The 288,358-nt window shown below is 41.4% G+C and overlaps 1 protein-coding gene across 1 annotated transcript; it reads right to left on the bottom strand.

The window, feature by feature from the left end:
• Window positions 1–47,518: 47,518 nt before the first annotated feature.
• IBTK (inhibitor of Bruton tyrosine kinase) lies at window positions 47,519–287,305 on the bottom strand. Its single transcript, XM_033937433.1, is given in 30 exon segments — window positions 47,519–48,315; window positions 59,401–59,533; window positions 59,633–59,695; window positions 77,323–77,472; window positions 88,008–88,166; window positions 98,685–98,780; window positions 103,151–103,316; window positions 104,518–104,661; window positions 112,779–112,846; window positions 112,848–112,886; window positions 120,018–120,145; window positions 124,834–124,894; window positions 155,782–155,899; window positions 164,412–164,513; window positions 177,475–177,571; window positions 193,902–193,939; window positions 194,031–194,113; window positions 197,424–197,510; window positions 202,636–203,238; window positions 222,087–222,261; window positions 222,567–222,744; window positions 230,453–230,576; window positions 233,530–233,710; window positions 238,179–238,296; window positions 256,456–256,626; window positions 262,664–262,774; window positions 267,936–268,060; window positions 277,746–277,842; window positions 280,150–280,842; window positions 287,154–287,305. Coding segments are annotated over 29 exon segments (4,065 nt in total). The 5' UTR covers window positions 280,474–280,842; window positions 287,154–287,305; the 3' UTR covers window positions 47,519–48,189.
• Between the last annotated feature and the right edge of the window lie 1,053 nt (window positions 287,306–288,358).

Raw genomic sequence — 288,358 nt, 5'->3', positions numbered from 1 at the left:
TGGATGCAGATTGATGGTCTCGGTTGCCCAGCCTCAGACGCACGGAATCTACAGCTAAGGTGATTTCTGTTTTAATCTCGAGAGCACCAACCATGTGACATCACAAGGAAAGAATGAGAAGAGGAAAGCAGAGGGACTTAGAAGCAATGACTCCCAGATGTTTTGCATGCGGAGCTCAATCAAAAAATAGCTTTGAAACTGTCCCCCCCCCCTTTTTTTTTTTTTTTTTTTTTTACAAAGCTGCACTAGTGGCAGTGGCTGCCGCAGTAATCGCTCTGACATCGGAGTGTTTGCTGCACTGCTCTGTAAAAGAAGCCCTGTATTATTAAAATAAAATCCATTATTATATTGGTTAACAGTTTTCTTCATTTTTTTAAAAACATATAGAGAGACATTTTTGATAGGACGTCTAAGCCCAACTTTGGGCTTTTCCTGCAAGGCATCCAAAATCGGAGGCGGAGAAATGGCCCATTTTTAAAACTGGCAACACCGTAAAAATATCCCAAAAATTTTAAAAAAATCATCTTGGCCACAAGGATATCCAACTTTAGTACGTCCAACTTTGTTCACCATTTTCAACCACATAAAAATTCAAGTTCAAAACATCCTAATCCAGACCATTAGAAACATAGAAACATGATGGCAGATTAAGGCCAAATGGCCCATCCAGTCTGCCCATCCACAGTAACCATTATCTCTCTTCCTCTCTCTATGAGATCCCATGTGCCTATCCTAGGCTTTCTTTAAATCAGACACTATATATGTCTCCACCACCTCTACCACACAGACATGCCAATAGAGCAGAGGGCACTGCTGTGAACTTCACATAAAGGGTACCAGAAGTACGTCTCACCTTAACCTCCTTATAATGTATGGTGAGCCCTCCAAAATTCCCCCCAAACCTACTATACACGTCTATCACCCCAATAGCCCTTCTATATGTTTTAAAAAAAATGAAGAAAACTGTTAACCAGTAGGATTTTTGTGGGCTCACTTTCCACCATAAATGTAGTGGTTAGAGTGGCTTATGGGCCTACTGTAGATCCTCCTCTCTATGGCTCACTAGCCCACTCACAAGGCTACTTAAGACACCTTTCTGATGATCGGCTTTGATTTCCCATACTACTGTAGGTGCTGCTGTTCTAGAGACATGTATGTACTGTTTCGTTCAGATATTTAGGGGTGGGTGGGGATCAGTGACCTCTGGGGGAGTGTGTGTGTGCGTGGGGGGGTCATTACTTAATCCCTTCAGTGGTCATCTAATTAGTTTGGGTTCCATTTTGGCACTTAGATGCTTTAAAAGCAGGTCTAGGTCAGAATGTCAAAATTCCTTCCAGGACATCTTGGAAAAAGTTTGATTATTATCACAAGAGATCCATGTCTATGCCCACCCAAAGCCCACCCAGAGCACACCTCCAACATGTCTCTCTTTAGTTCTGAACAAAAACTTAACCCACAAAACAAGGAAAAAGAGATTAGAATACAAAAATGTTCCTCCTATCACCAACAATACACTGGGAGATCACCATCAAGAATGAATGCCAAACATTAACAATAATAGTGAAAGACTTAAGACACCTTTCTGATGATCGGCTTTGATTTCCCATACTACTGTAGGTGCTGCTGTTCTAGAGACATGTATGTACTGTTTCGTTCAGATATTTAGGGGTGGGTGGGGATCAGTGACCTCTGGGGGAGTGTGTGTGTGCGTGGGGGGGTCATTACTTAATCCCTTCAGTGGTCATCTAATTAGTTTGGGTTCCATTTTGGCACTTAGATGCTTTAAAAGCAGGTCTAGGTCAGAATGTCAAAATTCCTTCCAGGACATCTTGGAAAAAGTTTGATTATTATCACAAGAGATCCATGTCTATGCCCACCCAAAGCCCACCCAGAGCACACCTCCAACATGTCTCTCTTTAGTTCTGAACAAAAACTTAACCCACAAAACAAGGAAAAAGAGATTAGAATACAAAAATGTTCCTCCTATCACCAACAATACACTGGGAGATCACCATCAAGAATGAATGCCAAACATTAACAATAATAGTGAAATGTTTGAATGAATAAATTAATTAAATAACTATGGTGATGGGTCCTCAGTTTACACAACTCACAGTCAAGACCAGCCTGTAATATGGAGTTGAGGGAGTATAACCCAACAGGGTTTTCACAGGTATAACATCCCTGGACTCATTGTGAATTTTGTGAAAATGTGCGAAAACACAAAACATTCATCAATTATGAACTGTCCAGTGCATCAAAATCCTAATGGTAAGATCAATTTTCAAAATTGTCCTCTTGCAATTACTGAATCAATGTGAGAAAAATTCATGCAAACATTTCACGATTATTGTTAATGTTTAGCATTCATTCTTGACGGTGATCTCCCAGTGTATTGTTGGTGATAGGAGGAACATTTTTGTATTCTATTCTCTTTAGTTCTGGACACACAGTGGCTAGGACACCTCGCAAGACATCCAGAAAGACAGTTTCAAAAATTGGCTATTCTGTCAGTTCTCTTTTCACTGTTCTTCCTCTTTTTTTTCCTACATTACCACTTCCTTTCCAATCCAACGTTCTCTCCTTCTCTATTTCCTGCCATCCCTGGATTCTTGATCTTCTGTTTTTCTCCTCACTCTCTCCACTTCTTATGAGGATCTTTATCAAAATTAAGGTGAGTCAACCCGTTTTGTGTTTCCTGTGGATTTATAAGAATATAAGACATCCAGAAAGACAGTTTCAAAAATTGGCTATTCTGTCAGTTCTCTTTTCACTGTTCTTCCTCTTTTTTTTCCTACATTACCACTTCCTTTCCAATCCAAGGTTCTCTCCTTCTCTATTTCCTGCCATCCCTGGATTCTTGATCTTCTGTTTTTCTCCTCACTCTCTCCACTTCTTATGAGGATCTTTATCAAAATTAAGGTGAGTCAACCCGTTTTGTGTTTCCTGTGGATTTATAAGAATATAAGAATTGCCGCTGCTGGGTGAGACCAGTGGTCCATCATGCCCAGCAGTCCGCTCATGCGACGGCCCTCTGGTGAAAGACCAGTGCCTTAACTGAGACTAGTCCTACCTGTGAACGTTCTTGTTCAGCAGGAACTTTTCTAGCTTTGTCTTGAATCCCTGGAGGGTGTTTCCCCTATAACAGATTCTGGAAGAGCATTCCAGTTTTCTACCACTCTCTGGGTGAAGAAGAACTTCCTTACGTTTGTACGAAATCTATTCCCTTTTAACTGTAGAGAGTGCCCTCTCATTCTCCCTACCTTGGAGAGGGTGAACAACCTGTCTTTATCTACTAAGTACATTCAGTACCTTGAATGTTTCGATCATGCCCCCTCTCAATCTCCTCTGTTGGAGGGAGAAAAGGCCCAGTTTCTCTAATCTTTCGCTGTACGGCACCTTCTCCAACCCCTTAACCATCTTAGTTGCTCTTCTCTGGACCCTTTTGAGTAGTACCATGTCCTTCTTCATGTACAGCGACCAGTGCTGTACGCAGTACTCCAGGGGAGGGCGCACCATGGCCCGGTACAGTGGCATAATAACCTTTTCCGATCTGTGATAACCTTTTCCGATCTGTCACTCCAGGTATCCGATGTCACTCCAGGTATCTGCTCAACACAGTTACCTTCTGTACTATGCCTTGCATTCCACTAAGCATCACAGCCCTGGGGACCTCCTACCCTCACTATTGTCTATAGACACCCTAACATGTCTATTTCTTCAAAGTAATCACCATCTTCCCATTTCAGTGTAAAGAACAGTTATAGGGAGCTGATCTAAAACATGAAAGCAACTCGCAATCAGTTAGGATTCTAGAGCCGAGTGATTTTTCACCATTTGTATGACTTCACACAGGCAATTTTTTTTGGTCATAATGCATATCCTCAAACTGTCCTAGGAAACCAGAGGCCTTGGTTTAGGCAAAGTGCCCACCTTGAACAAGTTTCACACACAAATGTTATTCATTAGAATGAGAATGGAAGGAAAATGCAAGACAGCAAATTCCCAGGACAAATATACACAGAAAGGAATTCTATTTATATTTTTGTTATGTAATAAATTTCAGTTTTGCTGAAAGTTAACATGAATGAATTTGCTAAGGATAAGGACCTTGTGTTATGGTTATGGTGTATGGTTAGCTTTATTTGATATACCACCTTTCCCCTGAGGATAACAAAGTGGTTTAGAATGATTAAAATTTTATTTAAGAAATAAGATCCTGTACTCAACATGTAATTGTGAAACAGTTGCATCCCATTGGCTTATAATTAATCAGCTGCATTTCGTGTCACCAAGCAGTCATCTGTAAGCTTGTGTGTATGCCTTCGAGTCGACCACTGACCCTCCCTATGGGGCTCCTTTTATGAAGGCACGTTAGGGCCCTAACGCGCAGAATAGCGTGCACCAAAATGCTGTGCGCGCTAGCCACTACTGCCTCCTCTTGAGCAGGTGGTAGTTTTTCACCTTCGTAAAAGGAGCCCATGATGTTTCAAGGTAGAGTACAGGAGTGGTTTCCCAGTGCCTTCTCCCATGCAGTGTATTGCTGCACTATGTCGCTGCTCCATCTGAACATAAGAACATAAGCAATGCCTCCCCTGGGTCAGACCTGAGGTCCATCGTGCCCAGCAGTACGCTCACGCGGCGGCCCAACAGGTTCAGAACCTGTGCAGTAATCTTCTATCTATACCCCTCTATCCCCTTTTCCAGCAGGAATTTGTCCAATCCTTTCTTAAACCCCAGTATCGTACTCTGCCCTATTACATCCTCTGGAAGCGCATTCCAGGTGTCCCCCACACGTTGGGTAAAGAAGAACTTCCTAGCATTCGTTTTGAATCTGTCCCCTTTCAACTTTTCCGAATGCCCTCTTGTTCCATTGAACCGGACAAGAAGCTGTGTGATATGTGCCCAATGATCTTAATTAAATCCTCAGACGTGATTCATTAAACAATAATAACAAACAAAATCAGAATAACTGCACTTATCTGGTACCGTTATCAGGACGCCGATATAACGAAAATCGGGTCAAATGTTGTTCCCTCAATCTCAGTCCCTGTTTGGTCGTCAAGGGTCAATGAAAACGGTCATGTTTAACTTTAAATCAGCTCAGTGCCGCTGTCTGCCAACTCAAGCTGAGTTTGGACGCATATCACACTGTTTCTTCTCTGGTTCAATGGAGGATCAGGGAACCCGTGTGTGCAATGATGGTTCCCATTAAATCGCGGTCATTATGAATTAAATTTTATAATATGACCGTTGTGATGGTTACTGAGCACAACACACTAATATTAGTAATTTATTAGTAAACAATATGAATGTTTTTGGAAAGTACTAGAATTAACATATAACTTAGAGTGAGTATTGTTGATCTAATGTCTCCCATAGTTTGATAACAGTACATATGCCTTATTCATAAAAACAGAGAAAAATTAAGGCAAAGACCATTTGGACTATCTAGACTGCCTAACCATGCCTTACATTATTCCCTCCTCTCCCTTAGAGATCCAACATACTTGTCCCAAACTTTCTTGAATTCACCACCTCTACTGGGAGGCCATTCCATGGAATCATCGCCCTTTCCATGAAATAGTATTTTCTGAGTCTATCCCCCCTTCACCTTCATCTTATGCTCCCTCATTCCAAAATTTCTCAAGTGAAGGAAACTCGCTTCATACGCATTTATGCTACATAGGTATTTAAACATCTCTATCATACTCGTATCTCCCCTCTCCTGCCTTTCCCCCAAAGTATAATAATAATAACAACAGTTTATATACTGCAGGACCGTGAAGTTCTATGCGGTTTACAATGGAATTAACAAAGTTAGAAGCTAGTTATTAACAGCGCTAGAGATCAGTTATTGTGGAGTAGGATTGTACAGGTTAGTCGCCTAAATACTTCAGGAACAGATATGTTTTTAGGTGTACAAAAGAAAATTTACGAATCAAAATAAAGTTCAGAATGGCTCAATCTCCAAAACATACTAACAAAAATGCATATAACAAAAAGAAATGGCCAGCAGAAAATGCTGGCAACATTCAGGATTTTCACTCCCAGTATACATACTGAGATCTTTAAATATAGAGTCATAGAAACATGATGGCAGATAAAGGTCAAATTGACCATCCAATCTGCCTATCCGCAGCATCCACTACCTCCTCCTCTCCTTAAGAGATCTTATATGCCTGCCCCATGCTTTCTTGAATTTAGACACAGTCTTTACCACCTCCACTGGGAGACTCTTCCATGAATCTACCACCCTTTCTGTACAAGAAGATATTTTCTTAGATTACTCCTGATCCTATCACCTCTTAATGTCATCCTATGTCCTCTCACTCTGCAGTTTCCTTTCAGTTGATAGAGACTCATCTCATGCGTATAAATATCACAGAGGTATTTAATTATCATATCTCCCCTCCCCCACCTTTCCTCCAAAGTATATATATTGAGATCTTTCAGTCTGTCCCCGTATGCTTTATGATGAAGACCTATGAAAAAAACAAAACTCCCAAACCCCAAGAAGTAGAACTGGATAAGGGAGAGAGACAAGTCAAAGAATGATTACACTGCTGTAATTAAGACAGCCCAATAATATGGTTTCAAGAGATTGGGAAAGCCCTCAGTCACAAAGCCTCCCTCCGGGAGCTCCCAGAAGTGATGGCTGTCACTGGCTTACATCCAAAAGGGTGTTAACTGTGAAACATCCCCGGGCTCTCTCCGTGCAATTTTTGTGATAAATGTGCACACAAATAGTGCTGAAAGTGCAAAAAATAAATCAAAAACACACTCTACAATTCAATAAAATTGTCTCTACCCCTTATCCAGGGGGCCAAAACACAAGGTTCAAACGTCCAGATTCAACTAAGCAAAAACCAACTGGAAGTACTTAGCTTCTCCATGGATGATACAGCCAGCAAGTAACAAATTCATCCAACGGGACTCCATTGCGGGGATGAACACCCCCTTCTTCAGGAACAGCTGGGCTGCGCTGTAACCCCCAGATCATCAGGCACAGCAATTTGGCAAAGCAGAAAATGATGAAGACCAACAACCATTTTAGTAGCTGTCCTCTGGATTGACTCTATCCTGTTTATATCTTTTTAATGGTGCAGTCTCCAAAATTGTATACAACAATCTAAATGAGGATCACCAGAGTCGTAATACAGGGGTATAAATACCTCCTTTCTCTTACTAGCCATTCTTCTCCATGTGCACCCTAGCATTCATCTAGTTTTCACCTTTTCAACCTGTTTGGCCAACTTAAGATCACCACATTCCATTACACCCAAGTCCTTCACTTCTTTCATGCACAAAAGTTCTTCACCCCCTAACTGTACAGTTTCTTCAGGTTTTTGCAACCCAAATGCATGACCTTGCATTCCTTAAGATTAAATCTTAGATGTCAATTTCTGGATCATTCTACAAGCTTTGCTAGGTCTTTCCTCATGTTATTTACACTAGTGGAGTCTACTCTATGGCAGATTTTGGTATCATCTGCAAAGAGGCAAATCTTACCAGACAGCCCTTCAGCAATATTGGTTACAAAAATGTTTTAAAAAGGACAGGCCCAAGAAATGAACCTTGTGACACACCACTGATAACATCCCTTTCCTCAGAGTGATATCCATTTACCACCTCCCTCTGTCACCTTCCACTCAACTAGTTCCTGACTCGGTCTGTCATTTTGGCACCGAGGGCACTCAGTTTATTTATTAGATCCCTGTGTGGAATAGTATTAAAGGATTTGCTAAAATCAAGGATTTGCTAAAATCTGAATACATCACATCTAGCTCTCCACCTCTCTAATCACCCAGTCAAAGAAATGGATCAGATTTGCTTGACAAGACCTGCCTCTTGAGAATCCATGTTGCCTTGGGTCCTGCAATCCATTAGAGTCCAGAAACTTCACTATTCTTCCTTCTCTGAAATCATGGAGGAGGAAACTGCACACTTTCTCTCCTCCTCCAAACTCACCACCTGTTCCTCTGATCCCATCCCCTCCTGTCTTCTGATCACCATCTCCCCTACTATCATCCCTGCTATATGCCCCATCGTACCTGCTGCCTTCAAACATTATACGCTGCTCCTCAAAAAACCTTCACTGGATCCTACCTGCCCTCCAATTATTGCCCCGTATCCCTCCTCTCCTTCTTATTCAAGCTACTTGAACCGCAGTCTTGTTTTTCTCTCATCTCAAGCTATCCTCGACCCACTTCAATCTGGATTTCACCCTCTTCATTCTACAGAAACTGCCCTTACTAGAGTGTTCAGTGACCTACTCCTGGCCAAGTCCAAGGGCCTCTATTCCATGCTCATCCTCCTCAATCTATCTGCAGCATTTGACACTGTAGATCACCACCAACTCATTAATATTAAGTTTTATTTTATTTTTCTTTCCAGCTTATGATTTATCTTTAATCTTATCTATTGTTTTGCCTTTTGTCTTTGTTTTGTTCTATTTCTATCATTTAAATTTCTCCAGAATTCTACTGTTCAACGGCTCCCCCTTCTGCTTCTATTCCTTTCTCTCCTCTCTTCTACCTTCCAAAGTATTTAGATCAATGCTGTCTTGTTAAAATGTTTATTTTATTTTTATTTTTCCTCTAACTCTACTTTTCACTTCTCTATTACCCTCCAGGTACTTTAGTTAGATTGTGAGCCTTCGGGACAGTAAGGGAATTTTTCAAGTACCTTTCTTATTTCTAATCTTAATGTATATTTTCTGTAAACCACTTAGAACCTAACGGATGTAGCGGTATATAAGAAATAAATTACATTACATTACATTACATTAATATACTGTCCTCACTGGGATTTCAGGGCTCTGTTAAATCATGGTTCTCTTCATACCTTTTCCATCACACTTTTAGCGTAAGCTCTGGAGGATCCTTCTCTGTAGCCATGCTGCTACCGGTCGATGTACCTCAGGGCACAGCCCTGGGACCTTTTCTTTTCTCCATCTACACTTCTTCCCTTGGTACTATAATCTCCTCCCATGGCTTCCAGTATCACTTCTATGCCATTGACTCATAAATCTACTTCTCTGCGCCTGCAATTTCTAGGGGCATCCAGGCCTGAGTCTCATCCTGCCTGTCTGACATTGCTACCTGGATGTCTTGCTGTCATCTAAAATTAAACATGGCCAAATTTGAACTCCTCATCTTTCCTCCTAAACCCTCCTCCCCCCTTCCTCCATTCTCTGTCAATAGATAATGCTCTCTATCTCATCAGCTCACCTTAGGATCATATTTGACTTGTCTCTTTCTTTCTCTCTGCATATCCAATAAACAGCCAAATCCTATCATTTCTTTCTCTACAGCATCACTAAAATCAGGCCTTTACTCTCTGAACACACTACCAAGACTCTCATCCATGCTCTCATCACCTCTCGCCCAGACTACTGCAACTTGATTTTCACGGGTCTTCCGCTATGTCATCTCTCTCCCCTTTAATCTTTTCAGAATTCTGCTGCACGTTTCATATTTCGCCAGTATTGTCATGCTCATGTAACCTCTCTCAAGTTGCTTCACTGGCTCCCCATCCATTTCCGCATACAGTTCAAACTCCTCTTGGTGACTTACAAATGTATTCACTCTGCAGCTGCTCAGTATCTCTCCTTTCTTATCTCTCCCTACAATCTGCCCTGAAAACTGTTTTTCAGGCAAGTCTCTCTTGGCAGTACCCTTCTCTTCTACAGACAACTCTCGACGTTGTCCCTTCTATCTTGCGCCGTATGCCTGGAATAACCTGCCTGACTTGGTGGGTCAGGCTCCGTCTCTGGTGGTATTGAAAACCAGGCTGAAAGCCCACTTTTTTGAAGCTGCATTTAAGTCCTAACCAACTTCTAAAGCATCCATTTCTGCTGGGCATTCCCTCCATAGTCCCCCACCCTATCCGCCTCATCATTCACCTTCTAATTCTCTACTTGAAAAGGACTGAGTTATTGAAATACAGGAGGGGGTGAGGAAAAGAGATGGCAAGCTGTAGGTAGACAGTGAAAAAGGAAATTGATGACAGGGTAGTAAGAATGTAATCTAGACAGATAAGGAAAATGAGGGAAAAAAGGGAAAGGGATTGCAGAGGAGAGGTGTGGGAGAGGGAAGGAGAGGAGAGAGATACCAGACCAATGGGGGTGAAGGGAGAGATGGAAGGGGGAGGTATACAGTTTCTGGAAGGGGCATAGAAGGAGAGAAGATGCCATATAGGGGCAGAGAGAGGGCAGAAGGAAGAGAGTAACAAGAAGATGAGGAGAGCAGAAACCAGAGAAGACAAAGGAAAATTTTCTATTTATTTATTTTTTGCTTTAGGAGACATGTGTCACTGTTTCTGTGGTGTTGCATTGTATGCAGAGTCCAGCTTCTTGGTGGTTCAATTTAAGCTTTGTCTACGTATTTCTATTTTATCCCCCTTTTACAAAACTGTGGAGCGTTTTTTAGTGCCAGCCGTGATGGTAGCAGCTCTGATGTTCATAATTCTATGAGTGTCTGAGCTGTTACCACCGTGGCTAAAAAACGCACTACAGTTTTGTAAAAGGGGGCCTAGGTATACTCTTTTGTGATGTTTGGATTGTTACTAAAAATCATGTTTTTCATAAAGATGGGGAGGGGGTGTCACATATGCTAGGTATGCCACTGAGTAGCACTCCTGAATCTAGAGAAAAACTGAAAAGGTCAGCTAGTGGAGCTGCCAGAGTTCCCTAAGTTCCTTCAATACCCTCAGATGGATGCCATCTGGCCCCGTCACTTTGCCCACCTTTAATTTAAGCTAGCTCCCCATAAACACAGTCCTCTGAAAATCATTCATTGTATACCACGCTTCATTCCTATTTGCATTTGTCTTCTGTGGGCCTGCTCCCGGTGCTTCAGCTGTGAACATAGAACAGAAATATTTGTTAGGTAATTCAGCCTTATTTTTTTTCATCTTTCACATATTCCTCCCCTTCACTTTTGAGTCTCACAATGCCACTTTTGCATTTCCTCCTATCACTATCTAACAAATATCTTGTCCCCCCATTTTACCATGTCGGCTATTTTTTTCTTCCATTTCTATCTTTGTTTTTACTGACTACTTCTCTTAACTTTTCCAGATATTTTTGCCTGTCTTCCTCTTTCTGCGTTCTTATGTATTGTATGAAAGCTAACCTCTTACCTTACCTTTTCAGCTACTATTTTTGAGAACCAAAGCGGCCTTTCCTCTTACTTTTACTTACTTTCCTTACAAAATGGTTTATTGCCCTTGCAATAGTTTCTTTCACTGCTTTCCTACTTCTTCCAGAAGTTGCCATCCAGATAACAACTTCTTGATGTCTAGAACCCTTGTTTTCAAATGAGCCCTCTCTACAGCTGTCTTAATATTAAACCACACCGTATGGTGATCACTGGATGCCAGATGATCACCCTCTATAACTTCAGAAACACTTTCCCCATTTGTAAGCACTAATTCCAGTATGACTCCATCCTGTGTGGGTTCCATTACCAACTACTGGAACAGTTTTCCCTGTAGAAAATTCAGGATATCCCTGTTATCTTATGCTCTAAACTGCAACCTAAAATACTTATCTAGACTAAAACACTTTTTATATAAAATACTAACAGAGACTTTAAAGACTACATTGTTGGAAGTAGAGAACAGTGTTCCAGCCCAGATTGAGTTAGGCGGAGAGTGGAGAAGGCAGAAACTGGTGAGACCAGCAGTGACGTCAGATGTCACTTACAGGTTTCTGGCCCCTTTAAAACTAGTCGGTAGCCACAGAACATCAAAGGAGTGAACAGTATTCCAGCCTAGATTGAGTGAGGTGGAGTGTAGAGAAGGCAAAACCCAGTGAAAATAGCAGTGGCATCTGATGCCATTTCTGGGTTTCTGGCCCCTTTAAAACTTGTCGGCAGCCATGGGCACATGCCTGAAAAGGCATGACCAAAGGGGAACACGCCTTTGGAGCCTCTGTGGAGTCAACTGAGGAGCCTAAAAAGGAGATAGCAGGACTATCTCCTTTCGTTTATTCCCCACTCTGCATTATTTGATAATATAGGAAAGAGGAAAAAGTCAATTAAAGGACCAACGTCTTCCAGGACATCTAAAACTCAAGGTCCTATGGATAGTTTTATTTTTCCACAGGGGAAAATAGCTGGGACAAGTATTAAGCCCACAGGCTCCCTCTCTGAGCCCAGATGATCACTCACCTCCCAAACCTCCTTACTCTTGAACTCTTCTTCCTTGACTTCTAGTTACAAAACAGATGGACATTTAGTTACATAGCAGGTGAAGTATGAGTCAATGGTGATATAGATAATTTGAAAGAATCTGAGGTATCCCCATTGAGAGAGTTGGCCCTGGATGTCTCAAATCCAGATTCTGCTGAGGCAACTCCTGTTGTGTCTACATTAGTTCCAAAATTATCTTTGAAACCAGTTTCATTTGTAGGATGTGTGGAATGCCAGCCTAGTACATCTGTTCTCCCTAAGGATGTTTCAAATACAGAACTGTGGAAAGTTATATCAAGAATAGAAGGAACTTTAACTATGTTTATCATAGCTGTGTTCTTTCTCTGGAAAGGCCACCTTCAAGGTTACTAGATTAGAAACTGATGTGAATTCAATATATGGGAAATTGCAGGATCAAGCTGAGAAAATTCAGTCTTTGAAAGAAACCAATGTCTCCTTAGTGAAAGGGAATTATTTATTAGAAAATAAATTAGAAAAAGTGGAAAAACAGATGCAAGCCACTAATTTATGGTTTTTGAGTTTTCCTTATAATTTTATGATTTCCACTGTGTAAATGAATTAAGGACTTAAGGCGAGAACTAAGAAAATCTGAATGAAAACTCACGGGTGTAGATGATTGCGATAATTATCGCTTTTGTCTGCTTGAATATAGATTGTATTGTGAGCTAGAGAGGGATAGGTATTATAGTGAGAAGGTAAAGAAAGCAGTTAATAGACTAAAAGAGTTATTTCATACGGTGAAGTATTTGATAGAAAGTTATGTAATTAAGAAAGATGTTCCAGGGCCAAATGCTGATGAATAATTAAACTTTTTAATACTTTTTAATTTGCTTCATTTGAGGAATCCTGAAACTACTATTCCACATTTACTGTATTTGATTGACAGATTTGGGAAATTTTCTGGATATAAAATAAATTGGAGTAAATCGGAGGTTCTTCCGCTAAATGTACACTGTCCAAAAGGATTATTTAATACATTCCCTTTTCTTTGGAAGGAAGAGGGTATAAAATATTTAGGTATTTGGATTCAATAAACACTGGAAGAAACAATGAAAGTAAATGAAAAAGCTTTATTGCTGAAGGTCACAGAAATCTGTGAGCAATGATTTTGCCTGTGGTTTGCTACCAAATGGGTATTTTGTCAGTTTATTTTTACCTTGAAATTTATTAACAAATTAACAGATATTCCAATTGCGAAATCCACTATGGCTAAACTCCAAGATTCAAATTGGCAAGTCTGGGATCTTCTGGAAATAATGGATGCAGGCAGGCATATATACATTAGATGATGTTATATCAAATGGGAAAATGCTTGATTTTTCACGACTGCAACAATCATTCGGTATTTCAAAGTCTCATAATTATAAGTGGTTGCAGTTGAAGCAAGCCATTCAGAAGGGGGTTCCCTGATTGGCGAAATCTAAAAAATCATTATAGCTTGCAGGTCCTATGCTTCCAGACAGATTTGCTAGGACATCAGGCTGCCCGGTGGTATAAATTAATATCTGAATTCTTGAATAAAAACCCTAAAACTAGTCTTAAAGACATTTGGAGCATTGAGATAAAGCAGCATATTTCTGCGTCTCAATGGCCACAAATTTGGACTTGGAGGATGAGATGTACAGCATTAGCATCTATGAGACAAACCTGGTTTTTCTTGTTACATAGATCTTTTTGGACGCCTATTAAGTTACAAAAGTTAGACAGTTCTAAATCTAATAGATGCTGGCACTGTCATCTAGACATTGGGACACTGGATCATCTGCTGTTCTATTGTCCTTTGATACTCAACTTTTGGAAGTCAATATGGGGACAAATTAATATCATACTGGAGTCATCAATTCCATTGACATATGAGGTAGTCATATGTGGAACATTATTGCCCCCCATGGACCGCTATAAATGCCGGCTTTTCCTAATTATGACCAGGATAGCCATGCAAATGGTAACTTATAATTGGAAAAATTAGGATTGCCTCAATTTTCCTTTTTGGTGGGTGAATTTATGCGCAAGCTATAGGTATGAGAAAATGAATGCTGACAAGTTGGGGCATAGCAATTTATTTAAACTGGTTTGGGGCCCGTTGACGTCTTTTATTATTGCATTATAGTTGTCTTTAATTTTTGTTTATTTCCACACACATCCAGGGAAGAGGGGGGGAGGTTATTTCTGTGCTTTGTCTTAATCCTTGATGGAATGGAATGGAAGGAAAGGGGGGATTTATTCTTTATGCAGTGTTATTGATTATGATTATAAGTGTTTAACTTGCTGATTAATGTAAATATGCGGTTATTGCACTTTTGTTGGTCTTAAAAATCAATAAAGATTTATAAACTAAACTTTTTAATACAGGTCAAAAAGTTGCAGTTGCCTGTTATATCTGTTTGGTGGAGGGAATTTGAGGAGGTATCCGAACTTGAAGTTTCTTCAGTTTTGCAGTCATTACGCCCCACAAAATCAATTGATGATCCTTGTTCCCTTTCTATAGTGCCGGAATTGGGTAATGGGATTTTGCCATCTTGGGCCATGATTGTGAATAAATCTTTAACTAGTGTGATGCCCAGGTTATTGAAAACTGCTACAGTTAAGCTAAACTTGAAAAGAGCTAACATAGGGCTCCATTTACTAAGCTGCATTAGGGCATTAACCTGCAGAATAGCGCGCCCTACACTGCCACGCACGCTTGACGCTAACACCAGCATTGAGCTGGCGTAAGTTCTAGCCACGTAGCGAGCGGTAATATCCTGCGTGCGCTAAAAACCTTAGTAAAAGGAGCCCTTAGATGAGAATGCCTTGGGTAATTTTAGACCCATAGCAGTCGTGCTTTTTATAGGGAAAATTATAGAAAAGATAGTTTTGAAACAGTTAGAACAGGGGTAGGGAACTCCGGTCCTCGAGAGCCGTATTCCAGTCAGGTTTTCAGGATTTCCCCAATGAATATGCATGAGATCTATTTGCATGCACTGCTTTCAATGCATATTCTTTGGGGAAATCCTGAAAACCTGACTGGAATACGGCTCTCGAGGACCGGAGTTCCCCACCCCTGAGTTAGAGGAATATGTTGAGAAAGATTACTTGATTGTCATCAATTTGGCTTTTGTATGGGGCATAGTGTTGAATCACTGTTGGTAACCACAGCTGATGAGCTCCCTGATATTCAGCCATTTAAGAAGGGATTGACAACATCTCTGTTTATAGAGGCTTTCAGCTGATTGGATTATAGTACTGGTTGAGATTAATTTTAGATGTGTTATAATGCGTTTGTTTTAATTTTTATATGTCAAATTATAATTATGTCTGTATTTTGTAAACAGCTTAGGATTAAGCAGTTTAGAAATTTTTTTTATAAAATAAATAAATAGTATTTGGTGGAAATTCTCCCTATGAAACACTCATTTCTACCAAAGATTTCTAAATCTTATTATATTTTTGCATCTATTACGAATATTTCTGGAGGAGGCGTTGAGGAAGTGGTAGAGATGGATTTAACTACTATGCTGGAAACTAGTACGCAGTGTCCTTTGAGTATGGTGAGGATAGAAATAAGGTTTTAGTTAATTTCTTTCATAAAAGACAGGCTTTGTTTCATGGATCTCCACTTTATAATCTTTTTGATGTTTCTCGAAGAACTCTTTCAGATGTTCAGAAAAGAATTTCTTAAATTAAGGCCAAAGGGCTTTGTTTCTTAGCAAAACCTTTCCTAAAATTTCCCAGACAATATCAGGGGAAATGATATATTTTTCTGGACCTGACACAACTGGAGAGTGACCAAGATGGTAAAGGGGATGGAACTCCTCTATTATGAGGAAAGACTAAAACGGTGAGGGCTCTTCAGCTTGGAAAAGAGAAGGCTGAGGGGAGATATGATTGAAGTCTACAAAATCCTGAGTGGAGTAGAACGGGTACAAATGGATTGATTTTTCGCTCCATCAAAAATTACAAAGACTAGGGGGAGCACTTGATGAAGTTACAGGGAAATACTTTTAAAACCAATAGAAGGAAATATTTTTTCACTCAGAGAACAGTTAAGCTGTGGAACGCGTTGCCATGCCAGAGGATGTGGTAAGAGCGGATAGCGTAGCTGGTTTTAAGAAAGGTTTGGACAAGTTCCTAGAGGAAAAGTCCATAGTCTGTTATTAAGAAAGACATGGGGGAAGCCACTGCTTGCCCTGGATCAGTAGTATGGAATGTTGCTACATAAAGATACAGTTACTAAACTAAACTAAACTAAACCTTGGGTGTGTATACCGCGCCATCTCCGCGAGCGTAGAGCTCGGCACGGTTTACAGAGTTAAGATAGAAAGGAACTACAATGAAGGGTTATAGGAGAGGAAGTAAGAAGATAGAGAGGGACAAGGGTACCAGAGAGCGGGAGGTGATTAGATTTTTGAAAAAAGCCAAGTTTTCAAGTGTTTGCGGAAGGATTGGAGGGAGCTTGAATTTCTGAGCGGGGATGTGAGGTTGTTCCAGAGTTCTGTGATTCTAAAGGGGAGGGATGTTCCAAGTTTTCCTACGCAGGATATTCCTTTTGTAGAGGGGAATGATAGTTTCGATTTTTGGGAGGGTCTGGTGGAGTTGGGGTTTGAGGAGTTCCAAAAGTAAGTTGCAACCGATATAAATTTAACAAATGAGGTAAAAGAGTAATTTGAAATGATTTATAGACTTCTACTGTGAAACCATCACCACCTGTTTCTAATTCTTTTAGAGATATAGGCTCATCTAAATTCCTTTTTATATGATCAGGAACCAGTTAGTCAGTACATGGGATGCAAGTGGTTTACATTAAAGATTCATTTTGTCAGTACATGGGATACAAGTGGGTTACAGTAAAGGCCATCAATACCTCCTTTATCCAACTGACCATACATCTTCGTGTGCACCCTAGAATCCTTCTAGCTTTTCAACCTGTTTGGCCACCTTAAGATCATCACATACAATCACACTCAAATCCCGCTCTTCTGTTGTGCACATAAGTTCTTCAGCCCCTAAACTGCACCGTTCCTTTGGGTTTCTGCAGCCCAAATGCATGAGCTTGCATTTCTTAGCATTAAATTTTAGCTGCCACATTGCAGATCATTCTTCAAGCTTCGCTAGGTCTTTCTTCATGTTATTCACGCCATCAGAGGTGTCCACTGTATTGCAGATTTTGGCATCATCCGCACAGAGGCAAATTATATCTTGGGTAACGGTGGAATAAAAATGGAAATATGTGAAATGAAACAAACATAAATGTGAAATGAAACAAGTATAAATGCTAATATTGAAGCTATATACTACTTATTCTATAAGATGGCACCTGAATGTTATGGTGCAGTTTGAAGATGGGTGTGTAGACATGAGTGAAGTCTGGAAGCCTTTCGGTTCTGTGCAGTTTACAAAAGAGGTAAAACTGACCAAAGTCAGTGAGCTACAACATAACTTAGCAAAAGAGGTTAAGAACATAAGAACATAAGTAGTCGCCTCCGCCAGGGCAGACCAGAGGTCCATCCCGCCCAGCGGTCCGCTCACGCGGCGGCCCATCAGGCATATTGCCTGAGCAGCAGTCCCTGACTAATTTTATACCTACCTCTACACTTATCTCTAAACCTTCCACTGCTCTTATCTGTACCCCTCAATCCCTTTGTCCTCCAGGAACCTATCCAGGTCTTCCTTGAAACCCTGTACTGTGCTATTTCCTATCACGGCTTCCGGAAGGGTATTCCATGTGTCCACCACCCTCTGTGTGAAAAAAAATTTCCTTGCGTTTGTTCTAAACCTGTCCCCCTTCAATTTCATCGAGTGGCCCCTTGTTTTTGTGGTTTCTTTCAAATTGAAAAATCTGTCCTTGTCAACCTTTTCGATGCCCCTCAGGATCTTGAAGGTCTCTATCATGTCTCCTCTGAGTCTCCGCTTCTCCAGGGAGAACAGCCCCAGCTTTTTCAGTCTGTCAGTGTATGTAAGGTTTTCCATACCCTTAATCAGTTTAGTTGCTCTTCTTTGGACTCCCTCAAGCATTGCCATGTCCTTTTTGAGGTACGGTGACCAGTACTGTACACAGTATTCCAGATGGGGGCGCACCATAGCCCGGTACAGTGGCAGGATGACTTCCTTCGTTCTGGTCGAGATACCCTTCTTAATGATACCTAGCATTTGGTTTGCTTTCCTCGAGGCTGTGGCGCACTGTGCTGACGCCTTCAATGTCGTGTCTACCATCACTCCCAGGTCTCTTTCCAGCTTACTGACCCCTAGCATTGTTCCCCCCATTTTGTAAGTGAACATCGGGTTCCTTCTCCCTACATGCATGACCTTGCACTTCCCCACGTTGAAGCTCATTTGCCACTTTTTTGCCCATTCTTCCAGTGGAATAACAAAGGAGGTTGGCAGTATAGATTTACAACGAGGTAGAGCTGACTGATGTAATAGAGCTACCACATAGTAAGGGGGGTGAGCGGTCTGCCCCTGGCGCCATCTTGCTCGGTGCACACCCCTCCTCCTTTCCACCCCTACCCACTACCACGCGCGTGCATTCCCTTCCCCCATACCTTTTAAACTTCAACGCGAGCAGCCATCAACTTGCTGACTGTGTCAGCTTTAGTGCTCTCTCTGATGTCACTTCTGGTACCTGCACCTAGGAAGTGATGCCAGAGAGAGCACCAAAGCCGACGCAGGCAGTAAGCTGGTGGCTGCGTGTGACAAAGTTTAAAAAAGTACGGGGAAGGGGTTTGTGCAGCAGGGGGGGGGGAGCAGGGGAGGGATGCAACCCCCTCGGGCGCCGTTCACCCTCGCTATGTCACTGACCACATAATTTAGCAGAAGCAGTTAATAATAAGATTTATCAAGTGAGCTATATCGTAACTTGGCAAGAGCAGTTAGCAGTAGAGGTTACATCTCAAAGTACCTTAAGAAGGACTGCCGAATTTAGAGAATAGGTGTGTTTTGGGGAGCTTTCTAAAGTGCATGTAGGAGGCTGATACTTTAACCAGTTGGTTCAGTTCTGCCATTAAATCATGGTAGCTGCAAATCTGAGTGTATTTTTAGTAAAAGGACCCCTTGCTCTGCACTTTAACATGCACTATTAAGGATAACTATGGCAAATTGTAACCTGGAAACTCTATATTTGTTTGTACCAGATCCCGAGTTTGTATCAAGTTAGGATACAACCTTGTATTGTAAACTTGTTCTGCACAATGTGCTGCGGCGGCAAAAAGGGTGAACAGAATGCTAGGAATGATAAAGAAAGGGGATCACGAACAGATCGGAGAAGGTTATCATGCCGCTGTACCGAGCCATGGTGCGCCCTCACCTGGAGTACTGCGTCCAGCACTGGTCGCTGTACATGAAGAAGGACATGGTACTACTCAAAAGGGTCCAGAGAAGAGCGACTAAAATGGTTAAGGGGCTGGAGGAGTTGCCGTACAGTGAGAGATTAGAGAAACTGGGCCTCTTCTCCTTTGAAAAGAGGAGATTGAGAGGGAACATGATCGAAACAGTGGCGTACCTAGGGGGGGGGGCGGTGGGGGCGGGCCGCCCCGGGTACCAGCCCTGAGGGGGTGTTCCCGGCCTTGCCGCTCAGTCCCCCCCCACGCCCGAAGGACCGCTCGCCCCACTGACCTTCCAGCACACCTATGAAGCAGCCCGCAGCAGAATCGCGACGTCAGCAATCCCTCAGCTGGTTGGGCGCTGCTTCCTGCGCCGCGGTCCCGTCCCTCCTCTGACGTCAGAGGAGGGGGCGGGACCGCGGCGCAGGAAGCAGCGCCCAAGCAGCTGAGGGATTGCTGACGTCGCGATCCTGCTGCGGGCTGCTTCATAGGTGTGCTGGAAGGTCAGTGGGGCGAGCGGTCCTTCGGGCGTGGGGGGGGCAGTAGCTTAAGGTAGCCCGGCGCAGGAAGCAGCTCCTAAGCAGCGCAAAGATAGCTGACGTCGCGATCCTGCTGCGGCTGCTTCATAGGTAGTGCGGGGAGGCCAGGGGGGCGAATGGTCCTTCGGGGTGGGTCGGGGCATCAGGCCTTCAGGGTGGGGCGGGCGGGCGGGCAGGCAGACTTTCAAGGGGGAGGGGGGTGACAGGCAGGCAGGCAGGCCTTCAAGGGGGGGTGCAGGTCTTCGGGGGGGGTGCAGACCTTCAAGGGGGTGCAGGCCTTCAAGGGGGGGACAGGCAGGCAGGCCTTCAAGGGGGGGACAGGCCTACAGGGGGGGGGGACAGGCCTACAAGGGGGTGCAGGCCTACAAGGGGGGGGGACAGGCCTTCAAGGGGGGACAGGCCTTCAGGGGGGGTGCATGCCTTCAGGGGGGGTGCCGACCTTCAAGGGGGTGCAGGCCTTCAAGGGGGGGACAGGCAGGCAGGCCTTCAAGTGGGGGGACAGGCCTTCGGGGGGGTGCAGGCCTTCGGGGGGGGGTGCAGACCTTCAAGGGGGTGCAGGCCTTCAAGGGGGGGACAGGCAGGCAGGCCTTCAAGGGGGGGACAGGCCTACAAGGGGGTGGGACAGGCCTTCAAGGGGGTGCAGGCCTTTGGGGGGGTGCCAACCTTCAAGGGGGGGTGCAGGCCTTCAAGGGGGGGGACAGGCCTTCAAGGGGGGACAAGCAGGCAGGCCTTCAAGGGGGGGACAGGCCTACAAGGGGGTGGGACAGGCCTTCAAGGGGGTGCAGGCCTTTGGGGGGGTGCCAACCTTCAAGGGGGGGACAGGCCTTCAAGGGGGGACAAGCAGGCAGGCCTTCAAGGGGGGGTCAGGCCTTCAAGGGGGGGACAGGCCTACAAGGGGGTGGGACAGGCAGACCTTTAAGGGGGGACAGGCCTACAAGGGGGTGGGACAGGCAGACCTTTAAGGGGGGATAGGCCTTCAAGGGGGGACAAGCAGGCAGGCCTTCAAGGGGGGGTCAGGCCTTCAAGGGGGGGGACAGGCCTTCGGGGGTGCAGGCCTTCGGGGTGGGTGCAGGCATTCGGGGTGGGTGCAGGCCTTCGGGATGGGTGCAGGCCTTCAGGGGGGGACAGACCTTCGGGTGGGGGGTACAATCCTTCGGGGAGGGTGCAGGCCTTCAGGGGTGGGGTTTAGGCGTTCAGAGGGGGACAGACCTTCGGGTGGGAGGTAAAGTCCTTCGGGGGGTGCAGGTCTTCAGGGGTGGGGTGTAGCCCTTCTGAGGGGGGACAGACCTTCGGGGGAGGGGGGTCCTGGTGTAAAAGTACACAGAGGGAGAGAGGGAAGGGGGGGTTCAAAGATACGTGCATATGCCAGACTTTGGGGGTTAGAAATAATGGGTCTAAAAACAGAGGAGTGGGAGAGAGATGGTGCATAATGGGATTTAGGGAGGGAAGGAACAGAAAGGGAGAGAACTTGGAAACAGGGGATGGTGTGGAGGGGGGATAGAGATACTGGATAGGAGGATAGTTGGGAACAGAAAGGGAGAGATGGTGGATCCTGGGGTGGTGGGGAGTTGAGAAAAGGTGAATCTGTGGATGGAGACAAAAAAAAGGAAAGATGCCAGATCTCCGGGAGAGGGAAGGGAAACGGAAGGGGAGAACAGAGATGGCAGACGGATGGTTAGCACGGAGAAAGGAGACCCTGGCAAGCAAGACAACAAGAGCCTGGGACCAACAAGATTTGAATATTGATCAGAGAACAAAAGGTAGAAAAAATAATTTTATTTTCTGTTTTGTGATTACAATATGTTAGATTTGAAAAGTGTACATGAGACAGCTTGAAATGGGAACTTTTCTATTTTTGTGAATGGCAAGGCTGAGTTCAGTTAAAATATATGCTTTATAAGAAAATATAATAATGTGTTTTATAAAGTTTATAAGCATTGCTGGCATACTCGGTGAGGTGTTCCTAGTGTTGGTGGTGGTGGTAGCATGTCAGTGTGTTGAGAGGAAGAGGTAGTCTGGGAAATTCTGCTGAGCAAACTCTGGGCCCATTTCCACCCCCAGTTAGTCCACTCCACTCAACTGGTTCACACACTGAGTGGGTCTTTGGGTGTTATTTCTGGGTAGTTGTTTTAGAATCTCTTCCAGTGGTTTGTCAGTATCTCCTTCTGGTCCAAGGAAGGAAACTTTGTCAACCTTAGCATTGACCTTCAGAATATGTTTGTAACAGCGCTGCTTGTGTGGCATTAGGCTATGTAGTGATCGAAAGAAAAAAACAGACCTTTGCACATTTTTGCACTATATGGTGGGTGTATGAGGAGATTCATTTCCTGCACAGTTAAGTCCATGTGAAGTTACCTTGTGCTGTATTTGACATCTAGCAAGGTCTCTGTTTGGAAGGAAAGATCTAAGCTTAAAAATGAAGTGGCCAGAAGTTATGTTAAAAGTAGATAGCGTAGCTGGTTTTAAGAAAGGTTTGGACAAATTCCTGGAGGAAAAGTCCATTGTCTGTTATTAAGACATGGGGGAAGCGTCTGCTTGCTCTGGATTGGTGCACTCAGCAGCAACAAATACTAGTTTTGGCTGGCTCTTTCCCCGCATTTCTCCTCTCTTCCCCACGATTTAATATCCAGTTCAGGCAGTAAGTAAATGCATCGGCAGGGGGGGTCTGGTAAGTCTTGGGGGCTGGGGATGGAAGGTGAGAATCAGTTCTGTAGGCTATCAGAAATTTGCTTAATTATCTACTCACACAGAAAAGCAGTAAAGTCAATAGGTTCTCTGAGTGGGAACAACCTGTTTGATCTTGCACTCTTGTGATTGACCAATTGTTTATCACTGTTTAATTTATCACATTGATTAATTTGAGCACACCTGAGGTGTCCTATGATGGTGTGCACTGCAGGCAGAGGAGCCTTATTGTGTAAAGCACTGGAGAATTCTCTCCTCTCGCTTACCTCTCACGCTGAGGACACCCTGCTTCAGTATAATCATTTATATGATTTATCTTATAAACATTATTACGTGGTCTTTTCCTCAAGTGCTGAGACATCAGGTTGTTCCCACTTGGAGAACCTATTGACTTTTACTGCTTTTCTGTGTGGCTTTAACATTTTTGCTATTCAGTATACCTAAACTATTATTCAGTAGAAAAAATATGGTTTGTTCAATCAAATCCTGTGTGGACATTGGACTTCTATGAGTGAATGTTCTGCTTGATTGAACAAACTAAATTTTTTCTACTGAATAATAGTCTAGGTACAATGAAAGTAAATAGCAAAAATGTTTGAGTAGATAATTAAGGAAATCTTTTTCATATTGCTTGCTTATGGACTGGGAAAAAAGACTGTTCAAGCAAATGTCTCCAGAACTGCTTTAATGGAAAAATGTGATTTTTTTTTTTTAAGTACTTTGTGAAATTTATTGTTGTTGTGAAATTTATTGTTATACTTTGTTTAAACTTAAAAAGCGGTGTCATTAACAGTGAATCTAATCGAAAAATCGATTCAACAGGGTGAATCGAATCGAATGAAATATTTTTCTCTGAATCGGGCAGCACTATTGGCTACCATGAGAATGGGCTACTGGGCATGATGGACCATTGGTGTGACCCAGTTAGGCTATTCTTATGTTATGTTCTCATCTGTAGGGGCCTTTGTTTTCACTTCTTATTTTAATGTATTTTTTTCCTGGGAACTTATCAGTGTTTTTTTTATAATGGGAACAAAAATGGAAGAGAATTAATGTGTGTGGAATGGGGGGGTAACTAATTTCTTCAGCTAAATAATTCAATCCACTTCAAACAGACATAGGAGAACTCACGCACCATTCACACACCCTCCAACCAAAAACGTCAAAAGAAAAAAACTGTTCGACAACCTCCTAGCCATTCGAGCTGCAACACTTGACCCCCAACTCTACAACCTATTGACCTCGACCACAAACTACAAAACCTTAAAAAAAGAAATAAAAACCCTTCTATTCAAAAAACACATAAAACCAAACTAACATAATCAGAACTGTCCCAAGCATCACCTGCAACTACTCCATATGTACTTCTGATGTCATGACAATTCCGACATAATTTATGTTATGTTATGTTTGGAATAATGGTTACATAAATGAGGTTCAATAAAAGAAAATTTTCACTGCCTGTTTCTATTCTGACCATTTATTCCATTTCATGGTTATTGCAAAAAAAAAAAAAAAAAAAAATTTTTCCATGAGGGGGGTGGGGGGGGGTGTCAAAAAATGATGGGCCCCGGGTGCCACATACCCTAGGTACGCCACTGGATCGAAACATTCAAGATAATGAAGGGAATAGACTTAGTAGATAAAGACAGGTTGTTCACCCTCTCCAAGGTGGGGAGAACGAGAGGGCACTCTCTAAAGTTAAAAGGGGATCGATTCCTTATGAACGTAAGGAAGTTCTTCTTCACCCAGAGAGTGGTAGAACACTGGAACGCTCTTCCAGAGTCTGTCATAGAGGGAAACACCCTCCAGGGATTCAAGACAAAGTTGGACAAGTTCCTGCTGAACTAGAATGTACGCAGGTAGGGATAGTCTCAGTTAGGGCGCTGGTCTTTGACCAAAAGACTGCCGCGTGAGCGGACTGCTGGGCACAATGGACCACTGGTCTGACCTAATAGCGGCAATTCTTATGTTCTTATGCAACTGTCAAATTGTAACCTGTCAACTGTATAATATGTATGTTTAAACTGTACGCCGTTCTAAGGATAGAAAACAAATTAAATATATATTCCCATCATGCATGGCACACTATTTTATGAGCATGCAGAATCGCCTTAGTAAGCATACTAAGATTTAGTGCGTAGTTTCCTATGATGAGGTTTCTCCAGCACCAAAGAGAGCTTGAAAATTGATTTAATTTGACCTTGTTTATTTATTTTTTTTTTTTTCTGGCAAAGAAATTAAAAAGGCAGAGGTGGAAATGTGATGCAATTGTTTATATATTGGTGGAGAAAAAGGTCATTTCTACTTGAATGTGCTTGATACCGGGACAGTTGTGACATTTATTTAGTACAAGTGGGGGAGAGTACACATCCGGATGAAGCAGGAGCTATTATCAACCCTACTTCCAAGCAAGTCCATTATCCTATACAGGTCTCTAATCAAGGAGCAGGTCACATTCCAGCTGGTCCACTGCCAAGTCAGCATTAGGGGACACTTATTTCTTTGAAAATATGTGTGTTCTACCATCTGCTCTCCTTTCTATTCTTTGAACTGAGCCAGAGAATTTACTTTGCAAAGTTCAAGAGCTTCAAGTAAACTCCTCTGTCTGTATTATCAATTATTTCAAGACCAGATTAAGTAATCTATATATCAAGGGTAGCTTGAATAATTTTGTTGCTGATTCTGGCAAAGAAACAACCAAGTCTCCTAATCCTTAAGTAAATACTCTTGGAAGAAGATTTTCCTTATTTTAGATACATTGATCTTGCCATTATTAATAATTAACCACATAGACTATAACAAAGTACAATTTGCATTAATAGTCCTTTTATAATGGCAGAGTGATTGTGCATGGGTATAGCTTATGAAACTGTAATGCCATGGGGGTCCATTTTGCCATGTCATGGGTACATAGGATGCTAAACTGAACAGCTATTCCTTATTCCTATGATAAGCAGCATAAAATCCGATTTTCTCCCAAAACACTAGGACTAGGGGGCATGCAATGAAGCTACTAAGTAGTAGATTTAAAACAAACTGGAGAAAATATTTATTCACACAATGTGTAATTAAACTCTGGAATTCATTGTGGGAGAATGTGGTGAAATCAGTTAGCTTAACAGGGTTTTAAAAAAAGTTTTGGATAATTTCCTAAAAGAGAAGTCCATAGGTTATTATTGAGATGGCTTGGGGAAATCCACTGCTTATTCCTAGGATAAGCAACATAAAATCTGTTTTAGTACTTGGGATCTAGCCAGGTACTTGGGACCTAGGTTGACCACTGTTGGAAACAGGATACTAGGCTTGATGGACCTTCAGTCTGCCCCAGTATGGCTATTCTTATGTTCTCATGTGAGCCAAGTATAGGAATCAAGCCATTGTGACATCAGTGATGAGTTTGGTTCTTAAGCATTGGTAGAATGAGGCTTTATGAGATCACAATCTCAACTCTGGAATGTTGCTACTCTTTGGGTCTCTGCCAGGTATTTGAGATCTGGATTGGCCACTGTTGGGAAACAGGATACTGGGCTTCGGTCTGTCCCAGTATGTCAATTCTTATGTTCTTACATGAGCCAAGTATAGGACAATCAAGCCATTGTGACATCACTAATGAGTTTGACTCTTAGGCATTGGTTGAATGAGGTTTTATGACATCACAATCTCAGCTCTGGAATGTTGTTACTCTTTGGGTCTCTGCCAGGTACTTGGGACCTGGCTTGGCCACTGTTGGAAACAGGATATTGGGCTTGATGGACTTTTGGTCTGTCCTAGTATGTCAATTCTTATGTTCAAACCTGAAAATATGTTCCGATGAGGAAGAGATAGTAGATGGCATGGATGGGCAGACTAGATAGGCCATTTTGGTCTTTATCTACCTTCATTTTTCTATTTTTAAACACAAATATTAGGCATTCAAAAATGAAGTAGGGTCTGTGCCTATTTTTTAATTGGTACTTTTTGTTTTATTATTGGCATACTATATAATTGTATTGTTAAACTGTCTCAAGCAATTGCATTTTGTCCACTTGCTTTGAGACTATTGGTTTGTTGCTGGCCTAGTTGGTTGGGATATGCGATTGGATTTCCATTTGTTTTATCCTCCATCCTTCTTTTTCCCTTTATTACATGTGATTTGTATCTCCTATTTTAAATGGCATTCTTTTCTTAATTCTATTTAAACTTGTATTTGTGAACTGCTTGACCTGCTTATTAGATAAGATAGTACTGTACTGTATTTATTTAAAAATTTATATACCGCATACAACTATGCGCTTTCCATATCACATACATAAAATCTTATTTCTCTACGATTACCAAATATAACATAGACATGTCTAAACAACATTATGGTCGTACCTGTTGTGAGCAGGGATAGAATGCAAATTTGATCCATTCAAAATATATAATATATCAAATTTTTTTTTTTTTAAAAAGCACATAAATTATACACACACATAATAGAAAAAGTTGTCTTATACTGTAGAAAATGAACCAGTAATGAAGCATTTGGGGGACCACCAGACTCTTTATCAGCTGTCCTACTCAGTGGCGTAGCAAAGGTAGGGGGCACCCTCCTCTCCCTCCCCCCACTGCTCCTTCTGAGCCCCCTACTCCACACTTGCGCTCTCCCTTCTACCCATGTACCTCTTTAAATCTTCACCAGTGTGAGTGGCTTCTCTTGCATTCTGTTTGGGCCAGCATTAGGTTTTCCTCTGATGTCACTTCCTGGCCTCACAATCCAGAAGTGATTCAGAGGGGAAACAGGCTGGCATGAGCAATGGGCAGAAGTTGTTCATACTGGTGAAAATCTACAGAGGTACAGGGTGGGAGGAGGGATGGCACGAGCATGTTGTGGTGGGGCGGGACGGAGAGGTGCCTGTGCCCCTATCAAGATGGCGCCTGGGGCAGTCCATACCTTCCCCCCCCTCTCCTTACTACGCCACTGGTTTTACTTCCCCAATAATTATTTAAAAAGGGGTTGGTTACATTTAAGACAGAATTAGAAAAGCAAGCTATTCTTAAACTAAGTTTTGTTAAACAGCAGGCCTTGTTTTGTGGTCATGCTGTGGTACCACCTGGAGTAATACTTGTCTTCATTCAAGCTTAGAGAAAGGTTGATCAAGAAATTTTGTGAGAGAATCTAAGGGATGGTGCAACTGATAAAGTTCTGAGGTGTGTCTTGCTTCTGGGCTCTGCTTGAACCTGTAAAGTCTGAAGTTTTCAGTTTCTCCTTATAGGTAGACTTCTACCACAGAAAACACAGTGAAGCCCCTTTCATGTACACCTAATGAAAGAATAATCCTTTTCAAAAATGGTATTTCCATGTTGTCAAAGTAATATAAGGGGAGAGTGTGGCACAGTGGTTACATTACTTCAAAAGAGAAACAATTTTTGATCAACGAATACCCTGTAATACCCACCATATATATACTTCCGAAAATTCACAAAACAATGATAGATCCACCAGGAAGGCCTATAATTTCAGCAATTGGTTCGGTTCTGGAACCTCTTTCAGACTTTGTTGATTTTTTTCTCCGACCATATGTACCCTTCATACCTTCATACATCCGAGACTCAGCACATATGATTAACATTTTAGATAAATTTGATGGAGATCTAGAAGACATTATTTTGGTAACCCTTGATATCGAGTCACTCTATACCAACATTCCCCAATTGGAAGCCATAAATATTATTGAAAAAACATTGAAGAATAGAACTACTTCTGAACGTATACCCAATAGATTTATTCTCACAGCTGCAACTATAGCACTGACACAGAATTACTTTAGTTTCCTAGACCGTTTCTTTTTGCAAATTAAAGGGACAGCCATGGGAGCTTCCATGGCTCCTGACATAGCCAACCTATATGTAGCAAATTTTGAAGATAAATTTCTTACCAATCATGAATACCAAAATGAAGTAAGACTCTATAAGAGATATATAGACGATATCTTTATCCTATGGAAAGGAAGCGTCCCTAAACTAAAAATTTTCTTGGAATGGATTAACACGTGTGATCATAATTTGAAGTTCAAAATGGAATTTCATGAAGATCATATCCCCTTTTTGGATATTATGATCTCAAAAACCCGTTATGGATTTCATACAACCATTTATAAGAAACCAACAGATAAGAACAATTATTTACACTACACAAGTTTTCATCAGCATGCACTTAAGAAAAACCTTCCATACAGTCAATTTTTGAGATTAAAAAGATTATGCACAACACAAACTGAATTTGAACAACAAGCTCCTGTTATGGCTCAAAGGTTTTCACAAAGAGGATATCCTCCTACAGAGATCGCTCATTGCTACCAACGATCACTTTGTCAACATCGAGATCATTTACTCCAAACAGGAAACAAGACACGAAAGGTACCAGATTTCACTTGTGTTTTGAAATATTCGCATCTCTCTGGGAAGGTTCAACAAATCATAAAATCTCATTGGCACATTTTGGAGCTACACCCATGTTTTCACGACAAGAAGCCTTTGATTGCAGTGTCACGTAACACCAATTTAAGAGACCGACTTGTACCTTCCGCACTTCCTGTAAAGAACACAATTCAGCACGTTCATACTGGACATCAATCTTGCAAGAAATGCTCAGTCTGCAAACATTCCATGCAAGCTACCACCTTTAAACATCCCCGGACTGGAACAACATACAAGCTAAATTTCAGCAGTAATTGTAACACTGAGTGTGTTATTTATATCATCAAATGTCCCTGCAATTTATTATATGTGGGCAAGACTAAGAGGAAGATTAAAACAAGGATCATAGAACATCGTAGTTGTATTTTAAGAGAAATTTCAACAGCACCTTTGGTGCAACACTGGAAAGACTTTTCGCACACCATTGAAGAGTTACGTTTCTTGGTATTTAAAACCTATAAAAAGAACTGGAGAGGAGGTGACATTGATAATGTCCTGTTACGTACAGAACAAAGGATAATCTTTGAACTCAATACAATTGCACCTGCAGGTCTTAATGCAGAAATAGATTACCGCCCTTTTCTTTAACTTTTTTAACTTTTTCTATATTTTATATTTTTTTATTGATTATGTTTTTCTTATCAATTATTTTACGTTTGAAATGTATTCATAACTAGGTTATATATTTTTTAACTTTCCTCTGTATAACATCATTGTCATATGTATTTAATTGTTTTTAATCATATTCACTTTGTATTATATGTTATACTCTGATTATGCTACATATATTTTTATATATATAATTTTTTCATATATATATATATATATATTTGAATTGTCATTTTATATTTATATTGTCTTATTAAGCTGTTTATATATCCCTGGATTCCTCTCCTTAAAGGTTTTTTCCTTTTCAGTTTCTTCCTCTTTTTCTACTTTTTTCTTAATATTTAAATCAAAATGCTAGTTTACAACATACACATTACATAATTTTTATTTTCTTTTTATTCTCAAATTATCTGGACTTTTGATAATTTGACATATCAGGATTTATCATTTTTTTTCATTGTCTATGTTCTACATACTAGCAAATAGACACGCCCACGACTAACAGGATTGGTTAAATCTGGCATGTTGTTTCTGCTTTGTATTTACAATAAACATATCAAAGTCCACATATAAATAATTTATCAGAGTTATAATGATATTCTGCCCCTTTTTCTATGTTCTCTTAGGTCCAAACATTTTAATTTCTCTCATGATCGATCTGCACACATTTTTTTAACTTTTTCAACACTTTTACAACCTTGCTTTACGGCACTGGTCTGGTTAAATCTCAGTGTGTCTTTACAGCACTTTTTACCTCGGCAGCACTTTCAGCGTGTCACCAGCTTTTCAGATTTCCTCAGCACGTCACTTATTGGTAAGCTTTTAAATGTGATATCTTTTACTTTTATTCTGCCTTTTACATGTTTCATGCTTTATATTATGTGAGACTTGCTTTCACATTATTGGAACTCATTTTCCTTTCCCAGTTAGTCAATATGCTCTCTTGCAAAGTATCTAGTTCTGGCTGTAATCAAGGCAATGCAAAACGCTTTAAGATGCCTTTTTTAACATTTCTAAAATTGGAAACAGTAAGCAGTAATGATATATAATGCTATTATGGTTGTTTTTATGGCTGGCCAGTCTGTTATTTTTATGTTTTAGTTTTTACTTTCCACACCTCTACCCCTGTATTGGAAAATTTGAATCATCCCAATATTTAATTGATTATTATTATTATTATTCTTTACAATTATCTTTTTAACTATCTTGGTTTTAATATTGTACTTGTACTTATTAGGACCCCTGATGAAGATTATACGAAACACGGACCGTGTTGGGTCCCTTGCCTGGTAAAAGGTTTTTAATCTAATGTTTTATTCGTTATAAATAAAGGCTGCCTGCATCGTGTACAAAGTCTGCAGTTTTTTGTTTTGTTTACAGTGGTTAAAACTACAGCCTCAGCTCCTTGTGAGTTAATCCATTGCCCCAGGTACATTAAATAGATTGTGATCCCAGTGGGACAGACAGGGAAAAATGCTTGAGGACCTGAATAAATTCATGTACACTTCCCCCTCCATATTCGCAAATTCCGTATCTAAGGATTCGCTTATTCGCAGTTTTAAACCCAAAAATGCATTTTCATTTTTCAGGCTATTTTAAGCCCTGTAAGCCGCCCCTTAAGCCTTACCTGGTGGTCTAGCGGGTTTTCGGGGCAGGAGCGATCTTCCCACGCTTCTGCCCCGTGCAGTTCACTCACAGGAAATGGCTCGAGAGACTACGGGAGCTCAAGGCAGCCATTTCTTGTGAACGATCTGCACAGGGCAGGAGTATGGGAAGATCGCTCCTGCCCTGAAAACCTGCTAGACCACCAGGTAAGGCGTAAGGGGGCTCTCTCAGGGCTTAAAATAGCCAGGGGAAGCGGGGGTTAGGGGCAAAACCGGCCCAAATATTATTCACGGGTTTTTTAATATTCGCGGGCCGGCTCTGCCCCTAACCCCTGTAAATATGGAGGGGGAAGTGTAAACTATTCTGAGCTCCCCTAGGAGAACAGTATAGAAAACTGAATATATAAGTGAAATGAGCTCAAAGGCAGGCTGAATTAATAGTTCCAAACTACAGCATACTTCATAATGCACAGACTTCTGTATAAACAGCAGATGTGAAAACACAATGGTGCTTCTTTACAAGCAGTCCTTCATTTAGTAGAATTCTTCTGTACATGGATGCTTGGAAGGACAGTTCGTATGTTTCTATTTAATTTATAAATGGAAAGAACATTCATGATTGGAAAGTTATATAGCTGAACAACTAAACATGAAGGGTGATTGATCTCAACAGTGATAGATTTCAGTCTATTTAGTCTGTTAAAAAGATCTACTAATGCCTCAGGATCAAAGCAGTCCAATTTAATCAGTTGTTTTATTAAGAAGATTATTAAGAATAAGGAGCAGATGGGACAGGGGATTACCTAAGAAGTCAATGGAAGCTTGGAGGAGAATCGTATGCTGGAATTCTTGGACCGTTTTTCATCAGTGTCAGTGGGGGAAGTAGGAGATATTTTGGATGAAGTGAGGGCTAAGTCATATCAGTTAACATAAGAATAGCCTTACTGGGTCAATGGTCCATCAAGCCCAGTAGCCCATTCTCACGGTGGCCAATCCAGGTCATTAGTACCTGGCCAAAACCCAAAGAGTAGCAACATTCCATGCTACCAATCCAGGGCAAGCAGAGGCCCTGTTCAAAAAATTAAGAAATGGGTGGCCTTTTTGCATTTCGTAAACACGTCACTGGCCCATGAACAGTCTTCAGAGTTGTTGAAGCACACTGTTTATTCAACCAGTTATTAAAGGTAGTGGATAAGATTGTCATAGTTTGTCGCCATGACAGCCAGTCATTCAGCTTCCCTTTATGAGGACATTTATAGAGATGTTTGATTATGCACAATTACTATAAATTTTGAAGACAATGGTTAGTTGAATGTATAGCGCTGATTACGCTTTTCAACGTTATAGAATAATAAAAATAATAATTTTATTTCTTATATACCGCCAAAGCCATAGTAGTTCAAGGTGGTTTACAATAAGAAGAGCTGGACAATCAGCGACCTAGTACAGTATAGAATCAATGAATGCAAGTACAATAAGAAAAGCTGAACAGTCAGCGACATAGTTACAATGTAGAAGCAATGAATTCAGTATACAGAGATAATGAATAACAAATTCTTAGGTGACAAATCGGTTGAACAGTTTCATTTTTACTAATTTTCTAAAACTAAAATAGGATGAGAATTGCATGATAATGTTACCCAGCCAATCATTCAGTTTGCCTGCCTGGAAAGCTAGAGTTCTGTCTAGGAATCTTTTGTAACGGCAGGCCTTTATTGTTGGGTGTGTAAACATGTGGATTCTACGTGTGGGCCTAATAGTGCAACCCAAATTGAAGTGGGAGACCAGGTACAAAGGGGCCAAACCAAAGATTGATTTGAAACAGAGACAAGAAAATTTAAATATTACTCTAGCCTCGAGGGGCAGCCAGTGAAGTTTTTGGTAATAGGGACTTATGTGTTCCCATCTTTTTAAATCGAAAAATCAGACGTACTGCCGAATTTTGAATAATTCGGAGTCTTTGAAGGGTTTTCTTGAAAGATCCCAAGTAAATAATGTTGCAATAGTCCAGCATGCTTAGAATAGAAGATTGCACCAGTAGACAGAATGATGCTGCATCAAAGTATTTTTTGATGGTTCTTAGTTTCCATAATGTCGAGAAGCATATTCTAGTCAATAAATCCATGTGAGCATCTAAAGTAAGGTATCGGTCGAGAGCCACTCCCAGAATTTTTATGGAATCGACAATAGGGAAGTCCTGACCATTCAAGGAAATTTTTGAATCTTTGATTTTATCATTTGGGCTCGCCAGAAAAAATTTGGTTTTGTCAGAGTTAAGTTTCAATTTGAATTCTGTCATCCATAATTTAGATGCCTTTAGATCCTCAGACACAATCACTCCAAGGTCCCTCTCTCCATCTGTGCCATTATCAGCTTCTCACTTCCCAGCACATAGGATTCCCTCAGATTTCTACCCCCCCCTCAAAAAAAATGCATCACTCTGGTTTCAGGTTTATTAAAAAATTTGATATACCGCCTTATTAAAATTCAAAGCGGTTTTACATTGAATTTTAGTTGCCAGACGCTAAACCATTCTTCTAACTTTTGCAGATCTTTTTTCATGTTTTCCACTCCCTCCGGGATGTCCACTCTGTTACAAATCTTGGTATCATCCGCAAAATGGCTAACCTTACCTTCTACCCTTCAGCAATGTCACTCACAAACATATTGACCTGTCATAAGCACATGTGCCTAAATACTTAACGCCTTAAGAGAAAGGTTCCTACAATACTTTAAAAAAAAATTTGGGCATCAATAGGAAGCTAATGTAATTCCTTAACAATAGAAGTAATATGATCATACTCTAGCTTTCTGATGATTAACTCAGCCGCTGTATTTTGGACTAATTGCAACCTGCTCCTGGGTGCGTAAATTGCAGTTTCCATCTGTTTTTAAGCAGCTTATTTGAATTTATGCCACCCTGTTATCTAAATTGTTTTACGAGTAGGGTTCAAAGCAAAACATCATAGAGACCTGTAGATCTGCTGTTCGTAGTGTTTTCAATAGGGCAAGATGATCATTTGCCTGTATTCTAAAATGGTTTACTGACTTTCTGCAAAAGATAATACCTCATCAAAAAGGATGGGGGAGGTCCTCTCCAACAGTTGGAAGGCCTTCTGAGGTGTCCCACAAGGCTCCCTGCTTTCCCCAATATTATTCAACTTATTTATGAGCTCGCTTGGAAACATCAAATTCAATGATGAGAGCATAATGTCTTATGCAGATGACATCCTTCTCCTTATCCCAATAACCAACAATCAAACCGATATTACCCTAAAAGTCTCAGATAACAGACAGAATTCAAACCTGGGCAACACACAAATTAAAGCTAAACACCTCTAAAACCAAAGTTCTATACTTCCACACTCAACAGACAGCACCTTCGAGCACTACCTTACATCCTTACATCCTCACAGTAGACAAGGCCTCCAAAGTCCTGGGTTGTATTTTGGACTCTACACTCACTATGAAGCCACAAACTCCAGTCTCTGGAAGAAAACCTTCTTCTCCATGAGACAACTAAAACTCCTCAGACCATATTTCCATCAACGTCATTTTGCCCTACTCGTACAGATGTTGATTCTGCCCCAACTGGACTACTGCAATTCAGTTTACACGGGAATTAATAGCACACTGATCTGCAAAATGCAACTCATACAAAACACAGTGATAAGACTCATATTCAAACTGAAAAAATACGGCTCTGTCTTAGATTACCTCAGGCAACATCATTGGTTACCCATCTCATCCCAAATAAAATTCAAAGCATCCTACATTATACACCGACTACTATATGGAAACTCTGCCGCCCCTCTAATTCACCTATTCTCCTCAACATGGTCTACCTCACGCAGAAATCTCAACAGGATACAGCTGAACTTTTCCTCAACAAAAAATATCAAATACAAACATATATTCCATTCTACATTCACCTTCTCAGATGTGAAAACTCGGAACCACCTCACCAAAACCATCAGAACAGAACCTAATCACACTATTTTTCAAAAGAAACTAAAAACCCTACTTTTTGACTCCACAGGTTCCACCAGCAACCAAAACCAACTTGCACTTACTCTGAACCCCATTTCCTGTCACAACAATGTAACCTCTTTTCACAGAATCCTATGATTGCAATCAGAACCTCTCTTCTTCTCCTCAATAAATGTCTGTCATAAGTCTCCCTCTTCTCTTAAAATCTTCTCTTCCTTATTAGCTTACAAAAAGCTCCTTCTTCTTCCTTGTGTTCTTTTACTCCTCCTTAGGACTCTCCTTCTGTACCTCCTCCTCCTTAGACTTACAATTCCTTACTCAAGCTCCCCTTAGGTCCTCTGTCTACTACACTTTCCTGCTTTGTCTAGTTTCTTTAGAGTTCCATATTTTTTAACTTGTATTGCCTAGAATATTCTCTGAAATGTAATGCCCTGAGTAGTTCTATCTCCACGTTCTTCTGTAATCTCTGCGTAGATCAAAGTATCCTCCAATTTTTTGTTGTAAGTCAACTTGAGCCTTTAAAAGTAAAGTGTGACGCACAAATTACAGATTGGATTAGAACAGGGGTGTCCAATGTCGGTCCTCGAGGGCCGCAAACCAGTCGGGTTTTCAGGATTTCCCCAATGAATATGCATGAGATCTATTTGCATGCACTGCTTTCAATGCATATTCATTGGGGAAATCCTGAAAACCCGACTGGATTGCGGCCCTCGAGGACCGACATTGGACACCCCTGGATTAGAATATACCTAGTTAGCGCCAGACAAGCAATTGAAATGGCCAGGAACCTTTCCTGACCATATCTAAAACCTACATGTTCTTCAGTTTTAGATGTCCATATCCCAGCTTATAAAATCAGAACATAGATGTCTGTGCTTGACTGATGTCTGTCAGTTTACGAACACCTAAAATGAGAATGGCGCTTCTACAATAACCATTGAAATCTATGTTTTTAAAGGTCACGCCCTTCATGTCACCCTTTTCCTAAAGTCACTCAGAAACCTACCAGGGTCTGGCTTCATTCCCTTAGGTACAGTACATGCTGTGACCCTATTGGCCATTTCCTCTGCTCTCTAGCCTCATGGGTATTCTCTGCACCATCCAGCTTCAAAGACTCGTGCATGGGCTGCCCGGATTTATCAATTATCTGCATGCAGTAATTTATATATGTTTTCATTTTAGACAAGAGTTTACCTATAGAAGCATAAGATTTCTTGAATTAAGAAAAGAGTGCTCTAAAATCTTCCAGAGACCTGTAGGATGGACTGTGTTCTGCCTGATGCCTGTGTCAGGATATTTTTGTTGAAACTGTTCTAGCCTAGTGATGGTCTATTAGACACTATTCCCTTGCAATTGACTACTCTAGAGACTGTGAAACAAGTCTGGTGTTGTCATTCAGACTATTTATTAATCATCTGCTTATCCATAAAAATCTGTATCTAGACATGAATGAGAAAATAAGAAATTTTCTGCCAGTATAAAAATTCAAAAAGATCAATAAACTTTGGACAACACAACACAGTTATCATAACTGGAGAGGCAGTCGACAAAGCATAAAGGTACAGCAGACCAGGGAAAAGGAAACTTGGCCAGATGTGTATGTAAACTACTGTAATAACATCCACATGTGGAAACATGAACCCCTGGCTTCATAAGAGATAGACATAACGTGCTTAATGTGGAAATAATTGATATACCTATTCTTACATAGCCTTAAAAACCTTATCCACTTAAGCACATGTGCTTTCCATGTGTCACACTTCCTCTCCACTTGCAGAACGTAATGGAATTCCTGTAGCAAGGCTCTCAGCTCTGAAATGCCAGCCTTGCATTAGTCAAACTGCCACTTCCAGTTTTCTCCATGGCTTTCGAAGGGAATCAGGTGGGAAATGCAAACCACTGTCTTGGTTGGCCAAAGACAACCAAGGGCAATAAATGCACAGTGGAATCGACTACTATAATTAGATTTTCTGACACTAAAAAACTGCTGAACATTCTTATAAAGAATCAAACCATAGCTGGGGAATTTTCAGTTCTCTTTCTAGCAAACACTTCCAGATGAAACAATATGAATGAGGGTGTGCATATTTATGTTTTCTTTATAGTTCTGTCCTATCTAATATGGAGTTTTTTTTCTTTTATATATTTTGATTTGTAAACCTCTTGGATTTGTTGTATGAACAAGCGGTATAACAAAGTTTTAATCCTCTATAATAAAACCCTAAGCGTGCATGCGCACTTAGGGTTTTGTGATTGCTGCGCCCTGCTGTGTCCCTCCGTGCCAAATTCCATTTTGGAACATGGAGGCAGGGAACACGCCGGCAACTCCCCCCTCTCGCCCTCACTCACCAACCGCTCCCACCCTTCCCCATGGTGACTGCCAAGGAACTGGGGAAGATGGACGCCTGCGTCTTGAATAGGCTGCTGAGCCCGGAGGGTGGCAACGGCGGGCTGTCCGGGCCTCGCACCAGAAGGTGCCTCTTGCTGGACTGCAGACTCTTCCTGGCTCACAGCGCCAGTTCCATCTGCGGCTTGGTCAACATTCGCTGCAACACCATCGTGCGACGGCGGGCCAAGGGCTCAGTGAGCCTCGAGCAGATCCTGCCCGCGCAAGATGAATGGCGCCGACTGCTCACCGGCCACTATGTGGCAGTGATCGTGTGTGATGAGAGAATTGCCTGGGTGGAGGGTCTGCATGAGGACAGCACCATGCGAAACGGACATCTGCTTGCTGAAAGTTGAGGGGGGGGGGATGGAAAGCCTTCTGGGTTCCTCCGATCTGTTCCTTTAATGCCACCACTGCTGCCAACCCTAAAGCCCCTGCCTGAGATTTGTCCTATGCGAAGAGGTGTTTATCATGAGAACAGAGAGCAACTTTAAAGTTAAAAAAAAAAAGAGAGGGAAAGGGGGCTGCTTTGGGTGGACAGCAATCATGCTTTGCTCTGAGAAGGGGGAAACAGAAGGGGGCCACGGAGCAGGCATGCATGACACAACAGGGGGCAGGGGAGAGGAAAAGGGGGCTGCTTTGGGGAGAGGGGTGTGCTAGGGGGCAGACAGCAATCATGTATCCCATGCTGGTAAGAAGTGGAGGGGGAGAGGGAAAGGAGGCTGCTTAGGGGGGAGGGGTGTGCTGGGGGGCAGACAGCAATCATGCTTTGCTCTGGGATGGGGGGAAACAGAAGGGGGCCATGGAGAGACAGGCACGCATGGCGCTACAGAGAAATACAGGCAGGCAGGGGGCCAGCGAGACAGACAGAAAGAAAGACAGACAGGGGGCCAGTGAGAGACACAGACAGAAAGAATTACAGACAGACAGCATCCAAGGAGACACAAAGAAAATAAAAACAGAGAGACATCTACTCTAGCACCCATTAATGTAACAGTCTTAAACACTAGTAAAACATAAAAAACATAAAACTATCAGTTCTAACTGCTGGGGAGAACTTAGCAACAACTATTACACATTTTCTAGAACAGTGTTTCTCAACTTCTTCAAGTCAAGTACCCCCTAAGTCTAATAAATACCAACTGAGTACCCCCGCTCAAGCTCTACCCCAGACCTGCCCAAGCTCCGCCCTTGACCCCACCCCTATAACAACAGTACTAATTGTAATGCAATTTTTACCATCCATTTTTAAAATACACACAATATAATCTTAATACATAATGGTAACCATAAAATTAAAAAAACACAAAGCACACTGTATATAGAAAAATGTTAATTATCATTTATATTCTAAACTAAGGGCTCCTTTTACTAAGGTGCACTAGCGTTTTTAGCATATGCACAAGATTAGCGTGTGTTATAGCGTGCACTAGCTGAAAAATTACTGCCTGCTTAAAAGGAGGCGGTAGCGGCTAGCAGGCGCAATTTAGCGCATGCTATTCCGCGCGTTAAGGCCCTAATGCACCTTTGTAAAAGGAGCCCTAAAACTTGAGTTTAAAGACCGTGTCATCTCTATAAAAATAAAGCTCGACTCAGTTTACAGTAAATAAAATAGAAAAGAAATAGTGAGGTGAAAACTTTACAATTTGGAGAACAGCCAAGTTTTTAAATATTTACAAAAAGTTTGAAGAGATCCTAGTTCTCTCAATCACAGAGGAATATCATTCCATAATTCAGTTATTTTGAATGAAAAAGACTTCCCCAGTTTGCCAGTAGAGGCTATCCCTTTCAGAGAAGGGAAAGACAAAGTTTTTGCATGGTTCTAACCAGTTATATCCAATAAAGTGAGAGGAAGTTCATAAACAATGGTGTGTGTGTTTACGAAAAAACAAGGAAAAGGACCTCAAACACCCAAACTTCACTTTCAAATAAGCATTTTACTGGCCTATGTTTTTTATCATTGGTCCAAAAACCTCATTGATATTTTTATAAATTTAGGGCCTCTTCTATCAAACTGCGCTAGCAGTTTTTAGTCTCACTGAATGGCCTGCGCTTCTCCCAACACTCATAGGAACTCTATGAGCGTTGGGAGCAGTGTGGGCCATTCAACGCGGCTCACCGCATTACAAACTTCTAGCACAGTTTGATAGAAGAGGCCTTTAATTTATTCAAAAAATTAAGTGAATATTATCAACAAAAATATTAAAAACTATTTCCACATATTCATGTAAAGACCAAAAATGTACTTAACTTATTGAGGTCAAAGGCTGATAATCTGCAAGAATCTCTTAGGAGTCTGCTATAAAGTCCTTTTTGAAGTCCGATGGCGGCTCAACCGTATCACAAATTCATTGCTTCATCAGGGACCAATTGTTGAAAATAAATTGAATATGCAGATATCCAGCTAATATTAGCATTCTTCAATGATTTGACACGTTCTTATGAAAAAAGATCCTACATGCTCCTAAGAGAACGTCGGACTTCAAAAAGGACTTTATAGCAGACTCCTAAGATTTTGCCTCTTTGGCAAGTTTCTTTTCTTATTCTCTTTTAGCCTTCTTTATCAATGCTTTGAATCTAACTTGCTTATGTTGCTTTTTATTTTCTTCATTCAGATCCTTTTTCCATTCTTTGGACAATGTTCTTCTCGCTCTAATAGCCTCTTTCACTTCACCTATTAACCATGCCTGCTGTTATTTCTCTTCTTTCCACTTTTGTATATATGTGGACTACATCTGATCTGGGCTTTCAACAACATCCATGCCTGGTTTAAAGTCCTAATCTTTTTGACTGATCCTTCTAGCTTCTTTTTACCAATTTTCCTCATTTTATCATAGTCGCTCTTTAGAAAATTAAAATGACGCTATAGATTTTCTTTGTGATTTCAGTCCATCCATAGGTCAAATTTTATCATGTAATGATCACTCTTTCCCAGAAAGCCAAACATACATTCCACTAAAGACTAGGGACTCCTTTTATGAAGGTGCACTAGCGTTTTTAGCACAAGCACCAGATTAGCACGTGCTATCCGAAAAACTACCGCTTGCTCAAGAGGAGGCGATAGCGGCTAGCGCGCGTGGCATTTAGCGTACGCTATTCAACGCATTAAGGCCCTCACGCACCTTCGTAAAAGGAGCCCTAGATCTAAAATAGCTCCCCTTCTTGTTGGTTCCTAGACCAATTGCTCCAAGAAGCAGTCACTTATTAAATCTAATAATTTTACCTCCCTAGCACTACCTGATGTAACATTTAACCAGTCAATATTGGGGCAGTTCAAATCACAACTACAAAATCATCTATTCTCTTCTATTGGGTGAGGGTAAACACAGGCAACCATGCTTTATAAGTGGAGAAAAAAGACCTCGCTATACAGCTAGGAGAATTACACATCTTTTGTGGGAGTGGCCACCATAAGTGCCCTGCATACATATGCCACCCCTATCTTTTAGTTTAAATATCTAGAAATATATTGCCTGAATTTCTCAGCAAGGATCCTTTTACCTGTCATAATAAGATGCATCGCATCCTTACAATATAGTCTCTTGTTCAATGTATTTCCTCATCCTCCTATGTACCTAAAGCCTTCTTGATGACACCAGGCTTTGAGCCACCTATTTAATACTCTTCCTCTTCTTTTCCATATGTAGGCAGTACTTCTGAAAAGGCTACAATCTTTACAAAAGGTTTTAACTCCTCCCCCAGCTCTCGAAAAGCTTTCGATGCCACTAGGGTATTACTAGCTAGGTCATTTGTTCCCAAGTGGATAACATCAGCTTATGAATTCTTAGTTTCTTCCCTAATTACAGTATTTGCTTGCTATTCCTGGTAGCCGAGGATCCTGGGAGACATTTCACTATTTTAGGTTCCTTGATTTGTGTTCCAAGGTTAATGCCTCCGATGATGGAATCCCCTAACAGCAATAATTTTCTTGCCTGAGCTTTCTTATTTTTCGTTTGGATGTGTTTTTCTTCTTGCGTTACTTTCTATCTCAATTCTTTTTTCTTGAGCATTGCAATGCGCTAATGGATCAAAAGAATTCTGTAGGTGCAACAAGTCAGGGGGAAGTTTCAATCTACCTGACCCTACTATGATTTGTTTATTCCTGGACTGTTTTATTCTTTGAGGCAGTGGCGGTAAATTGGTATGAATCTGTGGAGTAATGGAAGCTGAAGACAGATGGAGAAAGATCTATATCTCCAGATGGTATGCCTTCAAACTAAAGCACCACAATGATTGCACTCAATAAAAATCATCTTGATTGGGTGGTATGGGAATTGGCTTGATTACTGGATTGTTTATATATCAGTAGCAAACTCTGGGGTGGGTGGGACTAAAGCCCTTAAATTCAACAGAGATTCAAGCAGATAAAAACCAAACTTCTCAAAAAAAGTTAAGGAAAAGAGGGTTTCTAATATTTTTTCTTTAACCAACTGAAGGTAGAAGATTGAAGTGAAAGGGAAAGTATTAGATTCTATGCTTAAGGCAAAATCAGGGATAAACAATTCAGGATTACTTGGCTCTTAGAGATTTACAGTAGTACAAGCACATGTGCCCCCACCAAAGCTTTGTCCCAGGAAATGTCCCCTCTTAGCTGGACTCAGATTCAAGGCAACTACTCCAATGGTCCAATGGCAAGCCAAACCCTTATTCAAATGGTCCAATAGCAAGCCAAATCCTTAAACTCACTACACTACAGAAGTGAACAGGCAAAGATACAGGATTTTCTAGTAAAACCGAAGCACCATTTTCCCCTGCGCAGAACACACCATATGGAGTTCTTCTCCTCTCTACTGAGCAAATAAATCTACCTCGCTTGTAATAATAGCAATGACAACCTAATGTTTATAGTTATTACAGGCTTTGGGGTGGATTTATCATAATATTTAGCATTTAGTTTAATCCTCAAATGTGGTCAAAAATGTTGTTTTTTTCAAGGCAGCTTTTTATTTCCAATACAAGGCTGCATTAAAAAGAAAAATCACATAAACTAATCCCAATTAACTAGATTGCAAACTTTGAACCCTGTGAATTTAAAATTAGATCAGCTCATTTCTAGTTCCAACTGAAATAATATACCATTTATTTTTTTAACACCATTCAGAGACTGCTTACACAATAACATTTGGGAAGAACACATTTTTTGTGTTTATTGGTATTTCTGTCCTTTATTTTCTGCTTGTTAGCGCAACTCAATCTGAAACAACCACACCATATGGAGTTCTTCAAAATGCTTAATTTTTATGACACAGTAATCAAGTGTTGCATTTATCTGAGCACTTTTTATAGTTATCCATTTCAGGTTAGTCCAGATTCCAAAAATATGGGAACTATGCTCAAGCATTAAACTCAAAACACAAATAGAAAAAAAACAAAACAACAGCTATTTTACCAACAAGTAATGTTTAGGCACAAAGGGGGAAATTCTGTAAATGGCATCTAAAAAGATAGGAACCTATCTCTTGGCAATCACATTTAGGCGCCTATTACAGAATCATGTCTAGCTTAAAACTTACACCATCAATCCACAACGGCATTTAGTAAACTTCAAAGTACCTAATTTTTTTGAAGCAATCTTTTTTTTGCTAAATTACTGACTACCTCTATGGTCTTTAGTTCCAGCCAACCACCAGCCAAATTATTTGAAAGCTTGTATTTCTTTTCTGGCTTTATTCATCATCAGACCTTAGTTTTTTAAAGTGCTTGTGCTCTATACTCTATGTTTTGTGCAATTCATTAACTTTTACTTATACAACTTTAAAACTTATGTACTTAGCTTTAGCTATTTCCTCATTCTTTTTTGAACCTCGGGAAGGACCTTAATTTTCAATAAGTTTCGCCCGAAGGCTTTTTCAAGAACGGGTCCCCCCTTTTATTTTGCTCCACATCAAAATAAATTATTTTGCTCTTCTATGTAAAAGTTAATGAATTGCACAAAACATAGAGTATAGAGCACAAGCATTTTAAAAAACTGTTGCCGTTGTGGATTGATGGTGTATATTACATGGACAGCATCATAAACAGCATTGGGCTATTCTAATACATTAGCTTAAAACTTAGGCACCTGTAATGTAGGCCAGGTGCCTGTCATTCTCCACCCCTAAACACGCCTACTTTTACATTCTCCACCCCTAAACACGCCTACTTTTGAGTTAGGCACCGCTAGGTGCTGTGTGATAGGCACCTATCTTTTGTTGAATCGCGCCTAAGAAGATAGGCACCTATCGCCCAAATCTGATCTTGTAAACTGTTAACCACTAATCTCCAACTATGAATGTTCCATTCAATTTGTAGAATCTTTCTAATTCATTGTAAACCGCATAGAACTTCACGGTCCTGCGGTATATAAACTGTTATTATTATTATTTCTTATTTTTTTTCAATCATGAGCTTCTTTTACTAATCCACGGAGGCTCTATCATGGCCCGGAGTGCTAAATTCTCTGATGCTTACAGTATTCCTTTAAGCGTTGAAGCATTTATTGCTCTGGGCCATGATAGAAACCTCTACCACAGCTTAATAAAAGGGGGGTAAGTTAGGTACCTATCTTTAGGCATCTCGTATAGAATTTCCCCCAAAGTACTTTGAACCTTAAATATACCTTTTGCTACCCTAGTAGACTGGCAGAGTTTATGAACTAACTAGAATTACACAAATCTCAGATATTTTACATCTAAGACAGAGTTTTTCCAGTCCTCTCTTAAAAATTTTTAAATAGCTCTTATCTAAGTGAACATTTTTCATAAAGATCAAGTTTGAAAAGACTCCCATGTTTAGAATATTTCATTGAAGAATCAACGTACTTCATGACTTTAAACACTATGGGGTTACTTTTACTAAGCTTCTGTATAATCTTGGTTTAGAATTTAGGTTAACATAGGTCTTTCCTGTTCACTAAGCCCAGATTGAACATAGCATTTTTTAGGGCTTTTTCCTTGGGTTTTATTGCAAGTCATATATTAAAATGCTCCCATTAGCACATGGTACCTGCTATAAATTAAAGTGGGAGCACTTAGACCTGGTTCTATAAATGGCACTAATATGCAATTGTCAATCATCTGCTAGGAGCTGTTTATAGAATCGTGCCTAGTGATTCCTAAGTGGCCATAAGAGCCAGTAGGTGTTGAAACCTAAGGTACACTCAATTTATGCCAGATTTTCTTGGTCTAAATTAGGTACTTAAGTCAAACCACATCCAAAATCTGCCCCGAATCCGGCCCTAACCACACCTACTTTCTGGTAGGCGCCTCAGAGTACACACCTATCTCAAAGTGGTAAGCATACCAGCCACTTAATTTTTTAAATAGTTTTTTAATCACCTTTTAATGGATTTTTCAATTAAAGGTGCTGTTATACCTAATTGAATAATTAAGTTAGACATGAAGATTGGTTAGGTACACTGATCTAGGTGTGCAACTTCAGGAGCCATTTATAAATCTGGGCCTTAGTGCCTCCTATTTAGGTGGACCTAAGTGCTCCCGTATTAACTCTACATTAGCCAGTTAGCATGTGCTAATCATAATGTACTAGCCGGATAATGCAAGAATGCCCACTTTCTGCTTATTACACGCCCCCTATGAATAAGAACAGGTGACATGCGTGTTAATGCATGCAAACAGGCAAAATACTGCAAATCTTTTAACACATTCTGTAGCAGCCTGTTAGCACGCACTAACTATGTGTTAAGGGCCCCTATGAAACCTAAAGTGGACCAGGATTTCTCAGCATACATAGCTACAAAATGTGGGTCATTCATACCAAAATGCAATGTTAAAATCCAACCAGAAAAAACAATCATAAAATGAGAGGAAGTATTTAAACAATGACAAGTTGGCTCAGTAATCTGAATTATACATTCAACATACCAAAAACACACATTTGTATGACTATTTTTCCAGTTTAGTCTCATAATTAAAAATCTAGTGTTCAATATTTTGAAAATTTACTAACAAAGTTTACAAAGAATCAAACATTTTCAAAAACTATTTCACAAAGTACCATCAATTCTGAAAAAATAAAAGACCCTAAAACAACGCTTTCCCTTTCAAGGCAATTATAGTCTGATACAAATGTTGGTAGATGAAATGGAGTCTTGCATTTTTACTCTAGGATAGCCACTTATAAATGGAGTACATTTTTGCTTGATGTATAGAATTAGCAAAACACCCCTTACTCCTCTTAAACAAGCTCTATTACAGTCAAATTTATTACTCTGAATTAGAGAGCTGCACAGGAACGGGTACAACAGAAATCCTGCAGATCCACGGGTTCCCCCCTAAGGTCGTGGGGATCCCATGGGGACCCCCCTGGGGTCACGGGGATCCTGCGGGGATGGAGGCACCTTGAGGTCCTTGAGTTACCTAAGTAGTGCACTTCCTTTTCCTGCCCTCCAGCCACACTCGATCCCTTCTCACTCAATCCCTTCACAACGCAGCATGCAGTGCTCCCAGCACACTCCCCGCAGCCGCCCCAGAAGCCTTCCCTCCAATGTCAGAGCCAACATCAGAGGGAAGGCTTCTGGGTCAGTCACGTGCAGGAAACTGTGGCCGGTGGCCCTGCCAAGATGAAAATGCAGCAGGAAGGAGGTGGCTGACCTGAATGGCTCCGATACGGTGTCACGGGAGGGGGGCATGGAAGTTGGGCCACAGAAAGGATGGATCAAGTACGTGCATATTGGGCCAAGGAAGGGAGAGGGGGCATGAACTTTAGATAAAAGAGGGAGCGTGTTGGGACACAAAAGAGAGTGAGGGAGCGCTTTTGGACACAAAAGGGAGAGAGGATGAATGTGGGACAGAGAAGGAAGAGAGGAAGGGGCATAAACTTGAGACATAGGATGGAGGGAAAGAAATGCTGAGGTGTGGGAGGGAATAGAAAGGAAGAATTGTTGGGCATGGGTGTGTGAGTGAACAGGAAAGAGATGGTGCACACGGGGAATGGAAGAGGAGAATTGTTGGGCATAGGGAGGGAAAGGAGTGAGGTAGATATGCATGGAGAAGAGAAAGATGATAGGGAAAAGTGTTGGATATGGTGGTGGAGAGGGAACAGTGGGACAGATTGAAAGGGATACAAGAGGGAGAAATGTTGGACATGGTGGCGGAGAGAATGGTGGGAGAGATGTGGCATGGTGCTGGTGGGAGGGGACGAGATGCTACATATGTCTAGGGGATGAAAAAGGGAGAAATGTTAGATGTGGCAGTAGAAGGGCTGGGAGAGATGCACCCTGGATCCCTCTCTCTCTTTCCTCCCTCCCTTTGCAGCAAGGGAGGGAATGAGAGAAAGAAAGATGATGGATAGTGAGAGGGAGACATGTTTCACATGGGAATGGAGAAAAGAGGAAGGAATGCTGTGCAGGAGTGGGGAGGAGAAAAAGAAGGAGAATGATCCAGGATGGAAGAGAGTGAGGAGAGGGAGGGAAGGGAGAAATGCTGGACCATGGTAGGAGGAACCAATGTACAGCAACCGCTTGAAGAAGAATTTGTAGAAGACAGGAAAGCAAAAAAAGAGAAACTGGTACAAACTTAATGGAAAAATAAGGGCTCCTTTTATCAAGCCGTGCTAGCGGTTTAACACGCGTAATAGCGTGCGTTAAACTTCCATCCACGCTAGCTGCTACCGCCTCCCTTCAGCAGGCAGTAGTTTTTTGGCCAGTGCGGGGGTTAGCGCATGATGAAACGTCACGCGCATTAACCCCACTAGCGCGGCTTGATAAAAGGAGCCCTGAGTCTTCAGACAACAAAGGTAGAAAAAAAAAAAAATTTATTTTCTGAAATATCTTTGTATTGTGCTCAAAAGAAAAAGAAATGCATTTCTGGTTTTATTTTTCCAGTGCTGAAGTACTTGTTGAACCTTGCTGTGGCTGGTGGGGATCTCCAAGCACTGCCAGCTGAGAACCTCCTCCAAAGGTGACCAGAATTTCCCTCCACCAAGTATAGTAGTTGCTGGCAGCATCCCTGAGCCACTGAGGTGCCAGCATCTGTGACTCAGGAATGCTACTGTTGCCTGCCAAGCTTGGCAAAAGGGACTCCCAGCAACCTTCAGAGGAAGTCCTCAGCTGACAAAGCTTGAGTGTCCTCATAAACTGCAGTATTTATATTTTATATTTACATTAGAGGCTCTGGCAGAGACCCATTTACAAAGTATGCATTCTTCCCAATTAATATTTCCAAGTTAATAAAGTGTCTGCTTATTTGTAAATAGGTCTCTACCAGAGCCTTTAATTCAGTAGCATAATTAAATGAAATAACTATTTCAGAAGTTTATGGGGACGGGCGAGGATGGAAGAAATTACTTGTGGGGATGGGCAGGGACAGATTAAATTCCAGTGGAGACAGGCGGAACAGGTTTGATTCCAGCGGGGATGGGTATGATTTCTGTCCCTGTGCAACTCTGTACTCTGAATAATTTCTCCATGCGAAGATATCAGCGTTTGTTCCACATTGGTGCTGCTATAGGCCCTGGTGCAGCCCTTTCAACAATGATGAACTCATCAGGATTCCCAGAAGCTTCATAGTGGTTTAACAAATCTTGAATTGCATGTTCTTCAATCTGAAAGAGGGATAAAAAAATTATTTAATATAATGAGGTTATTTATGCTGGTTGAAAATCTTCTCTCTCAAAGCAGCTACAACAGGCATTCAAAAGAGAACTTCATAGAGGTGTATTTAGATTAGGGGAGGAAAGTTGGAGGTGAACATGGAGAAATTAGGTTCTTACCTGCTAATTTTCTTTCTTTTAGCTTCTCTAGACCGGTACAGTTCTTTACTAATGGGTTATATCTCACTGTGACTAGCAAGTGGAGACTGAGACCAAAACTGACAGCAGTGAGGAGGAATTAAGAGTTGAAAGCAGTTTTTAAAAAAGTGGGCTTTTAGTTGGGATTTGAACACTGCCAGGAATGGAGCACGATGTATTGATTCAGGCAACCTGTTCCAGGCATATGGTGCTGCAAGAAAGAAGGGACGGACTGAAGCCACCAACGCAGAGTGCAGCGAGCCATACCCTGAAGAGGAATAGGAAATTCCAGACTGTGCCTTTGGGGCGACCACCTCCGAAGCAGAGCATACTGAAGCGGATGCATGTGTGCCCGAGCCCATCTCACCACATCTAGGGAGGCCGCCATCGACCCCAAGATCTGGAGAAAATCCTGCGCCCGAGGACACCGGGATGCCATGAGGAGGCGAATCTGCACCTGCAATTTGTGTACCCAGGCTTCTGGAAGGAAGACCTTCCCCAAGGAGGTGTCGAACAGAACCCCAAGATACTCCAGGCGCTGAGAGGGGGCCAACCGGCTCTTGGACAGGTTGACAACCCATCCCAGGGACTGCAGAAACTCCTATGACCCGGAAAGACTCCTGGAAAGGCTTTGCTCGAATCAACCAGTCGTCCAGGTAGGGGTGACCGCCACGACTACCATAATCTTGGTGAACGTTCTCAGGACTATGGCCAGACCAAAAGGTAGCGCACAAAACTGATAGTGCCGTCCCAAGATCGCAAAATGAAGGAACCGCTAATGGGAGGCCCAGATCAGAACATGCAAGTAGGCCTCTGTCAGATCGTGAGAAGTCAAATACTCTCCTGACTGAACTGCCAGAATGACAGACCGAAGAGTCTCCATGCAAAAAGATGGAACTCTGAGAGCCCTTTCAAATCTAGGATTGTCTAAAAAGTTCCTTCTTTCTTGTGCACCACAAAGTAAATCGACTACCTGCTGGTACAACACTCCTGAGATCCAGAAATCTTTGAAGGATCTGGCGAAAAGCCTGCTTCCTCCATGCCACCTGACAAGAAGCTAGAAAACGATCTGGCAGGGAGCGGGCAAACTCCAGAGCATAACCATCCCGAATCACCTCCAGGACCCACTGATGGGACATGATCTCTGCCCACTTCGGATAAACCTCACGCAGACAAGTGCCCAGAGGGAGCGAAGGCAAGGAGTCATTGGGCAGGACGGGCAGCGGGGGATCCGGTGGAGGAGGGACCAGCTCCCTGGCGGGCCCCCTGAAAGAACTGCATGTGCTGAAACGTCCCTGAGAGGACCTGGAGGCCAGAAAGGAAGTGGTCCCTCAACCAGGGTGGATCTGGCGGAAATCCCACAAGTGCCCTCAAGCAGCGCCACCCCGCGCCAGCGGCCTAGCTCTGTCTTCAGGCAAATGAGGCACTTTAGAATTAGTTAAGGTCTGAACCAACTTGTCCAAATCCTCTCCTAACAAGAAAGACCCCCCTAAAGAGGAATTTCGTCAGCTTAGCCTTGGATGCCGCATCCTCTGACCATGTCCGAAGCTACAAGGTATGGCGCGTAGCCACCCCGAGAGCCATAGACTTGGCCGAAGCCCGCAACAGATAATAATAATAATAATAATAATAACTTTATTTTTATATACCGCCATACCCAGTGAGTTCTAGGCGGTTCACATTAATTAAACATAGTTACATACAGTTAAGTATTAATTGAACAGAGTTGCAGGCAACGAAGTAGATGGAATTGGGGAGCAGGATAGAGTGAATCAAGGGGGGAAGATCATACATGGCATCCGAGAGAAAAGAAGCACCCATCTCAAACTTGGCTACATCCTGCTCTACTAAGTCCCAGTTATCAGACTCACGGTCAAGGACACGCTTGGCCCACCGAAAACAAGCCCGAGCAACCAAACCACCACACATTGCCACCTGGACCGCCAGGGCAGAAACATCAAACCTCTGTTTAAGGAGGGACTCCAACTTACGCTCCTCAGTCCTTAAAAACAGAGCCACCCTCAACAGGCATAGTATGCCGCTTTGCAATGGCCGAGACCACCGCGTCCACCACAGGCAACTTTAAGGTGTCCCGATCTCCCTTCAGGATGGTATATAGATGGGTCATAGAATGCGCAAAGCAAAAAGGAGCCTCCGGCACCAGCCACTGTGTGAGCACAATATCCTAAATATCCTGATGCATAGGAAAAGAGCGGGAAGATGAGCGGATCCCCCGAAGCAAGGGGTCCACCACACATGGGGGCTCCTTCTCTGTTTCCTCAAAATGCAACACTGAGGAGATCTGAAGAATAAGCTTGTGAAGCTCGTCCCGCTGAAAAATGCACACGGACGCATCCTCGTCAGCAGACGGAAGCGCAAAACTGCCACTAACTGAATCTGTTCCCCCAAGAGGATCCTGGTGTTCACCCCAAAGGTCCAAGTCCTCATCTACCAAATCTTGCTCCTCCTGCAAAAAGTCATTGTTCCAAGAGACCCGCGGCTGCTTGGACGAGATAGGAATAGAAAGGGACAAAACAGGTGCTGTGTGGGTCCCAACCGTAGAGGAGCACAATGAACATTTTTTCCCTTGCAAAGTGCTCACTGCGCAATACGCGACCTAGCTAGAATAGAAGTGCCGGTTCGTAGAAAAATACAGCAAATTTAAAGGGAAAGAACCCTTTAGACTGGCACAGCCTCAGGATTTGGGGTGTTTTTTTCCCAGAACAGTCTCCACTGGCTCTTGAAGCCGGGGGCCTGACTGGTATCGGTGGCCAGGCTGCCAACTGAGGCACCTCTACAAAAACATGGGGAGTGGAGAAAGGAGGGGGGAGGGACCCAATTCAAGACCCATCGGGTTTGACACACCCGAGGCTGGACAGATTCCCAAACAGGACCCATCCAAGCTCCGTCCGACACCAGAAAGGGGTACATTGAGTTCTAGACAAAATCCAACCACTCTAACAAGAGGAGCCTTAAATTTTTCTATCTTACCACCTGCTTGGAGACTGAGAAAAACTGGTTTTGGAGGATGAGCCTCAGCTAATATACTACAACTAAAGTTTGGTCTCAGTCTCCACCTGATGGTTACAGTGAGATATAACTCATCAGTAACGAACTGTACCAGTCTAGAGAGCAATAAAGAACTGATTTTTACATGTATACATGCCTTTTTAACCCTCAATTGGCTGCTCGCAGAAAGAGAAACTAGATATTATTTTGATTTATTATTTTGTGTTACAGATGCTTTAGGCTATGAAAAAGAATTACTATTAAAATAAACTTAACAACAAATGGTCTAATCTAATCTTCAGTTTATATACCGGATCATTTCCCGAAGGAACTCGATTTGGTTTACAGTTCATTAAAAAATAGATAATATACTAATAGGACATATAGAGAAAATACTATTAGTTAAGATTAGATAGATATTAAAAGGGTTAAAAAGTTAAATATACTTAGTTATTGTTCGTCAGCTGATAATCTTGTGTAACTATTGCGTAAACAGCCAAGTTTTTAAATTCTTTCGAAATTGATGTAGCTGACTTAACAGTCTTAAAGAATCTGGGAGTCTATTCCAAATTTCCACCAATTTAAATGCCATAGATTTACTGAGCTTCTCGACACATTTAAGTCCTTTAGAGGATGGAAATGCTAATTTATAGATTATTATAATCCTTGAGTGGCAGGATCTAATAGCATTCCAATAAAGATGGATTGAAGGATCAAATATTCCATAGAGGAATTTAAAAACAACACAAGCACACTTGACCTGTATCCTATGACAAACTGGAAGCCAATGAAGCTTTCTCAACAATGGGGATACATGATCATACTTTCTCTTTCCCAAAATAAGTTTAGCTGCTGTATTCTGTATCAACTGGAGTTGATCTAAACTACCATGTTTAATACCCAAATAAACAGAGTTGCAATAATCCAACTGAGCAAGCATAGTGGACTGTACCAATAATGAGTAATGTTCCTGATAGAATAGTGACCTAACTTTTCTCAGCATATGCAAACTGAAAAAACATACAGTCAAACCTCGGTTTGCGAGTGTTTTGCAAGACGAGCAAAACATTCTCACAAAACTTGTCTGGCAAACTGAGTGTTGACTCGATTTATGAGCACCCCCCCCCCCCCGAGAATCGGCATCGCTCCCCCCCCCCGCTCAAACCGCACCCCCCCGCGCGTGAACCGGCACCCCCCGCCCGAACAACTTGAAACTTACCCCCCATCTGGCACTGGCACGCAGCCCACAGGAGGTGCCGGTGCCGCTTGAAGAACTTCCTGCCTCTGCCAGGCCTTGAGCATGCATCTGCGCATGCTCAAGGCCTTCTAATTCCCGCCATACAAAAAGGAAATTATAATATTTTTAAAAAGATCTGGGGGCCATTAACAACTTATTGCAATGAATAGATGCCATTTTCCATCAAAAGTACATTTATAATATTGGGGAGGGGGGTGATATAAAGTTCTATTTAAGGTTTAATCATTAGATAAGAATGTAATATTTATATGAAATTTATGATTATAATATTTGAGGGAAGAGTAGATGTATACTGCTATACTCTTTAATTCATTGTACGTAAAGTTTCCCTTTATTGTATTGAGATGTACACTGCTATACTCCTTAATTCATTGTACGTAAAGTTTCTCTTTATTGTATTTACATTTCCTTCATTGTATTCACAGTTTCTTTTATTGTAAACCGCCTAGAAGTCGCAAGATAGCTGGCGGTATATAAAAATAAAGTTATTATTATTATTATTATTATTAGATGGGAAGGGAATACATTTATGTATTTAAGATAATAATAGAAATAAATTCAAGTGATGTGTATAAATTTATTATGATGTAATATTGTGCACTTGTTATAAGATGAAAAATGAATAAAGATTTTAGAAAAAAAAAAATCTTCCTGCAGCCCTAGTTTAGGCATAAATTTGGTGCATTGTACAATAAAATCAATCACAATGAATCATGCTGTATATTAACGATTAATTTTGATTAATATGTAAGGAATTTTTTTTAAGAAAATACCCACAAAAAATTCCTGCAATCAAGCATAAACCACTTGTTTATCTGTAGTTTCCTCTCTAATCTTTCACCTACTCCATAATCCTTCATTTCCTTTTTCTGTATTCACCCTCTCAGCCCTCACCAGCCTCAACCCCATCCTAATCTCTCCTTTCTCTTGCTTCCAGGCTAGTGTGTCTCTTCTTTCCTTTTCCATCCATTCATTCCTCATATCCAATATCTCTTCTTTTCTTTTCCATCCATTCATTCCTCATATCCAGTATCTCTTTCCTTCCCTCCAGAAAATTGTCCAAACCCATCTTAAAACCAGCTACGCCAATTTGCTTGACTTCTTTGAAGGTGTGAATAAACATGTGGATAAAGGTGATCAAGTGATCTAGATTTCCAGAAAGCTTATGATAAAGTTCCTCATAAGAGGCTCCTGAGAAAATTAGAGTCATGGGATAAGTGGAAAAGTTCAGTTGTGGATTAAGAATTGATTATCAGATAGAAAACAGAGGACAGGGATAGATGGTAATTTTTCTCAATGGAGGAGAGCAAACAGTGGAGTGCCGCAGGGATCTGTACTGGGACCGGTGCTATTTATTTTAGTTATAAATGATCTGGAAATTGGAACCATGAGTGAGGTGATTAAATTTGCAGATGACACTAAACGTTCAAAGTTGTTAAAATGCATGCCAATGGTAAAAGATTGCAGGCAGATCTTAGGAAATTGGACAATATTTGATTGGACAATATTCAGACCAAATAAATTCATTGTAAACCATTCTGAGCTCCCCTGGGAGAATGGTATAGAAAATTAAATAAATGCCAGTAACTACACAGCTAACCAGGCAAAAACAGGCCTGCCTTTTGTGCAGTCCTGTCTATCTGCTTAGCTATGTAGGCACTAACATTGACTATGGCTATGCCCGCAAAACCGCTGGCTCCTCCCTAGCTCCACCCAAAGGTTGCCACAGCACTAACTAGGCACTGCTGCAGCAGTCAGAGACTATATTCACTGGTACTACATGCCAGATTAAGTGCCATTGAATATTGGTGGTTGGCACAGAGTGCAGTTTAACTGGGAGTCACATCTTAGGTGGGCTCTCCATAGATCCATTTTTTTGCATCGCCACAGAATTTTATTTGGCCGCAACATGGTCACAAAAAGATTAATATGGGAGGAAGTGATGTCATTAGCAAAGATGGCTGCCTAATCTCAAGGCTCCATCTTCTGGACATCATTTCCCTAAAAAGTGATTTTTCATTTGATGAATCGCTAGATCTAATGGGGGAAGGGGAGGGGGGCTGGTGCATTAAAGTCTCCTGCATATCATGGCATCGATAAAAAATCGGAGGGTGATCACCAACAAAGTTGTGCGCCCGAAAAGACCCACACATGTTCTCTGTGTGCAGCAAGGCCGCAGGATGAAGGCTGGCTTTACAGTTAAATTCTATAGAGCTTTTCAAGACTCACTTCTCCCATTGCTCTTATTTTTGTTTAATTCTTTGGAGGATGGTAGCCAGCATTCTTACTTTATTCGTCTCGCAGGGATTACTGTATTGTATAAGGAGGGGAAGGATCCCATGGCCTGTTCTTCCTATCAACCAATTTCGCTGTTTGGGGTGGATACTAAGATCTTCGCTCAGGTTCTTGTGCATAAGTTGATGAGTTGGGTACCCTGGCTGGTACATCCTGATTAATCTGGCTTTATAGCAGGATAGCAAGTGGGCAATAATATAAGACAGGTGGTAAATTTGAGAAAGTGGGCGGTACGGTCAAAGCAGCAAGCGGTATTTTTATTGGTTGATGCAGAAAAGGCATTTGACTGGGTCTCTTGGCTGTTCATGTTCCAAGTTCTGACACGTATTGGCTCGGGGCCTCGGATGCTAAACTGGCTCAGAACACTATATAATTCCCCTTTAGGGTGCATGAAAATTAATAGAAGATATTCTGATGTATTTGAGCTGGCCCGGGGACGAGGCAGGGATGTCCTCTGTTCCTGATCCTTTTTAAACATAGTAACATAGTAGATGATGGCAGATAAAGACCCGAATGGGCCATCCAGTCTGCCCAACCTGATTCAATTTAAATCCAAAGCTCTACCCGGTACTGTGCTTGGGTTCCAACTGCTGAAATCTCCGTTAAAACCTATTGCATCCCATCTAAACCCTCCCAGCCATTGAAGCCCTCTCCAGCCCATCCTCCCCCAAACGGCCATATACAGACATAGACCGTGCAAGTCTGTCCAGTACTGGCCTTAGTTCAATATTTAATATTATTTTCTGCTTCTAGATCCTCTGTGCTCATCTCACGCTTCTTTGAACTCAGTCACTGTTTTCCTCTCTACCACCTCTCTTATGAGCACATTCCAGGCATCCACCACCCTCTCCCCTGGCCCAGAGGATACGGGAGAACCCCAAATGTAGTAGGAGTATGGACCCCCGGGGGAGAGGGGAGTATAACATCAGTTTATTTGCAGATGATATTCTATTCATCTTAACTGACCCTGAAAGATCTCTAGCAGTGATTGAGAAGCCATTGTATTATGGTAGGCTTTCGGATAAACATGTCCAAATCAGAGCTGTTAAATATCACTCTTTCCCCTGACCGAGAAAGGGCCTTGCGCTGACTCTTTCCCTTCTGCTCGGTGAAAGGAGCTATGTGCTACTTGGGAATCCATATAGGCCCACCTGCCCTTCACCTTTACAATTCAAATTATGTCCTGATGCTTCAGAGAATTAGAGAGAAATGGAATACTTGGGAAAAATTTTGCTTCTCCTGGCTTAGTAGGATTGAGGTGGTTAAGATGATGATTCTATTCCTTTTTCAAACCCTTCTGATTTGGGTGGATAGAAAGGTGCTTTGGACTATGCAACAGTGACTTCTTGCTTTCGTGTGGGCCCGCAAGCATCCATGGATCAGTGAGAGAGTGTTGTGCCCGCGCAAACAATTTGGTGGCCTGGCGGTGCCAACCCTTTTGAAATATTATCAGGCGGCCCAGCTAAGAGTGCTTCTGGAATTGCAGGTTCAAACCTGCAAACCCTGGGTGGATATAGAACAGGGCGAAGGCGCCTCAGTTCCCTTGCTCCATTTATCATGGCTCCCTGGAGGTAGGAAATACACAGAAGGTCTGGAAGCTGTGGAGACTACCCTGCGGGTCTGGCATTCTGTGCAGCATCTGGCCCTGCGGGAAAGGCGACACTCTTGATATACCCCACTTTAATTTAATCCTGAATTCACTCCTGGAGATAGGGCGGGGATCTTTCAATGGTGGGAGCTTTGAGAGTTGGTATTTGTAGGGCAATTTATAGACATAGAGGGGCCAATATGTGATACTTTGGAGATCTCCAGGAGAGATATGGTTTTGAACCTAAATATTTGTTCCCCTATCTCCATGCAAAGGACTATATTCAGCATGGCAGTATGCTTCCAGGTCATGTCCCATTCCTCTTGGGTTATATGCCAGCCCAAATCTGCTTCCTACAATCACTTGTATTTCAGGGGGACATCGGTCTACTATTAAGGCAAGCAGATTCTGAGAGAGCTCCTGGGTGGGGGTGGGAACTGAATTTGAAAAGCTGTTGGTCCCGGAGGTAAAAAAAGGACATGATTTCTGCTATATATGCTTGCCTTAATAGTAGACCGATGTCCCCCTGAAATACAAGTGATTGTAGGAAGCAGATTTGGGCTGGCATATAACCCAAGAGGAATGGGACATGACCTGGAAGCATACTGCCACGCTTGGCTTAGCTACCACGATGGTGGAAAATGGGTATAAAGCACTATTGCATTGGTACTACACCCCTATTCTCCTAGCGAAACTCTCCAGAAGGAGGATGGGCAGTGTTGGCAGGACTGCAGGCTCCTGGGTACTTTTTTGAACATGTGGTAGGATTGTGGAATGGCTCGGTATTTCGAGCCTTGTCATCTATTCTGCATAGGGCTCTTGAGCCCTCCATTGGGTTAGTATTTCTGCATCATTAAGATAATGCTTGGGAGGAGGGGGAATTCTATTTCACTAAATTGTTCCTGATGGCGGCCCGCCTGAAGCTGGAGGCTACTTGGAAACAGTCTGATGCTCCTGATATGCAATTAGTGCTGACTAAACTTGATGGCTGGTACTCTCTGTATAGGTTGACAGCCTTGAAGTATCACAGGATGGGGAGCTTTATTAGGAAATGGCAATACGATGAAGAGTGAAAGAAAACTATACAGTGAAGGTAATGTTTATTATCTGTAGGATCAAGTTTCAAGTTTATTAGGATTTTATATACCGCCTATCAAGGTTATCTAAGCGGTTTTTTTACAATCAGGTAATCAAGCATTTTCCCTCTCTGTCCCGGTGGGCTCACAATCTATCTAATGTACCTGGGGCTATGGAGGATTAAGTGACTTGCCCAGGATCACAAGGAGCAGCGCGGGGTTTCAACCCACAACTCCAGGGTGCTGAGGCTGTAGATCCAACCACTGCGCCACACACTTCCAGGATCTGGGGGGGAGGGGGAGATGACGACAATGTTGCTGGTTGCTTTATGTACGATAATTGTCATCTTGTGTACGATGTCTTTCAGTTCTATTGGTTTTCTGTTTCTTTTTTTTTTTTAATTCTTTATTCATTTTCTTATGTTACAAGTGTAGCAAATAAACTCATTTAAAACTTAAAGATACACACTTGATTAACTCTCATATAAGCATCAAATTTAACATTTCATTACAAATTAAAATTCTATAATATTTTAAATATTATGAAAGAAATCTAACATTTATATCATTCTTATTGAATCTAATAATCCCTCCCCCTCCCTCCCTATTCAATAAATCATAAAATCATCCTTACTGTTTCTTCAGCTTCTGGATACTGATAAGCACTGGTCTAGTAGTTAGACCACCCAGCTGACAGCACCCTCTGCTGTTTCCTGTGATCTTGGGCAAGTCACTTAACCCTCCATTGCCTCAAGATACAAAATTAGGGAATACTTATGGCCTCTTTTACAAAGCTGCGCTATTGGCTGCTCTGCACTAATGGCCCTGAAGCCCATAGAGATTTAAAAGGATTTGGGGCCGTTGTCGTGCGGCAGCCACTAACGTGGCTTTGTAAAAGAGGTAGTTAGTGTGCCTGATCATAACTCACATTGAACTATTAAACTAAACTAAACCTTAGGTTTGTATACCGCACCATCTCCATAGTCATAGAGCTCAGCACGGTTTACAGGAATTGGGATGAGAAAGGAACTCCAAGGAAAGGATGAAGATCGGAGGAAAGAAGAAAGTTTAGAGGACTAGGATATCAAAGGAGGAGGGAGTGTTACATTTTTTGAGAAAAGCCAGGTTTTCAGATGTTTTCGGAAAAATTGGAGAGAACTCGGGTTCCGAAGAGGGGAGGTAAGGTTACTTAACAGATGTAAGATAAATCCAAACACATAAACATAACTCAAGAGAAGGTGAGAGAAAAAGAAAGGGGACAGGTCTTTAAACCATGTTATGAAAAGATGGGACATGGAAGGGGGAATGGGAGCCTCCATATGAAAAAACTGGAATTGTGGAACTGTGGAAATGGGGTATAAAAAATGGGTGAAAGATATAGAGGAAATAGGAAACTGGGAAAATAATGACAGAGGGGTATGAATTGAAAGGACTAGGGAGTCAGTCCAGAGGGTGGCTGCTATAATGGCATCTCTATGGCCCTCACTAACAAATGTGAATATATTTTTTATTGGCTAACTTTTTTCACTTTTACAAAACATTTTTATTGGACCACAGTCACTTCTGTGAAGCCATGACTACACAATAGCATACAGTTAAATGTTTCACAGAAAATTAAATATGTGAGTCTAAATGTTTTTACAGTTCACTAGTGTGGTCCTACAAATCTCTACCTGGATCAAAGCCAATGGCTTTTCTCTGCTCCTGATAAGTGCGGCTTCTTGTTGTATCTCTTCCTCTACAATAGCTGCAAAAGTGACAGGCACTGCTGGTGGTGTTGAAATCAGTGATGTTGATAGCCAAGGGCTGTAAAATAATACATTTCTGTAAGTCCTCAAACATCCTCCTCAAATAAGAGATAACAGATTTCATGGTGCCCTTCTTAAATATAGAAGTTACTCTTACTTTTGAATGTCTGGCTGTGACAAGACAAAGGTATGGTCACTTTCCAGGCTTTTAGATGGCAATCTGAAAATCCAATATAAAATCAGATTAAAACAGTTTCTAATCAAATGCATAGAAGGAAATTTTCAAAACTGCATATTAATACAAAGTTTGTGAATAGTGAAAACTGATTTTGGATTAGTTCCCAAAGGGAAAGTGCCTGAATGCTTTACTTTAGAAATTGCTGTGAAAAAGGTACACACACACATCTGCACCTGATTTTTTTTCTATAGATACATTTTCCATGAAAACATCAAACAGTTTTAGAAATGCAAAACCAAGTGTCCTATTTCCTGTCTTGGTCTTGCCATGCCCTCGAAACACCTCCATGGAATGGGGGAAGAAACAACATAAGTGCTTTTACCTGCATACAGGATAGGTAATTTTCTTTTTTTTTTTTTTTAGTTCAATATTTTTATTGAGTTTTATGAAAAAATACAAGAAGCAGTCCAAATACAAGTCCAAATACAAGATATCAAAACAAAAAACGCTTAATATATCACATATTCAGCTACAGTCTGCAATAGAAGAATCAAAACATTCTAAAAAATCCAGAGTATTGGAACTGCTTATGAAAGAATAAGAGAGAAAAATAGAGAGAAGAGAGAAGAAGAAGAAATAGATGAAGAAGAAGAGGAAAATAAAGAAGAAGACAGGAGTGTCTATGAAACAGAACGAACATAGGAGTCCAAGAATCTCCAAGGTGATTTACATCGCACCAAGTTTGTGGAAAGTCGAGCTATATTTTCTTTTCATATGCATATGATTCAAATTTATGATACATGCTCAAAGAGTTCCACCAAAAAGTATAATCTAATAACGAAGAGGTCTTCCAATTTTTCAAGATGTGCCATAAGGGCAGTCACAAACATGGTATCAATGAGTTTAGGAGGACAGTTCGATTGAGCAAAGCAGGGGTGTTGAGATCGAAGAATTATAGTGTCCAAAGAAATTTCTTCTGAGCAGTTAGTAATATGTTTTATGGTGTCCCAAATGCGAGTCCAGAAGGAACGAACTGGAGTACAATGGAAAAGCATATGATCAAGAGTTCCGGCATCTTTCATACAGTTCCAACATATAGAGTCTTGTTTTAGGTTAGCTTTCCACATCCGAAAAGGAGTCCATACTGCATTCCACATAATGAAGAACATTGACTGTGAGACTCTGGAGGATAGGAGGGGACGATTTGTCGAGGACCAAAAAAGTTCCCAGTCAACCTCAGAGAGCGGGGTTATCAGCATAGAGTCCCAATGTTTCATGGAGTGAGAGGAAAAGGTGAAAGAGTGGTCTCTTAAAATACTATAAAACAAAGATATCGCTTTACCTTTTGATATAGCCAATGTGGACCAGTGGCATATAGTGTGAATGGATGTCAGAAAGTCAAAGTGTATAGACACAGAGGATATCGCTCCAGTAAGAGAAAGCCATTGTGAATAGGTAGAAGGAGGCAACGAGTAGGCAGAGCAGAGTGTATCAAAAGGAACAAGAGGAAGTGAGAGTAGTTATCTGGTGAGGAAACCACAAACCAGCCCGCTGCCATCGTTTCCATGAAAAAGACTTCCCATTATTCTGGAGTTTGGGATTGTTCCAGATGGACATGAATGGGCTATCTTTAATTAAAATCTCTGCTATCGCATCCAATAGGTGGAGGGCATGCTGCGTTGCACTCAACAAGGAATACTTCTTCAATTGTCTAGGGACTGGAATCGTTGTCAAACAGGAGACGTGTAAAGGTGCACATAGAAAACATTCCATCTCAAACCAGGCTGGTGGATCCTAGGGACATGGATCAGTGATCCAATAAGCTCCATATTTGGCCAATGATGCAGTATAATAAAGATAAAAATCTGGTAAGTTTAAACCACCATTAATCTTAGAGGCTTTCAGCTTGGCGAGAGCAATACGAGGCTTTTTCTTATTCCAAACAAATTCAGATAACTTCATATTCAGCCAATGGAAAAATGTCTTTCTGCATAGAGAGGGAAGCATTGAGAGGGTGTAATTTATCTGAGGGGCAAGAGTCATTTTGATAGAAGCAATTCTGCCCCACCAAGACAGATAGAGTGGGGACCAGCGAGATATTGTGTTCAGGATTAAGTTTTTAATTTTAGATATATTTAGATCTTGAGCATGAACTGGATCTTTATGTATTAAAACACCCAGGTACTTCACAGCCCCACGCGACCATGAAAAAGGGAAATGAGCAAGATCTGAGGGAGAGATATGATCATTAAGTGGAAAAATCTCTGATTTCTCCCAATTGACTGAGTATCCAGAGAGCAGGGAGTACTGAGAAACAATGTTAACGAAGGCAGGGAGGGAATCAACAGGATCCCAGATAAAGAGAAGGACATCATCAGCATATGCTGCTAATTTGATGTGGCGAGTAGAGGTGGAAATACCTTTAATTGTGGGGCATTGTCGAATGGCAGAAAGAAGAGGTTCCAGAGCTAAATTAAATAATAAAGACGAAAGTGGGCAGCCTTGGCGAGTACCTCTGTGAAGTGAGAATTTATTAGAAAGAGAGTTATTAATTAAAATGCGAGCTGTGGGCTGTCGATATAAGGTTTCAACCCACTCCGTGAAGAATGGACCAAAGTTATACCACTTCAAGATTCGGAAAAGAAATGGCCACTCCACACGGTCGAAGGCCTTTTCGGCGTCAATAGCCAGGCCAATTACAGGATCTGGAAGTGTTTTAGTGTGGGCGTTAATATGATGGAAGAGGCGCAAGTTATCACCTATAAACCTTTGCTTAATAAACCCTACTTGATCTTTGTGGATTAGAGAGGGGATCGCTTTATTGAGTCTCAATGAAAGAAGTTTTACCATAATCTTATAATCTAAATTAAGAAGAGAAATGGGGCGAAAGTTTTTAACCAAGGTAGGGTCTCTGTCAGGCTTGGGAATGACTACAATAGTGGCCTCAGTAAAATTGAATTGTTTGTCCGGAGTGGAGTGGAGAAATTCATAGTAAGTATGAAGCTGAGGAGCCAAGAGAGTGCGAAATTGCTTGAAAAACTCATTGGTAAAACCGTCGGGACCCAGGGCCTTACCGTTGGGCAGGGATGAAATTGCAGTTTCTATCTCAGATATAGTAATAGGAGAATCTAGTTCCAACTTTATAGAGTCCGATAAGGTTGGGTGGACCAGGGAGGCATTATTTAGTCTCCAAGAGGAAGACTCTTTGCGAGGGGCAGAAAGAAGTAAGTGCAGAGAGATGGCCGCATGATCTGTAAGAGAGATCTGATGAATAATGGTGTTCGTCAGGTCATGAATAAGAGAGGAGGATAGCAGAAAGAAGTCTATTCTTGTGTAGGTATTATGTGGTGGTGAAAAATGAGAGTACTCCCTACCATTTGGATTGAACAGTCGCCACGGATCCACAAGAGAGAAGGCGTCTTTGAGGGCATGTAAGGCTGTGAAGGACCTGGATTTTGAAGGTTTACAGGATGATGATCTATCAATATAAATATCTTGAACTTGATTGAAATCGCCTCCTAGTATCAGAGAACATGATCCATATTCTACCAATGCCAGCTGAAGGTCTTGAAAAAATTCTGGGTGATCCAGAACTGGAGCGTATATGTTAAGGAACACAAAATCCACTGAGTGCAATGCAGCATGCACCAAACACCATCTGTGTGGATAGGTAATTTTCAAAAGCCCTAAACTCTGCTCTCATGCTAAAGGTTAAGAGGCCAAATAGGCATTATTTTATAAAGACATATACGCACCTATGTGTCTATATAAAATACTAAAGTACGTGCAATGGCACAGCGAGGGAGAAGGCAGACCACCCCAGATGTCATCTTGGCAGGGGTGCCTTCACCTCTCCTCTTCACAACCTAGCCATCTCTTCAAATCTTCACCAGCAATGACCAACATCTCCTACCTGCTGCTCGTGTTGGCCTCAGCTCTTCTTTTGACATCTCTTCCTGGTTGCAGGACCAGGAAGTGATGTCGGAGGAAGAGCTGAGGCTGATGCGAGCAGCAGGTAGGAGATGTTGCTGTCTGTGAAGATTTGAAGAGAAGAATAGACAATGAAGAGAACAGGTGCCAGCGTCCTTGCTCCAAGGTACATGAGGGAGGGATAAAAATCTGGCACCTTAAAATTCTGAAACGTCAAAAAATTAAATTCATGCCTTCTTGCCCTCCAGAGCAACCTTTACTACCAAGCCAACACCCAATCAGAGGGGTCACAGAGGAACACAGTTGTTACCATTAAAAAGTTGAGACCAAGCTTCTGAGAGGTACTGTCCTCTGTCCCAAATCACGACAGCACCACCTTTATCAACGCAGCAATCACAATGGATTGCTCAGAACTCAATTTCTTAAGAGCATCCTGTATATTTATAAGTTTGAATGATTTTTCTTATACACTTGTTGTAATATGTAAAAATGAATAAAGAATTAAAAAAAAAAAAAAAAAAAAAGGAAACATGGAGCTGTGAACAGCTCGCTGCGGCAGCTCCGATACACCCGCTCTCGGTTTGCCTCTTGCCTGCATCTAATCTCCCCGTTCTTCTTCCCTGCGTCGGGCGGGAGTGCTCCGCGCTGATTATTGGAGCGGGCGGGGCGCGAGATGGCCTCTAAGCTCTCCCGAACGGCACGGGAGCGGTCGAAACAGCCGGATCTTAAAATGGCGGACCACATGGCGCCCTCGTCTCCGGAGGCCCCGAGCTCTGGCTGGGTGGCTGAAGTCACGGCGGAAGTACAGGCGGCTATTGAGAGCTCCTTGGGCGATAAGTTGCAGCGTATCTTGGATAAATTTGATACGCTGGACCAGCGTTTCGCAACGCTCACCCCGGAGGTGAAGGAGACGCAGCAGCGCGTCAGTGCCACGGAGGACTCGATTCAGCGAATCTCCCACGAGCAAGCGGGGCATACTTCTACCATCGCGGCGTTGCAGGCGAAGCTTGACGATTTTTTTCAAGTTTCAAGTTTATTTAGATTTTTATATACCGCCTATCAAAGTTATCTAGAAAACCTCTCGCGCCGCAACAACCTGCGCTTTATTGGCCTGCCCGAATCGTTGAAGGAGACAGAGCTCGGGGATTTCTTGGAGCGCTGGCTGCCGGAGTCCCTCTCCATTCCGCGGACTCCGGGTCCTTTGAGAGTCGAGAGAGCTCATCGTTTGGGGCCTCGTCGGGAGTCCACAGATCGCCCAAGAGCGGTTATTTGCCGCCTTCTTAATTACCGCCATAAAGTGGAGATCCTAAGAGCATTGCGGCAAGGGAAGAAGTTGTTGTACGAAAACCGAGCCATCCTCTGCTTCCAGGACTACTCCGCCGAGGTTTCTCAGGCTCGTCGACGGTTCTCGCCCCTTTGTACCCGGCTCATCCAACGCCACATCGCTTTCTCCTTGCAGTACCCGGCCCGTTTGCGAGTGGTGCATCAGGGCAGGGCCCATCATTTTGACACCTTGGAGGCGGCGCAACGTTTCATCACGGAGCAGTTCCCGGAGGGCCCTGTATGAATGGTGGCAGTGAACGATGGGGCGTGATCATCGGAAGATCCTGACTGCCCTCATCCCCTTGGACTAGGTTGCAGGGGCCTCTGTGGTCCTTTAGCCTGTAGCATGCGGCACCTCCCCAGTGGGGGTCCACTTGTCTCTTGTTATTTTTGCATGTTGAGTGTGATCTTTTTGGGACTGTTTGTATGGTAGGGGATGGGGGGGTTGGGGATATGTTGATTGCCTGTGGTTTGATGTATGCAGGTGGGAGCTGGAGGGGGGCTCCTGGGACTTCTTCTTTCTCCTTTAGTATTGCCTTCCTTTGCTGCGCTCTAGGGGCGCTTTTCCTGTTTTTTTTTGTTTCCTCCTTTATCTTTCATTTCAGCACAGATTGGTTTTGGCTTGGGTCTTAGCTTATTGGTGGGGTGTTCTGTAAGGAATCCCGGGGCGGGTGTACGCTGTTTCCTGGAAATGACGCCAGTTTGGAGGTGTCCTGGGTTTGGGGTAGGGGAAGTAGGGTGGGAGGGGGTTTTGTTTGTTGCTGACAGGGGAAATGGGAGGTTTCTTGGGGATGGGGTGGGGGGTAGGGCTGGGTATTCAGGGAGTTTCTTCGTTGGGATGGAAAGGTGGGGATATCAGTGGGTGGGGGGTAGAACATTCGCTTTGTGCAGGAGGCGGGAGTTTTTTTGGGGGCTGTTTGGGAGGCCCCGGTCTGAGCTGGAGGGGTGGTGGCTGGGACGCCCTTCTGGCACCCTACGGGAAGTATCTATTGGTAGTCTTTTTCTTCTGAATACCCTGTTCTGGAATATACTTTAACCTCATGGAATGTAGGGGGTATCCATTCCCCCATAAAACGGCAAAAAATTTTACAACGTTTGAATCGTTCTAAATCTTCTATTGCTTTTTTGCAGGAGACCCGGTTGTCCTCAGTAGAACATGCTAAGCTCTGTACCTGGTGGGTGGGGGCTCACTTGGAGGCGCCCGCGGTCGGGGGGAAGGGTGGGGTTATCATTTTGATTCGGAAGGGTCTTTCTTTTACTTCTCACCGTGTGATCCGTGATCCTAATGGTCGCTATATCATCGCTTCGGTTACGCTTCATAATAAGCCGTTTTTATTGTGTAATGTTTATGCCCCTAACAATCCGCCGGCTCGGTTTTTTAGGGGTCTTCGCAACCAACTTTTGTAATTTGGTGACGTTCCTCTGATTCTTGGGGGGGATTTCAATGAGGTCCCTGACCCGCGTATGGACCGTTCTTCTTCCACAGGCAGGGAAGCTGCTAAGCTTTGTACAGGGGCCCGCATTTTGGAATCTGCGTTGGGGTTGTTGGATGTTTGGAGGGTGCTGCATCCTCTGGAGCGGGACTATTCCCATTTATCTCGGGCCCATGGGACACTATCCCGTATCGATCTGGTGCTTATCTCACGTGTATTGCTGCCCCAGGTGCAGGGGGTTGAATTGGGCCCCATTGAAATATCTGACCACGCTTGGATGGGATTTCACTGGTCGTGGGGTGACTCCCGGAGTGGTCCGGGGGGGTGGCGGTTTCCCTGTTTTCTTTGCTTTCAGGAGTTTCTGCTTCGGAGGTGGGCGGATTTTAAACAGGACAACCAGCAGCATAGAGACGATCCCATTCTTCATTGGGAGACGGCAAAGGCGGTATTGAGGGGTGAGGTTATAGCCTATGTGGCACGGCAGACAAAAATGCGGCATCGGGCTGTTCTGGCGTTGGAACGACGAGCTGCTGGGTTACGCCGTCAGTATGGTCGGCGGCCTGACTCAGCTTTTGGAAGTACAACAGGAATTAAATGAGTTCTTACACCAGAGTGCTATGCGATCGCGGGCATATTACCAGTTTCAACTATTTCGTTTCGCTAATAAGAGTAGTCGGCTGTTGGCGCGCATGGTGCGGGTGCATCGTGGTCAGGCAGCCATTACTGCGCTCCGTGACCCTCGTGGGATACTGCGTCATCGCTCGGTGGAGATTTGCGACCTGTTGCGTTCCTTTTTCGAGGATTTATACACAGCCCCGGAGGCGGAAGATTTGGCTGGGAGGGTATACCTGGATAGTGTGAACTTACCTTGTTTGTCTCTTAACGATTCTGAGGCTTTGGACCGCCCTTTTGCTGCCGAGGAGGTGGAATGGGCTATCCGGGTCAGCCCTTTGGGAAAGGCTCCAGGCCCGGATGGGTTTCGGAGTGAGTTCTATAAGCTCCTGGTGGAGGACATTGCTCCTGTATTGGCGGACGTCTATAATTTGAGTGTAGCCAAGGGCTTTCTCCCCCGTTACTTGAATTTGGCTCAAATTGTTGTCTTGTTGAAGCCTGGTAAGGACCCCCATTATCCTGATTCCTATCGTCCCATCTCTTTGCTGAACTATGAGGCTAAGCTTATGGCAAAAATTCTTGCGACTCGCCTGGCTCGGGTGTTACCGTCGGTGATTTCTGAATCTCAAGTGGGCTTTGTTCGTGATCGTCCGGTGGCCAAGAACATTAGACGTATTTTGCTGGCTTTGGAGCGGGCGACGGTGGAGAATATCCCCTCCTTGCTTGTTAGCTTCGACGCAGAGAAGGCCTTTGACCGGGTGCGGTGGGGTTACCTTTTCGCGGTGTTGCGGAAGTATGGCTTGGGTCCTTTTTTTCTGAATGCGGTCCGAGCACTGTACATGGATCCAGAGGCGCGGGTTCTTGTTAATGGGGAACTTTCCGCTTCTTTTGGTATTCGTCGTGGTACTAGACAGGGGTGCCCCTTGTCTCCGCTGCTGTTTGTGCTTTCCCTTGATCCCCTACTTCGGGAGGTTCAGTCTAATGCGGAGATACGGGGTTTGCTCCTAGGGGCTTCTCATTTTAAATTGGCGGCCTTCGCGGATGATCTTTTGGTATTCTTGACGGACCCCCCCGCGGTCGCTGTCCACCCTGCTGGACAGTATACGTGAGTATGGCGATTTTTCAGGCTTTACCCTAAATCTGGCGAAGTCGGAGGCCCTGACTTCTTCGTCTCTTCTTTGCCAGCATTGGCAGGGTAGTTTTCCGCTGCGCTGGGCAGACTTTTCCTTTCGTTACCTGGGGATTCGGCTTACCATGGATCCCGCTCAACTGTATCGCCTTAATGTTGATAAGCTCCTTTCAGATACTAAGCTGTTACTGGTTAAATGGCAGGATCTCCCGCTTTCATTGTCTGGTAGGATTCACCTGTTCCGCATGATTATCTTTCCCAGGTGGCTTTATGTTCTCCGGACTCTTCCTCTATGTCTTTTGCAGAGGGATGTCCGGGCCTTGTACTCTATGTTATCTCGGTTCTGCTGGGGGGGACGTAAGCCTAAGTTACGCTGGCCTTTGCTCCTTGGTCCGCTTTCGGAGGGGGGTCTTGGGGTGCCGGACGTCCGGCTGTATAATCAAGCTTGTTTGTTACGTCATTTGGGAGATTGGGTGTTGGGCACCTCTTTTTATACGGATCTTTCCTTGGAGCGGGACTATTTCTATCCTATTCATCTGCTTTACCTTCTTCATGCCCCTTTGTCACGGTTGCCAGGGGCTTGTAGGCGTAGTGTTCTCTTTCGTCCCTTGAGGGGGACGTGGCACCAGATTCTTCGGCTCTGGAGTCAGGATCCTTTGGTCAGTGTCTTTTTACCTCTGGTTGGGAACTTGGCTTTTCCTCCGGGGGTGGGCCCGTCTGTTTTTGGTGGCTGGAGGGCCCGGGGGGTAGAGCTTTTACAGCATGTTCTGCAGCTTGATGGGACCCTTCGGGCGAGTGAGGCTTTGCTTGCCCGGGGGGTTCCGGGAGCCGGTTTCTTCTTTGCTTATTGTCAGCTAACTCATTATGTTGGCTCCCTCCCGAGGGGGTCCTTGGGTGCTGTGTTTGGGTCCGACTTCCGTTCCTTTTTAGTGGCAGATCCAGATACCAGGGTCTCGATTTCTTATTTTCATCGACAGCTTTGGATGCTGAGCCCACCCAGGGTTTTCTCCAGGGTTTTGGAGGCTTGGCAGCGGGATCTGGGGCGGGATCTGGGGGAGGGCTTTTTGTTGCGGGTGTTGAAACGTACCACTAGTCTGGTCTCTAGTGCAGATTTGAGGGAATGTCATTTTCGTACAGTTTTGCGGGCCTATGGCTCCCAGAGTCAGGCATATTATATGGGTTGTGTGGACACCCAGCAATGTGGGAGATGCTCTGCTGGGGTCAATTCTTATTATCATGGTATTTGGGGTTGTCCAGCAAGCCAGGTTTTCTGGTCTGCGCTTGCCTCCTTTTTACAGGGCCTTCTTCGGGTGTCTGTGCCTGTTTCTGTGTTTCCTATGCTTTTTGCACATTTCCCATTGCTTTCAGGTTACTCTTCTTCGGAGAAATTGTTCCTCAGTAAGTGTTTTATATTGGGGAAGAAATGTATCCTGTGTTGTTGGCTTGCTCCTGAGCCGCCTACTTTTTGGTTTTGGAGAAACAGGCTGCATGAACTCATGGGTTGGGAGGCCCGGCTGGCGTGTTCTTCTCGCCGCCGCAGTAAAGCCTTTGTGGACACCTGGACTCCTTATTTGGAAAACTTGTCCCCATTGAGTCGTAGCCATGTTCTGAATCGTTTACAATGGTACTCTGCTTTACCTGTTTGATGTTTGTATGCTGCCTCTGCACATTGGTTCTCTTTGTTGGGGGGGGGGGGGTGGTTTGGGATTTGGGGAGGGGTTTCTGGGGTAGGATGGGTGTGTTGTTTGTCACCGTGGAGGACTCGGAGCAAAGTCCTCTGCGGAGTTCGTCATTATTGTAAAACATGGTTTTCAGCTGGAGCTCTTTTTGTAATATTCTTTGTTTAATAAAAACGGATTTCACGTAAAAAAAAAAAAAAAAGAGCATCCTGTTCGCCCGTTGATAAATTCTGACAGTGGCAGAAACCTATTGATGGTTATAACTGAGTAGTTGGTTTCTCCAGCTTCTGCCTCTCCTGGAACCCCCAGCCCCTCCTCCTCGACGACTTCCCCTAACTAGGCGGGCCTCTCCGTCCGTGCTTTCGTCCCGTTGGGATGCATCTTCTCTAGTACTGGAACCCCCAGATGATAGCTGAAACTGCAAGAGCTTCTTTTTATACACTTGGCTATTATTACCCATAAACCAGGCATGGATGTTACTTAAAAATACCATTGTGGAAGCCCAAACTAGATGTATTCCACGTACCAGCAAAGGTGGAAAGAAGAAGAAACGAGAACTGGCACGGTTAAAAGGTGAAGTGAAAGAATCTATTAGAGACAAATAAACATCCTTTAAAGAATGGAAAAAGGATTCAAATGAAGAAAATAAGAAGAGACACAAGCACTGGCAAATTAGATGCAAAGAATTGATAAAGAAAGCTAAGAAAAAATATGAAGAGAAACTTGCAAAAGAGGCAAAAACTCATAATTTTTTTAGGTACATCAGAAGCAGAAAACCTGTGAGGGAATCCATAGGACTGCTGGATGATCAAGGAGCAAAAAGGGCCCTCAGGGAGGATATGGCCATAGAGGAGAGACTGAATGAATTCTTTGCTTCAGTCTTTACAGAAGAAGATGTAAGGGATCTACATGAACCGGAAATGGTTTTCAAGGGTGATAATGAAAGAAATCTCGGTGAATCTAGAACATATGCTAAGTCAAATTGACAAGCTAAAAAGTGATAAATTGCCTGGACCTGATGGTATACATCTCAGGGTATTAAAAGAATTCAAAAATGTAATTGCTGACCTGCTGTTAGTGATCTGCAACCTGCCACTAAAATCGTCTGTAGTACCTGAAGATTGGAGAGTAGCCAATGTTACGCCCATTTTTAAAAAGGGTTTCAGGGGAGATCTGGGAAATTACAGACCGGTAAGCCTGACTTCAGTGCTGGGCAAAATGATGGAAACAATTATAAAAAATAAAATTGTAGAACATGTAGACAAACATGATTTAATGAAACCACATGGGTTCAGCCCAGTGTATCTAGCTCAGTGTAAAGTTCCTCATGAGAGGCTCCTGAAAACACAGGGTAGAGTTAAATGATCATTTTTCTCAATGGAGGAGAGTAAAAAGTAGAGTGCCACAGGGATTTGTACTGGGACCGGTGCTATTTAACTTATTTATAAATGATCTGGAAATTGGAACGAGTGAGGTGATTAAATTTGCAGATGACACTAAACTGTTCAAAGTTGTTAAAACGCATGCGGATTGTTAAAAATTGCAGGAAGATCTTAGGAAATTGGAAGACTGGGAGTCCAAGTGCCAGATGAAATTTAATATGGACAAATGCAAAGTGATGCACATTGGGAAGAATAACTCAGATTACAGTTACTGGATGCTAGGGTCCACCTTGGGAGTTAGCGCCCAAGAAAAGGATCTGGGTGTCATTGTAGACAATACGATGAAACTTTCTACCCAATGTGTGGCAGCGGACAAAAGAGCAAACAGGATGCTATGAATTATTTAAAAAGTGATGGTTAACAAGACTAACAATGTTATAATGCCCCTGTATCACTCTATGGTGCGACCTCACCTAGAGTATTGCGTTCAACTCTGGTCTCCTTATCTCAAGAAAGATATAGCAGCACTAGAAAAGGTTCAAAGAAGAGCGACCAAGATGATAAAGGGGATGGAACTCCTCTTGTATGAGGACAGACTAAAAAGGTTAGGGCTCTTCAGCTTGGAAAAGAGATGGCTGAGGGGATATGATTCTACAAAATCCTGAGTGGAGTAGAATGGGTACAAATGGATTGATTTCTCATTTAGTCAAATATTATAAAGACATGGGGACACTCGATGAAGTTACAGGGGAATACTTTTAAAACCAATAGGAGGAAATTTTTCTTTCGCTCAGAGAATACTTAAGCTCTGGAACGCATTGCCAGAGGTTGTGGTAAGAGTGGATAGCGTAGCTGGTTTTAAGAAAGGTTTGGACAATTTCCTGGAGGAAAAGTCCATAGTCTGTTATTGAGAAAGACATAGGGGAAGCCACTGCTTGCCCTGGATCGGTAGCATGGAATGTTACTCCTTGGGTTTTGGCAGGTATTAGGGGCCAGGATTGGCCACCGTGAGAACAAGCTACTGGGCTTGCTGGACCATTGGTCTGACCCAGTAAGGTTATTCTTATGTTCTTTTTTTCAAATACAGTATATCTGATGAATGTTTGTTATGGGTATCCCAAAAATCAGATCTGTTTACATCCCTTGGTAACAGACCGTTAGAAAAACATTGTAGGAAAATTAGAGAATGCAAAAAACTTACCAATCAAGGTAATGTATCAATTTGGAAAAACAAACCTGTATGTACAAATAGATATGGCAGGACTCTACTGTGGGACTGCAACAGTCTACAGTATAAAACAATTGTTTCCTCCTCAAGATGCAATTACTTTTAATGCCACAGCATACCCTAGTGGTCAATTTAACCAATACAGGGAAAAAATTATTTAAGAAATTAATTTCTAAACTTTTGTTTTGCTCTTTACAGGAGGTTAGCAAAGTTAAAAAAAGAACAGTGAAAGTAGTTTAGACTGAAATTGTTATTGCAAGTTAATGCTCCAATAAAAGCAACTGAAGTCCTACAAGAAAAGTAGTTTAATTTGAGACACTTAACTTTTTAGCCATAAATCAATTTAAGAAATTCAAATATATTTCAGTATCTAGCTTGGCATTATCAGAATCATCAGGCACCAAAATAATTGTTTTCAAAAGGCGCTTTGGTGTCTGCTCACAACATAAGTTTTGAAAAAGTATTGTTGAAACATTTTAACTGAAATACTTATATATTTTTTTAACCTTGAATAAAGCTGTCTATAGTTAACATAAGTATGCCAAGCTAGTGATGCAATTAAGAATTGAATACTTGGCATACAACAGGTAAACACATTCTCTTCCCCCAGTGTCTAGCAATCTTGATTTGAAGGAAGATGGTGGATTAATACATAAGAACAGCCATACATGGCCATCTAATATAACAAATTTACAATAGGCAATATTACTTACTATTATATAAAGACCCTACTGATCAATTAAAACCAGATATAGTACAGGTGGTGACATGTACACAAAAGCAAGCTATATAAAATTAAAAAGAAGGATTTTCTTTAAGTTGATGCCCCAGTCTTCCTGACAATTTATATATCTAGCCAGAAATTCATAAATCATGATCTAACCTGCCCAGTTGACCCATTATTTCCAGTGACTGATCAGTTCTGGGACCATTATCCATTTTTGTGGATTTTTTAAAACCTTTTGTCCCAGAAACAGTTATATGTACAAGATTCCACACATATGATTAACATGTTGAATGAATATGATGGAGACTTAACTGATAAATATTTGGTGACATTAGACATTGATTCACTTTACACTAATATAGCAAATACAGCTCCCTCAGATTTCTACTTCTCAAATTTATCACTTTGCAGATCCTTTCTCTTGTTTTCTACTCCATCCGGGGTGTCCACTCTGTTACAAATCTTGGTATCTGCAAAAAGTCAAACCCTACTTTTCTTTTCTTTAAATTCTTTATTCATTTTTGCATATTACAACAAGTGTATTAAATAAAATCATACGAACTTATAAATACACACTTGATTAACTTTCATGTAACACGTTAAATACAACATTTCATTACATATTTATATTCTATAATATCTTGAATATTATGTAATACACCTATAATCTAAACAATTCTTATTAAATAAAAAAACCCTTCCCATCCCATCCCCTCCCGTTACAGAATTACATCCAAATACAGCAAAACTATTGATATACTCATATACATTATGAGATGAATAAAATAATACCCACCCTTTTCCCCTCCTATCAAATATCTTACTTTGGGAAAATGTTATCATTCATTACAAAAGTCTATTAATGGTCTCCAGATCTTCTGAAATTTACCAAAATATCCTTTCTGTGTTGCTATTGTACGTTCCATTTTATATACAGTAGTACCTTGGTTTACGAGCATAATCCGTTCCAGGATCATGCTCGTAATCCAAAATGCTCGTTTTTCAAAGCAAAGTTTCCCATAGGCTTTAATGCAAACTCAGAAGTTTCGTTCCACAACCGAAGTTTGCAATGGTGGCCCAGGGGTAAGAACTTGCCTGCGGGTGCTGCACAGCAATTCCAAAGTGTTGCCTTCCTTCCTCGGGGTCCCATTGCGGCTGCCCTCCTGCTTCTGCGATGCCTCTGCCATCCGTCAGCGCTCTCCCGGCTCCCATCTAAACTGGCCATCCTGAATGAGCATGCGCGTGACTTCTCTCTCCTCTCCTAAGGCAGCCGCTCCCCCGACAACACGCTCACCACGTACAAGCACGCAGGACATCCTTAGGAAAGGAGAGAGAAGTCGCACGCATGCTCATTCAGGATGGCCAGTTTAGATGGGAACCGGGAGAGCGCTGACGGATGGCAGAGGCATCGCCGAAGCAGGAGGGCAGCCGCATGGGGACCCCCGAGGCAAGGAAGGCACCACTTTCGAATCGCTGTGAAGCACCTGCAGGCAGGTACTCACCCCTGGGCCACCATTGCTGAGTGCTCGTTTATCGGGGCAGTGCTCGGTTTACGAGACAAAAGTTTGCTGAGTGTTTTGCTCATCTTGCAAAACACTCACAAACCAGTACACTCGTAAACCGAGGTACCACTGCATATGGCATACAGAATTCCACCAAAAGTTATAATTTAATCTGTCATAATTTTTCCAATTGTATGTTATTTGCTGAATTGCTACTCCAGTCAAAATAAATAAAAGTTTGTTGTTATTTGATGAAATTTGACTCTTTTTTTTAAAAAATTCTTTATTCATTTTTAAAAACTTATAAGTGTATCAGCATATAAAAACATTTTAAACTCAGATACAACATTTAATATTCTGTAAAAATCCAGTTCAGAATTTATCTCCCCCCTCCCCTCTAATCAATAACAATCTTTAAACACAAAAAAAAAAACATATAATAACCCCCATCCCCACATTCCTTACATTTATACAAAGACCAAAATCTACCGCCCTCCTCCCTCCTTGGACATGCATAGTTAAGGGGAAAAATAATATTCATTCATTACAATAATTTGTTAATGGTTCCCAAATATCCTGAAATTTTCTAAAATTCCCCTGCTCTGTGGCTATTATCCTTTCCATTTTATATATTTGACATAAAGAGTTCCACCAGAAACTATAATTCAGTCTATCCCAATTTTTCCAATTATTTGTAATCTGTTGTATGGCAACCCCTGTCATAATAAGGAGAAGCTACTTTTCTAACCCTTCTGTAATATCGCTTTCAAACATATTGAACAGAATCAGCTTTGGGGCCTTTGGCTACATCAGAGTTGGCCAGGATGGCAGAGAATCTTGCTGGGCAGGACTCTTTCTCTTCCCCAGTGTTTTATTTTGGTGCTCCATAAAGCATATATATTTTTTGTTTTAAATAAATGTTTATTAACTTTCGTTGAAATAGACAAGAAGATACTTACAACCACCTCGAATGAGGCAATAATAGCACTGATTCACAAGAAAAATCATGTACAAAATCAACACACCAAGTTGACCAGTGCAGAGTCTACACATTGTCATCTAATCCCCCCACCCCATTCCTACCCCCCATTATCAAAACATATAAAAGTTGACAGTGTAAGTCAGCGAATTATAACCATAGTGTCAGAAATACAAGGAAAATAAAACAGCGAGGTAATCCTAACATTCTTCAACCAAGTCCTGCAGAATCATATCTAATTGTACCCATAATTCGTGAGAAGGGTCAAAGCATCCATGATGCTTATTGGTCGGTTGCTCCAATACTTTTTACGATATCAGTTTCACACGCAAGTCCAGCAAATTGGGACCACTAGATAACATAATCTTTTAAACCGAATTTGCCACTGGCGTCCTCTTTTGTTATGAAGCCTAGCAAACACACCCGTGTGTCCAACAGAAAAGAAGAACCTAAGCCCCTCTCCATAACTCGAGATACAGAGGACCAGAAATGTTGCATGTGCTCACAGGCCCACCATACATGGAAAAAGATTCCCTTATCTAGTAAGCATCACCAATGAACATCAGTAGCAGATTGTGGAAACAGAGCCTGAAGATGATCAGGAGTGTAGTACCAACGGGTAAGAATTTTGTAAGCATTTTCCTTAATCAATACACATCGAGAGTATTCAGAAACTTCAAGAAACACTCTCTTCCATTTAGACCTAGAAAGTTCAACACCCACATCATTTTCCCAAGAGGTCAAAAATTTATATTTCATTAAAGAACCTATATAACAGAGAATTGGGGCCCTTCAAATTTACCCAGTGCCATACATAAATTTTCCAGTTTTTCAATATTATCAGGGTCGTCCCATAGCCACCCTTGCAGGTATAGGAACACATCCCTTGGTAGTAGCTGATAGAGCTCTCGTAACTCCTCAAATAGAATTATTGCTCGATCCTTCAAAAGTTGTCTAAAGCGAATGAGACCTCTTTGTTCCCACCAAGTAAATAACCCCCCTCCAACCCACCCAAAAAGCAGGCTTAAATCTAATAGAGGAAAGTGAGGAGATTCTCTGAGACCCTCTAAATTTCAATCACATCGTATGCCAGATTCCTAACAAATAAGAAACATAAGGGCTAGATAGCGTATCCCTTCTCAAAAAAGGTCTTCTTCAGAGGTCCCAATTAGTCTCTTCAAGAATTGTGTGGATTAGCAACCTACACCCTACGCGGGTGAATTTTTCTCAAGTGTGTGGGTTGTAGAATGGATGCCGCGCAGGATCAGTAGGTTAGTATCCTGTGGGTGTAGAGTTTTTTAAGGGACAGCCACAGTGCAAAGAAAAGTTTGTTTGGCTTTTGCACCATGGCTATCCCTTAAAAAATTCTCTACACCCACATGATACTAACCTACTGATCCTGCGTGGCATCCATTCTACAAGCCGCACACTTGAGAAAAATTTACCCGCGCAGGGTAAATTTACCCACGCAGGTTGCTAAATCCACACAGTTCTTGAAGAGACTAACTGGGACCCCTGAAGACCTTTCTGGTCGAAACACAGACCATGTTGGGTCCTCTTCATTGACTGAAATTGTGGATGTACTTCACTGTTTTAAGATTGTGAATTATCTTCTTGCTCTAATAAAGCCGACATTAGCAACATCAGATTCCACAGTTCTTTTTGTTTTGGACTTCTACCCGCCTGTGGATTCAAGGGGTCATCCTTTGTTTGCTAATGTAAATGTGTACAACATAACATCTTACCTAACAGACGTTTGAGGGGTACCATTTTCTACACTTTGACAACATGTTTGTTTAATACCATTGCTAGGAGAAGAACTCGAGTTGAAAGACTTCTGTTCCAATAAGAGATCCCGGAATGACTTCGGGAAAGCAGAGTAGGCAGAAGCCGCCCTAAAAACATAATATATTTTCAGGCTTGTATTTTGTATATTATCCAGTACTCTTAACAGTTAATATTTTACAGTAAATAACACACACAAATTCTATTGCAAGCAGCATTTCAAGGTAATCAAGTTGACATGTGACAGGAATGGATTTGCAGCAAAATATAGGCCTATATCTTCTACAGTCTTAAAAAGACATAAGGCTCATGAAAATGCCACCAAGACATCAGCACATTTACTTTACTATGACACTTGTATCCCACATTCGGCCTCAAGTTCAATGTAGTTTACAATTATTGTAAAAAAAATCTGAAGAAAATGGATAATATAACATCAGTGTGGATCTGAAATATCATAACATATAATGTCATAAAATATAGGAGGGAAAATAGCTCCTGTAGATATATGGATTTAGCGCACACATTTTTCTCAATATTTCAAGGTAAATTACATTGAGGTACAGTAGCCAGTTTTCTGGAGGGCTTAAAATCTTCTAAGGGGTCCTTTTATGCGGGGCTAGCAGATGAGAACAGGCTACTGCAAAATGGGTTAAAGCATTTTGCGTTTTTTGCCTGTAGGCGTATGGTAATCTGTGTATTACTTATTTAAAAAAAATATGGTTTGGAGGGGGGGAGTGATGAGCACAGAGTGGGTGGACTAACTGGATAACACAAGGTTAACAGGGGAACACCTAGAGCCTTCTAAACAGGAGGCTCCCGCATTAACTGAATGTACATGTTGCATGCTATAACATTAGTGCACAACCTGCAGTAAAATGTTTTTTTTTTGTAATTCTTTATTCATTTTTTAAAACTTACATCAAGTGTACAACTAATAAAACATTTAAGATTAAATACATCACTTGAATTTTCTTAATATATTCAGATACATAAGTTCATTCCCTTCCCACCCACCCATTCCATTCATATTTAATCAAAAATATATAAATATAAATACTCTTATTTATATGTTAAAACCTTCTGTATAATTTAGACAACCCACCCTCCCCCTCTCCCCCATTTGTAAATATACTTCCAATAGAAAACGGCATCTATTCATTACAGTAGGCTGTCAATGGCCCCCAGATCTTTATAATTTTATTATAATTACCTTTTTGTATAGCAATTATGCTTTCCATTTTATAAATGTGACATAATGAATTCCACCAAAAGGTATAATTTAATCTACTATAATTTTTCCAATTACTTGTTATATGTTGAATGGCGACTCCTGTCATTATCAATAAAAGTTTAATATTACTTGATGAAATCTGGCTCCTTGTTCTCATCGACATACCAAAGAGAATTGTATCATATGTTAATGCTACATGATTTTCTAACAAACAATTAATTTGGGACCAAATTGATTTCCAGAAGGCCATAATAAAGGGACAATAGAATAATAAGTGATCTAGAGTCCCTGCTTCAAGTTTACAATGCCAGCACCTATTAGACTTAGAGCTGTATAACTTTTGTAATCGAACTGGGGGTCCAAAATGCTCTATGTAACGAAAAGTTTGTCTCATAGATGCTGACACTGTTCACTTCATCCTCCAAGACCAAATTCGTGGCTATTGAGACGCAGAAATTTGATGCTTAATCTCAATGCTCCAAATGTCTCTAAGACCAGTCTTTGGTTTTTTATTCATATATTCAGATATCAATTTATACCACTGTGCGGCTTGGTGTCCCAAGAAATCCGCCTGAAAGCACAAGAATTCCAGACTATACTGATTATTAAGATTTTTCCATTCAGGGAACCCCTCCTGAATAGCCTGCTTCAGTTGCAACCATTTAAAACTTTGTGATTTATTAAGACCAAATTTATGTTGTAACTGTGAAAAATCAAGCAGTTTACCATTTGAAATAACATCATTTAAAGTTTGTATACCTGCAATAATCCATTGCTTCCAAACAATTTTAAATCTGCCAATTTGAATCTTGGAGTTTACCCATAGAGATTGATTTGTTGATTTATGTATTGGATTAGGTGTTAAATTACTAACATAACGCAATGTTTTCCATGTATCCATTAATATTCTATTATCTTTATATTTTCTAGGCATCTTAATACTGAGAACATGACATAAATGTAAAGGAAACATGAGTCGCCATTCCAAATACAACCAATCTGGGATATTTTCCATGAGCTCTGGGAGGACCCAATACATACCCTGGCGCAGAATATAGGCTTGATGATACCTATAAAAATTTGGGAAATTTACCTCACCCTCCATGTTTTTAAAAATCCCCCCATAAGTGTCATGTTAAATCTGGGTTTAGTGCACGGGAGAGACCCACATTAAAACACATTGTCCGAATAGTGGACTGCATTAAATGGTATGCCTCAGGGTTCACCACTTTCTCCAAAACTTTTTAATGTATTGACATCGACATTGGGATATTTTTGGGATGATAAATGGATTTCATATTTTTCCTTTGCAAATGACATTACAATTTGTCTTCCTTTTTATAAGAATGAAAATAAGATTAATACTTTAGAATATGAAGTCATTAGTTTGGTTGATGACTGGGCAAATAGATTGAAATTGAAAATACTGTTAAGTCCATCTAGAATTACCGTATTTTTTGCTCCATAAGACGTACTTGACCATAAGACACACCCTAAATTTAGAGAAGGAAAATGAGAAAAATAACATTCTGAATTAAATGCTCCCTGCTAGGCTCTGCACCCAACCCCACACTCCTTACCAAGCTCTGCACTCTGTCCCCCCTTTAGCGGTCGGCCAGGACAGGGGACAGGCAGGTAGATAGGGACAGGGCATGCAGGCAAATAGGCCTCCCCCCTCCCAGGAAGCCCCCCTCCCAGTCAGGCAGGCCCCCCCCTCACAGGCAGCGACCCCCCCAAGCAGGCAGGCCTCCCCCCTCCCAGGCAGCCCCTTCAGGCAGGCCTTCCCCCTCCCAGGCAGCTTCTCCAGGAAGGAAGGCAGGCAGGCCTCCCCCCTCCAAGGCAGATCCCCCTCCCAGACAGACAGCCCCCCTCCTCCCAGGCCTCCCCTTAGGCAGGCCCGGCCTCTCCCTGCTCCCTCTCTATTTTTAATTTGGCAGAGCATGCAGGCCCCTGCCCTGGCCTCTCCCCTATAACAATTTTTAATTCGGCACCACACGGCAGGGCAGGCCCCGGCCTCCCTCACCCGTTACCTTTTTTATCATTCTGGCACCCTCCCCTCGCTGAACGCGGCTGCCTGGACCCCGCGAGCAGTGACTGCTGCCGCGGCTGCCACTGAGTTCTCTTCTTTTCCTTGCGGCAGAGCGGCACACAAAGTTGCCTCCCCAGTCCGCTGCTCTACCACACGGAAAAAGAACAGGATTGGAGGCAGCCATGTCAACGGTCACTGCTCGTGGAGACGAGGTAGGTAGCCGCGTCCAGCAAGAGAGGGCGCCAGAATGAGAAAAAAGGTAACAAGGGTAGGTGGGGATATTCGCTCCATAAGATATACCCTTATTTCCACCCCCAAGTGCGTCTTATGGAGCATAAAATACGGTAATAGTGGTGATATTCCATTAGTATTGTATATCATCTCTTTGAAATTAGAAATCAGAACTGAGAATCTTGGGGATTGTATTTGATAGTCATCTGACTTTGGATGCACAGGTACGTGCTTTAACTAGGAGAGTGTTTGTGACAATGAGAAAATTAAGACGGATTTGTCATTGTTTTCATAGAGAACATTTTTGGATATTAGTTCAATCACTTGCATTGTCTCAACTAGATTATTGCAATTTTCTTTATGTGGGTTGTATAGTAAATATAGGTAAAAAAATTACAGACCATTCAGAATGTTGCAGCTAGGCTTATTTTTCAGCCACAAGATATGAAAGGGTGATGTCTTTATATCTCAAATTACATTACATTCCTTTTGAAGCAAGGGGTATTCTTTAAATTATTTACAATGTTTTGGGGTTTTGTTTTGTTTTTAAATAGAGAGATTCCAAAATATAAGAACAAGAAATGCCATACTGGGACAGAGCAAAGGTCTAGCAAGCCCAGTATCCTGTTTACAACTGTGGCCAACCCAGGTCCCAAGTACCTAGCTAGAACCAAGTAGTAAAACAGATTTTATGCTGCTTATTCTAGGAATAAGCAGTCTCAATAATGGACTATGCCATCTCAATAATGGAATAAGGTCTTCTCTTTTAGGAAATTACCCAAGCCTTTTTTAAACCCTGCTAAGCTAACTGATTTCACCACATTCCCCGACTACGAATTCTAAAGTTTCATTACACATTGTGTGGGTCTTCAGGGCTGGACTGTAGGTATGATTGGTTATGGATGATTGTGTGAATGGGTATGTATCTTTTTTTTCTCTCTCTTCTCTTTTTTCTCATAGCCTAGTTGTTTTTGAGTGTTCCTATATTGGATGTACAGGTATGAGGGGTATAAGAAACCAACTCTCCTACTTGTTTTGCACCTTTTGTACTGACTAGGTTTGCTCTGTTTGTGACCTTGATTTGGGGGAGGGATTTTTGATTTGGGATGGGGTTGTTTAGTTTTGGGGAGTTGTGGAGAGTTTTGTACAGGGATACGTGGAGGGGCATAATCGAAAGGGATGTCTAAGTCCGTTTATGTTCATATTGCAAGTCGTCCAAATTTAAAAAGAGCCTAAGACACATTTTCGAAAGATACGTCCAACTTTTTTTTACTTTCAAAAATCGTCTAATTATACGTCCTGCCGATCTGATCATCCAAGCCACTAAATCGTCTATCTTTATACCACATTTCCGTCCAACTTTCTGTCCAAGTACAAAACATCTAGAACAAGCCCTGTTGGACGTGGGAGGGGTCTGCAAAGTGATGGACTGCACACCCAGACATGCTACTTAAATAGTGGGGTACCTTACAGGGCACTGCTGTGAACTTCACAAAAAGGGTGCCATGTCTTCTCCTCCCTACAGCTCCCTTATAGGTCATGATGAGCCCCCCAAACCACCGCCAGAATCCCCTAGACCCACTTATCTACCACCCTAATAGCCCTTATGGCTGCAGGAGCCATTTATATGCCAGTACAAAAGGGTTTTGGGGGTGTATAGGGCAGTGCACATGTTTCAGTATCAATGCAGTGATTACAGGGGCTTATGGGCATGGGTCCTCCTCTCTATGGGTCCCTAATCCACCCCCAAGACGACTTAAGATGCCTCTGGGCTGGACGACTAGGCTTTCCTATGCCAAGCGGCCAGGTGATGATGGCCTGGAGGCTGAAATTTAAAGTTGTGAATAAAATTTTTATGGGAGTGGGGGGGTTGGTTATCACTGGGGTAGTGTGTGGGGGTCTGTGTTATGTGTTTGCAGTGCTTATCTGGTGAGTTTAGGTGGGTTTTTGTGACTTAGACCATGTTTTACATGGTCTAAGTCACAATATCCAAGTTCCGTCTAGGCTCTGTTGTTAAACTTTCAGTTATACATGCTGTACGACTAAGTCTAAGCCGGCCCATGTCTCGCCCAACTCCCACCCTCAACACACCTCCTGAAATGCCCCGTTTAACTTTGGTCATTCAGCGGCACTATGAAGGCCTAGGTCATTTTTAAATACGTCCAAAACCCGGTTTTATTATTGGTGCTTGGCGTTTTTGAGAAATGTTCGTCCAAGTGTCGACTTAGGCCGGTTTTTGAACGTTTTTCTCTTTCGATTATGAGCCCCATATTGTTTATTTGATTGTGTACTACCTATGGCTTTGTTATTTCATTTCATTTGTTTCAATAAAAAAGATTTTACATAATTACACATTGTGTGAAGAAATATTTTCTCCAGTTTGTTTTAAATCTACTACTTAGTAGCTTCATTGCATGTCCCTTAGTCTAATCTAATCTAATGCTTAGTTTTGTATACTGAGATTTCAATCCAAGAAAGCTCGACTCGGTTTACAATAAATTAAAAATTAGGCTAATAAGGATAAAAGAGAAAAGTATCGAAGAAGATAAACTCCCAAAGTGCTTATTAAACAAAATGGTTTTCAAAGACTTACGAAAAAAGGGAAGGGAACCAGAACTTCTTAGAAAAAGTGGAAGATTGTTTCAAAGTTGGGTAAACCTGAAAGATAGAGATTGGCCAAAAGTCTTGGTTCTTTTCATACTTTTTCTAGAAGGACAAGATAGCTTGAGTTGTTGGTCACTCCTTGCAAAAAAGAATCTATAGAGATTCCAAGATGAAGGAACTAGGGGAGTAAAAATGCCGAAGAGGATTTTAAAAATGACACAGGCACATTTAAACTGGACTCTAAAATACACAGGGAGCCAATGAAGGTTGTAAAGCAACGGTGTCACATGATCAAACTTACACTTCCCGAAAATCAATCTAGCAGACGTATTCTGGACCAGCTGTAGTCTAGAAAGACTGTAATACTGAGATAGAGAACACTACAATAATCAAGGTGAGATAAAATAATCGACTGTACTAAGATGGAGAAGTGGTGTTGATGAAAGAGATGTCTGACTTTCCTCAGCATACGTAAGTTGAAAAAACATTTCTTAATCACGGAGTTGATTTGATCCTTAAAAGAACGCGAGGAGTCAAAAAGGACTCCCAGGATCTTGGCAGAAAACTCGATTTGTAGAGAGGATCCAGAAACCAATGCTACAGAGCTAGGAAGACAATCCAATTTTGGGCCTAGCCACAATAGTTTCGTCTTAGACGCGTTTAGTTTCATACGAACAGATTGGGCCCACATTTGAAGCTTAGAGATACAAAAATTTACTTTAGACACTAGATCAGTAGTATCCGGATAAATCTCTAGTCCTAGTATTTTTGGACAGAGTGAACAAGCGATACTCATCTATCCTTTCCACTCCACTCATTATTTTATAGATCTCTATCATATCACCCCTGAGCCATCTCTTCTCCAAGCTGAAGAGCCCTAGCTACTTTAGCCTTTCCTCCTAGGGAAGTCGTCCCAACCCTTTTATCATTTTTCTCACCCTTCTCTGTACTTTTTCTAATTCTGCTATATCACTTTTGAGATAGGGCAACCAGAACTGCATACAGTATTTTAGGTGCAGTTGTACCAAAGAGCAATACAAGGGCATTATAACATTTTTGTCTTTGTTTTCCATTCCTTTCCTGATAATTCCTAACATTCTATATGCGTTCTTAGCCGCTACTGCACATTGAGCGGAGGGTTTTAACATATCCTAACAATGACACCTAGATCCTTTTCCTGGGCAGTGACTCCTAACATAGAACCCAGCATCATAGTTTTGGGTTCCTCTTTCCCACATGCATCACTTTGCTCACATATTTTGACGCCCAGTCTCACAAGGTCCTCTTGCAATTTTTCACAATCCTCTTGCGATTTAACAACTTTGTGTCATCAGCAAATGCAATTATCTCACTAGTTATTCCCATTCTCTAGATCATTGATAAAAATGTTAAAAAGCAGCAGTCCCAGCACAGACTCCTGGGGAACCCTACTATTTACCTTTCTTCATTCAGAATATTGGCCATTTAAACCTGTTTTTTGTCTTTCAACCAATTCTTCAACCATAATAGGAAATTACCTCCTATCCCATTTCCTCAGAAGTTTTTCATGAGGAAACTAGGAAGGAAAATTCAATTTTATATGAAAGAAATTTAGGAATTTACTTAAAATGGAAAAATTCATGAGTAAAAAAGAATTATATTTTCAGTGAAAATCATGGTCAATAGAGCAGAAAGAAAGAAACTGATGCATTTAGCACAGGAACAGAATAACCACACCTGCTTGGAAGCTAACTCCCATCAGAAAGAGAGAGAGCTACTCTGGCTCAGCACTGTCAAATACTAACAAAAAGGAAATCCAACAGTGTCTGCAATTCAGGAACAGCAAGCAACAAACAAAGGAGAAAACTGCAGACAGTATGTACAAGATGCAGGCTGTGTTTATTAAACCAAATATACAATGCGATAACAATTGTCACCCTTTTTTTTTTTTTTTTACAAACCCTGGGACCCGACACAATCCGTGTTTCGGAGAACACACTTCTTCAGGGGTCCTAATGAATATAAATATAAATAATAAATAACACTGCTAAAATGGACAGGTAGTGTGCATAAAATAACTAAGAAATAGCCAGTGTAGAAAGGATAGAATGGTAAAAGGAAAAATTGATAACCGTGTAAATAAAAATGTATATAATAATGGGAAGATTATAAAAAAGGATTATCAAAGGAATAAAACATAAAACGGAAAGTTATAGTGGACACAAAGGAAACAATAAAAAATAAACAAACAAACATAGAAACATAGAAATAGACAGAAATAGATAGAAATAGATAGAAATAAGGGCCATGACCCATCTAATCTGCCCACCCCAATGACCCTCCCCTACCTTTCTCTGTGAATAGATCCGTGTCTATCCCATTTGGCTTTAAAATCAGGCACGCTGCTGGCCTCAATAACCTGAAGTGGAGGACTATTCCAGCGATCAACCACCCTTTCAGTGAAAAAGAATTTCCTGGTGTCCCCGTGCAGTTTCCCGCCCCTGATTTTCCACGGATGCCCCCTTGTTGCTGCGGGACCCTTGAAAAAGAAGATATCTTCTTCCACCTCGATGCGGCCTGTGAGATACTTGAATGTCTCGATCATGTCACCCCTCTCTCTGCTTTGCACACAGTATTCCAGGTGGGGCCTCACCATGGATCTATACAATGGCATAATGACTTCAGGCTTACGGCTGACAAAACTCCTGCGTATGCAACCTATGATTTGCCTTGCCTTGGATGAAGCTTGCTCCACTTGATTGGCAGTCTTCATGTTCTCACTGACGATCACCCCTAAGTCTCATTCTGCTTCAGTTCTTGTTAGGATCTCGCCATTAAGGGTGTAAGTCTTGCATGGATTTTGGCTGCCCAGGTGCATGACTTTGCATTTTTTGGCATTGAACTGAGTTGCCAGGACCTAGACCAGCGCTCCAGTAGGAGTAGGTCGTGCATCATGTTGTCGGACATTGAATTTATGTCTATTGTGCTTTTGCCCACTACATTGCTTAGTTTGGCGTCATCGGCGAATAATGTTATTTTACCTCGCAGCCCTTCTGACAAGTCTCTTATAAAGATGTTGAATAGGATCGGGCCCAGGACTGAGCCCTGCGGCACTCCACTGATTACCTCCTTCATTTCGGAGGGGGTGCCGTTCACCACTACCCTCTGAAGCCTACCTCCAAGCCAGTTCCCAACCCATTTCGTCAATGTGTCGCCCAATCCTATAGAACTCATCTTGCTCAGCAACCTGCGGTGTGGTACGCTATCGAATGCTTTACTGAAGTCCAGGTACACGATATCCAGGGACTCCCCAACATCCAGCTTCCTCGTCACCCAGTCAAAGAAGCTGAACAGGTTGGATTGGCAGGATCTCCCCTTAGTAAATCCATGTTGACGGGGATCCCGTAGATTCTCCTTGTTCAGGATCGTATCCAATTGGCGTTTGATTAGACTTTCCATTAGTTTGCACACTATTGATGTGAGACTCACCGGTCTGTAGTTTGCTGACTCCATCTTGGAGCCTTTCTTGTGGAATGGAATGACATTAGCCGTCTTCCAGTCCAACGGGACGTTACCCGTACTAAGGGAGAGATTGAATAGCGCGGATAGCAGTTCCACCAAGACATCACACAACTCCCTGAGCACCCTGGGGTGTAGGTTGTCAGGCCCCATTGCCTTGTTAACCTTAAGCTTTGACAGCTCGCAGTAGACAAACAAATAAGGAAGAATGTGAGCTGGTCAGAATCGGAACTGGGAGGACTAAAAACTATGAAACAAAATTACCGACGAATGTGCACCAAGCTTGTACGTGGTGCGCGTGTTGTTGGAACGGCGCCGGCTTGAAAGGGGAGTTCAGAGGTCCTGCGCATGCGTCTGGAGGATGGCTGGCTTGAATCAGAAGTCGGGAGGCGCTGGTGAATGGAAAAGGCATCAGCCGAAGAGGGAGGAGAGCCGCACGGGGACCCCGGGGAAAGGAAGCCACCACGCTACAAGGGCTGCAGCACTCACAGGCAGGTACCCACCCCTGGGCCATCATAGTGAGAGCTCGTGTAGCGAATCAACACTCGTTTTGCGAGACGAAAGTTTGCTGAGTGTTTTGCTCGTCTTGCAAAGCACTCGCAAACCGGGTTACTCGCAAACCGAGGTTCCACTGTATTACAAAAAATATATATATTACAAAAAATATATAAAAAACATTAAAAACACAACATGTTTAAAAACATAAGAGGTTGATTTATGTATTGGAAGGTTACAAATAAGATTGTTATGTGATTAATTAATATATTTCTGATGGATTATGGTACACTTGTTGTAATTTTTGAAAATGAATAAAGATTTATAAAAAAAAAAAAAAAAAAAAAAAAAGAGGTCGATATAACCACCAAAATAAAGACTTATATAGCACTGTCAAATATCATCACCGACTTACTTGGGAAGCTGAGTCACATGCTTCACAACAGAAAAACTTAACTCTACACCTAGCATGCATGCTACCCTAAAAGATTAAAGAGGAAGCAGAGGCACCATTTTGGCACGCCAACAAAGGTTACAATGATTTTCATACTCACCATATCTTTCCTGACTTTGTGGCACTGGTAGGAGGAGTTAACTGAGCGACCATAACGTCAATATTCTCTGGATTGCTTTGTACTTCCTTAATAGTCATAGCAATCATTTTCCTCTGCTTCTGAGAAAGTTTCATTCCATGAGAAGCTGATTTACTTCCCCTTTAAAATCAATAACATTACCGAGACATATGAGAACAGATTTTCATAAGTTAGACATGTCTTCATTCAGCTTAGTTTATTGTTTAATCTGATAAATCGCTCAAGATAGCAACTTTAACGGATATACAATAAATCATAATAATCATAAAACATTTTAAAAAATCCAAAAACAATGGGGGGGAGGGAGGGAATTCATCAAGAAACAATAAAGGATCACCTTTTACCGTACCTCGAATCCCCATGGGATTCAGTACCTTCTGTATTGCAGGTTGCCAAATCTTGCAGTAAAAGACTAATGCTACATGCAAGCAACCTTGCAAACAGTGTTATTCTATGCACCTGGGAGAACTGGGACGTAAAGCTGCTTCTGGGAATTTGCATTTTGCATTTCATTAGTATATAACCCACAGTGACTTAAATATTGCCATGCGAATTATAGACCGGTGAGTCTCACATCAATAGTGTGCAAACTCATGGAAACACTAATTAAAAGCAAATTGGACACTATCTTGAATGAAGGGAATCTTCGGGATCCCAGTCAGCATGGATTCACCAAGGGTAGGTCCTGCCAATCCAATCTCATCAGCTTCTTTGACTGGGTAACAAGAAAGTTGGACTTGGGAGAGTCTTTGGACGTCGTGTACCTGGACTTCAGTAAAGCTTTTGACAGTGTCCCACACCGCAGGCTGCTAAGCAAGATAGAATCGATGGGGTTAGGAGAGACACTAACTGCATGGGTCAATGATTGGCTGAGTGGCAGATTTCAGAGGGTGGTGGTTAATGGTACCCTCTCTAAAACATCGGAGGTGACCAGTGGAGTGCCGCAGGGCTCGGTCCTGGGTCCACTCCTTTTCAACATATTCATAGGGGATCTGACTCAAGGGCTTCAAGGTAAAATAACACTATTCGCCGATGACGCCAAACTATGTAATATAGTAAGTGAATGCAGTTTACAGAATTATATGGCGCAGGACCTGCTTACATTGGAAAGTTGGTCCTCAACCTGGCAGCTAGGCTTCAATGCTAAGAAATGTAAGGTCTAGATACGACTCAGAGAATGACACGTCTGGCTTCATTTATTTTCCAACAGGACATTGACTCTTTTATGAAACTTTACTTTCGTGTCTCTAGAGAATTGTTCTATGGTAAAAAGATATGGGTGTTCCTGGATGTAACTAAGGTTACCCAGGAAAAGAGGAAACTTTTCTTAGCAATGCGACAAGATACCAGGGCTTTGGGTGCGTCCTTTTTGCTCGTATATCCCTGTAAATGCATCGTGAAATATGCTCAAGTTAAGTATGTCTTCTTTCAACCAGAGCAGTTAAGATCTTTTTTGGAACTGAAGAAAATAGCTGCTGGTGTTTAGGTGATTAATGGAATTTAGAATGCAGAGTGTTATGTTAGGCCTTTCATGGTATTTTTGATTCTTTGTTATGACTGATTAGCTTCTCATTTACTTGCTTAACCCCCTCTTTATAGCTTTTTGTGGTCTAAGAAAGAATACCCGTATTTCTTTTTCTTTTATTGTAAAATGTGATATTGAACATTTGAACAATTATCCCTGCTGTATTTTCCTAAGCAAGATGTATTTTCTTGTAAAGATATAAAACTAATAAATATTAAATTAAAAAAAAAAAAAAAAAGAAATGTAAGGTCATGCACCTCGGAAGCGGAAATCCATGCAGGACGTACTTCTTGAATGGAGAAACTTTAACTAGGACTTCAGCAGAACGAGATTTAGGAGTAATCATCAGTGCAGACATGAAAACTGCCAATCAAGTGGAGAAGGCTTCATCTAAGGCAAGGCAGATATTGGGTTGTATCAATAGAAGTTTCGTCAGCCGAAAGCCTGAAGTCATAATGCCGTTGTACAGGGCCATGGTGAGACCTCATCTGGAGTACTGTGTGCAATTCTGGAGGCCACATTACAGTAAAGATGTGCGCAGAATTGAATCAATTCAGCGGACGGCCACCAGGATGATCTCGGGGTTCAAGGGTCTCTCGTACGAAGAGAGACTGAACAAATTGCAGCTCTACACTCTTGAGGAACGTAGGGAGAGGGGAGACATGATCGAAACATTTAAGTACCTCACAGGACGTGTCGAAGTGGAAGATGATATTTTCTTTCTCAAGGGACCCTCGGCCACAAGAGGGCACCCGCTCAAACTCAGGGGCGGAAAATTTCATGGCGACACCAGAAAGTATTTCTTCACAGAGAGAGTGGTTGATCATTGGAACAAGCTTCCAGTGCAGGTGATCGAGGCAGACAGCGTGCCAGACTTTAAGAATAAATGGGATACCCATGTGGGATCCCTATGAGGGTCAAGATAAGGAAATTGGGTCATTAGGGCATAGACAGGGGGTGGGTAAGCAGAGTGGGCAGACTTGATGGGCTGTAGCCCTTTTCTGCCGTCATCTTCTATGTTTCTATAGTATTTTTAATCAAAAGTGGCGTTAGGGCTTTTTAAGTCACGCTAGGGCCAATTAAGATGGCTTAAGGCCCTAATGCCACTTGAATTCTCCACCAAGTATAACACACAAACTTAAAAGCAAAACTGTTCATAAGAAACATCATCATATAGTTGGCAAAAGGACATTCATACCTCAGCCAGTGAATGTTAGGTAACTTGTGAAAAAACATATCTTTTAGTTTCTTTCAAAAACTGACATCATACTTTTTCTCTACTAGCTCTACAGATATGTACAGCACTCAGACAACTACTACTACTACTATTATTATTAATGATTTCTATAGTGCTACCAGACACACAGCGCTGTACAGAGTCACAAAGAAGATAGACCCTCCTCGAAAGAGAGTACAATCTAAACAGCCAAGACACAAACAGGATGTCATGGATACAGTTAAGGAGAACGGTTAATCTGCTAGCTGGGTTGGAGGGCAGTGGGGAGTAGGGTTATGGATTGAAGGCTATATCAAAAAGGTGGATGTTCAGTCTGCTTTTAAAACAAGGGAAGGGGCTTGATGGACAAACTCAGGTAATTTATTCCAGGCATAAGGGGCAGCTGATGAATGGAATGAAGTCTGGAATTGGCAGTGGAGGAGAAGGGTGCAGCTAAAAGCAACTTATTTGAGGAATGGAGTTCTCTGGGAGGTGTATAAGGCGAGAGAAGAGAGGAGGGATATTGAGGGGCAGCAGAATGAGCACACTTATAAGTCAGCAATAAGAGCTTGAACAGTATGCAAAGCGGATAGGGAGCCAATGAAGTGATTTAAGGAGTGAGGTGACGAGTGTAGCGAGGCTAGCAGAAGATGAGTCGTGCAGCAGAGTTTTGCATAGATTGCAGAGGGAAGAGGCGGCAATGCAGGAGACCAGTTAGAAGCAGATTGCAGTAATCTAAGCGTGAGGTTATGAGAGTGTGGACAAGGGTCTGGGTAGTGTGCTCAGAGAAGAAGGAGTGAATTTTGATGTTGTTGTAGAGATAGAAACAACTCCAAGGTTGCGAGCAGAGGAGACTGAACAATGACAGTATTATTTACAGAGATGGAGAACAAAGGAAAGAGAAGCAACTCAGTCTTGGACATGTTTACTTTCAGATGTTTCTATGTTTCTATGACATCCAGGCAGTCAAACAGGCAGAGACTTTTTCTTGGACTTTAGGTGAAATTTCAGATATAGAGAGGTAGATCTGAGAGTCATCAGCAAATAGGTGATACTGGAAGCCATGGGAGGACATCAGGGCACCGAGGGAAGAGATGTAGAGAGAGAAAATAAAACATCCTAAGATAGAACCCTAGGATACACAAACTGCTAGCAGGGAAGCAGCAGAAGAGGACCCACCAACACATATACTAAAGATGTGATGGGAGAGGTAGGCGGAAAACCAGGAGATGACAGATTCGCATAATCCAAGCGAGGACAGCATATCAAGGAATAAAATGTGATTAACAGTATCAAACAGGTCATTGCAGACTTTGATGAGGGCAGTTTCTGTGGAATGTTGGGGGTGAGAGCCTAATTGTAGAAGATCAAGAATTCATTGAGTTGAAAGGAAGTCCAGGCAGCAACAGACAACAACACGCTCAAGAGCTTGGATAGGAATGGAAGAAGGGAGAGAGGGCGATAGTTGGACAGGCAGCTGGGTTCCAGTGAGGGTTTTTTGAGAGGCGGCTTAACCACTGCATGTTTGAAGACAGCAGGGACAGTTGCAGTGGAAATGGATAGGTTGAGAATAATGCAGATGGGAGGGATAATAATATGTGAAAGGGGGTCAAGTAGAGGGGTGGTAATAGGGTCTGTTGTAGACAGAAATTGTACTGAAGACAGAAATTGTACAGTTTCTTCCTCTGTAATTTCAGAGAAAGAAGAAAAGTACTAATTGTAAGGAGAAATTAGGTTCTTACCTGCTAATTTTCTTTCTGTTAGCCTATAGACCGGTATAGTTCCTTTAAGGATGGGTATCATACATCACTGCTACCAGCATGTGGAGACTGAGATCAAACTTCAATATCAGTATATTTTCCCTCTACTAATCCAGTCTGCTGAATAGCCAAGCAGAATCTAGGAAAATTCTTAACTGAAAACAGTAAAAGACACTCCAAACTGGAGTGTAAAAACAACAAACATCTTTAAACAATTGTTGGAACATGTGTAGAACTTTAGCCTAGAAAATAAAACATCCCCACAGCTCACCAGCTAAGTTAGCTGAGCCATCGCCGCTGTTCTTAATTCTTCCTGGCCCTAGAAAAATACTAGAACCTGAAGCAAAATTCAAAATCTGCATGTGAGCAAAAACCCACAATCACCGCACCAAGACAGATAGGGTGGGGAACTATACCGGTCTACAGGCTAACAGAAAGAAAATTAGCAGGTAAGAACCTAATTTCTCCTTCTGTATTGCCTGGTAGACCGGTATAGTTCCTTTACAGATGGGATGTACCAAAGCAGTACCCATCAAGGGTGGGACCCCCGAAGGGCCGACACCAGAACACGTTCACTGAATACCGTATCACGATGCGCTTGAAAATCCACACGGTAGTGTCTGACAAAGGAATGCAGAGAAGACCAAACTGCAAACTTGCAAATATCCACTGGAGGCCCTAGAGAAGACTTAGCTCAAGAAGCTGTCTGACCCCTAGTGGAATAAGCCTTGAGAAAGTTGGGAACAGGCTTCTTCTTCAGAAGATAAGCGGAAGCAATAGTCTCCTTGATCCAGCCTTAGAAGCACCATCCCCCTGATGAGGACCCACTAGAAGGCCAAAAAGATGATCTGAATTCCAGATCTGGGTCCTTTGCACATAAGAGTGAAGGACTCGGCTGACATCCAACTTGTGCAGCTGTCTTTGCTTAGAAGAGCCCTCCCAACTACCCAACTACAGATTGATTGACATGAAAAGGAAAAACAACATTTCGCAGAAAAGAAGGAACAAGCCTCAAGACAACCTGCTCCCTAGAAAACTCCAAGAAGGGAGCCCTACAAGAGAAAGCCTGCAACTCAGAAAAATGTCTACCTGAAGTAATGGCCACCAAGAAGACCGCCTTAAGAGTAAGGTCCTTCAAAGAGCAGTCGGCCAACAGTTCAAAAGTAGGGCACACTAGAACTGATAGAACCAGATTCAGATCCCAAGAAGGAACAGAGGGCTGCACAGGAAGCCTTAACAACATGGCCGCCCACAAGAAGCAAATCACATCAGGAATGGCAGTCAAAGCTGACCTTTCACTAACCTCCGAAAGGCTGAAAAAGCCGCAAGCTGAACCCGGAGAGAAGACCTAGCCAGTCTCCTATCCAGGCCATCCTGCAAGAACTCTAAGATGTTAGGCAGGGAAGCACGAAAAAAGACCACTCCACGCGCATCACACCACTCCTCAAATAGATGCCAAACCCTCACATAAGCCCGAGAGGCTCCTGGACCCCAAGAAAGTTGAGATCACTTTATCTGAATACCTCTTCCTACCTAGGCAACCCCTTTCAAGAGCCAAGCCCTAAGACAAAAGGGACCCGGTTCGAACATTGGAATAGGACCCTGAGTTAGGTCATCCAAGAGAGGAAAAGGATCTGCCACCAGATGCCGCACCAGATCCGCGTACCACGGTCGTAAAGGCCAATCCGGAGCCACCAGAACTAAGTGACCCGGATGTCGAATTATACAGAGAAGAACTTTGCCCACTAAAGGCCATGGGGAGAACACATACAACAGCCCCTCCGTTAGCCATGGTTGAACCACAGAATCCAGGCCCTCGGCCTGACCGTCTCTACGATGACTGAAGAAGCAGGGTGTTTTGGCGTTGACACTTGTGGTCATCAGGTCCATGAGGGGCTGACCCCAAGACTGAACTATCAACTGAAAGGCCTCCGGCGGGCTGAGACACCACTCTCCAGGATCTAGCACGTAACGACTTAGGAAGTCTGCTTGAACATTCTCTACTCCGGCTATGTGGGATGCTGATATTTCTTGAAGGTGTGACTCCGTCCAGACTATGAGCAGAGTCACCTCCTGTGCCACCAAACTGCTCCTGATGCCCCCTAATGATTGACATAGGCCACCGCCGTGGCATTGTCTGACAGAACCCTGACTGACTTGCCCATCAGAAAGGACTGGAAGGCTAGCAACGCCAGTTGGATGGATCTGGTCTCCAAGGTGCCCTGAGCTCCCCAACTGAGAAGACTGGCATCCGTGAGCAGCACCATCCACGGTGGCTGTTCCAGACTCGCCCCTTGTACAAGATGGGAGTCTGGAGCCACCAACGAAGACTGCCCCGAGCTAAGCCCGGAAGTGGAACAGGGTGATCCAGACTGTGCCTGAGGCGACCACCTCTGAAGAAGAGGACGAATGTGGGCCCACGACCACCTCACTACATCGAGGGAGGCCTCCATTGACCCAAAGACTTGGAGAAAATCCTGCGCCTAAGGACACCAGGGATGTCATAAGCAGGCGAATCTGAGATTGCAATTTGCTTACCTGGGCTTCCAGAAGGAAGACTTTCCCCAACAAGGTGTCGAACAGGACCCCTAGATATTCCAGGCGCTGAGATGAAAACTACCAGCTCTCGGCAAGGTTGACTGCCCACCCCAGCGACTGCAGAAACTCCACCACCTGAGTCATGACCTGAGTGCTCTCCTGGAACGACTTAGCTCAAATCAACCAGTCGTTCAGGTAGGGATGAACAAGAATGCCCTCTTTTTGCAATGCCGCCACAATGACCACCATCACCTTGGTGAACGTCTGCGGAGTCGTGGCCAGACCAAAAGGAAAAGCACAGAACTGATAATGTTGCCCCAAGATTGCAAAGCGCAGGAAGCGATGATGGGAGGCCTGAATATTCAGGAATGGGCAAGTAGGCCTCAGTCAGATCTAGAGAGGCCAGAAATTCCCCTGGCTGAACCACCAGAATCAAAGACCACAGAGTTTCCATGTGGAAGGAAGGCACGTAAAGAGCCCTGTTGACCCCCATCAAATCCAGGATGGGCCGAAAGGTCCCTTCTTTCGTTGGCACCACAAAGTAAATCGGATACCAACCTGTACCCCACTCCTGTGGGGGAACTGGAACCACCGCGTGGAGATCTAACAATCTTTGAAGGGTCTGGCGAAAGGCCTGCTGCTTCCACGCCACCTGTGAGGGGGAAGCAAGAAAACGGTCTGGCAAGGACTGGGTGAACTCCAGAGCATAGCCGTCCTGAATCACTTCCAGAACCCACTGATTTGACGTGATGTCTGCCCACTTTAGATAAAAGTCTCTCAGCCGGGCGCCCACCGGAACCAAGACAGGCGCCGGGAAGGAGTCATTGGGCAAGATGGGTAGCAGGGGACCCTGCGGGAGAGCTACCTGCACCCTGGCAGGCCCCACGAAAGGACTGCATGCGTTGGAAGAATCTGCCTCTAGAGAGCCCAGAAGATGGAAAAGAGGCAGCCCCCTCTAACAGAGTGGAAGTAGCGGAAATCACATCCACGAGCAGCGCCACCTTGAGCCAGCAGCCTAGGCCTATCCTCAGGCAAAAGAGGCACTTTGGAATCAGTGAGAGTCTGAACCAACCTGTCCAGATCCTCACCAAACAAGAAAGATCCTATGTAAGTTCCACTCAATTTGTAGCATCTTTCTAATCATTGTAAACCGCATAGAACGTCATGGTCCTGCGGTATATAAACTGTTATTATTATTATTATTTGAAAGGGAAATTCGTTAACTTAGCTTTGGATGCCGAATCCGCCAACCAAGCGCGAAGAACAAAGGTACGGCGTGCTGCCACTCCAAAAGCCAAAGATTTGGCAGAAGCTTGTAAGAGGTCATACATGGCATCCGAGAGATAAGAAGCACCCAATTCAGTTTTGGTAACTTCTTGCTTCAGCAAGTTCCAATTCTCAGATTTACTGTCAAGTACATGCTGGGCCCAACGAAAACACGCCTGAGCCACTAGCATGCCCCACATCGCCGCCTGAACCAACAGAGCTGTCATATAAAAACTCTGTTTAAGGAGGGACTCCAACTTACGCTCCTCGGGTCCTTCAAGGCCACACCACTCTCAACAGGCACGGTATGCCGTTTAGATATGGCCAAAACCACCACGTCCACTACGGGTGACTTCAAAGTGTCCCTATCCCCTTCAGGAATGGGATACAGGCAGGCCATGGAGCGCGTAAAACAAAAAGGGGCTTCCGGCACCTGCCACTGTGCGAGCATAATATCCTGAATATCCTGATGCATAGGAAAAGAGCGGGAAGCAGAGTGGATCCCTTTAAGCAACGGGTCTACCATATGCAGGGGCTCTGACACGGTGTCCTCAAAGTGCAAAACTGAGGAGACCTGCAGAATTAACTCACGAAGCTCTACCAGTTGAAAAATGCATACCACAGACGCATCTTCGCCCGCTGGGAGGTGCTCAAACCCCCCACTGGTGGAATCCGGCCCCCGAAGAGGATCCTGGAAATCTCCCCAAGGGTCTAGGTCCTCATCAATTTCATCTTGCTCCTCTGGATAAAAATCCTCATCCCAAGAGACTCTCGGGCGTTTGGATAAGAGAGGAGTAAAGGGGGGCAAAACCGCCACTGTGTGGGGGCGTTGAACCCCCACCTCTCCCGAGACACCTGGAGTGAACATGGAACCTCCTGCCACCAGCACATAAGCTTTACAAAGTGCCAACATAAATTCAGGTTTGCTACAACCATGAAGTCTGTTTTCAGCATTTTTAATCACAATTTTCAAAGTATTCAAAAAGTGGATTTTTTTTAGTAGAGCATTCCTTTTAACTCATTTGTTAACAGTCTCCTGTTTCCTAACCACTGTATATGACCCTACATCTTCATTCTTTCTGGATTTTGAAAGGTACAAAGAAGGGCAATGAAAAGAATGGAATGACTTCCCTATGAGGAAAGGCTAAAGAGGCTAGGGTTATTCCACTTGGAGAAAAGAATTGCTGAGGGAAGATATGACAGAGATCTATAAAATACTGAGAGTGGTAGATGTGAATCGCTTGATTACACTTTCCAAAAATACAAGGACTGGAGGGGGGGGGGGGGCGCACACAATAAAGCTACTAAAAACAATGTTTTTAACTGAGTTTCAAGGTGCCTACAGGCACCTAAAAAATCAGTGCCGGAATCGCACCTTCGTAGGTGCTTTAGGCCGCCTAACATCACTGTGGACGTAGTTAACGCTGGAAGTAGCACTAGGTGGCCTAAAGCACTTAGGGAGATGCGATTCACATCATAGGTAGGCACCAGAAATGTAGGCCAGGAAAACCCACTTTTAAGGCGGACGCTGGCAATGGCACCAGTTACAGAATCCGGGCCTCAATTAAACTTTGGAATTCATTGTCAGAGAATATGATAAGCAGTTAGTTTAGCAGAGTTTAAAAAAGGTTTGCATAATTTTCTAAAAAAAAGGTCCAAAGCCCATTAAGGTGGACTTGGGAAGATCCAGTGCTTATGTCTACAATAAGCAGTATGAAATCTGATTTACTTTTGAAAGCTTGCCAGGTAATTGTGAGCTGGATTGGCCACTGTTGGAAAAAGGATACTGGGTTTGATGGATCTTCGGTCTGTCCCAATATGGCAACGCTTATGTTCTTATGATTTCTTGCTAGTATTACAGACTTCCAGCTCAAATGAACTGGCCTGAAATAAATCAGACTAAAAACAGAGGCAAGTTCCAACAAAATAAAGAGAAAATTAAAAAAAAAAAAAAAACCTGGATACCAAAACACAATTCAAAGCAGTATGATACTAGTGAAATATATCAGATCTGGTTGAAGTTTTCAAAGATTCAACTTGGGAAAGTTTTGTCCAGTTATGAATGACCAATTCATTCTCCTTGTCCTCCTTAAAAACATTAAACATCTGAAACTTGATGATTCAGAAATCTTGTGATTCAGACAGGCTATATATTTTATACTGACCATTTATACATGTACAGAAAGCTAACTTAGCACAAAAGATATTAAAATGCTCAATTGTAGTCATATCCTATTATTTCATACTTTTCTTATAGAGATTCTGTAATCATGTACCTTTCCGTAAACTATACAAGGGCAGTATATGAAATGTTATAAATAAATAAAACTAACCCTGTATTTGCCCTCAGAGTATCTTCTCCACTTTTTTGCAAATTTTCTTCAATTTCCATGATTGTTCTTAGATCCATTGCAGGGGTGCCAGTTGGGCTGAAAGAAATTTTTAAAAGTTTTTTTTCCCAGGCTTTTTCATCATATTACACACTGTCCAATCTGCATTCAAATATTTCACATCCCACCTAACTTTGGAGCTTTTTTACTAAGCTGCTGTAGGCCTAACACAGCTAAGAATGGAGTACCATGGGACTCTTTCAGGCATCTTGCAGTAACTCTGAAATGTCCACATGCTGATCACACGCAAAACATCATTTCCAATTCTTTTGAGAAGGTGTATCATGAATGATGTGTTAACATTCTTGCTCTAAGCAGTTAGTATATCTACCTTACCATGCGCTAACTAGTTAGTTCAGGAATAGCAAGTGAACCCTTTCCACCGACAGAATGGATGGAGGTTAAAATTGACCGCATGCTAATGGCAACATTAGTGCATGGTAAAATAAGGGGATACTGATATATAATCCTACACTCCTACATACTAATCACTTTATGTAGCGCAGAATGGTGCAGAATGGTGGAAAACTGGAACGCTCTTCTGGAGGCTATTATAGGGGAAAACACCCTCCAGGGATTCAAGACAAAGTTAGACAAGTTCCTGCTGAACCGAACGTACGCAGGTAAGGCTATAGACTCAGTTAGGGCACTGGTCTTTGATCTAAGGCCCACCACGAGAACTGTGGGCACGATGGACCACTGGTCTGACCCAACAGTGGCAATTCTTATGTTTTTATGTTTTAAAATAAACATTGAACGTGTTTCACAAAGAAACAATTATATGATATTTTATGGTGTGCGCAGTGCTCCAACATACATGTCATAAGAGGACTGGACCAACATGAAGAGGAACCATCACAGCACCACCAAGGTTCCTCCAACACAATAGCGTTTGCAGATGCCTGCTACAATGTTTCAACAATCACTAATAAAAATAGTAATAAAGTAAAGGACAATCTTTAATAGTGGCTAAGCTCCTCATTCAAGCTACAATGAACCCACTTCTCAATGACAGCTGAATCATGCCATAACACTAGTCAGGTTCACGCCCCCTCATGATTGTCAGAAAAATCCCCTCGTGTTCAATTGTATCACAAAGCAATACACACACACAAAAAAAAACACTAATCCAAACCAATATAAACCCCATGTGTATCAAAATTCAACAAAAATTAATTAAAAAAAACAAAACTGTTATTCCTCAATGGAGTGAATCGATGCTCCAATGTGTGATTTCTTGATAAAGTCAAAGGTGCTCCTCAACTCTGGCCAAGTTTCTCTTTGGCTTCATCAGGAGGAGGTTAATGCATTTTCTCCTAAAGAAATCCTAATGCTACGCAGAACACATCACAAGTCAAAAAGTTTGCCCTCTTAAATAACTAGAAATCATAAATATAAATATCTTATACTGAAAAACTCAATTAAATGTAAAGTAATACACAGAGACCCACTGGCGAGAACTCTTCTTTCCACCATAGAAAAATGGCTCTATACACTAGATGCCATCACTGAATCAGGCCAGCCAATGGGGACAGAGGCCTTATCAAGGGCAATAAATCAGGAACAATGAAGAGATAAAGAACACTATCGCCAACCCTCTCTTTAACCCATGGGTCATTAAATCTCAAGGTCTAATCCCTGGGGCTCAACTGTTCCCAGCTCAAAAATCGTTCTTTGAGAAGCAGTAGTTGAGAAATATCCCCAAATTGCTGATGTAGAACCACATATCTCCATATGATTAGTAAGGGGTGCTTTCAGTTTCTGTGTTTGAATGGTACTCAAATGTTCAGCTATGTGGGTTTTAATTGGAAAGCTAGTTTGCCCTATATAAGCCACATGAGCTGTTTATTTAGTACAATAAACTACCCTTTGGGAGGGGCCTGGGGCGCCTCAGTCAATCAGGGACTTCCTTAGGGAGGAACTATCCAAACTAGACTATCCAAACTAAACCTCCAATCTTACATCTACGCAGATAACATCACAATCATCGTCCCTCATCTTGGCACTGTCATCCGAAACCTATCACTTCGTTTCATCTATCATCAACCAAGTAGAACAACAAACTCCAAACTAAAACGAAACCCGGAAAAACCCAAAATATTTATGGCCTCCCCAACAAACAAGCCAACCGAATCTGCTATCAACCTAAATGGAAGAAATTTCCCAATTAGCCCTACCATCAAAATCCTAGGAGTCACCCTAGACCAACAACATTCAAAGCCCATAACAACACCCTAATCAAAAAATGCTTCCACTTACTATGAAAACTACGCACACTAAAAACATACTTCGACTTCACATCATTCAGACTGTTGGTCCAGTCTTTAGTCCTAAGCTCAATGGACTACTGCAACATAATCTACCTAGGATCTCACAAAAAACCATCAAGAAACTGAGACTTATCCAGAACACTGCTGTTCGTCTCATCTTTGGCTTAAAAAAATCTGAATACATCAATCCATACTACAAGAAACTTCACTGGCTACCTATCTAGGCCAAAATAATCTTCTTCAAATTCGGTTGCCTCTGCTTCAAGACTCTTTTCGGCTCTGCTCCCACCTATCTCCTGAAACACCTCAACCTGCAGGACAAACTCTGCTTTTCACGCAAATTGAAAAGATTCGTCAACAGAACACTCTCCTTTCAAGCAGGGATCTGGAACAACACCTTAAGTGACCTAATCTTGAACTCTCTAACATACCATTTTTTTCAGAAAATCACTAAAAACCCACCTATTCAACAAATTTACCTGATTCCCCAAATCTGCGCTACACCCACTTCATCTTACACATTCCTTTCTCCTACAATATGCCACCCCATCTCATAACTCTCTATCTACCCCTTCCCTAATCTAATTGATGTTACCTCGCTGTCCTTACAGCCCCTTTTATTGTATACCGTCTTGAACTGTAAAGATATGACGGGATATAAATAAAGCTATTATTATTAAACTTATGAATAAAAATACATGTTACCTCTGATCATGCCACCCTCTGGGTTCTAGAGGGTTCACTATCCTATCCTGAGGCACTCCACTATCATCTTATTGTGTCACACTACCGCTCCTTCAGCCCTCTCTATCCTTCCTAAAAAAAGATTATAGCCTGGTACGGTTGCATCCCATTCATGGGAACCACTGAACCATATCTCTTTAATAGCAACAAGATCCAAGTCTGCATCAAACATCAGAGCTCGCAAATCCTGAACCTTTTACTTAGGTTGGGACCATTTGTACTCATTGCTTTCCATTTGTCATTCAGTGAGTTGTTTAGATGGTTTGTTATATAAACTTGACCTTCCCCACTGTTGTCATAGTTTTGCTTTTGCTGGGTATAACTTCCTAAATTCTCTTCCTTCATCTTGTCACATCTTGCCTAGAAACATTCTCTGAATTTCTCACAAAGGATCTTTTTTTTCTCTCACAGAAAAACAGAGCCTGTCATTACAATACGGTCTTTTATTCTTCCCTATATAATAATAATAATAATTTATTTCTTGCCCCGTCCTACATATCTAAAACCTTCTTGACTATTCCAGGCTTTAAACCACTTATTAAACTCATCTCATTTATATAGTCTTCCCTCTACCTTTCCATAAGTAGTTACTACTTTAGAAAAAGTTATATACAAACCAAAGACTTGAGCCCCTCTCCAAGCTTTTGGGTGCTTCCATTTAGACATTCCAATAACGTATGGTAAGTGCTCATTCAATATAGACATTTGGGCACCCAAGTGTCCTTACAGAACACAAGAGTCCATTCGGCTGACCATTATTAGTATGCCGTTAGGTACCCCCCCCCCCCACACACACACCCATTTACACCTGCCATAGACCTAGCTAAATGGGGGCATCTAAATGTAGCAGACAAGTGGGCAACTTACAGTTTTCTGCCTGCCCATGCTCTACCGACCACCCATATAAACATCCACTTGCAACTATGCACCATACCATTTGCAAAATATCACTTAGGTACCCAAATAAATGTATAATTAATCCACAAAAATGTTAAGTGCATACGTGGCGAATATATGGAAGTGACTTGTTACAGAATTGTTCTTTAAATGACCCAGCCCTATAGATAAACACTAGGATGCTGAAGGTCTCGTTTTGATTCTTGCGTCAAGCTAGTAGACCTGAAGTCTACTAGAAGCTGTAATATTCATCACTTCTCCCACCATGGAAATGTTGACTCTTGCTTATGTACACTAGATTGAGACCTCTGTAGTATTCTCAGTTAGTCCACAGAGAAGCATCCTGGCCCAGAATTTGAACCCTTTGCCTTCTGAATGGCAATATGCAGTACAATCATTAAGGTATGAGGCCTGCAAAAGTGTTTTTGCTTTGACTATATTCTCTAACCTATCTACTACAGTTCAAATTATAAATTGTATCCAGTTTAAAAATGTTACCTAAAAGAGCTAGCAACCCAATTTGGAGATGTTCCATGAACATTTGTATTTCTGGGGATGGACTGTGGAGCAGATTTGGCCACTTCTGCTTTTTCAGGTGACTTCACATCTTCATTAAGATGTGGATCTTTTGAACCCAAAACACAAGTTTTGCTTTTCATCTGAAAAAGGACATGACAAGACAAATATTTATATTTTGGTACTGTATCAGTCTCTTCTGCTCAGAACCTAATCCATCAATGTCTTTTCCCAGAAACACAGAAAGAAAAGCTTTGGTGAAGCAGGTTTTAACAGAAAAAAAAATTGAAAATAATACTAAGAAAACACATGGAAATTGTTTCAATGGATGAATTTTTTAATTGCTACTTCTTTTAAATACAGTACTAAGAAAGTAAGCAAATATTATTTCCACTAATGTAAGTTGAAGGTACATTAGCCTTTCATGAGAATCTGTCTACAGTTTAATCACTATCTACAGTACTTGGCATAATTACATTACATTAGTGATTTCTATTATAATAAGAAATATATCAGCTACATGTATTTATATCTATCAGTCTATATCATAGATAGAGATACATAATCTATCTATATCTATCTAATCAAAAATAGCCTACAAGTTCAGGTTTAGTAATCAAATTGACAAAATTTTAAACGTAATTAAGACAAATGCAGAGGTCAATGGTAATGGTGAGGAGGTGGAATGCTATGCGTGGTGGTGGTGGTGGGGGAAATAAAGCCACTGGGGTAACTTTTGGTTTAGAAATGTCACTTGTTCACTTAGCTGATGTAAGAGGGACAAAAAGGGGGAGGGTAAAACTAACACAGAGTGGTAGTACAGGTGGCAAGGTTGATCTTTATGGAGAACTTTGGTATACTCTCTAGTATTAACTTGGAGAAGTGACAGGCTACCCAGTACAGGCAGTAAGGCAACCTGACTATTCCCCAGTTAACAGCAAAACAGTATAAGATGCAACCTCCTGCAGGGAGTCAAGGTTAACCTGTGACAGCTGAAAAATCTTTGTGCAAAGGGTGATGACTACTGATATAGTAGTGGAGGCAAGGGTTACTAGGAAGACATAGCTGACCACTGTGCTCCTATTTTGTGCAAACTGTTTCCTGCCATCACTGTGCTGTACCCTTACGATAACATAATTATAAAAAGTAACAAATCCAGAAAAAAACATTAGCACAATAACACTAACCCCTCTGCTCTGATAGTAAGTAAAATCAAAATTGCTAATATCATGTTTGGCTTTTTCAGAACAAGGAATAGAATGGTACTTGTTGGCAACTACTACAGAAAAAATGAAAAGGATGCTTACCTTTAAAAGCAATAAGAGAAAGGTAGCAACCCATACCTCAGTTTTTTTCAGGATGAAATGCAGTTATGAAATCGGGTGACTGCAAATCTCTCGGACTGCCTATTCCCACATAGCTTCCTTCAGAATCGGACATAAGCAGCTCCTGAAGAGACTCCACAGAGTTTACTTTGCCCAATGTTAATAGGCCTTAAAAGATTGAAAATAAGCAAAAGGAAATACAAATACATAAAAATGAAACTAGACTTACAATGTTTTATTCTAAGCAAAGAACAAAAGGAGTTCACATGTCAGAGGGCACCAAAACCTTTCAAAGCAACAACTAATACATTTAAATAAAGTAAAAAAGTATCTTCATACATGCTTTGCCAAATCCTACTAACTGGAGGAAATAAAAGTGAAGATGCTGTATAAACATAACATACAAAACTCCTTATAAAAAAATCAAAACGTTTAAATGTAAATTAGAAAAGAATAATTTAAAAACAAAATTACATGTTTTATTTATGGATTTTTAAAAATGTTATTTATAGAAAAAAATATTAAATTTAGTATGCATGCGTGTCAGAAGCTTGCTTCAGCAGCACATATACTAAAACTTGAATAACATAGAAAAGAGAAAATATATACGGGGAGTTAACAAGATCAGTCCTAACTTGAGTGTGCAAAAATGCTAGCTCAGTCAAATAATTTCAACTTCTGTGTAAAGGAGCATAAGTGGCCACATATAAATTAGCCCAAACTAGTATTTAGCCTAGAATAGCATTCAATTATCCTGAATAACCAAAAAGGATCTCTAAGATTCTACCCACATTGAAGGCAGAGTGGTATCTGAAAAGATGGTATGCAAAAATTCTTGGTTGACCTATTTTAAAGGATTTTTATGATTCTAACACTTGCTAGGTTATATGTAATGTCATGTGTCTTTATAATGTGATCCAAATGGGAAAACAATAAGAATGGGCATTCGTTTTGCATACATGCTGTTCACAGTCAAGAGTGCACACTATGGGCTGGATTAAGTAAATGGTGTCCTGTGCTATTCTTTAAAGGGCACTCTGGGATGAGCCCTCTTTATAGAATAGCAATGGGTGTCAGATTCTGCATCCAGCTTTGGGTGTGAGGACTTACACCAGCTCATTTGCAGTTATGCTCAAAAATACTTAGGTGCTAACCTATGGCGCGTAAGTGTATTTACATGCCGATCTGCCATTTCACTTTGGATCAATGCCCAACCATGAAAGACCAGGTAGACTCCTTAATCAGAAAGGGATTCTTTACTCTCTGGAAGCTCAAATCCATTAAAGTTTATTTCGATACATCGGCATTCAGAACCCTAGTCCAATCCCTCGTACTAAGTCTACTTGACTACTGTAACATCGCCTATTTATAAAAGAATATGCAACGTTTACAATTGATGCAAAATGCAGCAGTCAGACTGATCTTTGGGCTAAAGAAATTTGACCACGTGACACCCTATTACCGGCAGCTCATTGGCTGCCAATGGAGGCACGCGTAAAGTTTAAATTTGCCTGCTTCTGCTTCAAAGCACTACATGGACTTGCCCCTAAATACATAACTGACCTTTTCTTTTCTCAGCCAACAGACACAAGAGAAGCTCACATTCCAATTTTGTTTCCCCCCCCCCCCCCAGTGAGAGGTTGTAAACTGAAAAAACACCATGAACACCTTCTCTCACACCAGGCAGCATCGTGGGGTAAAGACCTAGAACAATTGCTTTCGCCCACTACTTATGAGGAATTTAGGAAACGTCTAAAAACACACTTGTTCCTAAAGCATCTAGACAACTGATCCTCTCTTTTCTCTCCCCTCTATAGCGATTAACTTATCCTATTGATCACTCTCTCCTCAACAATGAATTTCCTGTACTATTAATTCTCTTTCTTCCTCCCCTCCTAAAAGTCAATCAATTTGTTACCTTTGCTTAATCTTCTGTAAACCACATAGAACTTCACGGTATTGCGGTATATAAGATGTTATTATTATTATTATTTCAGTCCCATTTTGGCGATTTGCATCAATTAGAATGTGTTTCCACATGTAACTTTAGGTGCCATTTATAGAATTCTCGGTATGCGTATAGTGCATGCTACTTTTAAAAGGAGTATGATGTGTATGCATCAGGAAAGAGCACACACTATGGCTCAGATTCTCGATAAGGTGTCAATATCAGTGATTCATGTGTCAATTACGCGACGGAACCATATTGAGAATTGTGCCTCCAGGAAAGATAAGGCACTGTAAATGTAGGCCAGGGTGGGTTGGGCGGCCTAAAGCACCTACAGAGGTGTGATTCCAGCGCCGATTTTATATGCACCTTGAAACTCAGTTAAACACATTGTTTAAAGGAGAAGCTGAGTCTTAGCTGCTAATTTTCTATCTTTTAGTCCCACTAGACAGGCACAGACAGATGGGTTTATGCTCCTCATTTTCTTTCTTTTAGTTCCTCCAGACCAGCACAGACAGATGGGTTTACGCTCCTCTGCCAGCAAGTGGAGAATGAGAACACATTGAATTCTTACAGTACAAGTGGGCTGTGCAGTCCCTCATAAAATCAGTCTGATGAATAGCCAAGCAGAAACAATACAAACATCCCAACTGGAAGCACAGGAACTCCAAACTTCAATATGTCTTTTTATTTTTTAAGTAAAACACAACTTTTGGAAAAGGATGCGAACAGGCAACCAAAACTGGGCTCACATTTCGCCAGCTACACCAGATGCCACTACTCCACAATAACTATGTACACTCCCCAGAAAAAAAGAAAAAGGCAAAAGGAAGAAAAAGCACAAGAACGCATTCCCGAGAAAAACCTGACTTTTTGTATAATCAAGAACACTGTGTGGGTTCTGTGCCGGTTTGGTGGGACTAAAAGAAAGAAAATTAGTAGGCAAGACATAATTTTTCCTTCTTTATCGTCTCTTCAGACTAGCACAGATGGATGCGATGTACTAAAGCAGTACCCATCACGGTTGGGACACACGAAGGGTAACCACAAAACATGCTCACCAAAAACAGCGTCCCAATGCACCTGAATGTCCACCCAGTAGTGACGCACAAAGGAATGGACAGAAGACCAAACGGCAGCCTTACAAATATCCACCAGGGGTAGAGAATGACACGGTGGCGGTTTACCCGTGGCTACTGCGTTTAGCCGCGGGTAACCCGCCAAAACGGGGAATGAAAATTAGCAGCCTCTACGGGGACGGGGACAAGGCCATCACCGCCCCGTGGAGCGGTGAATGGTCTTGTCACCACAGTGAGGCATAAAGGATCGTGCGGTTCCCGCAGCCCCCTCCCGCCCACCCGCACGCCGGCTCGATCATTTAACCAGCTTCCTCTCTCCACCTCACCTTAGTTTACCAGCTTTCTTTTTCGGCGACCGGAACGCTTTCAAAAGAGCCGCGCACGCGCGGCTGCTCAGTATTCAATCTTCTGCTCTGACCCAACCGGAAACAGGAAGTTGCAGCAGAACAGAAGATTGAACTTTGAGCAGCCGCGCATGCGCGGCTCTTTTGAAAGCGTGCCGGTCGCCGAAAAACAAAACCAGCAAACTAAGGAGAGCTGGAGAGCAGTAGCGTACCAAGGGGGGGGCGGGAGGGGCGAAAAAGGTAATGGCGCCAGGCCTTGGAGCACCGAGGCAGACCGCTTCTCCCCCTCCCAGCCGAACCCCCGCTGATCCTCCTATCTCCCCCCCAAGTGAACCTTTCCGACCCTCCCAGCGAAAGCCCTGAAAGTACGAGGAAGCCAAAATGAGTGCTCCCTGCTGGGAACCCTTGAAAAAGCCATTGTTGGCGAAATGGGTCCCGTCGAGCAGTATTGCTTGGAGCAAGAATGTTTGTATAAACGAAGAGAAATTCAATAAAGAAATAAGAAGAAAGATACAAGTTGGTCTGTTTCTTCTACTGAGCACCTTTTTCCTGCTGAGTGAGGATTTGTTTGGTTGGAATTTAGGTTGCTATTGACCCCAAGACCTGAAAAAAACTACTGCGCCTGGGGGCAACAGAACCCAAGAGGGAACAAATCTGTGACTGCAACTTCTGTACTCAGGCCTCCCCAGACAGGTGTTGAACAGAGCTCAGAGATACTCCAAGCGTTGAGAGGGAGTCAACTGTCTCTTGGAAAGGTTGACCACTCAGCCCAATGACTTCAGCAACTCCATGACACAAGCCGCAACTCTGGAGATCTCCTGAAAGAGCTTCACACGAATCAACCAGTGTCCAGATAAGGATGAACCAAGACGTCCTTCTTGTGCAATGCTGCCGCTACCACCATTACAACTTTGGTGAAGGTACATGGGAGTAGAGAGTTGCGCGGGGACAGAATCCCATCTGTCCCCGCCAAAGTCCCACCCGTCCCCGTGAGGAATCCCACCCCTCCCCGTGAGGAATCCCTCCATCCCCACCGTCCCCACGAGGAATCCCCTCCTTCCCCCCCCATCCCCGCGAGGAATCCCCTCCGTCCCTATAAACTACAGAAATAGTTATTTCATTTAATTATGCTACTGAATTAAAGGCTCTGGTAGAAATCCATTTACAAATAAGCAAAAAGACTTTATTAATTTGGAAATATTAATTGGGAAGAATACATACTTTGTAAACGGGTTTCTACCAGAGCCTCTAATGTTTATAAATTTTTATCAACACAACTAATATACTATTTTATCCTAAAGCAAAAAAGAAATAGAATTTTTTTCCTACCTTTGTTGCCTGGTTTCTGCTTTCCTCATGTTCTCATTCAATTCCTTCCATACACTGTCTCTCTTCTCTCTGCATCTTCCATTTTCTCTGTTACTGTGCCTCTCCCTTTCTCCCCCCTTCCAAATTGGTCTGGCACCCATCTTCTTCCCCTCCGCTCCCACCATAGTCTGGCATCTGTCTTCTTCCCTGCCGGCGTCTTCTCCCCACTCTCTCTTCCCCATTTCCTTTCAGCGTCCTTCTCCCCCCCATCTTCCCCATGTCCTGTCAGCGTCCTTCTCCCCCCTTTGTCTTCCCCATGTCCTTTCAGCATCCTTCTCCCCCCGTCTTCCCCATGTCCTTTCAGTGTCCTCCCCCTCCGTCTTCCCCATGTCCTTTCAGCGTCCTTCTCCTCCCATATCTTCCCCCTGTCCTTTCAGCATCCTTCCCCACCCCTTTGTCTTCCCCAGTGCTTTCAGCGCCCTTCTCCCCCCTCAGTTTTACCTTAAGCGTCTTTTCCTCTCCACTCCACCCTTTCTCCCTCCCTGCCCCTTACCTTTGTGTCGCTTCCCCGCCCGACTGACAACAGAACAGACCCTGTCCGACAAACCTCCCTGCCCTGTAGCCGCAAATCTAAATTACCTTCTTTCAGCAGCTAGAGTATTGAAGCTGCTGTAAGAAAGTAATTTAGATTCGCGGCTACAGGGCAGGAGGTTTGTTGGACCGGGCCTGTTGTCGGTCAGTCGGGAGAAGCGCCACATAGGTAAGGGGACCTGGCCGGCTGTGCACCCTCCCCCCATGGCTGCACCCGGGGCGGACCGCCCTCCCCGCCCCCCCTTGGTAAGCCACTGCCGATCGCAGCACAAAGCCGATCAGAACGGAAGTCTTCCCGATGTCAGCGCTGATGTCGGAGGAGGGAGGGAGGGCTTTGCTTAAGCTCTCCCTCCGACGTCAGCGCTGACATCGTGGAAGACTTCCATTCTGATCGGCTGTGTGCTGCGGCAGGGCAGGTAGGGAGAAGACGAGCCTCACATCCAACCCCACAGGAACCCCGCAACCCTTGGAGGCGTCCCCACAGGATCCCCGCAACCCTAGGGGGCATCCCCATGGGATCCCCGCGACCCTAGGGGGCGTCCCCACAGGATCCCGCGGATTCCCGTCGTCCCCATTTACCATGCAGCTCTCTAACATGGAGCTCTGGACGATGTTATAGTTAATGGTAAACTGCTTGATTTTTCACAGCTGCAACACAAATTTGGTCTTAATAAATCACAAAGTTATAGATGGTTGCAGATGAAGCAAGCCATTCAGGAAGGGCTCCCTGAATGGAAAAATCTTAATAACCAATATAGTTTAGAGTTCTTGTGCTTTCAGATGGACTTCCTGGGACACCAGGCCGCACAGTGGTATAAATTGATATCTGGATTTATGAATTTAAAAAAACACAAAAACTGATCTTAGGGACATTTGAACTTGAAGCATTGAGATTAAGCATCAAATTGCTGTGTCTCAATGGCCATGAATTTGGACTTGGAGGATGAGTTGTACAATGTCAGCATCTATGAGACAAACTTGGATTTTTTTGTTGCATCGAGCTTTCTGGACCCCGGTTAGTTTACAAAAGTTAGATAGCTCTAAGTCAAATAAATGTTGGTATTGTCATCTTGAAGCAGGGACTTTAGATCATTTATTATTCCACTGTCCATTCATTTTGGCTTTTTGGAGATCGATTTGGGGCCAAATAAATTGTTTATTAGAAAATCCTGTGGCTTTAACCTATGATACTATTTTATTTGGAATGTTAATGAGGATGAAAAGTCAAATTTCTGCAAATAATAATAAGTTACTACTTATTATGACAGGAGTTGCCATTCAGCAGATTAAATTTAATTGGAAAAACTGGAGTAGATTAAATTACAGTTTTTGGTGGAATTCACTATGTCATATGTATAAGATGGAAAGAACATTAGCGTTGCAGAAAGGAAATTTTAATAATTTTCAGGAGGTTTGGAGACCATTAATAGAATATTGTAATGAATAAAATATCATTTTTCCCCAGTTGGTATAAGTGTACAGGGATGGGGGGGTGGGAGGAAGTTTAATTATATTTTGATGGGTTGGGAAGGAGGGATTTATTTATTTATTTATATTTTTTAACTGTAAAATTAATAATGATAGATACTCAAGTGATATTGTATAAGTTTAACTGTTATTTTCTGACGCACTTGTTGTAAGATGAAAAAATGAATAAAGAATTTTTTAAAAAAAGGTACGTGGAGCCGTGGCCAGACCAAATGGAAGCACACAGAATTGATAATGCTTTCCTAAAACTGCAAAGTGAAGGAAGCACTGAGGAGAGTCTCGAATCAGGATATGAAGGAAGGTCTCCATCAGGTCGAGAGAAGTCAGAAATTACCCGGCCTGAACTGCTAGGATCTCCATACGAAAGGAAGGGACCCAGAATGCCCAGTTCACACCCTTCAGATCCAAACTAGGCTGAAAGGACCCCTCTTTCTAGGGCACCACAAAATAAATGGAGTACCTCCCAGTGCGAATCTCTTGAGGAGGCACTGGAACCATTGCTTTGAGCTCTACCAACCTCTGCAACATTTGATGAAATGCTCGCTTCTTCCAAGAGGCTTGACAAGGGGAAGAGCCGTCGAACTTGAGAGCATACCTGTCTCGAATCACACTGATCTTCACCATTTTAAGCCAATCAGGGCCTTGGGAGGGGAAGGCCTGTCATTCGCAGCATGCGGCCCTGTAGCAAGGAGTGGGCTTTCCTCCTGCCGATCTATCATTGGCAGGTACAGGGGTGGGGTGTCTGGGGATGTGAAAAGGGTCCAACAATGTTGGGGATGTCAGGTGTAGTGCTCTGCGGCTCAGCTGATCCTAGCAGTGGAATCCCCATCAACTGAGCCAGCAGGAATCCCTGAAACTGGCTCAGCTGATGGGATTCCTCTGCCGCCAATCAGACATGGTAGTTGGGAACGTCTACAAAACTTGGTTTTGCGCGTTTTAGATCATATTCAAAAATAAAAGATAGACGTCTGGCAGTTTTGAAAATGAACATTTTTTTCTGCTGGGTTTGTGGACGTCTTGCCCTATTCCTGAAATACCTAGGTAACGAACCGGAACATCAACCCCCCTCGTAACATCACCACATACCTGAACTTGCAAACTGTTAACCCAACCCCCAATCACTAAATATGAACACTCTATTCAACTTACGGAACATTTCTACTTCTGTGTAAACAACTTGGCACTTCCTGGCCTTGCAACACACAAACTGACGTTAACATTATTAATGTTATCAGATGTACACTGCTATACTCTTTAATTCGCTGTACGTAAAGTTTCTCTTTACTTTTATTGTATTTACAGTTTCTTTTATTGTAAACAGTTTCTTTTATTGTAAACCGCCTAGAAGTCGCAAGATTGTTGGCGGTATATAAAAATAAAGTTATTATTATTATTAAAACATCCAACCTCAGACTTAGACATCCTATCGAAAATGGCCCTCTTGTAGTCACATTAAACAATACAATGGCTTTAAGCTGCATTTAATACACTACTTCAAGCTATTTGTTTTCTCTCACACACACTAACCTGTGGACGGAGGACTCTGAATAATATCTGAAAGGTTGTACCCCCCAGAACTGTCTGACCGCCTTCTTTTCTTTTACCTTTGTTTTTGCCTTTTTGGAAAGTGCTTCTCTGTGAAAAAAACACACACAAAAATGAAAAAGAGCAGATTCCTTTATAGAAAGCTATCAGTATAACCTGAAGATTTCTTTTTATAGGTCACTATTATTTGTGCACCTACTGTTCTACAAAATACAATTTAAAAAAAACATATATATATATATATACATACATACACACACTATATATAATATTATACTATATCCCTGCGACCCAGTCTCTCAGGCTCTATCGTCAACTCACTGGCAGTTCACAGCCAAATAGTGTATCCTCAATGGCCTGATGCTAGAATTTAAATCCTTGCACAATACGACAGCCATTTGGACGCAGCACATGCCTTCCTCATGCACCGCTCTGCCTCTGCCACTGTCAGAAGAGAGCAGGGGAACCAATCAAGAGGCAGCAGTCCAGCAAGGCAGGAGCGCAGAAAACATGCTAAACCACCGGATGAAAAAAAAAAGTACCGCAGGAAGGGCTGGCTTGGGTTGGCTGGCTGGGGGCTGGCTGGAACTACATCTTAGGGATCCGGCAGGGGGCGGGTTGGGGAAACTGACGGCTGTAGCTGCGCCTCTATGCCTGGGGAGAATTATTTTTTTTTTTAGAAAAATGCCTCCCGATTGGCTGATTAAACATCGAGGACGCCTCAGTCGGGCGCACTTTGCAGAGTCAGGGCCACAATGTATGTTCTGATTCCAACAGCGTTCGATTCTGAGACAAAATTTACTAAAAAAAAAAGTTTGATTCCAAACGTTCGACTTCTGGGGCGTTCGATTCCGAGGTACCATTGTTAAGCGAATGCTAAAGCTATTGAAGTTAAGTACCGTATTTGCCGGCGTATATGACGACTTTTCAGTACCTTAAAATCCCCCAAAGTCTCGTCTTATACGCCGTACTGTTTACATGCCCTTACTTTACATAGAGAGCTGCACGGACGCCCCTAGGTCGCGCGACCCCCCTAGGTCACATCCCATGGGACGCCTCCGAGGTCGCGGGCTCCTGCGGGGCTGGATGTACTCAGTCTTCTGGATGTACGCGGCTCTTCTTCTCCCTACCTTCTCTGCTTACAGCACAGAGCCGAACGGAAGTCTTCCCCGTCAGCGCTGACGTCGAGGGGAGGAGGGCTTAAACAAAGCTTAAACAAAGCCCTCCCTCCTCCACGTCAGCGCTGACGTCGGAACTTCCGTTCGCTCTGTGCTGCAGGCAAGGCAGATAAGGAGAAAGGAAGTACCTCGCGGTTCGAGTGGCTACCAAGGAGAGGGGCGGCCCGCCCGCCCCGTTGCAGCACACAGCCGGCCAGGTTCCTTTTACTTTTGTGGCACTTCCCCGACCGACCGATAACAGCCCGTCCGACAATCCTCCCTGCCCTGTACCGCGAATCTAAATTACCTTCTTACAGCACTGTAAGAAGGTAATTTAGATTCGCGGTTAAGGCAGAGGTTTGTCGACCGGCTGTTATCGTCGTCGGGGAAGTGCCACAAAAGTAAGGGAACCGGCCGGCTGTGCTGCACCCGGACGGTAGAGAAGAGGGGGGGAGAAGGACGCTGAAAGGCCATGGTGAAACAGGAGGGAGGGGGAAGGACTCTGAAGCACTTGAAGACAGAGAGGAAAGGAGGCTGAAAGCACATGGGGGATACAAAGTGGAGAAGGACGCTGAAAGGCCATAGGAAGGGCGGGGGGGGAAGGACTCTGAAAGCACATGGGAAGACAAAGGGTGGAAAGACGCTGAAAGGACATGGAAGATGGGGAGAAGGACACAAAGAAATGAAAGAGAGAGTAGGGAAAGACGCTGCAGGGAAGAAGAACAGATGCCAGACTATGGGGGACAAGAGAAAAATGGTGCCAGACCAATTGGAAGAAGAAAGGGAGAGGCACAATAACAGAGCAAATGGAAGATGCAGAAAAAGATATGGATGGAAGGAATTGAATGAGAACATAAAAGCAGAAACCAGGCAACAAAGTAGAAAAGATTCAATTTTTTTTTTGCTTCAGATAAAGTAGTATATTATTGTGTTGATAAAAATTTATAAACATTAGAGGCTCTGGTAGAAACCCGTTTACAAAGTATATTCTTCCCAATTAATATTTTCAAATTAATAAAGTCTTTTGCTTATTTGTAAATGGGTTTCTACCAGAGCCTTTAATTCAGTAGCATAATTAAATGAAATAACTATTTCTGAAGTTTATAGGGACGGGCGGGACGGAGGGATTCCTCGCACGGTGGGGATGGAGGATTCCTCGCACGTGGGGACGGGTCCTCACGGGACGGGTGGATTCCGTGGGGACGGTGGGGACTTTGGCAGGGACGGTGGGATTTCTGTCCCCGCGCAACTCTCTACTTTACATGCCCTAACATCTCCTTCCTTACCTCCTTACGGTGCTTACGGTACTAGTAAACCTGCCGGACATCAGCGGGGCCATGGCGGGACATCAGTGTGACAAGGGTGCCAGCTCCTTCATCCTGCGCAGCGGGAAGCAGCGGCGCTCTGGCCCCACCCCTTTTCTCTTTACTACGTCTCTCGCACATGCGGCCGTGTGTGGAGTCTAGCCCTTAAGGAAGTTGCGGGGCGAACAGGAGGCTTTTGAAGCTTTTAAAGGGAAACTGTCATGCCAGCAAACTTGCTAGGGACTTGCCCCACTTGCTCTCTCCCTCTATGTGTTATCCACCTATCATTGACAGTTTCAGTTTGGTTAACAGTTTAGAAAACAAATAGCATGGCAGCTCCCATGGGTTTATTGTTCTATTCAGCTTTAGTGAATTAATTAAAATTGTTGAAATAAATTCTGATGTTCTTTTAAGTTTTATTTGTTGTGCAAAGGTGTGTGGAAGAAGGGGTAGTCTTATACGGCGAGTATATAACAAACTCTATATTTTAACTGTAAAAGTTGGGGGGTCGTCTTATACGCCCAGTCGTCTTATACGCCGGCAAATACGGTAACCAAAATAATTAAACTGCAGTTTCTTATCAAAACAACAGAGTAGAACCCCAAACATACAAAAATGCAGAGTGATACCTCAGATTAGTGGAAAGCAGAATCAGAAGATTCATGGAGCATACCATATATTCTTCAGTTTGTTTTAACAACACTCAAATATTCATATGATAAAGAGATTCTGGCATAAACACAGTCACAACCTAATATTTCTTTTTTGGCAGTAAAACAGTCACAACCTAATATTTCTTTTTTGGCAGTAAAACAAAGCAGTTGACAACCTACCTCTAAACAATAAACTGACTTTTCATGAACACATTAGTAATGTTGTTAAATCTTTCTTTTTCAAACTCAAGATGATCTGTTCCATAGTAGATGACGGCAGATAAAGACCCGAATGGTCCATCCAGTCTGCCCAACCTGATTCAATTTAAATTTTTTCTTCTTAGCTATTTCTGGGCGAGAATCCAAAGCTTTACCCGGTACTGTGCTTGGGTTCCAACTGCCGAAATCTCTGTTAAGACTTACTCCAGCCCATCTACACCCCCCCAGCCATTGAAGCCCTCCCCTGCCCATCCTCCTCCAAACGGCCATGCACAGACACAGACCGTACAAGTCTGCCCAGTAACTGGCCTAGTTCAATCTTTAATATTATTTTCTGATTCTAAATCTTCTGTGTTCATCCCACGCTTCTTTGAACTCAGTCACAGTTTTACTCTCCACCACCTCTCTCGGGAGCGCATTCCAGGCATCCACCACCCTCTCCGTAAAGTAGAATTTCCTAACATTGCCCCTGAATCTACCACCCCTCAACCTCAAATTATGTCCTCTGGTTTTACCATTTTCCTTTCTCTGGAAAATATTTTGTTCTACGTTAATACCCTTTAAATATTTGAACGTCTGAATCATATCTCCCCTGTCTCTCCTTTCCTCTAGGGTATACATATTCAGGGCTTCCAGTCTCTCCTCATACATCTTCTGGCGCAAGCCTCCTATCATTTTCGTCGCCCTCCTCTGGACCGCCTCAAGTCTTCTTACGTCTTTCGCCAGATACGGTCTCCAAAACTGAACACAATACTCCAAGTGGGGCCTCACCAATGACCTGTACAGGGGCATCAACACCTTCTTCCTTCTACTGACTACGCCTCTCTTTATACAGCCCAGAATCCTTCTGGCAGCAGCCACTGCCTTGTCACACTGTTTTTTCGCCTTTAGATCTTCGGACACTATCACCCCAAGGTCCCTCTCCCCGTCCGTGCATATCAGCTTCTCTCCCCCAGCATATACGGTTCCTTCCTATTATTAATCCCCAAATGCATTACTCTGCATTTCTTTGCATTGAATTTTAGTTGCCAGGCATTAGACCATTCCTCTAACTTTTGCAGATCCTTTTTCATATTTTCCACTCCCTCTACGGTGTCTACTCTGTTACAAATCTTGGTATCATCTGCAAAAAGGCACACTTTTCCTTCTAACCCTTCAGCAATGTCACTTACATACATATTGAACAGGATTGGCCCCAGCACCGAACCTGAGGGACTCCACTAGTCACCTTTCCTTCCTTCGAGCGACTTCCATTAACCACCACCCTCTGGCGTCTGTCCGACAGCCAGTTTCTGACCCAGTTCACCACTTTGGGTCCTAACTTCAGCCCTTCAAGTTTGTTCAACAGCCTCCTATGAGGAACTGTATCAAAGGCTTTGCTGAAATCCAAGTAAATTACATCTAGCATATGTCCTCGATCCAGCTCTCTGGTCACCCAATCAAAAAATTCAATCAGGTTCGTTTGGCACGATTTACCTTTTGTAAAGCCATGTTGCTTCGGATCCTGTAACCCATTAGATTCAAAAAATACACTATCCTTTCTTTCAGCAACACTTCCATTATTTTTCCAACAACTGAAGTGAGGCTCACCGGCCTGTAGTTTCCTGCTTCATCCCTGTGACCACTTTTATGAATAGGGACCACATCCGCTCTCCTCCAATCCCCAGGAATCACTCCCGTCTCCAGAGATTTGTTTAAAAGTCTTTAATAGGACTCGCCAGAACCTCTCTGAGTTTCCTTAGTATCCTGGGATGGATCCCGTCCCATCGCTTTGTCCCCTTCAGTTTTACAAGTTGCTCATAAACACCCTCCTCCGTGAACGGCGCAGAATCTACTCCATTTTCTCATGTAACTTTGCCGGACAATCTCGGTCCTTCTCCAGGATTTTCTTCTGTGAACACAGAACAGAAGTATTTGTTTAGCACATTTGCTTTCTCCTCATCACTCTCCACATATTTGTTCCCAGCATCTTTTAGCCTAGCAATTCCATTTTTTATCTTCCTCCTTTCACTAATATATCTGAAAAAATTTTTATCTCCCTTTTTTACATTTTTAGCCATTTGTTCTTCCGCCTGTGCCTTCGCCAAACGTATTTCTCTCTTGACTTCTTTCAGTTTCACCCTGTAGTCCTTTCTGCTCTCCTCTTCTTGGGTTTTTTTATATTTCATGAACGCCAACTCTTTCGCCTTTATTTTCTCAGCCACTAGGTTGGAGAACCATATCGGCTTCCTTTTTCTCTTGTTTTTATTGATTTTCTTCACATAAAGGTCCGTAGCCATTTTTATCGCTCCTTTCAGCTTAGACCACTGTCTTTCCACTTCTCTTATGTCCTCCCATCCTAACAGCTCTTTCTTCAGGTACTTTCCCATTGCATTAAAGTCCGTACGTTTGAAATCTAGGACTTTATGTATCGTGCGGCCGCTCTCCACTTTAGCCGTTATATCAAACCAAACCGTTTGATGATCGCTACTACCCAGGTGAGCACCCACTCGAACATTAGAGATACTCTCTCCATTTGTGAGGACCAGATCCAATATCGCTTTTTCCTTTGTGGGTTCCGTCACCATTTGTCTGAGCAGAGCTTCTTGAAAGGCATCCACAATCTCCCTACTTCTTTCCGATTCCGCAGACGGAACATTCCAGTCCGCATCCGGCAGGTTGAAATCTCCCAACAGCAGAACCTCCTCTTTCCTTCCAAACTTTTGGATATCCACAATCAGATCCTTATCAATTTGCTGCAATTGAGTCGGAGGTCTGTAGACCAAGCCCAAGCCTTTGAATGTCCTGGTCCATTCTTTACAGGAATCACTCAGAAGGAAATGAGATGGCTTCAAATTATCCAAAATGTCGTCATTAAATGCATATCAAAAGTTAAGAAATTCGATCTTGTGATCCCTCTATTACGTAAAGCTCATTGGTTACCTATCAAACACAGGATTTCTTATAAAAATTTCTTTAATAACTTTTAAAACACTGCAAACAAAAACTCCTCACTTTATTGAAAATTATTTGATTCCTTATGAGCCATCCTGTCTCCTCAGATCTTCGGATTGCAAATTGTGAGCCTGCCGGAATAGATATAGATTGTGAGCCCGCTGGCACAGACTGGGAAAAATGCATGAGTACCTGAATAAATTCATGTAAACCGTTCTGAGCTCCCCTGGAAGAACGGTATAGAAAATTAAATAAATTAATAAAATTAATAGGTACCAAGCGTCAAGACATCTTCTCAGTAGTGGCTCCCCAGCTTTGGAATATTCTTCCAGTCCCAGTAAGAGAAGAAAATAACTTAGATCGTTTTAAAGGCCTTCTCAAGACACATTTATTCAAAGATGCCTTTAATATTTAAATTTTTCTGCTAGGTTTCTTAGGCTCTTCTAAAAGAATCCAATCACAGTATTCCCCTTCCTTTTGTTCGTTCCATAATTGTTTTCTATCCTATATTAATTGTATTTCCTCCCCATCTTCCTTCTGTATCATGTTAGTTTTGCACTTTTGGTCTTATTTGTGATATGCCATTTGCTTAAGTTGTTTAAATCTTTTTAAATTGTATTGTTGCTGGCGTTTCTTATTTTTATTTTGTATTCCCAATTATTTTAAACTAAATCATTTAGAAGTTGGATAAGCGATAGTATCAAATTTTAATAAAAACCTGAAACTTGAAGCAACTTCACTGAGGTATTCTGGTAGATGAATTGAACTACTGTGCTATCCTGCCACGGCATTAGATAAATGAATGAAATTAACACAAAGATTTTTCACTTCCATAGCCTCACATTAAAATAAGCATGAAGTGGGAAACCTACCTCTGGGTCAAGCATCTGACCTTCAAAGTATGTACAGTATATTTCAGAGAATATATCACAAAATCATAAAATTGAAACTTACTGAGAGGTTTGATCTATAATTATTTCTTCTTTTGAAATGATATAGTTTTCTCCATCTTCAGACTCCAAATAACTTATATCTGGTCCATCTAAATAGGGTGTGATAAACCTTTTATCCATTGCTGGAATCTAAAAGCAATATAGCTTCTATTAGTCGAAGAAGTATGGTAGGAGATACAGTACAATATTTAAAGAGAGCTTAGAATTCTAGTACCAGATAGCATGCCTAAGTACTTTCTTTAAAAATCTGGAGGCATTATGGGGCCAATATTTAGCTAGCTGTGCACTTAAAACCTGCCACTGGTGCAGATTCTAGTTATTCGAAGCCAGGCCATTTCTGGTGACCAGCAATGAATAGCCAGGTTTTTAAAAAGGTAGTTAGCCGATAACCAGTAAGCCAGGTACATTAGATAGAACGTGAGCCCACTGGGACAGATAGGGAAAAATGCTTGAGTACCAGAATGTAAACCACTTAGGGCCTGATTCTGCAAATGTAAGTCCCGATGGTAGGTGGCAATTGGCTGAAAGATAGGTAGGATGCCTATCAGGATGCATGTTTTAAAAAAAAAAAAAAAAAAAAAAAAAGAGGGGAGATGGATGCTTATATTGTAGGAGTGGGTCATGTGTCTACGGAGATGCATAGGGATGCTTAAGCACACCCAAGGCGGGGCATGGGAGTGGTTTCACCCAGAAGTGGCCTAGGGTGTGCTTAAGTATCCCTACGTGTCTCTGTAGGTGCAAGATAGACACCTTAAACGTATGCCTGCAAAATGCTGGCCTACATTTAGGGGTCCTTTTATCAAGCTGCGGTAGGGGTTTAACGCACATTAAACCGCCTGCCGAACTAGCCGCTCATTGAATGTCCAGCACTCTTGATTGTAAACCGCCTAGAAGTCGCAAGATTGTGGCGGTATAGAAGAATAAAGTTATTATTATTATTATTATTATTGAGCAGGCGTTAGTTTTTTAGCCGCAGGGGTTAGCGCGTGATGAAATGTCTTGATAAAAAGACCCTTAATGTGTCTGTTCAGCGATGTAGATGCGATTCTCTTTAGGACGCCGATGCATGATTGACAAACGACCAGCGGCCGCCTCTAAGGCATCTGCCGAGATCAGGATCAAGGCCACAAAAAGACTTGCAGGCACTGGTATAGAGAATTCTGTATAGATCATTTTAATTTTTTAATTGGCAGAATGTGAAAAATTGCAAAGCTGTGAAGACATTTACAAAGCACTGTAACAGGCCACAGTGGATTTCTCTAAATTCTCTTCTACTTCCTCTTGAGTTCTTGTATGTTAAATAAGCTTCAACCGATTCAAAACACAGCAGTGAGATTGACTTTTTTTTTTTTTTAAATATCTTTATTCCTTTTTACATTATACAAACAAGTGTACAATAAATCAAGTCATACTATACATTCTTCACTTGAAACTTTACAATCATCTTATACCAGAAATTACCTCCCCTCCCTCCCTTTCCAAATATTTTTGTAACTACTCATCCTAATGTCATAAAACCCATCCATCCACCCTCCCACCCTATACATACTAAATGGGGATAAATTCATTTATTTATTATAGTAATCAATTAATGGTCCCCACACATCTTTAAATTTCTTATAATATCCTCTCTTAATTGCCAATGTTTTTTCCATTTCATACACATGACACACCGAACTCCACCAGAAACAGTAATTCAACCCCCTGTAGTCTTTCCTTTTTTTTTTTAACTTTTTATTTATAGAATTTTCATTCTTTCAATACATGAATCACATATTATAAAATGTATAATAAAATATATATGTATGTACAAATTCATATCATAGATATTCATCCCTTTCCCCTATTAGTTGTTTTTCCATTTTTCTTTCATATTAATATCTATATTTCCCACCCTAACCCTATATTACTATTATCAATGTGTTAAGATATCTGATCTCTAGAATAATTAGTCAATGGATCCCATATTTTCTTAAAATTTTTAATATTTCCTTGTTGTAATTTTTAAATTGTAGTCTTTCCAATTGTATGTTATTTGTTGGATGGCAACTCCTCTTAAAATCATTAACAGCTTATTATTATTCGAGGAGATTTGACTTTTGGCCCTCATAGACATCCCAAACAAAACTGTGTCATATGACAGGGCCACATGATTCTCTAACATACAATTTATTTGTCCCCAGATCAATTTCCAAAAATTATTAATAAGAGTGAGATTGACTTTTAGCCTAAGCAGATATGATAGCATCTCTGATGCTTTTGCTAGACTTCACCGGTTGCCAGTAAGAAAAAGAGTTGATTTTAAATTAGACATAAGGGTTACCGTGTATTGTGAGCAGATTCTTCAGAAAATTTAATCCAGTCATTCGCTCTGCTGCTTTTCTTTTCTTTTAGGATTAGCAGCATCTTTCTACTGAAGTTTCCTTCTTCAAAAAGTGTACAGCTTAAACATAGTACTAAATTTTTGTTTATCTATACTGAAACTTCCATCTGGAATAGTTTATCTTGGCAAATTAGGGTTGAACCTAGCCCTTTTACAAAGTCACAGTAGTGGCTGCGTGCGGCAAATGTTCTGACACCCATTAAAATCCCTACGGACATTGGAGCGATTACTGCAGCAGCAGCCGCTACCACAATTTTGTTAAAGGAGCCCTATATGAGTTTTCATAAAATATTGAAAACTTTTCTATATAATAAAAATTTGTATAATTGTGGGCTCCTTTTACGAAAGTGTGCTAAGGCTTTAACGCGCGGAATAGCACGCGCTACATTGCTGTGCGCGCTAGACCTTAATGCCAACATTGCGCTGGCGTTAGTTCTAGAAGCGTAGCACGTGGTGTAGCGCGCGGTAATTTCCTGCATGCGCTAAAAACGCTAGCACACCTTAGTAAAAGGAGCCCTGTGTGTTTTCATATACTTTTAATTTTTGATATGCAATATTGTTATTATTGAAATTAGTTTTTGTAAACTCCCCTTATTATTGCTTTTATTGTAAATCGCCTTGAACTATTTTGGCATTAGTGCGATTAATAAATTGCATATTAGGTTAGATTAGATTTTTGAGGTAGTACTATCTAATTTTAACTATACCACTGTAATGAAAAGTATTTGTAAGTATGTTATGGGCATTTTTACATTAACTAGGACATATATGGGGGTTTCCTATTTTGTGTCCATGGGAAACATGCTTAGTATATCTGGCCCAATGTGACGTGCATAATCACTTGTAAACTTTGGCCCTCTTTTATAAGCCATGCTAGCAAGTGCCACGCAGCAAAAGCCCTGAATCCCTTTAAATCCCTATGGGCTGCAGGGCATTTACCATGGCAGCCCGCACTATCGGTCTTGATAGAAGAGGCCCTTTAAGGTAATATAGAATTAAGGCCATGATTCACTAAGCTCACCTATGTTGGCCAATTCGTGGCCAAGTCCTTCCCGGGCGACCGATTCACTTTGCATTCTCATGCAAATTAATGTGATCGGAGGCACGCTCCACAGTGACCCCACGGATCGCTGCAGAGTGATCCAGACGCATGCACAGACCATCTTCTTTGCCTGTAGATGTGGTCTGTGCATGCACTGGCTCTCCGCACAAGCGAGGTCAAAACAGGTGTGGGGGGGGTGGGGGCTTTACTGGAACAGAGCACGCTTGAACAGAAAACAATGCTGCCAGGAACAGAACACGCTTTTGAGAGCAGGAGAGTCAGCAGGGACAGGGCAGCAGAGAGCAGGAGAGTCGGCAGAGCTTGCCTTCTTGTGCTTTTTTCACAAGGGAGATATGTAAATATTTTATTTCAGGGCTGCAGAGCTGGGATTTCAGGGCGGCGGAGAGCAGGACAGTCAGCAAGAACGTGAGCAATTGGTCCTCACCAGTCACTTCTTTTTGGATCGGCCAGCCCAATCGGTGTTCCTTCTGTTTTGTGAATCGCTGCCTTCCTACTTTGCATGCCATTTCCCCTCATTTGCATGTGTGGCGGATCGGATTGGGTGTGGATCGGATCGGGCAGAAGATTAGTGAATTGGGTCAGGGTCGCAAACAGGTCGGGACATGATTAGTGAGCTTAGTGAATCTAGCCCTAAGTCAAGTCATTTGCCTGCATATCCATTTCTGCAACAACTGCACAGTTGCACATGGATAAAGTAAACTTTTCATAAAATAGAACATATATCCCTAACCTTTCTAACGTGTGCTAGTTTGCAGTTTGAAGCCAAACACCGGTATAAGCACAATAAATAGCATGCTTTGCAGAAACTGACTCCGACTATTTTGATTTGATTGTAGTTGTACTTTGCTGACCCCCTCCCCGAGAAGCTGGTGTCTTAAGCAACTGTTTAGTCAGCCTACCAGTTGAGACAGCCCTGTTTTCGGCAGAGTACTCCTGGTGGAATTCTGCAAATGCAGAATTTCTCACCCCCTAAGAGCGCACAGAATTCAGTATAGAAACGGACAGGAGAGGAGGAAGTGAACTGCTGTACAGCGGGTCATTTTTCCTCCTGTGTTGTCTTAGACATGATTGTTTATGTGAACCGCTATCTCAAATGCACAGAATTCCATTAAGAGTACAGTAGAGACTTAATTCCAGTTTATCTAACCTACAATGATGTTTAATTTTGGTATTGCAAGGAAACATATCTGCCCCCCTCCAAGCTGCCTTAAATATCACTAGGATTGGATTCAAAATACAATGCCAAAGAGCAAATTCCAGTGTGGCCCCACAAAACATATTTCACTAATCACAAATTGCAAATGTCATTAACATACAGATCAGAGAGATCAAATAATAGCAGTAGAAATGCAAAAAACTTTAAAATCTTACCATTTTTCTATAAGCAAGAGATAGGTCCTTCAAAACATCATCACTTAACACATCCAATGCTCTAAAAAATTCCAAAAGCAAAATAAAATCAACACACACATAAATTCTATTCTTAGGATTATTAAAACAGTTCAAACCAAATATAATTTGTTAGGTAAGTGAAATGTTGTTTCTCAGATACTTTGAAAGTTTGAATTGTCAGCAGACAGTTGCACACAACTGAAGCTAAGAAAGGAGGGCTATAGGTACATTTTAGATATAACAAACTATAGAACAAAAAATACTATTCCTGCTCCCACAAAACAAAAGAAACAAAGCATAAAACTGCACTATATATATATATATACTATATATACTGAAATTGGTTATAGTGTTTCTTTATCATATATTTGAGAACATAAGAATTGCTGCTGCTGGGTCAGACCAGTGGTTCATCGTGCCCAGCAGTCCGCTCACACGGCGACCCTCAGGTCAAAGACCAGTGCTCTAAATGAGTCCAGCCTCACCTGTGTACGTTCCAATTTTGCAGGAACTTGTCCAACTTTGTCTTGAATCCCTGGAGGATGTTTTCCCCTATAACAGACTCTGGAAGAGCGTTCCAGTTTTCTACCACTCTCTGGGTGAAGAACTTCCTTTCATTTGTACGGAATCTATCCCCTTTTAACTTTAGACTAGAGAGTGCCCTCTGGTTCTCCCTACCTTGGAGAGGGTGAACAACCTGTCTTTATCTACTAAGTCTATTCCCTTCATTATCTTGAATGTTTCAATCATGTCCCCTCTCAGTCTCCTCTTTTCAAGGGAGAAGAGGCCCAGTTTCTCCATTCTCTTACTGTACAGCAATCTCTCACCTTTATACAGTACTATCTATTTCTTAAGATATATATACTCAGAGAGTAATTTTAAAACAGAGGAAAATTGTTTGTTAGAAAATCCTGTGGCTTTATCCTACGATACTATTTTATTGGAATGTCAATGAAGAAGAAAAGTCAAATTTCTGCAAAGAATAATAAGCTATTACTTATTATGACAGGAGTTGCCATTCAGCAGATTACATTTAATTGGAAAAACTGGAATAGATTAAATTACAGTTTTTGGTGGAATTCACTATGTCATACAATTATACCAACTAGGGAAAAATGATATTTTATTCATTACAATACTCTATGACAGTGAATTCCACCAAAAACTGTAATTTAATCTATTCCAGTTTAAATTACAGTTTTTGGTGGAATTCACTGTGTCATATATATAAGATGGAAAGAATGTTAGTGTTGCAGAAAGGAAATTTTAATAATTTTCAGGAGATTTGGAGGCCATTGACAGAGTATTGTAATTAATAAAATATCATTTTCACTAGTTGGTATAAACTCCCCCGTGGGAGTGAGTTTAAGTATATATTGATGGGTTGGATTAATAGAAAATAATATATATATGTAATCACATGTGTAATAATATGGTTGGGAAGGAGGGATTTATTTTTATTTTTAATTGTGAAATTAATAATGTTAGATACTCAAGTGATATTGTATAAGTTTAACTGTTATTTTCTGACACACTTGTTGTAAGATGAAAAAATGAATAAATAATTTTTTAAAAAACCAACAAAAAAAAACAAACCGAGGAAAATGTTTATGAACAACTTGAAAAACTGAAGGTGGACAAAGCAATGGGACCAGATGGGATCCATCCCAGGATACTGAGGGAGCTCAGAGAGGTTCTGGCGGGTCCTATTAAAGGCTTGTTATATTTTCCCAATCTATAGAAAAAGCTAGTTGTACAAGAGCATACAAGAGTATGTACAAGAGAATAATTAGTGTGGGATAGGGGGATATAAGATGTGAATTTTACTTGATTCGTTGTTATAGTAAGGGATGGGAGGGAGAGGGAGTTCTTTTATATACTTATGAATCTGTTGTTAAGATTGTCTAGTGATTTGTTTGAGTTCTTTGACATAATATTATACACTTGTTGTAAGAATTAAAAATGAATAAAGATAACTTTTTAGATTCAATTTCATCTTTATTCATTTTTAGTTCTTGCAACAAGTGTATAATATTATGGTATAAATTGTTATATGGATTTTTAAATAAAAAAAAAGAAAACTGGACTTAGGGATATTTGGAGTATTGAGATTGGACAGACAATTTCTGCTTCTCAATGGCCACGATTTTGGTCCTGGAGATTAAGGTCTACAAGGTCAGCATCTATGAATCAAACATGGATGTTCTTGTTACATAGAGTGTTATGGACCCCTACGCGCCTGCAAAAGATAGATAATACTAGATCCAATAGATGCTGGCATTGTAGAATAGAAGTAGGGACGTTAGATCATTTAATTTTTTTCTGTCCCTGTGTAAATACCTTTTGGAATTTAATTTGGCCCCAAATTAATAAGTTATTAGAAAATCATGTAGGAAATGCCAAATATCTGCAGCAAACAATAAATTATTGTTGATTCTTACGGGAGTGGGAATTCAACAGATAACAACTAATTGGAAAGACTGTTCTAGATTGAATTGTAATTTTTGGTGGAACTCAGTTTGTCATATGTATAAGATGGAAAGATTTCTTGCGATACAGAGGGGGTATTTTAAAAGATTTCAAGAGGTGTGGAGGCCATTAATTGAATATTATAACGAGTAAAGTTTATTCTTTTTCCTTAGGGGATAATATATAGAAATGGGATGGGATGGGAGGGATAGGGAGGGAAAAATATTGGAAATATGTTGTTATGAAAAATAAGGAGATATATGTAATAGGATGGGATATTTATTGTTGTGCATTACTGGGTATAATAAAATGTTTAAAGTGTTTGAGGAAGAAGGATGGGGGGAGGGACAGATTTCATGTCAGATTAATTGTATTATCAAAAAGGGATGTATAATTATATATAAATTTGGAAGGAATATTTTATTGATATGGAAAAGGGTGGGAGGTGGGGGGGGAATAAAAACATGTATAATAATATTGTTTAAGAATGCCAAGTGTGTTATGTAAATTAATTGTAATAATACTGTACACTTGTTGAAAGAAATAAAAAGGAATAAAGATTTAAAAAAAAAAAAAGAAAATCATGTAGGACTCTCATATGACACCATACTATTTGGCACTGCAATGAGAACTCAGAGTCCGATCTCAGCAAATAATAATAAGCTGCTATTAATATTGACAGGAGTCGCCATGCAACAAATAACTCAAAATTGGAAGGACTATACCAAATTAAATTATACATTCTGGTGGAACTCTGTCTGTCATATATACAAAATGGAAAAAGTAATAGCGTTACAACAAGGGAATCTTCATAATTTTAAGAAAATATGGCAACCATTGACTAATTATTCTACTGATCAGATTTCTTAGCACATTGGTAGTAGATATATAGGATTGGGGAGGGATTTGTATAATTTTTGGAAATAAGAATTGAAAAAAGGGGAGGGATTTATTATTTATGATATGATGTATTGATTGTAATTACAAATGTTATGTAATAATTAATTATATTATATGTGAATTAATTGCTGTAAGAATGGAAAATTAATAAATTTAAAATTAAAAAAAAAAAAAAGATACAAAGAAAAATAAAAAAATTAAAAAAAAAATGAATAAAGATTTGGAAAAAAAAAAAGAAAAGAATAAGCTAGTTGCTCCTATTATATGTTAAATACAAATTGTGTATAAATTATATATGGAAAAGGAGGAAAAGACCTCAAGTGTTCTAGGAATTTAGGAAAACTTCCTTCCCAGTTCCTAATACGGAGCTATCATTGGTCAGAAAAACCTCCAAAACCTGTATGGTATCAAATACCATATTTTTCTCTCCTTAAGAGTCACTTTTTTGAGGGGCGTGGCTTTGGAGCGGAACTAAATGGCTGGGTAGTGGAGTTGCTCTGTGAAGACAAGCTATTTGACAGAGATCATAGCCAGAAAAAATTCAAATTTCACTCTGAAAAGTGAGGTAGAGGTGGATAATGGCTTCAGGAAAGCAAAACAAAAATTTGACGGCGGGAAGCAGCTCAGGAAGCGGGAAGCGATCGAAACTTGATACGGCTTCACCGATGTCAGTTCCGTTGCCGCCGGAGGATGTAGAAAATAAAGACATAATGAAGGAAATACAGGCGGTAAAGGAAATAGTATTGGAATGCGCTAAAAATATAAAAGAAGTGAAAGAAGAGGTGGTATGTTTATCAAATAAACTGCAAGCAATGGAATTGAAAGTGGATCAAATTGAGAAAAGAGTGGAAAAGTGTGAGGAGGAAAGTATAAAGCACATGGAACACAGTAAGGAAATTGAAGCACTGAAAAGGGAGCTGGAAGATTTGTCCAATAGGGAACGAAGGAGCAATTTAAGGGTGCTTGGGGTCCCGGAGGGAATTGAAAAGTCGGATCTGATTGGATTTTTGATTAATTTTTTGCCCAAGGTGCTCCCGATGCAAAACAAGTTTCCATTGGAAATAGAACGTGCACACAGGGTCCCAACGAGATTATCAAACAGCCAAAAAGGACCACGTCCACTGATCTTTAAGCTACTTAGATATCAACATGTAGCTGAAATAATTAAATTAGCTAAAGATAATAAAAACTTAAAGTGTCAGGATTCAAAGATTTACATAGTGCCTGACTTTGCCAGAGCAACAGCACAAAAGAGAAAGCAGCTATTAGACCTGAGACCACAGCTGAGAAGTCTGGGAGCTAGATATGGGCTCATATACCCGGCAACTATGCGGGTCACTTATAAAAATAAAACTTTGAATTTTGATACTGCAGATAAACTTAAGGAGTTTTTGGAGCAGTGTGAATCACCAATGGCTACTTAATAGAGACTTGGATGGAAGTATTTGTGTTCTTGGTTGAAATGTTTATTTTTGTTTGGAAATTTCTATGTTAAAGGAAGAAAAAAGAAAAAAAAAGAGTTAATAGGATTCTGAAGGCATGGTTGCAGTTGGATTTCAAATACATTCCACATTCTATCTTGTCATGAGGCAAATGGAATGTAGCCTGCAAGAGTATAAGAGATGCAATATTACAGACCTTTAAAAGGACAGAGGTTAATAAGATGGATTGTACTGACTTGCTGTTTGGACAGACAGACTGAGAAACGATAGAGGATTGTGCAAAACAGATTGAAGGAAATAAGTTCTAAATAGTATTGAGAAGATATAAACTACAAGCAAGAGGACATTAAATAGAATGGATCTGCAAGCAAGATGAGAGTTAGACTGTGACTTTGTAAGCCTTACAATTTTAATTTGCATAAAAGGGGAAGTCAGCTGTGATATATGGAATAAGACATTGTAATGGAAATTCTCTAAATGCAGCAGAGGATTTTTTGAAGATGGTTCTGGTATATAGTTGGCCTGACCTTAAAATAAAAATGACAGAGCTACGATGGTCAAAAAAAAAAAAAAAAGGAACAGGGTTTGTATATGTAGAATGTGAAGGATCTATGATTGGCACCACAAGTTTGAAATTGTGGTCATTGTACATCTTTATGCAAAACAATTGGAAAGGAGATTTAAGGTGGATCAAAAGATGAGACTGAGAATGTATAAACAGTAGTGTGAGAGGATAGAATTTGATATGGATCTGCAAGCAAGAGGAGATTTGAAATGAGACTTTATGAGACATATAGCATCTTATTACAAGAAAAGGAAATTTGTTGTTATGTATGGACTATAGTTTTAAAATTGCAAATCTATTAATGCAACAAGAGTCATAATATTGTTGTTTGGGATAAAAATTGGTCTGAACTTAATATAAATAATGGTGGATATACGAGGAGATTAAAAAAAAAAAAAAAAAAAATTAATTAGAAGTTTTGGTAAAAGCGAAGGATGTAGGAAAGTTTGGATGTTATAATATAAAGCATATGATATAAGAGAATGTTGTGAATGGAGTGGAAATTAAAAGGGTAGCAAATATGCTAGTGTGGAAATGGGTATGGAATGTTAGGAGGGTTATGTTAAAGGGATAAAAATTGTTGTTTTGGGGAATTTATTGACTTTTTGAATAGGAAAAGTTAGGAAAAAAGATTTCCATTATATATTTAATAATATTTAAAAGTGATATTTAACTTGAGGGAATGTGATGTAATCTGACATGAAAGATGGATGTGGTTTGGATGAATGTAATTTTAAAATTTGGTGTGATTATTTATGTATTTCAATAATATCTTAATGGAAATGAGTGAGTAGAGAAGGGAGGGTTCATGAGAGATGGGGGAAAGGAAAGGAAAGGAAAAAAAAAAAAAAAGAGGTAATCCTTGATAAAGAAGTCTTGTGTGATAAAATGATATTCATTTTAATATGATAATGATCTGGCTAATGGTTTTAAAATTATAAATATAGCTTGTGGGGAGTTTATCTATTGCCTAGTCAAGGTGTGCGTTTCAAAGTTGGCAAGTAATTTAAGGGAGGGATGGGAGGGGGAGGGGATTAAGAATATGGGAAGGGGTATAGGGGAGGGGATGGGTTCTAATAATAATTTTAAAAAGGGGAAAAGAGGTTATAATATTGATGTGAAGAATATTATTGATTATTGTTTTGATTTGATATAATGACTTTAAAAATTTTTTCAATAAATGTTAATGGTCTCAACCACCCGATAAAAAGGAAAAAAGTATTGCTATATTTAAAAAAACAAAATGCGGATGTCTATTTCATACAGGAGACTCACCTTAATGGAGATGAATCAAAAAAGCTAATTGGTAATTGGGTGAGAGATTGCTTTTTTGCACCGGCGGTGGGGAAAAAAGCTGGGGTAGCAATTTTAATAAATAAAAAATGTTCAGCAGGATTTAATATGGTGAAAGCAGATAAATTAGGAAGATGGGTGCATGTGAACATGAGTATGGGCAATAATACTGTGGCGCTATTTAATATGTACGTACCTAATTCGAATCAAATTGAATATTTTAAAACTCTACAACCAATAATTTTACCACTGGCTGCTAATAATTTGATAGTAGCAGGAGATTTTAATGCTGTTGTGGACCCTTTATTGGATAAAAAACCTAGTAAAATTTTAAAATCTTTAGGGTTGGATAATTTTATAAATTCTTGCAATTTAAAAGATATATGGAGAATTCTTCATTTTAATGATCGAGATTTTTCGTTTTATTCACATGTTCATAAATCTTTTTCTAGAATTGATTATATTCTTGTTTCTGATGGGCTAATACAAGATGTTACACAAGCCTCTATAGAACCAATAATTTTATCATATCATGGAGGAGTGTGGATTTCTTTAAATTTTAATGACCCGGATAATGGTAGGCCTGTATGGAGATTTAATAATGCATTGCTTGCATATCCAAAATTTTGTGAAGAATTTCAATTAAAAATGGATGAATATTTTCAAAATAATATTACAGAGGAAATATCTACAGAAATAATATGGGATGCTTTTAAAGCAACGATGAGAGGGCAAATTATATCATTTTCAGCTTATTCTAAAAAACAATTAAATAAGCAATTTACGGAACTGGAACACGAAATAAAAGATTTAGAATTAAAATTGATTAATAAGTGGGAGAATTCTACGTTGCAAACTTTATTAAAAGCAAAATATAAATATAATGAGATTTCTTCTAATTTGGCTAAAAAAAATATTATGTGTCAGCAAGCTTTGTATTATGGTAGTTCAAATAAGGCGGGAAGATTATTGGCTAATTATCTTAAAGTGAAAAAAAGAAAGATGAAATTGAATGCAATAAAAGATGAAAAGGGTGAAACTCATTTTCAGATTGGTCCTATTTTAAAACAGTTTTTAAATTATTATAAAAACCTGTATTCTTCTGAGTCTTATTTAAATAAAGAAAAAGATGGTATAGTGTTTTTAAATAATATTGAAGGTCCGAAGATTCCTGATCATATAAAAAGAAGTTTGGAAAATCCAATATCTTTACAAGAATTACAAACAGCATTGAAATCTCTTAGAATAGGGACCGCTCCAGGTGGGTGATGGTTTTACGGTAGAGTTTTATAAAGCATTTCAAAATACTCTTTTACTCTCATTTATTAAATTTATATCAGAATCAACTAAAGAAAGGTTGTATATCAGGCACTATGGCAGAATCATTAACTATTGTTTTGCCGAAGCCAAATAAAGATCCCATGTTGGTTTCAAATTACAGGCCTATTTTCATTGATAAATGTAGATGGTAAATTATTAGCCAAACTTTTGGCTACACGTTTGGCAAAAGCTCTTCCTCACATAGTTGGTATGCATCAAACAGGGTTTGTTGCTCAGAGACACACTCTTCTAATAACACCAGATTGGCATTGCAAATGTTATATTTAACAAAAGAAATTGGAGATCCGGCTTTTTCTGTGTCTCTAGATGCAGAGAAAGCTTTTGATCGTGTGGAATGACATTTATGTATCAGGCCATGGAGTGGTTTGGTATTGGTTCGGGATTTAAACAAATGATTAAAACTCTGTATAGCTCTCCTGTTGCTAGATTATATATCAATAATAATTTTTCTGATTGTTTTAAATTGCAAAGGGGAGTTAGACAGGGATGTCCTTTGGTCTCCTTTACTTTTTGATATAGTGCTTGAACCCTTATTATTAGCTATTCAACAAGAGGAGGAGATACAGGGTATACCGCATAAAGATAAAGAATATAAAGTTTCTGCATATGCGGATGATATATTACTTCATTTGAGGAATCCGGAAACAACCATTCCAAATTTATTGGTTTTGATTGAAAGATTTGGAAAGTTTTCAGGATATAAAATAAATTGGACTAAATCAGAAGTTCTTCCTTTAAATGTGCATTGCACAAAAGGATTATTTGACTCATTACCTTTTATTTGGAAAGAAGAAGGAATAAAATACTTAGTATATGGATAAAAACACGCTTGATGAGACAATTATAATGAATGAAAAAAGTTTATTGCAAAAAGTAACAGAGTTATGTGAGCAATGGAATCCTTTACATTTATCTTGGTGGGGAAGAGTTCAAACTGTCAAAATGATGATATTGCCTGTGGTTTGTTATCAAATGGGAATGATACCAGTTTTTTTTTCAGGGGTCTTTTTACAAAAAGTTAAATAATATTCTTAGTAAATTTATTTGGCTGGGTAAAGCTGTAAGAATTGCTCTAGTGACTTTACAAAAACCAATTGAGGAGGGAGGGGTAAATTTTCCAAATTTTTATAGGTTTCATCAATCCTATATATTGCGCCAAGGTATGTATTGGGTCCTCCCAGAACTCATAGAGAAGCTTCCAGATTGGTTATGGTTGGAGTGGCAGCTCATGTCTCCTATCAGGCTTCGTCATCTGCTTAGCATTAAAATGCCTAGAATAAGGAAAACCAATAGGATATTAATGGACACATGGACAACATTAAAGTATGTAAACAACTTAACTCCTATTACTATTCAAAAATCTACTTGTCAAAATATATGGCTGAACTCCAAGATACAAATAGGCGGTTTTATGATTGTCTGGAAGGATTGGATTGAAGCAGGAATACGTACTTTAGATGATGTTATTAATGATGGTAAGCTGCTGGAGTTTTCACAATTGCAACATAAATTTGGACTTAATAAAAAACAAAGTTATAAGTGGTTGCAATTGAAGCAGGCTATTCAGGCAGGGTTCCCTGAATGGAAGTCTTTAAATACTCATTTTACTCTAGAATTCTTATGCTTCCAGGCAGATTTTATGGGTCACCAGGCCGCACAGTGGTATAAAACATTATCTGGATATTTAAATAAAAAACCAAGGACTGTACTAGAGATATTTGGAGCATTGAGATTAAGCATCAAATTAATGCATCTCAATGGCCACGTATTTGGTCTTGGAGGATAAGATGTACAATGTCTGCGTCTATGAGGCAAACATGGTTTTTCCTGTTGCATAGAGCACCCCTGTTCGCTTACAAAAATTGGATTGCTCTAAGTCTAATAGATGTTGGCATTGTCATCTTGAGGCTGGAACTCTAGATCATTTATTATTTTATTGTCCTTTTATTAATAATTTTTGGAAATTGATCTGGGGTCAAATAAATTGTATGTTAGAGAATCCTGTGGCCCTATCATATGACACCAATTTTGTTTGGAATGTCTATGAGGGCCAAAAGTCAAATTTCATCGAATAATAACAAACTGTTAATGATTTTAACAGGAGTTGCCATCCAACATATAACACATAACTGGAAAGACTATAGAGGATTGAATTATTGTTTCTGGTGGAGTTCGGTTTGTCAGGTGTATGAAATGGAAAAAAACATTGGCAATCAAGAGAGGGTTATTATAAGAAATTTAAAGAGGTGTGGAGACCATTAATTGAGTATTATAATAAATAAATAATTATATTTATCCCCATTAAATATATGTAGGGGGAGGAGGGATGGGTGGGTTTTATGACATTATGAGGGGTAATATATGGAAAGGGAGGGAGGGGAGATAGTTTATGGTATAAAATGAATGTAGAGTTTCAAGTGAAGAATGTATAGTATGACTTGAATTATTGTACACTTGTTTGCATAATGTAAAAACGAATAAAGATATTTAAAAAAAAAAAAAAAAAAGAGTCACTTTTTCAACCCCCAAAAAGGGGGTGGAAATTAGGGTGCGTCTTAAGGGGCGAATACCCTCCCACCCACCCCCACCACCTTTTTTTTCATTCTGGTGCCCTCCCTCGCTGGACATGGCTGTCTGCCTGGTCTCCGCGAGCAGTGACTGATGACACAGCTGCCTCCAGTCCTATTCTTTTCCCTTGCGGCAGAGCGGCGCACAAGGCTACCTGCCCAGTCCCTCGCTGCTTCCCGCGAGTGCAGGACCGGGCAGGCAGCTTTTTGCGCCACAAGGACAATGAAGAGGACTCAGCGGCAGCTGCAACAGCAGCCACTGCTCACGGGGACCAGGCAGCCGCGTCCAGCGTGGGAGGACGCCAGAATGATAAAAAAGGTAACGGGGGGAGGGCAGGGAGGCTGGGGCCTGCCCTGCCAAATTAAAAATATGTATGGAGGAGAGGCCGGGGCAGGGGCCTGCATGCCCTGCTGAATTAAAAATAGGAAGGGAGCAGGGAGAGGACGGGCCTGCCTAAGGAGAGGTCTGGGAGGAGGGGGCTGCCTGCGAGGGGGAGGCCTGCCTGCGTGCCCTGTCTCTACCTGTCTGCCAGTCACTAGGCCTGCCTGCCCTGTCCTTGTCCCGGCCTACCACTAGATCACCAGAAGGGGGACAGGGTACAGAGCTTGGCAAGGAGTGTGGGGTTGGGTGCAGAGCCTGGCAGGGAGAATTTGGTTCAGAATGTTATTTTTCTCATTTTCCTTCTCTAAATCTAGGGTGAATCTTATGGTCAGGCGCATCTTATGGAGCGAAAAATACGGTAATTGTTTTATAAATGCAATTTATGCTTTAAGTTCAATGTTATAATTTAGAAATTAGTTTTTGTAGGTTTTTAGTAAATTTTTGTAAATCCAATAATGGCGTTCACTTAGCTGAAAAGTGCTGGGAAATACTATAGAACTAACACATTGGCAATAGTACAAACTGTGTTCATATAAAGATGGACCCCTGTCGCTCTATGGAGCTTCCCCATTTCACAAACTGTGCTTCTTCAGAAGCTTAAAAGGTCAATCTGATATGTGCCGAGTATCATTTCCTTTGAACAGTCATTGCTGTTCTCAATGATGAATGTCCTTTTTATCCGCTGCATCAGCGTTCTTTTGGGTAGTATTATTTTTTTTATTTTGGGGGGGGTAGTATTGTTTAGAATTTATATTTTTCCCACAGGTTGCATACAAGCACATATCTATTTGTCATTATTTGTATGTGTGTGATAATTTATGAGGCACATATGTGCAAAAAAAATAAAAAAAAAATCCTTTTATAAAACTACCCCTAACTGCCTCAGTAACCAATGTGAGACGTACTCATTTTCAACACTGAGTACCCTTAACACTTTTAAAGTTCACTGTCCTTTGTATAAACATCAGTATTGCCAGTACTTCCATTCTTTGGCATTAAACAGCAGCCTACACTTTTATGGACTGTAATAGGTGGTTCATATAAAAATTAATTACCGGTAATCATTTTGTACAGTTCAAATTATGTAATAAATTTTTGCAACTGCTTTTTTTATGAGTCATTGAAAAGCCATGATACAAAAAATGTAGTATTGTATAGAAGAATCCATTAGTCATTTTCTTATTACAGGGGTGAGAAATAGCAATTGTTAAACTGGAACATAGCCATTTATTTATTTGGGATTCAGCTCACAGTTTTTAAATAACAATTCAAGGTGAGTTTCATTCAGACTCAATACCATACCATATCATACTATATCAACTCTTGTATCCCACAAATGTCAGCTAGGAATCATTGCAGCTTATACAATATTAGAATTGCTACAGAGACATAGATATTACAAAGAAACTTCATGGAAGATATCATGCAGGAGACTGCATGGGAAAGGGTCAATGCATTGAGGAAAAAAGGTGAGCTTTCAATAAGAACATAAGAACATAAGAAATGCCTCCGCTGGGTCAGACCCGAGGTCCATCGCGCCCAGCAGTCCGCTCACGCGGCGGCCCAACAGGTCCAGGACCTGTGCAGTAAATTTCTATCTATACCCCTCTATCCCCTTTCCCAGCAGGAATTTGTCCAAACCTTTCTTAAACCCCAGTACTGTACTCTGCCCTATAACTTCCTCTGGAATTGTATTCCAGGTGTCCACCACACGTTGTGTAAAGAAGAACTTCCTAGCATTAGTTTTGAATTTGCCTCCTTTCAACTTTTCCGAATGCCCTCTTGTTTTTTTATTTTCTGAAAGTTTGAAGAATCTGTCCCTCTCTACTCTCTCTATGCCCTTCATGATCTTGTAAGTCTCTATCATATCCCCTCTTAATCTTCTCTTTTCTAGGGAAAAGAGTCCCAGTTTTTCCAATCTCTCAGCATATGAAAGGTTTTCCATCCCCTTAATCAGTCGTGTTGCTCTCCTCTGAACTCTCTCGAGCAATGCCATATCCTTTTTAAGGTACGGTGACCAATACTGGACGCAGTACTCAAGATGTGCCCGATACAGCGGCAGGATAACTTCTTTCGTTCTGGTTGTAATACCTTTCTTGATTATACCTAGCATTCTATTCGCTCTCTTAGCGGCAGCTGCGCACTGTGCTGTCGGCTTCATTGTCATGTCCACCATCACCCCCAAGTCCCTTTCTTGTGCACTCTCATTCAAAAACTTCCCTCCCATCACATAATTATACCTCGAGTTTTTGCTTCCCACATGCAATACTTTACACTTCCCAACATTGAATTTCATCTGCCATCTCTCTGCCCATTCCCCTAGTTTGTCCAAGTCTCTTTGCAATTCTTCGCAGTCCTCCTTTGTCCGAGCTCTACTAAATAGTTTGGTGTCGTCCGCAAATTTTATTATCTCACACTTCGTCCCTGTTTCTAGATCATTTATGAATATGTTAAAAAGCAGCGGCCCGAGCACCGAGCCCTGCGGAACACCACTCGTGACCTTTCTCCAGTCTGAGTAGTGGCCCTTCACCCCTACCCTCTGTTTCCTACCTTCTAACCAGTTTCTGATCCATCTATGCACGTCTCCGTCCACCCCATGGTTCTTCAGTTTCCGGAGTAGACGTTCATGAGGCACCTTGTCAAAGGCTTTCTGGAAATCTAGGTATATGATGTCTATGGGGTCTCCTCTGTCCATTTGTTTGTTAATTCCTTCGAAGAAGTGCAGTAAGTTAGTCAGGCACGATCTTCCCCTGCAGAAACCATGTTGGCTGGTTTTCAGAAGTTCGTTTCTTTCAAAATGTTTATCGATGTTTTCTTTTATCAGTGCTTCCGCCATTTTCCCCGGAACCGAGGTCAGACTCACCGGTCTGTAGTTTCCCGGGTCCCCTCTTGATCCCTTTTTAAAGATGGGCGTTACGTTGGCTATCTTCCAATCCTCCGGAATCACACCTGTTTTCAGAGATAGGTTGCAAATTTGCTGCAGTAGTTCAACAAACATCCACATCCAATGTTTCCTGAATTGGATGTGGATGTTTGTTGAAGGCTGCCTGGGAGGTTGTTCCAGATTCTGGGCCTCTGAACTCAAAGATGGTCTCAAAGAGAGCCTTCCTTCGAACATGGCCTGCAGAGAGGGGGGGGGGGGGGTAGTTTCCATCATTGGATTGTCCTTGAGTTGTGGAAGGATTGTGTGGCTTGGATGGCGGATGTGAGTCCAGATATGTCCTATCCCAAAAGGTTTATAAACTTTTACCTGAGATAATGGAGGATTAAGTGACTTGCCAGAGATCACAGTCTCAGCCTGCTTCTGAAAGGCATTGGTAGCTTCTAACTAAAGCAGCCAATACCCTCAAACTAATGCGATATCTCTCTAGGACTTTCCTCTCCTGGAAAATCCTAGAAGACAGACTGATTGATAAGAAACAAGAGACCACTTTGGGCAAGAAAGAAAGCACTGTATCTTCCTAAGAAGACAAAGATCATTATAATGCCTCTATATCACTCCATGGTGCAATCTTAGTTCAAGTACTGTGTGTAATTCCTGGTTGCCATATCTCAAAAAAAAGATATATCAGAACTAGAAAAAGACAGGGGACCAAAATTATTAAGCAGATAGAACTCTTCACATATAAGGAAAGCTTAAGACATTAGGGCTCTTCAGATTGGAGAAGAGAGAGCTAAGGGGGAATATGATAGAGGTCTACAAAATTTTGAAAAAAGTAGAATGGGTAAACGTGAATTGATTGTTGTTTTTTTTTATAATTTCTTTATTCATTTTTAAACTTATATCAAGTGTACAGTAAGTATCAACCAAATATAATACATCACTTGAAAAATTTTCAATATCATACACCAAGAAGATTTAACCCCCACCCCCCTCCCAAATTCATATACAACTAATATATACCACATGAAAATAATATCTTACGACAATCATCTATATATTCTTAATGGAAAAACAAGAAATCCCCCCTTTTACTCTATCAAAAAGTACAGACCAGGGAAAATTCCATGAAGTTTCAAGGTAATACTTTTATAATGAACAGGAAAATATTTCTTCACTCATCACTCACGGAATATTTAAGCTCTGGAACTCATTACCAGAGGATGTGGTAACACAGTTAAGAGTTTTTGGGTTAAAAAAAAGTTTGAACAAGTTCCTGGAGAAAAAGTCCATAATCTGCTACTAAGATAGACAAGAACATGGAATATTGCCATTCTTTAGGATTCTTTAGGAAACAGGAACATGGAATATTGCCATTCTTTAGGATTCTTCTGGGTACTTATGAATTAAATTGGCCATTATTGGAAGCAGGACAGTGAATTAGATGGCCATCATACAACAGGACATAAGACTCCAATACTTGCCTGGCCAAGCAAATAGCCATCAAGAACACTGCCTTAAATGAAAGATCTTTCTGTGATTCTGGCTGTAACGGCTCAAAAAGGGATTTTTAAAAAAAAAAAAAATTCTTTATTCATTTTTATAGCTTACAACAAATGCATCAGGAAATAACATTTGAACTTGAAAACATCACTTGGTTTTCTATCATTATCAACTTAGATTAATAATATTTAATTCCTCCCACCCACCCCTACCATATCATATGCAATCACGTATATCATATAATAATAATAATAATAATAATTGTATACTTATATACCGCCAGACCAGAAATGGTTCTACTAATCTAAACATTTAATAAAAGATTAGAAATCCTCCATCCCCCCCTCATTTGCAATTGTACTATTAAGGGAAAAATGTTATCTACTCATTACAATAATCTGTTAATGGTCCCCAAACATCCTTAAATTTACTAAAATTTCCTTTCTGTGTGGTTAATGTTCTTTCTATTTTATACTAGTGTTTAAGCCCGTTACATTAACGGGTGCTAGTAAAGCACAGTTACTTACTGTAACAGGTGTTATCCAGGGACAGCAGGCAGATATTCTTGACTGATGGGTGGACAGCACCAACGGAGCCCCGGTACGGACAATTTTAGAGTGATTGCACTCTAAGAACTTGGAAAGTTCTAGCAGGCCGCACCGCGCACGTGCGAGTGCCTTCCAGCCCGACGGAGGCGCGCGGTCCCCAGTTAGGATAAGCCAGCTAAGAAGCCAACCCGGGGAGGTGGGAGGGACGCAAGAATATCTGCCTGCTGTCCCTGGATAACACCTGTTACGGTAAGTAACTGTGCTTTATCCCAGGACAAGCAGGCAGCATATTCTTGACTGATGGGTGACCTCCAAGCTAACAAAAAGAGGGATGGAGGGAAGGTTGGCCATTAGGAAAACAAATTTTGCAAAACAGATTGGCCGAAGTGTCCATCCCGTCTAGAGAATGCATCCAGACAATAATGAGATGTAAAAGTATGAACTGAGGACCAAGTAGCAGCCTTGCAGATTTCCTCAAAAGGAGTGGAACGGAGGAAAGCCACAGATGCTGCCATAGCTCGAACTCTATGGGCTGTGACAGAACCTTCCAGTGTCAGTCCGGTCTGAGCATAACAGAATGAAATGCACGCTGCAAGCCAATTGGACAACATACGTTTAGAAACAGGACGTCCCAAGTTATTCGGATCAAAGGACAGAAAGAGTTGTGGAGATGATCTGTGGGGCTTAGTACGGTCTAAATAGTAAGCTAAAACCCGCTTACAGTCCAAAGTATGCAGAGCCTGTTCTCCCGAATGAGAGTGAGGTTTCGGAAAGAAGACAGGCAGAACAATGGATTGGTTGAGATGGAATTCAGAGACAACCTTAGGGAGAAACTTTGGATGAGTACGCAGAACCACCTTGTCGTGATGAAAGACTATAAAAGGTGGATCCGCAACTAGTGCATGTAGCTCACTGACCCTCCGGGCAGAGGTAAGAGCAATAAGGAAGACCACTTTCCAAGTGAGGAACTTGAAAGGAGCTGTAGACAAAGGTTCAAACGGAGGCTTCATTAGGGCGGAGAGAACCACATTGAGATCCCAGACTACAGGAGGAGCTTTAAGAGGTGGTTTCACATTGAAAAGACATTACATTACATTACATTACATTAGTGATTTCTATTCCGCTTGTGCCTTGCGGTTCTAAGCGGATTACAAGTTAGAGGACTGGACATTTCTAGTAGCATTGCAGTACATGTAATCAAGAGTGTGTCCAGTTACAATTGTTAGTCTGGACTTTTCCAGGAGAAATTGATAGCAGGTAGTAGATAGTGATAGGTTGTTTAGACGAATAGAGATAATACTGTTCGGATTCAGGGTGTTTCTGGTGGTGGTGATGGAGGTGGTCGTGAGAACATTTTCTAATACTTTTGTGAGGTTATGATGATGGGAAGTGTTTTTTGAAGAGATGAGTTTTGATTTCTTTTCGGAATACTTTAATGTCTGTAGATTTGGTCAGTAGATTGGTGATGGTAGTATCGATCTTTGCTGCCTGTGTCGCTAAAAGGCTGTCGTATAGTTTCTTTCGTCGTGTTCCTTTGAGAGGGGGGTGAGTGAATAGGCTCTGAGTTCTCCTTAGTCTGTGTGAGAGGTTACGGTGTAGTCTGTTATTTAGGTAGCTGGGGGCTGTTCCATGTATTACTTTGTATAGTAGACAATAGAATTTGAACTGGGATCTTGCTTTTATTGGTAGCCAGTGTGAGTCTAGGTATGCTTTGGTGATGTGGTCATATTTGCCGAGTGAGTAGATGATTCTGAGGGCTGTGTTCTGAACTGTCTGTAATTGTTTTATCATGTAGTTTGGGCATGATAGGTATAGGCTGTTACAGTAATCTACAATACTTAGTACTAGGGATTGTACTACTATCTTGTATTGATCTTTGTTGAAGAATTTTCTTATTTTTCTTAGGTTATGTATTGTGAAGAAAGCTCTTTGGATGATTTTGTGGATTTGAGACTGCATTGTGCAGTTTCTGTCTAGTTGTATTCCCAGGATCTTGAGTGTACTTTGCATTGGGTACTTGATTGTATTTAGTACTAGTTCTGTGAGAGATGGTTTTTTTTCCTTCTCTAGTAGTAGGAATTTAGTTTTTTCCGAGTTCAGTTTTAGTTTATGACTTGACATCCATTTTTCTACCGTTTCCATTATTATTTTCAGGTGGTTTGTGGATAATGGGTCTTGAATGTTAAAGGGGAGGAGGATAGTTATGTCATCCGCGTAGCTGAATGATACTGTGTTTAGGGCGTCTAGGGTTATGCCTAGGGATGCTATGAAGAGGTTAAATAATATGGGTGATAATGGTGATCCTTGTGGTACTCCACATGGGTTTGACCATGGGTCGGATATGTGCTCTTTTGATTTGACTTTGTATGTTCGTGTTTTGAGGAAGCTTCGGAACCATTTGTGAACATTACCTGAGATTCCTATTGCGTCTAATGTCTGGAGTAGCGTGTGATGGTCAACTAGGTCGAATGCCGCAGAAGATCGAGTTGAATGAGAAGCAGCTTGTTTCCTTTGCTGAGGTGTTGTCGGACAATGTCTAATAGTGATACCAGTAGAGTTTCTGTGCTATGGTTGGATCTGAATCCGGATTGTGATGGATGTAGTATGTGATGGTCTTCAAGGTAGTTGGAGAGGTGTTGTGCGACAAGGCCTTCTGTTATTTTAATGTATAGTGGGATTGAAGCGATTGGTCTATAGTTTGCAGGATTATCTATAGGACCTTTGGGATCTTTTAGGATAGGTGTAATTATGATTTCTCCTAATTCCGGTGGGAAATGACTTTCACTTAATGTTGTTTGAAGCCATAGTGTGAGGCTAGCTTTAAATTTGGTGGAAGCTGTTGCTAGTAGGTATGAGGGACAGTTGTTTAAGTCACATGAGGATTTGCTGTATTTTTTGTAAAGCCTGTCCAAGTCTGACCATTGTATCTTTGGGAAGTTTGTCCATATCCTGTCTGCTGGGATTGCTTCATCTGTTTGGGATTGATTCGTATTTCTTCTATGTTGGTTCTTGAGTTGTTGAATGTGGATCTGGTTGTGATGATTTTGTGTTTGAAATGATCTGCTAATTGGGTGGCTGTGGGAGTTTGGTTTCCTTGGGTGGCGAGAAATGGTTTGGTATCAGTGAGATTTCTTACGATGTTAAAAAGTATTCTTGTGTCTGGTTTTTCGGTGCTGATGAGTTTGGAGTAGTAGTTTTTTCGTTTTTCCTTCAGTTTGGTATTGTATTGTTTGATTAGGATTTTCCATTCATCTTTGATGTGATTGTGTTTTTGTTTTTTCCATGTCCTTTCTAATTGTCTGCATTTTCTTTTTAGTTGTAGAAGTTCGTCGTCGAACCATTTATTAGATGGTCTGTCTATTTTGTTTTTGTTTTTTATTGGAGCTAGTTCGTTTAGTGTAGATTCACTGAGGGTCCGCCAACTGTTTATGAATTCTTTGGGGTTATTGGGGTCGATTTCGGGGTCGACTGTGTTCCAGAATGTGTGAGGTTCGATTTTCGGTCTGATCTTGATGAGTGATTTCTTTGGGATGGGCTTGTTGTTATTTTGAGCCCAATTGATGGTGAATGAATATTTGTAGTGATCTGACCATAGTGTAGGGTGCCAGGACCCGTTTGAGATGTAGATGTTTTGTTCGTTTTGATTTGGAGATGAATAAGCTGCTATATCGAGTTGATGACCTTTTTCGTGTGTGGGTTCTGGGTTGAGAATTTGATAGGATAAAGTGTTGAGGTATGAGAGTATATCTGTTGTTTGTTTGGATGATTGATCTTCTAAGTGGAGATTTAAGTCTCCGAGGATCAAGTTATGTGTGGAGGAGAGTGAGTTCTGGAAGATGAATTCTTCAAGTTCTTGTTTTGAGGTGTTCCATTTACCTGGTGTAATGTAGCAAATAAGACAGTTCAGGTTTCCATTGAGTGATTTGTCAGATATTTGGCAGGCTAGCAGATCTAGATAAGGGGTGGAGTGCTTGGTTAGTACGTCGATGTTGAGATTGTTTTTTGTTATGATTGCTAGACCTCCTCCTCTTCTGTTTTCTCGACATACTAATTCAAGTTTATATCCTTTGGGGCAGAATTCTGTGATGCTTGGATCTGATTCAGAGGTGAGCCATGTTTCGGTTAGGAAGAGACAGCCTAGATTGTCTTTGGTCAGCCAATCTTTGATTAATTCTGCCTTTGGGCTGACGGATCTGATGTTCATATATGCGCAAACAATTGTAGTGTATTTTGTGGTGGGGGTAGTGGTTGTATAGATGATAGTTCTTGGTGAGGTTTGGTATTTTTGTGTGTTTGAGTTAGGCTTTGGTGGTGGTCTTTTTCCCCAGATGGTGGGGATGCTGGCTTGGCTGGATATTGGGCATGGAGTTAGCGTTCTAGTGGTATGCAGTTTTCTGGTATGTTGAACAGGTCTGTGTGTTGTTGGTAGGATAGGGATGGTTTGTAATTGGTAGCCTGTGGTTTTCCATTTTGCTATAAATGTGGCAATTAGTATGAGGGCAAGAATGAGGTTGGGTGTACGCAGTGCCATTTTTTTTATTTATTTATTTTTTTTAATATTTGTGAAGACTGAGGTTTAGTAGTTATTTGAGATGATTATAGGAGTGGATGTATGGGTTTTGTTCAGAGTTCGCTGGAGAGGTGGCTGGAGAGGCAGGGGCTCTAATAGAGAGCAGAGTCCTCCTGCTTGCACCGCGTCGGGCGGAGGAGGGAGGGACAAGATGGCAGAAACTTCCTCCTTCCTCTGCCTAGGAAGTCGCTGGGAGGGGGGAGGCTTTCGGTGGCCCTCAAGGGCTGAAGAAAAAATCCGACTCAAAAGTCGGGTTGCGTCGGTGATCCCCGGTGGCTGGAAACGGCAGGGGCTCTATGAGAGAGCAGAGTCCTCCTGCTTGCACGGCGTCGGGCGGAGGAAGGAGGGACAAGATGGCAGAAACTTCCTCCTTCCTCTGCCTAGGAAGTCGCTGGGAGGGGGGAGGCTTTCGGTGGCCCTCAAGGGCTGAAGAAAAAAATCCGACTCAAAAGTCGGGTTGCGTCGGTGATCCCCGGTGGCTGGAAACGGCAGGGGCTCTATGAGAGAGCAGAGTCCTCCTGCTTGCACGGCGTCGGGCGGAGGAAGGAGGGACAAGAGGGCAGAAACTTCCTCCTTCCTCTGCCTAGGAAGTCGCTGGGAGGGGGGAGGCTTTCGGTGGCCCTCAAGGGCTGAAGAAAAAATCCGACTCAAAAGTCGGGTTGCGTCGGTGATCCCCGGTGGCTGGAAACGGCAGGGGCTCTATGAGAGAGCAGAGTCCTCCTGCTTGCACGGCGTCGGGCGGAGGAAGGAGGGACAAGATGGCAGAAACTTCCTCCTTCCTCTGCCTAGGAAGTCGCTGGGAGGGGGGAGGCTTTCGGTGGCCCTCAAGGGCTGAAGAAAAAAATCCGACTCAAAAGTCGGGTTGCGTCGGTGATCCCCGGTGGCTGGAAACGGCAGGGGCTCTATGAGAGAGCAGAGTCCTCCTGCTTGCACGGCGTCGGGCGGAGGAAGGAGGGACAAGATGGCAGAAACTTCCTCCTTCCTCTGCCTAGGAAGTCGCTGGGAGGGGGGAGGCTTTCGGTGGCCCTCAAGGGCTGAAGAAAAAATCCGACTCAAAAGTCGGGTTGCGTCGGTGATCCCCGGTGGCTGGAAACGGCAGGGGCTCTATGAGAGAGCAGAGTCCTCCTGCTTGCACGGCGTCGGGCGGAGGAAGGAGGGACAAGATGGCAGAAACTTCCTCCTTCCTCTGCCTAGGAAGTCGCTGGGAGGGGGGAGGCTTTCGGTGGCCCTCAAGGGCTGAAGAAAAAATCTGACTCAAAAGTCGGGTTGCGTCGGTGATCCCCGGTGGCTGGAAACGGCAGGGGCTCTATGAGAGAGCAGAGTCCTCCTGCTTGCACGGCGTCGGGCGGAGGAAGGAGGGACAAGATGGCAGAAACTTCCTCCTTCCTCTGCCTAGGAAGTCGCTGGGAGGGGGGAGGCTTTCGGTGGCCCTCAAGGGCTGAAGAAAAAAATCCGACTCAAAAGTCGGGTTGCGTCGGTGATCCCCGGTGGCTGGAAACGGCAGGGGCTCTATGAGAGAGCAGAGTCCTCCTGCTTGCACGGCGTCGGGCGGAGGAAGGAGGGACAAGATGGCAGAAACTTCCTCCTTCCTCTGCCTAGGAAGTCGCTGGGAGGGGGGAGGCTTTCGGTGGCCCTCAAGGGCTGAAGAAAAAATCCGACTCAAAAGTCGGGTTGCGTCGGTGATCCCCGGTGGCTGGAAACGGCAGGGGCTCTATGAGAGAGCAGAGTCCTACTGCTTGCACGGCGTCGGGCGGAGGAAGGAGGGACAAGATGGCAGAAACTTCCTCCTTCCTCTGCCTAGGAAGTCGCTGGGAGGGGGGAGGCTTTCGGTGGCCCTCAAGGGCTGAAGAAAAAATCCGACTCAAAAGTCGGGTTGCGTCGGTGATCCCCGGTGGCTGGAAACGGCAGGGGCTCTATGAGAGAGCAGAGTCCTCCTGCTTGCACGGCGTCGGGCGGAGGAAGGAGGGACAAGATGGCAGAAACTTCCTCCTTCCTCTGCCTAGGAAGTCGCTGGGAGGGGGGAGGCTTTCGGTGGTCCTCAAGGGCTGAAGAAAAAATCTGACTCAAAAGTCGGGTTGCGTCGGTGATCCCCGGTGGCTGGAAACGGCAGGGGCTCTATGAGAGAGCAGAGTCCTCCTGCTTGCACGGCGTCGGGCGGAGGAAGGAGGGACAACACATTGCCAGATGTTGTGTGGTAAGAGCAGGTAGCGTACCTGGTTTTAAGAAAGGTTTAGACAATTTCCTGGAGGAAAAGACCATAGTTTACTATTGAGACAGATATGGGGGAAGCCACTGCTTGCCCTGGATCAGTAGCATGGAATGTTGCTACTTTTTGGATTTTTGCCAGGTACTAGTGACCTGAATTGGCCACTGTGAGGATAGGCTATTGGGCTAGATGGACCATTGGTCTGACCCAGTAAGGCTATTCTGTTCCGCATGAATCTGGAAACCATAGGATGAGCTGAAAGGAGTTTTCCATGAACTGGCTCATGAAAAGCAACAATAGCACTGAGGTGGACTCTGATGGAAGTAGACTTGAGACCAGAGTCAGACAAAGAAAGAAGATAATCCAACAAGGTCTCCACTGCAAGGGAAGTGGGATCATGATGATGAAGAAGACACCAGGAAGAAAATCTTGTTCACTTCTGATGGTAACATTGCAGAGTGGCCGGTTTCCTGGAGGCATCCAGAAAAGAACGAACGGGCTGAGACAAAAGAGTATCATGTGAAGTCAGCCCGAGAGATACCAAGCTGTCAGGTGCAGAGACTGGATGTTGGGATGCAGAAGGGTCTGCTGATGCTGTGTAAGCAGAGAAGGAAACTGTGGAAGAAGAATAGGCTCCCTGGAACTGAGTTGAAGTAGAAGGGAGAACCAATGTTGCCTGGGCCATCGTGGAGCGATGAGAATCATGGTGGCCTGTTCCCTCTTGAGCTTGAACAAGGTTCGCAACATGAGTGGCAGCGGAGGGAAAGCATACAGGAACATATTGGACCAATCGAGGAGAAATGCATCCGCTACCAGATGGTGAGGAGAGTAGAGTCTGGAGCAGAAGAGGGGCAGCTGGTGATTGTGAGGAGCTGCAAAGAGGTCTATCTGAGGAGTGCCCCACTGAGCGAAGATGGACTGTAAAGTTAAAGGATCGAGAGTCTACTCGTGAGGCTGGAAAATTCTGCTGAGATTGTCCGCTAAGGAATTCTGTTCTCCTTGAATGTAGATAGCTTTCAGGAATAATTGGTGATCTGTGGCTCAAGCCCAAATTTTCTGGGCTTCCTGGCACAAGAGGCGAGAGCCTGTCCCACCCTGTTTGTTGATGTAGTACATCGCAACTTGATTGTCTGTGCACAGTAGTAGGACTTGAGGAAAGAGAAGATGTTGGAAGACCTTGAGGGCATAAAACATTGCTCTGAGTTCCAGGAAACTGATGTGATGTTTCTTTTCCTGGGCTGTCCAAAGGCCTTGAGTTTGGAACTCGTTCAAATGAGCTCCCCAGGCATAAGGGGAGGCGTCGGTGGTGATGACAAGTTGATGTGGAGGTAGATGGAACAGAAGACCTCTGGAGAGATTTGAGGATATCAACCACCATTGTAGAGAATGACGAAGAGATGATGTCACAAATATGTGTCGTGAGCAAGGATCCGTCGCTTGGGACCACTGGGTAGCTAGGGTCCATTGAGGAGTGCGCAGGTGAAGACGTGCGAAGGGTGTGACATGAACTGTTGAGGCCATGTGACCCAAAAGTATCATCATTTGCTTGGCAGGGATGGAATGTTGCGGCAGCACCTACTGACATAGAGATTGAAGAGTGCGAAGACGGTTGGACGGCAGGAACGCTCTCATGAGGACTGTGTCCAGCACCGCTCCAATGAATTGAAGTCTTTGAGTGGGGATGAGATGAGATTTGGGTAGATTGATCTCGAACCCCAGAAGTTGTAGAAACAGGATGGTTTGGTTGGTGGCCAGGAGCACTGTCTGAGAGGAAGTGGCCTTGATTAACCAATCGTCCAGGTAAGGAAAGACCTGAAGGCGGTGAGAGCGTAGAAAGGCAGCCACCACAATCAGACATTTGGTGAACACTCTTGGAGAGGAGGCAAGACCGAAGGGCAGCACCTTGTATTGGTAATGACAATGATTGATCATGAAGCGGAGGTACTGTCTGGAGGCCAGATTGACCGGTATGTGAGTATATGCTTCTTTGAGATCGAGGGAGCATAGCCAGTCGTCTTGAGTGAGAAGAGGGTAAAGAGTGGCTAAAGAGAGCATCCTGAATTTCTCTTTGACCAAGCATTTGTTGAGATCGCGAAGATCTAGGATGGGTCTGAGATCTCCTGTTTTTTTGGGGACCAGAAAATAACGGGAGTAGAATCCCTGCCCCTTTTGAACTAGAGGAACTTCCTCTATGGCGTTCAGAAGAAGGAGGGATTGAACCTCTTGAAGAAGGAGGGAAGACTGAGGAGTGTTCAAAGCAGACTCTTTTGGCAGACTTTGGGTAGGAAGAGTCTGAAAGTTGAGAGAGTAGCCGTGGCGGATGATGTTGAGGACCCACTGATCCGAGGTGATGATTTCCCAACGGCTGATGTAAAAAGCAAGACGTCCTCCTATGGGTCGTGGAAGATGGGCAGATGGTAGAACACTAGCTATGCCCTGGAGAACCAAGTCAAAAGGGTTGGGTAGACTTTTGCGGTGGAGGAGGCTTTACCTGTTGTTGCTGTGCTGGCCTAGGAGTTTGCCGTTGTTGTTGGCGCTGGCGTCTAGGCTGTTGAGGAGCCAGTGGCAAAGGGCGAGCTACATAGCGGCGTTGGTAGGCCGATTGCTGCCGAAAAGGCCGGGCTGGTGGGGTCTTCTTTTTAGTTTGAGGAGAGTATCCCACCTAGTCTCATGGGCAGAGAGTTTTTGTGTAGTGGAGTCCATGGATTCTCCAAAGAGCTCATCGCCTAAGCAAGGCGCATTAGCTAGTCGATCTTGATGGTTGACATCAAGTTCTGAGATTCTGAGCCATGCCAGACGACGCATGGCAACCGACATGGCCGTGGCTCGAGAGGTCAGTTCAAATGTGTCGTAGATCGACCGGACCATAAATTTGCGAAGCTGTAGGAGAGATGAAGAAGTTTGGCGAAACGCAGATCTCTTACGGTCAGGGAGGTACTTTTCAAAAGCAGTCAGATTTTGAATGAGATGCTTTAGATAAAAAGAAAAATGAAAGGCATAATTCCCTGACCTGTTAGCCAACATCGCATTCTGATACAACCTCTTGCCAAATTTATCCATGGCCTTACCTTCTCTGCCAGGAGGGACTGAGGCATACACACTAGCTCCCGTGGATTTTTTTAGTGTGGATTCTACTAAGAGAGACTCATGTGGGAGTTGCGGTTTGTCAAAGCAAGGAATGGGGATGACTTTATACAAGGAGTCCAATTTACGAGGGGCTCCTGGGATAGTCAAAGGTGTCTCCAGATTCTTGTAAAAAGTCTCTCTCAAGATATCGTGGAGGGGTAATTTCAGAAATTCCCTTGGAGGCTGGTCAAAATCCAGTGCATCAAGGAACGCTTTGGATTTTTTTGACTCAGCCTCCAAGGGAATAGAGAGAGATTCACACATCTCTTTCAGAAATGAGGTGAAAGAGGTTGCATCTGGCTTAGAGGACGGATCTAAAACAGAAGGATCCTCGTCAGCCGATGAACACTCACCCTCAGAGAGAAGAGGCTCTTCGGAGTCACCCCACAGATCAGGATCCCTAACTTGGAAGCTGCGATCCCAGGACTCCGGTGTGGAAGGTTCCAGGTGTCAAGTTTTGCGTGTCGATTTACCCAACCTTAGAGAAGCGGTACCGGGAGATGTTAAGGGCTGTATCGGTGCCGAAGTTTGCACAGCCTGGTGTAAGGACCTCGGTTCCGGTGCCAAGATCGGCATGGATACCGAGGAAGCAGAATGTACTGGTACCGACAAAGTGGATGCAGATAAAAGAGGCTGCTCCACTGTCGGTACCGGTGGCTCAGACCGGAACGGGACTGGAAGGCTCGGTGTCAATAGTGCGGGAAGGAGCTGTTGCAACTGCTCCTTGAGTTGCACCTGCAGGACGGCAGCAATTCGCTCGTCCAGCGAAGGCTTTTTTCTTCTGTGGTACCTGCGGTGCCGCTCGACGCTCCGAAGAGGAGGAGCCCGAGGTTGAGGGGCTTACCTCAATCGGGGCGGAGCGCTTCCGCAGGCGCCTCGAGGTCGGCAGGACTGGGCTCGCTGCTACTGAGACCGGAGGATGCTCCAGCGGGGAAGGCTTCTTAGCCGGCTTACCTGAAGGATGCGACGCCGGCGCGGTGTCGACGAGGTGGGTACCGACTAAGACGGGGCCGATGTCGGTGCCGCAGGATCAGACATATCGGCACCAAATAATAACCGTTGTTGGATTTGACGGTTTTTCAAAGTTCTCTTTTTTAAAGTGGCGCAGCGGGTGCAGGTGGACGCCCGATGGTCTGGACCCAGGCACTGTAAGCACCAGTTGTGCGGGTCGGTGAGAGAAATGGGCCGTGCACACCGCTGGCACTTCTTAAACCCGGGTTGGGGGGGCATGAACGTGAAAACGGCTTCTGCCAAATCGAAGGCCGAGGCCTCGATGGTGGCAACAGGCCCCGCCGGGGTGAACCAAAAAAAAAAAAAAGTGTTGTTTTTTTTTTAAACAAGAAAGAATAAAATAGAAACAGGAAAAAGTATTTCCTAACAGGGTTTACGCGAGCGAGAAGGATAGAAAAAAATCTTTTCAACAGACGTTGAAAAGGACGCGTCTTCTTAGCTCCGCGGAAACTAAGAAACTGGGGACCGCGCACCTCCGTCGGGCGGGAAGGCACTCGCGCGTGCGCGGTGCGGCCTGCTAGAACTTTCCAAGTTCTTAGAGTGCAATCACTCTAAAATTGTCCGTACCGGGGCTTCGTCGGTGCCGTCACCCATCAGTCAAGAATATGCTGCCTGCTTGTCCTGGGATAAAGCCTCCTTCCCTCACGTGTCGCCTATTTTCAGCCCCAGCTCCAAAACAATTTTACTCCCCCCCCAGCCCTTCTCCCCCGGCCCAGTAGCACCTCTTCCCTGCTCCCCCTGTCTCTCTTCCTTGCTCCTCCGGTCCAATAGCACCTCTTCCTTGCTCTCCCGGCCCAGAAGCACCTCTTCTCTTCTCTCCCTGTCCCTCTTCCTTGCTCTCCCGGCCCAGTAGCACCTCTTCTCTTCTCTCCCTGTCCCTCTTCCTTGCTCTCCCGGCCAAGTAGCACCTCTTCCCTGTTCCCCTGGCCCTCTTCCTTGCTCCCCCGGTCCAATACCACCTCTTCCCTACTGTCCGTCCCTCTTCCTTGCTCTCCAGGCCCAATAGCACCTCTTCCCTGCTCCTCGTCCCTCTTCCTTGCTCTCCCGGCCCAGTAGCACCTCTTCCCTGCTCCAACAGCACCCCTTACCTGTTTCCCCGGTCCAGTATGCAGCGTTGTGAGCATCGCGGCCGGCTTTTGTGAACCTCGTAGGCCACTCTGCCCTTCAGAAGTACGTTCCCTCTGACGCGATCGCGTACATCAGAGGAAACATTCTACTGAGGTGCTGTGCGGCTGGGAAGTTTAGTAGAGCCAGCCACGATTCTCACTGGAGCAGCGCCTGACCCTCAGCAGATCGAAGCCCTCCTCCCGGCAGCCGCCGCCAGCACCGCTACAAGAAGCCCTCCTCCCGGCAGCCGCCGGCAGCACCACTCCGCCTTCTCAAGCCACCGAATATGGCTGGCTTCCTCCAGCGGTTGGTGAGTGAAGGCGGGAGGAGGGGAGAGGCCAAAATGTTCCCTGCCGCCGGGTTCTAAAATGGAACACGGCCACGGATCACACACCACAGTGGCAGGGATCACGATGCGCCGGTAAGCTTTTATTATATAGGATATATGACACAAAGAATTCCACCAGAAACTGTAGTTTAATCTACTCCAATTTTTCCAATTGAATGTAATCTGTTGAAGAAATTTGATTCTTTGCTCTCATTGACATGCCACATAATATAGTATCATATGATAAAGCCACCGGATTTTCTAACAAACAATTTATTTGGCCCCAAATTGATTTCCAAAAAGCCAAAATGAATGGACAATAGAATAATAGATGATCTAAAGTCCCTGCTTCGAGATGACAATGCCAACATCTATTAGACTTAGAGCTATCTAATTTTTGTAAACGAACAGGGATTTTAGTGTGTAAGTTTAATTAATCTCCAAGGATGTTTTAATAAAATCCCATGGCTTTGTCCACTATCAGCTCTGCAATTTTACACAAACCCCTTCTTCTATAAATACTTTGACATTTACTGTTCTATATATCCTTCCTGATGGGCAGATTTTCTGCAAGCCTTTCATAATAAACAAAGCTAATTTATTGGTTCTTTTTCTTCTAAACCTTCAAACATTTATTTCCTTCACTCAATTTTACAATCCTACACATGTCCATTCTTTCAATGATAAACCAAGAAAAGTCATAAGAACATAAAAATAGCCTTACTGGATCCGACCAATGGTCCATCAAGCCCAGTAGCCTGTTCTCACGATGGCCAATCCAGGTCACTAGTACGTGGCCAAAACCCAAGGTGTAGCAATATTCCATGCTACCAATAAAAGGCAAGAAGTGGTTTCCCCCATGTCTTTCTCAATAACAGACTATGGACTTTTCTTCCTGGAACTTGTCCAAACCTTGTTACCTTGCTTTACCATGAGCTTATTTTTTAATTTCATAAGAATATAAGAATAGCCTTACTGGGTCAGACAAATGGTCCATCTAGTCTGGTATTCTCTTTCCAATCCAGGTCACGAGTACTTGGCAGAACCCCAAAAAGTAGCAAGATTCCATGTTGCCTATCTCAGGGCAAGCAGTGGTACCCCCCTTGTCTGTCTCAACAGCAGACTATGGACTTTTCCTCCAGGAACTTGTCCAGACTTTTAAAAATCTATGCTGTTCTAATTGCCTCTGGTAAGAAGTTCCAGAGCTTAACTAACTGAGTGAAAAAATATTTCCTCCTATTTGTTTTAAAGGTATTTCCATGTAATTTCATCAAGTATTCCCTGGTCTTTGTACTTTTTGAAAGAGTGAAAAATTGATTTACTTTCACCCATTCTAAACTACTGTACTCAGGATTTTGTAAACCTCAATCATATCCTCCCTTGGTCTTTTCCAAGCTAAAGAGCCCTAACCTCTTTAGACTTTCTTCATACGAGAGTTCTATCCTCTTTATCCTTTTGGTCGCTCTTCTTTGAACCTTTTCTAATTCCGTTAGATCTTTTCTGAGATACGACGACCAGAACAGAAAACCATACTTCTTTAAGCTGTAATAGACACGGTTCTTTGTGTTGCTCTTTCTAAATAACCACTTTTTTTTACTCTCTTTCTACCATTTCTTTTCAAAATCATACTAGCATTTTGGCTCTTGCTTTGATTTACTTTCCCAATCTCTCTTTTAGTTTAGAACACTGTTGTTCAACTTTACAAATAATTTCCCACCCTGCTAACAAGATATGTGTTCCGCTACTAAGAATAACAGATAAAGAGTGATTATCTTTCAGGAATGCTCGACATCTGGATGATATCCTTAGATTCAAAGACAACAGTTCTTTATCTGCCGTCATCTAATACATTACTCTATTATGCAGGACTGCCCCTATGGTTGTGCAAGGCCTGGAGTTCCCTTAATATTGCTTTTTTATTATGTAACTTTCCTCTCCCTCTCTCTCTGTCAAATGCACGCATATTCTCAGACATACAAACTATTCTCCCCTCAACAATCCAAACCCAACTCTCACTTCCCTCCTGGATCTCAGCATTCTTCCCTATAATCCCTCCTACTTAGACTTTATAGAGAATGACACAGTGACAGAATTTGTCACTATCCCCGTCCCCAAGGATAACTGCGGGAAACCATCCTGTGTCCTTCTTTATTGTCTAGCTCAACCTCAGTCCAACACCAGCATACTTCAATGCAAGGCTTGAGGGTCAGTGGTTGTGCCCATTCATACTCTGATTCTTCTCTCTTTCCTTAAAGAATGACATTGAGATGGTTTCTCATGGTGATGATGACAAATTCTACTCTCCTTTTCTCACTCTCTAATGAAGTACTCACTCCCTTTTTTCATATCCCTCTGATCCCTGCATATTTCTCTTCTACCCCTCCCCCTCATAACTCACCACAACTCTTTCCTTCCCAAACTCAACAAGCACCTCTTTCCTTTCTTACAACCTGCCCAGCCCTCAAACCCTTAACACTTCCAGCTACTTGGTTGACTGCAAATGTTTCCTTCTTCTAGCCTGCAGGCCACTTACATTTCTTCTTCCTCTGAGCAGGCAAAATATGTCTGACACCACCTCTTCTCCCAAGTAGTCATAGACTGGGGTGCTTTCCTCAGTTCTTCCCTTCCTTCCCCAGGACAAGTTTATGTGACCTTTTTTAGGACCTTTACCACTTTGACCAGTCTTACCTTGCTTCAAGAAAAGCTGCCATATTGAGTCCTATAAATTGTAAACACGATTGCTTCAACTGTTCAGCATTATACATTGCTGCAAACTCAAGGAGCTCTGCACCATTCTTTAAATTAACTAGAAATAAGAGAGTAAATTGAAACAATTAGTAGGTTATCCGTGTAATGGCTATACACAGAGAGGGCAATTTTTAGATAGCTTGTAGTACTGCGGTTACTTTTCCCTCATGATCTATGCACCAATAGCACAGTTACTTACCGTAACAGGTGTTATCCAGGGACAGCAGGCAGATATTCTTGACTGATGGGTGACGGCACCGACGGAGCCCCGGTACGGACAATTTTAGAGTGATTGCACTCTAAGAACTTAGAAAGTTCTGGTAGGCCGCACCGCGCACGCGCGAGTGCCTTCCCGCCCGACAGAGGCGCGCGGTCCCCAGTTATGATAAGCCAGCTAAGAAGCCAACCCGGGGAGGAGGGAGGGACGCAAGAATATCTGCCTGCTGTCCCTGGATAACACCTGTTACGGTAAGTAACTGTGCTTTATCCCAGGACAAGCAGGCAGCTATTCTTGACTGATGGGTGACCTCCAAGCTAATAAAAGAGGGATGGAGGGAAGGTTGGCCATTAGGAAAACAAATTTTGCAAAACAGATTGGCCGAAGTGTCCATCCCGTCTGGAAAATGTGTCCAGACAATAATGAGATGTAAAAGTATGAACTGAGGACCAAGTGGCAGCTTTGCAGATTTCCTCAATGGGCGTGGATCGGAGGAAAGCTACAGATGCTGCCATAGCTCGGACTCTATGGGCTGTGACAGAACCTTCCAGTGTCAGTCCGGTCTGAGCATAACAGAATGAAATGCACGCTGCCAGCCAATTAGACAACGTACGTTTCGAAACAGGACGTCCCAATTTATTTGGATCAAAGGACAGAAAGAGTTGAGGGAATGATCTGTGAGGCTTAGTACGGTCTAAATAGTAAGCCAAAGCCCTCTTACAGTCCAAAGTATGTAAAGCCTGTTCACCAGAATGAGAGTGAGGTTTTGGAAAAAAGACAGGCAGAACAATGGATTGGTTGAGATGGAATTCAGAGACAACCTTCGGGAGAAACTTTGGATGAGTACGCAGAACCACCTTGTCATGATGAAAGATTGTAAAAGGTGGATCCGACACTAGTGCATGGAGCTCACTGACCCTCCTGGCAGAGGTAAGAGCAATAAGAAAAAGCACCTTCCAAGTGAGAAACTTGAAAGAAGCAGTAGCCAAGGGTTCAAATGGAGGCTTCATTAAAGCGGAAAGAACTACATTAAGATCCCAGATAACAGGAGGAGCTTTAAGAGGTGGTTTCACATTAAAAAGACCCCGCATGAACCTGGACACTAAGGGATGAGCTGAGAGGAGTTTTCCATGGATTGGCTCATGAAAAGCTGCTATAGCACTAAGATGGACTCTGATTGAAGTGGACTTGAGGCCAGAGTCTGACAAAGAAAGGAGATAATCCAACAATGTCTCCACTGCAAGGGAAGTGGGATCATAATGATGGAGAAAACACCATGAAGAAAACCGTGTCCACTTCTGATGGTAACATTGAAGAGTGGCTGGTTTCCTGGAGGCATCCAGAATTGAACGAACAGGCTGAGACAAGAGTGTATCATGAGAAGTCAGCCCGAGAGATACCAAGCTGTCAGGTGCAGAGACTGTAGGTTGGGGTGTAGGAGAGTTTCCTGATGCTGAGTAAGCAGAGAAGGATACAGAGGCAGAAGAAAAGGTTCCCTGGAACTGAGTTGAAGTAGAAGGGAGAACCAATGTTGCCTGGGCCACCTCGGAGCAATCAGAATCATGGTTGCTTGATCCCTCTTGAGCTTGAATAATGTTCTCAACATGAGAGGCAGAGGAGGGAAAGCGTACAGGAACAGATTGGACCAATCGAGGAGAAAAGCATCCGCTGCCAGACGGTGAGGTGAGTATAGTCTGGAGCAGAATAGGGGCAGCTGATGATTGTGCGGAGCTGCAAAGAGGTCTATCTGAGGGGTGCCCCATTGAGCGAAGATGGATTGTAGAGTTACTGGATCGATTGTCCATTCGTGAGGTTGTAGAACTCTGCTGAGCTTGTCCGCTAAGGAATTCTCCTCTCCCTGAATGTAAATAGCTTTCAGGAATAGATGGTGATTTATGGCCCAAGTCCAGATCTTTTGGGCTTCCTGGCATAAGAGGCGAGAGCCCGTCCCACCCTGTTTGTTGATGTAGTACATCGCAACTTGATTGTCTGTGCACAACAGGACAACTTGAGGAAAAAGAAGATGTTGGAAGGCCTTGAGGGCATAAAACATCGCTCTGAGTTCCAGGAAATTGATGTGACGCTTCTTTTCCTGGGCAGTCCAAAGACCTTGAGTTTGGAACTCGTTCAAATGAGCTCCCCATGCATAAGGGGAGGCATCGGTGGTGATGACTAGTTGATGAGGAGGTTGATGGAACAGCAGACCTCTGGACAGATTTGAGGATACCAACCACCATTGTAGAGACTGACGAAGAGATGATGTCACAGATATGTGACGTGAGCAAGGATCCGTCGCTTGGGACCACTGGGTAGCTAGTGTCCATTGAGGAGTGCGCAGGTGAAGACGTGCAAGAGGCGTGACATGAACTGTGGAGGCCATGTGACCCAAGAGAATCATCATTTGCTTTGCTGTGATGGAACGCTGTGGAAGCACCTGCTGACATAGAGAGTGAAGCGTTTGAAGACGATTGGACGGCAGAAACGCTCTCATGAGGATTGTGTCCAAGACAGCTCCTATGAATTGAAGTCTCTGAGTGGGGATGAGATGAGATTTGGGTAGATTGATCTCGAACCCCAGAAGTTGAAGAAACGTGATGGTTTGGTTGGTGGCCAGGAGAACAGTCTGAGATGAATTGGCCTTTATCAACCAATCGTCCAGGTAAGGAAAGACCTGAAGGTGGTGAGATCGCAGGAAGGCAGCCACCACAATCAGACATTTGGTGAATACTCTCGGAGAGGAGGCAAGACCGAAGGGTAGCACCTTGTATTGGTAATGACAACGATTGATCATGAAGCGTAGGTATTGTCTGGAGGCCAGATTGACCGGTATATGAGTGTATGCTTCTTTGAGATCGAGAGAACATAGCCAGTCGCCTTGATTTAGAAGAGGATAAAGAGTGGCTAGAGAGAGCATTTTGAACTTTTCTTTGACCAAACATTTGTTGAGATCGCGGAGATCTAGAATTGGTCTGAGATCTCCTGTTTTTTTGGGGACTAAAAAGTAACGGGAGTAGAATCCCTGTCCCTTTTGATCTAGAGGAACCTCCTCTATGGCGTTCAAAAGGAGAAGGGATTGAACCTCCTGGAGAAGAAGGAAAGACTGATTGTGCGAAGCAGACTCTTTTGGTTGACTTGGAGGAGGTAGAGTTTGAAAGTTGAGAGAGTAGCCGTGGTGGATGATGTTCAGAACCCACTGATCTGACGTGATAAGTTCCCAACGGCTTATGAAATAAGAAAGACGTCCTCCTATAGGCTGTGGAAGTTGAGTAGGAGGGAGAAGACTGGCTATGTTCTGGAGAACCAAGTCAAAAGGGTTGAGTAGACTTTTGTGCAGGAGTAGATTTTACCTGCTGTTGTTGCTGAGGTTGTCTAGCAGCTGGACGCTGTTGCCTCTGACGCCTAGGTTGTTGAGCAGTTTGAGGCAGAGGACGAGCCACAAATCTACGTTGGTAGGTTGATTGTGGACGAAAGGGCCTAGTTGGTGGAGGCTTCTTAGGTTTAAGAAGCGTGTCCCATCTGGTCTCATGAGCCGATAATTTCTGGGTAGTGGAGTCCATGGAATCTCCAAACAGCTCATCCCCTAAGCAAGGTGTATTGGCTAGCCTATCCTGGTGATTAACGTCCAGTTCTGAAACACGAAGCCAGGCTAGCCTTCGCATGGCCACTGAGATGGCCGTGGCTCTGGAGGTCAGCTCGAAGGTATCATAGATAGATCTTACCATGAATTTTCGAAGCTGTAAAAGAGATGAACAAGTGTGGTGAAAAGCAGACTTTTTCCTATCAGGAAGATATTTCTCAAAAGCAGTGATATTTTGTATTAAGTGCTTAAGATAAAAAGAGAAATGGAATGCATAATTTCCTGATCGATTTGCTAACATAGCATTTTGGTATAGCCTTTTACCAAACTTGTCCATAGATTTGCCCTCTCTGCCAGGAGGGACTGAGGCATATACACTAGCCCCTTTGGACTTTTTCAAAGTGGACTCAACCAAAAGGGACTCATGAGCTAATTGGGGCTTGTCAAACCCAGGAATAGGAATGACTTTATACAAGGAATCCAACTTTCTAGGCGCTCCAGGAATAGTTAAAGGAGATTCCAGATTTTTATAAAACGTCTCTCTCAATATATCATGGAGAGGGAGTTTAAGGTATTCCTTTGGAGGCTGGTCAAAGTCCAAGGCATCAAGGAAAGCCTTGGATTTCTTTGACTCAGCCTCCAAAGGAATGGAGAGAGAATCACACATTTCCTTCAAAAATGAAGAAAAGGAAGATACTTCTGGTTTAGAGGAGGCTTCTAAAAGAGACGGGTCCTCATCACCAGAAGAGCATTCTCCCTCCGAAAGAAGAGGATCCTCCGAGTCACCCCATAAGTCAGGGTCTCGAACCTGAGAACTCCGGTCTCGAGACTCTGGAGTGGAAGGCTCTAAATGCCGGGACTTGTGAAGAGACTTCCCTGACCTGCCCGATTCGGTACCGGGAGATGCTACAGTACGCACCGGAGCCGAAGTTTGTACAGCTTGATGGTGAGCTCTCGGCTCCGGTGCCAGAATCGGCATGGAGACCGAGGAAACCGACTGTACCGGTACCGATAGAGTGGACGTCGATAAAATAGGACGGTCCACTATCGGTACCGGTGGCTCAGACCGGACTGGTACCGGCAAATTCGATGCCAGGGCTGGAGGTAGGAGGTGCTGTAGCTGTTCTTTAAGTTGTTCCTTCAGAACAGCAGCTATACGCTCCTCAAGGGAAGGCACCGGTACCGTCTTTTTCTTTAATGGTACCTTCGGTGCCGCTCTACGCTCCGAGGATGAGGACCCCGATGTCGAGGGGCTCACCTCTATTGGAGCGGAGCGCTTCCGTGGGCGCCTCGAGGTCGGCAGAATTGGACTCGCTGCCATCGAGACCGGAGGACGCTCCAACGGGGAAGGCTTCTTAGCCGGCTTACCTGGAGTCGACACCGCCGCGGTATCGCGTGGTGTCGATGATGTGGGTGCCGACTGCGCCGGTGCCGATGTCGGTGCCGGTGTAGAATCAGACATCTCGGCACCAAACAATAATTTTTGTTGAATCTCTCGATTTTTAAGAGTTCTCTTTTTTAAAGTTGCACAGCGGGTGCAGGTTGACGCTCGATGGTCGGGACCAAGACACTGGAGACACCAATTATGAGGATCAGTTAGTGAAATTGGTCGTGCACACCGCTGGCACTTTTTGAAGCCGGGTTGGGGGGGCATGAATGTAAAGACGGCTTCAGCCAAATCGAAGGCCGAGGCCTCGATGGTGGCTAAAGGCCCCGCCGGGGCAAGGCCGAAAAACAGGCAAAAAAACAAAAGTTTTTTTTTTTTTTTTTTTTTAAGAAAGAAAATAAAGAAAAAAGGAAAGGAAATAATATTCCTCAAAAAGTTTACGCGAGCGGGAAGTTCACAAAAAATCCTCTCACAACAGCCGTTGAGAGAGACGCGTCTTCTTAGCTCCGCGGAAACTAAGAAACTGGGGACCGCGCGCCTCTGTCGGGCGGGAAGGCACTCGCGCGTGCGCGGTGCGGCCTACCAGAACTTTCTAAGTTCTTAGAGTGCAATCACTCTAAAATTGTCCGTACCGGGGCTCCGTCGGTGCCGTCACCCATCAGTCAAGAATAGCTGCCTGCTTGTCCTGGGATAATAACTCATATTCATACTTTCATTTTGAAAATTGTCTGAAGAAAAAGAACCTCTTCTGAGGGTACTTTCCCTGATGAAAAACAATGTGCAAAGTTTAGCAGATATTAAAAAATCATGTGCTAAAATAACTTCAGCCCTAATTCAGCTCCCAGGAGGGATTGGTCATCTATCCTGCCGATGATCACACGGGCATAGGGGGGTTGTGTCCGGCAGGCTAGATTGGGCATCTCTCCTGCCGGAGAAGATTCAGGGGATGGGGGTCATGGGTCATCGCGGCAGGAGAGATCGGGCATCTCTCCTGCCGTGATAGTTACCAGTGTGGGGGGATGGGTTGCCTGAGCCGATTAGGGCAGCCACAATCAGCTCAGAGGCCCGATTCAGAACTTATACCTGTTTTGACTTGGTCTAAGTCAAAACGTATACGTTCCGTCTGGCAACCTGTCAAACCTTTTTTGTTATGGCTGCTGGATGACTAAGTCTAGTTCGGCCCACCTCCCACCCTATCCACGCCTTCAAAAACGCCCCTTTTTGCTCTAGGCGTACAGAGGCAGGGTAAAAGCCTAAGCTGGTTTTAGATACATCTAAAACCTGTTTTGATTATCGGTACTTGGACGATCTGTCTTTCTGATCGTCCAAGTACCGACTTAGGCCGCTTCTTGGATGTTTTTTTATTATTATTATGAGCCCCATACTATGGAAAAATGTGTAATTTTATTTGGATCACCTTCCTTTTTGGGGGAAAAAAAATATCTAAAAGAAGGCTAGGCAATCTTCAAATAGCTTTTTTACCCAGGTAAATGGTTTCTGAAAATTCCCCTTCCCACATCTACTACCTCTATTTGCCACAGTGCTGACCCTTTGTAAACTCGATTTTGTTTTAATTAAGGTAGTTTTAGTTTATTGTTTTGTTACTGTCTTATCTTTTGTATGTATGTGTTTGCTACTGATTTCATTTTTGTAAGTTGATTATCACAGGTGAAACTGTACTTCAACATCTGGAATTCTCTACTGCCTGCTGCAGAAGAATCTAGGGAGTCCTTGCAACAATTAGTAACTAGTCTCCATCCTGAAAATAGCCTGAATTTAATAAAAGCATGAGGTATGTCTCATTTTGAGACATGACGGGGGAACTATATGTACCGTTGAGCCATAAGACCTAATAACCTCAACATACCCCCTAGTTGAGGATTTTTACCTCACTGATATTTCTTTTTGAATAGGAGGAAGGTTGTTCCTTGAGGTATGTCTAACAGATTGCCTATGAATTGCAAATGAAATGAAGGGCTCAAGTGAGACTTCAAGAAATTTATGAAGAATCCTAGTAACACCAGACCCAGAACGTTTCATGCACTGATCCACTGAGCCTTGAGCCCCTTCCTGGGATGGGCTCTTGATCAGTCAGGGAGGTTAGTTAGAGCTGCTGTCTCAGCACCCTGTGGTTCTGAGTTTGATCCCAGCCTGCTCCCTGTGACTCTGGGCGAGTCATTTAATCCTCCATTGCCCCAGGTACCATAGTTAGATTGTGAGCCTGCCGGGACAGATAGGGAAAATACTTAAGAGTACCTGATACTATTCAATGTATTGTAAATCACTTTGCGTGAATCTCTTCATGAAAAGGTAGTTAATAAATCTCAATAAATAAATAAATGCATTCACTTCCAGTTTGCATAGATGGGCAGCCACAATAGCTCGGTATTATCAGCCCAATTATCAAAGCAAAGTTACACATTTCTAGCAGGTTGTAAACACAATCTGCAGATTTTTAAAAAATTATCTGTATTATTTGGTACATCTTTGAGATTTAAGAGTCCAATTTCAGCAAATAATAATAAACTTTTTTTTTTTTTAATCTTTATTCATTTTCAGAAATTACAACGAGTGTACAATAATCACTCAGAATTATATTAATTAATCACTTTTAAACTTTTATTAATATTGACTGGGGTTGCCATTCAACATATTACTGGAAATTGGAAGGATTATACTAAACTTAATTATACCTTTTGGTGGAATTCAGTTTGTCATATTTATAAAATGGAGAGAGTGCTTGCTATACAGCAAGGGAATTATCATAATTTTAAAAAAATTTGGGGGCCATTGATTACATATTCTAATGATCAGACACCTTAAACACCTTGTTATTTATATAGGATATAGGTAGGGTGGGAATGGGAAATATAATATTTGTTAATTGATCTAGTATTGATGGATGGGGTGGGGGAGGGATTCTTTCATACTCTAATGACTATAAGTAAGAATGCCAAGTGATTTGTAAAATTTTTTTGACTTGATTATTGTACACTTGTTATAAGATATGAAAATGAATAAAGATTTAAAAAAAATTATCTGTATAAAGCTAAGCCATTTAAATCACTACATTGGTTTCATACAAATAATTAGGGGCTGGTCCTGCTAATGTGGTCATTGCTGAAAATGTAGATTCTGTATCTCTGTTTATAGACTAAATATACTTATAAGGATATGCAACCATTCTTAATTAGTGTGCAAGAGTGACTACTGCGTTTAGCCACCTAATTACCATGATATGTTATTCGTTTTCCTTCTTCCTTTGGATTCATACATATTAAAGCACATATATAATACAAGCAAGTGTATCCTGGAAAGTTTCTAGAATTTCGATTAGCACTCCCTCTATAGACTGCATTTACTATTAAGAACAGTCTATAAAAACTCACATTTTTCTGTAATTGCTACTTCACATATCTCTTTCAGTCGTGCTATAAGGAGTTGATCTGCTACCACAAGAACATTACAAACAAATTCCACATTTTCCGACTCTGGAAAGTAAAATGAAGAAATAGAAAGATATGCATTTTGATTAGTTTCCTATAAGGATGCACAAAAGAGAAAGAGAAATCATGACATGCCCTGGCCCTTTTACCAAGAGAGAAAGAAGAGGCACAAAGAGGGCTTTAAACCACAGAAATCAGCCACTTACCTGCACAAATCCTTTGAAAACTGGCCCCTAAGGGGAAAACTTTTTTTTAAAATTCTTTATTCATTTTAAAACTTTCATCAAGTGTACAAAAATTGCAACACAATAACATAGATTTAACCACTTGTACATCTTATCGTTATATCTTATAATTGCAAATATAACCCTCCCCCTCCCATCCTGAAATCCCTCTAGTAATTTTATTTTTCATATAATAGAAACCCTCCCCCCACCCCACCCTTATCTTACATAGTTAATAGAAAAATATTAGAAAAATGGCATCAATCATGACAAAAGGACGTTAATGGTTCCCAAATTTTAATAAAGTTTTTATAATTTCCATTTTGCACCGCTATTGATCTTTCCATTCTATAACTGAATTCCACCAAAACTTAAAATTAAGCCTACTATGGTCTTTCCAGTTATTAGCAATATGTTGGATGGCTACTCCGGTCAAAATCAATAAAAGTTTGTTATTACACATTGATATCTGACTCTTTTTTCTCATAGACATACCAAAAAGTACAGTATCATAAGTTAATGCTACGTGATTTTCTAATAAACAATTTACTTGATCCCAGATTGAGTTCCAAAAGGCTAAGATATGGGGACAATAGAACAAAAGATGATCTAAAGCCCCTAAATCCAGATTACAATGCCAGCATCTATTAGACAAAGAGCTATTTAACTTTTGCAATCTAACTGGGGTCCAAAAAGCTCTATGTAACAAGAAAAACCAAGTTTGTTTCATAGATGCTGACATTGTACATCTCATTCTCCAAGACCAAATTTGTGGCCATTGAGATGCTGAAATATCATGCTTAATCTCAATGCTCCAAATATCCCTAAGACCATTTTTAGGCTTTTTTTAACCAATTCACTAATAGTTTGATACCAGTGTTCGGCCTGATGTCCCAGAAAGTCTGCCTGAAAACATAAAAATTCTATGCTAGGTTGAGTATTTAAAAGGGGAAAACTTAATAAAGGGGCACCTATTTGTAATGTCCAAAGAAGCACCCACTTTTATAATAGTAACACAGGCACCTATATAAAACATGCGTCAAGAACCAGTTCAAATAGCGCAGAAATGCTCCTCCCTTTCCCACCTCCTTTATGGCACCTCCTTAAGATATTTATAAACTGGTTCGGGGGAAGAAGAAAGGAGAATAAAATGAAAGCTGCCACCATTGGGAAAGCGTAGCAGAGTGTAACATCGTGGTTATAACTACAGCCTCAGCACCCTGAGGTTGCGGGTTCAAACCCATGCTGCTCCTTGTGACATTAGGTGAGTCACTTAGACCTAGATTCACTAAGCCCACTGATCTTACCCGATCCATGGGCGATCCTAGGCAGGCCGACTGATTCTACAACCCTCTGCCAGGTAAATGGGAGTGATCGGAGGCACGCCCCTCACTGACGAGATGAATCGCTACAGAGCAATCCTGACGCATGCGTATACCATCTACTTTGCCTGTAGATGGTCTGCAAATGTGTTTACTGTCTGTTTTTTTTATTTTTTATTTGCCCCGATTCTCCTCCTCTCTGCCGCCCTTCCCTGCAGTGCGAGCCCGTGGTTTTGAGTCACGGGTTTAAAGCAGAGCTGCGCACAGGAGTGCAGCCCTGCTTTAAACCCGTGGGTTAAAATCATGGGCTCGCACTGCAGGGAAGGTGTCTCCAAAGTTTGCAAGCAAGCCCCCTATCAGCTGTAAATAAGGAGAGCAATGTTAAGGCAAATCCGAAAGTTTCCTAGGACGGGGAGGGCACTATTGAGCAGGTGGATCCTGAAGGAAGCAAAAGTTGGAAAATAAAAACACCCAACCCTCTGGATCTGGACACTTTTGGTTACTAATTAGAACTAAGCTTTTTTTAAATTCTAGAAAACAGAGAAATTAAGCTTGGCGGCAGAACAGGAGAGTCGGGGCTCTTTTCTCAGCTTCTCAGCACTTTCATTCATTTCAGGCACTGCTTTAAAGGCACTCCGGGACAACAAAGGCTCGCAGAGAGGCAGAGCGGCAGCAGCCCACATGGCTTCTGAATTTTTGCCTGCCCACACGGCTTCTGAAACTCAGGAGCAGGAGAGTCGGGGCAGAGAGCAGGGTTTTTGCACAAGCGACTGATCCTCAGCAACTACTACCAACTCTCCAATCTACGAATCGCGACCCCAGACTACAAAACTTTCAGAAAAGAAATAAAAACCCTGCTATTCAAGAAATCCATGAAGACTAACTAACACCGTATGAAAACATTTCAATCCACTGAAGCAACCCGCTCTACTCTGTAACACCTCTGGACATGTCCAGAAATCCTCTTCTGTAATCCGCCTTGAACAGCAAGGTAATAGCGGAATAAAAATCACTAATGTAATGTAATAACAAGTTGAATAAACAAAGACAATAGCAGACACAGATTTGTGCTCTTAAGTTTTTCTCAGTTTTTAAATCGATGTAAACTGTGAACATCAAAGACTGAAAGGATGCCTGCAATTTGGAAAATTGCCCCTTTAAAAGCTAATCAAATTTTTATTTTGGCAACTGACAGAACTCTGTCCGTATAGTTATACATCATATTCATTAGCAACTTTTATCACCCTTATCTTAGTCTTTCCTTGACCAATTAGGCAGAATTGATGGGCCAAAAGGTTCTTAACTGCCAATCATATACTATGCTCCTGTCTTTTAAATTCACAAAGTAATAGCGCATAATTGATTTGACAATTACAATTCACTGAGCGATTAATCAGGCTGAAATGTTGTTAATAAAAACTTATATTGGACAAATTAAATTCACAAGTCATCTGAATTAATGAAGGTGCTCCAGAATTATTAAAAAATAAGTAATATCTCATTTTGCACATACTGACAATAGTCTTAAAATTAAAATAAAATCATTGTTCACAGAAAACTAGTCATCATTTTTTTTTTTTTAATTTTTATTTATAAATTTTCCATTCTTACAATATTTGATTCATATATAATATTATCAATTATTACATATCAAAATTTTATCATTAATAATTCATATTATTTAAAATATAATATGATAAAGATTATACAATAACATATAGAATATAAATCCCTTTCCCTTTTTATATAATATGTTTCCATTAATTAATCAGTTCCCACCCCATTCATATATAATTTTTATCATTGTGCTAAGAAACTAATCATTAGAATAATTTGTCAATGGTTGCCAAATTTTCTTGAAATTAGGAAGATTTCCCTGTTGTAACGCTATTATTTTTTCCATTTTATAAATATGACAGACAGAATTCCACCAGAACGTATAATTTAATTTGGTATAATCTTTCCAATTTTGAGTGATTTGTTGCATGGCGACTCCTGTTAATATTAGTAATAGCTTATTATTGTTTGCTGAAATCGGACTCTTAGTTCTCATTGCAGTGCCAAATAATATAGTGTCATATGAGAGTCCTACATGATTTTCTAGTAATTTATTAATTTGGGGCCAAATTGAATTCCAAAATGCGTTTACACAGGGACAGAAAAAGATTAAATGATCTAACGTCCCAATTTCCAATTTACAATGCCAGCATCTATTAGATCTAGTACTATCTATTTTTTGCAGGCGCGTTGGGGTCCAGAACACTCTATGTAATAAAAACAACCATGTTTGATTCATAGATGCTGACCTTGTAGATCTTAATCTCCAGGACCAAAATCGTGGCCATTGAGATTCAGAAATTGTCTGACCAATCTCAATACTCCAAATATCCCTAAGACCTGTTTTCTTTTTTTTATTTAAAAATCCGTATATCAATTTGTACCATTTTGCGGCTTGGTGACCCAAAGAATCCGTCTGGAAACATAGAACCTGTAGACTATATTGATTATTTAGATTTTTCCATTCAGGGAACCCTTCCTGAATGGCCTGCTTCAATTGCATCCATTTAAAATATTGTGTTTTATTTAATCCAAATTTATTTTGCAATTGTGAAAAACTAAGCAGTACCAGATTGGCTGTATTTAGAATGGCGGCTCCTGTTCCCTTTATATCCAGAACAGTTAATAACTATAACAATGCCTAAAAGATATAAAGACCACAGAATTTTATTTGACACTTGGAAAACATTGAGATATATCAGTAATCTATCACCAGAACCCATTGCTAAATCTCTAAATCAATCAATATGGATAAACTCCAGGATCAGAATTGGCGGAATTAAAATCGTCTGGAAACAATGGATAAATGCAGGAATAAGAACATTGAATGATGTTATATCAGAAGGATCACTGCTTAGTTTTTCACAATTGAAAACTAGTCATCATTGTTCACAGAAAACTAGTCATCAACTCTAGAGTGGGAACGTAATTATCCAAAATTGAATAGTGAAAAAATTATTTTCTAATATTCTTTAAACAGGCTGACAGCTGTTCTCCTAAATTACTACTATTAATGTGGTAAGAAATTAATATCAAAGAAGCTGAATTGTTACCATACAATAATCATGCAAATAAATTCTGTTTATCTTGTTTCTTAGGGTAGTATGCTACAAATACATTTAGAGAGAAAAATAAATTCCTAAATTCATACAAAAACCTGCTGTTCATCTCACAGAATATCTGCAATAATATAACGCATCCTACTTTGTAAAATTCAGCTCTCAAAATGTCCCATTTTGCTAGCAAATTTAGGTAAAAAAATAGCATCCAATTCAGAACATTCAATATTTCCCGGGTATTTAATAAAAAACTTGTTGAACACAGAGCTTTTTGTAAAATACATATAAAGACATACAAGAGTACACATGTATTTGCTGGGACATAATGGTACAATATTTTACAAAAACACGTGAAAAACAGAAGACCTGTATCACTTGGGGTGTTACATGTACAAGCTGAGGCAGCAAATATATATTAAGTACTGTATACACTCGAATATAAGTCGATTCGAATATAAGTTGAGACCCCCGTTTTCCCCCCCAAAAAGGAAGAAAAAAATGGTTGACTCGAATATAAGATGGGGGGCTTAATATTCAAGTGCAATGCCCTGCCAAGATCTGCACCCAGTGTTCCCTTCCTCATGCCCTCCCCTGCCAGGCTCTGCACTCAGCCCTCCTCCCTACTATGCCAGGTTCTACACGGAGCCCCCTTCCCTACCAGGCTTTGTACCCAGCCCACTTCCTTCCCTGCCAGGCTTTGAACCCAGCCCCCCTCACTCCCTGCCAGGCTCTGCATTCTTCCTCCCCCCTTTCCCTGCCAGGCTCTGCAACTTGTCCCACCTTCCTGCCCTGTACCCTCTTCCCCCTCTGGTGGTCTAGTGGTAGGCCAGGACAGGAGCGATGCCTCCCATCTCCTGTCCCGGCCGATACTAACAATTTTTTACCCCCCCACCCCCCACCTGCGTATCTTTTCTCGCATCCCTGGTGGTCCAGCGGTGTACGCTCACTTTTGCTCCTTCTTCTGAACTTGCCGCCAGGTTGGAGGTTCTTGGGGGGTGGGGGCGGTCGTTGGGGGGAGGGGGGTTTGCGTCGAGGGCAGGAGGGCCTGGGATCCCTCCTGCCCGTAATGTAGTGCAGGGTGGGGGTAGGGGGTCGCCGTGGCCAGGAGGGTTTGGGCTCCCTCCTGGCCCGAACAACTAGCGGGGGGGGGGTTTCCAGGGCCAGGAGGACTTGGGCTCCCTCCTGGCCCGAACAACTAGCGGGGGGGGGGGGGGGGGTCGCCAGGGCCAGGAGGACTTGGGCTCCCTCCTGGCCCGATATTATCGGGGAGTTGGGGAGTCAGCGGGGCAAGAGGGCTTGGACACCCTTTTGCCCCGATCGTGTCGGGGGTGCCACGGTTGGCTGGGGCAAGAGGGCTTGAGCTCCCTCTTGCCCCGGTCGTGTCCTGCGGGGGGGGGGGGGGTGAATCGGACGTCGGGGGGGGCATCAGGCTTTCAGGGTGGGGACAGGACTTCAAGGGGGAGAGGAGAGTCGGGGTGGCCAGAGGAGAGTCGGGGCGGGCGAAGGGAGAGTCGGGCAGCATGCGCGGTATACGGGTGCGCAGTATATAAAAATTTCTGTACATAAATTTGTGTTTTTCACGCGCTATACCCGTGTGCGCATTTTACACGGGTGCGCGTTATCTACGTGAAAATACGGTACTCATGTCAGTTTTAATCTTTCCCACAAGTAATTCCCCAATCCCTTGTCGTGTTTGTCCGTCTCAGATGTAAGATTTGTGTATCAAAGCAGATCCTGATTGGTGAGGTCCGACTTTAATGCAGGAAGAGGCGGTCGGAGCATACCACGAGTGATTTCCTTCACTCGCCAGCGCTCTGGCTGCTCTCTCCTGCCACTCTGGTTGCCCTCTCCTCTCCCCCCCGCTGAAAACCGTATTCGCAGTTTTTCAAGATTCACGGGGGTTCCTGGAACGGAACCCCATGAATTTCGGTGGAGTACTGTAGTAATATTTTACAAGAGAGGCACTCATCAGGAAGCTGCATAAGCCTCAAATTGTTGAATCTTGCCCTTTTATACATTTCTTGAATCCCCAGATCCAAAGAAGCAGCTAGCTCAAAAATGCTGATGGGGAAATTTTAGTGTAATTTTTTTTGTAAAATAGCAAGTGTACTTCTATTTTAAAAATCCACCAACCAAGAATACAGCTCCTGGAAATCTGTGTGGTGTAGGTATACGTTTGTGAAAAGTAACTTTTCTAAAATTAGTTACATGCATATGGCCATTTGCAAGCATCAACTAGCTTTTTTAAAATGTTTTAGCAAATTATTTTTTTTTCCAAATCTTTATTCATTTTCATTTCTTACATCAAGTGTACAATAAAATATCAATTAGATCATACAAATTTAGCAAATTATTAAAAAGGTCTTTGCTTTTTTTTTTTTAATGTGGCTTTTGGTTCACTCACCCTAGATAGTTTAGTTGAGTTTGTCCTGGGTAACTAGGATGTTGCTTGATTGTGTATGTCTGGTCTGAGTGTGCTTTCTTACGATTTTTGACATTCTTTTAAATCATTTTATTTTGTACATCATTTTGTTCTGGTTAAACAGTATACCAAATTTAGGGGTCCTTTTGCTAAGGTACTGACAACTGGCATGCGTTAAATGCTAAGAAGCCCATTTTATACCTATGGGCTTCTTAGCATTTACATTAGATTACATTGATGTCTTCCATCCCGCCAATACTTTTCAGTTCAAGGAGGTTTACAACAAGAAATTAGCCTGGCATTCCCAAGGGAGATTACAAGGTTGATAGCTATAGTATGCGTCAGGATCTAGGAATGGTTGATACGGTTTGGTTATATCATTTGATAAATTTCTTGAATAGTATGGTTTTCAGTTCTTTCCTGAATGCTTTGTAGTTGGGCGTCGTGGTCAGCAGATTTGAGAGGTGGTTGTCTATTTATGCTGCTCTGGTGGCTAGTAGACCATCATATATTTTTTTGCTTTGCATGCCTTTGATTGGGGGGTGGGTAAAGTGTGCTTGAGTTCTCCTTGGTCTGTTTTTCCAGATTAGGCGGTTGTTCAGATAGCTTGGTCCATTTCCATTTAGGGCTTTGAATAGGGTGCAGTAGAATTTATGTTGTATGTGTGCTTGTACTGGAAGCCAGTGTGAGTCTTGGAAAGCTGAGGTAATGTGGTTGTATTTTTTCAGCAACTATATTAGTCTTAGGGCTGTATTTTGGACTGTTTGTAATTGTTTTAGCATGTTGGCGGGGCATGACAGTTAAAGTATGTTACAGTAGTCCAGGAGTCCTAGGATTAGCGCTTGTACTATGAGTTTGAATTGTTCGTTGTTGAAGTATTTTCGGACTTATCTTAAGTTGCACATGGTTGCGAATGCCTTCTGAACCGTTTTGCTGATTTGAAGTTGCATGGTGCAGCCTTTGTCTATCATTATTCTCAGCAGTTTTAGGTTGGGTTGTAAGGGATATGTGATGGAGTTTATTTCTAGGTTTGTTATGGTTGGGGTTTTGTTTTCATTTTGTTCACAGGTCCATAATTCTTTTTCAAGAATAGATTATATTTTAGTATCGAATCAGATAGTTCAAAAAGTGACAAAAGCCACCATAGTTCCTATCATTTTTTCTGATCATGCTGGTGTATGGATTGAGTTACAGTCTGATAAACAACATTATTGTAAATCGGTTTGGAGATTCGATAATACTTTGATTGCGGATTCAAATTTCCTTGAAGAATTTAAATTAAAAATGATTGAATTTTTCAAACTTAACACCTCAGAAGATATTAACATAGAAACATTATGGGATGTATTTAAGGCTACCATGAGAGGTAATATTATTTCATATTCGGCATATATTAGAAAACAACTTAAAAAACAATTTTATGATTTGGAAAAAGAAATTAAATATTTGGAGAATAAATTAGTTGATAAATGGGAATAAAGTACATTACAGGCTTTATTAAAAGCAAAAGGCAAATATAATGCGATATCTTCTAAATTTATAAGGAAAGATTTGTTTTCCCAACAAACTCAGTATTATGGAAATTCAAATAAGGCGGGAAGATTATTGCCAAATTATCTTAAAGCAAAGAGAACAAAAATTATTGCTGTAAAGTATGAATATGGAGAAATACATATTAAAATTGAAAATATTTTAAGACAATTTCTAAATTTTTATAAAGACCTATATTCTTCTGAGCCTTATGGTGATAGGGAAAAAGATGGTTTAGAATTTTTAAATCTAATTGTTGGACCAAAGGTTCCTGAACATATCAAAAGAAGCTTAGAAGAGCCTATATCACTAAAAGAATTAGAAACAGCATTGAGTTGGATCAGCTCCAGGTGGTGATGGTTTTACAGTAGAATTTTATAAATCATTTCAAAGTACCATTTTACCCTATTTACTAAATTTATATCAATTTCAACTGAATAAAGTTTGCATTACAGGTACTATGGCAGAATCATTAACAATTGTTTTGCCAAAGCCAAACAAGGATCCCACTTTGGTTTCAAACTACAGGCCTATCTCGTTAATTAATGTTGATGGAAAACTTTTAGCAAAAACATTAGCTTTACGATTGGCTAAAGCTCTCCCTTTTATTGATATGCACCAAACAGGATTTGTTGCTAAAAGACATTCTTCTAATACTAGATTGGCTTTTCATACTCTAAATTTAACAAAAAACTTGAATGATCCGGCTTTCTCTGTCTCCTTGGATGCGGAGAAAGCTTTTGATCGAGTTGAATGGACCTTTATGTACCAGGTATTAGAATGGTTTGGCATAGGTTCAGGATTCATACAAATGATTCAGACGTTGTAAACTCCCCTGGTGCAAGATTATATATTAATAATAAATTGTCAGAATGTTTTAATTTGCAGAGGGGGGTTAGACAAGGTTGTCCCTTATCCCCTTTGCTTTTTGATATTGTTTTAGAACCCTTGTTATTAGCCATTCAACAGGCAAAGGGAATACAGGGAATTCCTCGTGCAGATTGACAGGGAATTCCTCGTGCAGATTGGGAATATAAAATCTCAGCCTATGCAGATGATATACTGCTTTATTTGAGGAATCCGGAAACTACCATTCCATGCTTACTTGAATTGATAGAGAAATTTGGAAAGTTTTCAGGATACAAGATAAATTGGAGCAAGTCGGAAATTCTTCCACTTAATGTGCATTGTACTAAAGGATTATTTGATTCATTTTAATTTGTATGGAAAGAAGACGGATTAAAATATTTAGGTATTAGAATAAAAAATACAATAGAAGACACAGTGAAGGAGAATGAAAGACTTTTATTAAAAAAAGTAACAGATATGTGCAAGCAATGGAATCCTTTACATCTTTCTTGGTGGGGGAGAGTTCAAACTATTAAAATGATGATATTGCCTGTGGTTTGTTATCAAATGAGTATGATACCAGTTTTTTTTCGGGGTCCTTTTATAAAAAATTAAATAGTATTCTTACAAAATTTGTTTGGCTGGGTAAAATGCCTAGAATTGCTTTAGTATCTTTACAAAAATCAATTGTGGAGGGTGGGGTAAATTTTCCAAACTTTTATAGGTATCATCAAGCCTATATTTTATGTCAGGGTATGTATTGGGTCCTCCCAGAGCTCATGGAAAACATCCCGGATTGCTTGTACTTAAAATGGCGACTCATGCTTCCTTTACATCTCTCTCAAGTTATCAGTGTACCAATGCCTAGGAAATATAAAGAGAATAGAATATTGATGGATACATGGAAAACTTTACGTTATGTCAGTAATTTAACACCTGACCCAATACATAACTTCAAGATTAAAATTGGCGGTTTTAAAATCGTTTGGAAGTATTGGATTATTGCAGCCATACGAACTTTAAATGATGTTATTTCAAATGGTAAACTGCTTGAATTTTCACAGTTGCAACATAAATATGGTCTAAACAAATCACAAAGCTTTAAATGGTTGCAGCTGAACCAGGCTATTCAGGAGGGGTTCCCTTAATGGAAAAATCTTAACAATCAGTATAGCCTGGAATTTTTATGCTTTCAGGCCGATTGTCTGGGACACCAGGCCGCACAGTGGTATAAATTGCTTTCTGGATTTATGATTAAAAAATCAAAGAATGGTCTTAGAGACATTTGGAGCATTGAGATTACGCATCAAATTTCTGCATCTCAATGGCCACGAATTTGGTCTTGGAGAATGAGATGTACAGTGTCTGCATCTATGAGACAAACTTGGCTCTTTTTGTTACATAGAGCATTTTGGACGCCAGTTAGATTACAAAAGTTGGATTGCTCTAAGTCTAATAGATGCTGGCATTGTAATCTGGAAGCAGGGACTCTAGATCATCTACTTTATTTTTGTCCCTGTATCATGGCCTTTTGGAAATCAATTTGGTCCCAAATTAATTGCTTATTAGAAAACCATGTAGCTCTGTCATACGATACAATTCTATTTGGAACATCCATGAGAATAAAAAGTCAAATTTCATCTAATAATAATAAACTTTTATTAATAATGACAGGAGTTGCCATTCAACATATTACCAGGAATTGGAAGGATTACACCAGACTTAATTACACCTTCTGGTGGAATTCGTTATGCCTTATATACAAAATGGAAAGATCAATTGCCATACAAAAAGGGAATTATAATAACTTCAAAAAAATTTGGGGACCACTGATAACATATTGTAATGAGTAGACACCTTTATACACTAAAGTATAATTATAATAATGGGAAAGGGGGGATATATTGATATATTATTGGTTTAAGTATTATTTTGAACACATTACATGTATGATATGTTTGATTTACAATAATTGTGGAAAGGGAGGGTGTAGAGGGGATTATAATATGTATTGAAATAATAACAGGAAAAAATTTTCAAGTGATGTATATGAATTAATTGATGTCATATTGTACACTTGATATAAGATGGAAAAATGAATAAAGAATTGGGAAAAAAAATAGAAGTAAGAATTTGGTTTTGTCTTGGTTGAGTTTTAATTTGTGGTCTCTCATCCATTTTGACACTGTTTCTAGTGCAATGTGTAGTTTGTTTGTTGTGTTGGGGGGTTGGTCAAAAGGCAGGACGATGGTGATATCGTCTGTGTAGCTGTATGACATTATACCTTGTTTGTCTAAGCATGTGTCAAGTGTGGCTATGTAAAGGTTGAAGAGTGTTGGTGATGGTGGAGAGCCTTGGGGGACTCCGCAAGGGTTGTTCCAGGATTCTGGTTGTTCATTGTTTGCTTTTACTCTGTATCTTCTTGAGTGGAGGAATCCTTCAAACCAATTGCAGACTTTGCCTGTAATTGTCAGCACACGCTAAAATCCATTAGTGTACCTTAGGGCTCCTTTTACAAAGGTGCGCTAGGGCCTTAATGCGCAGAATAGTGCGCGCTAAATTGCCGTGTGCGCTAGACCTTAACACCAGCATTGATCTGGCGTTATTCTAAAAGTGTACCACGTGGTTTAACACGCGGTAATTTTGTGCGTGCGCTAAAAACGTTAGTGCACCTTAGTAAAAGGAATACAAGCAAAAGATTGACCCTTAGTCCCACAGAAAATGCAAATCCAGCGAAAACGAAAACTCTGTGGATATGGTGATATTCAAGATACAGGCTTTATTTAAGAATATACAATTTGATAATCCACATAAAATATATCTAGGACCCAAACCATTGGGAGCTGTGGGTTCTGAATGCAGCCAATCACGGAGCTGCGTGGGACCAGACAGGAAGTGCAAAGGTCGCGCTCCTGCGTTATGCACCGCTCTGCAACAAGAAAGGCAGCCGTCCAGTTAAAAAAATGGTACTGGGGGCGGGGGAGGTGTATTTGTTCCATAAGACGCACCCACTTTTCCACCCCCTTTTTGGGGGTGGGAAAAGTGCGGCTTATGGAGTGAAAAATACAGTACATCTAACAGAAACTTTAGTAACAACGATAGGGGTAATATTTAACCCTTTAATTGGAAGATGATGGCTGCTTTATGTAACTTGATGTTGAACAAGAGAAACAGTGCCAAGTAACAGGCATTTGGAGATGCAGATCTTCAATAAGAATTACAGAAGACACATGTTGCTTCTGAGCAACAATGCTAAATAAAGGCTTAAATTATATAGCTTACAAATATTCAGATGTCAACACTAAATACCCAGGTTTGGTGTTAACCATCAACAATATCTGGATAATGGTGATATTCTCATCATTATAAAGATAATGTAACACAGCTTTTTTCCTGTCCTAAGTTACCTAGTCATCTGAGTATCGGCACTGAACACTGCTCGTCCCAGGATAAATCCTGGCTTTACCCTGGTGTAAGGGAGTTTTGAATATCGGGTCTGATATTTATTTTTATATAGAAGGAAGGCAAATTGTTTCTGCATACCTTTTACAGCTGGAGCTTCATCTGTATAAATATAGTCAAGGATCGCTTGGAGAATTTCAGAATGAATTGGTATTTCCAAAGCTGCACAGCTGGAAGCCTAAACATACAAGATGGAAGTACAATGTATAACTTTCAAAACGGAGTCTCCAAGACATTATCTATTACTACTATTTATCATTTCTATAGCGCTACCCGATGCATGCAGCATTGTACATTAAACAAGCAAGAGATTGTCCCTGATCGAAAGTGCTTACAATCTAAGTTACGTAGAACAGACACACAGGACATAGAATGGATCAATATAAGATGCTCATGAAGGGACAAACAAGGGAAAAAGAGGTAGTGAGGGTAGGGGCTACAGAAGGAATGAGAACAGATATAGGGCACTAATGTCTAGCGCGCGCTATTACACACATTAAAGCCCTAGTGCACCTTAGTAAAAGGAGCCCATAATGTATTACAAGCTGTAAGCATAGAATATGATATTCAAAATCACTTCTGGGGCTCAGAAGAGGGACCTTAGACTCATCAGCTGCACTGGCTGCCGTTCGAATCCAGAGTTCTATTTAAGTTCTCAGGCATCTGTTACAAAACAGTATTTGGTATGTCGCCGGACTATCTTTACCCTCAGTTCAACCTGAGCCACAACAATAAGAGCTCCCGCAGAATAAATCTGTTCACTTTTCCCCTCACTAAAATCGTGTCACCTTAAAAGATTCTTCGAAAGAACCTTCTCCTTTCAAGCGGCCAAACTAAATTCATGGCTAGCCCAAACTATACTTGATGCCTCTTCATACCTCAATTTCAGAAAGCAGATTAAAACTCAGCTATTCAACAGACCGAATCCCTAATCGTTCCCCATGACTTTCCCCTCTCACTCCTCTGAGATTGCTGCTCTCTCCTTATGGCTTGTATACATTTTTCCTTGTATGTTCCTTCCTTATGGCGTGTATGCATTTCTCCTCACTTAAATCGTATGCATGTACTTATTGTATGTACTTATTGCATGTGCTTATGCATGTCCTTATTGCATGTACTTTTTGTACATATGCATGTATTTTTGTTCCCTTCACTTAAATTGTAGACATATAACCAGCAGGTTAACTTTTATAATTGCTTTTTTCATTTTTTTTGTCATCAACTGCAACTGCACTGTTTATATTGAATCTAACTGCTATGAACCACCTAGAACTCCCTGGGTATGGCGGTATACAAAATAAAATTATTATTATTATTATTATTATGTTCTCATGGCAGTTAAACAGTACAATAAATTGGTAGCTAGAATCAATGGAATGTTAGGGTACAGAAAAAAAAATAGAAGAGTTATTTTAATTGAATTTAAAAAAGATGAACAAGAATACTAATGAAAACAAACCCCTATGTACTTTCCTGTCCTAACACCAGATCATTCTCCCTAACAATAGATGTTCATACAAAGGAACCCTCCACTCATCAGGCAACATTGCTCACCAATCTCAACTCTCAGCCCTAGTAGCATTTCCACAGTTGTTCATAAATATGGCCTGCCCCAGGCCTTAAGGCCATTACATTAAAAACCCCAAAAACCCCAAGCATTGAAGCTTCTCCCAAACACTGTTTATTGATGGCATCAAGGTATGCTTCCAGCATATTGCCAAAAAAACATTCCATGTCAAGTAGTCTAATTTTAGAAAAGTGCAACATAAATTTGGGCTTCATAAATCACAATATTTTCGTTGGTTGCAATTGAAGCAGGCCATTCAGGCAGGGTTCCCTGAATGGAAAACTCTTACTACCCAATACAGTATGGAATTTTTATGTTTTCAGGCGGACTTTTTCGGTCACCAGGCCACGCAGTGGTATAAAACTATTAGTGATCTGGTTAAAAAAAAGCCTAAAAATGGTCTTAGGGATATTTGGAGCATTGAGATTAAGCATCAGATTTCAGCATCTCAATGGCCACAAATTTGGTCTTGGAGAATAAGATGTACAATGTCGGCATCTATGAGGCAAACTTGTTTTTTTCTTTTACATAGAGCTTTTTAAACCCCAGTTAGATTACAAAAATTAAATAGTTCCTTGTCTAATAGATGATGTAGGGACTTTGGATCGTCTTTTGTATTACTGTCCCCATATCTTAGCCTTTTGGAATTCAATCTGAGATCAAATAAATTGTTTATTGGAAAATCATGTAGCGTTATCTTATGATACTGTGATATTTGGAATGTCTATGAGAAAAAAAAGTCAGATATCATCGTGTAACAATAAACTTTTATTGATCATGACAGGAGTTGCTATCCAACATATTACTAATAACTGGAAAGACCACAGTAGACTTAATTTTAATTTCTGGTGGAATTCGTTGTGTCACCTATATAGAATGGAAAGATCACTGGCGGTACAGAATGGAAATTATAAAAATTTTATAAAAGTATGGGAGCCATTAACATCTTTTTGTCATGATTAAATGCCATTTTTCTATTAATTATACACCACTTAGTGTTGGGGGGGTTTCTATTGGAGGGTTTATGATCTTACAATTAATAATGGGCTTGGGAGGAGGGTTGCTTTTATGTTTATAAAGTATACTGATAAGATGTTCAAGTGGTCTATTTAATATTGTAAATATGAATTTTGTACACTTGATGAAAGCTTAAAAATGAATAAAGAATTTAAAAAAAAAAAAAAAAAAAAGAAAAAAAAAGTGCCCCATCTCACAAACACGGATTTTAATGAAACTTTGTATTCTGAATCTTACATGACCCAAAAGAACTCTGGTAAAGTTTAAGATTCTCCAGTGGAATACTTATGGAGATATAGCTCTTTGTTTGATACCTGCACAATTTTGGCAACTTTGAGTCAAAATATATTCTTGGCCATTGAAGCTAAACAAATGTAACTTGGCAATCTTATATAACTTTTTATGATCTATTCAATGAACTAACATTTTTTTAAACTGACGTATGTAAAAAGCCTCAAAGTGGGCTGAAAAATGGACCAATGCTAAAAAAATTTAAAAGTTTAGCCTTCTGTGGCTCCTGTAATAATGAAGCTATCCATGTAAAATTTTGTCTGTTATTTTGTGACATGACTGTTCTCAAATATACAATTTCAACTTATAAGCTAATCTCTTTACTTTATAATTTCAATTTAAAGTTTTTGTTTTTTCAAAAAATGTCAAAAATTGGGTATTTTTAACCAGCTTTTACAAAAAAAAGAATATTCTGCAAACATTTTCAAACTAATTCTATTATTCAGACCCCTGAAAAAGTTGGCTTTGTTTTTCAACGCAAGCAAATGGTGTCTGAAAATAAGGGTCAAAAGTCATTGAAGTTTCCATAGTAATGGCATATATTAATATCGAAATGTGGTCAGCTCTTCCAAGTTATAAACTGTTTTTTGCATTTTTTATGAGGAAAATATTTTATTGCATTTGATTTTGGTTGTATAAGAATTGTACTTTCATGGGATAGAGATTTTACCCTGGATTTCTTTATGTATTTATGCGTCGTTGTTGCGTATTTATGCATTGTTGTTGCATTTGATTTTGGTTGTATAAGAATTGTACTTTCATGGGACAGAGATTTTACCCTGGATTTCTTTATGTATTTATGCATTGTTGTTGTTGGTTTTTTTTAGAAGTACTGGGTTATGAAGGAGTCCATAGGATGCTACAACGCTCATGGCTGGATATCTCCTTACATTATCAGAGCCACCTTAACATATATAGCTCCTCTCTAGGGGGAAAAGACAAGGGAGGGGAGGAGTCAGGGAAGTATATGCCAGGAAATATAAGAGGCAGGGCCAAAGCTGGGTTAAGGAGGCCCAGGAGAGAAGAAATGATCCCAATATACTTAAGAACATAAGAATAATCTAACTGGGTCAGACCAATGGTCCATCAAGTCCAGTAGCCTGTTCTCACGGTGGCCAATCCAGGTCCCTAGTACCTGGCCAAAATCCAAAGAGTAGCAACATTCCATGCTACCGATCCAGGGCAAGCAGAGGCTTCCCCATGTCTTAATAACAGACTATGGACTTTTCCTTGATTACAACTTCTAAATATTCTGCTTGGCTGAGGCAAGCCAAATTTCTTTGTTCTGACTACGTGAGCCCTTTTCTCAGGTCTAGCTGGGACCAGACTTTGTTACCCGACTTGAGAGACTTTTGCAGACTGTGTTTAGGGCATGGCAGTCAGAAGCCAAGGACTGTGTATTGGGTCCTGTCAACTACAGATCCACCTAAGGATTTTTGCTTACTGAACAAAGAGACTGTTCCTTGTATGCCCAGCCCTATGAATAACAGGACTCAAGGTTTATGAGTTAATAAAGTTTTTCTTAACTACTTATGATTGTGTCTGTATGTGCATAATATTGTGTCCGTGTGTGCACAGACCCAAGCCCAAACCCGCTCATGCTATTAAGCACTGTTACTTACCATAACAGGTGTTATCCAGGAACAGCAGGCAGATATTCTCACACATGGTGACGTCACCGACGGAGCCCAGGTACGAACTCTTGAAAAGTGAATCGCAACTTTAAAGTTTAGAAAGCTCACGATCAGCCCGCAAAGTTCATGCTTTCCCGCCCGACGTAGGCACATGGTCCCTCAGTTAAGATAAGCCAACTAAGAAGCCAACCAGGGGAGGTGGATGGGTTTTGAGAATATCTGCCTGCTGTCCCTGGATAACACATGTTACGGTAAGTAACTGTGCTTTATCCCAGGACAAGCAGGCAGGTATTCTCACACATGGGTGACCTCCAAGCTAACTAGAATGAGATGGTGGGAGTGTTGGCCATCAAGAAAATAAATTTTGTAATACTGACTGGCTGAAGTGCCCATCCCGTCTGTAGAAAGACTCCAGACAATAATGTGAGGTAGATGTATGAACTGAGGACTAGGTGGCAGCTTTTCAGATTTCCTCAATAGGAGTATCTAAGGAAAGCTACAGAAGCTGCCTTAGCTCGGACTTTATGAGCTGTGACACAACTCTCCAGGTGCAATCCAGTCTGAGCATTGCTGAATGATATACAGGCAGCTACCCAGTTGGAAATCGTTCTCTTGGAAACAGGATGCCCCAATCTGTTAGGATGAAATGAGACAAAAAGTTGGGGAGATGTTCTATGTGGCTTTGTCCTTCAATGTAATAGGCCAAAGCACGTTTACAGTCCAGAGTGTGCAGCGCTGTTTCTCCAGCATGAGAATGAGGCTTTTTTAAAAAAAATTCTTTATTCATTTTTCATCTTACAGCAAATACATATATATTAAACATTTGTCAATAAATACATCATTGAAATTCTATCATTTATGATACTAATAGATAAAATTTTTTATCCCATCCCTCCCTCCCTTTCAGTCTTGCATTCAATCAAATATATCACATCAATAATCTTTCATAGTGATCTAATAATTTAATAAATTCAAATTCCCCCCTCCCATCCCTTCTACCTTAAATTGTATTTATAATGTAAAATGGTATCTACTCATTGCAATATTTTGTTATTGGCCACCATATCTCATTAAATTTATTAAAATTCCTTTTTTGTACAGCTATTGTTCTCTCCATTTTGTAAATATGACATATCGAATTCCACCAGAAGTTATAATTAAGTCTATTCCAATTTTTCCAATTACTTATGATCTGTTGTATGGCGACTCCTGTCATAATCATTAAAAGTTTATTATTCTTTGATGAAATTTGGCTCTTTGTTCTCATTGACATACTGAATGAAATCATATCATAGGATAATGCCACATGATTCTCCAATAAACAATTAATTTGGGGCCAAATTGATTTCCAAAAAGCCATAATAAAGGGACAATATAACAATAAATGAATGAGAATGAGGCTTAGGAAAAAAAAAACTGGAAGCACAACCGACTGATTGAGATGACTCTGTGACCACTTTGGGTAGAAACTTTGGATGCGTGCGGAGAACCACTTTATCATGGTGAAAAACTGTGAAGGTTGGATCTGCCACCAACGCTTGTAACTCACTGACCATCCTAGCAGAAGTGAGTGAGATAAGAACAACTTTCCAGGTAAGAAACTTGAGATGAGCTGTGGCCATTGGTTCAAATGGAGGCTTCATTAACCTGGAAAGTACCACATTAAGGTCCCAGACCACTGGAGGAGACTTGAGAGGTGGTTTCACATTAAAAAGTCCTTTCATGAATCTGGAGATCAAAGGATGAGCAGTAAGAGGTTTTCCCTCTATTGGCAGGTGAAAATCTGTAATAGTATTGAGAAGGACTCTAACAGATGTAGATTTGAGACCAGAGTCAGATAGATGGAGTAGATAATCCAACAGCAATTCCACTGACAATGAAGTTGGATCATGATGATGAAGGACACACCAGGAAGAAAACCCGAGTCCACTTTTGTTGATAACATTGTTGAGTGGCTGGTTTCCTGGAGACGTCAATAATATTGCGTACAGGCTGAGAAAGATGTAACTGAGACAGATTCAGCTCGAGAGAAATCAAGCTGTCAGGTGTAATGAGTGCAGGTTGGGATGTAGAAGAGATCCCTGATGCTGAGTAAGCAGAGTAAGAAAAATTTGCAGAGGTATTGGCTCCCTGGAGCTGAGTTGAAGTAGAAGGGAGAACCAATGCTGCCTGGGCCACTGAAGAGCAATGAGAATCATGGTGGCTGACTCTCGTTTGAGTTTGAACAGAGTCTTTAGTATGAGAGGAGTGGGCGGAAATGCGTAGAGAAACATGTTCGTCCAGTCCAGAAGAAATGCATGTGCTTCCAGACAGTGAGGAGAAAGCAATGTTACTTACCGTAACAGTTGTTATCCAGGGACAGCAGGCAGCTATTCTCACTAGTGGGTGATGTCATCCGACAGAGCCCCGACACGGAAATCTTGAAAGCATGTCTTGCTTGAAGAAACTTAGAAGTTTCGAGATGCCCGCACCGCGCATGCGCCAGTGCCTTCCCGCCCGATGTACCGGGCGTGTCTCCTCAGTTCAGGTAGCTAGCCTGAGAAGCCAACCCAGGGGAGGTGGGTGGGACGTGAGAATAGCTGCCTGCTGTCCCTGGATAACAACTGTTACGGTAAGTAACATTGCTTTATCCCAGGACAAGGAGGCAGGTATTCTCACTAGTGGGTGACCTCCAAGCTAACCCCAATGGGATGGTGGGAGAGTTGGCAATTTCAAGAGAACAAATTTTGTAACACTGTTTGGCCAAACTGTCCATCCCGTCTGGAAAAAGTATCCAGACAATAATGAGAGGTGAATGTATGAACCGAGGACCAAGTGGCAGCCTTACAAATCTCCTCAATCGGTGTCGATCTGAGGAAGGCTACAGAGGCTGCCATTGCTCTGACCTTATGGGCTGTGACCTTACAGGGAAGGGATAATCCAGCCTGGGCATAGCAGGAAGAGATACAAGCCGCCATCCAGTTAGAGATGGTGCGCTTCGATACAGGTCGTCCCAACTTGTTTGGATCAAAGGAGACGAAAAGTTGAGGAGCAGTTCTGTGAGGCTTTGTGCGATCCAAGTAGAAAGCTAAAGCCCGTTTACAGTCCAGAGTGTGCAAAGCAGCTTCCCCAGGATGAGAATGAGGCTTTGGAAAGAACACTGGAAGCACGATGGATTGGTTGATGTGAAATTCAGAGACCACTTTAGGCAGGAATTTCGGATGAGTACGAAGAACCACCTTGTCATGATGGAATACAGTGAACGGTGGATCCGCCACTAGGGCCTGAAGCTCACTGACCCGGCGAGCAGACGTGAGGGCCACCAGAAAAACCACCTTCCAGGTGAGATACTTAAGTGGAGCCTTGTGGAGAGGTTCAAACGGAGGCTTCATGAGATGAGACAGGACAACATTGAGATCCCAAACCACAGGAAGAGGTTTGATAGGAGGGTTGACATGAAAAAGACCTTTCATAAATCTGGAAACTACAGGATGAGCAGACAAAGGTTTCCCCTGTAGAGGCTGATGGAAAGCCGCAATAGCACTCAGGTGGACTCGTATGGAGGTAGATTTGAGACCAGACTGAGATAGGTGTAGAAGGTAGTCCAATACAGAAGAAAGGGAAGCTCGCTGAAGTTCCGTAGCATTGGAAATACACCAGGAGGAGAATCTAGTCCATTTTTGGGAGTAGCATTGTCGAGTAGCAGGCTTCCTGGAAGCCTCCAAGACCTCCCTTACTGCTTGAGAAAACTGGTGAGGGGTTATGTTGAAAGGAACCAAGCTGTCAGGTGGAGTGACTGCAGATTGGGATGAAGTAGTGAACCTTGATGTTGAGTGAGTAGTGAAGGAAACACTGGAAGAAGTATTGGCTCCCTGCTATTGAGTTGAAGTAGAAGGGAGAACCAAGGTTGTCTGGGCCACCGAGGAGCAATTAGAATCATGGTGGCATGGTCTGATCTCAACTTGACCAGAGTCTTTTGAATGAGAGGAAAAGGAGGAAACGCATATAGGAAGCGATTCCCCCAATCCAGTAGAAAAGCGTCTGCCTCGAGGCGGAGAGGAGTGTAGATCCTGGAGCAAAACTGAGGCAGCTTGAAGTTGTGGGGGGCTGCAAAGAGGTCTATCTGAGGCGTCCCCCACTGTGCAAAGACCTGATGAAGGGGCTTGGAATGGAGCGTCCATTCGTGAGGCTGGAGAAGACGACTCAATTTGTCTGCCAAGACATTGTCTTTCCCCTGAATGTAGACAGCCCTGAGGAAGGTGTTGTGGCGGATCGCCCAATCCCAGACTCGAAGAGCTTCCTGGCAAAGAGGGGCCGAGCCCGTGCCCCCTTGTTTGTTGACATAATACATGGCGACCTGATTGTCGGTGCGAATGAGGACCACCATGTCGTGAAGCAGATGTTGAAAAGCTTGAAGAGCATTGAAGATGGCTCTGAGCTCCAGAAGATTGATTTGATGGAGTCGTTCCGCACTGGTCCAGAACCCCTGAGTGCGAAGACCATCCAGATGAGCTCCCCATGCATAGTTCGATGAATCGGTCGTGAGAACTTTCTGGTGGGGAGGAGAGTGAAACAGCAAACCTCTGGATAGATTCGAAGAGGTCATCCACCAGAGAAGAGACTGCCGTAGAGCAGGAGTGACTACAATGTGGCGGGACAACGGGTCGGACACCTGAGTCCACTGAGATGCTAAGGTCCATTGAGGAATTCTGAGATGTAGTCTGGCAAAAGGCGTCACATGAACTGTGGATGCCATGTGACCCAAGAGGACCATCATGTGTCTCGCTGAGATGGACGGGCGAGAAGACACCGACTGGCAGAGTAGAAGAAGAGCATCCATGCGCTGAGGAGGAAGGAACGCTCGAAGTTGGATGGTATCCAGGACCGCCCCGATAAAGGGGAGAGTCTGGGTGGGCTGAAGATGTGACTTGGGAAAGTTGATCTCGAAGCCCAAGTTCTGCAGAAAACAAATCGTAGTCAAGGTCGCCGAAATGACCTCTGGAGCCGACGGGGCCTTGATGAGCCAGTCGTCGAGGTATGGAAACACCTGGAGACCCATGTTCCGGAGTGCAGCGGCCACCACCACCAGACACTTCGTGAAGAGTCTGGGCGAAGAGGAAAGGCCAAATGGAAGCACTCGATACTGCAGATGCAGATGTCCCACCCGAAATCTGAGGAACTTGCGGGAGGCCGGATGAATCGGGATGTGAGTGTAGGCCTCCTTGAGGTCCAGAGAGCATAACCAATCGTTCTGCTCGAGGAGGGGATAGAGAGAGGCAAGGGTCAGCATACGGAACCGCTCCTTGACCAAAAACTTGTTGAGGACTCGAAGGTCCAAAATGGGCCGCAGATCGCCCGTCTTCTTCGGAACCAGGAAATACCGGGAGTAAAATCCTTGGTTCTGCTGATCTAACGGGACCGGCTCGAAGGCCCGAAGCCGAAGCAAAGCCTGAGCCTCCTGGAGAAGAAGAGCGGTCTGCGTTAAGTTGGAAGGATACTCTCTTGGAGGGTGGTCCGGGGGGACCCGTTGGAAATGAAGAGAGTATCCCTCTCTTACGATGGTAAGGACCCAAAGGTCTGTGGTGATTGACTCCCATCGATGACAAAAATGATGGAGACGACCCCCTATGGGAAAAACAGGGAAAGACAGAACGTCAGTTATGCTCCCTGGAAGAGAGTCAAAAAGGCTGAGTAGCCTTGGGTGCAGCCGGCATCTGAGGCTTCTGCTGAGTCTTCTGCGGAGGCTGTCTCTTAGCAGGCTGTCTCGCAGGAGGAGTCTGTCTCGGTTGATAACGCCGCTGGTAAATTTGAGGCGGTCTAGAGGGACGAGACTGCTGAGGCTTCGGTTTAGGACGCAGAATAGACTGAAAAGACTTTTCATGGTCCGACAGCTTTTTAGTAACAGTTTCTATAGACTCATCAAATAGATCCGCTCCTGCACAAGGTACATTTGCAAGTCTGTCTTGGAGGTTCGGATCCATATCGATGGTTCGAAGCCACGCCAGGCGACGCATGGCGACCGAACATGCCGCAGCTCGAGCCGAGAGCTCGAAGGCATCGTAGGAGGATTGCATCAGTTGAAGACGTAACTGGGACAGGGTCGCCACCACCTCTTCAAACTGGAAACGAGCCTGGGCATCGATGAAAGGAATGAACTTGCGGAGCACCAGCAAGAAAAAATCCAAGTATGAAGAGAAGAAAAAGTTGTAATTGAGCACTCGAGTCGCCATCATCGAGTTTTGATAGATACGTCTACCAAACTTATCCATCGTTCTCCCCTCCCTGCCCGGAGGCACGGAAGCATAGACTTGGGAGGGATGAGAACGTTTGAGAGAGGACTCGACTAGAAGGGACTGATGAGAAAGTTGAGCTCCCTCAAACCCCTTGTGGTGAACGATGCGGTATCGAGCATCCAGTTTACTGGGAACTGCAGGCATAGAATACGGTGTCTCAAAACAGCGCATGAAAGTCTGGTCCAGCAGCTTGTGTAGAGGAAGCCGAAGTGTCTCCGCCAGAGGGTGAGGTAAATGCATGGTGTCCAAATACTCTTTAGAATATTTGGACCCAGTGTCCAAAGTCACATCCAAGTCATCCGCCATCTGTCGGAGAAAGGATGAGAAAGACAGTTGGTCTGCCAAGGCCGGCCGACGAGACGGACTAGAAGAAGTGGAAGCCTCCGGGTCCAGGGAGAGCTGAGATCGGCATGGAGAATAGGAGGTAGATGGTTCCTCGTACTCTGGCCCCTCCGGCTGGGACATATCCGACGAGGAGTACCCCAAACGCTGCATCTTTTTCTGCGGAGACACCTCCGAATGACGGGAGGAGTGCCGAGAAGAGTGCCGAGATCGATGCCCCTCCCGGTGACGGGACGGAGAACGAGATCTTCTATGCATCGATTGATCCTTCGAAGCCTCAAAGGAATGGATAGGGCTCGATGCAGTGGATCGCAGAGGTGGCAGAGATGCGGATTCACGCAGCGCCACCCATGTCTGGTATGGAGTGCGGAAGAACTCCTCCTGCGATGCAGTATGCCCAGGACTACGATTATCAGGAGCCGCCCTAGCACCCTGTTGGTATGGAGGTGTGATGGGCTCCAAAGGTGGCATCTCAGGAAGGGAAGCCCTCCTGGAGGATTCCGCCGCCCTCCGCCGATCCCCCTCGTCGAGCAGAGAGATCGAACGACGAGGAGGAGGGGGAGGGGGCGGACCGCCCTCTGAAACCGGGGTCGGAATCTCACCTTGAATGTTGGCGATAAGCCGGGGTCTCATAGTGTGCATAAGCTCGACAAACTGAGCTTCTAGCAGGGATCGAAGCGAAGCCGATATGGAGGGATCCGCACCGAAAGGGGGTCCTCCTGCACGGTCTTCGCGTTCCTTCGTGGCCAAGTGCTTCTGCTTGCTAGCTTTAGGCACTTTGATGACCACGGGAGGGACAGTGGAAGGCGGTACCTGAACCGAGGAGACGGAGGCAGGCGCCGATGCTGAACTTGAAGCTGAAGCCGGGGCAAACGATGCGGGCTTCACGATGCTCGATGTAGGAGTCGCAGATGTAGGTTTCAAATGGACTGGCGAAACCTCAACAGCCGCAGCAGCAGAGATGTCCTTGGCAGTCTCCATCTTGAACATCGACTCCCAGAGCAAGCAGCGCCGCTTAAACGAGTGCACAGTGAGCGTGGAACAAGGCCGGCACGATTTCGGAACGTGTTCCGGACCAATACACTGAAGGCAGCGTCGGTGCGGGTCCGTCAGCGAAATCGCACGCTGGCACTTGCTGCACTTTTTAAAACTGGTGATTGGTCGGGACATAGGCCGGAAAATCGACGCTGCAAGGTCGAAGGCGCTAGGCCGCAGCCACGAGGCCGGCCCGGCCGAACCGCCGGAAGAAATAATTTTAAGTTTTTTTTATTTTTTTTTTTTAGAAAAATAAAGTAAAATTGAAATAAAGTCAAAGAAATAAACCAAAACGCGGGTTAAAGAAGGCAAAAAACTGAAATTCAGTCAGCGCAGAATGAAGACAAACTTCTCAGCTCCGCGGAAAGAAAAGAACTGAGGAGACACGCCCGGTACATCGGGCGGGAAGGCACTGGCGCATGCGCGGTGCGGGCATCTCGAAACTTCTAAGTTTCTTCAAGCAAGACATGCTTTCAAGATGTCCGTGTCGGGGCTCTGTCGGATGACATCACCCACTAGTGAGAATACCTGCCTGCTTGTCCTGGGATAATATATTTATTTCAAGTTTCAAGTTTATTTAAAATATTTGATTGATCGCAAAATCCAAATCCAATGCAATTTACATTTAGTTAAAAATTAGGTTAAAAAATAAAAAAACAAGATAATTAGTACTAATTTTAATAAAATAATACGTTTGAAAAAGGAAGGAGAAAAATAAAAGAGAATTAAATACAATTCATAAACAAATAAAAAGGGATACATAATGAAACAAGAGGTTGGGGAAGGTTACCCACTTAATTTTCACTTGGCAGTATTCCTAGTTCGCTGTAAAATAATAAAATTTTAATGAATCAGTTAAAAGTGTCCTTGAAAAGCCAACTTTTTAGGAGACTTTTAAACTTGCTAAGTAATTTGTCTTCTGTTATGTTGATCGGGAGCGAATTCCAAATTTGAGGGGCTGTAATAGAAAAAAAAAAATCGCATTCATCCTTGAATAAATGAATTTTAGCAAGGGGACTACTAGTAAAGATTTTTCTTCGGATCTTAAGAATTTTGTGGGAATATACGGTATTAGAAATCTTTCTAAGAATGCAGGAGTTTTGTTTATTAATATTTTATGTATGAGTAATGCTATTTTATATGTGATTCTGTGATTTACAGGTTACCAATGCTGGAGCAGAACTAGAGCAGCTTATGATTATGGGGAGCTACAAATAAGCCCAGAGATCTGTGGTGATGAGCACCCAACGATTTACGTAATGTTGAAGCCACCCTATGATCGGCTGAGGCAATGGTTGGAGAATGGGAACTGCGGCTATGCTCCTGAGGAACATATCAAAAAGGTTGGTTAGCCTTTGGTTGAGCAGCCTGCTGCTGTTTAGGCTGTTGACAGGGTTGTTTTTTCTGCTTCCTTGGTTGAGGTTGAGCAGGAGCAGTAATTTTAGCAGTAAACCTACGATGGTAAGATGTAGCAGGTCAGAAAGCTCGAGGAGGTGGAGGCTTTTTCTTTGGTTTGACCAAAGTGTCCCATCTGGTCTCATGGGCCGACAATCTTTGAATGGCAGTGTTCATGAATGCTCCAAAAAGTTCATTTCCAAGACACGGAGCATTGGCTAAATGATCTTAGTGGTTGACATCAAGCTCGGAGCCACGCAAGTCATCTCATAGCCACGGACATGGCTGCAGCACGGGAAGTAAGCTCAAACGTATCATAGGTAGAACGAACCATATATTTCCGTAATTGTAAGGTTGTGGAAATAAGATTTTGAAAAGCCCTGGTTTTGCGAGTTTCCAGCTTGGTTCACCAACATTGCATTTTGATATAGGCACTTACCAAATTTGTCCATGGCCTTACCTTCTCTGCCAGGAGGGACAGATGCATAAACACTAGCCCCCAAAGACTTCTTGAGAGTCGATTCCACCAGAAGAGACTCATGAAAAAGTTGGGGTTTATCAAAACCACGAATAGAACCACTCTGTACAAAGACTCAAGTTTTTTAGGAACCACTGGGATGGATAGCGGAGTTTCCAGATTTTTATAGAAAGTTTCCCACAAAATGGCATGAAGCGGAAGTTTCAGCAGGTCCTTTGGCGGTTGTTCATAATCCAAAGCCTCTAAGAACTCTTTACTGTGTTTAGACTCTGCTTCAAGAGGAATGAAAAGTTCCGAAGACATCTGATGGAGAAATTTAGAAAAAGACGAGCGCTCCAAAAGGAATTTGGCACCAGAAGAAGAACGCCGTGGAGAAGGTGAAGCTGAAAAATCTTCCTCATCTGAGGAGAGTGGTTCCTGGTCCAAGTCTCCAAATAACTCAGAGTCCTGCACAGAATGAGGGTGTTGAAGACTCGGTGCCGAAGCCTCGAGGTGTTTGCTTTTATGAGAGGATTTTCAGTACCGCACCAGAGTAGCCTCTCTCGATGTTTGTGTTGAGGATGACTGGAAAAGGATCGATCAACTCCCGTGTCAATGGTCTCCGCATCAGTGGAACATCAGATTGAGGTGCGGTCAGTGTCATTATCTGCTCAGACTGGAGCATCAGTGTCAACATGACCATAAGTTGAGTCAGCAACATTTGAAAATGCTCACCCAATTCCTCCTGAAGCAAACTGTCTATCTTTTGCTTAAGGGAGAGCACTAGTACTGCTGGCTTTTTCGCCGGTACCACTGGTGCAGCACTCTGGTCCGATGATGAGGAAGCTAATGTCGAGGCACTCACCGAGATCGAGACTGGGCACTTACGGGATTCGACTCAATGCCATTTTGACCTGAGTCCCAGATGGGGAAGGTTTCTTAGCCGGCTTACCCACTGGAGATTGCGACCCCGGAGATGTCTCTGCTGATGAGCGCAGCGTTGTCTTGGTTGGCACCGTCGATGTCGGTAGCAAAGTCGGTTCCCCTTCCATAGGGACACCGAACAATCTTTGCTGTTGAAAAAAGGCAGTTTTTTAAGGCCCTCTTCTGAAGGGAAGAACAACGTGTACAGGTTTCCAGACAGTGCTTGGGTCCTAGACACTGGAGACACCAGCGATATGGTTACAGAGATAAGCCGAGCACAGCAACCGAACTTCTTAAATCCTGTCTGCGGGCATGACATCAACGGGAAGACCGCTTCAGCCAAATTAAACATGGTGGCCAAAGTGGACGAACAGGCTCAATCGGACCAAAACCCACGAGACAGAATAAAAATACAATTTTTTTTTTTTTTACCAGAGGTAAAATTGCAAAAGAAAATGTAAAAATAAAGACAAGAGTGACTAAAAAATTACAAACGCAAGAGCAGGAAGACTCGAAAAAATTTCAATGGCCATTGAAACGCATCTTCTTAGCCCTGCAGAGACTAAGAAACTGAGGGATCGTGCACTTATGTTGGGCGGGAAGGCACTCGCGCATGCACGGTGCAGGCTGATCGCAAACTTTCTAAACTTTAAAGTTGTGATTCGCTTTTCAAGTGTCTGTACCAGGGTATCCGTCGGTGACGTCACTCATGTGTGAGAATATGCTGCCTGCTTGTCATGGGATAATATGGGTTTTATCTCAGTCAGATTTGGCTATTCTCAGATATATCCTGAGCCATCAAGGAAAGTAGCAAAAAAATGTCAATGTTCACCAAGAGGCAATCTCTCTGGGTACCAAAGTATTTACAAGGTTTTCCTGTAAATGTTTAATTACTTTTGAAAATGTGCGATATGTTTTATTTTTAATGAGCACTCTCATATACATGTATTTTGAACTCTAATTCAAAGCTATGCTTTGAAACAAATATACAGTAAAACCTTGGTTTGCGAATATAATTTGTTCCAGAAACATGCTTATAATCCAAAGCACTCGTTTATGAAAGCAAATTTTCCCATAAGAAATAATGGAAACTCTGATGATTCGTTCCACAACCCAAAAACTTTAATACAAAATATTGTACTGTATAAAGTAAAAACATATACAGTAAAACAAATTAACCTGCACTTGTAAGACCTCGCTTATTTAGAATAGCCACTACACTCCCAGTGTCAAGAGAGAAAAGACCCATCAGCTCAGCTGTGATGATTTGATGCGTGTATACTGTATGTACTTGTATTGCAAGACCTCGCTCATTTAGAATAGTCCGCAGCATCAGAGAGAGAAGAACCATCGGCTCAGTTGTCATGTGCATATACTGTACATGCTCGTATTGCAAGACAACACTCGTTTATCAAGTTAAAATTTAATAAAACGTTTTGCTCATCTTGCAAAACACACGCACACCACGTTGCTCGCAATCTAAGGTTTTACTATATCTTCATTACATGTTACTAAAATGTACTGTAGTTAAAAAACATTTATAAAGAAGTATGTTGTGCAATAACCTAGCTTACCTCAATCCAAGAACTACTTAGCATGCTGTGAAAATACTCTGCAAAAAAAAAAAAAAAAAAAAAATGAAAAGTTTGGTTGCACTACAATGAATATATTGTTACTAGATAGCTCAATCATTAGGTACGTACCAAGTCTTGCACACAACATACACTTATGGCAGCGGAATTCCTTTCCATCTTTTGATTTAAGTGTTACGTCACACAGATAGGAGCTATAGAAAAATTAAAGATGAATTAGCATTTGTTGCTAGGTCACAGAAAAAAAAAATACACCAGGGTAATCTGGGCAAGAAGACTAAAATCTAAGAGACTTTTTGGTAAAAAAAAAACCCAACAAACAGCCTTGCTAATATGCCAAACTTACGGTTAAATTACAAGGAATACTGATGTTTACAAAATGTAGATAGATCTAAGTCAAAAAATTTTACTACATGGACAATAATAAAGTAAATGGTCCAATGCTGGCATTGTAATCTGGAAGCAGGGACATTGGACCATTTACTTTATTATTGTCCATGTAGTAAAATTTTTTGGAATTCAATATGGATTCAAGTAAATTGTCTTTTAGAAAACCATGTAGCGTTATCCTATGATACTATTCTGTTTGGTATGTCTATGAGGAGTAAAAGTTAAATTTCATCCCATAATAACAAACTTTTACTAATAATGACAGGGGTTACAATCCAACATATTACTAGTAATTGGAAAAATTATTCTAATCTTAGTTATTCGTTTTGGTGGAATTCACTTTGTCATATTTATAAAATGGAAAAAGCAATTGCTTTGCAGAAAGGTAATTATAATAATTTTAAGAAGAAGATCTGGGGGCCATTAGAAAGTTATTGTAATGAGTGAACATCATTTTCCTTTTGGTATATATATATATATTTTTATTGGGGGGGTTGGGGGAGAAAATTTGATTGTTTTAAATAAGTTTTGTTTTTTATTTGAATTATGTTTATTTGTAGTACTTGAAGATGAATGGGTGGGAGGGGGGATAATTTTTATATTTTATGATTATTTGTGTAAGAATTTCAAGTGATACATGTTGTTATATACTGATATAATTGGTTACACTTGATGATGAATTTAAAATGAATAAAGAATTTTAAAAAAACAAAAAAACAAGGAATACTGATGGTATGTTCTTATGTTATGTTCTTATTTAATACTTAATTACCAAAGGTCCAGCATAAAACATAGGGCAATAGATTTAGATTTTAATTTCCATGAAGCATTTTGTTAAATAGATTCAGAATACTGCCTGAAATTCGAACAGCAGATCTGATGTTCACAGATTCACAAATCTTGTGAAAAGACACATTAGATTTTTTTTTTTTTTTATTGGCCAGGACCGATCTGACTCCTGTTCCTGTGAAAACTGTCAATTAGAGAATGGATGCAGTCGGGGACTTCACCACACAGTATCACAGAACTTTATCAAATTCCAGCATCATGTTCCAGGCCCTCAAAGCCTATAGTATATTTGCTGATAAGGTTCAGTTCACTGAATATACCCGATGTCTCTCAGGTTCTTTAATTTCTAGAAGGGACTCTGTTAGCATTCACTTCTGTATAATTGGCACTTATCAATGCCACACTGAAGGAAGATCCAACTATTTACAGCCTACAATTTTCTTCTTCTTCTGTAGGACTTGCTTCTGTTGAAATTTCATATCAAGCCTCCGATGGTGTCTTGAGACCTCAATTTGGTACTCTCTCAGTTGGTGACATCTCCCTTTAAGGTATTAGACTCCTGTCAGCTGAAGTTTCTGACCTGGTTTTGTTTGTTGGTCACTTGAGTACACCAAGTCAGCGACCTGCAGTCTTTTTAGTGACTGATCTTCTGCATCATATCCTGCTCGTCCTCAGAGAATTTCCATATCTGTAACTGCACTACTCTGTTTCATTTATGGGATCCCCCTAATTATCAGGACATTCTTCCTAGAATATCTTTGCAAGAGACCCACTGTGGTAAATGAAAGTGATCTTGTTGGGAGTAAGAACATTTGTATGTTTTTACATATACAATACAATGTCTTATAGCCCACATTTTCTGCAAGGAATCTATGCGGTTTACAAAAGATTTAGAACATGTCCATCTGTTACATTGTTCACAGAAGTATTGGTTTAGGAAAAAGAGTGAAGGGAAGAAAGTGTCTATAGTGAAAATAGGTATGTCTTTAGTTGCTTCTGGAACACAAGGTAGTTGTTATCCCACTCTTCTGGAACTCCTCTAACCCTAATTCCACTAGATCCTCCCAAAAACTGAAACTATCATTCCCCTCTGCAAAAGGTATATCCCGCATAGGAAAACTAGGAACATCCCTCCCCTTTAGAACCACAGAACTCTGGAACAACCTCACATCCCCGCTCAGAATTTCAAGCTCCCTCCAATCCTTCCGCAAACACCTGAAAACTTAGCTCTTTTCAAAAATCTAACACCTCCCGCTCTTTGGTATCCTGTCCCTCTTTATCTTCCTAGCTCCTTTCCTATAACCCTTCATTTTAGCTCCTTTTCAACCTAACCCTGTAAACCATGCCGAGTTCTACGCTTGTGGAGATGGTGCGGTATACAAACCTAAGGTTTAGTTTAGTTTAGTTTGTTAGGTTTTCTTAGGCTTATTGGCAGTTTGTTTCAAATGTATAAATATTTACATTTTTTGATTTGAAACAATGGGTGGTACAGGGTCTCTTCACAAGAGTACATGCTGCTTTTTTAGATGTAATGTATAAAGTAAAAACATATACAATAAAACAAATTAACCTGCACTTGCCCTTATTTATTTAGATCAGGGATCTCAAAGTCCCTCCTTGAGGGCCGCAATCCAGTCGGGTTTTCAGGATTTCCCCAATGAATATGCATTGAAAGCAGTGCATGCACATAGATCTCATGTATATTCATTGGGAAAATCCTGAAAATCCGACTGGATTTAGCCCTCAAGGAGAGACTTTGGGGACCCCTGATGTATAGGTTACATCTCTTACATGTTCTATATCAGTGATCTCAAAGTCCCTCCTTGAGAGCCGCAATCCAGTCGGGTTTTCAGGATTTCCCCAATGAATATGCATTGAAAGCAGTGAATGCACATAGATCTCATGTATATTCATTGGGAAAATCCTGAAAACCCGACTGGATTCAGCCCTCAAGGAGGGACTTTGAGACCCCTGATTTAGATGTAATCCGCCTTGAACCGCAAGGTAAAGGCGGAATAGAAATCACAAATGTAATGTTTGCTGTAAACGATTCTGAGTTTCAGAACTACATAAAATGCTACAATAATAGAAAGTTATCACTATTACAACAGGTGCTGCTGCTTTTTTTTTTTTTTTTTAATCTTTATTCCTTTTTATTTCTTTCAACAAGTGTACAATATTATTACAATTAATTCACATAACTCACTTGACATTCTTAAACAATATTATTAAGACATATGCAGGCTCGGCAAAGGCAATTCAAATTGAAAGGGAAATGCAACAAAATTTAATATCTAAAAATGTTGCAGAATTAAAACAGCTCACCACTTTTTCTGATTGAACTTTGGTTTAGTTCCACCTTTTTTATGAACAACATTAATTGTTCCATTCTCAAATCTGATCCCATCCAGTCTGCAAGGAATAAAGAATATAATTAAGCCATAATCTACATGAGAATGCTGTTACAATATTTAATAAGGAAACTGTATAAGAAGCACAACTTAAGGACAACTTCAGTGTTATGACCCTAAAAAGACAATCCATTTGGTTTATTCTAAGGAACAGAAACATTACTGGATAGTTTGTGCTATGATACTATTCTGGCTAGGAATTTTACAGGTGTTTGTTAACCTCCCCTACCCTTTCCAAAGCCATGGTAGCGGCTGCCGTGCGGCAAACACTCCAATATTCTTTAAATTCCTATGGGTGTCTGAGCGATTACCGCAGTTTTTTGGGTTTTTTTTATAAATCTTTATTCATTTTCTAATATTACAACAAGTGTATAATAATCAATCAGAAAGATTTTTAACTAATCACTTGACAATCTTATTTATATTCCTCCAAATATATAAATATAAAAGAATCCCACCCCACCCACCCATATATTAACAATTAACAATTATTATAATTCATAATCCCATCCCCCTATATCTTATCCAATACTAAGGTGTTTAAGATGTCTGATCATTAGAATAAATAATCGATGGCCCCCAAATCTTTTTAAACTTATAATTTCCTTGTTGCATAGCAAGCACCCTTTCCATTTTATAAATATGGCATACTGAATTCCACCAAAAAGTATAATTTAGTTTAGTGTAATCTTTCCAATTTCCTGTAATCTGCTAAATGGCAACCCCTGTCAATATCAATAGAAGTTTATTATTATTTGCAGAAATTGGGCTTTTAAATCTCATTGATTACCGCAGTTTTATTAAAGGAGTCCTAAATTAGGAAATGATAAGTAAAACTACAGGTATGACGCGAAGAATGAAATAAGCACAATTTGAACAACGGGCAAGATGGTAAAGGGGATGGAACTCCTCTCCTATGAGGAAAGACTCAAAATGGTTAGGGCTCTTCAGCTTGGAAAAGAGATGGCTGAGGGCAGATAGAATAATAATAAAGCTTTATTTATATCCCGTCATACCTTGAAGTCTACAAAATCCTGAGTGGAGCAGAACGGGGACAAGTGGATTGATTTTTCACTCCGTCAAAAATTACAAAGACTAGGGGCTCCTTTTACAAAGGTGCGCTAGCGGTTTTAGCGCATGCACTGGATTAGCGTGCGCTAGCCGAAAATCTACCGCCTGCTCAAAAGGAGGCGGTAGCGGCTAGCGCGCACTATTCCGCGCGTTAAGGCCCTAGCGCGCCTTTGTAAAAGGAGCCCTAGGGGACACTCAATGAAGCTACAGGGAAATACTTTTAAAACCAATAGAAGGAAACGTGTTGCCAGAGGATGTGGTAAGAGCGGATAGCGTAGCTGGTTTTAAGAAAGGTTTGGACAAGTTCCTGGAGGAAAAGTCCATTGTTATTGAGAAAGGCATGGGCGAAGCCACTGCTTGCCCTGGATCGGTAGCATGGAATGTTGCTACTCCTTGGGTTTTGGCCAGGTACTAGTGACCTGGATTGGCCACCGTGAGAATGGGCTACTGGGCTTGATGGACCATTGGTCTGACCCAGTAAGACTATTCTTATGTTCTTATGAATTTCAGACTGATGTTCTTATGAATTTCAGACTGATTGCAAGATAAGAGTTAAAATGAACCTGTCAGGTGACTGGTTATGAAGACTTTCATCAGGTAATAATAATAAATAACTTTATTTTTGTATACCGCAGTACCAGAATAGTTCAGAGTGGTTTACATGACAAGAGACTGTACATCTATAGCAAAATTTACAAATAAGTCAATCAATCAATATAACTTAGCAAGTCGGGAGCAGGCAAGAAGGAGATAGAGAGGTTATAAACAAGTCAATCGGCATGGCTTAGGAAGTTGGGTGCAGGTAGGTAGGAGGTGCAGGAAGGTGGGAGGTACAAGGCATAGTTAAAAGTAGAGTTACATCTCAATGGCCACGTATTTGGTCTTGGAGGATAAGATGTACATTGTCTGCGTCTATGAGGCAAACATGGTTTTTCCTGTTGCATAGAGCACTCTGGACCCCTGTTCGTTTACAAAAATTGGATTGCTCTAAGTCTAATAGATGTTGGCATTGTCATCTTGAGGCTGGAACCCTAGATCATTTATTATTTTATTGTCCTCTTATTAATAATTTTTGGAAATTGATCTGGGGACAAATAAATTGTATGTTAGAGAATCATGTGGCCCTGTCATATGACACAGTTTTGTTTGGGATGTCTATGAGGGCCAAAAGTCAAATCTCCTCGAATAATAATAAGCTGTTAATGATTTTAAGAGGAGTTGCCATCCAACAAATAACATACAATTGGAAAGACTACAGGGGGTTGAATTACTGTTTCTGGTGGAGTTCGGTGTGTCATGTGTATGAAATGGAAAAAACATTGGCGATTAAGAGAGGATATTATAAGAAATTTAAAGATGTGTGGGGACCATTAATTGATTACTATAATAAATAAATGAATTTATCCCCATTTAGTATGTATAGGGTGGGAGGGTGGATGGATGGGTTTTATGACATTAGGATGAGTAGTTACAAAAATATTTGGAAAGGGAGGGAGGGGAGGTAATTTATGGTATAAGATGATTGTAAAGTTTCAAGTGAAGAATGTATAGTATGACTTGATTTATTGTACACTTGTTTGTATAATGTAAAAAGGAATAAAGATATTTAAAAAAAAAAAAAAAGTAGAGTTACAAGGAGGGCGGGAGTCAGAGATATTTGTCAAAGAGATAAGTTTTGATTGACTTCCTGAAAGTTTGGTAGGAGGGAGAATTAGAGATGAGAGTGGATAGACATTTGTTCCATTTGCATGCCAGGAAAGTTACTCTTATCTGTACCCTTCTCCTCCACTAAGTCCAGACTCAGTTTCTTGCTGTACCCTTCAAGAGACTGGAGTCAGTACATCATGCTCTGTTTCTAGCTCTAGTCAAATCCATGCTAAAAACCCACACTTTTGAAGCACTTTGTAACGCTTAACCGTTTGCATAATAAATGTAATTCCCTAATCCCTTATTTGTAATGTTTGTCTTGAATAAATGGCAAGCTCTAGTGGGGACTATCTCTTATGCACGTGTACAGCACTGTAATAGCAGTAGCATAAAAGGATTCTAAAGGACAAGGTACAGTGCGTTTTGAGTTATCTGCACATTCTGTATTCATGAATTTGCTTAGTCACCCAAAACATGGGCTTTTACATTATTCACAGCCATGCATAGTGTTCCCATGATGATGAAGATATTCATAGAGCTGTGTGTATTGTTACACCAAAAGATGGTACTTACTGTACTTTTACAAAAATAGCCAATGTATAAAGCACATTTATAAAATGCACAATATAATAAGCAAGCTGTTCTTTACAAGAAAGGTACAAGAAATGCTAAGGTGTACAGTGAACAGGATCGTACAGGAATAACTCCCTTCTTCCCATAGGATCAATGGTTCTGTATTCACGGGGTTTTCTAGGCACCTAACCCCAGCAAACAGAGACAACACACTAACATAAAATAGCATCAAGTGGAGTCTATTACAACTTAATCATAGGGATGGCTCATATTTCTACTAAGCTACACACCAGGATGTTTATTTTGGTGTAGCTTCCCAGAAACTATAAGATCAATCTAATAAGTTACCATTTTTGGTAAATATGATGATGCTCAGTTCACATGCATCTCTGCAACTGCCTTTGTATTATCACATGTAATGCTTCAATTAAGGTCTATATTTGAGGACAACTAGGAATTATTATTTATTCATTCATTCAATTTTCTATACCGTTCTCCCAAGGGAGCTCAGAACGGACATGAATTTATTCAGGTACTTAAGTTTTTTTCCCTGTCTGTCCCTGCAGGCTCACAATTTATCTAATGTACCTGGGGCAATGGGGAGGATTAAGTGACTTGCCCAGGGTCACAAGGAGCAGCGTGGGTTTGAACCCGCAACCTCAGGATGCTGATGCTGTAGCTTTAACCACTGCACCATTCTAGAAATCAAAATGTAGCATAAGTGAGACAACTATAGGACAATGAAGCCATTGTGACATCACTGATGAGGCTGGCTCTTAGGCACTGGTGGAAAGAGGCATTATGATGTCACAATACCAGCTCTGGTTATCAGAGGCTGAAGCTTTTCACACTATTTATTCATTCAATTTTCTATACTGTTTTCCCAGGGGAGCTCAGGACAGTTTACATTAATTTATTCAGGTACTCAAGCATTTTTCCCTGTCTATCCTGGTGGACTCACAATCTAATGTCCCTGGGGCAATGGAGGGATTAAGTGCCTTGCCCAGGGTTACAAAGAGCAGCGTGGGTTTGAGCTCACAACCCTCAGGGTGCTGAGACCGTAGCTTTAACCACTGCGCCAATTCTAAAATAAAATTGGTGGTGACCAGTGCGGCACTAAGCGTGATTCTATAAAAGTTACAATAAACTGCTGACTGGTTGCGTTGATCAATGTACAACAGTCAAACAGAAAAACAATACTGAAGTGCTGAATTTCACTTTGACCAGCAGACAACTCATATAAATACTTATGTAACTATTCCAAGGATCCTCAGAAAGCCAATAGGAGCCTATATCGGCTAGGAGCCTAACTTTAGGCACACTTTAGAAAATTGGGGGATAAGGCTGCAAAAATTTTTTTTTAAAATATCCAAACAAATAGAACTGTATGCCATAGGTCTAACTAGAGAAATGTACTTTTAAAATGCCATTATAAGAATAAGAATAAAACATAAGAATCAGGAGTAGCCTAATAGTTAGCGAAGTGGGATTTGATCCTGGCAAACTGGGTTTAATTCCCACTGCAGCTCCTTGTGACCTTGGGCAAGTCACCTAACCCTCCATTACCCCAGGTACAAAGCTTAGCTTGTAAGCGCACTAGGGACAGGCACATGCATATAATATGTACAGCGTTGTGAACGTCTAGTAGCACTATCGAAATCAGAAATAGAAATAATAGATTATCCTCAAAATGAAATCAATTTATAGCCGTCAGGAGATCAAGCTTGGCTATTTTTAGTCTACTAACTAAATGGAAAAGGAAAATGGAAAGAAGGGAGACAAAAAAGAAATAAACCAATTTTTTTTTTTGAAATTTTAACTTAATATTGACACACCTTGCAATTAAACCATCAAGACCAAATTTCTTTGCCATGCTTTGCAACATTTTGACAGGATTAACTTCTTCACTATGTCCTTTTTCTTTTTTGCCAGGCTTGCCTTTCTTCTTTTCATTGGCTATGTGCACTTGGTTGTTTTTGTAAACCTCAAATGCAGACTTTCCTTTTATATCTTCCTGAAAACTCATTTTATGGAGGTTGGAAATGAGTGCATCTTGATGATCTTCAGGTTTTTCCTTGTGCATTTGTCTTGGTTTATAGCCCTGGCTCAAAAGATCACAAGCATCCGTATAAATGAACTGTAGAATATAAGCAAACAGCTCTGGATGGACTTTCTCTATTACAAAGAGATCACACCCTACTGCATCCTCATCTTTCCGATAAACATCAGAAGAGTCAAACCCACTGTCCTGGCCTGGAATGAAGAGCTTTCTGAAGAAATCTGATCGTATGGCCAAGATGTACTTGTGCACTGAAAAGGTCCTGGTATCCACCTGAAAAGTCACATCATGGACATTGTCCATCTCATTCTTTTCATCTAAGAACTTTCGTAAATCTTCAGAAAATGTTGATGACGAAACGGAAGGAATTTCGTAAAGGCTAGGAAACAAAACACATCCTTTGTTAAATGTAACCCCTTAAAATGATTTACTTTACTGTACAAATTCTTACAAGCTAAGGTGAATATCCAAATATATGCCAGAAACATTTCATGTTTCAAGTTTATTTGATATACACTTCCCCCTCCGTATTCGCGAATTTTGTATCTACGGATTTGGTTATTTGCGATTTTTGACCAGAAAATTTTTTTCATTTTTAGCCCTGTAAGCTCTCCCCTTTAAGCTTTACTTAGTGGTCTAGCGGGTTTTCAGGCAGGCGCGATCTTCCCACGTTCCTGCTCTGTGCAGATCACTCACAGGAAATGACTCTAGAGACTATGGGAGCTCAAGGCAGCCATTTCCTGTGAGCGATCTGCACGGGGCAGGAGTGTGGGAAGATCACTCCTGCCTGAAAACCCGCTAGACCACCAGGTAAGGCTTAAGGATGGCTTACAGGGCTAAAAATAGCCAGGGGAAGAGGGGGATAAGGGCAGGACCGGCCTGAATATTATTCACGGGCCGGCTCTGCCCCTAACCCCCACGAATACGGAGGGGGAAGTGTACTGCCTTCTGAATGAGTCATCAAGGTGGTTCACATTACAAATGATTAAAATGAGAACAGAGAAACCATAGAAGAGACTAAATATTACATATATACCTTTCACTTCAACTATATTGGATATGCCAATAACAATATGGATTCAGATTATCTTCTGTAATGATCTGCACAGGTTTTTTATTGAAAACCAAATTATTTTCACTTAATGCTGCAGTCCACACAAAAATCACATATCAATTTTTAAATCTAAACAACCAGTTTAGCAAACATAAGGTCAAAAATTCAAAGTCATATTTTAACTTTAAAAACCAGTGTTTTTTCTTTTTTGGGGGGGAGGGGGGGTCTATTTGGGGTTTTTTCTTTTTTGCCTCTATGGGTCACATTTCACAGCTCAGGACAGACTATCCTCTGTACTTGGCTTAAGCTGAGAAAAAGAGATAATGGTTACTGCGGATGGGCAGACTAGATGGGTCTTTGGCCTTTATCTGCCATCATGTTTCTATGTTTCTATTCTCTCAAATTTTACAAGGTCCTCTTTGAACAACTTTCTGTCAACAACAAATTTAATTACCTTACTAATTATTCCCATATCTAGATCATTAAAGGAGCAGTTCCTACACGGACACCTGGGGATCTCCATTATCTATGCTTCTCCCTTGAGAATACTGATCATTTAGTAATGTTACTTTTTTTTTTTTTTAATAAATATTTTTTATTCTTTTTTTAAATTCTTACATCAAGTGAAATACATGTAATACATTCAATTATGAAAAAACACTTGAAATTATTAAATGTTCTTACAATGTGAATTAAATAAACCCTTTATCAGAATTTTATATCATATTAATATTACAATAGTTTTCCCTCCCTACCCCTTCTATATATTCTATACATGTGTTATTATATCTGATCAGTAGAATAATTTGTCAATGGTCCCCATATTTTATTAAATTTTTTAATATAACCTTGTTGTAATGCCAATACTTTTTCCATTTTATATATATGACAAATTGAATTCCACCAAAAAGTGTACCGTATTTTCGCGGATATAACGCGCACCTGTGTAAAACGCGCACAGGGGTATAGCGCGCAGAAATCACGATGATATGTACCAAAACTTTTCTATACCGCGCTCAGGCATATAACGCGCATGATGCCCGACGCTCCTTTCGCCCGCCCTGACTTTCTGTGCGCTGTCCCGACTCTCCGTTCACCCCCCCTGACTTCCGTGCACTGTCCCCCCTTGAAGTCCTGTCCCCCCTTGAAGGTCTGTCCCCATCCTGAAAGCCTGATGCCCCCCCCCCGACGTCCGATACATCCCCCCCCGGCAGGACCACTCGCACCCTCACCCCGAAGGACCGCCGACTCCCCAACAATATCGGGCCAGGAGGGAGCCCAAACCCTCCTGGCCACGGCGACCCCCTAACCCCACCCCGCACTACATTACGGGCAGGAGGGATCCCAGGCCCTCCTGCCCTCGACGCAAACCCCCCTCCCCTCCCAACGACCGCCCCCCCCCCCCAAGAACCTCCGCCCGTCCCCCAGCCGACCCGCGACCCCCCTGGCCGACCCCCACGACCCCCCCACCCCCCTTCCCCGTACCTTTGGAAGTTGGCCGGACAGACGGGAGCCAAACCCGCCTGTCCGGCAGGCAGCCAACGAAGGAATGAGGCCGGATTGGCCCATCCGTCCTAAAGCTCCGCCTACTGGTGGGGCCTAAGGCGCGTGGGCCAATCAGAATAGGCCCTGGAGCCTTAGGTCCCACCTGGGGGCGCGGCCTGAGGCACATGGGCCAAACCCGACCATGTGTCTCAGGCCGCGCCCCCAGGTGGGACCTAAGGCTCCAGGGCCTATTCTGATTGGCCCACGCGCCTTAGGCCCCACCAGTAGGCGGAGCTTTAGGACGGATGGGCCAATCCGGCCTCATTCCTTCGTTGGCTGCCTGCCGGACAGGCGGGTTTGGCTCCCGTCTGTCCGGCCAACTTCCAAAGGTACGGGGAAGGGGGGTGGGGGGGTCGTGGGGGTCGGCCAGGGGGGTCGCGGGTCGGCTGGGGGGGCGGTCGGAGGTTCTTGGGGGGGGGGCGGTCGTTGGAGGGAGGGGGGTTTGCGTCGAGGGCAGGAGGGCCTGGGATCCCTCCTGCCCGTAATGTAGTGCGGGGTGGGGGTAGGGGGTCGCCGTGGCCAGGAGGGTTTGGGCTCCCTCCTGGCCCGATATTGTCGGGAAGTCGGCGGTCCTTCGGGGGGAGGGGGGGGATGTATCGGACGTCGGGGAGTCGGCCGGGCAAGAGGGCTTGGGCTCCCTCTTGCTCCGATCGTGGATGCGGGTGCGGGTGGGAGCGCGTGCGAGCGGTCGTTCGGGGTGGGGGTGCGAGCGGTCCTGCTGGGGGGGTGAATCGGGCGTCGGGCGGGGTGGGAACTATGTTTAAAAACTTTTCTATACCGCGCTCAGGCATATAACGCGCGAGGGGTATGCGCGGTAGGTAAAATCGCGTATAACGCGCGCGTTATATCCGCGAAAATACGGTAATTCAATTTAGTGTAATCCTTCCAGTTCTGAGTAATTTGCTGTATGGCGACCCCTGTTAAAATTAATAAAAGTTTATTATTATTAGCTGAAATCGGACTTTTTGTTCTCATTGCTGTTCCAAATAATATTGTATCATATGATAGTCCAACATGATTTTCTAATAAATTATTAATTTGTAATTAGTATTTAATTAGTAATTGTAATAATGTAATTAGTAATGTTACTTACCGTAATAGTTGTTATCCAGGGACAGCAGGCAGCTATTCTCACTAGTGGGTGACGTCATCCGATGGAGCCCTGATGCGGACGTCTCACAAGCATACTTGCTTGTAGAAACTTTAGACGTTTCGAGTCGCCCGCACCGCGCATGCGTGAGTGCCTTCCCGCCCAGTGCACCGGGCGCGTCTCCTCAGTTCAGATAGCTAGCAGAGAAGCCAACCCAGATGAGGTGGGTGGGACGTGAGAATAGCTGCCTGTTGTCCCTGGATAACAACTGTTACGATAAGTGACATTGCTTTATCCCAGGACAAGCAGGCAGGTATTCTCACTAGTGGGGGACCTCCAAGCTAACCACAATGGGATGGAGGGAGAGTTGGCAACTTAGGAGAATAAATTCTGTAGTACAGTTTGGCCAAACTGTCCATCCCGTCTGGAAAAAGTATCCAGACAATAATGAGAAGTAAAGGTATGAACCAAGGACCAAGTGGCAGCTTTACAAATCTCCTCAATCGGTGTCGATCTGAAGAAAGCTAGAGGCTGCCATTGCTCTGACCTTATGGGCTGTGACTTTACTATGAAGGAGTAATCCAGCCTAGGCATAGCAGAAAGAGATACAAGCTGCCATCCAGTTGGAGATGGTACGCTTAAAGATAGGACGTCCCAACTTGTTCGGATCAAAGGAGATGAAAAGTTGAGGAGCAGTTCTGTGAGGCTTGGTGCGTTCCAGGTAGAAAGCCAACACACTCTTACAGTCCAGAGTATGAAGAGCCGATTCTCCAGGATGAGAATGAGGCATTGGAAAAAACACAGGAAGAACAATGGATTGATTGAGATGAAACTTTGAGACAACTTTAGGCAGGAATTTCGGATGAGTGCGAAGAACCACCTTGTCATGATGGAACACTGTAAAAGGTGAATCCGCAACCAAAGCTTGAAGCTCACTAACTCGACGAGCAGAAGTGAGGCCAATGAGAATCACCACTTTCCAAGTGAGATACTTCAGATGAGCCTTGTCAATAGGTTCAAATGGAGGTTTCATAAGCTGAGAAAGAACAATATTGAGGTCCCAAACCACTGGAGGCGGTTTGAGAGGAGGATTGACATGGAAAAGTCCTTTCATGAATCTGGAAACCACAGGATGAGCAAAGAGAGGTTTCCCTTGAAGCGGCTGATGGAAAGCAGCAATTGCACTAAGATGGACTCGTATCGATGTAGATTTGAGGCCAGAATGAGATAGGTGCAAAAGATAGTCCAAAACAGAGGATAATGAGGCATGTTGAGGCTCCTTATGATGAGAAAAACACCAAGTAGAAAATCTAGTCCATTTCTGGCAATAGCATTGTCTAGTAGCAGACTTCCGAGAAGCTTCCAAAACATCCCGCACAGCTTGTGAAAACTGGAGGGGAGTTACGTTGAGAGGAACCAAGCTGTCAGGTGTAGAGACTGCAGGTTAAGATGGACGAAAACCGACGATAATGAGTAAAAAGAACCCAAAACCGCACATTTAGAAGACACAAGTGAAGTTACTTCACGCAGAGAGTCGAAGACGGACTTCTCGGCTCCGTGGAAAAGTCAGAACTGAGGAGACGCGCCCGGTGCACTGGGCGGGAAAGCACTTGCGCATGCGCGGTGCAGGCGATTCGAAACTTCTAAAGTTTCTACAAGCAAGTATGCTTGTGAGACGTCCGCATCGGGGCTCCGTCGGATGACGTCACCCACTAGTGAGAATACCTGCCTGCTTGTCCTGGGATAAAACCCTTTTCTCTGTTTTCTCTCTTTTAATTCTTAATCCATAATGGGACATGACTTTTTTATTTCCTCAGGAGTCTTTCATGAGATACTTTGTCAAATGCCTTATGAAAATCCAGATACAATATCAACTGGACTCTCCTTTATCCACATGCTTATTCACCCCTTCAAAGAAACGATGTAGATTGGTGATGCAAGATTTCCCTTGACTAAATCCATGTGCTCTTTCATTATTCCATGTGGTGCAGTGGTTAAAGCTACAGCCTCAGCACCCTGAGGTTGTGGGTTCAAACCCATGCTGCTCCTTGTGACCCTGGGCAAGTCACTTAATCCCCCCATTGCCCCAGGTACATTAGGTAGATTGTGAGCCACCGGGACAGACAGGGAATAAATGCTTGAGTACCTGAATAAATTAATGTAAACTATTCTGAGCTCCCTTGGGAGAACGGTATAGAAAATTAAATATATAAATAAATGTATATGTTCTGTCATTTTGTTCTTTATAATAGTCTCTACCATTTTGCCCAGCACCGATGTCAGACTCATTGGTCTATAATTTTTGCTGTTTTTATGACCTCAGCCCTATTTATTGGTTGATCATGCAGCACCATCTGGTGGTGTTTCATGTTTATGTTTTTAAGGTAATATTCGCTTGCAGGTGTAAATCTGTAAAGTCTTCATTATACTACTTATAAATTTTAAATTCTGCATTGAACTAATAACTATAAACAATCACCTCTGGAACCCTTTTTAAAAATCAGCGTCACATTAGCCACCCTCCAGTCTTCCACGGCAGTGGAAGAAATGAAAATAGATGGCAATTTAATTTAATCATATATTTTAATGGGTATAACTAATGGGCTGACTGGTGGACCGTTCAGGTCATCTGCCGTCATTTGCTATGTTACTATGTTGTGTCTGCACTGCTAGACCGATGATGGGATTTACTGTATGAAAACAACTGCTTCCAGGACAAAGCATTATGTCAGCGATGAAAAAAACTGTCTAATTAGCAAATGTAGCACACTACATTTAGCACACTAAAGGGGGGAGGGAGTTAGAAATAATTTTACATAATATGTTATACTATGATATATAATATGTGTATATTTGTTTTTTTAATTCTTTATTCATTTTTGTATGTTACAACAAGTGTATCAATTAAACTCATATAAAACTTAAAGATACACACTTGATTAACTCACATATTAGCATCAAATTTAACATTTCATTAGGAGGGGGCGTGGCTTGGAGCGCGCACGATATGGCAGCTTAACCGCAGCGCTCCTCGTATCCAGGCAACAAACGGAAAAAAAATAAAACTTTCACTTTGTCTAATCGCTATAAAAATAACATAAAACAACGTCGGAAATGGCAAGTATGAAGCAGGGAAAATCTGAAAAGCCTTCAACATCGGGTATATCAGCAAAAAGAACAAAAGTAACTCCCCTGTCACCATCGAATGTGCCGTTCCCGATGGAAACTGAAGAACTCACTGAAAAGTCCGATATTATGACTGAACTGTTCAAAATAAAACTGATGCTGACTGAAAATGCTAATAAAATCTCTGAAGTTAAAGAAGAACTTCTCAACATGAAACAAGAGATCCAAACCGAAAGACAGAGAATGGCAGTGATGGAAGAAAAAATGGAGCAATTTGAATCCTTCACACAAGAATATGATAAAGATAAAAAAGAAGTAGCAGCTTTAAAAAATCAATTGGTGGATATGGAAAACCGAGGAAAAAGAAAGAACATCAGAATTTTAGGGCTGGCTGAAAATATTGAAGGGGGAGATCCTGTACAATTCTTGGAAAATCTTTTACCTAAACTGCTTCAGCTCAATTCAAAATGGCCGTTAGAAATAGAAAGAGCCCACAGAATCCCCATAAGAAAGCCAGTAAACCAGACTGCTCCAAGACCTTTGATATTCAAGGTATTAAGGTACCAACATGCTCAGGAAATATTAAAAATGGCAAAAGCAAATAAAAACTTAAATTATAAAGGATCAAAACTGATTTTAGTTCCTGATTTTGCTAAATATACAGCAAATATAAGAAAACAATTCCTCACATTCAGACAGCAGTTAAAAGAAAAAGGTTACATATATGGAATATATTATCCGTCCACTATGAGAGTATCCAGTGGAAATAAATCCATATATTTTCAAGACCCTGCAAAACTGAAAGAATTTTTGACACAAGAAGAACCTATGTTTACATAAAAAACAGAATAAAAGGAACAATTCAGCTGAAGAAAGAAGAAAGAAGAAAGAAGAAAGAAGATGGAAAAAAGGGAAAAATAAAGAAGATTATTAATAAAAAAAAAATATATAAGACATAATGAAATGTTTACTAACTGGAAAGATAATTTATTGATATATTGGATGCAATAATATAATATTATTTTATCAAATTAATTATTAATAAAATATTTGCATCCACATTCATTAATACTAGTGAAAAAAAAAAAAAAATAATAATAATAATTTTTCTTTAATTATTAAAATATAAATTAATTATAAAATTAAATTATTTATTTAAAATATATATTTTAATCAGAATAGAGAACTTATTCAATTATATAAGCATATTAACTTATTATGATTAATGAATAATGAAAATGATTTACAATGAATTTATTATTAATAATATTGAAAGGAAAATTTGTTATTGTTATATTGAGAATAAAACTTAAAAATGAAATATATTAATTTATTATAAAAACAATATTTTAATTCTATGTAAGAAGATTGTAATTTTATGAAATATATACAAGATAAGAATTTGATTTATTGAAGGGATTAATTAATAAAATAGGTGTCTATTATAAAATTTATATTTAATTCAATTATTTAGTCATATTAACTTATTATGGAAAAATAAGGAAGTGAGTAATTGATTGGTAGATAATTAATAAAATAGGAGTTCATTATAAAATTTATTTATTGATATAAAATGTATATTTTATTCAAGTATTCATTCAAATTAATTCATTATGAAGATGATCTATGAAAATGATTGAAATGCATTTATTATTAATATTAATATTTTTATAAAAATGGGTATATTTAATTTACATGATGAATAACAGATATATAGAGAATAAGAGCTATATTTGTAATATCTTTATTTATTAAGAGTATTATATTACATGTATGCATGATATTGAATTTAATTTTATGAATCAAATATATATAATTCTTAGTTATTTTATAAAATTTTATAGATTAAATGGATATAATTTTCAATTATATAAGGGTGGAAGTATAAAGAATGTATTGAATTTAGAAATATGTTTTTAAATAATATAATGAATTATTAGTTGCCTGGGGATGGAGATTTAGGTTTTGCATGACCAATGCGTGTTCCAGATCAGAATATGATAATGGGTGGGGGGGGAGGGAAAATAAAGGGTGGGATAGGAGATAAATTTTTATTGAATGTGCTAGGATCTAATCTTGTAAATTATCATAGAATATTGGTTAAAACATAATTATTAATTAGATGGATATAAAAATGTATTCACTGAATGTCAATGGTTTAAATCATCCTATTAAGAAGAAGAAATTATTATCGTTCCTTAAAAATCAAAATGCGGACATTTACTTCATTCAAGAGACCCATCTTTCGGAAATTGAATCAAAAAAATTATCTGGAGGTTGGATTTCTAAATGTTTATTTGCACCGGCTTTAAAGAAAAAAGCTGGAGTGGCTGTTCTAATAAACAAAAAATGTAATGCAGATTTTAAATTAATTATGATCCCTTAGGTAGATGGGTACATATCGAAATGGTTCTGGGAAATACAACCCTGAATTTATTCAATTTATATGCTCCTAATACGAATCAAATGGAGTTTTTTAAACAAATTCAACAATTACTTTTACCACTGGCTACATCTAATTTAATAGTAGCAGGGGATTTCAATGCTGTAATGGATCCGATTTTGGATAAAAAACCAAGTAAAGTTATGAAATCATTAGGCTTAGATAATTTGATACTATCTTGTGATTTAGTAGATATATGGCGAATTCTTCATTTTAATGAACAGGAATTTTCTTTTTGTTCTCAGGTCCATAAATCCTTTTCACGAATTGATTATATATTTGTTTCTAATAATATAGCGCAGCGTGTATTAAAAGCAGTAATTGATCCCATTATAATTTCAGATCATGCTGGTGTGTGGATTAATCTTCAAAATTATGATGTTGAAAACTTTGATTCAATATGGAGATTTAATAATGATTTACTAGCGGACTCAAAATTTCTTGAAGATTTTAAAATAAAAATGCAAGAATTCTTTCAATTTAATGAATCAGATACTATTAATGCTGAGATCTTATGGGATGCTTTTAAAGCAACTATGAGAGGAAATATTATTTCATACTCAACATTTATTAATAAACAAAAAAAAAAAACAATTTCTTGAGATGGGAAAGCAAATTAAATTATTAGAAAATAAATTAATTGAGAAATGGGAAAATAATACATTACAAGAAATATTAAAATTAAAAGTTAAATATAATGAGATTTCTTCTCAAATTGTGAGGAAAGACATTTTCAATAAACAAGTACAATATTATGGAAATTCAAATAAAGCGGGGAAATTATTAGCAAATTTTCTTAAAGTAAAGAAAAGAAAATCTAAGATTATTGCAATTAAAGATACACAAGGTAATACACATACCAACACAAAAGATATTATAACACAATTTCTTGATTTTTACAAAGAATTATACACTTCTAATTCTTATAAAAATAAAGAACAAGACGGATTAACTTTTTTAAATTCATTTATTGGACCAAATATTCCAGATCATATAAAAGGAAGTTTAGAAGAACCTATATCTTTAAAAGAGTTAGAAACAGCATTGAAGTCTCTTAGAGTTGGATCCGCTCCAGGTGGAGATGGGTATACTGTTGAATTTTATAAATTTTTCCAAAATATAATATTACCACATCTGTTAAATTTGTATCAATATCAAATAAAGAATGAAAATATTTCTGGTACTATGGCAGAATCGATAATTATAGTCTTACCAAAACCAAACAAAGATCCTACTCTGGTTTCAAATTACAGGCCTATTTCATTATTGAATGTGGATAATAAATTAATGGCTAAAGTATTAGCATTAAGATTGGCAAAAGCTCTTCCTTTCATTATTGATGTACATCAAACAGGATTTATTGCTAAAAGACATTCATCAAATAATACTAGATTAGCATTCCACTCATTAAATTTAGCAAAAAATATAAATGATCCAGCTTTTTTAATATCTTTAGATGCAGAAAAAGCCTTTGATAGAGTGGAATGGAATTTTATATACCAAGCTTTACAATGGTTTGGTATAGGATCCGGTTTTATTAAAATGATTCAGACATTGTATAGCTCTCCTGGAGCAAGATTATATATTAACAATAATTTATCAAATAGATTTAACTTGCATAGGGGAGTTAGACAAGGATGCCCTCTGTCTCCTTTACTTTTTGATATTGTCCTAGAACCTTTATTAATTGCAATAAACAAAACTAGGGAGATAAAGGGAATATCATTTACCAGTTTTGAATTTAAATTATCTGCATATGCAGATGATATATTATTATATTTAAGAGAACCGGAAACTACTATTCCATGTATACTTAATTTAATAGAAAAATATGGTACTTTTTCTGGATATAAAATTAATTGGAACAAATCTGAAATTCTCCCAATCAATGTTCATTGTACCAAAGGATTATTTGATCCATATTCATTTATTTGGAAAGAAGATGGAATTAAATACTTAGGAATTATGATCAAAAATACAATTGAAGATACAGTTAAAGAGAATGAAAAACTTTTATTAAAAAAAATAACAGAAATGTGTGAGCAATGGAATCCGTTACATCTTTCTTGGTGGGGAAGAATTCAAACAATTAAAATGATGGTATTGCCTGTGGTTTGTTACCAAATGAGTATGATACCAATATTTTTTCAGGGGTCATTTTATAAAAAACTTAACAATATTCTTACAAAATTTGTTTGGTGTGGGAAAAGACCAAGAATCGCTTTAGTATCATTACAAAGACCAATTATGGAAGGGGGGGTAAATTTTCCAAATTTTTATAGGTATCATCAAGCCTATATTTTAAGACAGGGTATGTATTGGATCCTCCCAGATCTTTTAGAAAATGTACCAGATTGGCTGTATTTAGAATGGCGGCTCCTGTTCCCTTTATATCCAGAACAATTAATAACTATAACAATGCCTAAAAGATACAAAGACCACAGAATTTTATTTGACACTTGGAAAACATTGAGATACATCAGTAATCTGTCACCAGAACCTATTGCTAAATCTCTAAATCAATCAATATGGGTAAACTCCAGGATCAGAATTGGCGGATTTAAAATCGTCTGGAAACAATGGATAAATGCAGGAATACGAACATTGAATGATGTCATTTCAGAAGGTTCACTGCTTAGTTTTTCACAATTGCAAAATAAATTTGGATTAAATAAAACACAATATTTTAAATGGATGCAATTGAAGCAGGCCATTCAGGTAGGGTTCCCTGAATGGAAAAATCTTAATAATCAATATAGTCTACAGCTTCTATGTTTCCAGGCGGATTTTTTGGGTCACCAAGCCGCAAAATGGTACAAATTGATATACGGATTTTTAAATAAAAAAAAGAAAACAGGTCTTAGGGATATTTGGAGTATTGAGATTGGTCAGACAATTTCTGAGTCTCAATGGCCACGATTTTGGTCCTGGAGATTAAGATCTACAAGGTCAGCATCTATGAATCAAACATGGTTGTTCTTATTACATAGAGTGTTCTGGACCCCAACGCGCCTGCAAAAAATAGATAGTACTAGATCTAATAGATGCTGGCATTGTAAATTGGAAATAGGGACGTTAGATCATTTAATTTTTTTCTGTCCCTGTGTAAACGCATTTTGGAATTCAATTTGGCCCCAAATTAATAAGTTACTAGAGAATTATGTAGGACTCTCATATGATACCATATTATTTGGCACTGCAATGAGAACTAAGAGTCCGATTTCAGCAAATAATAATAAGCTATTATTAATACTAACAGGAGTCGCCATGCAACAAATTACTCAAAATTGGAAAGATTATACCAAATTAAATTTTACGTTCTGGTGGAATTCTGTCTGTCATATTTATAAAATGGAAAAAGTATTAGCGTTACAACAAGGGAATCTTCTTAATTTCAAGAAAATATGGCAACCATTGACTAATTATTCTAATGATTAGATTTCTTAGCACATTGATAAAAATTATATATGACTGGGGTGGGATTTGATTAATTATTGAAAACATGTTATATAAAAAAGGGGGAGGGATTCATATTTTTATGTTAATGTATAATCTTTATCATATTATATTTTAAAAACTATGAATTATTAATGATAGTATACTAGATATGTAATAATTAATTATATTTACTATGATTCAGATGTTGTAAGAATGGAAAATCTATAAATAAAAATTTAAAAAAAAAAAATAACATTTCATTAGGAAATTAGTATTCCATAAAGCACAGTTACTTACCGTAACAGGTGTTATCCAGGGACAGCAGGCAGATATTCTTGACTGATGGGTGACGGCACCGACGGAGCCCCGGTACGGACACTTTTAGAGTGATTGCACTCTAAGAACTTGGAAAGTTCTAGAGACCGCACCGCGCATGCGCGAGTGCCTTCCCGCCCGACCCCGACGCGCGGTCCCTCAGTTAAGATAAGCCAGCTAAGAAGCCAACCCGGGGAGGTGGGTGGGACGCAAGAATATCTGCCTGCTGTCCCTGGATAACACCTGTTACGGTAAGTAACTGTGCTTTATCCCAGGACAAGCAGGCAGCATATTCTTGACTGATGGGTGACCTCTAAGCTAACAAAAAGAGGGATGGAGGGAAGGTTGGCCATTAGGAAAACAAATTTTGCAAAACAGATTGGCCGAAATGTCCATCCCGTCTGGAGAAAGTATCCAGACAATAATGAGATGTAAAAGTATGGACTGAGGACCACGTAGCAGCTTTGCAGATTTCCTCAATGGGTGTGGAACGGAGGAAAGCTACAGATGCTGCCATAGCTCTAATTCTATGTGCCGTGACAGAACCTTCCAGTGTCAGTCCGGACTGAGCATAGCAGAATGAAATGCACGCAGCAAGCCAATTAGATAGCGTACACTTAGAAACAGGACGTCCCAACTTATTAGGATCAAAGGACAGAAAAAGTTGGGGGGATGATCTGTGGGGCTTAGTACGGTCTAAATAGTAAGCTAAAGCCCGCTTACAGTCCAAAGTATGAAGAGCCTGTTCCCCGGAATGAGAGTGAGGTTTAGGGAAAAAAACAGGTAGTACAATAGATTGGTTGAGATGGAACTCAGAAACAACCTTAGGGAGAAACTTTGGATGTGTACGTAGAACCACCTTGTCGTGATGAAAGACAGTGAAAGGTGGATCAGAAACTAGTGCATGGAGCTCACTGACCCTCCTGGCAGAGGTGAGAGCAATAAGAAAAAGTACCTTCCAAGTGAGAAACTTGAAAGAGGCAGTAGCCAAGGGTTCAAATGGAGGCTTCATCAAGACGGAAAGAACCACGTTCAGATCCCAGATCACCGGAGGTGCTTTGAGAGGTGGTTTCAAATTGAAAAGACCTCGCATGAATCTGGAGACCAGGGGATGAGCTGAAAGGAGTTTCCCCTGGACCGGCTCATGAAAGGCCGTAATGGCACTGAGATGAACTCTGATGGAAGTAGACTTGAGACCAGAAGTAGACAGAGAAAGCAGATAATCCAATAGAGGTTCCACTGCAAGAGACTTGGGGTCATGATGATGTAGGAGGCACCAAGAAGAAAACCTCGTCCACTTTTGATGGTAACATTGTAGAGTGGCTGGTTTCCTGGAGGCGTCCAGGATGGAGCGAACAGGCTGAGATAACAAAAGATCAGCTGAAGTCAGCCCGAGAGATACCAAGCTGTCAGGTGTAGAGACTGCAGGTTGGGATGGAGGAGGGTTTCCTGATCCTGTGTAAGCAGAGATGGAAACAGTGGAAGTAGAAATGGATTCCTGGAACTGAGTTGAAGTAGAAGGGAGAACCAATGCTGTCTGGGCCACCGTGGAGCAATCAGGATCATGGTGGCTCGTTCCCTCTTTAGTTTGAACAAGGTCCGAAGCATGAGAGGCAGAGGAGGGAAAGCATAAAGGAATAGATTGGACCAATCCAGAAGAAACGCATCCGCTGTCAGACGGTGAGGAGAGTAAAGTCTGGAGCAGAATTGGGGCAACTGATGATTGTGAGGAGCTGCAAAAAGGTCCACCTGAGGAGTGCCCCATTGTGCAAAGATGGACTGTAGAGTCGATGGGTCGAGAGTCCATTCGTGGGGTTGGAGAACTCTGCTGAGCTTGTCCGCTAAGAAGTTCTGTTCTCCCTGAATATAAATTGCTTTCAGGAATAAGTGGCGCGAGGACGCCCAAGACCAGATTCTCTGGGCTTCCTGGCATAAGAGGCGAGAGCCCGTTCCCCCTTGCTTGTTGATGTAGTACATAGCCACCTGGTTGTCTGTGCAAATTAGAAGGACTTGAGGAAATAGAAGGTGTTGGAAGGCCTTGAGGGCATAGAACATTGCCCTGAGTTCCAGGAAATTGATGTGATGCTTCGTTTCCTGAGGAGTCCAAAGGCCCTGAGTTTGGAACTCGTTCAGATGAGCTCCCCATGCATAAGGGGAGGCGTCGGTGGTGATGACCAGATGATGAGGAGGCAGATGGAACAGAAGGCCCCTGGAGAGATTTGAGGATATCAACCACCATTGCAGAGACTGACGAAGAGACGATGTCACAGATATGTGTCGTGAGCAAGAGTCTGTCGCTTGAGACCACTGGAGAGCCAGGGTCCATTGAGGAGTGCGCAGGTGAAGCCGCGCCAGGGGTGTGACATGAACTGTGGAGGCCATGTGACCCAAGAGAATCATCATCTGCTTTGCAGAAATGGAGTGCTGGGACAGCACCTGCTGACAGAGCGATTGGAGGTTGTGAAGACGGTTGTCCGGCAAAAAGGCTCTCATCTGGACCGTGTCCAGTACCGCTCCAATGAATTGAAGTCTCTGCGTAGGCAGAAGGTGAGACTTGGGTATATTGATTTCGAACCCCAGAAGTTGTAGAAAAAAGATGGTCTGGTTGGTGGCCAGAAGAACAGTTTGAGATGAAATGGCCTTGATTAACCAATCGTCCAGGTAGGGAAAAACCTGAAGGTGGTGGGAGCGTAGAAACGCTGCCACCACTACCAGACATTTTGTGAACACTCTTGGAGAGGAGGCAAGACCGAAGGGGAGCACTCTGTATTGGTAATGACAGTGATTGATCATGAAACGAAGGTACTGTCTGGAGGCCGGATGAATTGGAATGTGAGTGTAGGCCTCTTTGAGATCGAGAGAGCATAGCCAGTCGTTGTGATCGAGGAGAGGATAAAGCGTAGCTAGAGATAGCATCTTGAATTTTTCTTTGACCAAACATTTGTTGAGATCTCGCAGATCTAGAATAGGTCTGAGGTCTCCTGTTTTCTTGGGTACTAGAAAATACCGGGAGTAGAATCCTTGCCCTCTTTGGTCCAGAGGAACTTCCTCTATGGCGTTCAGAAGCAGGAGGGACTGAACCTCCTGACAAAGGAGGGCAGATTGAGGAGTGTGCAAAGCAGACTCTTTTGGTAGACTTTGGCCCGGAAGGGTGTGAAAGTTGAGAGAGTAGCCGTGGCGGATGATGTTGAGGACCCACTGGTCCGAAGTGATAACTTCCCACCGGCTGAGAAAGAAAGACAGTCGTCCTCCTATCGGTTGAGGGAGGAGAGGAGATGGTTGAACGCTGGCTATGCCCTCGAGTATCAAGTCAAAAGGGCTGAGTCGATTTTTGTGGAGGAGGCTGCTTAGCTGGTTGTTGCTGCTGAGGCCTAGGTGTTTGCCGCTGCTGTTGCCGCTGCCTCCTAGGTTGCTGAGTGGAAGGCTGCAAGGGGCGAGCCACAAAACGCCGCTGATAGGCCGTTTGGTGTCTGAATGGCCGTGAAGGTGGAGGTTTTTTCTTAGTCTTAAGAAGGGTATCCCAGCGGGTTTCATGAGCCGAGAGCTTCTGGGTCGTTGAGTCCATAGAATCTCCGAACAGCTCATCCCCTAAACAAGGGGCATTAGCCAACCGGTCTTGATGATTAACATCAAGCTCAGAGACTCTGAGCCAAGCCAAACGGCGCATGGCTACAGATATGGCTGTTGCTCTAGAGGTAAGCTCAAAAGTGTCATATATAGACCTTACCATGAATTTTCTGAGCTGGAAAAGAGCTGAAGAGCACTGATGGAAAGCCTCACGATTTCCCACAGGAAGGTACTGCTCAAAGGAAGCCATGGTGGTAAGGAGATGCTTTAAATAAAACGAAAAATGAAAAGCATAGTTACCAGAACGATTAGCAAGCATCGCATTCTGGTAAAGTCGCTTACCGAATTTGTCCATGGCTTTACCCTCTCTGCCAGGAGGGACAGAGGCATAGACACTAGCTCCCAAGGACTTCTTGAGGGTGGATTCTACAAGAAGAGACTCATGAGAGAGCTGTGGTTTATCAAAACCAGGAATGGGGATTACTTTATAAAGGGAATCCAATTTGCGAGGAGCTCCCGGGATAGTAAGAGGAGTCTCCAGATTCTTGTAAAAGGTCTCCCTCAGGATGTCATGTAAAGGGAGTTTCAAGAATTCCTTTGGAGGCTGGTCAAAATCAAGAGCGTCCAAAAAAGCTTTGGACTTTTTAGACTCAGCCTCCAAAGGAATGGAAAGAGATTCACACATATCTCTTAAAAAAGAAGAGAAAGAGGTGGAATCAGGTTTGGAGGAAATATCCTGCAGAACAGGCTCGTCTTCCTCTGATGAACACTCACCTTCTGACTGAAGGGGTTCTTCAGAGTCGCCCCACAGATCAGGGTCTCGAACATGGGGACCACGGTCCCGAGACTCAGGGGTGGATGGTTCTCGGTGTCGGGACTTCTGTACCGACTTACCCGACCTCACCGACGCGGTACCGGGCGATGTTATCGGTCGCACCGGAGCCGATGTCTGAACCGATTGGTGATGAGACCTGGGCTCCGGTGCGAGGACAGGCATCGATGCCGATGAGGCCAAGTGTACCGGTACCGAAGGAGTGGATGGTGACAATACAGACTGTTCCACGATCGGTACCGGTTGCTCAGTGGGGACCGATACCGGAGGGCTCGGTGTCAGGAGAGCTGGAAGGAGTTGTTTGAGCTGTTCCTTCAGCTGTACCTGCAAGATGGCCGCAATGCGATCATCAAGGGAGGGCACCGGTACCGCTTTTTTCTTCTGCGGTACCTGCGGTGCCGCTCGACGCCCCGGAGATGAGGAGCCCGATGTCGAGGGACTCACCTCAATAGGGGCGGAGCGCTTCCGCTGGCGCCTCACGGTCGGCAGGATTGGACTCTCTGCAATGGAGACCGGAGGACGTTCCAGCGGGGAAGGCTTCTTAGCCGGCTTACCTGCATGCTGCGACGTCGACGCGGTATCGCGTGGCGTCGATGAGGTGGGTGCCGACAAAACAGGTACCGAGACCGGCGCCGAAGACGTGGGATCGGACATGTCGGTGCCGAAAAGCAGTCTTTGCTGTATCTCTCGATTTTTGAGAGTCCGCTTTTTCAAAGTGGCACAGCGGGTGCAGGTAGAGGCCTGATGTTCCGGACCCAGACACTGAAGGCACCAGTTGTGCGGGTCTGTTAGGGAAATAGGCCGTGCACACCGCTGGCACTTCTTGAACCCGGGCTGAGGGGGCATGAACGGAAAAACGGCTTCTGCCAAATCGAAGGCCGAGGCCTCGATAATGGCAGTAGGCCCCGCCGGGTCAAATTAAGAAAACTCGACAAAACAAGAGAAAATTTTTTTTTTTTTTTTTTTAAAGAAAGAAAAATGGAAGGGCAAAAAGAACCCGAAAAAGTTTACGCGAGCGGGAAGGCGAATGAAAAAATTTTTCAACAGCCGTTGAAAATGCGACTTCTTAGCTCCGCGGAAACTAAGAAACTGAGGGACCGCGCGTCGGGGTCGGGCGGGAAGGCACTCGCGCATGCGCGGTGCGGTCTCTAGAACTTTCCAAGTTCTTAGAGTGCAATCACTCTAAAAGTGTCCGTACCGGGGCTCCGTCGGTGCCGTCACCCATCAGTCAAGAATATGCTGCCTGCTTGTCCTGGGATAATGTTAAATATTATGTAAGAAATCTAAATTTATATCATTCTTATTAAATATAATAATCCCCCATCCCTCCCTCCCTCCCAGTTCAATAATACATAAAATCATTTTTTATTGAAAATATGATGAAGGGTGGGTGGTAGGGGAAGTTACTGATTTACTAGATTTTTATATGATAGATATCAAAGTGCTATTGTGGAATAATTTGTTGTAATATATTCTTTTGTGCACTTGTGTTTAATTTGAAAACAAATAAAGATTAAAAAAAAAAAAAAAATTAGCAAATGTAAAAGTCTACGATAAAGCCTTCCTTTCTGGAAGAAAGAATAAATTTTTTAAAAACTGTTTCCAAACAACTTAATAGCTGGAAGAAAAGAAAAAAAAAAACACCTAAAATGCAGAAAATAAATTGCAGGTGCACTTGAGAAGGAAAGAAAGGGATAGGGCTTTTAGGAAAAACAGCCAAAAAGATTTAAAGGATGCAGGTCATATCCCATATCACCACCATATTTTCTATACACAGCTATCCAACTGATTCTAGCTACAGCAGATCTTGAATGTACCTTGTTTTAGGATCGGACTGTAGAACTGCAAAGTTGCATCCATTGGGATCAGTGGTAACACTAACAGCTCTGTGCACAAAAGCAAGCTTCTCAAGTCTTATTCTCTCATACACATTGTTTATATCACAATGACCTGATGATTCAGATGCTGAATTATGAAGATTTGACACAGATTCTGTTAAAAGAAAAACAAAACAAAAACCCAACAAATATCAGTTTTACAAGCAAGAACACAAACTTAAAATATCAATCACATGGAAGCAGTCATTTGGAATCCAGGTGAAGAAGGGCTGTCCAAGGAGAAGACTCTTTAAAGATGAAAAGTGCAAATAAACATACGTTTTGTAAATGCCCACATTGTACCAGGAATTTTAGCCTGGAAATCTCCAACAAGCACAAGCATGTCAGAATCATGAATGTTTTTCAATCTGGCTAGCAAAAATGAAAGAATAAAAGATTCTTGCAGAATCAAGACCTTACCTTTCTTTTCTGAACACTTTTTTCCTTCTCCTGCCCACCTGCCCATAAATCCTTCACCTTCTTGTGTAATAAACATTACTTCATTCTTATTCGATGCAATGTCAGACACGTAAACCTGGCGTCCATACACACATCGACATTGCTTCATGGTACTGCTGCTTGACCTCCAGCAGAACACCTAAAATAATGAACACACCCAGGATACAACCACATAGGAAAATAATACGCATAGGGACATTACAGGTGAAAAGCTTCCATCATTAGCATTCTTTCCTTATGGTGAAAGCGGTCATAGGGTTTAACTTCAGATCTATGTACATTTCAATCTTGCTGCTGAGAGCTCCAATGCGAGTACCTCAACAGCGAGGCCTAATTCTATAAACAGCGCTTAGCTACACCTAACTTCTAGGCGCTGGTCTGCGCAATTGAAATCAACTGCTAGACGTCCTTTACAGAACACATCTAGCATCTAACATCCTTAGGAGTCGATAGACATCACTAAGATAGGCACCGGTAAAACCTGACCTAATTTAGCAGTGTCCAACAATGCCTAAGTTTACCATAGCTATATTCTGTCCCTAATCACACCTACTTGTCAGGTAGGCAGAGAGTGCCTTGATTTAGGTGTTGCTAGGTGCTGTTCACAAATCCATGCGCAAACTTAATTAGTAATTTAAAATATTATTTTATAATCAGTTTTTAATGGAGTGGTCAATTACCATGCCATTTTACCAATTTAAAAAAACAATTTAGTTGGGAAGCAGTTTAGGGCTTTTTTGGAGGGGGGGGGGAGGATCCAGAACCTCAGATCTCAGTTTCTTTTTTTCAACGGCGGCTTGCGGCCCTGGGGCCTCCTCATGATTTTTCCTCTGTTTTGGAGGCTTGGCGGAGGGATTTGGGGAAGGAGCTTGGGGCGGATTGGTTGCTCCGCGCTATACGCCGGGTTCCGGCCTTAATATTTAATGCGGAACTGCGTGAGTGCCATTACAGGACCCTGTTGCGGGCCTATACCTCCCAGAGCCGGGCCTTTTATATGGGTTGTGTGGATACCCAGTTTTGTCTCACCTGTAACACTGAAGTGAATTCTTACTTTCATGGCTTTTGGAGTTGTGAGAGTATACGGGGTTTTTGGGGGGCTTTGGCCTCCTTCCTGCAGGGCCTTCTTCGGGTTCCTGTCCCTCTTTCTGTCTATCACATGTTGTTTGCTCACTTCCCTGCCTTTTCTGTTTTTTCTTCTGCTGAAAAATTGTTTTTGAGCAAATGTTATATTTTAGGGAAGAAGTGTATCTTGAATCATTGGCTGGCCGATGTTCCTCCCTCCTTTTGGTATTGGAGAAACAAACTACATGAGTTGCTGTGTTGGGAGGCCCGGCTGGCTTGTTCCTCTCGTCGTAAGAGCAGTGATTTTATTCACACTTGGTCTCCTTACTTGGACAGTTTGCTGCCGCGAAGTCGTAGTCAAATTGTGAATAGATTGCAACTGTATTCTGCACCACCTGTCTGACCTGGGATTCTTTTCTGTTGGGGTAGGGGGGTGGAGGGGTTTGGGGGGGAACAGGGGGAGTACGGGCCTGTTGGGGGGTGTTTGGGTCTCTTCGTTCCCTGAGAGGACATCAGAGTAAAGTCCTCTTTGGGTGGGAGGTGGCCCTCCTTTGACTATTATTGGAAATGTTACAATCCTTTTCTGTGTTCTATGGCTATGAGTTGTTATTCTATTTTCCAATAAAAAAAGTTTCATAATAATAATAGTTAGGCATTGCTAGGCATCTGCAATTGGGATGCTATTTATAGGATCAGGCCCTATTTGAATTGTGTTTTCCTGTTTTACTTTGCCACTTTTATAGACTACTCAGAGTTTTGAATCAAGATGCAGGTTCTAAAAGCATCCAAGAAACTTCAATTTTTCAAATTTGGCTTTAAGCTTTAACGCCCCTTTTACTAAAGGCTCCTTTTACTAAGATGCTCTAGCGTTTTTAGCGCACGCACAAAATTACTGTGCGCTAAACCGCACGGTACGCTTCTAGAATAACGCCAGCTCAATGCTGGCGTTAAGGTCTAGCGCGCGGAGCAATTTAGTGTGTGCGCGTTAAGGTACTAACGCACCTTTGTAAAAGGAGCCCTAAGCCACAGTAGTTTCTACCATGGCCCGAAGCACTAAATGCTCCAACATTGCTCCAATGTTCATAGAATTCTTATGAGCGTCAGAGCATTTAGTACTCCGGGCCACAGAAAAAGCCTCTACTGCAGCCTAGTAAAAAAAGAGGGCCTTAATTTAAAATTATTACCCACAATATTCTTACATTTGTACAGACTTATTTATGACAGACATATTGTCAACTAAAAGGCCTTCTTTATTTAAAGAAGATTATGTAAACTGCTTAATATTTTCCTTAGGTTATAGGTAATATTTCACATAGGTTATAGTTATTAGTATAATGCAGAATTTAAAATTTATAAGTAACATAATGAAGACTTTACAGATTTACACCACCAAGTGAATATTACCATAAAAACACAAACATGAAATACCAACAGATGGTGCTGCATGATCTACTAATAAATAGGGCTGAGGTCATAAAAACAGCAAAACTCCACATCAGAAAATTATTATAATTCAAAGGTATCACAAAGATTAACTGTTGATCAAAGTGGCAGTAAAAAAATACCAAACTATAAGGAGAAAAAATAAATTATGGAACAAAAAAAGTTATGCTTTTTAGCAGGAAGATATTAAGGGAGACAAAGTCTTGATTCTATAAATGATGCCTAGATCAGCAGCGCCTAGCCAATTTCCATGAAAAACATACTTCTTTTTAATTGGCTTATTTGGTGCAATAATTGAAAACACCACTGAAAGCTAATTAGAAAAATAAAATAACTTAAAATTGTGCGGAACTTGGCGGAGCGCCTACCTAAAAAATTGGCATGTTAGGGGTGGAGTTTCTACAAAATCCTAAGTGGAGTAGAACAGGTACAAGTGGATCGATTTTTCACTCCGTCAAAAATTACAAAGACATGGGGACACTCAATGAAGTTACAAGGAAATACTTTTAAAACCAATAGGAGGAAAAAAATTTTCACTCAGAAAATAGTTAAGCTCTGGAACGCGTTGACGGAGGTTGTGGTAAGAGCGGATAGCGTAGCTGGTTTTTAGAAAGGTTTGGACAAATTCCTGGAAGAAAAGTCCATAGTCTGTTATTAAGACATGGGGGAAGCCACTGTTTGCCCTGAATCGGTAGCATGGAATATTGCTACTCCTTGGGTTTTGGCCAGGTACTAGAGACCAGGATTGGCCACGGTGAGAACAGGCTACTGGGCTTGATGGACCGTTGGCCTGATCCAGTAAGGCTATTCTTATGTGGAATGACTTAGACATCGGTATGCATCTGTGTTAGGTGCAAGTAATTAGGCCAGGAAAACCCAGGCCTACCATAACACTATGATGCCTACCCAAGTCGAGTTAGGCACTGTTAGGCACAGTTCTATAAAAGGTGCCTTAATTTGATTGACATACAAAGGGTGCCATTTTCAACCAATTTAGGCACTGTTTATAGAATTGGGCCCAAAGTGTGTGCGCCACAGGCTGGTGGTCCCTCTAAGTCAGGGATCTCAAAGTCCCTCCTTGAGGGCCGCAATCCAATAGGTTTTTCAGGATTTCCACAAATCTCATGCATATTCATTGGGGAAATCCTGAAAACCCCAACTGGATTGTGGCCCTCAAGGAGGGACTTTGAAACCCCTGCTCTAAGTTATCTTGTTGGGAGAGAAGCTCAGCAATGTCTTTTCTTTTCCACAGATGAGGATCTTTTAACAAATCTAGGTGGATACCTCACGGTATTTCAAAGCGCACATGCAAGCTCTTTGCACCAGTGATGTAGCCAGAGGGCTGATTTCGGGTGGATCTAAGACCAAAGTAGGTGGGCATGAAATTCTCTTCCCCCCACCCCCTGCTCTTTATTCCTCTGCTCCCCCCACCACCACCACTTCTGCCACAGAATTTGTTGTTCAGGGAACATGGTAATTGAAAAATTTAGCTACAAATATGTTTAAGGTCGTTTAGCTTGCTTGTTGACTAGCATCTTTGAAATATCTGGACTTAGAAGTGAACAAAAAGCAACAGATTCTGAAATAACAAATAATATCTTCCTGGGTTGAATAGGTACAGCAAGTAGAAAAAAGGAGGTATTGATGCCCCAATATAAGACTCCCATGAGACCTAATTTAGAATATTGTGTACAATTCTGGAGACTGCGCCTTCTTTTTTTTTTTTAATCTTTATTGACTTTTTAAACTTTGTTAGAGCAATACAAATGATAGATCAGAAAAACTGCACAAAAACACACTATTAACTATACAATTATTACATTCAACAATCATTTTCTCCCCTTCTTATCTTAATTATTAAAACAATAATACATATGATATGATTTCAATATTATAATGAAATAATTTAACTCCTCAAAATATATTTCTCCCCCCAACCCGTCCACCCTCCCTGGATGTGCAAAGACTCTAATGAAAAAGGAAAAAAGAAACACAACCCTAATTATAATGCCATAAAATTAGTCAATGGACTCCATACATCATTAAAGGACTTATTAGAAGAATCAAGGGTGCATAGGAAGGAGTATGGCCAGTTGGGAAAGCACAGTTACTTACCGTAACAAGTGTTATCCAGGGACAGCAGGCAGATATTTTCTACATGCGGGTGACGTCACCGACGGAGCCCCCTAGCGGACGTTTTCGCAAGTAGACTTGCTTGAAGACCTTCAAGCTTGCGATTGGCCCGCACATGCGTGTGTGCCCCTCCCGCCCGACCTAGGGCATGCGCCTTCTCAGCGTGGCCTCAGTTCAGATAGCTAGCAAAGAAGCCAACCACGGGGAGGTGGGTGGGTTGCGAGAATATCTGCCTGCTGTCCCTGGATAACACTTGTTACGGTAAGTAACTATGCTTTATTCCAGGACAAGCAGGCAGCATATTCTCTACATGTGGGAGACCTCCAAGCTAACCAGAATGGGATGGAGGGAGAGTTGGCAATTTAGGAGAAAAGATTTTTCAAAACGGACTGGCAAAAATGGCCGTCACGTCTGGAGAAAGCATCCAGAAGGTAGTGCGAGGTAAACGTATGAACCAAGGACCACGTGGCAGCCTTACAGATTTCCTCAGTCGGAGTTGAGCAGAGGAAAGCAACAGACACTGCCATCGCTCTGACCTTGTGGTCTGTGACTCGACCCGGCAGGGAGAGACCAGCCTGAGCGTAACAGAAAGAAATACAAGCGGCCAACCGGTTAGAAATGGTCCGCTTAGAAACAGAGCAACCCAAACGATTAGGATCGAAGGAGAGGAACAGCTGGGGAGCAGAACGATGAGGAGCGGAGCGCTTCAAGTAGAAGGCCAGTGCACGCTTACAATCAAGAGAATGCAGAGCCACTTCTCCAGGGTGAGAATGGGGCTTTGGAAAAAACACAGGAAGAACAATGGATTGGTTGATGTGAAACTCAGAAACAACCTTAGGCAAGAACTTAGGATGGGTACGGAGAACCACCTTATCATGATGAAAGATAATGAAAGGTGGGTCCGCTACCAAGGCTTGAAGCTCACTGACCCAATGGGCAGAAGTGAGAGCAACAAGAAATATAACCTTCCAAGTAAGAAACTTCAAGTGAGCCTGCGGTTCGAATGGGGGTTTCATTAAGATCCCAAACCATAGGAGGAGGTTTAAGGGGCGGATGAACGTGGAAAAGGCCTTTCATGAAGCAGGAAACCTCAGGATGAACAGAGATAGGTTTCCCGTCAATCGGCGGATGATAAGCAGCAATGGCACTAAGATGGACTCAAACCGAAGAGGACTGGAGTCCAGCGCCAGATAAGTGTAACAGATAATTCAGGACAGCAGATAAGGAGGCAGATAGGGGCTCCAGCTGCTGGGTAGCACACCAAGAAGAAAAGCGGGTCCACTTCTGATGGTAACACTGGCGAGTGGACTCCTTCCGAGACGCCTCCAGGACATCTAGCACAGGCTTTGAGAACTGGAATGAGAGCATCAAGTCTCAAGGAACCAAGCCGTCAAGTGCAGAGACTGAAGGTTGGGATGAAGTAGAGAACCTCGACTCTACGTAGAGAAGGAAAAACAGGCAGAAGAAGAGGCTCCCTGGAACTGAGTTGCAACAGAAGGGAGAACCATGGCTGCCGGGGCCACCGAGGTGCTATCAGAATCATGGTGGCACTCGCGGACTTGAGCCAGACAAGAGTCTTCAGGATCAGCGGGAATGGAGAGAACGCATTCAGAAACAGGTTCATCCAATCCAGCAGAAAAGCATCCACCTCCAGCCTGAGAGGGGTGTAAACCCTAGAGCAGAAGCGGGGCAACTTGTGATTGAGGGGAGTCGCGAACAGATCGACTTCTGGAGTCCCCCAACGAGCAAACACCTGACACAGGGTCAAGGAATGGATGGACCACTTGTGAGGCTGCAGAAGATGACTCAACTTGTCAGTCAGACAATTGTGCTGGCCCTGAATGTAGACCGCTCAAAGGAATATGTTGTGGCGGATGGCCCAATCCCAGAGTCTCCTGGCACAGGGACCGGGACCCCGTTACCCCATTTGTTGGTATAATACATGGCAACCTGGTTGTCTGTGCGGACCAGCACCACACAGTCGCAGAGCAGGTGACAAAAAGCCTTCAGGGCGAGGAATATCGCTCAAAGCTCCAGTAGATTGATGTGACAAAGGCGATCGGCACTGGACCAAAGACCCTGAGTGCAAAGGCCGTCCAGATGAGCCCCCCAAGCATAGGTTGACGAATCCGTCATGAGTACCTTCTGCGGAGGAGGGACATGAAACAGAAACCCTCTGGAAAGATTTGAAGACAGCATCCACCAACGGAGAGACTGCTTCAACAAAGGAGTCACGACAATGAGTCGAGAGACAGGGTCCCGATCCTGGTTCCCTTGGGACGCTAGAGTCCATTGAGGAATACGGAGATGAAGTCTGGCAAAAGGAGTCACGTGAACGGTGGAGGCCATGTGACCTAGGAGGACCATCATGAGCCGAGCCGGGGCCGAGGACAGATGGGCAACCCTCTGGCATAAGCGGACAAGGGCCTCCTGCCAAGGCCGAGGCAAGAAGAAGTGGAGACGAGCCGTGTCCAGGACCGCTCCGATAAATTCTAGAGATTGAAACAAGCAGAGCTGAGACTTGGGAAAGTTCACCTCGAAGCCGAGGCTCTGAAGGAGCAAGATGGTTTGATTCGTCGCTCGCAGCACTTCGTGGCGAGAGGACGCCTTGATCAACCAGTCGTCGAGGTATGGAAACACCTGCAGGCCGCGGAGACGCAGGGCCGCAGCAACCACAACTAGACACTTTGTGAAGACCCTTGGCGAGCCGCCAGGCCGAAGGGAAGAACACGATACTGGAGATGGAGATCCCCCACCCGAAATCTCAGATACATCATGCGTTTATTTCTGGCTCGGTGCATGCCAACCACACACTAAAAAAATACTTTTTTTTTTTTTTTTTTTTTTTTTTTTTTTTAAATCACTGGGGGTGTATTTGGGGGTGGAGAGTAAGTGTACTCTAACCTAATCGGATAGTGCATGGACACTGGTGCATGCTGGTGATTAGTGCAGGAGCCTTTACTGCCTTTAAAATAAGAAGCGGAAAGGGATCATGCACTAATGGCCACATAGCTGTTAGTGGTAAAAAACAAAAAAACAAATTTCAATCATTTTAGAGCTGCACTGAAAAGTGGCCTCAGCACATGGGAAACCCACATGCTGAAAATAGCGCAGCCCACTTTTTAGTGCAGCTTTTTAAAATGGCCCCTTAGAAAGAAAAGTATTTTTTTCAAATAGTTTACATTAAGAAACAATATAATAAAACTTACTCTTCCGGCATGATCCAGGGCTAGTACACACACCTTCTGATCTTCATCTTCTTTAAGGTGCTGCATATCAGTCTTGTATTCCAGAAATCCCCCTGTAACAAGAACCTTCTTTATGTTCAGCTGTCTGTGAGACAAAACCAGGAGAGTTTAAATCAAATACCAAACAACTGATTTCAAAAGCATGAAAGAAAAAGACAATAGTTTGTCTGAAAATAAAGCTATTCTGTTCAATACAGAATTTAGAATTTAGACAGGTAGTGTCAGCCCTCCATATCTTCAGAGGATTGGTTCTAGAAACCCCATGGAAAACAAAATCTGCGGATGCCCAAGTCTCTTAATTTCCTCCTTCCCTTCCTGCCTGCATAGTCTGGCATCTCACAGCCCGCTCTATCAGGTCTCCCGCCCCCGGTATACTTTTACATCTTATCTTTGGCCCTAATGCAAAAGCAGCAGCTGTACTCAAAGGCTGCCTGCAGCCTGCACCAGGCAGCCTTTGAGTATGCCGAAGACAGGATGCGAACGTACACTGTGGGCGGGGGAATTGAAAAAGAAAGCTGCGGTCAGGTCTGCGGTTGGTTGAATACACGGATCCAGAACCCGAAGATACAAAAGACCGACTGTAATTTTATAAACAGAGTGCCTAGTTAAGAGAGCAAGTAGGTGCCTATGTGTCTTTATAAGATACTTGCTAAAACAGAATAAAACACACCTACTTTGCAGACATGGAAGTTATACTTGCCCTGAAGCAAAATGACCATCCATAGATTATTCAATTACATGCATACATTTTCATATTTTATCATCTCTGTACAGTACAAGTCCAAAAACCCAGACTGCCGATTGAGTCAGTCTGGATTTTCCAGCTTCTCAGACTGTACTTTTAAAATTTAAGGAAAAGTGTAAATTATTCATTAGAATAATTTAAAAATGGCCCCCACACATCCTTAAATTTATTATAGTAACCTTTTTGAACTGCCAACGCTCTTTCCATTTTAAACACATAACATACTGAATTCCACCAGAAACAATAATTCAACCTTATATAATCTTTACAGTTATACGTTATTTGTTGAATGGCAACTCCTGTCAATATCATCAAAAGCTTATTATTATTAGCAGATATTTGAGGCTTAGCTCTCATCAGCATGCCAAATAAAATTGTGTCGTATGATAATGCTACATAATTTTCCTTTAAATGATTTATTTGATCCCAAATAGAGATCCAAAATTTTTTAATGAATTTTAATTCTTACATGTGGATCGGGGGGGTTGGATTTCTATTAATAATATATATGAATGATAAGATATTATATTCATGTGGTATATTTTTTGTTGTATTTGGAAGTGGGAGGGGGTGGGGGTTATATCTTTTTGTTGTATGATATGGTAGATTTTCAAGTGATATTGTATTCTAATTGTTTGATATTTACTGTACACTTGTGAATTATAAAATGAATAAAGAATTTAAAATTTAAGGAATAAAAAAGAGCCAATTTTGTTGATTCATTCACCAACAAATACAGAATGTTTCATTTATCAAAATGGGTATAGTTACAGAAAACATTCAAAGAAACTTAAATATTATGTTTCATTGAATTAGACCATATTAGGAGAATCCCGAAAAACAAAAGGTATTTTATTGTAAAATTTTAAAATGTTCATTTTTTCCCCCAATTGTAACATTTACTTTAAAGGTTCCAGCATCATCATCTTCCTCTCTTTCTCCAAGAATCTAGATTCTCAAGTGGTTGGGTTGCAATTTTAAGGGGTCCAGATTATCAGATGGTCTGGATTTCTGGCATCTAGATTTTTGGACTTATAGGGGGCAATTCTGTATAGGACAACGGTCTCAGCAGCCATCTAAGAAGCGGCTGAGAATTACACATCGGTGTCCTATACAGAATCGCGTCTGCCCCAATGGACAGACGCCAAACCCCACTTAACTGCCCTGATTCTCTAACCAGCACCTATGTCACAGGTACCAGTTAGAGAATCACACCTGATCCCTTGCCATCAGCTGATTGTAGCAAGGGAATCCCCCTGCTGTGATCAACCGAGCTGCTGCTACAGCAGCGACCTCCCCTCCTCCCCCCCCCCCCCCCCGAGAAGTTCCCTGGCAGGATAGATGCCCACTCCTTCCTTCCACCAAACTCCTCTCGAAGCAGCTGTACATGAGGGATACCCACTTCTTCCTACTCCCAAAACCCTCCCGAAGCAGCCAAGTAAGAGGGATGCCCACTCACCTCCTGTCTCCGAACCCCTTAGGTATCTGACCAAATGGATTCTCAGACCACTCCCACTGCATGAGCAGGCAGGATGGGCCATTTGGCTTTTATCTACCGTCATGTTTCTTATGATTTGCCCTGTTCTAATCTTTTATTATCCCTTTTTCACAACTGTGTGATCTAAGAAAGGGTGAAATTCGGTATGCCATATATATAAAATGGAGCGCACAATAGCAACACAGAAAGGTTACTTTGGTAAATTTCAGAAGATTTGGAGACCATTAGCAGATTTTTGTAATGATTAATAACATTTTCCCATAATAAGATATTTGTTAAGTGGGGATGGGGGTGGGTATTATTTTATTTATCTCATAATATGTATGAATTAATTAATACATTTTGATGTATTAGGTTAGATTTTCTGAAATAGGGAGGGAGGGATTGGGGGGTTTTCTATTTTATTTACATTTGTCATATTTATTAAATGTATTACATAATATTTAAATCATTACAAAATATGAATATAAGTATGATATATTGTACTTAAAGTGTTCATGAAGAAAATCAAATGTGTATTTATAAGACTATATGAATTTTTCTGATACACTTGTTGTAATATGCAAAACTGAATAAAGAAATAAAAAAAAAAACAACAAAAGGGCTACAAAGATTCCTTTAAAAAAAAAAAAACCTTACGCAAAGGATTGACATGCATACCAGAAAGAATGACTACTAATGCCTATTAAACATAACAGTATGGAAAAAAGAAGAAATGTTCCAGAACAAAAGCTAATTCCTAAAAGAATGTTCTATAATATAGTTACTTGATTTTGAAATGAAAGATAAACATACTTTGAAGCCAGCTTCTTGCATTGATAGTCTGTAAGCAAGTAAATGTCCCCTCTTTCAGTGATACACACTGTAGCACCATCACTTGCAGCAGCCAGAGAGACAACGATGTCCTTATGATGTAGAGCAGACACTTGGCGAGGACTGATTACATACTTCTCTCCATTTGGATCTAACAAGTGTCCTAAAAAAATTCAGAGAATGGAACTTTAACTGAAGTATGCTGTAGTGTAAATATTTAAAAAAAATCTTATCACTTAGGATGGAATTCATCAAAGGGTGCTGATCGATTTAGATTGTACTAACCATGTTAACGTGTAATGATTATCAAGATAATAGTGCAACTTATCCACTATTTTTATGCAACCCTTCAAGGGTTGCATAAAAATAGTGGATAAGTTGCACTATTATCCTGATAATCAATTGTGTGAACTTTGTACCCTTGTTAAAATCTATATGATATACCTAGTGCTTATTACATGAACGTGCTAATGATTAGCACTCACTAAATGCCGACACCCATTATATTCCTAAGGGCATTTTAGGCCCAGATTCACTAAAGGCATGGATCGGATCGGATCCGTGAGTGAACCGAACCGTGTCCAGGGGGCTGATTCATGAATTGCCCTCATGAAAATGAGGGCGATCGGAATCACGCCCCCAACCAACCACCCGGATCGCTCTATAGTGATCCCCACGCATGCGCAGACCATCTGTAGATGGTCTGCACATGCTTAAAGAGCAGCAACCATTTTTAAAATTTTTTTACCTTTTTAACTTTAAACTTTTTAGCGAGCCTGTGGTTTTTTTGGGGGGGGTTTTCTAAATCTTTATTCATTTTTTAAAACTTACATCAAGTGTACAATTAATAAAACATTTAAGATTAAATACATCACTTGAATTTTCTTAATATATTCAGATACATAAGCTTATTCCCTTCCTACCCACCCATTCCATTCATATTTAAACAAAAATATATAAATATAAATACCTCTTATTTATAAGTTAAAACCTTCCATATAATTTAGACAACCCACCCTCCCCCTCTCCCCCCATTTGCAAATATACTTCCAATAGAAAACGGCATCAATTTATTACAGTAAGCTGTCAATGGCCCCCAGATTTTTATAAATTTATTATAATTACCTCTTTGTATAAAACCACGGGCTCACACTGTGGGGGAAGGCCATGGCAAAAGTAGGGCAGCGCTCGGGGCAGAGAGCAAGAGAGTCCGGGGCAGAGAGCTGCAAAGTCAAGGCAGAGAGCAGGAAATGCAGTCGGAAACGACGTGAATGACTAGTCCCCAGCAGTCGCTTGTTTGTTGATCGGCCAGCCCAGTCAGTGTTGCAGTTTTTTTTAAGTGAATCGCTGCCTGCCTACATTTGAATGCTGATCCCCCTCATTTGCATGTGCAGATCGGAGGATGTAATGTAATGTAATTTATTTCTTATATACCGCTAAATCCGTTAAGTTCTAAGCGGTTTACAGAGAAAAATACATTAAAGGATACAATAAAATAAGATAAATAAATAAAGAATTGGTACTTTGAAATTCCCTTACTGTCCCGAAGGCTCACAATCTAACTAAAGTACCTAAGGACAAACAAATTAGCAAATAGTAGATAGGAAAATAAAAATAGAGGAAATGAGATATAAAGCATCCTAACAAGAATACATAGAACTTTCAATAATATACTGTTAAAAACAAAACGTACAATTCCAAAATAATAATATAATAGAAAGAAACTAATTAAATAGAAAATAATTTTAAGAATTAAATCAAATATAGAAATGTAGAAAGAAAAATAAACATTAGAAGTGAGGAGAAAAGAAAAGGTAGAGGACGGCATATGAATAGAATGGAATGAGAAAACAGTTAAACATTAGAATTCTAAGAAAAATTTTAAATGAAAACTAAACAAATTAGATGTACTGTACTGTAGCCAAAAGTCAATGTCTCAGTCTCCACCTGTCTGCTCGGTGACCATGGCTTCGGGCAGGAACAAAAGAAAAGTGAGCAGGAGCATTAGGAGAGAAATTCCGTGGGCTATCCAAAGGACTACTACCTGCATGCCCATGTTGAGGAGAATGTGGTCGGGGTAATGTTGGAGATGTGCTAGATGTCACAATCAAGCTTTTTCGGTTACTAGTATGACAAAAACTTCCTCTTCTAGGGAGACTCAGTTCCTTCACGCCAGCAGTCAGAGATGGAGCAGACTGTCCAAGCGATTGGTTTCTCATTCGAACCAGATTTGTAGTTTCTCCAGATGGCTGCCATGTCAGTTGTCCGACACCACTGTGTATACTGTTTGATAAGGGAAGTAGCTGCTTTCCTGTCAGAGAGCTGGCCAAGCTGCCCCTCCGTAGTTTGCAATCATCCTGACTAAGTTGACGGTGCAGTTTTGTTTTCCCAGAAGAAGAAAATAGGTCAGGATTACTGAGTTTTCTGAACAGTAATAAACCAGGATGATCGGGATAGAAGTTAGCGAATCGGGTCAGAGGGAAATCGGGTCGCAAACCAGTCGGTACATGATTGGTTTGCTTAGTGAATCTAGCCCTTAGTATTTAGCGAGCGCTAACACAGCACCCCTACTTAAATTCCCCCTTTAGTTGAATATTTCAGAGAGTGAGACAAGAACTGCAGCAACTAAAAGTATTACAAAGAGCAGGGGGTGAGGGAAGAAGGACACAATTTAAAGTCTGAGAAACACTAATACAGTAGATGTTTTTGATTTATATTTCACAGATTAGAACATTTGCCTCACCCAGGCTATCAAATTTTTATTTACAGTATATGTTCTCGGTATACTGCAAAGGTCCAATATGGCTTCTATACCATTTACAATAGCAAAAGCATCTTGTGCAAGTGGATGAAAAGGAGAAAGCAGAGAGTGCTAGGGGTATAAATTGGGCCTTAGGGAAAGTTTGAGTAAAGAGAGAGGTTTTGAGAGAAACCTTAAACTTAGTAAAGAAGCATTACAGGCGGAGATGCACCAAGTGTGTTCAGCGCTTAGGACCTATGTAGCCGATAGCAAAAGCAAGGGTAATGTTGAGGCAGATGAGCAAGGGAGGTGAAAGTACACGAGGCGCACTGTACCAGAAGTTCGGGTTGATCTTGAGGTTTCAAGTCTCACAAGTCTTGAAATCACAAGACCATCTGTTTCTTCTGCAGCTGAAACCAGATGAGAGAAAAAATATGGATGAAACTTAGGGGGTTTACATGAGGGAGAGACTGGATGAAAGCTTGGGGGTTTACTTAAAGAATAGCATGTAGTGCAATTATGTGCATAAGTGCTCATTTTTTTCAGCTTATGTGCACAAGGCATGCCTAACTGCAGGCACCCAGTTATATAATTGTCCTGGATTTATTCTTGGCAGCGTAGACAGAAATAACTGGGCAGACTTTTCTGCTATCATCTACTATGTTACTTAGAAGTTTTAAGGGAGGCTTTGAACTTAGCACAAGGAGATTCTAAATAGAGTATGAGGTAGAGTTCCATAAGGATGGAACCACAGAGCTAAAGGTTAATTTCAGAGGGGCAGCCTAATCAAGGCTTAGTCGTGGATAGGACAACCACAAGGTAAGCTTGGGAGGAGCAAAGAGTATGACATGGTTGATAAGGAACAAGAAGGGAGGATAGATAGCGAGGCCTCATTTAGAATGCTGTGTGCAATTCTGGAGCCCGCACCTTCAAAAAGATATAAATAGGATGGTTTTGATCCAGAAGACTGCTACAAAATTGGTCAGTGGTCTCTGTCATAAAGCATATGGGGACAGACTTATAGACCTCAGTATGTATACTCTGGAAAAAAGGAAGAGAAAGGGGGACATAACTGAGACTTTTAAATATCTCCATGGCATTAATGTACAGGAGGTAAGCCTTTTTCAAATGAAGGAAAACTTCAGAATGAAATTGCATAGATGAAGTTAAGAGATTATAGACTCAGGAGTAATCTAAGGAAATACTTTTTTTTTTTTTTTAGAAAGGGTTGTAGATGCATGGAATAATCTCCAGTGGAGGTGGTAGAGACAAGAACTATGTCTGAATGGGACAAGCACGTGGGGTCTGTTAGGAAAAAGAGGAGTTAGTGGATGCTGTGGATGTACAGACTGGATGGGCCATTTGATCTTTATCTGCCATCATGTTTCAATCTATTTAGATAAAAAAGAACATAAGAATAGTCTTACTGGGTCAGACCAATGGTCCATCTAGCCCAGTATCCTGTCTTCACGGACGCCAATCCAAGTCACAAGTACCTGGCAAAAACCCAAATAGTAGTAGCATTCCATGCTATGGTCCTATGTCTGTCTCAACAGCAGACTATGGACTTTTCCTCCAGGAATCTGTCCAAACATTTTTTTTAAAACCAGCTACATTAACTGCTCTTATCACATCCTCTGGCAAAGCAATCCTGTATGACTAAAACTGGATTAAGATGATCCCTATGGCATGTTTAGGTAGGGGGAGGCAAACAGCAAGCCTAGATTTCATTTTCAAATTTATGCACACTCTTTTTCATAAATCAGTTGCAAATGTCCCACAGGTACTTGCAGTTATGGCTAGTTGCAAAGCAAAAGTATGTTTTGAAAGCTGAGAGGCAGATTTTGTCCCAAAACACAGCTTCAAAGTTGACCCCTGAAATCTTGCTTACCTAGCTGACCACCATTCAGGCCCATGGTATAGACAGCCTCTTTAGTCCACAGCACCGTGTGAAACTTTCCTGCAGATACTCCGACAACAGTCCTTCCTTTAAGACTTTTTGACTGAATCTGCCGACATATAAATGAAGTTGTTCATATTTCAGATACCAGGTTATATAAAATGTAGTTAAAACAAACCTCAGTTAAACCAATTACAGTGGTACCTCGGTTTACGAGTGCACCGGTTTGCGAGTGTTTTGCAAGACGAGCAAAACATTTGCAAAATCGGTGTCTCGGAAACCGAGCATGGCTCGATTTACGAGCACCCCCCCCCCTGCGATCCGGCACCCCCCCCCCCGCCACAATCCGACCCACCCCCCCCGCCACGATTGGGCACCCCCCCGCCACGATCCGACCCCCCCCGCCACGATTGGGCACCCCCCAACACGATATGACATCCCCCCCGACACAATTGGGCACCCCTCCCGCCGCTTCTTACCCTCATCTGGGCTCTTGAAGATCGGCCTACTCGTCTGCTGGGCCTTGAGCATGCTCAGATGCTCAAGGCCCAGCAGACGAGTAGGCCGATCTTCAAGAGCCCAGATGAGGGTAAGAAGCGGCGGGGGGGTGCCCAATTGTGTCGGGAGGGTGCCCAATCGTGTCGGGGGGGGGGGTCGGATCATGGCGGGGGGGGGGTGCCCAATCGTGTCGGGGGGTGGGGTTGGATCATGGTGAGGGGGGTGCCAGTTCGAGGCAGGGGGGGTGCCTGATTGCAGGGGGGGCCTTCGAGGGGAGCAATGCCGGTTCTCGGGGGGGGGGGGGGGGAACGCATCAAAGCGAGTTTCCATTATTTCCTATGGGGAAACTCGCTTTGATAAACGAGCATTTTGGATTACGAGCATGCTCCTGGAACGGATTATGCTCGTAATCCAAGGTACCACTGTATTATTACTTTAGATTTATTAACCGCCTTTTCATGAAGAGATTCACCGAAAGCAGTTTATTATTCATTGAATAGTAATCAGGTACTCTTAAATTAATATGAGCTATCCATTTAAAATACAAACACTTTTATTTTACTGAGTACCCTATAGGAGCATTAGGGCAATTTTTCTTCCAAAGTCTTTATTCATTTTTCATCTTACATCAAGTGCACAATATTACATCATTTAAATTTATACACATCACTTGAATTTTTTTCTACTATTATCTTAAATACATAAATTTATTCCCTCCCCACCCACCCTTCTCACAAATATTTTAATCATAAATTTCGTATAAATATTACATTCTTATCTAATGATGAAACCTTAAATAGAACTTTATACCACCCCCCTCCCCCATATTATACCACCCCCCTCCCCCATATTATAAATGTACTTTCAATGGAAAATGGTGTCTAATCATTGCAATAAGTTGTCAATGACCCCCAGATCTTTTTAAAATTATTATAATTTCCTTTTTGTATGGCAATTGTTCTTTCCATTTTGTAAATATGGCACAATGAATTCCACGCAAGGACTTAGAGGAAGGGTATCACTGTTCGACGACGACGCCAAACTTTGCAACATAGTAGGCAAAAGCTTATTACCTGATAATATGACACACGACCTACTGTTGCTGGAACAATGGTCAACTAATTGGCAGCTAGGCTTCAATGATAAAAAATGCAAGATAATGCACCTGGGTAAGAGAAACCCGCGTAGAACTTATGTACTAAATGGTGAGACCTTGGTTAGGACCACGGCGGAATGCGACCTAGGGGTGATCATTAGTGAGGACATGAAGGTTGCCAATCAAGTGGAGAAGGCTTCCTCCAGGGCAAGACAAATGATGGGGTGTATCCGCAGAGGTTTCGTCAGCAGGAGACCTGAAGTTATGATGCCGTTGTATAGAGCCATGGTGAGGCCTCACTTGGAGTACTGTGTTCAGTTTTGGAGACCACACTACCGAAAGGACGTGCTGAGGATCGAGTCGGTTCAGCGAACGGCCACCAGGATGGTCTTGGGGCTCATGGATCTCACGTATGAAGAAAGATTTAAAAAATTGTGGCTGTACTCACTTGAGGAAAGAAGAGAACGGGGAGATATGATTGAAACATATAAGTACATCACGGGACGCATCGAGTCAGAAGATGATATCTTCTGGCTCATGGGACCCTCGACCACCAAAGGGCATCCGCTGAAAATCAGGGGAGGGAAGTTTCATGGCGACTCCAGGAAGTACTTCTTCACCGAAAGAGTAGTGGATCATTGGAACAGACTCCCACTCCAGGTGATAAAGGCCAGCAGCGTGACGGATTTTAAGAGAAAATGGGATACTCACGTGGGATTTTTAAGGGAGTAAATTCAGGGGAGGGGATACTTGGAATGGGCAGACTTGGTGGGCTATAGCCCTTTTCTGCTGCTTTTTTCTATGTTTCTATGTTTCTATAGTTAAGTCTGCTATAATTCCTCCAATTCCTGGTGATATGTTGTATGGCGACTCCTGTCATAATCAATAAAAGTTTATTATTGTTTGATGAAATTTGACTTTTTGTTCTCATTGACGTACCGAACAGAATTGTATCATATGATAATGCTACATGGTTTTCTAGTAAACAATTAATTTGAGACCAAATTGATTTCCAAAAGGCCATGATACAGGGACAGTGGAATATTAAATGATCCAGAGTCCCTGCTTCCAGATTACAATGCCAGCATCTATTAGCATTTATTAGGGCAATTTTTAAATTTTATGCATCTCTTCAAAAAGGCAGTTAATAAATCCCAATCACTGAAAGTTATTTATGGAAGGAAAATGTATTGCTGAAAACTGTCCTTTGTTGACTGGAAACACACACAAGCTTCCTTAGTGTGAATACTTAGCCAGTTTAAAAAACCCAAACAAACAGTAAAATCTTGGATTGCGAGTAACTTAGTGTGCGAGTGTTTTGCAAGACGAGCAAAACGTTTTATTAAATTTTAGCTTGATAAACAAGCGAGGTCTTGCAATACGAGTACGTACAGTATACGCACATGACAACTGAGCCAATGGTTCTTCTTTCTCTTGACGCTGTGTGAGTGTAGTGACCTTTCTAAACAAGCGAGGTCTTGCAATACAAGTACGAACAGTATTTTCTATTAAAGTTTTTGGGTTGTGGAATGAATTGTCTGAGTTTCCATTATTTCTTTTTTTTTTTTCTGTGTAAATTCTTTATTCATTTTAAAACTTTCATCAAGTGTACAAAAATTGCAACACAATAACATAGATTTAACCACTTGTACATCTTATCGTTATATCTTATAATTGCAAATATAACCCTCCCTCTCCCATCCTGAAATCCCTCTAGTAATTTTATTTTTCATATAATAGAAACCCTCCCCCCACCCCACCCTTATCTTACATATTAAATATAGAAATATTAGAAAAATGGCATCAATCATGACAAAAGGACGTTAATGGTTCCCAAATTTTAATGAAGTTTTTATAATTTCCATTTTGCACCGCTATTGATCTTTCCATTCTGTATATGTGACAAACTGAATTCCACCAAAATTTAAAATTAAGCCTACTATGGTCTTTCCAGTTATTAGTAATATATTGAATGGCTACTCCGGTCAAAATCAATAAAAGTTTGTTATTACACATTGATATCTGACTCTTTGAGAGGAGCCAGATTTACAACTGTTGCGTTGGAAGAAGCGGGGTGATATTTGGACATTGGATTTATCCCCTGAAGTAGCCTTTCAGGCGAAACAGAAAGACTTTTCTGTCGGGACAAGGAATTGAGAACCTTTTGAGTCATTTCACACCTTCAGATGAGTGGATGTTTTTTCTCTTACTATTGTCCTAGACCCCACACCTCAACAACTGCTCATATTTGTAAAGTCAAGCTGTAGCCCTCGCTAATGCTTTAGTCAGTTTTGGATTCTGTTCATCCTGTTGATATGTTCCAATATATTGGATTCTGTTTACATTGCTCACACTAAAAAATCTTTGAAAAAAATCTTTGAAAAACGTTAATCACGCATGAATGAAAACTATTTATTTAAATGTACACGGAGGTTTTTCATAAATCAGTGATGATGTGAGCTAGCTCGGGTACTTGTGTAGTCCCGGCCCCTCACAATTGAGGTTTATTTTTCTCCGTTGTTTTATAATTTTTCATATAGATGGTGTGATGTCAAGAGTTTTTGTAAATGTGGTATGAATGATTCCTTACTACTAATTACCATTCACAATACGTTGCATATACATTCTGATTACATACGATTGGATTTCCTAATACATTTAGTTGTACAACTTGTTTCTTTTTTCTCATAGACATACCAAAAAGTACATTATATGTTAATGCTATGTGATTTTCTAATAAACAATTTACTTGATCCCAGATTGAGTTCCAAAAGGCTAAGATATGGGGACAATAAAACAAAAGATGATCTAAAGTCCCTATACCCAGATTACAATGCCAGCATCTATTAGACAAAGAGCTATTTAACTTTTGCAATCTAACTGGGATCCAAAAAGCTCTATGTAACAAGAAAAACCAAGTTTGTTTCATAGATGCTGACATTGTACATCTCATTCTCCAAGACCAAATTTGTGGCCATTGAGATGCTGAAATATCATGCTTAATCTCAATGCTCCAAATATCCCTAAGAGTATTTTTAGGCTTTTTTTTAACCAATTCACTAATAGTTTTATACCAGTGTGCGGCCTGATGTCCCAGAAAGTCCGCCTGAAAACATAAAAATTCTATGCTAGGTTGAGTATTCAAATTTTTCCATTCAGGGAACCCTGCCTGAATGGCCTGTTTCAATTGCAACCAACGAAAATATTGTGATTTGTGAAGCCCAAATTTATGTTGCAATTGTGTAAAATCCAGCAGCTTACCATTAGTAATTACATCATTTAAAGTTCTGATGCCTGCAATTATCCAATGTTTCCAGACGATCTTGAAACCGCCAATTTGAATCTTGGAGTTTAGCCATATGGATTGATTCGTTGAGTTATTAATAGTAATTGCTGTTAAGTTACTGACAAATCGTAATGTTTTCCAAGTATCCATTAGAATTCTATTTTCTTTGTATAATCTGGGCATCTTGATACTGAGCACATGAGAAAGATGTAAAGGAAACATGAGTCGCCATTCCAAATATAACCAATCAGGAGTATACTCAATGAGATCCGGGAGGACCCAATACATACCTTGACGTAAAATATAGGCTTGATGGTACATATAAAAGTTTGGAAAATTTACCCCGCCCTCCCTAATTGGTCTTTGCAAAGATGCTATAGCAATTCTAGGAGTTTTACCAAGCCAAATAAATTTTATAATAATCGAGTTCAACTTTTTATAAAAAGACCCATGAAAAAATACTGGTATCATACCCATTTGATAGCAAACTACAGGTAAAATCATTATTTTAACCGTTTGGACTCTCCCCCACCAAGATAAATGTAATGGATTCCAATGCTCACATAATTCCGTAACCTTTTTTAACAGCTTTTTTCATTTTCTTTTACAGTCTCATCTACTGTATTTTTTTTTTTAATATCTTTATTCATTTTTACATTATACAATCAAGTGTAAAAGAAATCAAGTCATACTGTACATTCTTCACTTGAAACTCTACAATCATTTTATACCATAGACTATCTCCCCTCCCTCCCTTTTCATATATTACCCCTCATAATGTCATAAAACCCACTCATCCCCCTTCCCTCTACACATATTTAATGGGGATAAATACAATTATTTATTATAATACTCAATTAATGGTCCCCACACCACTTTAAATTTCTTATAATAACCTCTCTTAGTTGCCAATGTTTTTTCCATTTCATACACTTGACAAACCGAACTCCACCAAAAACAATAATTCAATCCCCTATAGTCTTTCCAATTATGTGTTATATGTTGGATGGCAACTCCTATTAAAATCATTAACAGTTTATTATTATTCGATGAAATTTGACTTTTGGCCCTCATAGACATTCCAAACAAAACTGTGTCATATGATAGGGCCACAGGATTCTCAAACATACAATTTATTTGACCCCAGATCAATTTCCAAAAATTATTAATAAACGGACAATAAAATAATAGATGATCTAGAGTTCCAGCCTCAAGATGACAATGTCAACATCTATTAGACTTAGAGCAATCCAATTTTTGTAAACGAACAGGGGTCCAGAGTGCTCTATGCAACAGGAAAAACCATGTTTGCCTCATAGACGCAGACATTGTACATCTTATCCTCCAAGACCAAATACGTGGCCATTGAGATGCATTAATTTGATGCTTAATCTCAATGCTCCAAATATCTCTAAGTACAGTCCTTGGTTTTTTATTTAAATATCCAGACAATGTTTTATACCACTGCGCGGCCTGGTGACCCATAAAATCTGCCTGGAAGCATAAGAATTCTAGAGTAAAATGAGTATTTAAAGATTTCCATTCAGGGAACCCTGCCTGAATGGCCTGCTTCAATTGCAACCATTTATAACTTTGTTTTTTATTAAGTCCAAATTTATGTTGTAATTGTGAAAACTCCAGCAGCTTACCATCATTAATAACATCATTTAAAGTACGTATTCCTGCTTCAATCCAATCCTTCCAGACAATCATAAAACCGCCTATTTGTATCTTGGAGTTCAGCCATATATTTTGACAAGTAGATTTTTGAATAGTAATAGGAGTTAAGTTGTTAACATACTTTAATGTTGTCCATGTGTCCATTAATATCCTATTACTTTTTCTTATTCTAGGCATTTTAATACTAATCAAATGACGAAACCTAATAGGAGACATGAGCTGCCACTCCAACCATAACCAATCTGGAAGCTTCTCCATGAGTTCTGGGAGGACCCAATACATACCTTGGCGCAAGATATAGGATTGATGAAACCTATAAAAATTTGGAAAATTTACCCCTCCCTCCTCAATTGGTTTTTGTAAAGTCACTAGACCAATTCTTACAGCTTTACCCAGCCAAATAAATTTACTAAGAATATTATTTAACTTTTTGTAAAAAGACCCCTGAAAAAAAAACTGGTATCATTCCCATTTGATAACAAACCGCAGGCAATATCATCATTTTGACTGTTTGTACTCTTCCCCACCAAGATAAATGTAAAGGATTCCATTGCTCACATAACTCTGTTACTTTTTGCAATAAACTTTTTTCATTCATTATAATTGTCTCATCAAGCGTGTTTTTTATCCATATACCTAAGTATTTTATTCCTTCTTCTTTCCATATAAAAGGGAATGAATCAAATAATCCTTTTGTGCAATGCACATTTAAAGGAAGAACTTCTGATTTAGTCCAATTTATTTTATATCCTGAAAACTTTCCAAATTTTTCTATCAAATCCAATAAATTTGGAATGGTTGTTTCAGGATTCCTCAAATGAAGTAATATATCATCCGCATATGCAGAAACTTTATATTCCTTATCCTTATGCGGTATACCCTGTATCTCCTCTTCCTGTTGAATAGCTAGTAATAAGGGTTCAAGCACTATATCAAAAAGTAAAGGAGATAGAGGACATCCCTGTCTAACTCCCCTTTGCAATTTAAAACAATCAGAAAAATTATTATTGATATATAATCTAGCAACAGGAGAGCTATACAGAGTTTTAATCATTTGTATAAATCCCGAACCAATACCAAACCACTCCATGGCCTGATACATAAATGTCCATTCCACACGATCAAAAGCTTTCTCTGCATCCAGAGACACAGAAAAAGCCGGATCTCCAATTTCTTTTGTTAAATATAACATTTGTAATGCCAATCTGGTGTTATTAGAAGAGTGTCTCTGAGCAACAAACCCTGTTTGATTCATACTAACTATATGAGGAAGAGCTTTTGCCAAACGTGTAGCCAAAAATTTGGCTAATAATTTACCATCTACATTTATCAACGAAATAGGCCTGTAATTTGAAACCAACATGGGATCTTTATTTGGCTTCGGCAAAACAATAGTTAATGATTCTGCCATAGTGCCTGATATACAACCTTTCTTTAGTTGATTCTGATATAAATTTAATAAATGAGGTAAAAAAGTATTTTGAAATGTTTTATAAAACTCTATCGTAAAACCATCACCACCTGGAGCGGTCCCCACTCTAAGAGACTTCAATGCTGTTTGTAATTCTTGTAAAGATATTGGATTTTCCAAACTTCTTTTTATATGATCAGGAATCTTCGGACCTTCAATATTATTTAAAAACTATATACCATCTTTTTCTTTATTTAAATAAGACTCAGAAGAATACAGGTTTTTATAATAATTTAAAAACTGTTTTAAAATAGAACCAATCCGAAAATGAGTTTCACCTTTTTCATCTTTTATTGCATTCAATTTCATCTTTCTTTTTTTCACTTTAAGATAATTTGCCAATAGTCTTCCCGCCTTATTTGAACTACCATAATACAAAGCTTGTTGACACATAATATTTTTTTTAGCCAAATTAGAAGAAATCTCATTATATTTATATTTTGCTTTTAATAAAGTTTGCAACGTAGAATTCTCCCACTTATTAATCAATTTTAATTCTAAATCTTTTATTTCTTGTTCCAATTCCGTAAATTGCTTATTTAATTGTTTTTTAGAATAAGCTGAAAATGATATAATTTGCCCTCTCATCGTTGCCTTAAAAGCATCCCATATTATTTCTGTAGATATTTCCTCTGTAATATTATTTTGAAAATATTCATCCATTTTTAATTGAAATTCTTCACAAAATTTTGGATATGCAAGCAATGCATTATTAAATCTCCATACCGGCCTAACATTATCTGGGTCATTAAAATTTAAAGAAATCCACACTCCTCCATGATCTGATAAAATTATTGGTTCTATAGAGGCTTGTGTAACATCTTGTATTAGCCCATCAGAAACAAAAATATAATCAATTCTAGAAAAAGATTTATGAACATGTGAATAAAATGAAAAATCTCGATCATTAAAATGAAGAATTCTCCATATATCTTTTAAATTACAAGAATTTATAAAATTATCCAACCCTAAAGATTTTAAAATTTTACTAGGTTTTTTATCCAATAAAGGGTCCACAACAGCATTAAAATCTCCTGCCACTATCAAATTATTAGCATCCAGTGGTAAAATTATTGGTTGTAGAGTTTTAAAATATTCAATTTGATTCGAATTAGGTACGTACACATTAAATAGCACCACAGTATTATTGCCCATACTCATGTTCACATGCACCCATCTTCCTAATTTATCTGCTTTTACCATATTAAATCCTGCTGAACATTTTTTATTTATTAAAATTGCTACCCCAGCTTTTTTTCCAACCACTGGTGCAAAAAAGCAATCCTTCACCCAATTACCAATTAACTTTTTTGATTCATCTCCATTAAGGTGAGTCTCCTGTATGAAATAGACATCCGCATTCTGTTTTTTAAAATATATCAATACTTTTTTCCTTTTTATCGGGTGGTTGAGACCATTTACATTTATTGAAAAAATTTTTAAAGTCATTATATTAAATCAAAACAATAATCAATAATATTCCTCACATCAATATTATAACCTCTTTTCCCCATTTTAAAATTATTATTAGACCCCATCCCCTCCCTTATACCCCTTCCCATATTCTTAATCCCCTCCCCCTCCCGTCCCTCCCTTGAATTATTTGCCAACTTTGAAACGCACACTTTGACTAGGCAATAGATAAACTCCCCACAAGCTATATTTATAATTTTAAACCAATAGCCAGATCATTATCATATTAAAATGAAAATCACTTTATCACACAAGACTTCTTTATCAATGTTTAACTCTTTTTTTTTTCCCCTTTTCCTTTCCCCCATCTCTCATAAACCCTCCCTTCTTTACTCATTCATTACCATTAAGATATTATTGAAATACATAAATAATCAAATCAAATTTTAAAATTACAATCATCCAAACCACATCCATCTTTCATGGCAGACTACATCACATACCCTCAAATTAAATATCACTTTTAAATATTATTAAATATATAATAGAAATCTTTCTTCCTGACTTTTTCTTTTAAAAAAGTCAATAATTCCCCAAACACAACAAATTTTATCCCTTTAACATAACCCTCCTAAAATTCCATACCCATTTTCACACTAGCATATTTGCTGCCCTTTTAATTTCCACTCCATTCACAACATTCTCTTGTATCATATGCCTTATATTATAACATCCAAACTTTCCCTACATCCTTTGAATTTTTACCAAAACTTCTAATTTTTATTTTTTTTTTACCTTCTCACATATCCACCATTATTTATATTAAGGTCAGACCAATTTTTAGCACAAACAATAATATTATGACTCTTGTTTCATTAATATATTTGCAATTTCAAAACTATAGTCCATACATAACAACAAATTTCCTCTTCTTGTAATGAGATGCTATATGTCCCACAATGTCTCCTTCCGAATCTCCTCTTGCTTGCAGTTCCATATCAATTTCTATCCTCTCACACTACTGTTTATACATTCTCAGTTTCATCTTTTGATCCACCTTAAATCTCCTTTCCAAATGATTTGCATAAAGATGTATAATGACCACAATTTCAAACTTGTGGTGTCATTCATAGGTCTTTCACATTCTACATATATAAACCCTGTTCCTTTTTATTGACCATCATATCTCTGTCATTTTTATTTTAAGGTCAGGCCAACTATATACCAGAACCATCTTCAAAAAATCCTCTACTGCATTTATAGATTTTCATTTCAATGTCTTATTCCATATATCACAGCAGTCTTCTCCTTTTATGCAAATAATAATTGTAAGGCATATAAAGTCTCAGTCTAACTCTCATCTTGCTTGCAGATCCATTCTATTTAATGTCCTCTTGCTTGTAGTTTATACCTTCTCAGTACTATTTAGAACTTATCTCCTTCAATCTGTTTTTCACAATCCTCCACCGTTTCTCAGACTGTCTGTCCAAACAGCAAGTCAGTATAATCCATCTTATTAACCTCTGTCTTTTAAAAGGTCTGTAATATTGCATCTCTTATACTCTTACAGGCTACATTCCATTTGCCTCATGACAAGATAGAATGTGGAATGTATTTGAAATCCAACTGCAGCCATGCCTTTAGAATCTCATTCTCATTAACTTTTTTAACTTTTTTTTTTTTTTTAAACATATAAATTCCAAACAAAAAATAAACATTTCAACCAAGAACACAAATACTTTCATCCAAATCTCTACTAAGTAGCCATTGGTGATTCGCACTGCTCCAGAAACTCCTTAAGTTTATCTGCAGTATCAAAATTCAAAGTTTTATTCTTATAAGTGACCCGCATAGTTGCCGGGTATATGAGCCCATATCTAGCACCCAGACTTCTCAGCTGTGGTCTAAAGTCTAATAGCTGCTTCCTCTTTTGTGCCGTTGCTCTGGCAAAGTCAGGCACTATGTAAATCTTTGAATCCTGACACTTTAAGTTTTTATTATCTTTAGCTAATTTAATTATTTCAGCTACCTGCTGATATCTAAGTAGCTTAAAGATCAGTGGACGTGGTCCTTTTTGGCTGTTTGATAATCTCGTTGGGACCCTGTGTGCATGTTCTATTTCCAACGGATATTTATTTGCAACAAGAGCACCTTGGGCAAAAAATTAATTAAAAATCCAATCGGATCTGACTTTTCAATTCCCTCCAGGACCCCAAGCACCCTTAAATTACTCCTTCGTTCCCTATTGGACAAATCTTCCAGCTCCCTTTTCAGTGCTTCAATTTCCTTACTGTGTTCCTTGTGCTTTATACTTTCCTCCTCACACTTTTCCACTCGTTTATCAATTTGATCCACTTTCATTTCCATCGCTTGTAATTTATTTGATAAACATACCACCTCTTCTTTGACTTCTTTTATATTTTTAGCGCATTCCAATATTATTTCCTTTACCGCCTTTATTTCTTTCATTATGTCTTTGTTTTCTACATCCTCCGGCGGCAACGGAACTGACAGCGGTGTAGCTGTATCAAATTTCGATCGCTTCACGCTTCCTGAGCTGCTCCCCGCCGCCAAAATTTTGTTTTGCTTTCCCGAAGCCATTATCCACCTCTGCCTCACTTTTCAGAGTGAAATTTAAATTTTTTCCGGCTATGTTCTCTGTCAACTAGCTTGTCTTCACGGAGCAACTCCACTACCCAGCCATTTTCATCCGCTCCAAAGCCACGCCCCCCATCTACTGTATTTTTAATCCATATTCCTAAATATTTTAAACCATCTTCCTTCCAAACGAAAGAAAAGGGCTCAAACATACTTTTTAAACAATGCACATTGAGTGGAAGAAGTTCAGACTTATTCCAATTTATTTTATATCCTGAAAATTTAGCGAACTTGTCTATCAAATCTAACAAACAAGGAATGGAGGAAACAGGATTTCTCAAATATAATAAAATATCGTCTGCATAAGCAGAAAACTTATATTCCCAATCATTACGAGGAATACCCTGTATCCCCTTTGCTTGATTAATAGCTAACAATAAGGGTTCTAATACTATATCAAAAAGCAAAGGAGATAGTGGACAACCCTGTCTAACTCCCCTATGTAAATGAAAACGATCTGACAATTTATTATTGATATATAATCTTGCCATAGGGGAGCTATACAAAGTCTGAACCATTTGAATGAATCCTGAACCTATACCAAACCATTCCAAAGCTTGATACATGAAATCCCATTCCACTCTGCCAAATGCTTTTTCTGCATCTAAAGATATGGCAAAAGCCGGTTCATTCATATTTTTAGTTAAATTTAAAGTGTGGAATGTCAATCTTGTGTTACTAGAAGAATGTCTATTCGCAATGAATCCAGTTTGATGTACATCAATTATATAAGGGAGAGCCTTAGCCAATCTCATAGCCAAAGTTTTAGCCAGTAACTTTCCATCTACATTAATTAAAGATATCGGCCTATAGTTTGATACCGAAGTAGGATCTCTATTTGGCTTAGGTAAAACAATAGTTAAAGACTCTGCCATAGTACCTGTAATACAACCTTTATTTAGTTGATATTGATATAAATTTAATAAATGAGGGAGTAACGAATTTTGAAATGTTTTATAAAATTCTACTGTAAAACCATCCCCACCTGGAGCGGATCCAACTCTAAGAGACTTCAATGCAGTTTCTACTTCTTTTAATGATATAGGCTCATCTAATCTTCTTTTTATATGATCAGGAAGTTTTGGACCCACTAATAAATTTAAAAATTCCACACCACTTTGAAGTTTATCAGCATAAGACTCGGAAGAATACAAATCTTTATAAAAATTAAGAAATTGATTTAAAATATCATTAATCTGAGTATGCAAATTTCCACTACTATCTTTAATTGCTATTATTTTTACTCTTCTTTTTTTTGCTTTAAGATAATTTGCAAGTAATCTTCCCGCCTTATTGGAACTTCCATAATACAAAGTTTGCTGGGAAAACAAATCTTTCCTCGCCAATCTTGAAGATATTTCATTATATTTCCCTTTAACTTTTAATAGTTCTTGTAAAGTATCTTTCTGCCAATTATTAATTAATTTAGATTCTAGAAATTTCATTTCATTTTCCTGATCAGTGAATTGTTTAACCAATAATTTCCTAGTATGTGCCGAATAAGAAATAATATGACCTCTCATAGTAGCTTTAAAAACATCCCACAATATTTCAGTGTTAATATCCACTGTATTATTAATTTGGAAAAATTCAGATATCTTCTCCTTAAATTCTTCAAGAAAAACTGAATCTGTAATCAATGTATTATCAAATCTCCAAACTGATCTATTTATTTCTTGTTTATCTAAACTACATTTAATCCATACCCCTCCATGATCTGACAAAATAATTGGATCAATGGAAGCTTGTAACACCTGTTTTACCATTGAATTTGAAACCAAAACATAATCAATTCTTGAAAAAGATTTATGAACTTGTGAAAAAAAAGAAAATTCCTGATCATTAAAATGAAGAATTCGCCATATATCTTTTAAATCACAAGAATTTACCAGATTTTCTAACCCTAAAGATTTTATATTTTTACTTGGTTTTTTATCCATAAAAGGATCCATTACAGCATTGAAATCTCCAGCTACAACTAAATTAGAAGCAGTCTGTGGGAGTATTAATTGTTGTAAAGATTTAAAATAATCATTTTGATTCGAATTAGGGGCGTAGACATTAAACAAAGTCAAGGTATTATTTCCCATTCTCATTTCCACCTAAATCCATCTTCCTAAGGGATCAAACTCCAACATTTTAAATGAAGCTGAATATTTATTACTTATCAAAATAGCAACCCCCGCTTTTTTTCTAACTGCAGGGGCGAAAAAACAGTACTTTACCCATTCGCCTTCGAGTCTTTTTGATTCAACATCTGAAAGATGCGTCTCTTGGATAAAGTATATATCAGCTTTCTGTTTTTTCAAGAAAGTAAGCATTTTTTTTTTCTTTTTACTGGATGATTGAGACCATTAACGTTAAGGGAAAAAATTTTAGTCTCCATTATATTTAATAATTATCAAAAATCTCTTCTCAAATGTAAAGAATAAATAACAAAATAAGTCAAGATTAGATGCCATTTTCCAAACCCTCTTCATTAGAATAAAACACTTCCCCCAATTATTATCATTCCCCTTGTTAATCCCAATCCCACCCATCCCCCCCTAAATAATGACATAGATAACTTGGAACCACACATATAAGTACAGATGAGTCCAGAAAATTCCCGAACAGACCACAATATTAAGACAATATTATAATATATTCATCTTTTTATATAATTCTCTTATTGTTGTTATAATCATTCCATAAATACCCATCACAAACCTCAACGACCAAATTCCCAATCTGTATAAATCTAATTGATCTAAAATTACATTACATTACATTACATTACGGATTTCTATTCCGCCTGTGCCTTGCGGTTCTAAGATAATATTAAAATTATCTTGCTTGGATAATCAATAACTAATTATTCTGAATATCCTTTAACATATAATATTAATATGTATAAAAGGAGACAAATTATAAATCTATAAGTTACTCATAATGATATCAAATCGCTTCTGCTCATATGTGCACAGTAACCATCCCCTTTAATAGTGTGCAGATGTTAATTAATAAAGTTTCCATCACTAAAGTCATATGAGTTTGATTCATATTAGAATTAGAATTAGATATTCCCTAATGAAAATATATTCTATACCTATCAATGAGATTCAGTGAAAAGCAGTATTTTCTATTTAAGTTTTTGGGTTGTGGAATGAATCGTCTGAGTTTCCATTATTTCTTATGGGGAAAGTCACTATGATATACAAGTTGTTTTGGTCCTGGAGATTAAGGTCTACAAGGTCAGCATCTATGAATCAAACATGGATGTTCTTGTTACATAGAGTGTTATGGACCCCTACGTGCCTGCAAAAGATAGATAGTACTAGATCCAATAGATGCTGGCATTGTAGAATAGAAGTAGGGACGTTAGATCATTTAATTTTTTTCTGTCCCTGTGTAAATGCCTTTTGGAATTTAATTTGGCCCCAAATTAATAAGTTATTAGAAAATCATGTAGGACTCTCATATGACACCATACTATTTGGCACTGCAATGAGAACTCAGAGTCCGATCTCAGCAAATAATAATAAGCTGCTATTAATATTGACAGGAGTCGCCATGCAACAAATAACTCAAAATTGGAAGGACTATACCAAATTAAATTATACATTCTGGTGGAACTCTGTCTGTCATATATACAAAATGGAAAAAGTAATAGCGTTACAACAAGGGAATCTTCATAATTTTAAGAAAATATGGCAACCATTGACTAATTATTCTACTGATCAGATTTCTTAGCACATTGGTAGTAGATATATAGGATTGGGGAGGGATTTGTATAATTTTTGGAAATAAGAATTGAAAAAAGGGGAGGGATTTATTATTTATGATATGATGTATTGATTGTAATTACAAAAGTTATGTAATAATTAATTATATGTGAATTAATTGCTGTAAGAATGGAAAATTAATAAATTAAAAATTTAAAAAAAAAGATATACAAGTGTTTTGGATTGCAAGCATGTTTCCAGAACGAAATTATGCTCGCAAACCAAGGGTTTACTGTAAAATTAAAAAACTATGGGGAAGATTCTCAAAATCTTAACATGGATGCTAAACTGGTTCCAGTCGGTTTAGCGTTCATGTATTTTAGCAGCGGATTATCAAAACGGCTTACCGTGGTCTTTTCTGAGCTTCCTAGCAGTCTCCAATCCTGCTATGCAAATGTATTACAACGAGGTCATTAATATTTAAAGAAGCACTCTGGGCGATTCTCTATTATCGCCGAGTGATTCCCTAACCTCGCTGTCCTACATTTGTGAGCAAAATATTCCGGCAGGTCTGAATTGTCGTGGCCTTGATTTCTGGTCAGTGCCTGAGCACTGATTGTTTTAGGCATTGGCAGGAAAGTAAGGCTCGACAGCTCAGTCCTGCCAGAAAATGTTGCCGCCATTAAGCAACACCCCCCACCCTGGCCGAAATTGATGATTATGTATGCTTATTCATGTATAATTTTATTATTGCATTATGTTTATGATCTGTTATGAACCCATAAGGTCTTTGGTGGAATACAAATGGTAATGTAACGTAATTCAGCATCCATTATGTGACCCACTTGTGTGACTGGTGAGTCTGTTTGTCCTCATAGAAAAATCTTTGCTTTCAATCTGATGCTTCCCCTACTCCCCCAAAAATGTATTCATTTGACTTTGTAAAGTCCATGTTCATTGAATGTTTGCCAAATTATCTTCCACCTACTCAGGCTTCTTGCTCAAATCAGCACATGCATCTAACAAGCATCTAGCATGCTTCATGATCCTTTGCTTACAGCTACCCAGAGTCCAACCCCCATGTTTTTTGGGGGTTTTTTGAAGTTTTTTTTATTCATTTTTCACATAACAACAAGTGTATCACTTAAATTTATACAATTTCATTACGTACACACTTGATATTCCTTCATACATTACTATATATATAACGTATCATTACATAATCTTTTACTATAATCTTGAAACAGTATATAATATTTAATAAGTATACCAACTATTTCTCAATTATAAACCCATCCCCTCCCTTTCCTTATGCAACTGCATATAATACAACAAGATATATTGATAAATTATTTATATTATAAGATGATTAAAATAAACTCCCCAACCCCCTCCTCTTATCAATATCTTATTATGGGAAAATTATATCATTCATTGCAAAAATCTATTAATGGTCCCCAACCTAAAAAAGCAAATAGAATGTGAGGAATGATCAGGAAAACAAAGGTGAAAATGTAGTAATGCCCTTGTGTCGCTCTATGGTACAGCCATACCTCAAATACTGTGTGCAATTCTGGTCGCCGTATCTCACAAAGGATTTAGCGGAATTAGAAAAGGTATAGAGGACGACAGAAATGATGAAGGAGATGGGACGACTTCCCTATGATGAGGGGCTAGAGCGGCTGGGGCTCTTCAGCTTGGAGAAGAGATGACTATTGTAATTCACTATTAAAAGGTATATGCCTAAAAGGTATAAAACGTCTTCAACTTATTCAAAACACTGCTATAAAAATTATTTTGGGTTCAAATAAATTTAACCACGTCATTCCATTACTGCAAAAAGCTCATTTTCTTCACACTTCTACCTCTAACCCTCTGTTGTAGTTCCTTCCTATTTCTCCTACTGTAAACCGCGTCGAGCTCTACGAACGTGGAGATGATGCGGTATACAAATCTAAGGATTAGATTAGATTATATAACCTTTTTGTGTTGCAACCCCAACGTTTTAATTGAGAAAAATCCTCCTCCCTTTATGAAGCAATCATCACAGCAAAATCTAGAGTAAGAGACCAGAGACTAGGAATCCATTCAGACCCTGATACAGGAGTGGCTTGAATCCCGCACATAAGTGTCATGAGAAATAGAGAAGCCAAGCCAGATAAATCAAGTCTTTTCTCTCTTATGGCAGAGCACAGTACTGCATCTAAATCAGGGATCTCAAAGTCCTTCCTTGAGGGCCACAATCCAGTCGGGTTTTCAGGATTTCCCCAATGAATATGCATTGAAACAGTGCATGCACACAGATCTCATGCATATTCATTGGGGAAATCTTGAAAACCCGACTAGATTGCGGCCCTCAAAGAGGGACTTTGAGACCCCTGCTCTAAATCATCAGACCACCCAGTTACTTTTTGCTAGTTAGCATATAGCCTTTTAGGAAGTGAATTTAAAAATTAGCTTACCTGCCTAGGCACATTACAGCTGGGAGGAGGCGGCTGAATGCCCAGTTGATAAAATGTATTTAAACCAAAGGTGTAAACAGATCCACATTCTGTTAAAACCACGGTGTGATCTTTGGCGGCAGCCACCTGAGAACATGGGTGGCCCATCAGGCCTGCTACCAGTCGAGGAACCTTAAGTGCAAGTAGATAAAAAAATATACAAATTGAAATTTTATAGATAACTAAATTATCATGCATTTTCACTCAAAAATGCTACTATCCAAACCTTATCATTAAAGAGATCATAAATGCAAGTAAAAACACTGTTTTAAAACAGATCCTACAGGAACAAACCATGACAATAAAACAAAGTTGTTCACCCACAACTAGTGTTCTTCGAGGACTCTATGATACTGATCCTCAGAGGTGGGGTGGCAACATTCAATGGAACCTAAAAATGTGAGGACTAGTGTCCTAATGTCTGCAAAGAATATCTACTAGTGTTCTCCCTAGGGCCTTTTAGCTGGGCGTTCCACCCGGCTAATTTAGGTGACCGCCTGGCTGTTTTCTTCCAGTGACTAACATTCTGAGTAAGCAACATTTTGGGGAAAAAAATGTTCCGTGTTGGCTATGTCCCCTTCCCTCAGGGCAACACAAACAAGTTCCCTGCTTCGGGGTCTGTAAGGCTCCAGCTAGTTGATCCTCGTCAAGCGGCCGGCAAAGCTGGGGGTGGGAAGCAGTGGAGGTAAGGCTGCGATCAGTTCAGCCAATAGGAAGAGCAGCAGCAATGAGGAGCAGATTTTGATTGGATGAATGTGTCGCTCCCGCCACGATATTTTTTACCTTGGCGTTGGAGCGCTGTGCAGTGGGAACTCTTTGCATTCTCCCGCATCACTTTCTGGGGAAGTTGCCAGTGCCTCCGGTGTTGGCTGCCCCGGAGAAAACCGTTGGGTATGTGGGGCCAGCTGTCTTCCACTTCTCTCCCCGTAGAATGCACTTCCATAAAGGCCCACGAGTTCTTTGAGATAGAGAACATCGTGTCCCGAGTCAGTCTTGTTAGTATCAGTAGGCACATGCCTGGGGCCTGCTGAAGGAGAGCAAATTTTTTTTTTTAATATTTTTTTTTACTTTTCGTCAATGGGGGGGATGGGGGAGGGGCCGCATTGCTGATCTTACCCGCCTGTCTGGAGGACGGTGATGATGAAGAGGATGAAGAGCCGCCGGAAGCACACAAATCAATCGGCAATGCGGGGGCCCATATCCAAGAGGTTAGAGAGGTTTTTTTTAGTTAATATTGATATTGAGGAATCCAGTGATAACAGCGGAAATTTGCGCACTAGCACGCACTGAGACCCAACAATTTTTTATTTTTGAGGATTATAAGTAACCCTGTTTTTTGAGGGGGGAGAAAGAACAAATAGCAACTGAATGTTTTAAGTGTAGTGCCCCCCTCAAAAATCAGGGTTACTTCATAACCGTCAAAAATAAAAGAATTGTCGGGTCTCAGTGCGCATTGGCATGCAAATGTTTAGCGCGCAATTGTCCTGCAGTCACCAGGATTTCTGAGGAAGAACATCCAGACCCATAGCACAAGGTTAAGTTTTCTACAGCTCCTATTAAGGTAAGGTGAATTTATTATAATTTATTATTGTAATGATAAGATGCCTTTTTACATTGAAAGTATAATTATAATTATGTGAGGGGGGTTATTGTTATAATATAGGTTTAATCAATAATTATGAAGATAGCATATATATGTTAACTTTTTATTATAATATCTGTGAATAGGGTGGGTGGGGGGAGGGGATAATTTATGTACTTCAGATGATAATAGAAAGAATTTCAAGTGATGTGTATGAATTAATTGATGTAATATTGTACACTTGATGGAAGATGAGAAAAATGAATAAAGAATTGGAAAAAAAAAGGTAAGGTGAATTGAGTTTTATACTTTTTTTGTCATTTAAAGATAGGATTATGCTTTCTAATCTGTTTTAAGTAATATTACAGATCTATTTGAATGTGGAATTCAGCACCTAGCAAGTGCTTGTATTGTATTGGGTCTTAAAGCTTGTAGAAAAGTTTGAGTTGTCCTTTCATTTTGAAATGAACCTTTTGAGTTTAGAGTTAATCACAACGAACAGTTCATTTTATCATGTTTCTTTTGGGATTTATATTTCATCTCTGCTCAATTAACTGATTCATTCATTTTAATTTGCTGAATGGAAACTAGGAATTAAGGTTTAAGGTGATCCCAATTCATAGAAAAAATGTTTTGATTCGGCCTATTGAATTGATTTTTTGATTCAATTCACTTTTCCTGCCCAATCAGGTGTTTTCTTTCCTTTTTTTTTTTTAATGGCCTGATGGAGTTGTTTTTTTTATAGCCTCTTCAGCCCCCCACCGCCACCCCTTTCCAACTCCACACTGGTGCTGTGTTGTAAACAAAAAAGACTCTCTCACTAACTGCCTCTTTCTTACCCTTCTCCTCTTTTTTATTTTTCAGCTACCTATCAAATTTCCATTTTCTCGAAGTTACAGAGAAATATTTTTAAAACCAATAAGAGGAAATTTTTTTCACTCAGAAAATACTATTTAAGCTCTGGAACACATTGCCAGAAGATGTGGTAAGAGCTGTTAATGTAGCTGGTTTTAAGGAAAGCTTGGACAGTTTCCTAGAGAAAAAGTCCATAGTCTGTTATTGAAAAAGACATGGGGGAAGCCACTGCTTGCTCTGGATCGGTAGCATGAAATGTTGATACTCTTTGGGGTTCCGGAAGCTTGCTATTCTTTAGGATTCTGAACGGAATGTTGCTACTCCTTGGGTTTTGGCCAGGTACTAGTGACCTGGATTGGCCACTGTGAGAACAGGCTTCCGGGCCTTGATGGATCAATGGTCTGACCCAGTAAAGCTATTTTTATGCTCTTATTACTCCCACCTCAGCCTAACTTTTTTTTTTTTTTTTTTAAGCGATTTGAACCCATCCTCCGGGGCTCTAATGGTAACACTATGCATGCCGGCTTCCCTTCTCCCACGGAACCTGATTTGAATTTCCTTATTGTCTGCCTATCTTCTTTTGTTTCAAGTTGGATTCTTTGGTGGACCACTTGCCTTGTTGTTTTATTACAAATTAACATACATGGAGTGGAATGTACCAGAGGAGTTACAGATCTGGTTGTTTATTCATACATATGGGTTAAAGTTGGACGACATAAGAGTGAGACAGTTGAGAGGAGTTGCAAACGTTGTTATTAACACAGAGAGGTTATTTTGGCAAGTTTCAGAAGATCTGGGGACCATTAGCAGATTTCTGTAATGAATGAAATCATTTTCCTATAATAAAAATCTTATTAAGAAGGGAGGGGGGTGGGTTTCATTTTATTTAATTTTACAATGCATTTGAACATATGGAAAGGGTTTAGTCCTGGGCAAGTAGGTGGGAAGGGAAGAAAGGGAGAGTTTTGTTCAGAGATGTTTGGGGCTCGCATAGAACTAAAACTGTGCACTGGTATGAATCTTTGTTGTTTGTTTTGAATTTTAACCTGTATTGCGAATCTGTGAATGTATTTCTGGAGTCCCTCTGAGTCCAGCTTTTCTTCTTTTCTCCTCATCCCCCATTGGCAACATGCATCCGTCTCTCTCTCATTCCCTCCCCTGCTGCAAAGGTGGGAGGACTCAAAATGTTAGCAGGAGGAAGATAGAGAGAGGGAGAAACCTGAAACAAAGGGGAGGCAGAAGAGAGGGAGGCAGATGTTGGACTTAGGGGTGTATAGAGGGAATAGAGAGAGACTGCAGAGAGGTGGAAAGATTCTAGACAAGGGAGGAAGGAAGGGGGGGGTTGTAAGCAGAAAAAAGATAGAGAAAGAGTGGAAAGACAGGAGGCAGACAGGAGGAGGACTATGGGAGGTGCAGACAAAAGAGACGGAGGGGGAGAGTCCCTGAGGAAGAACAGAGAGATGCAGGATCATAACAGAGGAATGAGAGAGAGGGAGGCATGTTGCCAATAGGGGTGGAGGAGAGAAGAAGAAAAGCTGGACTCATGGAGAGACAGAGAGAGATGTTGGTTGGGGAAGGGACTGAGGTCCGGAGGAGAGGAAGGATGCAAGAGGCAGAAAGAAAGAAATGCAGTCAGAAGGAAGTCCAACCAGAAACTAATTAAATCACCAGATAACAAAGGTAGGAAAAATGATTTTATTTTCAATTTAGTGATCGAAATGTGTCAGTTTTGAGAATTTATAATCTGCTGTCTATATTTTGCACTAAATTTGTCTATTTCTATAGTTGTTACTGATTGCATATCTGCCATGACCTCTTTGAAACCCCCCAAATGTAAATGATTAACATTTTCTCAGCGTACAGTGTGCTTTGTGGTTTTATTTTTATTTTGTGGTTACCATTATGAATTAATAAGATTATATTGTGTGTACATGAAAAATGAATGGAAGAAATTACATTACAATTTGTACTATAATGGGGGTGGGGTCAGAGGCGGAGCTTGGGCTGGGGTACTTGGTTGGTATTTGTTAGACTTAGGGTGTACTTGGCTTGAAGAATTTGAGAAACACTGGTCTAGGTGACTATGGAGTTCACTCAGTAAAGGCCCTTTTACAAAGCCACAGTAGTGATTCTCCCATGGGAAATGCACTATATAATCCATTCAATTCCTATGGGCTTCAGTGCATTTGCTGTGGCAGAATTGCAATCGCAGGATGCAAAATTAACTGATTCATCATGAGTTTGAAGTTGGTTGAATACCTTTCTCTCAAGTATGGTAGTTTTGAAAGAAATGGAAGGTTTGATACTGGTCAGTAGTTATTCGGAATAAGAGGATCTGCATTACTTTTTTTTCAAGGATGGCTTAAATGCTACTGGAACACTGCCTAAGTGTCAAACCTTAAAAAAGGAAGTCATATTGAGTGTTGGAAAATAATTAATAATAATTAACTAATAAAAATTGTGCACATTTAATTTTCTCCACCACCAAATTTCCCCGTTCCGCCCCACCCCACCCAGCTACTTTTTCGTGCCACCTGGCTGGAAAAAATTTCTAGGGAGAACATTGTACTACAAGTAAGCAACTTTCCTTTTACCAAAAACAGATAAGCATAGTCTAACCTTTAACTAGAACTTTCTAACAAAAAAAAAAAAGTGAAAATAGAAAAACAGAACGCCAACAAACAACATATAACTGTTTTTGACAGCTAAAGACCTATTCAGACCTTTTATACACTTTTCCTAGCCCACTTAAAAAAAAAAAAAAAATGAAGGCAACATGGATGTAATAAAAATGGCCACTTAGTGAATACACCTTTTTTGTTTTCCCCTTTTTGTGTTAAAAGTAAGCTGTAGCTAGTACATCCTATTTGTGAAGTCTTGCAATCTTGTCTTTCCTCGGAGAATACCAAATTACTTACCTGGAACATGTATTCTCCATTGACAGCAGGATTCAAGCCCTCAGATACCCTTCCACCTTCCTTACAAGTTGTATGCTAACAAGTTATACATTAATTAAGTCAGTCTCACATGATGATGCAGCACAGACAGCATAGTACGTGGGCACTTGATGATTTAAAACTTAAAAAAAAAAAAAAAAGATAAACTACAAAGCATCCCCCCCCACACACACTAGGCTTGAAATCCCACCTCATTATTACTAACAGACAAAATTCTTACCATTTAAACTATTGAGGCTCCTTTTACAAAGCTGCGATAGTGTTTTTAGCGCATGCAGAATTGCCATGCGTGCTAAACCCGTGCTACGTGGCTAGAACTAACGCCAGCTCAATGCTGGCATTAGCGTCTAGCACGTGCTAAAACCACTATCGCAGCTTTGTAAAAATATAAGAACTTAAGAAGTTGCCTCCCACTGGGTCAGACCAGAGGTCCATCGCGCCCAGCAGTCCGCTCCCGCGGCGGCCCATCAGGTTCCTGACCATTTCTATAATCTACCTCTGCTTCTATCTGTACCCCTCAATCCCCTTATCCTTTAGGAACCTATCTAAACCTTCCTTGAACTAGAATAGAAAGGTTTCACTCCTAGCAGCCAGCCCACCTGTTTAAAGGAAAGCTCTGCCCCCCCCCATACATTATGTCTGTCTTTATTAGATTTTAAGTCACAAGAAGCAGGGACCCATCTACCATATATTTCTGCTCTACAAACACCGATAAAAGATTTGTCAGTTATCCAATATCAGATAAAGTGTTTTCCAGGCTGAAATTTTAACACACCAGATATGTTAGTTCATCTCCATGACCTAGGCGACCTCCTTGGCCGTGTCCACAAGTGTAAACCAGTCCTTTCTGGGATAGAAACACTGAATGAAATTCACAAAGCACCACCTGGAAAAAGAAGTTGCATAACATTATTTGTAAGTTACACAGAAAAGGATATAGATATATATGCTACTGTATTACAATTCTATGTTGTAAATTTAGACCGGTCACCACAAGGACATTTGTATCACTCTGATTTGGTAAAATAAAATGGGCAAACTAATAAAGGTCCATTTTAAACTATTTCCCACATGTCAGATATGGCTTTTCTGGAAAATTTTTACATGTTTTTTTTCCCCTCGGAACATTTTACAAAGCAAATTTCCCTCATATCTTAGGTAGAACATTTGCATTCCCAACAGATAGAGCGTGTTCCTCTCCAGGTAGTTTAGCATCGCATTTGCAGAATTGTAAGTTCTATTGATCAGGGATTGTCTCTTACATGTTTAATGTACACATCTGCGTACATCTAGCAGCGCTATAGAAATGATAAGTAGCAGTAGTGATAGGGTAATGACTATTGTAACTTTTTTACTCTGTCTCTCTCCCTCCCTACAAATATTCATGTATTCAAAGACTTCATAGTTATTTTTTTCGCTGACTGTCCAGCTCTTCTTGTTGTAAACCGCCTCGAACTACTACGGCTTTGGCGGTATATAAAAATAAAATTATTATTCTTAGAATACTAGATAGAGAAATCTCTTTCACTTAAAGGTCTAGTAATAGTTGGTATACTTATTAAATATTATACACTGCTTCAAGATTATAGTAAAAGATTATATAATGATACGTTATATATATATATAGTAATGTATGAAGGAATATCAAGTGTGTACGTAATGAAATTGTAAAAATTTAAGTGATACACTTGTTGTTATGTGAAAAATGAATAAAAATAAAAAAAAACTTAGGTCTAGTAATGTCAACAGAGGGTTTTTTTTAATAACCAAAATGTGTATCAGCATTGGTAACCCTAGGAGAAAATTTAAACACTGTTCAATTTCCATGCGTCACTTACTAAGGCTCTGATTCTATAAAAGGCATCTAGGCGCCTAACTTAATTATTTTTTAATTGGCTTAACTAGCACTGATAATTAAAAGTGCTATTAAAAAACAATTAAAAAAATTAATTAGCTGGTAACATAGTAAATGACGGCAGATAAAGACCTGAACGGTCCATCCAGTCTGCCCATAAGTTATACTCATTAAAAAATACATGATTAGATTAACTTGTCTCTTCTTTGATATTTCTGGACCATAGACTGTAAAAAGTCTGGTATTGTCCTAGGTTCCAAATGCTGAAGTTGCCGTCCAAGCTCACTCCCAGCCTATCCAACCATCCTGTTGTTTAAGGGACATCTACCGTAAAGGCTAGCCAGTAACATCCTCCTGTTCCATATTAGTGGAGCTCAATTGATGCCCACTGCAGCCCACCCTACACTGAATCACCATATATGGAAAACATACCGTACTTGTCTGTCCAATACCAGCCTTAGTTCTTTAATTTAAATCCTTCATTTTCTAATTAGAGACCCTCTATTTTTATCCCACGCTTTTTTTCATTCCATCACCGTTTTCCTCTCCACCACTTCCCTCGGTAGGGCATTTCAGGCATCTACCACCCTCTCCATGAAGAAGAATTTCCTAACATTGCTCCTAAGTCTTCCTCCCTGTAACCTCAAATTATGCCCTCTAGTTTTACCATTTTTTCTTCTCTGGAAAATATTTGGTTCTATATTAATGCCATTCAAGTATTTAAACATCTGTATCATATCTCCCCTGTCCCTCCTCTCCTCCAGAGTATACATATTTAGGTCTTCCAATCTCTTCTCATACTTCTTTTGGTTCAAACCTCTTACCATTTTCATTGCCTTCCTCATGACCGCTTCAATTCTTTTTATATCCTTCACCAGATATGGCCTCCAAAACAGAACACAATACTCCAAGTGCGGCCTCAACAATGACCTATACAGGGGCATCAACACCTCCCTTCTTCTGCTAGTTATTCATCTTTCTATACAGCCTAGCATCCTTCTGGCTACAGCCACCACATCACACTGTTTAGATGCCTTTAGATCCTCAAAAACAAATCACCCCAAGGTCCCTCTCGCCATTTGTGCTTATCAGCCTCTCACCTCCCAGCACATATGGTTTCCTAAGATTTCTATCCCCCAAATGCATCACTCTGCACTTCTTCGCAATGAATTTTAGTTGCCGGACACTAGACCATTCTTCTAACTTTTGCAGATCCTTTTTCTTGTTTTCCTCTCCCTCCAGGGTATCCACTCTGTTACAAATCTTGGTATCATCCAAAAAAAGGTTAACCTTACCTTCTAACCCTTCATCAATGTCGCTCGCAAACATATTGAACAGAATCGGTCCCAGCACCGCGCTTTGAGGCACTCCACTACTCACCTGACCCTTCTCTGAGCGAATTCCATTTACCACTACCCTCTGGCATCTGTCTGTCAACCAGTTTCTAATCCAGTTCATTACTTTGGGTCCTAACTTCAGCCCATGGAGTTTGTTTAAGAGCCTCCTATGAGGAACCATGTCAAAGACTTTGCTGAAATCTAAGTAAATTACATCTAGTGCATGTCCTTGATCCAGTTCTCCGGTTACCCAAAGAATTAAGGGGATTTGTTTGGCATGATTTACCTTTAGTAAACCCATGTTGCCTTGACTCTTGCAATCCATTAGATTATAAGAATTTCACTATCCTTTCCTTCAGCAACGTTTCTATTATTTTTCCAATAACTGAAGCAAGGCATACCGGCCTGTAGTTTCCCACTTCATCTCTATAACCACTTTTGTAAAGAGGGACCACATTCGCTCTTCTCCAGTCCCGTCTAAAGATTTATTGAACAAATCTTTAAGAGGACCCGCCAGAACCTCTTGGAGCTCCTTCAATATCCTGGGATGGATCCCATCCAGTCCCATAGCTTTGTCCACCTTCAGTTTTTCAACTTGTTCAACTGCAGTCCTTCTCCATGTTTTTCTTCTGTGAACACCAAACAGAAGTATTTGTTTAGCAAATTTGCTTTTTCCTCATCACTCTCCACATAGCGGCTCGTACCTTCTTTCAGTCTCGTAATTCCATTTTTTGTCTTCCTCCTTTCACTAATATACCAGAAAAATGTTTTGTCTCCCTTTCTCATATTTATAGCCATTTGCTCTTCCACTTGTGCTTTCACCAGACGTATCTCTCTCTTGACTTCTTTCAGTTTCAACCGATATTCCTTTCTGTACTCCTCTTCTTGAGTTTTTTTAAATATTTCATAAACACTAATTCTTTTGCCTTTATTTTTTCCGCCACTAGTTTGGAGAACCATATCAGTTTCCTTTTTCTCTTGTTTTTATTTATTTTCTTCAAATAAAGGTCAGAGGCTCTATTTATTGCACCTTTCAACTTGGACCACTGTTTTCCCACTTCCCTTATTTCTTCCCATCCAATCAGCTCTTTCTTCAGGTATTCTCCCATGCTACTAAAGTTCGCATGTTTGAAATCCAGGACTTTGAATTTTGTGCCGCCATCCTCCTCTTTGGCTGTTATATCGAACCAAACCCTATGATAATCACTACTTCCCAGGTGGGCCCCCACTCAGACATTAGAGACACTTCCACCATTTGTGAGCACCAGATCCAGTATCGCTTTTTCCCTTGTGGGTTCCGTCATCATTTGTTTGAGCAGAGCTCCTTGAAAGGCATCCACGATCTCTCTACTTCTTTCCGATTCCGCAGACGGAACTTTCCAGTCCGCATCCGACAGGTTGAAATCACCCAGCAACAGCATCTCCCCTTTCTTTCCCAAATTTTGTATATTCGTAATCAGATCTTTTGTCAATTTGCTGCGACTGAGTCAGAGGTCTGTAGACAACACCCAAGTAGATAGAAGTTCCATCTTCTCTTTTCAAACCATCCATATCACTTCTTCTTTTCCCCAGGCCCCTGCATTTCAGTCACTTGGATATCTGTCTTTACATAGAGAACTACTCCTCCATCTTTATGACCATCTCTGTTCTTCCTAAAAAGATTATAGCCCAGTATGTTGGCATCCCATCCATGGGAATCAGTGAACCATGTCTCTGTGATAGCAACCTAACTCTGCACCGAGGCGTCTACCAGCATCTACACAGCAAGTAGGCATGGTTAGGGACGGAGGTTGGGCCTAATATACTGGCACCTAACATTTTAATGTCTATCACCACCTAAGTCATTAGGTGCTGCTAGGTGCAATTCTACAAATAGTGCCAAGCAGATGATTGACAACCGCACCTAGCCGCTAGGCGATGTTTATAGATTCAGGCCCTAAAAGCATACTAACAGTACATGTGAAGGGTGATTCTATAAAATTATTTCATTTTGTTATTTATATATCACTTCAATAGAAGTAGTTTACACTAATTAGATACTTTGAGAGGTTTTCCCTATCTGTCTCGGTGGGCTTACAATCTAACTATGGGTCATGAGGCAAAGGAGGGTTGGGCAACTTGCCCAGGGTCACAAGAAGTAGCACTGGGATTGAACCCACAACCTCAGGGTGCTGAGGCAGTGGTTCTAACCACTAGGCCACTCCTGAGATGCACAAGCAACTAAACTGACTAACAAGCTTATCAGCACTAATAATTGAGTGCTATCTGGAAACAATTTAGGTCTGTGCACGCATCTTGCAAAGTGCTATGCTGCAACGATTTGTGTGCAAATCAAAAAGGGGCAAGGCCATGGGAGAGGCATGGGCAGGTCAGGGGTGCTCACTAAAGATGTGTGCAGTAGTACAGAACACTGGGGACCATGGTTAACTTACATGCAGGATTTACAACAGGTTTCAGTTGATGTAAATCCTTGCACCCAAAGTTTGGCAAGGAAATTGGATCTAAGAGGCACACAACTCAGAGCACCGTTTATAGAATAGAGCTCCGCGTGGATTTCTTTCGGTGCCCAAATTTGGCGCCATTCATTGAATCTAATCCAGAGGGCCCCATGGTAAATAATGCACATTAAAGGCACTTGCGTGTGATTAGTAAATGACTCCCTGTATGATTAAATGTTCAGTAAGAAATATAAAGCAAATATAGCACATAGTCTGGCAGCAGCTAAGTTTACAGTAATGGAAGTTTGGACAGTTATAAACATCTGTACCTGAAATGTATGGTCTTAAACTCTTTTTTATTTAAGTTCAAGTGAATGAAATACAAAAGAAAACTGCTAGCATTTGATTGTGTAATACCTGTTTAATATAAATTCCCGTTCTAGAAAACAGATCCAGCAACTCAGGATGATATTTGCTCTGTTGGCTACCATGACCAAGTGTGAAATTAACATTACTGCCCCATGTGTAGAGCTCTGTGGGGTCTGAAACAAAAAGGTTATGTTATGATTAGCAACGATTTACACAAAACAAATCTAGACCAAGCTGCAGATCATCCTTTTTAAGTAAAATGGGACAGTCACTGTTCAGTTGCAATACATTAATACATTTGGTGAAAAGCATGCAACTGCTCTTCGTGGCCCAAATCCAAATGTCTAAGCATACGATTGCACTTACAAGCAAAAATCTTTTTTTTGTTTTGTTTTTATTTTTATTAATTTTTTTTCATATAACAACAAGTGTATCATAAAAATTCATACAATTACCTTAAGTATACACTTGGGCCCTGATTCTCTAAAGTGCATCCCGATTTTAGGCGTCCTACAGCTGTCTAATCAGCCAATCGGGATGCACGTTTTAAAAAAAAAAATGCTTCCCAGGCAAGCCTGAAGGCACCTCCGGGAGCCTAGGGAGACCCGCAAGATGCCTAAGCTCGTCTAAGGGCCTTAGGCTGAACCTAGGCGGCCCTACGCGTCTCCCTAGTAGAGGAGAAGCTTAAAATGTAGGCCAGCAAAATGCTGGCCTACATTGTAAGTAGACGCGGCCACTATACTTATCGCAGCAAGGGATCTCTCTGCCGCTATAAGTATAGCGGGCCGTGGCCCCCTGACCAGGAGGGTGCCCAATCCCTCCTGCCCGAAGACGCACCCCCCCCCGGCGCTAACCCCCCCCAAACCTCCACTCCACCAAACCTGTTCTTAGAAGGGTCTTGCACGTCTTGAGCTGGCAGGCACGCCTCGTCGAAATGAAGCGGGCCCGCCCCTTCCTGGCCCATCCCGCCGAAGCCTAAGGCCTGATTGGCCCAGGCTCTAGAAGCCTGGACCAATCAGGCCTTAGGCATAGCGGGTCCGCCATCCCCACTTAATCTAAGGCCTGATTGGCCGGGGGATAACCTGCTGCCTACGCAGGCCTAGTCTCTCCCTCTGATGTCACTTCCTAGTCCTATGACCAGGAAGTGATTTCAGAGAGGGAGCCGAAGCCGACGCAAGCAGCAGGTTGGAGATGCTGCTTGCATCAATGAAGAGTTAATGAGGTACAGGGGGGACAGAGAGGAGGAGAGGCGATGGCGTCCCCATGAAGATGGCACCCACTTTCCACACCCACCCACATCCAACCCGCACTATGCCACTGTCCATAAGCCATTATTAAGATGGACTTAAACTAAACTAAACCTTAAGTTTGCATACCGCATCATCTTCATAAAGATAGAGCTCAGCACGGTTATGAAGAGAATAGCTAGCTTTACATTTTAAATAGACAGCTTTATGTTTTGGAGAAAAGCCATGTTTTCAGATGCTTTCAGAATAATTGGAATGAGCCTAGGTTCTGCAGCGGAGCAGGAAGGTTATTCCAAATCTCAGTGAATTTGAAGAAAAGGGATTTCCCTAATTTACCTGCATACATGACGCCTTTTAACGAGGGGAAAGATAGTTTGAGTTTGTGGGCGGATCTGGTAGTGTCAGGTCTCGAAGAATTCCAGGATATTTTTTTTTTTTTATAATCTTTATTCATTTTCTTTTGTTACAACAAGTGTTTCAAATAGTTTGAGTTTGTGGGCGGATCTGGTAGTGTCAGGTCTCGAAGAATTCCAGGATAGTGTTTTTTTTTTGTTTTTTTTTCTTCTTTTTTTTTTTTTTGATAATCTTTATTCATTTTCTTTTGTTACAACAAGTGTTTCAAATAAACTTATTAGAAACTTAAATATATACACTTGATAAACTCACTTATTATCATCAAATTTAACATTTTTTAGAAAATTAATTTTATACAAAATTTATAATATTATGCAGTAAATCTAAATTTATATAATTCCTTTTGAATGTAGTAATCCCCCCTCCCTCCCTCCCATTCAATCAATAATATTTAAAAAACAACTTTATTGTAAATTCATTCAAACATTGATATAGTGTGTAAAAACCAAAAAATAAAATCCCACCCCATTCCCCTCTAATCAAATTTCTATCTTGGGAAAAGTTAATCATTCATTACAAAAATCTGTTAATGGTCTCCAGATCTTTTGAAATTTATTAATATATCCTTTTTGTGTTGCTATGGTAAGCTCCATTTTATATATATGACAAACAGAATTCCACCAGAAAGTGTAATTTAACCTGTCATGTCTTTTCCAATTGAATGTGATTTGTTGTATTGCTATTCCAGTTAAAATAAATAAAAGTTTGTTATTACTTGATGATATTTGACTTTTTGTTCTCATTGTTGTTCCAAATAGCAATGTTACTTACCGTAACAGTTGTTATCCAGGGACAGCAGGCAGCTATTCTCACTAGTGGGTGATGTCATCAGACAGAGCCCCGGTACGGACGTCTCACAAGCACGTGTTGCTTGTAGAAACTTAAAGTTTCTAGATGCCCGCACCGCGCATGCGCCGGTGCCTTCCTACCCGGAGATCCGGGCGTGTCTCCTCAGTTCAGGTAGCTAGCCTGAGAAGCCAACCCAGGGGAGGTGGGTGGGACGTGAGAATAGCTGCCTGCTGTCCCTGGATAACAACTGTTACGGTAAGTAACATTGCTTTATCCCAGGACAAGCAGGCAGGTATTCTCACTAGTGGGTGACCTCCAAGCTAACCTCAGTGGGATGGAGGGGGAGTTGGCGACTTAAGAGAATAAATTTTTCAATACTGTTTGGCCAAACTGTCCATCCCGTCTGGAGAGGGTATCCAGACAATAATGTGAGGTGAATGTGTGAACCGAGGACCAGGTGGCAGCCTTGCAAATTTCCTCGATTGGTGTTGATCTGAGGAATGCTACTGAGGCTGCCATTGCTCTGACCTTATGGGCTGTGACCTTACAAGGAAGTGATAATCCAGCCTGGGCATAGCAGGAAGAGATACAAGCCGCCATCCAATTGGAGATGGTGCGCTTTGATACGGGTCTTCCCAACTTGTTAGGGTCGAAGGAGACAAAAAGTTGAGGAGTGGTTCTGTGTGGCTTGGTGCGATCCAGGTAGAAAGCCAAGGCACGTTTGCAGTCTAGAGTGTGAAGGGCCGATTCTCCGTGGTGAGAATGAGACTTAGGGAAGAATACTGGAAGTACAATGGATTGGTTGAGATGAAATTCGGAGACCACCTTAGGCAGGAATTTCGGGTGAGTGCGGAGGACCACCTTGTCATGGTGGAATACTGTGAATGGTGGGTCCGCCATCAACGCCTGGAGTTCGCTGACTCTGCGAGCGGACGTAAGGGCTACAAGGAAAAGCACTTTCCAGGTGAGATACTTCAGAGGGGCCCTGTTGAGTGGTTCAAACGGGGGCTTCATGAGGTGGGAAAGGACTACATTGAGGTCCCAAACTACTGGGGGTGGTTTGAGAGGAGGGTTAACATGGAAGAGTCCTTTCATAAATCTGGCGACCACCGGATGGGCCGAGAGGGGTTTCCCTTGTAGGGGCTGGTGGAACGCCGCAATAGCGCTCAGGTGGACTCGTATGGATGTGGACTTGAGCCCAGATTGAGATAGGTGTAGGAGATAGTCCAGCACGGAGGATAAGGAAGCTCGCTGAGGTTCCGTTGACTTAGAAACACACCATGAGGAGAATCTGGTCCATTTTTGGGAGTAGCATTGTCGAGTGGCGGGCTTCCTGGAAGCTTCCAAGACCTCCCTCACTTCTTGTGAGAATTGGTGAGGGGTTACGTTGAGAGGAACCAAGCTGTCAGGTGGAGAGCCTGCAGGTTGGGATGAAGTAGTGATCCTTGATGTTGAGTAAGCAGTGAAGGAAACACTGGAAGTGGTACTGGTTCCCTGCTGCTGAGTTGAAGTAGGAGGGAGAACCAAGGTTGTCTGGGCCACCGAGGAGCTATTAGAATCATGGTGGCCCGTTCGAGTTTCAGCTTGACCAGAGTCTTCTGGATCAGCGGGAATGGTGGGAACGCATATAGGAATAGTTTCCCCCAGTTCAGTAGAAAAGCATCTGCCTCGAGGCGATGAGGAGTGTAGATCCTGGAGCAAAACTGAGGCAGTTTGGCGTTGTGGGGAGCCGCAAAGAGGTCTATCTGGGGCGTCCCCCATTGCGTGAAAATTTGGTGAAGGGGGCTGGAATGGAGAGTCCATTCGTGCGGTTGTAGCAGACGGCTTAGTTTGTCTGCTAAGACGTTGTTCTCCCCCTGGATGTATACTGCTCTGAGTAGGGTGTTGTGGCGCACCGCCCAGTCCCAGACTCGTAGAGCTTCCTGGCAAAGGAGGGCCGAGCCCGTGCCTCCTTGCTTGTTGATATAATACATGGCGGCCTGATTGTCTGTGCGAATGAGGATTACCATGTCGTGGAGTAGGTGTTGGAAAGCTTGGAGCGCATTGAAGATGGCTCTGAGTTCCAGTAGATTGATTTGGTGTAGTCTTTCCGCACTGGTCCAGAATCCTTGGGTGCGGAGACCCTCCAGGTGGGCCCCCCATGCGTAGTTCGACGAATCGGTTGTGAGAACTTTCTGATGGGGGGGAGAGTGCATCAGCAAACCTCTGGATAGATTCGAAGAGGTCATCCACCAAAGTAGAGACTGCCGAAGAGCAGGTGTGACTAAGATGCGTTTGGATAGTGGATCGGACGATTGATTCCACTGTGATGCCAGGGTCCACTGGGGGATCCTGAGGTGGAGTCTGGCAAAGGGTGTCACATGTACTGTGGAGGCCATATGGCCCAGGAGCACCATCAGTTGTCTCGCCGGTAGGGTTTGGCGAGTAGACACCGATTGGCTGAGATGAAGAAGAGACTCCATGCGTTGCCGAGGCAGGAATGCTCGGAGTCGGGTGGTGTCCAGGACCGCTCCGATGAAGGGGAGGGACTGGGTGGGTTGTAGATGAGACTTGGAGAAGTTGATCTCGAAGCCCAAATTCTGGAGGAAGTAGGTTGTAGCCAAGGCCGCCGAAGTGACCTCTGGGGCTGACGGGGCCTTGATGAGCCAGTCGTCGAGGTATGGGAATACCTGTAGACCCCTGTCCCGGAGTGCCGCGGCCACTACCACCAGGCACTTTGTGAAGACTCTGGGGGACGAAGATAGGCCGAATGGTAGCACTCGATACTGTAGGTGCAGATTTCCCACCCGAAATCTGAGGAACTTTCGGGAGGCCGGGTGAATGGGGATGTGAGTGTAGGCCTCCTTGAGATCCAGGGAGCATAACCAGTCGTTCTGCTCGAGGAGGGGGTATAGAGAAGCCAAAGTCAACATGCGAAACTTCTCTTTGACCAGGGACTTGTTGAGGGCTCGAAGGTCTAAAATGGGTCGCAGGTCGCCCGTTTTCTTCGGGACGAGGAAGTACCGGGAGTAAAACCCTCGGTTCAATTGGTCTGACGGGACCGGCTCGACAGCCCGAAGCTGAAGTAAGGTTTGGACTTCCTGAAGAAGCAGGGCGGTCTGCGTCGAGCTTGAAGGATACTCTCTTGGAGGATGGTCCGGGGGGACCCGGTGGAATTGAAGAGAGTATCCTTCTCTTATGATGGTGAGGACCCATAGGTCCGTGGTTATGGCCTCCCATCGATGGTAAAAAAGATGGAGGCGGCCCCCTATGGGAGAGGCCGAGGTTATGCTCCCGGGGGGGGCGTCAAAAGGGCTGGGGAGCCTTAGGTACCGCCGGTGGCTGAGGTTTTTGCTGAGACTTCTGGGGAGGTTGTCTCTTCGCAGGCTGTCTCGCAGCAGGCGTTTGTCTGGGCATGTAACGCCGCTGGTAAATCAGGGGTGGCCTGGAAGGTCGAGACTGTTGAGGTTTGGGTTTGGGCCGCAGGATGGATTGAAAGGATTTTTCATGATCCGACAGCTTCTTGGTAACAGTTTCGATAGACTCATCGAACAGGTCAGCTCCAGCACACGGTACGTTGGCGAGTCTGTCCTGTAGGTTGGGATCCATATCGATAGTACGGAGCCATGCCAGGCGACGCATAGCTACCGCGCTTGCGGCGGCGCGTGCCGAGAGTTCGAATGCATCGAAGGAGGATTGCATCAGCTGGAGGCGTAATTGGGAGAGGGAGGCTACCACTTCCTCGAACTCGAATCGAGCTTGGTTGTCTATGAACGGAGTGAACTTGCGGAGCACCGGCAAGAAGAACTCCAGATAGGAAGAGAAAAAGAAGTTGTAGTTTAGCACCCGTGACGCCATCATGGAGTTTTGGTAGAATTTTCTACCAAATTTGTCCATCGTTCTCCCCTCTCGGCCCGGCGGTACAGAGGCGTAGACCTGGGAGGGATGAGAGCGTTTAAGGGAGGACTCGACCAGTAGGGATTGGTGGGAGAGTTGAGGGCCCTCGAACCCTTTATGGTGCACGATGCGGTATCGAGCATCGAGTTTGCTGGGGATCGCCGGTATGGAATACGGCGTTTCGAAGCACTGCATGAAGGTCTGGTCCAGTAATTTATGCAAGGGGAGCCGAAGCGACTCCGTTGGAGGGTTAGGTAAATGCATGGTGTCCAGATACTCTTTGGAGTATCGGGAGCCCGTGTCAAGGGTCACATCCAGGTCCTCCGCCATTTGTCGGAGGAATGATGAGAAGGACAATTGTTCCGCCAGCGTCGGTCTGTGGGACGGGCTGGAGGAGGAGGAGGCCTCCAGGTCCGTGGACATCGGGGAGTGACAAGGAGAATCGGGCACCAGTGTCTCCTCGTACTCCGGGCCCCTCGGGGGGGACACCTCTGATGAGGAGTATCCCCTACGTTGCAGTTTTTTCTGCGGTGACACCTCCGAATGGCGTGAGGAGTGCCAGGATGAGTGTCTCGATCGGTGCCCGTCTCGGTGGCGGGACGGGGATCGGGATCGTCTGTGCATCGCATGGTCTCCCGAGGCCCCCAAGTGGATAGGGCTGGAAGCGGTGGATCGCAACTGGGTTTGCGATGCGGGTTCTTGCGATGCTACCCAAGTCTGGTAAGGAGTACGGAAGAACTCTTCCTGACTATGCCCAGGGCTTCGAGTATCGATCGGAGGTCTGGTCCCATGTTGGCGCGGAGGCGTAATGGGTTCTAATGGTGGCATATCGGTAATCGAGGTTTGCCGCGTGGGCATCGCCGCCCTCCCCCGTTCGTCCTCGTCGGTTGTCGAGGTCGAACGGTGTGGGGGAGGGGGAGGGGGCGGACCGCCCCTTTGGACCGGTACCGGGAGGTCACCCTGTATGGCAGCGATGAGCCCGGGTCCGATGGTCTGCATGAGCTCAACGAATTGAGCTTCCAGCGCGGACCGTAGCGAAGCCGATAAGGAGGGATCCGCACCGAAAGGGGGTCCTCCTGCACGGACATCGCGCTCCTTCGAGGCCGAGTGCTTCTGCTTAGTAGCTTTCGGCACTTTGATGACCATTGGTGGCACTGTGGAAGGAAGAGGTACCTGAACAGAGGAGACCGGGGCAGGCACCGACGTCGAGCTCGTGGATGGTGTCGGGGTGAGCGATGCCGGTTTCACCACACTCGATGCAGGAGTGGTCGATGCCGGTTTCGCCCGAACCGGGGAGGTATCAGATGAAGTGGAGGCTGAGGGATCCTTAGCTGCGTCCATCTTGAACATCGATTCCCACAATAGGCAACGCCGCTTGAAAGAGCGTGCCGTAAGGGTAGAGCAAGGCCCGCACGATTTCGGGATGTGGTCGGGGCCCAAACACTGCAAACAGCGCCGGTGAGGGTCCGTGAGTGAAATCGCGCGTTGGCACTTGCTGCACTTTTTAAACCCGGTGATTGGCCGGGACATAGGCCGGAAAATCTCCGCCGCTAGGTCGAAGCCAGTGGGCCTGAGCCACGTGGCCGGCCCGTTCGACCTGCCGGAGGAAATAATCTTCTTTTTTTTTTTTTTTTTTTTGAAAAAGAAAAGTACTGTTAACTGTAATTAAAAGAAAACGAAAACGCGGACCAGGAAGGCAAATTTAACTGAATTCAGCTAGCGCATGAAGAAGTTGAACTTCTCAGCTCCGCGGAAAAGAAAGAACTGAGGAGACACGCCCGGATCTCCGGGTAGGAAGGCACCGGCGCATGCGCGGTGCGGGCATCTAGAAACTTTAAGTTTCTACAAGCAACACGTGCTTGTGAGACGTCCGTACCGGGGCTCTGTCTGATGACATCACCCACTAGTGAGAATACCTGCCTGCTTGTCCTGGGATAAAATATAGTATCATATGTCAAGGCTACCGGGTTTTCTAACATCCTATTAATTTGAGGCCAAATTGATTTCCAGAATGTTAAGATGAATGGACAAAAGAATAAAAGATGGTCTAATGTCCCAATTTCCACATGACAGTGTCAGCATCTATTAGATTTAGTGCTATCAATTCTATGTAAACGTGTAGGGGTCCATAAAGCTCTATGTAAAAGAAAAAACCAAGTTTGTCTCATAGATGCTGACACCGTACATTTTAACCTCCAAGACCAAAGTCGTGGCCATTGAGATACATTAATATGATGTTTTATCTCAATGCTCCAAATGTCTCTAAGTCCATTTTTTGGTTTTTTATTTATATATCCGGATATTAATTTATACCACTGTGCAGCTTCATGTCCTATTGAGTTTATCTGGAAACACAAGAATTCTAAACTATGATAATTAGTAAGATTTTTCCATTCAGGGAACCCTACCTGAATGGATTGCTTCAATTGCAACCATCTAAAATATTGTGTTTTATTAAGATCAAATTTATGTTGCAATTGTGAAAACTCCAGCATTTTACCATTTTTTATTATATCGTCTAAAATACGAATACCTGCTGTCATCCAGTTTTTCCAGATTATTTTGAAACCGCCTATTTTGATCTTGGGGTTTAACCAAATCGTTTGAGTTGTTGATTTACTAATTGGAATAGGAGTTAGATTACTTATGTATCTTAAAGTTTTCCATGTATCCATGAATATTTTATGTTCTTTGTATAGCCTTGGCATCGTGATACTAACTACATGACTAAGACGTAATGGAAACATAAGTCTCCATTCTAGCCAGAACCAATCTGGAATATTTTCAGTGGGTTCTGGGAGGATCCAATACATACCTTGACGTAAAATATAGGCTTGATGATACCTATAAAAGTTGGGAAAATTTACCCCTCCCTCCGCAATTGGTTTTTGTAATGACACTAAAGCAACTCTGGGATTTTTCCCAAGCCAAATAAATTTTGTCAATATTTTATTTAATTTTTTATAAAAAGAATTTTGGAAGATAGTGTTTTATTCTTTGGGTTTCTGCCAGGTACTTGAGACCTGGGTTGGCCACTGCTGGAAACAGAATACTGGTTTGATAGTCCTTCGGTCTGTCCCAGTACAGAACTCCTATGTTATGTTCACATCCCATGTATTCTTATATACCATTTAGTCATGAACAGTCTTATAGTACAAGTTTTGTTCTAAAGAAAGAGCACTGCATGTTAAGAACAATTTTCAAAGCAATAACCACAATAAGTTTAGCTCTAAAATTTGCCCTTCCTCAATATTCCTACTTTTAGGTATAATGGCTACAACTGGAAAAATAATGTGCAAAGATTTCAACATATTACTTTTCATGAAAAAGTACCCACGTAAAAAAACAATTGTACCTATACCAAGAAGCAAAATGCTTTCCCTTTCAAGTTAAGTGCAAAGTCCACAGTAAAAAGTGTCCAGGAACTCTCAATATGACCACTTTGAAAATAGCTCCCTTGTATCCTAAATTATCATGCACATGTTGCAAAGCTCAGTTCTTTGAGCACAAATAAAAGGCAGGATTGGCTTACCACTTCTCTTGAAAATCACATGAGATGGTCTGTCTTTCATGACAAGGTCCAAGGCAGATAAGCCTTCTTTGTCTTGAGTATAAAGGCTGCAACCATGCTTAAAGGAAAAAGAAACTGATCTCACTCTCATACTATTATATTCATTTCTACCGGTGCTACTAGAGACACACAGAACTGTACTTAAGGATGGGTTAACACATGACAAGGTAGACCACATTTACTTTCACTGAGGCTTAGAGATTTCAGAACTGCCAACAAAAAAGCTTGGGAGGACACCAACAATTGCTATTTATGAATTTACCTTATTGGGCAGACTGGATGGATCGTCCAGACTGGAAGGTCTTTATCTGCCATTATCTAATATGTTGGTATGAGAGGGGAAGGCCAGTAAAGTCTCAAAAGTAATACATTTTTAAAAAGTGAGCGTTTTTCATCAAGTTCCTAAAATGTAAAAAAATCACCACAAAGGTCTGAGGAGATAAAGGGGGCACCCACATCTAATTCCTCCAGTGAAGCACTGCACAAAACAAGCAACTTTCTCAAACCAGTTCATGCATGTCCAAAACGCTAATACGGTTTCTATAATGACTTGCCATTGTGATGGGCCAGAATAAAAAATAGAAATCAGTCCTGGCCTACCACTAGACCACCAGAGGGGGGACAGGGTGCAGAGCCTGGTAAGGAGTGTGGGGTTGGGTGCAGAGCCTGGCAGGGAGAATATGGTTCAGAATGGTTTTTTTCTTGTTTTCCTCCTTTAAATCTAGGGTGCATCTTATGGTCAGGTGCATCTTATGGAGCGAAAAATACAGTAGTTTTAGTTTTTATTCAGTATTTATCCTAACTTGAACAACAAAGCAATTAAGGCTTTGTTACTGTTTGGATCTTCTTATCTTTGCAAACTTGGATTTTCAGCTCTTACAGAAATTAAATTGAAAAAAAAAAAAAAAAAGAGAATGACTGCAGATAGATGATGAAATGTGTGTTTACTTGTCAACTATCGAGCCATGTTTTGAGTTAGTTGAGTTAGTCCATCACATTGATTAGCAATTCTATTTTATCTACTTTAGTTTCATCATTGTTATTAATTACCCATACATAGCTTAAAGAATTTAAATTTGAGAGAGTTATTTATTCAATTTTTTGTTGGTTATGCAATTTTATAATTTCAATTATAATGTGCCGCAAAAAATGTTTACTCCGTTTAGTGTGCCAGAGCTAAAAAAGTTTGAGCGACAATGATCTATGAGAATGAATCTAACAGCCTCTTTTACAAAGCTGCGCTAGCGACTGCCGCATGGCAACAGCCCCAAAGCCCTTTAAATCTCTATGGGCTTCGGGGCCCTTAGCGCAGTGCAGCTGCTAGTGCGGCTTTGTAAAAGAGGTCGTAAGAGTTGTCTTTGGCCCCAGCCAGAACAAGGGGTGGATGGCAGAAAAGAGAAGATGAGGAAGAGAGAGGTAATGGAGGAAAGGGAACAACAGGATAAACAAGGAGAGAGGGCTGTCACATAGCAGTGGAGAGGAAATGTGATTATAACAAGGATGACATGCCATCTCTACATACTCACACTGTTCTCACTTTCTCAAGACAAATTATGGATGGGGTCAGGATTACAAGACAGGAACATTTCTTACTAGGTTAGTAAATCATAGAGAAGTTTCCAGCTTCCTGCAATTTGATATTGTTCAACTTTTGTGTTTGTTCCCATGTTCTGCATACACATATAGGGCTCCTTTTACTAAGGTGCGCTAGCGTTTTTAGCGCATGGATATTACCGTGCGCTACACGGTTAGAACTAGCTGGCGTTAAGGTGTAGCGCACATTAATGCCCTAACGCAGCTTAGTAAAAGGAGCCCATAGTTTTCATACAAAATAGCATACAATTAAAAGGTGAAGTTCTAAGGTTTCATGGAAAAATCAGAGCATATTCCTTTGGTTAGGGTTACCAGATGCCCAGGAAAATCCGGACATGTCCATTTTTTTTGAGGACTGTCCAAGTTCCCAGACAGACATTCCAAAATCCGGCAATTTGTCCGGGTTTTGGAAAGCCCTGAGCGCCTGCCGTATCTGGAGGGCCTTCAACAAGCAAGCACAGATGATGTCACACATATCTGTGCATGCTAGAGGCCCTCCAGACGTGGCCTGGAGGTCAAAAAAAAAAAAAAGATGAGGCTTTTTGGGGTTGGGTTGGAGGCAGAATGGGGTGGTTGGAGGTATAACAAGGGGGGCTGGGGGTGTAACAGGGTGTGGCATCCGGGTTTGCCTCGTAAAATATGGTAACCCTACCTTTGGTACAATACAAAGTTAGAATAGAATGGACAGTTCACAGCAGAGCAGCTTAAAAATGTTAATGGTATCTTTTCAATTATTTCCATTTTTGGTATTTAAAAAAAACTGTACCGTTACCTTCAGCAATGACAAAACGCAGTCAATATGTCCATAGAAGATGGCTCTGTGCAAAGCAGTCCAACCTGATTCTTTGTCCTTCGCTGAGAAATCAGTTCCTTTCATATCAGCAAGCCAGTCCAGCACACGTTTCTTGCCACAAGATGCAGCAATGTGAACAACGCTTCTTCCAAAGCTATCCTTTGCAGTCACAGCGCTATGACAGTAAGTAGACAAAAAGACCTTGATGTGGTCTTCACTTGCTCTCGTCACTACCGATATAATATCCAAGGCATGCTTTAATGAGTGGCATCTCGCTGTGCACTCAGGTTCCAAAGAACCCATCGTGAACTATTGTGGACCTGTCTGGTTCCTTTTGACAAAAGTAGCCAAAGAAAAACACTGAAGAATTGCCTGGGATAAAGTGCAGTAGCCTTACGATTCTTCTGTCTTCATTTTAGAAATGCAGTCAATCACGACAGCAAGGAAAGTGAAACTGTGCTTTTATATTTGGCACTCAGCCATCCAAATATTAAATATTTATATAAATATAGACCTTTTAAAGCTTTATATATTGTTTTTTGTAATAGTTTTAAAATATTGCCATCTTCAACAGACCTTTTATGCAAATTAACCACCAATAGGGGAGGGAATCCCCATTCCCTCCCCCAACACCCCAGATCTTTTTAAACCTCCATAATTGTGAGAGGAGATCTAGAAAAGAAAAGAAAATAGCTGTCAGTAGAGTAAAGCAAGACAACAGGTTAAGTATTAAGAGAGCAATATTCAAAGCCCTTTACTACTACTGAAATTTGAGCTTTGACTATTCCTCAGTTTATGAATAAAGGTGCATTAATTAACAATATACATACTTTTTACTTTTTTTTTTTTATAATTCTTTATTCATTTTTAAACTTTCAGCAAGTGCACAATATAAGTAATACATAGATTTACTAACATCACTTGATAAATCTATCAAGATCATAACAAAGGTATATATATATCTAAACCCTTCTTCCCCCCTCCCTTTCCATACAATTATTTAATTGAATCAATCTTTGTCATATTTCTTTTTTACATTTTTATTTTATACATACTTTTTACTTAAGAATTGACTAGGTAGTCCCAAAGGAGGAGAGAGAACAGAGTGGAACTCATGGATTTGATTACCATATATACTCAAATATAAATCGAGATTTTGGGGCCAAAAAAATACCCCAAAAGTAGGGTTCTCGATTTATATTTGAGCCTCCTTTGGATGATGGTTCATTTTTTTTTCCTCCCCTCCCCATTCGATGACCAACAATGCTATTTTCCACCCCTTCAGATGCCCAGCACTGCTATCCCCACTGATGACCATTGCTATCTCCTCCTCCCTCCCCCCGATGACTGGCACTTCTATCGCTCCTCCCCTCTCTTTGACCGGCACTCCTATCCTCCACTACCCGTTCCCCCCTGCCCCAGACCAACATTGCACTTACAGTCCCAATGCTCTGGAAGCCAACACCAATGCTCTGTGCTGGGCTGAAGGGCCTTGAGTGTCTGCGCATGCTCAAGGCCTGCTGGCTCCCACCCTCTCCGGGATTCTCAAAGGGAGTCCAGCAAGCCTAAAGTATGTACAGATGCTCAAGGCCCTTCATCAGCCCAGCTCAGAGCGTTGGCTTCCAGAGCATCAGGACTGTAAGTGCGATGTCAGTCTGGGGCCGGGAGGAGTGGGTAATGGAGGATAGGAGTACCTAAGACGGTGGCCTCCTCTGTACTTTTCTTTTGCCACGATCCACACACCCCTCCCCCCCCCGAAGCAACTTCCTGTTTACGCTTGGGTGGACCACAGCAAAGGAACGGTGCAAGGAAGGCCGCGGACAGCAAGAGGAAGGAGATGGTAGCACATGCATGGTGGTAAGGGGAAGAGATGGTGCACATGGATTGAGGGAAGTGGAAGAGATGGAGCACATGGACGGAGGGAAGAGTTAGAACTTTTACTTTGTGGGTTTGTATTTGAAGAGGGTTTTTTCTGTTTTCTGCATGTGTGGCTGAGGCCAAGTGTTCTGGTGGGATGACAAACGACACTTACATACCCAAATTTCTAACCTCGGTTTATATTCAAATCAACCTTTTTTCCTCCTTTTTTGGGTAAAAAAAAAAAAAAAGGTTAACCACGTCAGCTGCCATTTGGTCTTCCTTCCTCCTTTTTTAATACATGGAATATAAGTAGTCTGGGCTTCCTGGATAGTATTTTGAATGACATCCACATTTGATGTAAATTTTTGACCTTTGCAGCTGCTCCTCTAAGTTTCTTTTTTTTACCATTCTCCACATCTTCCTTGGTGAAAATCAAACCCAAGAACTCATTTACACCCCCCCCCCCTTTTTACAAAGCCACATTAAACTTTTTATCGCTGGCCACAGAGGACTTAGCTCCGCCGCTCACAGAATTCCTATGAAAGTTAGAGCTAATACTGCCATTGCAGGCTTTTTTATCGCCAAACATGGTTTCGTAAAAGGGGAGTTAATCTTTCTGCTATGGCATGATTTAACTTTTACTGGCTTCTTGCTTTGAATGTCCATTTATCTATCTTATTTAATTACACTCATTTGACACTTGCATGGAGGTGTTTCTGGATGGTTTACAAAAATATTTAAATAAATAGATTGAAGGAAAAGAGAACAAATTTTTTTAAAAAATCCAATTTGCAGGTCAAGGCAATGAAGGGGGTGGGTTGAAAGTTGACTATTGTAGTACAGTCAGAAAGCTGAATATTGATGGTTTCATGAACTAGTCATGCATTATAATAAGTTTCTACAGAAAGGATTCATACCGGAAATGAACTGGGAAAGAATTCCACAAGTAGGGGCCCAGTACAACCAAAAACCAGAATATCTAGTGGTATTGCATCTCATATGGCTGTGTGATTAACCATTTCTTTTGCGAAGAATGGAAGACATGAGTCAGTGTATAAGCAAGTAAAAAATATTGAGAGATAATCTGGGGCAGAAGACTGGAGGCCTTTGAAAACAAGGATAAGGACCTTACGTTTGATGCACACAGGAGACAGGGAGCCAGTGTCTGAAATAAGAAAGGGAGACACGCAATCTACAGCAGTGGTCATTTTGACCACAAGTTGTCTTTTAAGTGAAGATATTGGTCTTTTAAGTGAAGATATTGGTTAGTTAGGTGCCATCAACTCGTGCTCAAGTCCTAGCGACAATGTATTACAGATCTAAAAAGATATTGGTTTTGTGCTAGTCCAGTAAGGTCCTTCAGCATCATCCCCCATGGTTGTTTTCAACATGTCCAACCATCCGATTGCAGGTCACCCTCTTCATCTGGTTCCTTCGATCTTCCCAAACATAATGTCCTTCTTGCAATACAAGTGGATAATTACCAGTGACAGCAATAGTACCGTATATGAATTTGATTTCTAGTAAGGAGAGATTTTACTGCTCTAATTCCATGTAGAAAAAAGAAAGCTACCTGAAGCACTGAAACTAGTTAAGATTTTAAAGTGAGTTTGGATGGAATCAAAGAAAATGCCCAGAGTCTTGACCATGTCACTAAAACAGTTTAGACTGTCCAGAAATATCTGGCAGGGAGGGTAAGGTGTATCCTGGACTGGGAAATAGATAGCTTCACATTTAGTCACATTTAAAAATAGAAGACTGACCTATAGCCAGTCAAACATGGAGTTCAGACAGCAATTCAAATCAATAATATTTGAGGAAGCAGAAAGTAACGTTCAGAGGATTTGTAAATCAGTGTAGCAACAGGAGCTACAGCCCAATGATTGTACCAGGGAAGAGGAACCCAAATTACATCATGCAAAGGTTCCAAATTAGGAGTCACCACCCAGGAAAATAAGTTAAGTGTCACTGTTGATACACTGAAATGGTCTCCTCATCATGCAATGGTAGCTATGAATGTAAATAAAATGTTAGGAATTATTAGAAAAGGAATGCAAAATAAATCAGATAATATTTTAATGCCTTTTTATCAATCCATAACTATTGTGTGGAATTCTGGTCATTGCATTTCAAAAGAGAAATTAGAAGGAATTAAAAAAGGTGTACTAGTAGGGGTGTCCAACCTGTGGCCCTGTGAAGTATTTTGTATGGCCCCGGTCGAGGGCGATGCAGTGTTTTCCTCTGCTGCCCCCGGGTGTTTACCGTCTTGCCATCTCCCTCCTGTCTTGCTGCAGCGTTTGAGCGGCCCCAGAAAAATTTTTTGCAGCTAATACAGCCCAGGGAAGCCAAAAGGTTGGACACCCCTGGGAGAAAGGGTATAGGAAGACTTCCCTATGAGGAAAAGAGAAAGAGGCCAGGGCTTTTCAACTTGGAGAAGAGACGCCTAAGGGGAAATATGATAGAGGTCTAAAAATTCACAAGTGAGTTAAAATAGATAAGACATTTGGAAAGAGAAAAAACTAGCAATTTAAGGACTGGGAAGAAGGGGAAGCACATAATTAAGCTAGTAAACAGTACATTTAAAACAAATAAGAGAAAAATATTTCTTCACTTAACATGTAATTAACCTCTGGAATTCATTGTCACAGAAAGAGGCAAAAACAATTAGCATAGCAAGGTTTAAAAAGGGTTAGCCAAATTCCTAAAAGAAGAGTTCACAAACCATTATTAAGGTGCGCTTGGGAAAATTTATTTTACTCTTTTAGGATCCTGACAGAAAGGGGGGACAGTAGATGGCATGATTAGGCAGACTAGATAGAAAAATGAAGGCAGATAAAGACCATACAGCCTACGGTTTTATTTGTGGCTGTTAATATACCTTTGGTCTATCCCAGTATGGCGATGCTTATACTTACATAGATAGCTATCTGGTTTCCCTCTGCCAATTGGACTGTTGGAGGCAAACTTCTCCCCCACACCAAAGCCAACGTTGGGTGGGAGAGGGAAGATATGATACATACCTATGTGGCATAAATGTGCATGAAGTGAGTCTCTTTTATTTGAAAGGAAACTCCAGAATAAGAGGGCACACGATGAAGTCAAGAGGTGACAGGCTCATGAGGAAATATTTTTTTTACAGAAAGGGTGGTAGGTAGATGCATGGAATAGTCTCTCGGCAGAGGTGGTGGGGACAAAGACTGTGTCTGAATTCAAGAAAGTGTGGGACAGGCACGTGGGATCTCTTAAGGAGAAGAGAATAATAATAATAATAATTTATTCTTATATACTGCCATACCAAAAGAGTTCTAGGCGGTTCTCAACAACTGGGCAAGATTAGAATAATAAAATTTAACAATAATCAGAATGCATATTGCAATATAATGCCAGTGAAATACATTAGAAGTAAAGAGTGCAGATAAAATACCCTCTAACAAGCAAGAAAATAATACATGCAATCCAAATAAAATGTCAGCTGAGTCTAAACTAGTTACGAGTTTAAGAAAGAAGCAGTTAAAAACTAACCTAAACAAGTTGATACATATAGTACAGATAAAAATACATGAGATAGATCTAAATAGACGTTAAAAAATAGCAATGCATTAAGATACCAACCTATCAAAAAGTTGTGTTTTTAATAATTTTCTAAATACAACGTAAGAGGAGACCTCTAGAATAATTTTTGCAAGCCATGAATTCAGTTTGGCTTGAAATGAGAGGGTTCTCTCAAGGAACCTCTTATAACAACAGGATTTTATGGAAGGATAGGTAAACAAATATACTCCGTGTGTGATCTTGTTAGGGTGACTCAAGGAAAAATGAAGCGCAAGATAGCCTGGTAACAGACCAGAAACTGATTTATAGCAAATACAAGAAAATTTAAACAAATTCTAGATTCTATCAGTAACAAATGGAGCTTCAGATAAAACGCAGTGATATGCTCCCATTTTTTTAAAACCAAAAATGAGGTGAAGATAGTGGATGCTGTGGATGGACGGTCTGGATGGGCCATTTAGCCTTTGTCTGCCATCCTGTTTCTATGAAGTCTACTACTTCGAGAACAAGATTAATTTACATATAGAGCAGTGGTTTCAAACTCAAACCCTTTGCAGGGCCACATTTTGGATCTGTCGGTACTTGGAGGGCCTCAGAAAAAAAAATAGTTAATGTCTTATTAAAGAAATGACAATTTTGCATGAGGTAAAACTCTTTATAGTTTATAAATCTTTCCTTTTGGCTAAGTCTTAATAGTAATATTGTCATTTATAGCTAAATAGACATATGATCAAGAAACTGTTTTATTTTACTTTTGTGATTAAGATAAACAGACCGAGGGCCTCAAAATAGTACCAGGCGGGCCACGAGTTTGAGACCACTGATCTAGAGGGTCTTTTGCTAAATCGGCTAGCGCACCTTAGTAGAAGACCCCCATAGTTTGGTTACCCTGAAAACCAGACTCCCTTAAAACTCAATTATAAAGATCCTACAAGAATTCAGTTGAATTAACAGACTGCATTATCATTCCTCTTTCTTCTCTGGTACAGTAAGTAACAGCGAAGCTCTGGATTAGACTCATCCACACTGTAAGCTGTGACAAAACCTTTCAAAACTATTTAAGGAAAAATCTGCTTTTTAGTGAAGCGTCTATTTAAAAAAAAAAAAAAAAAATGTCCACACATTTAATAACATGACAAGTAATGACAGTTTAAGAGCAAGACGTTTGGCTTGGCTTCAGTCAACCATTCACGTTGACAGTCTTGACAGCGAAGGCATAAAAACATCTGCACATTTTTTTTAACGGGAAGAGACACTCAGTCCTGACCACCACCCTGGCACAGATGCCACAGTTCCAGAAACGTCATCCATCGCAGTGTGACAAACCCGTTTAGCTCTGTGCCAACGAGGAAGGGGTGAGCCACCGAGGGCCCCGGCCCCGCTGACCCTTGTGCCACGCTCGGTCCCTAAAAGCCGACAGGCAGAAGTGGCACCGCACGAACCCCTCCCGCACGACATCTGGCACCGTCCGCCAAAGACTAAGGCTGCCAGATCAGCGAGAAGCAGCTGCTGCTGCGCCGCCACGTCCGCCGTTTCTCCCACCCAATTAAAGTTTCGCTTTTTCTCTTTACCTGGCTAGCACCAAGCTGACAATAAACCGCGATATCCCCCCTCGTTCGCTCTTCGCTTCTGCATGAAAACTCTCGGGACGACCGCAGAAGAGGAGAGTGGGCAACGAGCGCGGCCCCTTCCCTTGCGCGTGCTCAGCAACACCAACCGTCGCTGTGCGTTAAACCGACTGCTGCTTCCGGGTCGTCAGGCGCTCGGCTACTGCGCATGCGGCCTGGAGGCGTCTTCTCTAGAGAAAAGGGTCGAGCGGTGGGTTTTGTTGTTGCTCCCTGGAGGGTTGAAGAGGGATTAGAAAATTGTTGGGGAGAGGGCGGGCTTGCTGTTTTCTAAACCTGGAGCTCTTGTGGGGTGTTGTTGTTTTTGTTTTGTTTTTTTGGGGGGGGGGTACCTGCCCGTCCGCCTTGGGCAACCACCCACCCCTATTGCTGGCCATTGTGGTAGTTTGTACTGTAGCTAGTAGCAGGCAAAGAGTGTCAGGCTTCAAAAGTGAGAAGGCAGGACGATGTTTTTGAGGGGTGTGAGTGAAGCTAGCAGCATGGTTGAGATGATATCCATGCAGATTAGTGATACTTTCCCAATTTTTCCCTAGCAGGGTTTGCTTGCGGTGGTGACCTTAAAACTTGGGATAGTGCTATAGGCATAGGAGCCATCTGTGTGGGTGATATACACTTCCAATGCTGAGTATTCTGTCCTGGGTGGGGATGTGTACTTTTGGCATCCTCAATCGTTTTGGAAATGTTGGCACCTACATCTAAAAATCTGTGTTGTCTGCAGCTATGTCTGAGGTAGTGTGCAAACTAGCAGGTCCTAGTGCGTTTTTTGGACTCTGTCTTGTTTTAGGCCTGGGAAACACGGTATTATGTGCAAACCTTCCTTCAAGCTTCCTACTGCAGACTTTCTGTCTCTCATCTCTCTGAACTCTCTGCAGTTCACAGACTCTGTGCATGGGCCCATCCCCTGAGCAGCCCTTAACATTTTCTCATAAATTTCTCTGTTTTAAGTTTTATTTCCCCCCCTCCTCCCTGTTACACAAGGCTGCACTGCCATAAAAGTTCCAGGACTGATTTTATAAAAATTTATTAAACAATCTTACAACTTATTCCACTTGGTCCCCTACAAAGTATTCACCTTCCCGCTGTATACACTTCTCCCAATCTTGTTTTCACTTCTGAAAATGATCCTTAAACACATCTTCAGGAATCGCCAA

The sequence above is a fragment of the Geotrypetes seraphini genome, chromosome 3, assembly GCF_902459505.1.
Source record: "Geotrypetes seraphini chromosome 3, aGeoSer1.1, whole genome shotgun sequence".
Lineage (NCBI taxonomy): Eukaryota > Metazoa > Chordata > Amphibia > Gymnophiona > Dermophiidae > Geotrypetes > Geotrypetes seraphini.
Note: the sequence above shows the minus strand (reverse complement) of the source record. Positions and strands in the feature narration are given on the sequence as shown.